General features: G+C 46.6%; 1 protein-coding gene and 1 long non-coding RNA gene across 8 annotated transcripts in view; one reads left to right on the top strand and one right to left on the bottom strand.

Moving 5' to 3' along the window:
• Positions 1–81,627: 81,627 nt before the first annotated feature.
• Positions 81,628–236,045, bottom strand: PIKFYVE (phosphoinositide kinase, FYVE-type zinc finger containing). 7 transcript variants are annotated; one of them, XM_029068330.2, is made up of 42 exons: positions 235,970–236,045; positions 216,388–216,568; positions 215,036–215,215; positions 202,085–202,203; positions 200,580–200,751; positions 192,822–193,029; positions 189,900–189,989; positions 172,315–172,453; positions 171,420–171,577; positions 170,049–170,160; positions 161,436–161,583; positions 160,776–160,943; positions 145,073–145,132; positions 141,411–141,540; positions 139,278–139,458; positions 138,615–138,689; positions 137,279–137,386; positions 134,703–134,843; positions 133,774–133,900; positions 132,381–133,525; positions 129,983–130,083; positions 129,196–129,267; positions 127,781–127,952; positions 120,857–121,035; positions 115,212–115,325; positions 114,061–114,169; positions 113,825–113,979; positions 113,126–113,216; positions 107,607–107,667; positions 106,597–106,734; positions 105,771–105,891; positions 105,489–105,584; positions 103,379–103,462; positions 100,985–101,082; positions 96,171–96,335; positions 94,916–94,975; positions 94,000–94,176; positions 91,698–91,801; positions 90,910–91,038; positions 88,400–88,661; positions 84,203–84,277; positions 81,628–82,621 (listed from the first exon to the last, which is right to left on the bottom strand). In XM_029068330.2, the coding sequence occupies exons 2-42, from the start codon at positions 216,557–216,559 to the stop codon at positions 82,506–82,508; spliced, it is 6,312 nt and encodes a 2,103-aa protein (XP_028924163.1). In that variant the 5' UTR covers positions 216,560–216,568; positions 235,970–236,045; the 3' UTR covers positions 81,628–82,505. The 7 variants fall into 7 exon arrangements, with proteins under 7 accessions (XP_028924163.1, XP_028924164.1, XP_028924162.1 ...); XM_029068331.1 differs by lacking the exon at positions 235,970–236,045 and adding an exon at positions 227,554–227,603 and having other exon boundaries at positions 101,000–101,082; XM_029068329.1 differs by lacking the exon at positions 235,970–236,045 and adding an exon at positions 227,554–227,603.
• A 23,883-nt stretch (positions 236,046–259,928) lies between these two features.
• LOC103170458 overlaps positions 259,929–270,859 on the top strand; it is a 12,210-nt gene continuing 1,279 nt past the window's right edge. Inside the window, exon 1 of the long non-coding RNA XR_486182.3 lies at positions 259,929–260,044. This is a non-coding gene — a long non-coding RNA (uncharacterized LOC103170458). The remainder of the gene's footprint in view (positions 260,045–270,859) is intronic.

A 270,859-nucleotide genomic window follows, 5' to 3' on the forward strand; every position in this document is an offset into this window, starting at 1 on the left:
ACCTCCAGGAGTTTGGATTGATACCAAATGAAAATAATTAGAAACTAAAGGAAAATCAAAGGACTACAGCCCACTATGTCACATTTATTAAAGTGTTGATATGAAAAAAATGTGTTTGATCAATGCGAAACAAGGCATTAAGTGGGAATTTTAGAGTAATTGTGGTTTGGGAAGCAGGGGCTCAATGTCTCTGAAGAATTCCCATTGTGAAGAGATAGTCCCAAACACTTCTGAAACAGTAAGAAATGATTTAGAGTAGGAACCAGAGGTTAATGGTAACCAATGAAAAATAGTTCAATCCCACCCCTTTGAGAAAGTAAAGAATCTGCTTATCACAGACAGCTGGAGTTCCTTCATTTGACCATTTGTAATACTAGCCAACACAAGCCACTGTTTCATTGCCCATCTCAGTAATTTCCCTGGCTGGCAAGATTCTAGACAGAATTGTTCTGGAGAAGATAACTGAAGAATATAGTTTGCTCTCCTGTGGATTTGAAGGGTGTGCTACTGGTGGCAAGATTTTTTTCTGTGGGTGTTTGCTGAATGTTCCTGATAAGACAAATGAATGCCCCTCCCTCCTTTTCCCAATTTTTAGAAATGGTATTTGTTAAATGCTTACTGTGTATCAGGCACTGCCAGGCACTGATACAAGCTAATCAGGTTGGAAACAGTCCATGTTGTACATGGTGCTCCATCTTAATCCCCATTTTCAGATGGGTAACTGAAGCGCAGAGAAGTCAATCAATCAATCAGTTATATTTATTAAGCACTTACTGTCTGCAGAGCACAGAGTTGGTAGACACTTTCTCTGACCACAACCAGCTTAGTCTAGAGTGAGAGACAGGCATTAATATTATCAACATTGATTGACTTGATCAAAGTCACACAGCAAACAAATGGTGGAGCCAGGATTAGAACCCAAGTCCTCTGACTTCCAGGCCTGTGCTCTTTCCACTAGGCCACACTGCTTCCTTTGGATTGATTGTGTGTGCAATACTAACCACAGTGACAGATGAGGTTTTCACTTCTCCAAGGAGTCACAGTTTTCCTAAAACCTCTGATCCAATGCAATCTGCTACATTAGTACAAGCACTTATCCTATCCTGCCTTGATTACAATATCAGCCTCCTTGCTGACCTACCAGCCTCCTGTTTCTCCCCACTCCAGTCCATACCTCACTCTGCTGCCAGGATCATTTTTCTACACAAACATTCAGGACATGTTTCCCCACTCCTTAAGAGACTCCACTGGTTGGCCATCCACCCCTACATCAAACAACTCCTCATCATTGGCTTCAAAGCACTCACTCACCTTGCCCCCTCCTACCTCACCTCGTTACCTACCTCACCCAGCCCACACACTTTGCTCCTCTAATGCTAACCTTCTTACTGTACCTCAATCTTGTCTATCTTGCCGTTGACCCCTTGCCCACATCCTCCTTCTGGCCTGGAATGCCCTCCCTCCTCAAATCCGAGAGACAAGCACATCTCTCCAAGAGATCTTCCCTGACTAAGCCCTCCTTTCCTCTTCTCCCACTCCCTTCTGCATTGCCCTTTGCTCATCCCGCCTCCCAGCCCCACAGCACTAAAGTACATATCTGTTATTTATTTATAATTTATTTATTTATTTCAACATCTGTCTCCCCTCTAGACTGTAAGCTTTTTGTGGGAAGGGAATGTGTTTGTTTATAGTTGTATTGTACTCTCCCAAGTACATTGGTCTGCACACAGTAAGCATTCAATAAATACAATTGAATGAATGAATGAATTCCTGATTTCTAGATTCTAAGCCAATCTGTCTTCAACTGCTCTCTCCCAACTTTCCACTACTATGCACAACTGTTTGAAGTTTCCTTTCACTGTGCTTTTAAAACCTTCCCATAGTCCACTCTGGTTATGTTTTCCCTATCTCTTTGGGAAGGAGTATGGTCTAGTAGGAAGAGCACAGGCCCCAGGATCAGAAGAGCTTGGTTTTAATCCTGGTCCCATTACTTGCCTACTGTGTGACCTCGGGCAGTCAGTTAACTTCTCTTTACCTCAATTTCCTCATCAGTAAAATAGTGATTAAGAACATAGTCTCTCTCTCCTCCATTAGAGTGTGAATTCTGGGTGGGGCAGGGTCTGACCTGATTCTCTTGTCTACAGTTCAATGGCTGTTATAAAGTAAGCACATAACATATGCCACAATTATTTTTACTTGCATTGATATTTGTTAAGCACTTACTTTTTGTCAAGCACTACATTAACCACTTAGGTAGATACAAGTTAATCAACTTAGACACGGTTCCCGTCCCACATGAAGCTACGGTCTAAGTAGGAGGGAGAAGAGTTATTTTACAGTGGAGGAAACTGAGGCCCAGAGAAGTTAAGTGACACATCAGACAAGTGGCAGAGCCAGCATTAGAACCCAGGAATTCTCTGACTTCCACTAAGCCACGCTGCTTTTATTATTATCATGTCAGCTCATCCACTGTCATTCATTCTCCTCACCGGCTTGCCCATTGAAAGCTTGGTGTGATGAGCATTGCTTCAGATTCAAGTGAAGTGGCAGTGTTTCAAATCTCTCACTTTGTGATTTCACCTTGCCACCACTATGTGAACATCTACCCCAGTGCTTTTTACATGTCTGGCACATGGTAAGTGCTTAACAAATACCACTAAAAAAAAAACAAAAATGGTCTTGATGGGACTGTGCTCACTGTCACATATGGCCTTCAAGACATCTCTACTTGGATGCCCTCCCATCACCTCAAGCTTAATATCTAAAACTGAAATTTATCTTCCCACTTTAACTTTCCCATCAGTGTAGATGGCACCACCATCCTTTCTGTCTCACAAGTCTGGAACCTGGGTATTATTCTCCCCTTGTCAGCTGTGTGAATGTGGGCAAGTCACTTCACTTCTCTTTGCCTCAGTTCCCTCATCTGTAATAATAATAATAATAATGTTGGTATTTGTTAAGTGCTTACTATGTGCAGAGCACTGTTCTAAGCGCTGGGGGAGATACAGGGTAATCAGGTCGTCCCACGTGAGGCTCACAGTTAATCCCCATTTAACAGATGAGGGAACTGAGGCACAGAGAACTTAAGTGACCTGCCCACAGTTACACAGCTGACAAGTGGCAGAGCTGGGAGTTGAACTCATGACTTCTGACTCCGAAGCCCAGGCTCTTTCCACTGAGCCACGCTGCTTCCCAAAATGGGAAGCATTTTGTAAAATGGGGATGAAGGCTGTGAGCCTCACATGGGACAACCTCATTCCCCTGTATCTACCCCAGCGCTTAGAACAGTGCTCTGCATGTAGTAAACGCTTAACCAATACCAACATTATCATTATTATTATTATTCTTGACTCATCTCTCTCATTCAATTCATTCCCTTTCTTCTCTCATATTCAATCCATCACTAAATCCTATCCATTCCACCACCACAACATCACTAAAATCCATCCTTTCCTCTCCATCCAAACTACTACCACATTAATCCAATCACTTCTCCTTCCCCACCTTGATTACTTTATCGGCCTCCTTGTTGACCAACCTGCTTCCCGTGTCTCCCCAATCCAGGCCATACTTCACTCTGCTGCCCGAATCATTTTTCTACAAAAACCTTCAGTACATGTTTCCCCAGTCCTCAAGAAACTCCAGTGGTTACCCATCCACCTCCACATCAAACAAAAACTCCTCACCACTGGCTTTGAAATGCTCAACTACCTTGCCACTTTCCAGGTCACCTCACTACTCTCCTGCTACAACCCCAGCCCATATACTTTGCTCCTCTAATGTTAGCCTTCTCACTGAATCTGTCTCGACAATCTCACTGATGACCTCTCACCCACATCCTAACTCTGAATTGGAAAGCCCTGTCTCCTCAAATCTGAAAGACAATTACTCAATCCCCTTTCAAAGCCTTATTGAAGGCACACCTCCTCCAAGAGAATTTCCCTGACTAAGCCTTACTTTCCTCTTCTCCCTCTCCTTTCTGCACTGCCCTGACTTGCTCCCTTTGTTCACCAACCCCCTCCAGCCCCACAGCACTTATGTACAGATCTGTAATTTATTTATATTAATGTGTGTCTCCCCCTCTAGACTCTAAGCTGGTTGTGGGCAGAGAATGTGTCTGTTAATTTCTGTATTGACTCCCAGGCACTTAGTACAATGCTCTGCACACAGTAAGTGCTCAATAAATATGATTGAATGAATGAATGGCCATTGCAAGCCAGGTCCAGGTCCCTCAAAGCATGGCACTCTCATGGCAGCAAGTTTCAGACCAAACCAAAGAAGAAGGTCTTGAAGAGCACTGGCTTCAGCTCTCATCTTGGTGGGAGATTTCCACATCTATCTCAGTTTATGGGACCCACTTAGTGCTAAGCACTGCACACCTCATTATAGGTAGGGAACATAACTACTAATTCTGTTGTGTTGTGCTCTCCCCAGCACTTAGTGCAGTTCTCTGAACATAGTAAGCGTTCAATCAAACACTGACTGATTGATTTTTTGAATGCTTTGGAAGATACAATAGGAGCAAGGTTGCACTTCCCTGCTTTCAAAGAGCTTGCAATTCAATCGGGAAAACAGACAAAATCAATTAATAGATTATGAAAGCCAGAGAGAGACAGCGCAGCCTAATGGATAGAGCCCAGGCCTGGGAGTCAGAGGACCTGACTTCTAATCCCAGTTTCACCATGTGTTGGCTGTTTGGCCTTGGGGCAAGTCACTTCACTTCTCTGTGCCCCAGTTACCTCATATGTAAAATGGGATTAAACTTTGAGCCCTATGTGGGACCTGGACTGTGTCCAACCTGCTTAGCTTTTATCTACCCTAACACTTAGTAAAATGCCTAGCATATAGTAAGCATTTAACAAATACCATTAGAAAATATGAGTTTGGTGCTTGAGGCAGTTTAGGTCTCACCTAGAATGGAGAGGCAGGAATCTCTGCAAAGCTGAGACATCTCATATGTATACATCTGTGTTTGTGTGTGTTTGTATGTGTGGGCATGTGGGCATGTGTGTGTTTTCACTCATCGGCCTGTTACCCCACTGCACTGTGGGGTGGGGTGTCACTATGACTGAAGGATGCCTTACCACTCCTCTTCCTCCCCCAACCCCCTCACCTTACAGCCAGCTTTCCGGAAGAGCAAGGTGTGAGGCAAACATGGAGAGGGAGGAGGAATATCATGCCAGAAAACACCACTTGGCAATGGTACGGTGAGGGGAATCTACTTGAATCCTTCCCCGATCCCCTTCTCCCTACCTCTGCACCAGCCGCTGATACTACCCATAACCCTCTCCTGTCTCTGATACCACTCTGTCTGTCGGTGCTGTAATAGTGTGATGATGGCAGCAGGCTGGCATCTGGTCACATGATGGAGACGATGCCAGGTGGTCCATCCCTGAGCCCAGGCTTCAGTTCATCCAGCCCTGACTGTGTCACCTTTTTCTCATCTCCAAGGGAGTAGTGGGCCCAATCCTGTTCATCTGATGGTATGATGTGATGCTTGAGGATGCAAAGAGAAGCAGCGTGGCTCAGTGGAAATAGCCCTGGCTTGGGATTCAGAGGTCATAGGTTCAAATCCTGGATCTGCCACTTGTCAGCTGGGTGACTGTGGGCAAGTCACTTTACTTCTTTGGGCCTCACTTACCTCATCTGTAAAATGGGGATTAACTGTGAGCCTCACGTGGGACAACCTGATGACCCTGTATCTACCCCAGTGCTTAGAACAGTGCTCTGCACATAGTAAGCATTTAAATACCAACATTATTATTATTATTATTATTAAAGAGGGACCCCGATTACTCCTGCAGAAATCTCCAAGCAAGCAGTCATTTGCATGATCCTTCTTCAATATATAGGTGACCTGCAGAATGTCAGAGGACTCCCAGGCTCCCCTATAGAGTCAGCCATCTCCAGCAAAGAAGAATTTAAGGGTAGTTCTAGAAGCTTGAGTTAGAACATACTATGTATGGCATTTATAGGTGTCAAGCGCTGTTCTAAGCACTGGGGTAAATACAAGTTAAGCAGGTAGGACACAGTCTAAGCAGGAGAGAGAAGAGTTATTGAATCCCCAATTTTCAGTTGAGGAAACTGAGGTACAGAGAAAGGAAGAGACTTGCCCATTGTCACACTGCAGGCAAGGGGCAGAACCAGCATTAGAACCCAGGTCTTCTGGCTCCTAGACCCCTTCTTTATCCACTAGGCCACCCTGCTTTCACCCTGCTTACCCTTCTGATGCAGTGGAAAATGTTTCCATCTCAACAACCTGCAAACATCCTAAAAGTCTTTGAGACAGTCACCTAGGTACCTGCTGTATGTGGGTGACTCTGTTCTTGAGGCACACACAGACAAAGAAATGCAAATGATTATCAACTATTTTTGCAGATCTGACACAGCACTAAGGAAAGAAAAGAAGCCCAGGGAAAACCAAGGTCATATACCAAACTCTATACATAGAGATTTCCTTTTCATCGACAACACAGAAAACAAACACAGTATGTGGAGGAATGTGTGTGTATGACTGAGTGAGCACCACTGCTGGTGAGCTGATGGCATTTCAGGACCTCATAGTTGGTAATCTTTTCCTGCCATGTGATATCGAGTATTATATTGCTTGTGATGCTCAGGGTCACACCTAGAGAGTTTTTAGTATTTTACCAGTCTCGATTATGGGAGGGAGAGTTAAGGAGAGACATAGCCTTTCCATTCATAGTTTGGCCAATAGCTAGTGAGTAGATGGCAATCTGTTACAAGTCAAAACTCACCTGTGCTGGGCAGCAGCGAAATGTGAGAGTCAAGGACGAGACTCACATTTACTGTGCGGAAGGAAGCAGTGATAAACCATTTCCATATTTCTACCAAGAAAACGGTGTGGATACACTACCAGAGTGATTGCAAATGGAGATGGGCCATTCTGACACCCAAATCTATATCTTGACACCGAAATCTATAATCTCCTTCCCTGTTCTTTCTCCTTCTCTCCAGGCTCGCATCTCCTCCTGCCTTCAGGACATCTCTACTTGTCCCACCACCCAGAACTCAACATGTCCTAGACAGAGGTCCTATATTCCTTCCCAAACCCTGTCCAAATCCTGCCCAAATGTAGCTCTACGCAGGGGTAATGTCTTGTTTCTTTTTGCAGTGAAGAGCTGCAGCCAGTGGTGAACTGGAACATTTCTGCAGCTAAGAATGCTTTCTGGGAATCCACAAGCCCTCCCCATCAGACTTGGAGAGGTTAGTCCACTTGGATTTGATGCTCAGAAACCCAACAGGCAGCAGAGATATGACCTTCTAGAGGCAGACCTGAGGCCCATTCCCAGTGCCAATAACAAAACATACCATGCATATTCCTCAAGAGCCCATTGACATACATTATCCGTAATTAACCTCTGAAAGCCTATGCTGGCCCACTGCTTCTCCTGCATCTATGAGGGCAGCTAATACCCAGTGCTGACAGCATTCCTGCAATCAAATAAGAAATAAGCCATCACAAAGCACTTCTGACTCTGTTGTAAACAAAACCCACTCCTCGCTTGTTTCAAGAGGAAACAGGCATCTCAACTGCCATGACTCATTCCCTTTGTTACCTAGATAGGCTTTCATTGGTTATGATTGGTGTGTCGAGGGGGGGGGGGGGGGGGGGGGGGGGGGGGAGAGGAGTCTGATTTCAGTGTCTTCATGCTATAGTGAATTCAGATTAGCACTTGAGGATGTAGGTCTTTCATCATCAATAACCTGTTTATGCAACCATGCTTCTTAGTGCAGTGAGAAGCTTGGAGTTGGAGTAAGAATGTGTTGGAGTAAGAATGTGTTCCTGATGCTATGTTCCAACTCAACAGGTAAACCAGCAGTGGTCATCCAGGTGCTGCTCAATGATATCCACCCGGAACTTGAAGGATAGATGCAAGAAGACATGCAGATGATTATGAATCCCTTTGTAAACCCTGGCACAGTGCTATGGTCTGACAATAAGTGAAAGGAAACAAATATAGGGAAAAAAATGCCCAGGAAACTACACAAAATAAAAAATGGCACATCCCTTGCTGAGATTGCTAGAGATCCTGGTATTGTATGTGAGGCACAAGTAGAATAGCCCTTTGGATGTACATGTCCATAATTTATTTATTTAAATTAATATCTGTCTCCCCTTCTAGAATGTAAGCTTGTTATAGGCAGGGAATGACTCATATTGCTATATTGCACTTCACAAGCGCTTATTACAGTACTCTGCACACAGTAACTACTCAGTAAATACAATTGACTGACTGACTGACTAATTGGTAGAGGTTTGGGTTCTGAGGTTTTCCTGAAGGCTACTGTAATAGGGCAATAGAGAAGCAGCATGGTTTAGTGGAAAGAGCACGGATTTAGGAGTCAGAGGTTGTGGGTTCTAATCCCAGCTCCGCCTCTTATCAGCTGTGTGACCTTGGGCAAGTCACTTCTCTGTGTCTCAGTTACCTCATCTGTAAAATGGAGATTAAGATAAAAGGTGTTGTCTTGGAAGCCTAGCACTTAAGCCTGTGAGGCCCCTGTGGGACAGTGACTGTGTCTGACATGATTATTCTGCACCTACCCCAATGCTTAGTACTGTGCTTACTCCACAGTAAACACTTAACAAATACCATTATTGCTCTAATTATTATTATTATCATTATTATTACTTTCCCTGGTGACCTTGGGGCAAGTTAGTGTTGGTTCTTAAATTAGAACCCAGGTCTCCTAATCATCTGTCACTGAGTCCCTATTTTATAAATGAGGAAACTAAAATAACCACACAAACACACCCACCCACTCTCATTTGGGATAGAGGGAGCATTCATTTATGCAATACTTTTGGCATTTATTGAGTACTTATTAAATATTTGCTGGAGGAAGTAGAAAATCATTTTGGACACAGTCCCTATCCTGTATGGGGCTTACAGTCTAAGGAGATGAGAGATCCCCATTTTACTTGATAAGGAAACTGAGAGGTACTCTCTCTATGTCTCTCTCTCTCCAAACTACAGGCAAAATTTCCCCCAGGTACTCACTTGATCAATCAATTAATAGCATGCATTGACTGGATTAGTCCAGAGCACTGGACTAATAGACAAGTCCCTACCCCCAAGGAGCAAACACTAAAATAAATTACCGATAGGAGGAACTAAGAGAGGTTAAAAATCTGTACATAGGAGATAAGGGAGCCAGGGGGTAAGGGAATGTGGGAGTGATGTGTTTCATTTGAGACTGTTTCATATCTGGAGACCTCCCATCTCCTCCCCCTGGAAGCCTCCAGCTAGCCCCAGAAAGGGGCTGACTCACTCATGATTCCTGTCGAATGGCTCTGGGCCTCTGAAAAGGTACCCAAAAAAGCAGACAACAACATAAAAAGATAAAGACAAGGATAAATACAGGAGTTAAGGTTTCAGGTTCCTCAGCACCCAGACAGGGCTGTTTAGTGTCCAAAGTTGTAACAGCCAGTCACCCCATGCCTCTCTGTGCTATGCCAGACACCAAGGAGAAAGCTGGGTGGAACTGCTACAAAAGAAATACCACCAGGAGGGTCTCACTGTGGGATAAGAGGGCTTTCCTCTGAGACTGGAGGAATTACTGAGAGAAATAGGGGCTGCAGGGAGACAGAGATTGGGGGGCTGGCCCCATTACCTGGCAGGTTTTCCCCTGGTTCCCCGCAAATCTCCCAGGAATTGCCTGGTGAGCTGACTGGCTGCTGCTGCATGGGCCGATGGCCAGAGATGGGAGGGAGCAAGTAGGTGGTCCCACTCTGCCTGATCCTCCCAACCCTCTCCATCCCCCTACACCACTGCCTTCTGGCCAGCAGGACCTAAACTGAGCCTTAATACATTGGGGAAAGGGAAGAGTCATTTAGATAAGGTACCTCAAAAAGAGTTTGTCTTTGAGGAATTTGGCAAACAGGAGGATTGTTGTCCATAAAGCCAGTTGGCTTCATGGTGACCTTCTGAAGTCCCTTTAAACCCTTTGAAAAAAAGAAAACTGATGTAGGCAAAAGGTAAGCTCCCTGTTTCCCTCTGGTAGAGGAAGCTAGGCACTCTGCTCTTTGTAAACAGGTCCCTGGGCTAGGAGGCTGGGTCCTCTGACTTCTACAGCAGCTCCTTTCCCTTAGGGCCAGCCAGCTGAGGAATGAACAGTCCCAGGAAATGTCTTCCCCACTGTTGCATTTTCTGTTCTAATCAGATCCACAAGAACCAAGTCTAGTGCAAAGTGTCCCCTGAAAGTACTGAGTAGAGATTTGCAGCAGGGACTAGTGGAAAGAGCTCAGAACTGGGAGTCGGTACATCTGGGTTTAGGCTCAGCTTTGCCACCAGTCTGCTGTGTGACTCCAGACAAATCAACTTACCCTCTCTGAGCCTTGATTTTCTCCATCTGTAAAATGGAAAAAATCTGTAAAATGGGTACATATTGAAACCTCCAGGTGGGACAGGGACTGAATCTGATCTTTCATATCACATCTACTCCAGCTGTTAGCATAGTGCTTGGAACGTAGTAAGAGCTTAAATATAATTTTATTCTACTTTGTTATAGTTCAGTTGCTAGACATCAATTTTTCTGATTGTGTTGTGTTTTTTTCCCAAGGAACCATTCATGCTTATAATGTTCTGGCTGTTTGTTTCAACTAGCCAAACAAATCAGGAGCATCGAACCTTTACTCTACCTGTATCTTTTGTTATCATGAAAGTTGAAGTCTGATCTTAGGTATTTAGAAGTCCAGTGTGAGGATAACCTCAAATAGTGGAACATTCCCTAAAGAGAAAATAATCACCATAAAACTCCAACTCCTTGATCAGGCTTGAATGAGTTCAAGTGAAGGAGAAATGGAAAAAGGTGTGAGGGGTTGCTAGGCACTGCCAACTAGGTATGGAGAAGTCAATGTTAATTTATTCTCATTTAGGAGAGTCACCAAGTTTTCCCTTAATTGAAGAGATCCAAAAGGAGGAATCATATGGTTCAGAATTCAGATATAATAATGTTGGTATTTGTTAAGCGCTTACTATGTGCAGAGCACTGTTCTAAGTGCTGGGGTAGATACGAGGTAATCAGGTTGTCCCACGTGAGGCTCACAGTTAATCTCCATTTTACAGATGAGGTAACTGAGGCACCGAGAAGTTAAGTGACTTGCCCACAGTCACACAACTGACAAGTGGCAGAGGCGGGGCAGAGATGGCAGAGATGACAAGTGGCAGAGATGGCGAGGCTCAGCAAAGAGAGTGTCTAAGAGTTGAGATACAATTTAAGTAGTGGTGGTCACTGATTCTGACCCATTCTTGCTCACATTACCAAGGATCCTGTCATGTTGCTTGCCCCAGAATTTCTGACAAATCTGCATCACACTATAACCAATTCATAACCAAATCACTGCTCTGCTAGAGTAACTGTGTCCCCCCATTCTTCCATCACATTCTATCCAAACTGCAGAACAAAAACACTCTCATTGCAGAGATGATTATATATATGAATCAAATACTGAAGTTCAAGTTTCTCAGCACTGTGTAAAAGTTACAAGTAGCAGCGGTAATTAGACAAACAATCTTTAGATCAAAATCTTAAATTAAAACTGTATACTATCATTATTGAGGACCTTGGGCAAGTCATTTAATGTTTCTCTCTTCCTTTTTCCTCATCTCTAACATGGGGATTAAATACTCATTCTCCCTCCTACTTAGAGAGTGAGCCCATGTAGGACAAGGACTGTGTCTGATCTGATTATCTTGCATTTACTCCAAGCAGCAAAACTGTATGCTCTGATGGGGGAGCTGCCCCTCCCTGAGGAGATTAATTTACAGATTCATTTTTCAGAGGAGTTGCAGACCTTAGATACATCACCTGGAGGAACTCAGCCAACTTCAGGGCAAGAATGGAGCAAAGGGACAGATGAGAAGCCTGGGGGAGGTGCAACGGAGGTCTCCAGGCAAACACTGAAGGGATGGGACTGTGGGTGCTGGCTGTGATCCTGCCTGGGTATGTGTGTATGTGTGTGGGGAGGGGGGGGTAGAGTGCGGGTAGGGGGGCTTCTCAGCTCTAAATCCTAGACAAACTAGCCTCCCCTCAAGGACCCCTGTTAGCTTCCACTGGATCCTAAAGACCTCTATTTTCTCCCTTCCTGATACAAACTGGTACAAGCTTAGCAAACCCCAGCTCCTGAACCCTTATTTTGAAGCCACCACCCCCTGTCTCTCAAGCCCAGGCATTTTCCCTAAGGCAAGAGGATCATTTCCGGATTAACATCTCCCCATACACCTCCACTAGCTACAGAAAGCACCCTTCTGGACCCTGAAACTTTCTTCCATCTCCTACTGCAGGCAGACACCAAGATAAGAGATCTCAAAAGCTTTTAATAAACATCTTTGGTGTGTTAACCAGGTAACGAGCTAAACAAGAGAAGCAGTGTGGACTAGTGGATAGAGCACGGGCCTGGGAATCAGAAGGACTTGGGTTCTAATCCTGCCTATGTCATGTGTCTTCTGTGTCTGTGTGACCTTGGGCAAATCACTTCACTTCTTCTCTGTGCTTCAAAAACCTCAATTCTAAAATGGGGATTATTGATGCCTATTTGTTTTGTTTTGCTGTCTGTTTCCTCCCTTCTAGACTGTGAGCCCTGTTGTTAGGCAGGAATTGTCTCTATCTGTTGTCGTATTGTACTTTCCAGGCACTTAGCACAGTGCTCTGCACAAGAGTAAGCGCTCAATAAATACGATTGAATGAATGAATGGAGATTAAGACTGTGAGCCGCATGTGGGAAGTGGACTGTGTCCAACCTGTTTAGCTTTTATCTATCCCAAGGGCTTAGTACAGTGCTTAACAAACACCATGTAAAATTTTAAAAAAGAGTGGAAGAGAATTCTTATACACACCACCATTCCCTACTTCTAATAATAATAATTTTGGTATTTGTTAAGCGCTTACTATGTGTCAGGCACTGTAGTTAGCACTAGAGTGGATATAACCAAACCGGATTGGACACAGCCCCTGTCCCACATGGTGCTCACAATCTTAAAACCCATTTTACAGATGAGGTAATTGAGATGCAGAAAAGTTAAGAGACTTGCTCAAGACCACACAGACAAATGGTGGAACCAAGATTAGAACGCAGGTCCTTTAACTCCCAGACCCTTGCTGTATCCACTGTGCCATGCTGTTTCCCCGGCAAGTTTTCCCCCTCTCTCCAGCAGTACACGTTCTCCTTCACAATAGGCATCCTGGTGCTCATTTTATTCTGATCCTTTCCCTTCTTCTATTGGTGTGTCCCACATTCTAATCTTACCCTCTCCCAGTCTTTCCCTCAGGCTTTCTAGCTCCCCAAGTATCTCACTGCCTTTTCTCCCCTACAGATAGGAGCCCCATTCCTCTGGAGTCCTAACCTCAGGTCCCCAAATCCTTTCGGCCTTCTAACCCTCCACGGTCACATCTCAGATCCCTCTTATCAATCAGTCAATCAATCAATCAATTAGTAGTATCTATTGAATACTTGCTGAGTACAGAGAACTGTATTAAACGCTTGGGAGAGAACAATACAGTAGCTTTGGTAGACATGCCACAAGTAGCTTACAATCTAGAGGGAGACAGATGTTAATATAAATAAATTATAGAGTGCTATGGGGTTGATGATGAGGTGAAGATCAAGTATTTAAAGGGTACAGATCCAAACGTGTAGGTAATGAAGGGAGAGGAGATAAGGGAAAAGAGGGCTTACCTGGGGAAGGTCTCTTGAAGGAAATGTGATTTTAATGACTTTAAAGGGGGGAGAGTAGTGACCTGCTCTACATGGAGGAGGAGGGAGTTCTCTAGGTCAGAGGGAGAATGTGGGTAAGGGATCAGCAGCAAGACAGATGAGATTGAGGTAGAAAATGAGTAAGATGGTGTTAGAAGAGCTAGTGTGTGAACTGGATTGTAGTAGGAAATCAGAAAGGTAAAGTCAGGTAAGGTAAGGTAAGATAGGAGGTGAGTGAGTGCTTTAAAGCTGATGGAAGGAGTTTCTATTTGATGCAGAGGTAGATGGGCAACCACTGGAAGTTCTCGAGGAGTGGAGAAATGTGGATGGAAAGTTCTATTAGAAAAGTTATCCAAGGAGTAGAGTGAATTATGAAGTGGGGACGGGAAGAGACAGGAGGCAGGGAGGTCAGCAAGGATGTTAATGCAGGACTCTCAAGGAGTTTAAAATCTAGCAAGGGAGATAGACACTGAAATAAATTACAGGTAGGGGATATAACTGACTACAAGGATATGTACATACATGCTGTGAGCGAGGGGGAATAAGTGTTTTGGGGGTGCATAGGTGACGCAGAAGGGAGGAAAATTGGGTGGGACAATGAGAGATAACTCAGGGAAGACTTCCTGGAGGAAATGTGATCTTAGTAGAAATTGGGGAGTGGTGGTCTGTCAGATATTAAGGAGGAGGGAATTATAGGCAAGGCAGAACTATGAGTAAGGGGTCAATGGTGAAAGAGATGAAAATGAGGCAAAATGAGTAGTTTGTTTTTAGAGGAGCAAAGTATGCAGGCTACGTTGTAGAGAGGGACAAGGATAGGCAGAAGGGATAGAGGTGATTGAGTGCTTTAAAAGAGTTGGGAGGAAATTCTTTTTGATGTGGAGGTGGGTGGGCAGTCAGTGATTTTTTGAGGAGTGGAGAGATGGGAAGCAGCGTGGCCTAGTGGATAGAGTGCAGGACTTGGAGTTGGAAGAACCTGGGTTCTAATCCCGGTTCTGCCTCTTGTCTGCTGTGTAGTCTTGGGCAAATCACTTAACTTCTCTGTGTCTCATTTCCCATTTTACAGATGTGGTAACTAAGACTGAGAATCCAATATGGGACAATGATTGTGTCCAACCTGATTTGTTTGTAACCACCCCAGTGCTTAGTACAATACCTGACACACAGTAAGTGTCTAACAAAAGTCATCATCATCATCATTATTAGTATTATTTGAACTGAGTATTTCAGAAAAATGATCCAGGTAGCAGAGTGAAGTACAGAGTGGAGAGGGAAGAAGCTGGAGGAATGGAGGTCAGCATTAATCGAGGAGGAACATAACAAGGGTTTGGACTAGCATGGTAGTAGTTTGGAGGGAAAGGAAGAGGGGGAAGATTCTAGAGATGTTGTGAAGTTAGAATCAAGGGGTTGGGTGACTGAATGTGTGGTTATGTGCAGGTTGTGGATTTTACTTTGTCCTGATCTCCCAGGAGATGTGATCACATCTCTGTACCTTCTACTCCCAAAATAGCTGAGACACCCTCCCCTTTCTTCCTGGCCTTCATCCTTCTCAATCCTTCCCTTCGATTGGCTGGGTTCTGAGTCAGTGCCACAAAAGACTTTAGTATCTGCTCTTACTAACCTCCTCTCAAGGAGAGGCATTATTTATCAGTGGTATTTATTGGCATTACTATGTGCCAAACTCTGTATTAAGTGCCTGGGAGATTACAATACAACCGAGTTGGTAGACACGTTCCCAGCCCACACTGAGCTTACAGTCTAGTGAAGAGCTTTCAGTCTAGAGAGTAAATCTCCTCCTGGAGTGACAAGTAGAGAAAGCAGAGAGCAGGGGCTGGAGGGTTGAAGGGGAGCAGGGTATTCCATCACCACAGCTGGGAGCATGAGTACAGCTTACAACAAAAAGGTGAAATCCCAAACAAAAACATCCAAGAATGCCAAGAACCTGTTCTACTTTGTCCAAGCCAGACCCTTCATTCTCCTTTACCTTGGAATAAGTAACAGCAACAGTAATTAGGCATAGACCTTCTCAACCCAAAATTCTGGTTTATCCACACCCTGCCCCTCATTTGATACTGTTCCCTAACCTAACCTGGGTTTACACACCAAAGTTAGCAACATCGACTTATCATATGTCCTTGTGGAAAGCTTTTCAGCGAGGCATCTGTGACTTCAAGGTCACAGTAACAGCTTCTCTTGTTCGGAATAGGGCGGCAGTTGGAAAGTACATACAGTACTCTGCATACAGTAGGCAATAATAGTATGGATTGATTGAGTTTCTTGGAGAGTTTTTGGTATTTCCAGATTTCCTGTTGCCACGTCAAACTATATTGTGTCAAATCTGTTGGCTGGATCTGGTCTGGACCTGCTTTACTTCACTGGTATTAGCTTACTCCCAAAGGCCTCTGAGGAAAGCAACTGCCAACGATCCTTCGACCTTGACCCAGCCAGACATGCTATTATGGATTAGTCCACATATCAGAATCTGTGCGGAGTCCTTGACTGGTGGTTTCCAGCCTCTATCAAAAGACTATCTGAGCTGTGAATCATTTTCAAACCATCACCCGTGAATAGTTATTACATGCCTTCACAATGACGGGGAATATTAACAATCTGCTCTCTGCTGGAATGGCATCCTTTCAGTCTTCCTGCTCTTAGCCTTTCCTCTCCAGTTTTACAGTCTGGACTTGCAGACTTACTAGACATTCTGACCGTTCTACAGTCAGCATTTTCATTTCCTTTCTGAGTCCTGATGAGAGCACATCCCCCCTTCCTCAAAAATCTCCACTGACTTTCCAACTGTCTCCCTTTTACCTGGATAACTACTAGTTGGTTCCCTCTTACCTGACTAATTATTAGCTGGCTCCCTCTTACCTATCTTATCTCTTCTACCACTATATCCCAGTTTAGGCTCTTTACACCTCTCAAACTCACTCCTAGCTGCACCGCCTCCCTCCTCCCTATCCCCCACCCCTTCCCCACCACATTTCCCCCTGTCTCTGACCCTTGGTGTAAACCCCTTCCTTGGAAAGAACTCACTTCTGATGCAAATTTGCTTGCCAAGCCAACCCTCTTCATTTTTAAAGCCTTCTAAAAAGCCATCTCCTCCAGGAGGCCTTCCCAGGTTTATCTGTCTCTTTAATTCAGCTGTGCAACTGCTGAATGTGTGCTGGCTTGTATTCATATCCTATCTGCCTGCCTATCTGGACAACTGTCTGCCTCCCTGGCTCTCTGACTAATTGAATGCTCATCTGAGATTTGCTTGCATTCCCCCATGATCTTAGAATACAGCTGAGAGGGGGGGGGGTTCTCTGAAATTTGTCAGCTCCTCTCCAGATCCCTGTCTGCCTGTCTACCTCTCTGCCTCAAAACTGCCAAATTAGCACACTTCCCCCCTTCAAAGCCCTACTGAAAGCTGACCTCCTCCAGGAGGCCTTCCCAGACTAAGTCCCCCTATTCCTCTGCTCCCCTGCCCCTCCCTATTGCCTCGAATCACTCTCTTTGTGAGGGACCCTCTTCCCCACCCCACAGCACTTGTGTACATATGTACATATTTATAAAATTCTATTTATTTCTATTAATGATGTGTATATATCTATCAATAATTCTTTTTATTTATAATGATGCTACTGATGCCTGTTTACTTGTTTTGATGTCTGTCTCCTCCGTTCTAGACTGTGAGCCCATTGTGGGCAGGCACACAGTCCTGAATTGTTGCTGAATTGTACTTCCCAAGCCCTTCATACAGTGCTCTGCACACAGTGAGTGCTCCATAAATAAGGTTGAATGAGTGACTGTCTACCTGCCTGCCTGCCCACTTGCCTGCTTGTCTGCCCATCTGACTTCCCATTTGCTTGCTTATTATTGTTAATACTAATAATCATATTTATTGACTGCTGTCTCTGTGCAAAGCACTGTACTAAGATCTTGGGAAAGTATAATATAACATCAGACATATTACCTGTCCACAACGAGCTCACAGTCTAGAGGGGGAGTTGTTGTTGTCCTATGCTGTCGAGTCATGTCTGACCCATAGTGACACCATGGACACATCTCTCCCAGAATGCCCCACTGCCCATCTGCGATTGCTCTGGTAGTGGATCCATAGAGTTTTCTTGGTAAAAATATGGAAGTGGTTTACCATTGCCTCCTTCTGCACAGTAAATGAGTCTCTGCCCTCGACTCTCTCCCATGCCGCTGCTGCCCAGCATAGGTGAGTTTTGACTTGTAGCAGATTGCCTTCCACACACTGGCCACAGCCCAAACTAGGAATGGAATGTATGCTCTGCTTGACTCTCCCACTTGAAGTCGAGACTGGTAGAGTTCTGGAAACTCTTCAGGTGTGATCCTGAGAAGGTAGAGAGGGAGACAGATATTAATATAAAAAAAAATCGACAAATGAATAAATAAATTACAGATATATACAAATATTTACATATATGCCTGTCTCTATGCCCACTCACCCTCCTCCTTAACACCTACCTGCCTGCCTGGATATGCCATCCATCTTGTTGTTGTCCATGATGAGGGAATTTTGGGGCATCTGCCCATTGACATGCAGAGCTAGTTTATCCACAGGCCCAACTCCAACCCCACCTCTCCAGGAAAATATGACATCTCTACCCCATGTCCCAGTCAGGAGGAACACATTTGTAATTAAGGCCCATCTCAGGACTCACACTGGTTTCTGAACAAAGCTGCTTTGATGCTTGATTGATTGTAATGGATTTTTAAATTGGGTTGTTTCCTCCATGGCTGAAGTGAAGTCCCAGCATAGACCTCCCCTTGCTGGCTCCAGAGACCACCACAGCTATTACACCCACGACGGGTTGGGAAACGGTCATTTGTTTGCAGCTGTTGGATTTTATTTTCCTGTCCTGCCCCCTGAACTTATGAAAACAGCTGGCAGTTCCCTCCTTTTGGCTGACCCATGAGCCGGAAAGCATCTTGGGCCCTTGACAGGACTCGACCAGTAAATATTCTAATTATTCACTTGCTCCACACCTGCAGTGTGTCTTCTCTTCCAGGTTATAAACTATGATTATTTAGGTCTGATACAGCTTCACCCAAGCAGCATCTCCATTCATGTTTTCAGCTTCCTTTCTGTTTTGATTTAAAGGGGAATTGAACCTTCTATTTCAATTTCAAAATACCTTCCAGATACAAAACTTGGGATTCTTTGTCATGCAAAAGTAGAAAATGTTCAATCCATCAATTAATCAAAATAATGTCTTAAGCACCTACCAGTCTGTATAACATTGTACTGAGCACCTACTGAGATGGAAGAGAGTGTCCTAACCTCAACTTCTGGGGAGATTGCCTGGGATACGCAGAGTGGTCTAGAGTTCACAGGTGGTAACAGAGGATGAGAACCAAAATTAAGGTGTGGAGGGTGGGGGTGAGGCTGCAGGTAAGAAGATTTGATTAGAAAATAGTAAGTCTGAGTTGGTAAGGTTGGGGTTGAGGCACACTTGGAGATGTTTAGATCAAGTGTGTGTCTGTGCACTGCATTGGGGTGTAGTAAGAGGCCAGTGAAGGAGAGGAGGCACTGGAAATATTGGGTTGAGGAGTGAGAGGGATCATTAACTTGGGGGTTGACGACCCTATGTGTGAGAGTGGGAAAAGGAAGTGAGAGCAGGAAAGAGAGAAAAGCAGTATGACATGCAGAGGGTAACAGCAACTAGAAGTTATGGAGGGTGGTAGAAATAGACGACGTTGGATTCAAAGAAGAGAAGGAGACAGAGACAATATTGGGAGGCGAGGGGCAGGCTGACTTTTCCCCCTTTCCCTGTGAGTCAGGGAGAGTGGGAGAAGGTGAAATGCCCCTCATCCAACACCCCCAAGAGAAGTCAGAATGGAGGCAACTGTGTCATCAGATGAGGTCCAAATCTCCAGAATGACAAGGAGTAAGACTGGGTGATCAGGTATAGGTCAAGACAGAAAGGGCCCATAAAGGAGTAGTGGCCTCACAGACCACAATGGTCTTGAGCTGTGGGAGTAGGGCATGGAGTCAGGGGAGGATGATGGAGTGGGAAGTAAGGGACAGGGGTGAGATTTTGGAAGGTGTTGAGCTTGTGGGGATGGAGAGAGTGATAACCAGGCTCAGGGAGTGGAGTGGTAGGAAGGAGGAAAGGACACGCGGGGGCGCGGTGGGGGGGAACCAATCAGTGCTGTGGGATAAAACTGCTGCTTTTTTCTCAATATTCTCAAAATCTGCAAAGGGCCCTTTGGATCCTTGGCTCTGTTCTGGGGCTGAGGGCCTGTAAGGAGAGGAAACAGAGGGAGGGAGGAAGGGGAGAACATAAGGCTTCAGGGTCCAGTGCCCCACAAGTTGCTTGCTTGAGTGTAACTCTCCGACGGCTGAAACAACCATCTGTGAAAGATCCTCATCTCCCAGACACAGATCATAGGTGGTAAAGCATGCTTCATGACTCCTACCTTCTAGGAACTTTTGTTCTAAAGAAAACCAAATGGGATCGATAAACTGTAGACATGCAGCCCTTTGGTAAATAATGAGTGTTTGCAGAAACTCTAATTGAATTAGGAAGTTTAAATGCTAATTGTAGTAATTTGCTTCTTTTCTCACTCCGTGGTGATTCTGTCTCCAAGAAAAATAAAATGCAAAGAATTACAAGGGGAGAAGATCATCAGTCTTCTGCTTTGAACACCTGCATGCATCTCAGGGCATTGTGGGTAAATACTCTATTTTGAGATGAGTACCAATGGGTGTCAATGGGTGTTGATGGGTGCTAATGGATGGCCCTGAACCCCAGGGTGTACATTCCTCAGACCTCTCATCTGAAAGAAAGCAGGAGCTTGAGGCAGTTATTTGGATCATTTGGCAGGCACCTGAGGGTGGTCATGGGGAGCAAAATGCTGACATGTCGAAACTGGAGGACATGAAAGGCTCACCCCTTGGAAGGAGTAGTTTGAATCTAAAGGGACCAGATGCAGCAATAAACGTTCAAAACCTAACTCCTCATTTTCCCTCCCAAAAGCTTTCCTCTCCCTGATTTCCCCATCACCACTGACAACACCACCATCCTCCTTATGTTAAAAACCTGCAACCTTGGTGTCATCCTTGATTCATCGCCCTTCATCAACTCCCATAATCAGTCACCAAATCCTATCAGTTCTTTCTTCTCAGTATCTCTAGAATCTTCTCCTTCCCCTTTATCCATTAATTCATTCAATCATATTTATTGAGTGCTTACTGTACTAAGCTTTTGGGAGAGTACTATAAAACAACAAACAGACACATTTCTGCCCACAATAAGCTCACAATCTAGAGGGAGAGATGGACATTAAAATATAAATAAATAGATAAATAAATAAATTACAGATATATACAGCTATATACATATGTGTTGTGGGGGTGGGAGGGAGGATAAATGAAGGAGCAAGTAAGAGCGGGAGAAGAGGAGAGGTGGGCTTATTCAGGGAAGGCTTTTTGGAGGAGATGTACCTTCAATAAGTTTTTGAAGTGAGGGAGAGCAATTATCTGTCGGACATGAAGAGGGAGGGTGTTCCAGGCCAGAAGCAAGATGTGAGCGAGAGGTCATCGGCAAGATAGATGAGATTGAGGTACAGTGAGAGGGATAGCATTAGGGGAATGAAGTATGCGGGCTGGGTTGTAGAAGGAAAGTAGCAAGGTGAGGCACAAGAGGGCAAGGTGATTAAGTGCTTTAAAGCCAATGGGGAGGAGTTTTTGTTTGATGCGGCGGTGGATGGGCAAACACTGGAGTTTCTTGAGGAGTGGGGAAACACGGTCTGAACATTTGTGAAGGAAAATGATTTGGGCAGCAGAATGGAGTATGGACTGGAGTGGGGAAAGACTGGAGGCAGGGAGGTCAACATGGAGACTGATACAATAATCAAGGTGGGATAGGATAAGTGCTTGCGTTAATCTGGTAGCTGTTTCAGTGGAGAGGAAGGGACTGATTTTGGTGATGCTGTGAAGGTAGAACTGACAGGATTTAGTGATGGCTTGAATTTGAGGGTGGAACGAGAGAGAGGAGTCAAGGATAATGCCAAGGTTATGGGTTTATGAGACAGGAAGGATGGTAGGGCTGTCAACAATGATGGGAAAGTGAGTGGGAGTTCTGGGTTTGGGTGGACCGATTAAGTTCAGTTTTAGCCTTATTAAGTTTGAGGTGACAGGAAGACATCCAACTACCAACATCAACTCCAGCTCCATCAAACTGCTATCATCCTAGTCTGGTAATTTTTTTTATTGTATTTGTTGAGCACTTCCTATGTGCCAGGCAATGTACGAAGCACAGGGATAGATACAAAGTAATCAGGTTGGACACAGTCCATGCCCCATATGGAGCTCACAGCCTCAATCCCCTTTTTACAGATCAAGATAACTGAAGCACAAAGATGTGAAATGGCATCCCCAAGATCACACCGCAGATAAGATTAGAACTCAGGTCTTTCTGACTCCCAGGCCCATGCTCTATCCACTAGGCCATGCTGCTTCTCATATCCTACTTGTCATATCCTACTTCTACTTCATCAGCTTCCTCACTGATGTCCCTGACTCCTCTCTCAGTCCTTTCGAGTTCACTATACTGTCCATCTCATTTTTCTAAAAAATCATGCTGAGTATATCTCCCCACTCCTCCAGGACCTCCAAGGGTTTCCCATCCAACTCTGCATCAAGCAGAAACTCCTTTCCATTGACTTTAAGGCAATCAACTCTCCCTCCTCTACCTATCCTCGCTGATCTCTCGCTAAATCCTGCTTGTATGGTTTACTCTCTAACACCAATATACCCTCTGTACCTCACTCATCTGTCTCACCATTAACCCCTGACTCACACCCTCCTTTTCTAGGTGGAACTCCCTCCCCTTTCATATCTGACAGACCACCATTCTCCCCATCTCCGAAACCCTCCTTAAATTCACATCTCCAGTAAACTGTCTCTGACTAATCTCTCATTTCCTTCCCTTATTTTCCCTCCCTTCTACATCACCTAAACAATTGAGTTCATGCTCCCTAATTCTTTGGTACTCAATCCCTCAGCCCCACAACACTTATGTATGTATCTTTATATTCAGTTGCTTCTCCTATCTGTAATTTATTTTAATGTCTGTTTTCTTGGCTAGACTGTAAGCTCCTTCAGAGTAGGTGTTGTCTTACTATCGGAACTCTACTCTTTCAAACACTTAGTACAGTGCTCTGCACACAAAATTATTCACTAAATCCCACTGATTGGTTGTGAAACGATTGAGACAGATTCACAAGCTATGGTGGCAGACCCCACCCAACACAAACACACACTCACACACACACACACACATTCCTTCACTGAGGTGACACCTTTGGCTCAAGGCAGGCAGCAATAGTGGTCATAATCAAAGTAGTCTCCACTCCCTCCAAGATCATCACCCCACTCCACACCCAGAGGGCCCCACTCTCCCTCTGGTCAAAGGAGTGGGGTTCAGATTGCAGAGAGGACAAGAGCCACATGACCCTCCGTATTGTCCACTCTCTTATTCTTCATTCACAATGGGCCAGCTCCTGCTTCCTGCAGAAGTGAATTACGTGCATGGCTGCCTCCTTCCCTCCTGCCCCCATGGTCAGCAGAGGAAGTGTGGAGCTGGGGAATATAACAGAGAAGACAAACGGACAGCAGATAATAATAACGATGGCATTTGTTAAACGTCTACTATGTGCCAAACACTGTTCTAAGCCCTGGGGTAGATACAAAGTTATCAGGTTGTCCCACATGGGGTTCAAGGTCTTAATCCTCATTTTACAGATGAGGTAACGGAGGCACAGAGAAGTTACGTGACTTGCCCAAAGTCACACAATTGACAGTTGGTGGAGTAGAATTAGAACCCACAACCTTTGACTCCCAAGCCCATGCTCTTTCTGCTAAGCCCTCTCCCCTCACCCTTCCCACCCCTCATCCCTGTTAATAATAATAATAATAATAATAATGGTGGTATTTGTTAAGTGCTTACTAGGTGCAAAGCACTGTTCTAAGCAGTGGGGGAATACAAGGTGATCAGGTTGCCCCACATGGAGCTCACAGTCTTAATCCCCATTTTACAGATGAGGTAACTGAGGCACAGAGAAGTGAAGTGATTTGCCCAAAGTCACCCAGCAGACAAATGACGGGGTCAGGATTAGAACCCATGATCTCGACTCCCAAACCTGGGCTCTTTCCACTGAGCCACGTTAAATCTTTCTTCTTCACCTTCTGCCCTTCCTGTCGACCTGACCAGATCAGAAGGAAGCCCTTCACTCTTCAATCAGGGTCTAGCTCAGGGCAAGACAGAGATAAAACCAAGGAGAAAGTTGAAATTTTTCTTGGCTCCTGGCTCATGCTACGGAGGCACTCTTTTCCTCCTCTGCCTGGAAACTCCAGACTGACTGTGGGGCTCTGGTTGATCGACTCAGAAAGGCACAGGGAATCCAGGAAGGTTGCTGACTGGAAGCCCATTTCATCAGTGACTCCCACATGAAAGCAGGGGCCCCAGGCCTTGTCTGGACTGGCTTAGTGGAAAGAGCATGGGACTGGGAGTCAGGAGACCGTGGTTCTAATCCAGGCTGCATTACTTTCCTGCTGGGTGACTTTGGGCAAGCCATTTAAATTCTTTTTGCCTTGGTTTCCTCATCTGTAAATTCAGGGTAAAATACCCCATTCTCCCTCCCTCAGATTATGAGCCTCATGTGGGACAAGAATTGCATCCGACCGGATTATCTTGCATCTACCACAGTTCTTATGAAGCTGGGAACTTACAAGACATCAAATCCCCGCTAACTGTGCTCTGCTGAGCACCAAGAGAATGCCCCAGGCCAGAGGGCTGCAGGGGCCCAAGGGGAAGCTGACCTTGTGACCAGGAGACCAGCAGCAGTTCCACAGCGCCTGAGTGCACTTTGGACAGCTGTGCAGTCACTGATGGGCCACAGTCAGTGCCAGCCAAGTAGTAATGGAACCATCAGGGTCAGTTCTCCTAGCATTGCGGTGGCAGGGGTGGCGGCATCAGCAGTTGCCTTCAGAACACTACTTCTCTTCAGTCAATCAAATTTATTGAGCACTTACTTGTGCAGAGCGCTGTACGAAGCACTTGGAAAGTACAATTGGGCAACGGAAGTATTGTTAATAAACAATTAAGCTTCTGCAGATTTAGACTAAGAGTCAGCAAACTATGCCCGCTGAAACCTTCCGGTGGGTGAGCTGTCTAAGAAGCCCACTCCCTCATCCCTTCAAAACCAAAGATGTGCCCTCAAAGTTCAGAGAACCTTCCCTAAGACACAGCTCTCCTAGGCAGGCATGGCAGGTGGCCTAGTTCTTTCCAGTTTATGGGATCCTGGTTGTTCCTCACCATGAAGAGCACTGACAAACCCAAATGCTTCACAACATGGACAGGGAAGGGCCAAACCTTCTAGACTGTAAATTCATTGTGGGCAGAAAATGTGTCTATTTTTTTTTGTTTTACTCTCCCATGTACTTAGAGTGCTCTGCACACAGTAAGTGCTCAATAAATGTGACTGACTGACTGACTGACCCAAGCCTTGCTTTCACTCTTCCTGTAGACATTATCCCCAACTAGATCTTTCCTAGGCTGGACCCTGCTGACAGTCAAAGCCAAGCTGAGAATAGCAATGAAATACTGAGGCATTTTTCCACTGTGTGCTCCTGTCAGCTCACCACCCTGCCAATTCCCAGCTCCCAGCCCCCAGGCCACCAGCTCACCAGTTCTGCTAAGCACCAACTCCCACCTCGCCAGCTGCCAGCCCACGGTCCCCCCAGCCCTGAGTCTGCCAGCTCAGTTTGGATCAATGTGGTAGCAGTTCAGAAGGAGAGGAAAGGACAGATTCTAGAGAATTTCTGAAGGTAGAACTGACAGGATTTGGTGACAGATTTACTATGTGGGTTGAATAAGAGATGAGTCAAAGACAATAACAAGATTGTAGGCTTGTGAGACAGGAAGGATAGTGGTGATGTCTACAGTGATGGGAAACTCATGGGGTGGACAGGCTTTGAATGGGAAGATGGAGTTCTGTTTTGGACAAGTTTTAAGTTTGAGGTGTCGGTGGGTCATTCAAGTAGAGATATCCTGAAAGCAGGAGGAAATGTGAGAATGCAAAGAAAGAGAGGTCGGGGCTAGAAAGATTAATTGGGAAATCTTCCATTTAAAGGTGGTCGTTGAAGCCGTGGGATCAAATAAGTACTCCAAGAGAGTGGTGTAGTTGCTGAATAAAAGGGGACCCAGAAATGAGACTTGAGACACCTCCCACATTTGAAAGTTGGGAGACACCATCCCCCAGACCCCTAGTTCCTGAGCCCTGCCCACAGCTCCCCAGCCCCCAGATCCCCTAGTTTACCAGTCTGGAATCTAGAGAGCAATCATGCACCCAATTAGGTGTGCACTCATTTGGAAATTTCCAAAATTCTGAAGTCCCTAGTCCCTAGTCCCTGGATTGTGGAAGCCTGAAAGTCGACATGCAAAGAATTTTTCATTAACTAAGTTTGGTTTAATACAAAAAACTTTGATTTTCCTTTCCCAAGCTTTCGCCAATTAAACCTTCTCAATAGTGGAGAGAGAGTTGTGATGGAATAGCAAAAGGTAGCTTGGTTTGGCTGGGGCAATGCATGATGTCTCCTCCTCTCCTTTTCCACCCTCTCTGAATTCTTTCTTTTTTGTCCTTGGTGTAAGTTACTCTTTTCTAGGGTCTTGGGAGGTCAACTCAACAGCAAAAGGCACTATCCTTGGCCCCAGTGTCATAGAGAAGAAGCATGACTTAGTGGATAGAACAGGGGCCTTGGAATCAGAAGGACCTGGCTTCTAATCCTGGCTCCACTACAAGTTTGCTGTATGACCTTGGTCAAGTCACTTCATTCCCTGTGCCTCAATTACTTCTTCTGCAAAATGGGGATTGAGACTGTGACCCCAATGTGGGACAGGGACTGTGTCCAGGCCGATTTGCTTGTATCCACCCCAGCGATTAGTACAGTGCCTGACACACAATAAGTGCTTAACAAATACCACAATTTTTATTATTATTATCACTTAACTTCTCTGTGGCTCAGTTCCCTCATCTGTAAAATAAAGATTAAGATTGTGAGCCCTAGGTAGGACAAAGACTGTGTCCAACTTGATTATCTTGTTTCTAACTCAGCACTTAGAAGGGTGCCAGGCACATAGTAAACACTTAAATACCATTATTATTTTTATTGAATAATAATGATAATTATGACTCCCAAGCCTGTGCTGTATCCACTACACCATGCTGCCTTATTCAAGGAGCTTTCAGTCTAATTGGGAAGACCAGTAAACATAGATTGAAAATATTTAATGTGAACAAGAGTGAGAGCAAAGATATAATGGAAAAAGATGAAAGAGATGAAAGACCCACTGAAAAGAGAAGAAATAAATAAACAGATAATTCCACCAAAGTGTTTAGTGGGTGGTTGATATGATGATATGACTGGGGCAGTGGGAGCTAGTCAGGGAACACTTCCAGGGGAATTGGGTCTCTGGGAGGCTTTGAAGATGGGCTTGAGCTGGTTTGGGAAGAATTTTAAGGGGGAGGGAACTGTAGGTAGGGAGAAGGATTTGAGCAACGGCTAGGAGATGGGAGAGTTGGTAGCTTTGGAAGGGCAAAGCGTGAGAAGAGCATGCCCTCCTCTTCTTTTTCCTCCATCTCCTCTCCTACCTTCTCAACATTTCCTAGGATTGCTCCAAAGCTACTTCTATTTTCCTGTGTGTGAGAGCATGTGAACAGAGTGGGACCTCATTCTCTAGCACTATGGCCAGTGGGGAGCAGTGAATCTGAGTCTTGAGGAGGGCTTATTTCTGAGTCTGAGGGAGTTTGGCCCACTTGACTGTATGGGAGAAAGGCCAGGAAGCCCAGAGAAACCGGGGAGCTCAGGGAGCCCATGGAGGCCAGAGTGGGATCAGGGAGCCCAAGGGGTCAAAGGAACCCAGGGAGCCCAGAGAACACAGGGAACCATGGGCACCAGGAGATTGGGAGCAGGGAGCAGAGAAGCCAGGGAGCTGAGAGAGACCAAGGGGAAAGAAGAAGCCCAGGGAGCCCAACAAGCTCAGAGAGGACAGGTAGGCCAAAATACTAAGGAGGTCATGCGGGGGCCAGGGAGTCCAAGAATATCTGTAACTCTGCACCTGTAAAACTGGGGATTAAGATTGCGAGTTCCATGTGGAACAGGGACTTTGTCCAACCTGGCACATAGTAAGAGCTTAACACATACCATTAATAAAAAAAGATAGGCAAAGCCCAAGGGGACAAGGGAGCCCACGGAGTCCAGAGAGCCTAGGGAGCCTGGGAGGCCAGAAAGTCTGGGTAGGGGTGAGGGGGGGGCTGGAGCAAGGAGGCCAGGGAACCAAGGAAGGACAAGTTGGGAAGGAGTCCAGGGAAGGCTAGTAGGCTAGGAGGCTAGGGAGGCCAGAGGGGGCCAGGGAGCCCAGGGAGTTCAGGGCACCAGAGAACCCCAGGGATTCAAGGAGCCAGAGAGCATAAGGAGCATAGGAATCCCAAGGTAACCAAGGGAGCCGTGGAAGGTCATGGATTTTAGGGAGACCAGGGAACCAGGGTGGCCAAGGAAGCCACTGAAGCCGGGGAAGCCAGGAAGACCAAGTAGTTCACGAAGCCCAGGGAGAACATGAAGACTAGTGGGGGCATCGAGGAACCCCAAAAGGCCAGGGAGGCCAGGGAACAGGAACTCCACAGAGGCCAAGGGAGCAATGGGAGCCAGAGAATCCAAGGAGGCCAGGGAACATTATAAGCCAGGGAGTGCTTTGAAGCCCAAGAAGAGTTGGGAGTGCAGAGAGGTCAGGGATCCCAGCAGGGCCAAGGAATTATAGGGAGGTTAGTGGGGTCAGGGAAGCCAGGGAGCCCAGGGAGGACAAGAGGGCCACGGAGTCCAGGAATGCCAAGGAAATCAGGGAAACCAAGGAGGCATCATCATCATCATCATCATCATCATCATCATCATCAATAATATTTATTGAGTGCTTGCTATGTGCAAAGGACTGTACTAAACACTTGGGAGAGTACAGTGCAACAGAGTTGGCAGACACATTACCTGCCCATAACAAACTTACAGTTTAGAAGGGGAGACAGGCATTAATAGACATAAATAATTTATAGTATCCAATGTGAGGATATGCACATAAGTGCTATTGGGGTTAAGGGTAGGGCAAATATCAAATGTCCAAAGGCACAAAGGCAAAAGAGGCCAGGGAGAATAGAAAGGACAGGGGAGTGAGGAGGACCAGAGTGGGGCATGGATCCCAGGAAGCCCAGTGGGCCAGGGATCCGAGAGAGGCTAGAGACCAACGAGATCAGGAAGGCCAGGGTGCCTAGAGCACCAGGGAAACCTTGGAGTCTCAGGAATCCAGGAAGGTCAAAGGGGTCATGGAGAACAGGGAGACCAGGTGTTGCAGTGGGTCCAGAGTGGTCAGGGAGGCATGGAGGCCAGGAGGCCCAGAGACCCCAAGTGCCCAAGATGGCCAAGGATGCCTGGCAGGCAAGGGAGGTCAGAGAAACACAGAGACAAGGGAGGTGAAGGGGGTCAGGGTGGAAGATATGACAGGGAGGCATGGAGGACAGGGAGGACAGAGAGGATGGGGGAGGGGCAGAGAGCAGCATGGAACCTAGGGAGACCAAGGGGCCAGGAAGAACCAGGGATTCAAAAGAGAAGGGGAGACCATTAGAGCCAGGAAGCCCAAGGAACCCAGAGAGGCTAGGGAACCCAAGGAGACCAAGGGGTCCAGGAAGCTTAGGAGGCTCAAAGGTGAGCAGGGAGCCCAGGGAGCCCAGAGTATCAAGTAAGCCTTGAATCTTGGGGAGCCCAGGAAGACTGGAGAGGCCTGGGAGGTCAGGAAGCCAGGGAGTAGATGGGGGTCATTGAGAAGCGGCATGACTTAGTGGAAGGAGCTCGGGCTTGGGAGTCAGAGGACGTAGGTTCGAATCCTGGCTCTGCCACTTTTCAGCTTTATGATTTTGGGCAAGTCACTTCAATTCTCTGTGCCTCAGTTCCCTCATCTGTAAAATGGGGACTAAGACTGTGAGCCCCAAGTGGGACAACCTGATTACCTTGAATCTACCCCAGTGTTTAGAACGGTGCTTGGCATATAGTAAGTGCTTAACAAATACCATCATTATTCACTTGTGTATATTTGTATCACTTGTGTATATTATTTATTACTCAACTCTGTTAATGATGTGTATATAGCTATGGTTCTACTCATCTATTTTGATGGTGTTGATGCATGACTACTTGTTTTGTTTTGCTGTCTGTCTCCCCCTTTTAGACTGTGAGCCCATTGTGGGACAGGGATTTTCTCTGTTGCTGAATTGTACATTCCAAGCATTTAGTACAGTGCTCTGCACACAGTAAGGGCTCAATAAATACGACTGAATGAATGAATGAATGACCAGGGACTCCAGAGAGCTCTTGAAACCTAGGAAGCCTAGAAAGTCTAATTAATCAATCAATCAATGGTATTTATTGAGTGCTTCTTCTAGGCAGAGCACTGTACTGAGCACTTAGTTGAGGGGGTCTCAAGTGCCAGGGAGAGTGTGCCCAGGTGCCCAGAGAACCCAGGGAGGTCGTGAGACCAGGGGTCCTGGGAGTCCAGGGAGGGCAGGCATTCCAGGGAGCTTAGGAAGAGCAGGGAGCAGAGGGAGACAAGGGAAACTAGGGAATTTAGGGATCCCAGGGAAACCAGTTGAGTGGCAGGGAGCCCTGGGAGCCCTGGCAGATGAGGGAGAGCATGAAAGCTAGGAAGGCTAAAGTTCCCAAAAAGCCCAAGGAGTCCATTGACCCTCATGGCAGTCAGGAGGCCAAAGAGACCAGGGAGGACAGGGAGTCCAGGGAAGCCAGGAAGAAAAGGAGTTCAGGAGACCAGGGAGCCCATGGGTCCAGTGAGGCTAGTAGGGCTTGGGAGCCCAGGGAACCCAGGGACCCCAGTTGGTCCAGGAGTTCAGGGGGACCCAGGGAGCTCAGGAAGATCAAGAGTCCAGGGAGCACAGGGAGCCTTGACGACCAGGGAATCCAGGGGACTTTGAGGACAAGGGATCCCTTGCTGTCCCTGGAGGCCAGTGAGCCCCAGGAGCCCTGGGAGCCCAGAGGGTCAGGAAGGCCAAGGAGGCCATGGGGCCCAGGGACAATAGATAAGGAGGCCAGTTATCCCAGATGGGGAGGAAGGAGGTTCCAGAGCCTAGGGTGCTCAGAGAGGCTGTGGGACCTGGGAGGCCAGGGTTCAGAACGATGAGGGGAGTCAGGGAGACATAAGGATCCCACTGAACCCTGGGACTCCAGGGAGGCAAGGGTGACAAGGAGAGAATGGGGACCCAGCAAGGCCTGGACCCCAGGGAAGTGAGGAAGCTCAATTAGCCCACAAGGTCAGGGGAACTAGAGGAACAAGGGGGTTCAGGAAGACCATGGGAGCAAGGGGAGTCATGGGGCCCAGGGAGAGTAGGGAGCATAGGGAGCCCAGGATGCCTGGAAGACAGGAAATGCCAAGGTGCCAGAGAGGTCTGGGGGCCAGGGGACTCAGAGAGCTCAAGGAGGCCATGGAGCCTGGGGAGTTTAAGGGATTCAGGAAGGTCAAGAGTGCAAGAACTCCAGGGGGGATAGGAGTACCTAGAGGAGCAGTCATAGATAGGGAGGGCAGGGGACTCAAGGGTGCCAGGAAGTCCATGAGGCCAGGAGGGCCAGGGAGTGCAGGGAATTCAGGGGTGACTGATAAGCAAGTGGGGACAGTAGGACCACAGAGGCCAAGAGAGCTCAGGGAACCAGGAATCCACAAAATTCAGGGAGGCCAGAGGGCCCAGAGAGTCAGGGTGTTGCTCAGGGAGCCATAGAGTCCAGGGAGTCCAAGAAGTCCAGGAATCCCAGGAAGCCCAAGGAGGCCAGGGAGGCCAGGAGCCCTGAAATGCTAAGAAGGCTAGGGAAACCAGGGAGTCAAGGAAGCCAGGAACAACAAGGAGGCTACAGAGGGCAGGAAATCCAGGGAAGCCAGGGAGGATGGGGGACTAGGAGGTCATGGAGGGCATGGAGAGAGGGGGCCAGGGAGACCAATCAATTAATCAATCAATCATTTTATTGAGCACTTACTGTATACCGAGAACTGGAGTGATTGGGAGAGTAAAATATAACAGAACGAGCTAAAAGTCAAGAGGGGGAGACAGGCTTGAGTACAAATAAATAAATTACAGATATGTGCATAAGTGCTGAGGAGCTGAAGGAGGGGTAAATAAAGGGCATAAATCCAAGTTCAAGGACTACACAGAAGGGAATGGGAGAAGAGGAAGAGAGGGTTTAGTCGGGGAAGGCCTCTTGGAAGAGATGTAATTTTAATAAGACTTTGAAGGTGGAGAGAGCGATCGTCTGTTGGATATAAAGAGGGAGGCTATCCCAGGCCAGAAGCAGAACATGGGCGAGGGGTCAGCAGCGAGATAGACGAGACTGAGATGAGACTAAGTAGGTTGGCATTAGAGGAGCTCCTGCTGCCCTTCTGGATTAGGATCCATGGTCACTGGTCTGCGGCAAGGAGAGGGGACTGAAGAGTTTAGCTAGTAATAACTCAAAGAGAAAAGTACCCTTAGAGAAATCATCACCCGATGAGAAATTTGACTTTCACCAATAAATCCTTGGTTGGGGGATTGTTTGATGCTGATGCACTGAAATCCCTGGGAACATCATCCATGGACAATTTCCCTATAGTGTCCCTAACAAAGATAATGATAATAATAATAACAGTATGTTATGCATTCACTATGTGCCAAGTACTGTATTAAGTGCTGGGATAGATACAGGATAATCAGGTTTTACATGGTGCTCGCAGTCTAAATAGGAGAGAGAATAGACATTGAACCCCCATTTTGAAGAGGGAACTGAGGCATAGAGAAGTCAAGTCACTTGCCCAAAGTCACACTGCAGACATGTGGCTGAGCCAGAATTGGAATCCAGGTTCTCTGACTCAGTCCCATGCTCTTTCCATTAAGCTATGCTGCTTCTAATCTATACGTCCTTCGGCAGGGCATCCCCCGATCCCATCCCAATATTGAAGCAGTGTTGCCTAGGGGATAGAGCACAGGCTTGGGAGTCAGAAGTACCACTTGTCTGCTGTGTAACCTTGAGCCAGTCACTTAATGTCTCTGTGCCTCAGTCATCTCATCTGTAAAATGGGGATCAATACTGTGAGCCCCATGTGGGACATGAACTGTTTCCAACCTGATTGGTTTATATCTACTCCAGCCTTAGTACATGGCTTGACACATAGTAAGTGCTTAATAAATACCACCATTATTATTATTGTTTTTACTACAGTGCCTGGGACATGGTAATTCCATAAAAAAACTAAAGAAAAGGAAAAAGTAAATTCAATCTTTAAACATTAGACTAAGCCAAAGAGTTTCAATGCAGCATGATCAAAACCAATTTAATTTTGAAATCTTTATTGAGCATTCAGAGCATGCAGTGCAGACAGTGAGCACTGTATGTCACACGGGCACCAGCATGCATTCATTTCAATTCAATTCGATGGTATTTACTGAGTGCTTACTGTGTGCAAAGCACTGTATTAAGCACTTTGAAAAGTAGAATATTCAACAACAAACAATGACATTCCCTTCCCACAGCAAGTCAGTCTTGGGGCAGGTGGGCGGCGGGGAGAGACAGACATCAATACAAATAAATAAAATTACAGATACATACATGAGGGCTTTGTTTTGCTGTCTATCTCCCCCTTTTAGACTGTGAGCTTGTTGTTGGGCAGGGATTCTCTCTATCAGTGGCCGAATTGTACATTCCAAGCTCTTAGTATTGTGCTCTGCACTCGGTAAGTGCTCAATAAATACGATTGAATGAATAAGGGCTGTGGGGTTGGGAGTTGGGGGGGAGAGAAAAGGAAGCAAGTCAGGGTGATGCAGAAGGGAGTGGGAAATGAGGAAAAAATGGGGCCTAGTCTGGGAAGGCTTCATGGAGGAGATGTGACTTCAATAAGGCTTTGAAGTGGGGAGAGTAACTGTCTTTCAGATTTGAGAAGGGAGGGAGTTTCAGGCCAGAGGGAAGACGTAGGTCAGAGGTCGGCTGTGAGACAGGAGAAGTCAAGGCACAGCGAGAAGGTTAGTATCAGAGGAGCGAAGAATGCGGACTGGGTTGCAGAAGGAGAGAAGTGAGGTGAAGTAGGAGGGGGCAAAATGTTGGAGTGTTTTAAAGCCAATGGTGAGGAGCTTTTGTTCGATACAGAGGTGGATGGGCAACCACTGGAGATTCTTGAGGAGTGGGGTGACGTGTCCTGAATGTTTTTATTGAAAAATGATCCGGGTAGCAGAGTGAAGTATGGACTGGAGTGGGGAGAGACAGGAGGTTGGGAAGTCAGCAAGGAGGATGATGAAGTCATCTAGGCAGGAGAGGATGAGTGACTGTATTAACGTGGTAGCAGTTTAGATGGAGAGGAAAGGGTGGATTTTAGCAATATTGTGAAGGTGGGACTGACAGGATTTGTTCAAGATGTGCCATTTGTGCCACGTGTACAAGTACAGTGCGTACCATACTTGTGTCAGGTGTGTAAACGCAGTGAAAATGGTACATGTCCCATAGGTGCAGCATATATCAAGCATGACATTTGGGCACCATGCATGTACCATATGTGCAGGACCTGTGGCACTGTAGCATGGACCCCATGCTCCTTGTGTGGGAGTGCGCAGTGTAAGCATGACCCATGTGTGGCATTCCCCGTGGATGAGGACAGCATGTGCCACAAGTATGAATGAAGCCTGAACCGCACATACAGTTTGTCCAGAGGGCCAGGAGAAGCCCCAAGAGAACATTTCATAATAATAATAATAATAATAATAATGGTATTTGTTAAGTGCTTACTATGTGCCAAGCACTGTTTTAAACACTGGGGTAGATATAGGGTTATCAGGTTGTCCCATGCAGGATGCACAGTCTTAATCCCCATTTTACAGATGAGAGAGCTGAGGGACAGGGAAGTGAAATGGCTTGCCCAAAGCCACACAGCTGACAAGTGGCTGATTGGGGATTAGAACCCATGATCTCTGACGCCCAAGCCCGTGCTCTTTCCACCAAGCCACGATGCTTCTCTACCTTCTAGTGGCTGCTGGAAACAGCGTCCCACTGCCCAGGACAAGGTTTTCACCATCTGTGTTCATTCATTCATTCAGTAGTATTTATTGAGCACTTACTATGTGCAGAGCACTGTACTAAGTGCTTGGAATGTACAATTTGGCAGCAGATAGAGACAATCCCTGCCCAATGATGGGCTCACAGTCTTATTCGGGGAGAAAGATGGCAGAGAAAAACAGAACGAAACAAAAATAAGACAACATTATCAAGATAAATAGGATCAGGGAATGTACACCTCATACCAAAATAAATAGGGTAATAAAAAATATACAAATGAGCACAGTGCTGAGGGGAGGGGAAGAGGGAGGAGGAGGAGCAGAGGGAAAGGGGGGCTTAGCTGAGGGGAAGTGAAGGGGGAAGGGGGAGGAGCAGAGGGCGGAGAGGGAGCAGAGGGAAAAGGGGGTAGCTTAGTCTGGGAAGGCCTCTTGGAGAAGGTGAGCTCTCTGTAGGGCTTTGCGGAGGGGAATAGAGTTAGTTTGGCAGAGGTGAGGAGGGAGGGCATTCCAGGGCAGCGGTAGGACGTGGGCCAGAGGTCGAGAGTGGGATAGGCATGAACAGGGGACGGTGAGGAGGTGAGCGGCAGAGGAGCGGAGTGTGCAGGGTGGGCAGTAGAAAGAGAGAAGGGAGATGAGGTAGGAGGGGGCAAGGTGATGGAGAGCCTTGAAGCCCAGAGTGAGGAGTTTTTGTTTCGTGTGGAGGTTGATAGGCAACCACTGGAGGTTTTTAAGCAGGGGAGTGACATGCCCAGAGCGTTTCTGGAGGAAGATGATCTGGGCAGCAGAATGAAGAATAGACTGGAGTGGGGAGAGCCAGGATGAAGGGAGACCAGAGAGAAGGCTGACACAATAATCCAGCCGGGATATTATGAGAGCTTATACCAGCACGATAGCCGTTTGGATATGTGTGTGTGATCCGAACGCTAATATCTCACTGCCACCACATTCTGTCTGTCTCTGTGCTGGTCTTTCTCACTCATTGTTCTTTTCCCTTATCTATCATACTAATAGTGTGCTGCTAGGTAAGAGAATTCAGTGATGGGGTTAAGCTCTGGGTTGCCAGTGTGGATTTTGTCTGTACGGTTTCCTTTTCCAGGTTGATACATTACTTCAGTCTTTTTCTTACTGATCATTTGGCCTTAGCACCTGGCCGACTTGGCAAAGCCATTCGGAATCATTTGCTTGTCTTCTTGGGTGTATGCCTGTAGAGCACAGTGATGTCTGACCACTTGCTGGCTGGATTTCTGCCATGAGCGTTTAGCTGCACAAGAGCACAAAAGCAGGAGTGGGGAAAGCGGACTCTGTGGGTGATCTAGGGCCTTGGGTTGGTGGAGTAAGAGTGACAGAGGGACAGTGGATGAAGGAGTTGCATTTAGGTGAGAAGACAGATTTTTCCAGGCCATGAGGGGTGTGGTAGCCTGGGACAGGATATCCGGGGTCTCATGCCTGGAGGTCATGGTAGGGGGATGAAGACAGGATTGGCAATTGGGAGGTGACAGGTGGGGAGGCTGTGGATGACTGGAGTAGGTGAAGCCTTGTCTGAAGATGATGGTTGCCTAGTGTGTGAACAGGCTGGTGTTTGGCTGAAGTAGGTTGAAGGTGGGATGAAGCAAGAGGCCAGCTGAGTGCATAGTGTAAGGGGGCAAGTAGTGTGAGGGAGTGGTTAGCTGAGAGAGGAATCATCATTGTGGAGTATCAGAGGAGAGGGAAATGACAGTAGGAAGGAAAGAACAACATCAAAATCAGGAATGTAACAGTCTCCTCCTTGGTCTCCCTGCCTCCAGCCTCTGCTTCAATCTCCTTAGTCTCTGAGAGCTCCTAGTGGGGTAGGAGACTGGATCCAATCTGACTGTATTGTACTTACCCCAGTGCCTGGCATACAGTAAGTGCTGAATGAAGACCACGGTTATTATTATTATTATTATTGCTCCCACATGCTGCTACATGCATCATCTTCTTGAAGGTTCTCTCCACAGCCTCCACTCCTCACAAGTCTCCGATGGCTTCCTTGTCAAGAAAAAACTCTCCCGGCTCAGTTTCAAGGTTCTCCACCTGCTCGCCCCCATCCTCCTATCAGCCTTTGCCTGCTCCTCCCCATTCTGGCACCCCTCTCAAGCAATGGTTTCCGAGAAGCAGCGTGGCCTAGTGGCAGGACATGGGCTGACCTGGGTTCTGATCCCGACTTGGCCACCTGTCTGCTCTGTGATCTTGGGCAAGCCACTTAATTTCTCTGGGCCTCAGATCCCCCATCTTCAAAATGGGGTTTCAATACCTGTTACTCCTGCTGCTGAAACTATGAAAACCATGTGGGAGCTAATTATCTTGTACCTACCCCAGAGTTTAGTACAGTGGTTAGCACATAATAGCACTTTATAAATGCCACAATTATTATTATTATCATTATTTTTATTGACCATACAGCCAGGTCCCACCAGCTGGGAAGCGCCTCACCAGCTTCGCCCCATCTAGGGGGTCCCGGACCTTCCTGGCCGGAGCTGAGTGAGCTCACATGCAAATGTAAGAATTACTTTCCTAATCAATGAGCAAAAGTATTGTATAGGGAAAATGCCACTATGCAAATTTGAAAGATTGAAATCGCCATCAAGTCATGGATTGGTGTAATGGGTTTAATACTTGCCTAATATTTGCAGAATGCAAAGGACCCCTCCCTCATGGCCCCAGACCTCCCAAAGCCTTAATGTAGCACTACTAGTGGGTGCTTGGAAGCTTCAGGGAACATAGGTGAACCTCAAAAACTCACAACAAGCTTTGTTGGGAAGTTTAGGACTGGGGCTGCTTCGTGGACTCTATTGGGCTCTGGACAGCCCTGCCTAAGCAGTAACGAAGCAGACAGTGATTTCCAGGTTGGGGAGCTCTTTTCACATTTCTTGCTGATTTAGGTTAATTTTTTGTTCCATCTTCAGCATTTCAATCTTTCCTTGTGCGCCTGTCACCATCTATCCTGTCCTCCTTTTTAGATTGCAATCCTCTTTCAGGCCAGGGATCATTTCTGATATATTTGTTATTTCATCCTTCCCCAAGGCTCTGTATAATGTTAGATGCTCAAAAAAACACAGACGATGGATGGATGGATGAATGAAGGAGTGAATGAATGGATGGATGAATGAATGAATGAGTGAATAAGTTAGTGAAGGATGGTGTGGATGTTCCTTGTTACTGACTCATCCTGGAGTCTTCCACTTTAATAATAATAATTAATAATTGGTATTTGTTAAGTACGTACTATGTGCCAGGCATTGTACTAAACCCTGGTATGGATACAAGCAAATCAGAGTGGACACAGTGCCTATCCCACACAGGGCTCACAATCTCAATCCCTTTTTTTGAAGATGAGGTAACCGTGGCACAGAGAAGTGAAGTGATTTGCCCAAGGTCACGCAGCAGACAAGTGGCAGAGCTGGGATTAGAACCCATGACCATCTGAATCCCAGGCCCATGCTCTATCCACTGTGCTATGCTGCTTCTTACCCCTGCTCATGCTGTTCCTCTATCCTGGAACTTCTTCCCTTTTCAAAGCCACCAGGCCACAGCTCTCCCAATCCTCAAAGCCTTCTTAAAATCCCAGCTCCCACATGAAGTCTTTCCTGAGTAATTCACAGCAACCCAGTTAGTATATACTCAACAGCCACTTTTAACCCTTAGGTAGTTCACTTTATTTCTATCCCCAACACACACACACACACACACACACACACACAAACACACACATTTTAAAACATATTTGATCCTCATTCGTACATTCAATTACTTATTCTGTTGTTTCATCCTTTCAAATTTGAACTATTTACTGATCTAGACTTCTGTGCATACTATTTGTAAACACGTTTTCATTTGTCTGCTTCCTCCATTAGATTGTGAGCTTTCTGAAGACAGGGAATAGGAGTTTTGCTTCTGTAATACTCTCCTGAACACTTAGCAGAGTACCTCATGCTCATAGGCATTCACTAAATACCAATGAGTGATCAATTGATTTAGACGTGGGGCAAGGAGGCGAGAAGCAGCGTGGCACAGTGGAAAGAGCACGGGCTTTGGAGTCAGGGCTCATGAGTTCGAATCCCAGCTCTGCCACTTGTCAGCTGTGTGACTGTGGGCAAGTCACTTAACTTCTCTGTGCCTCAGTTTCCTCATCTGTAAAATGGGGATTAAGACTGTGAGCCCCACGTGGGACAACCTGATTCCCCTGTGTTTATCTCAGCGCTTAGAACAGTGCTCTGCACATAGTAAGCGCTTAACAAATACCAACATTATTAAATAAGAGAAACTAGAAGCAGCATGGCCTAAAGGAAAGATCTCAGAATCAGGAGTGAGGAGACCTGGGATCTAATCCACTTGCCAGCTGTGTGACCATGGTTTCCTCAGCTCAAACTCTGTTCTCTCTCCCTCTTAGAATGACAGCCCCATTTGAGACAGGGACTGAGTCTGATCTGCTTTTATTGAATCTACTTTAGTGCTTGGCATATTGTAAGTGCTGAACAAATGCCATTATTATCATTATTGTAACTAGCTGTGGTGGGTGGACAGTGTGATTTGAAGGAAGAATAGGTGAGAGAGATGGTGAGGGTGCGATAGTGTGAAAGCTATGCTACGTCCCCAGACAATGGCAGTGTTTCATGGATTCCACATATTAACAACAATTCTGGGTCACTTCAGTACTACTCAGGGAAAGAGAAAACAGTTCATCAGAAAAAGTGATAATGCAGGGGGCGTAGGGTGAAGCTGGGTCTCTGTTCATCTGGGAGAATTAGAATCAGGAATCAGGGGAAAGAAATATAGATCAAGGGGAAAAAAGACATGAAGTCTTTTGGAATATAAAATCAGAGGAATCAGAGGAAAGAAAAACGTGGATCAAGGGGAAAAAAGGCATGAAGTCTTTTGGAATATAAAACACACAATGCCTTCATATTCCATTTCCTTTCATTGGAGCAAAAGAAAGGAAAATGGAATCTCATCTTCTTTCAGTAAACAGCCATTAGCGATAGTCCCCAGGGATGCTTTTAATGTATCTTTTTCTTGAATTTTCTTGTTCTGTCCAGTGATATCTCAATTCAAATGCTATTTAAAGTCTCTCATGAAGCACATCTCTCTTCATTCACAGTTTAGGATCAATCAGCAGCTTTCAGGCTCCCTACAGGAAATGCCTGTGGATCAAGAGTGGACAAGTGATGCTAGGGACTTTCTCTTGCTCATCCCTGGAAAGCCACAAAATATCCATCCATGAGTGTCAGGGTTTCCTCTCACAATCCACAGTAAATACCCGACCCTTTTAACTTCTCGTGCAACCCTCTGAGTTCCACATAGAATAATCCACTTCTCCTTCTGCAGTCTAATTCACCAAAACCATCTACTGTAAAGCTAGCTTTCTTAAACTCCAAATTAGTGTCCCTTTGTCCCTCTGGCTCGACCTACCTAGAGAATAGAGTGTCAGGTGCATTTGAGGTACGTCTGTTCTGCCATCCCCTCTCAGAATTGTACCTGGAGAGTTTCCTGTGCTCTACCAGTCTCAGCTATGGAAGGGAGAGTCAAGCAGAGACCTACCCACTCCATTCCTAGCTTGGGCAGTGACCAGTGTGAGTTGAAGGCAATTTGCTACACGTCGAAACTCAGCTGTGCTGGGCAGCAGAGGCATGGGAGAGAGTTGAGGGTGTAGACTCAAGCTGACTGTGCGGAAGAAGGAAATGGTAAAGCACTTTCATAATTTTACCAAGAAAACTCTATGGATATACAACCAGAACGATTGCAGGTGGAGGTGAGGTATTCTGGGAGAGGTGTGTCCATGGAGTTGCTATGGATTGGGCAAGACTAGACAGGATAAGACAAGACTATTCAGGAACAAGTAGATAATGTAGCTGAGTGCCACACCATTAGGTGCCATTTAATACTTTTTATTGATGTTGCTCATTGCTAGTCACTGAATCAATCAGTGACATTTACAGAGCACTTACTATGTGCAGAGCACTGTACTAAGTACTTGGGAGAATACAACAGAATTAGCAGAAACATTCCCTGTCCATAACCAGTTAACAGCCTAGAGGATGGAGACAGACATCAATATAATTAATTTATAATATATAATTTAAAGATATGTAGATAGTGCTGTGAGATAGAGGATGGGGCAAATATCAAATACCCAAAGGTCATAGATCCAAGTATATAGATGATGCAGAAGGGAGAGTGAGCTGGGAAAAGATGGCTTAATTATGAAAAGCCTCTTGAAAGAGATGAGATCTTAATAATACTTTGAAGTTGGAGAGAGTTGTGTCTGGCATATATAGAAGGGATGGGAGTTCTAGGTCAGGGGAAAGATGTGGGAAAGGGATCAATGGTGATTTAGACAAGATCAGGGCACAGTGAGTAAGTTAGCGGAAGACAATTGCAGTACGTGGGCTGGGCTGTAGCAGATTAATATGGTGAGAAAGGAAGGGGTGAGCTGATCGAGGTCTTTAAAGCTAGTGGTAAGTTGTTTCTGACTGATGCGTAGATGGATGGGCAGCCAGTGGAGGTTTTGAAGAGTGGGGAGTCATGAACTGAATGTTTTTGTTGAAAAATGTCTGAAAGGTGCAGCCAGTGCTGGCTGATGGTTGCCCACATCCACCAGTGCCTGGCCCTCACTTCGCATGGACCTCAAGCCTCTGTCCCCCTTCCCCAGATGTCCCCCATGGCTTCTGCTGGGTCAGAGTAGGTTGCTCCAACATGGAAGAGCATCGGGTTGGGCTCCACTACAGCCCCAACCATGATACCCACCAGTGAGCTCGAGACGCTTCAAAAGCTGGATAGCAGTTGCTGTGAGGGGTTCCACTTCTGGAACCACCCGTGGGGCCGGAGGGAGTCTCACATGAAGGCTATTTTCCACTCAGCTCTGCTTCGTGGCCATAGCAGGGGAAGGCTATGTGGATTAGTGGAAGAAACAAAGGCAAAGTCAGAGGATCCGGGTGCTTGTCCTTGCTCTGTCACTTTTTTAGAGCATTAGTTATTATTAATATTATGATTAATAATAGTAATAATGTTATTCATTAAGCACTTACTATGTGCCAGGCACTGCACCTAGTGTTGGGGTAGATAGAAGCTAATCAGGTGGACACAGTCCATGTCTCACATAGTCTTAATCCCCATTTTACAGATTAGGTAAATGGGGCCCAGAGCAGTGATGTGACTTGGCCAAGGTCACACAGCAGACAAGTGGAAGAGCCAGGATTAGAACCCAGGTCCTCTGACTCTCAGGCCTGTGCTCCTTTCACTAGGTCATGCTGCTTCCCACCTTCGGATCAATCCTCTGTGTCCATCACCAATGATGTCTTTTGGAAAGTATTAAAAACCCACGTTTGGTGCTGGAGTTCCTCAGCCTCCAGCTTGGGGCCAAATGCTTTTTCAGAAATCAAAAAGCTCAGAAATGGATTGAGGTTCAGGGAGCTCCTTGGCTCTCCTGCCATAAAGCCCGAATAGATGGTCCTTTCTGAGCCCCTGGTCCCTGGCTCTCTTGCTGAGTGCCATGGTAGCCTGCAAATAACTTGCTAGGAGAAGATAGAGTTGCCCCTCCCACTTTCTGAGCCTGGACAACTCCATAGGTGAGGGGGACAGGATGGTCAAAAGAGGAAGGCAGTTCCACCCCAGGGGGGTTTCAAACATGGGAGAGAAGGGGTGCAGGAGAACCAAAGAGAGAGGTGGAGGTTGGACCAGAAATAAAGAGGTGGTGGAGAGGTGATTAAACCCATGGACATTAATGTCCTCCAGTGAGGCTCTCCCTTCCTCTCTCTCTCTCTCCCTTCATTCTTCCTTTGGCCCAGTCTCCCTTCAATTGATGGTTCCAGTTAGTCCTTTCTTCATGGTCTCAAAGAGAATAATTCTTCCAAATGAGTTAAAAACAAGGTAGAAACTATCTGGAGTGATGACATCCAAATCACAAGTCAAGAGGGAGGTTGGGGTGGTGAATGACAAGGGCATGAGAGAAGGAATCTTGGTATCCTAGTGGAGTGCAGAGGGCAGAGTGTCCAGTGAGTTTTTGAGGTTCACCTACAATTCCCTGAAGCTTCCAAGCACCCACTGGTAGTGTTAGATTAAGGCTTTGGGAGGTCTGGGGCCTTGAGGGAGGGGACCTTTGTATTCTGCAAATATTAGGCAAGTATTAAACCTAATAATAATAATAATGTTGGTATTTGTTAAGTGTTTACTATGTGCAGAGCACTGTTCTAAGCACTGGGGTAGATACAGGGTAATCAGGTTGTCCCTCATGAGGCTCACAGTCTTAATCCCCATTTTACAGATAAGGTAACTGAGGCACAGAGAAGTTAAGTGATTTGCCCACAGGCACACAGCTGACAAGTGGCATAGCAGGGATTCGAACCCATGACCTCTGACTCCCAAGCCCGTGCTCTTTCCACTGAGCCATGCTGCTTCTCAATCCATGGCTTCTCAATCCACTACACCAATCCATGGCTTGATGGCTATTTCAATCTTTCTAATTTGCGTGGTGGCATTTTCCCTATACAATGCTTTTGCTTACTGATTAGAAAGATAATTCGGTCTTACATTTCCATGTTAAATTCTGTTTGGAAGATCTATTTTCATCAACATAATCATAAACGCAAAAGGCCACAGATCAGAAAACTTCAGCCTCCAGGTCATTACTATGTGGATGTCCTGTCAGCACCTCAGGCTCAGTGTGTCTAAAACTGTACTCCTTATAATAATGTTGGTATTTGTTAAGCGCTTACTATGTGCAGAGCACTGTTCTAAGTGCTGGGGTAGACACAGGGTAGTCAGGTTGTCCCATGTGAGGCTCTCAGTCTTCATCCCTATTTTACAGATGAGGTAACTGAGGCACAGAGAAGTGAAGTGACTTGCCCACAGTCACACAGCTGCCAAATGGCAGAGCTGGGATTCGAACTCATGATCTCTGACTCCCAAGCTCGGGCTCTTTTCACTGAGCCACGCTGCTTATCTTCCACCACAAATCCATGCCTCCACCTCACTTTCCCCACATAGTTGATCATACCATTCATTCATTCATTCATTCATGCGTATTTATTGAGTGCTTACTATGTGCAGAGCATTGTACTAAGCGCTTGGAATGTACAATAAACTCCCCATCTCTCAAGCTCACAACCTTGACTCCTACCTCTCTTTAAACCCCTACATGCAGTCTGTCATCATATCTTGTCAGTCGTTCCTCCACAATATATCTGGGAATCCACCTTTTCCTGTCCATCTGAAAGGCCATCATACTGGTTCAGACACTTGTCATATGCTGGCTTGACCAGGGGACATGTCAACCAAGTGTTATATTGTACTCTCCCAAACACTTAGTTTAGTGTCTATATACACACAGACACACTCTGTAATCAATTTCAGGGTCTCTCCTGATAGATTTTAAACTCCTTGAGATCAGGGATCATGTGTATGAATTTTACTATCCTCTCCTAAGCACACAGAATCAGACTCTGCACACAGTAAGCACTCAGGAAATCCTTCTGATTGATTGATTGAGACATGTCCATCATATTCATTTTCAAGGCTCATAAATGGATTGGTGCTGGGTTACATTCAATACTTATCCATCTTTCAAGATGCACTTTGACAGTATCTGTAAGAATTTATGTTTTCTTAGTTTAGCATCCCCCAAGTGCAGGATGATGGTTTCCAAGCAGATTCCTCACCTCAATTCATTCTCATTGCTCAGTGGCGTTAAAGTTTAAGTCTTTCATCTCTCACTGTTGGTTGCAATTTATTCTTGGTAGGACTTAATTTACTGGAAGAACACTTGGCCAAGCAATTTGTCACTATTAAAGGTACATTCTTAGGGAAACAGATACATTAGGAATTCTGTCCTCAATTTCTCATCAATACAAAAGTTTAGATTGTGATGACCGTGTCCTTTTGCAAATTGTAGAAAGCATTTCTTGAGGATATACTTCTTTGTCTAGAGATGATCTAGACTTCTAGTTTAAACTGCTAGCTTCTTACCTTCAATTCCTGACTAAATCACTGCAGTAGGGTCACGATTATCTTGGTGATGCAATTTTTTAAATGGCATTTGTTAAGCTAGGTTCCAGGCACTGTACTAAATGCTGGAGTAGATGCAAGCTAATCAAGTTGGACACAGTCACAGTCACCCACTTGGGGCGGCTCACAGTCTTAATCCCCAATTTACAGATGAGGTAATTGAGACACAGAGAAGTTAAGTGACTTGCCCAAGATCATCCAGCAGACAAGTGGGCGAGATTAGAACCCAAGTCCGCTGACTACCGGGCCTGTGCTCTTTCCACTTAGGCCACCCTGCAATGCCTCTTTTGTCTTCGGAACAGTCACGCTTGCAATCCCTCAGAGTTTCTACAGCTTCAGACATCTTGTGTGCTCTTTTATGGACAATTTCAGTAGCACTCAATGGCAGCTAAGATCACGTCTTCAAATAGCAAGTTCTATGCTCTTTTCATGAACCCAAGGGCTAAAGATGTTAGAAATCCCGAAAATGTTATACTATTTAGATTGTGAGCCCCTTATAACTGTAAGCTCATCGTGGGCAGGGAGTGTTTCTACCAACTCTGTTATATTGCACTCTTCCAAGTGCTTAGTACAGTGATCTGCACACAGTAAGTTCTCAATAATATGATTGATTGATTGTTGGATAGGGGCTGGTCTCATCTGACTATCTCATATCTTACCAGGTACTTAACATGATGCTTGACACCTAATTAATCAAGCAATTATATTTATTGAGCACCTATTGTGTGCAGAGCATTTTACTAAGTGCTTAGCAAAGTACAATACAAAAGGTTGGTAGAGGTAATCCCTGACACAAAGAGCTTACAGTCTACAAGGGGAGACACAGTGCTTAGAACAGTGCTTGGCACATAGTAAGCGCTTAACAAATACCATCCATCTTTATTACTAAAATTAATCACGGAGGGGGCAATTGGGTATCAGAATATTTATATGTGTGGTGTGGGGCTTAAGGGGTAAACAGCCAAATGCATAGTCAATCTGAGGGTGAAAGTGGACAGGGGAAATAAAGACTTAGTCAGGGAAGGCCTCCTGGAGGAGATGTGATTTTTGGAGGGTTTTGAAGGTGGAGAGAGTGGTGGACTTTTGGATCTGAAGGGGGATGGAGTTCCAGCCCCCAGGGAGAATGCGGACAAGAGATCAGTGACAGAACAGATGAAAATTGAGGTACAGAATGTAGGTTGGTGTTAGAGGAGTGGAGTACGTGAGTCAGGTTATACTTGATCAGCGAGGCAAGGTAGGAGGGAGAGAGCTGATTGAGGGCCTTAAAGTTGATTGTAAGGAGTTTCTTTCTCATGCAGAGGGAGATGGGCAACCGCTGGAGGTTTTGAGAAATGAGGAAATATGTAAAATAAACAGAAGTCCTTGCCCACAAGGAGCTTACAGTCTAACACATGCACACATTACAGTTTATTTAATGTCTCTCTCCCCCTCTAGAATGAGAGCTCTTCATGGGCAGGGAAAATGTTTACTCACACTATTGCATTGTACTTTCCCAATCGTACAGTAGAGTTCAGTATTCTGGACACGGTAAGCATTTGATAAATAACACTGATTGATTGGTGTGGTGACCTTCTGGCTGGAAAGAAAAGGGTAGATTCTAGAGATGTTGTGAAGGTATAAAAGCTAGGATTTCATGACAGATTGAATATAATAATAATAATAATAATAATGTTGGTATTTGTTAAGCGCTTACTATGTGCCAAACACTGTTCTAAGCACTGGGGTAGATACAAGGTAAGCAGGTTGCCCCATGTGGGGCTCACAATCTTCATCCCTATTTTACAGATGTGGTAACTGAGGCATTGAGAAGTGATTTGCCCAAGGTCACACAGCTGACAAGTGGCAGAGTCAGGATTCAAACCCATGACCTCTGACTCCCAAGCCTGTGCTCTTTCCACTAAGCCATACTGTTTCTCAATGGGAGTTTAATGAGAGTATGGGAGTTTAATGAGAGGGATGAGCAGAGGATAATGCTTGTGAGACAGGGAGAATGTTGTTGCTTGCTATAGTAATGGAAAAGACAGGGAGAGGACAGGGTTTGGATGGAAAGATGAGTTCTGTTTTTGACATGTTAAATTTGAGGTGTCGGCTGGACATCCAAGTAGAAATGTCCTAAAGACAGAAGGAAATATGAGACTGCAGAGAAGGAGAGAAATCAGGGCAGGAGGGTGTCAAAAGGACAGAGGTTTCTGTGTGGGAACGGGACAGATTTTCAGGGATGGGAGAATAGGAGAGGAGGCAGGCGAGAGTGGAATTTCTGAGTTGGTGAGGTTAGAAATTATGCATTAAGTAGAGATGATGAGATTGAGAGTTGTTCAAGTTGGTTAAGGGATAGGTGGCACACCCCCCCCTCCCAGACCGTGAGCTCATTGTGGGCAGGGAATGTCACTTTTTATTGTTGCATTGTACTTCCCCAAGCACTTAGTGCACCCAGTAAGCACTTAATATAATTCAATGAATGAATGAATTAATGAAGGAATGATGGTCAGAGGAGTTGATGAGTTTGAGGCAGCAGGCAGTTATAGGGGAATATTCAAGGGGATCTTGAAGTACCCAAGGATGAGTGTAGGGATGGAGAAAGTGAGAAGGAAAGTGTAAAAGGGGTCAAAAGGGTTCAGAAAGTTGGAGGTGGGGCCTGGGGGGCAATAAATAAGTGCAACGAGTAATCGGAGTATCTGGTTGAGGCAGATGGTGTGGTCTTTAAAGGAAATGAAAGAGAAGATGGGTGAGTGGAATTGTACAAAAATGGCATTGGAGGATGAGAAGGAAGACAGTTTCTCCCCATTTCCCAGTGATTCTTGGGGAGTGGGAGAAGATTAGCCCCCCTCTAGAGAGCAGCAGGAGAGATAGTGTCATCTGTGAGAGCCAGGTTTCAGTGATGGCAAGAAGGATTAGGATAGAGTAATGGCCATTGGATTTGGCAAGAAGGAGGGCTGTTTCTATGGACTGTGTCCCACCTAATGTGAGGAGGAGGAATGACTGGGTCCAGAGCAGGTCAAGGATGTAGGGAAATTTTCCCATGATCGAGCTAGGGGATGTCGAGGCATCTAAGAAACTCTGGAGCTATTGCAGCTAATCCGGAGAGTCCAGAGATTAATGCAGGTTCTTCAAATGGGTGGGAATTCAGCAACTCCCATCTGGGGGAATCTTAAGAGTGAATGGGTGAATGTTAACAAGTCATTGGTGGCTGAGTTGATGTGGAAAGATTTGGGCATCACATCTCCTTGATGCGGTGTCAGGCTCAGGTTATTCTCCCTGCTCTCTTTACAGCATTCTCAGCCTCAGGTCAGTGTCTCAACACCTTACATGAGATGAATTGTCTGGGCAGGCAGGCCAGCACCTGGGGGTCTGGCATTGGAGACCCTCATCTGGGTTTTTGCCCGTGATGATGCCCGGCCCCAGGCACGAGTCCTGCAGCAGCTGTAGGAGCTGCGGGAACAGGGCGGATTCACCCTCTGTTTTCAGAGCAGATCTAAGTACATAAATAATAATACTAATGATAATGATGGCATTTGTTAAGTGCTTACTATGTGCCAAGCACTATTCTAAGCTGTGGGGTAGATACAAGGTAAGCAGGCTGTCCCATGTGGGGCTCACAGTCTTCATCCCCATTTTACAGATGAGGTAAATGAGGCACAGGGAAGTTAAGTGACTTGCCCAAAGTCACACACTGACAAGTGGCGGAGTCAGGATTAGAACTCATTACCTCTGACTCCCAAGCCCGTGCTCCTTCCACTAAGCCACGCTGCTTCTCTAAGCCCTGGGATTGATACAAGCAAGTCGAGTTGGACAGAGTCCCTGCCCATGTGGGGCTCAGAGTCTCAATCCCCATTTTACAGATGAGGTAAATGAGGCACAGAAAAGTGACATATCTTGCCCAATGTCACACAGCAGAAAAGTGGCGGAGCCAGGATTAGAACCCATGATCTTCTTACTCCCAGGCCCACGCCACCTTAGGAAACTTTTATGAGGTTCTCTGTGCCCATGCACAGCACCTTCCACCCCCTATCAGTCTTGGAGCCCAGCTCCTCTGCCTGACTGGCTTGAAAGGTCCCACGCTTTCACATCACATCCCTTTCATAGAAGCAGCGTGGCTTAGTGGAAAGAGCACAAGCTTGAGTCAGAGGGTGTGGGTTCTAATTGCACCTCTGCCACTTCAGCTGTGTGACTTTGGGCAAGTCACTTAACTTCTCTGTGCCTCAGTTACCTCATATGTAAAATGGGGACTGTGAGCCCCACGTGGGACAACCTGATTACCTTCTATCTACCCCAGCATTTAGAACTGTGCTTGGCACATTGTAAGTGCTTCACAAATACCATTATTATTATTATCTTGAGATTGACCCCAGCGTTCCTTGTTTCCCCAATGCCTTGGCATTTTGGAGGGGTCCCCACCTCCCCAGGCCACATGGCTCGAAGATGGCGGATCTGGGCAAGAGGGGGAGATCAGTGGACCATTGAAGGAGGGACTAAGAATGACAAATGGGACTACTGGGGAATGAGAGATGCCATCTTTGTGCTCAACCACCAGTGAGAAGAACCCAGAACCCGACGGAGCACGGGAACTAACGAGAGTTCGCTTCTGTTGGGAGCATCTTCGGGAGGACCAAGGGGACCTGCCCAGGCCAGCCAGAGACAGGCCTTTGCCAACAAAAGGATGTTAAAGCCTCACTCATGTAAGCGGCCCACACTCACCGTATGGACTGGGGGTTGTGTATTGAGCCCACCAAGGGGGAGTGAGATTAAAGGTGACTTGGAGATAGCTGTGGACTCTGTGTTCTCTAAGCTACCCCTCACCAGGAATGACAGCGTAGAGTATAAGAATCCATGATTAGAATATCATCACCAGGCTACGACCTCATTGTTGCCTCTGAATATGCCTAAAGTGGGGCTTCAGTTTTTAAATGCAAAGCTACTGTGGCACGACCATTATGACTCTATGTAAGAAGCTTCACACAGGAGCTGATTATAGTGACTGTGGTTTATCATTTGCACTCTCCCCTCCCTGCCAGTAATGATTCCTCGGGGATACAGGAGTGCAGTGAGCTAGCAGGTTGTAATGTGATAAATATTTAGGCCCCTAAATTTAGCAAACACTCTTCTACAATTTTATGTTCTATTAGCTTTATGCTCCAATTCGCTTGGGTAGGAAACCTGGTATATATTTCCATTTTACTTTCTCATGTGCTCTGAACTGTACATTTTACCTAATGGGCTCTCGGTTAGTGACATTATTATCAAGGAGTGTAGCATAGAAAACACATGAACAGCAGCTAATCCCAGTCCAAGTGCCTTTATTCCCACTCCCCACCGGGTGGGCCCAGCACAGGTCCATGTGTCCCGGTGCTGAGTATGCGTTGCCAGCAAACCTGGAATTTTATAGATTTTGGTCACTGACATAATCCCTCCCCAAGGCAGTCACACCAGCACAAACCCTCCATGGCTTCCATCCATTGCTAGGCTGTCAGTGTGTTCCTTTCGTCAATCAGTGCTCACCATTAGTGCCTGTTCCTCCTGGTGGGGGATGCTGGGACCCGCTAAACTGAGTTCACTCAGGGTCAGGGTTTCGAGTGCTGGGTGGTGGTGACATGACAGAGCCTGGATCCCCGCCCCTGAGGGGCTAAACTTTGGGGAGCAGGAAGTGAAGAAACCACTTGGGGACATCAGGCCAGGCTCCCCTCTCCGCTCAACTCCATTCACTCATTCATTTGTATTTATTGAGTGCTTACTGTGTGCAGAGCACTATACTAAGCGCTTGGAACAATATCGCCAAGATCCGCCCTTTCCTCTCCACCCAAACGGCTACCTTACTGTTACGGGCTCTCGTTATATCCCGGCTAGACTACTGTGTCAGTCTTCTCTCTGACCTCCCTTCCTCCTCTCTTGCCCCGCTCCGGTCTATTCTTCACTCCGCTGCCCGGCTCATCTTCCTGCAGAAACGATCTGGGCATGTCACTCCCCTTCTTAAACAACTCCAGTGGTTGCCTATCGACCTCCGCGCCAAACAAAAACTCCTCACTCTAGGCTTCAAGGCTCTCCATCACCTTGCCCTTTCCTACCTCTCCTCCCTTCTCTCTTTCTACCGCCCACCCCGCACGCTCCGCTCCTCCGCCGCCCACCTCCTCACCGTCCCTCGGTCTCGCCTATCCCGCTGTCGACCCCTGGGTCACGTCCTCCCGCGGTCCTGGAACGCCCTCCCTCCTCACCTCTGCCAAACTGATTCTCTTTCCCTCTTCAAAACCCTACTTAAAAATCACCTCCTCCAAGAGGCGTTCCCAGACTGAGCTCCTCTTCCCCCTCTACTCCCTCTGCCATCCCCCCTTTACCTCTACGCAGCTAAAGCCTCATTTTCCCCTTTTCCCTCTGCTCCTCCACCTTTCCCTTCCCATCCCCACAGCACTGTACTCGTCCGCTCAACTGTATATATTTTCGTTACCCTATTTATTTTGTTAATGAATTGTACATCGCCTTGATTCTATTTAGTTGCCATTGTTTTTACGAGATGTTCTTCCCCTTGACTCTGTTTATTGCCATTGTTCTTGTCTGTCCGTCTCCCCCGATTAGACTGTAAGCCCGTCAAACGGCAGGGACTGTCTCTATCTGTTGCCGACTTGTTCATCCCAAGCGCTTAGTACAGTGCTCTGCACATAGTAAGCGCTCAATAAATACTATTGAATGAATGAATGAATGAATGAATGAATGAATGAATGAACAATTCAACAATAAAGAGAGACGATCCCTGCCCACACTAGACTTACAGAACATGGGGGTGAAGAGAGGCTGGAACCAGGGCTCCAATCTCTGAAGAGTAGGGGGGTGGGTACACCAGCCCCATAGCAGCCTGAGCTTTCTGCAAGGTGGGAGTCCCCCACCCCCACCTCTGTACACGTCCCAGTACCAGGGCAGCCCTCCCTCACCCCAGATGAAGCACGGCAGCTTGAGTTCTCCACAAGATGTGCACGCGCCTCGCTCCTGTCCGCATCTGAGACCAAGCGTGGTTCTCTATCACCCACACTGATGCTGCTGGAAAGCTGAAAGTTCCCCCTCCTCCCTCTTCCCCTCCCCCTTCCCCCAGCCACCACAGGCTCATCCCAGCTGGGATCCGGGACTTTTCCTGGCAGCACATCCAGCATAGCCAATAATGATAATAATGGCCTTTTTTTAAAGTGCATGCTATGTGCCAGGCACTCTACTAAGTACTGCGGTGGATACAAGCAAATCGGGTTGGACACAGTCCCTGTCACACATGGGGCTCACAGTCTCAATCTCCATTTTACAGATGAGGGAACTGAGGCGCAGAGAAGTGAAGTGACTTGCCCAACGTCACACAGCAGACAAGCGGTGGAGCCAGGATTAGAACCCAGTCCCTTCTGACTCCCAGGCCTGTGCTCTCTCCACTAGACCACACTGCTACAACGTCTCCCCTAGCCTAAAAATTCCCCTCCCTTGACCCTCTAGCTATTGCCTCATTAGCCGCCTACCATTCCTCTCCAAATCTTTGAACAAGTTGCCTAGACCTGATACCTACATTTCCTTGTCCCTAGTTCTCTCCTTCACCCTCTCCAATCTTTCATTTATTCAGTGGTATTCATTCAATCATATTTATTGAGTGCTTACTGTGTGCAGAGCACTGTATTAAGCGCTTGGAAAGGACAATTCAGCAACAAAAGGAGGCAATCCATGCCCACAACAGGCTCACAATCTAGAAGGGGGGAGACAGACATCAGAATAAGTAAAAAGGCATCAGTAGCATTATAAATAAATAAATAGATCATTATAAATAAATACACATCATTAATAAAAATAAATAGAATTATAATTTTAAATATGTACATAAACTCACAAGTGCTGTGGGGCAGGGAGGGGAGTAGAGCAAAAGGAGCGAGTCAGGGCTATGGGGAGGGGAGGGGGAGCAGAGGAAAAGGGGGCTTAGTCTGGGAAGGCCTCCTGGAGGAAGTGAGCTTTCAGTAGGGCTTTGAAGGGGGGAAGTATGCTAGTTTGGTGGATTTGAGGAGGGAGGGCATTCCAGGCCAGAGGTAGGACGTGGGACAGGGGTCGATAGCTGGACAGACAAGAACGAGACACAGTGAGGTTAGCACCAGACTGGAGTGTGCGGGCCATTCCCTTCGCTCCACTGAAACTGCTCTCTCAAAGGTCGCCAATCATCTTCTTCATGCCAAATCAAAAGGCTTCTACTCCATCCTAATCTTCCTCAACCTCTCAGCTGCCTTGGACACTGTGAACCATCCTCTTCTCCTGGAAACATTATCTAAACTTGGCTTCACTGATAGAGAAGCAGCGTGGCTCAGTGGAAAGAGCACGGGCTTTGGAGTCGGAGGTCATGAGTTCGAATCCCGGCTCTGCCACTTGTCAGCTGTGTGACTGTGGGCAAGTCACTTAACTTCTCTGGGCCTCAGTTACCTCATCTGTAAAATGGGGATTAAGACTGTGAGCCCCATGTGGGACAACCTGATTCCCCTATGTCTACCCCAGTGCTTAGAACAGTGCTCTGCACATAGTAAGCGCTTAACGAATACCAACATTATTATTATTATTATTATTACTGTCCACTCCTAGTTCTCCTGATATCTCGCTGGCCACTCTTTATCATTCTTTTTCACAAGCTCTCATCTGCTTCCCATCCTGTAACTGTGGGTGTCCCTCAAGGCTCAGTTCTGGGACCCCTTCTATTTTCCATACCTTACAGAATTCATTTGCTCCCACGGCTTCAACTACCATCTCTATGTAGATGATTCCCAAATCTATCTACGTAAATGATTCTTAAATCTTCATCTCCAGCTTCGATCTCTCTCCTTTTCTGCAATCTCGTGCTTCCTCCTGCCTTCAGGACAACTCTACTTGGATGTCCCACTTACAACCTCAAACTTAGCAAGTCTTAAACAGAACTCCTCTCATCTTTCTGGCCGTTCATTCTCGGTCTCCTTCAAGGCTCCTCCTCCCCCTCCCATCATCTAACTGTTGGAGTTCCTCAAGGGTCACTTCTTGGCCCTCTTCTGTTCTCCATCTACACTCACTCCCTTGGTGAACTCATTCGCTCTTACAGCTTCAACTATCATCTCTATGCAGATGACACACAAATCTACATCTCTGCCCCTGTCCTCTCCCCCTCCCTTCAGGCTCGTATCTCCTCCTGCCTCCTGGACGTCTCTACCTGGATGTCTGCCCACCTCCTAAAACTCAACATGTCCAAAACTGAGCTCCTTGTCTTCCCTCCCAAGCCCTGTCCTCTTCCTGACTTCTCTATCACTGTGGATGGTACGACCATCCTTCCCGTCTCTCAAGCCCGCAACCTTGGGGTCATCCTTGACTCGGCTCTCTCATACACCCCACACATCCAATCCATTACCAAGACCTGCTGGTCTCCTCTATAATATCGCCAAGATCCGCCCTTTCCTCTCCGCCCAAGTGGCTATCTTACTGGTACAGGCTCTCAAAATATCCTGGCTGGATTTACTGTGTCAGCCTTCTCTCTGATCTCCCTTCCTCCTGTCTCTCCCCGCTCCAGTCTATTCTTCATTCCGCTGCCCGGCTCATCTTCCTGCAGAAACACTCTGGGCTTGTCACTCCCCTTCTTGAAACCTTCAGTGGTTGCCTATCAACCTCCGCACAAAACAGAAACTTCTCACTCTAGGCTACAAGGGTGTCCATCACCTTGCCCCCTCCTACCTCTCCTCCCTTCTCTCTTTCTACTGCCCACCCCGCACCCTCCGCTCCTCTGCTGCCCACTTCTCACCGTCCCCCATTCTTGCCTATCCCGCCGTCGACCCCTGAGCCACATCCTCCCGCTGTCCTGGAATGCCCTCCCTCCTCACCTCCGCCAAACTAATTCTCTTCCCCTCTTCAAAGCCCTACTGAGAGCTCACCTCCTCCAAGAGGAGCTTCCCCTTTTTTCTCTGCTCCCTCTGCTGCCTCTCTACCCCCCACTTCACCTCCTCTCAGCTAAGCCCCCTTTTCCCCGCTTTCCCTCTGCTCCTCCCCCTCTCCCTTCCCCTTCCCTCAGCACTGTGCTCGTCTGCTCATTTGTATATATTTTAATTACCTGAATTATTTTGTTAATGAGATGTACATTACCTTGATTCTATTTATTGCTATTGTTTTAATGAGATGTACATCCCTTTAATTCTATTTACTGCTATTGTTTTTGTCTGTCTCCCCTGATTAGACTGTAAGCCCATCAGTGGGCAGGGACTGTCTCTATCTGTTGCCGATTTGTACATTCCAAGCGCTTAGTACAGTGCTCTGCAATAAGTACTATTGAATGAATGAATGAATGAATGAATGAATGAATGAATGAAATCTTCCCAATTAAACTCTACTCTCCCCTTGACTTTCTTATCCCTGTAGACAGCACCACTGTACTCCTTGTCTCACAAGCCCTTAACCTTGGTGTTACCTTCGACTCATTTCTCTCATTCGACCCATATATTCAATCTATCTCCAAATCCTTTCAGTTCCACCTTCACAACACTGCTAAAATTCACCTTTTCCTCTCCATCTAAACTGTTACTATCTTGATCCAAGCATTTACCTTATCCCCACTTAACTACTGTATCAGCCTTCTTGCTGACCTATCTGCCTCCTGTGTCACCCCTCTCCAGTCCAGACTTCACTCACTCTGCTGCCCAGATCATTTTTCTAAGGAACCATTCAGTCCACTTTTTTCTACTCCTCGAAAACCACCAGTGGTGGCCCATCCACCTCTGCATCAAACAGAAACTCCTTGCCACTGGTTTTAAAACAATCACCTTGTCCCCTCCTACCTTACTTTGCTGCTTTCCTACTACAACCCAGCCCACACACTCCGCTTCTCTAATGCCAACCTACTTACTGTAACTCAGTCTCATCTATCTCATTGCCAACCCATCATCCACATCCTGCCTCTTGCCTGGAACTCCCTACCCCTTCATATGTGGCGGACCACCACTCCCACTCGCCTCCGCACTTTCAAAGCCTTATTAAAATCACATCTCCTCCAAGAGGCCTTTTCCGACTAAGCCCTTATTTCCTCTATTCCCTGTCCCTGCTGCATCGCCCTTGAACTTGGATATGTATCCTTCAAGCACCTGACATTCACTCCACCCTCAGTCCCACAGCCCTTACGTACATATTCATAATTTATTTTAATGCCTGTTTCCCGCTCTAGACTGTAAGCTTCTTGTAGGCAGGGAACATGTCTACCCTCTCTGTTACATTGTACTCGCCCAAGTGCTTTGTATAGTGCTCTGCACAAAGTGAGTGCTCGACAACATAACTGATTCATGGTTTCTCAACACAGAACAAAGCCAGCCTGTTCTGAAAGAATGTCTAGAGACTGTTTGTGTTTCATAAAGAGAAAACATCCACAAAACCCACAGAAAGCACTTAAAAGCTGTTCATGCGTGAATCCATCTGCAAAGACCAGTTCGCCTACTCCTTCTGCTCGGCAGAGAGGCAATTAACAATCCCATCTCAAAGACCAGGAAACACGAGATGGGGCAGTCCAACCAGGGCCAAGCAACACACACAGCTCTGTGGCTGCCTTCCTTCGTCTGATGCAGGGACCTGTCTGAAAAGGGGAGAGAAAACAGGAGAAAACAATATTAAGACAAAAGTCATTAACTCTTTCTCCTGCTCTCCATCTCTCAGGCCCAAAATGGATCAAAGGGACCAAGAGAAATTGACTTTTAGTGGCCTTGTTTCAAGGCTGATACTCTGTGCATGTGAATAATAATAATGATGGTTTTTGTTAAGCACTTACTATGTGCTAAACACTGTTCTAAGTCCTGGGGAGACACAAGGTTATCAGGTTGTCCCAGGTGGGGCTCACAGTCTTCATCCCCATTTTAGAGATGCGGTAACTGAGGCAGAGAAGTGAAGTCATTTTCCCAAAGTCACACAGCTGACAAATGGGGGATCCAGGATTAGAACCCATGACCTCTGACTCCCAAGCCCATGCTCCTTTCACTGAGCCAGGCTGCTATCTCTTGATATTATGCCTCTCTCTTCCCCTTCCACCTTACAAGCATGTCAGCTGTGCCCCAGCCTGGGCCCACCCAATCCAGTCCAGCCCAGCCTCATTCCAGTCCAGATCCATTCCAGGGAGGACAATCCATTCCCAGCTCCAGTCCTAGCCCAGTCCAACACCAATCCCAGTTCAGTCCTATCCAACCTCAATGCCCAATCCCTCAATCCCTGCAGGTGCTGTTGCTGCCCTGGGACACAGAGAGAGAAAATGGGTAGGCAGAGGTTTCTCCTAGAATGCAGAATGATGTTAGGAGATTCTGTCCTTAGGAATTAACTCTGGACATAGGAATAGTTGTATATTTATTTGCTAACATCCACTAGGTACAATGCAGTAATTCATTCAATCGTACTTATTAGGCACTCACTGTGTGCAGAGGAAGCTTGCACTCTAATGTGGGAGATAGACATAAACGTATTTATGAATAGGGTAATCAAAACAAATAATTGAATGTACAGCTGACTGTATGTAAACACACAGTGGCTGAGGATGGGTTGAAATCAAGACAAAAGTGCTAGAAGAGACTGGTGAGTTTAGATTAATTCAGTAGTATTTATAGAGCACTTACTATGTGCAGAGCACTGTAGTAAGCGCTTGGAATGTACAATTTGACAATAGATAGAGGCAATCCCTGCCCAGTGACAGGCTCACAGTCGTGGCACAGTGGAAAGAGCCCTGGCTTGGGAGTCAGAGGTCATGGATTCTAATCCCGGCTCCACTGCTTGCCAGCTGTGTGACTTTGGGCAAGTCACTTAACTTCTCTGTGCCTCAATTACCTCATCTGTAAAATGGGGATTAAAACTGTGAGCCCCATGTGGGACATCCTGATCAGCTTGTCTTCCCCCCAGTGCTTAGAACAGTGCTTTGCATATAGTAAGCGCTTAACAAATACCCCCATTATTTAGATGCCTTGAGGTGTTGGGAATTTATCCAAGAGGGCTGTTGGAGTTGGAATTTTAGGAGGGCTTTGAATGGGGGAAGGCTCTGGTGTGTTGGATTTGGGGAGGGAGGGAGGTTGGGGTTAGGGGGGAACTGTGAGTGAGGGGATTGAAGTGGAAGAGTCAAGAGTGATATATGACTCTGTTTGGGATGAAGGAAGAGAACAAGTTGGAATAATAATATAGTATTTGTTAAGCGCTTACTATGTGCCAGGCACTATACTAACCCCTGGGATGGATATAAGCACGTCAGATTGGACATACTCCTGTCCCACATAGGGCTCAGAGTGTTAATCAGGTGAAGGTGTAGCCCCAACCAGTCTTAATCAGGTGTAGCAGGTGAAGGAGACTGATATGTAAGATGGAGAATGGCTGGGGAGTCTTGATGTGCCTTTTAAAATTTATTTATGGTATTTGTTAAGCGCTTAGGGATAAAGCCAAACAATGCCAGGCATCATGGGAAATAAATGCAGCAACTGGACATAAGAGCGCCCAGCACTGTATCGTAACAGGACAAGGAAGAGGCCAACTGGAAACCAGGCTGTCCAGTTGAATCCCAGTCCAATCTCAGGCCTCTAGCCACCCTAATAATAATTGTGGTATTTGTTAAGCATTTAAAATGTGCCAGACACTGTACTAAGTCCTGGGGTAGATACAAGCTAATCAGGTTGGGCACAATCCCTGTCACACACGGGGCTCACATTCTAAGAAAGAAGGAGAACAGCTTTTGAGTCCCCATTTAATTGACATCCATTTTCGTACAACAGACAAGTGGAAGAGCCAGGATAAGAACCCAGGTCCTCTGAATCCCAGGCCAGTGCTCTCCCCATTAGGACAAGCCGCCTCTCAAAGTCACACGTGGCTTAGAACGCTCTTCAGATTTGGGTTCTGGGGTATGTCACCCCTGCCCCACGCCTGGATCAGCCTCCTCCAGGCCAACAGGACAGTGAGCGATAGTCTACCTATTCCCTGACTAAGCCCTCATTAAGCCACTTCCCTCTCCCTTCTTAGATTTTGTACCTTTAAGCATTTGACAGTAACCCCCTCTTCAGCCCCACAGCATTTAATGTATAAGGCTCGTCCTCTAGACCGTAAGCTCGTTGTGGGCAGGGAACATGTCTTCCAACTCTCCCAAGGGCTTACAAAAGTGCTCAGAATACAGTAAGCGCTCAATAAATACTATCGATTGGCTGATTGATTGTCTTGGTCTATTGACTGTTTCTTGCTGTTGGCAATCCAGTGCTATCATTATTATCTGTCTACCCTCACCTAAATTTTGAGTTGTGGGATGATGTCTGATCTACTGTCTGTAATCTTCTCCAGTGCTTAGCACAGTGCATGGCCCATTGTAAGTACTTCCTAAATACCATAACCAGCACCCTCACACAGAGACACAGGCACACACAAAAATCACATTAAAACTATACTTTCGCAAAGATCAAACTTGTGGTGAACCCTGAACATACAAACTAATTTAGCAGAATCCCCTTTATTGATCAAAGGTCAATTTATGCATTCATATCCTGAAGTGAAGGGCACAACTTTTCATAGGCAAAGGAAAAATAAGAAATGATTTTGACTTCAAGAAACCCTAAACGAGGTAGCTTTGCCCTTCTCTCTCTCAAGTAGATCTTCCTGGGTAGAGAGGCGAAACCAGTGGAATTGAATGGTTCCTTGGAAAATAAACCAAGTAAGCTTTCTGAGAAAGGTTGATGGAGGAGGGACAGTCACTGTTCCTTTTTCCCTGGTAGCAAATGAGGGCACAACAAGTGACAGTCAGGAGGAGAGGAAGCAGAGAGAAGCCCAGAGCCTCTTCAGTCCTCCCTTGCCAAGCAACCTGAGGTCAGTTTCCCGGTAGAAGATCCCTGCAGCACTCTAGCACTCTGCCCCTGAGGTCTTCCAGCAACTGTGCTTGGCTCCCAACCAAAATCCCTCGAGCACAAGGGTGGCAACTGGACATCGGCCAAATCTGAAGGTCAGAGCTTCAGGGACTCCGGCTCCTCCCCACAGTAGCCTGGGGGATTGTTTCTGGCAGCAGGAAGAGACCAGCTGGCTGCCTGTGAAGAATTTCCCCACTGACCCCCTTTCCTCAAGATGCCTAATTGTCTCTTTTACACCCCGGGAAAGAAATGAACCCCAGGAGTTCTCTTCTCCACCGTGACAGGGGCAGAAATAGGATCCTGGAACATCTTTTACCCAACCTCTGGGCTAGGGACCTTGGCTATGGCCCTGAACGTCCATCCTCCGCAAGATGTGTGTTGCAGCGAGAGCTTCCAGGGTTGCCAAAGGTTTCTCCAGAGCAGTGGCTGGGAGGATTTCCGGGAGGCAGGCCCACAGGGCTGGGATCTCTTCGAATTATGCTTAATTCAGGCCTCTGTCCACAGTCAGCGCTCAACAAACACAACTGACTGGTGGCTTGAATGGGAGCTAGGATGGGAAGGGGGTGGGGAGACAAAGGGGGAATTCAGCTTATTCAAATTATATTACATATCTTTAAATTAAATATTATAAATTAGTCATTTATTTATTTTAATGTCTGTCTCCCTCTCTACACAGTAAACTCATTATGGGAGGGGAACATGTTCATGATTCTGTTGTATTGTACTCTCCCAAGCCCTTAGTACTGTGCTCTGCATGTAGTAAGTGCTCAATAAATACCACCGATTGACTCACGGAGTCAGAGATGCTGACCCCCCGCCCCCCTTTCGGAAACGTGGCTCTCTCCCGAAGACACGGTCTCCGCCGCCGCTCTCTCCAGCGGAGGCCTCTCCTTCTCCCACTCCCCCAGACTCACCGGTAAGGGAGGAGGCGTCGGCTTCCTCCTCTCGCCCCGTTGCTGCTTCCGCACTATCCCTCCTCCCCCCTCCCTCTCCTTCCCCTCCTTCGAAGCCCATATCATTCGCCTCTACCACCCACTCCAGTTACTTGTCGCCGTCATCTACCGCCCTCCCGGTCCCACCTCTGACTTCTTCAACCACCTTGACCCCTTTCTCACCTTCCTTCTCTCCTTCTCTCTGCCCACTCTGATCCTTGGAGACTTCAACATCCATACGGATGTACCCAACGACTCCTCTGCCGCCTGCCTGCTATCCCTCCTCAACTCTGCCGACCTCCTCCTCCACCATAACGCGCCCACTCACCGACTTGGTCACACCCTCGATCTCGTCATCTCCTACCGCTGCACTATCTCCTCCCTCACCAACTCTGAAATCCCTCTCTCTGACCATAACCTTCTCACCTGCCTCATCTCTCACACTCCGTCCCCCTGCAAATCTTCGCTACTGCCCGACAGAGACCTCCGCTCTCTCGATCCCATCCGTCTTTCCAATAGCATCTCTCTTCACCTTGCCGCCCTGTCCTCTCTTCCCACTCTCGACGAGCGGGTCTCCGCTCTCAACTCCACCCTCTCTACTCATCTCGACTCACTCGCCCCCCTTTCCCTCCGCCGCTCTCGCTCCACTAACCCACAGCCCTGGATCACCTCCTCCGTCCGCCTCCTACGCTCCTATGCTCGAGCTGCTGAGCGCTGCTGGCGAAAGTCCAAGCACCAAGCCGACCTCACACACTTCAAATTTATCCTTTCCTGCCTTAACTCTGCCCTCTCCTCCGCCAGGCAAAGCTTCTTCTCCTCCCTCATTGACACCCATGCCCGTCACCCCCGCCGATTGTTCCGGACCTTTAACTCTCTCCTTAGGCCCCCTGTTCCTCCCCCTCCCCCATCTCTCACCCCCAATGATCTGACCACCTATTTCCTCACGAAAATCAACGCGATCAGGTCTGAGCTCCCCAAAGTCACCCCTCCGCCTCTCCCCTCCCCCCCACCAACCCCCTCCCCTACTTTCCCATCCTTCCCTGCAGTATCCTCAGAGGAGATCTCCTCCCTCCTCGCAAGTGCCACCCCCTCCACCTGCGCCTCGGACCCCATTCCCTCTCACCTTCTTAAAACCATCGCCCCTGCCCTCCTCCCTTCCTTAACTTCTATTTTTAACCACTCAATCTCCAAGGGCTCCTTCCCCTCTGCCTTCAAACATGCCCACGTCTCCCCCATCCTAAAAAAACCCGCTCTTGACCCCACTTCCCCCTCCAGTTATCGTCCTATCTCCCTACTACCCTTCCTTTCCAAAATCCTAGAACGAGTCGTCTACAATCGATGCCTAGAATTCCTTAACTCCCATTCTCTCCTAGACCCCCTCCAATCTGGCTTCCGTCCCCTCCACTCTACCGAGACTGCTCTCTCTAAGGTCACCCATGACCTCCTTCTTGCCAAATCCAATGGCTCCTACTCCATTCTGATCCTCCTTGACCTCTCTGCTGCCTTTGACACTGTCAACCATCCCCTCCTCCTCCATACCTTATCTCACCTTGGCTTCACGGACTCTGTCCTCTCCTGGTTCTCCTCTTACCTCTCTGGCCGATCATTCTCGGTCTCCTACGCTGGAGCCTCCTCCCCCTCCCATCCTTTAACTGTTGGAGTTCCTCAAGGGTCAGTTCTTGGCCCTCTTCTGTTCTCCATTTACACTCACTCCCTCGGTGAACTCATCCGCTCTCACGGCTTTGACTACCATCTCTACGCAGATGACACGCAGATCTACATCTCCGCCCCTGTCCTCTCCCCCTCCCTTCAGGCTCGTATCTCCTCCTGCCTCCGGGACGTCTCCACCTGGATGTCGGCCCGCCACCTAAAACTCAACATGAGCAAGACTGAGCTCCTCATCTTCCCTCCCAAACCCGGTCCGCTCCCAGACTTCTCTATCACCGTGGATGGCACGACCATCCTTCCCGTCCCGCAGGCCCGCAATCTCGATGTCATCCTTGACTCGTCCCTCTCGTTCACCCCACACATCCTATCCGTTACCAAGACCTGCCGGTTTCACCTCTACAATATCGCCAAGATCCGCCCTTTCCTCTCCACCCAAACGGCTACCTTACTATTACGGGCTCTCGTTATATCCCGGCTAGACTACTGTGTCAGCCTTCTCTCTGATCTCCCTTCCTCCTCTCTTGCCCCGCTCCGGTCTATTCTTCACTCCGCTGCCCGGCTCATCTTCCTGCAGAAACGATCTGGGCATGTCACTCCCCTTCTTAAACAACTCCAGTGGTTGCCTATCGACCTCCGCTCCAAACAAAAACTCCTCACTCTAGGCTTCAAGGCTCTCCATCACCTTGCCCCTTCCTACCTCTCCTCCCTTCTCTCTTTCTACCGCCCACCCCACACGCTCCGCTCCTCTGCCGCCCACCTCCTCACCGTCCCTCGGTCTCGCCTATCCCGCCGTCGACCCCTGGGTCACGTCTTCCCGCGGTCCTGGAACGCCCTCCCTCCTCACCTCCGCCAAACTGATTCTCTTTCCCTCTTCAAAACCTTACTTAAAAATCACCTCCTCCAAGAGGCGTTCCCAGACTGAGCTCCTCTTCCCCCTCTACTCCCTCTGCCATCCCCCCTTTACTTCTCTGCAGCTAAAGCCTCATTTTCCCCTTTTCCCTCTGCTCCTCCACCTCTCCCTTCCCATCCCCACAGCACTGTACTTGTCCGCTCAACTGTATATATTTTCGTTACCCTATTTATTTTGTTAATGAATTGTACATCACCTTGATTCTATTTAGTTGCCATTGTTTTTACGAGATGTTCTTCCCCTTGACGCTGTTTAGTGCCATTGTTCTTGTCTGTCCGTCTCCCCCGATTAGACTGTAAGCCCGTCAAACGGCAGGGACTGTCTCTATCTGTTGCCGACTTGTTCATCCCAATCGCTTAGTACAGTGCTCTGCACATAGTAAGCGCTCAATAAATACTATTGAATGAATGAATGAATGAATACACACACAGCAGCATGACGTAGTGGCAAGAGCACAGACTTGGGAGTCAGAGGACTTGCGTTCTGATCCCTGCTCTGCCGCTTGTTTGCTGTGCCACCTTGGACTAGTCACTTAACTTCTCTGTGCTTCAGTTCCCTCATCTGTAAAATGGGGATTAAGACACTGAGTCCCATTTGGTACAGGGACTCCGTCCAACCTGATTACCGTGTATCAACCCCAGTGCTTAAGACAGTGCTTAGCACATAGTAAGTACTTAAAAAATACCATTATTATTGTTATTTTTATTATTGTTAAAGCCTTCCTAGAGAAAAACTGACAGTTTTTCATGGTCAAAGTCTCTGTGGATCCTTTGTCGAACAGAAGGTGAGGCATTCACAACTTCAACCCTGAAAAGTCTCAAGCCTCTATGTGGGTGTGTAGTTAAGAAGTTTAAGGTGACATTTCTGCATATTAACTTTCCTGTTCCTCTGTGCTAACTCCACTAGCTTGCAGGATGGGAGATGCTGCTGGGAAATTAAGTTATTTTCAATTCCAAAAGAATTGGTCTGTGGAAAGTTTCTTTTTCAGAGGAGCTAAAAATGCATTGATTCTGTGCGAATGGCATCCAACGGGGCAGAGATGAGATCAAAGTCAAACAATTAACTGCACTGTCCATCATTTTTCTTTTTGCCATGAGGCCAAATTTTGTATCTTGAGTCTACTGTCACAGTGACAGCGCTCAGGGCTGGCTCAAATAAACTCCAGGTCTTAAGGGGAATAAGGAAAAGAGCTAGATTATAGAATCTGAGAGGTAGGCTCCCTCAGGTTAATGTAACAATTCAGCTCCTATAAATCAATTAATCACATTTATTGTTTACTATATACCAGAGCACTGTAATAAGTATTTGGGAGAGTATAATATACAGAACTGGTAGACATCATCCTTGCCCACAAGAAGCTAACAATCTAGAGAGCTCCTACAGGAATCTCAGAAGAGTACTCTATACCAGAAAACTCTTTGAGGAAGCTATTCATAGAATCCCCAAATAAAAACTGCAAAACATAGCTCTGAGACTGAACATCTCAGGGTCCCGACTCCATCAGCAGCCCCATGTGAAATTCATTCTTAGAAGAAACACATCAGTTCCAAGATTTCTCCAAGACTTTCTTCCCATTCCTCTAGGAAGCCAAGTCTCAGTAAAGCACTGAGTGCCAGGAACCCAAATCTGGCAACTTTTGAGCAGAGTCTATTTGACCAGCTGGCCCTTCTATAAGCTTGAAGCTCCGGTCTGCTTCCTAACCCCTTGTCATTCTGACTCTAAACCACATCTGCCTTCATCTCACTTTCTCCTGCATCCCCTCCCAGTCCTGTGAAGAGCTGCTTAGCCCCTGGGATCCTCTGGGGAGAAGGCAGGTGACATCCCCTCTGAAAAGTGGTGGTGAATCCCTTCCTTGGGAAGAATGGGGCAAGAACTCCCTGGTCCCAACAGCCCTACTGAATCCCCATGTCCCCTGAGCCCTTCTGCCCCTGCCCCCAGGGTGGGGGACTGGATCCTTGGCCTCCTTGGGGCCCCTCCTGCCCCATCCAGAGAAGCACCTCCACCCAGCTGCCTGGCACTGGCACCCCCAACCTCCTGGTGGACAAAGACCAGATGGAGGTCAGCAGCCATGGTTTTTATGTGGTCACCTGGGTGCTCTTCCCAGTAATGGTTCCGTCCATAGTGGACTAAGTGCCCCATAAATACCACTGATTGATTGAGTCCCCCACTTGGCCTATGGCTCCTGCACTCCAGAACTAGAGAAAGATGGCCCCAGAAAAAAGTCAACATCATGGCAGAAAACAAAGGAATAATCAAACTTAGAATAGGATTAAAGATTGTTTTTAATTACTGGTCACTTTTGTTTCCTCATCCCTCTCTCTCCTACTTAATAATAATGTTGCTATTTGTTAAGTGCTTACTATGTGCAGAGCACTGTTCTAAGTGCTGGGGTAGATACAGGGTAATCAGGTTGTCCCACGTGAGGCTCACAGTCTTAATCCCCATTTTACAGGATGAGGTCATTGAGGCACAGAGAAGTTAAGTGACTTGTCCACAGTCACACACCTGCTAAGTGGCAGAAGCGGAACTCGAACCCATGACCTCTGACTCCCAAGCCCGTGCTCTTTCCACTACTAATTCTGTTCTTCAAACAAATCGAATTAAAAAAAAAAACTTGAGCATGAAATCAGAAAGATCCTTCTAGCTATTTTTTTCAAAATCCAATACATTTCTTACTCTTCATTAGTGTGCTAGAAAATACGTTTTATTAACAGGGAGCATGAGTCAGATTTTCTATACTAATTAGTCTCAAAGAGGCTATTCTAACCGGGACTTTGGAAAATTTTGTGCATGAATTTTGAAGGTAACATCTCGAGTTTCAAAATAATTAATTGAAATGGGGAAGCAGCCTGATCTAGTGGAAAGAACACGGGCCTGGGAGAGGACTGGGTTCTAACCCGGCTCGGCCACTTGTTGCTGTGTGACTGTGGGCAAGTCACTTAACTGAGTCACTTTCCTCAGCTGCAAAAATGGGGATTTCAATACCTCTTTCCCCTTAGACTGGGAGCCCCATATATCTGCCTGATACCTGGGGCGTTGTATCTATCCCACCTCTTAGAACAGTGCTTGACATACAGTAAGAAGTTATTAAAAAGGCTGCCATTAAAATCTCTTTAATTGCCATAATTATTTATTTACAGGCAGCCACAGGCAAAAAAAAATATGTTGGAATTATTTTTCATGAAAAAAGTCTCCCGTCACTATAAGGACACTTGGTAATACTTAAAAAGCAATAGTCTCAAAAAAAAAATCATATGCAAACTTATTCTTGGTTGGTCTGTGGCATTTGCTTTCTCACTTTGGAAACTAATTGCTTATTTCCCAGCTGCGGCTAAGTTGATAACTGTATTTAGCAGAGGGCTTTTAGGCTCAGCGGGAAGACTGAAAGAAAGCATCACCTTCATTCCCGATAAGCAGCAACCCCTGGCTGAACTCTAATTCCAACAGTGGAGAAGCAGTCTAGGCTAGTGCAATCCAGAGCTGGGTGATTTGGTCCCAATATCAGCTTGGAAATTACTTTTGTCAGAGGCTGTGATTTAAACAGATGCACTTATGGTAACAGGGACACTTAACTTCTGAGAGATCTGTTCAGACTAGTATTACATAATCTATTTTCCCCCCTCTTTAAGGGTAAAATGTACTCTAAAAACAATTTCCTCCCAAGGCTGATGGATACTTTCACTTCTCTTGAAAGTGAACAAGGTAGGGGGTGAGGGACAGACAGAGGGCCCTTTAAGAGAAGTTTTCCTTTCCCTTACTATTCCAGTTCCCTTATTATTCAGGGTGAGTTTGGATTTAGCATTGACAGATGCCCAAATTATGCATTTCTGATTCCTCCCTCCACCTCCATTAAAGGTTACATTTGAGAAATACAGGAAACAACCAAATTGTTAAAAGACAGCTTTATTTAGAAAAGCCTCACCCAACTCTGGCAATCCGAGTCAGAAGAATAAGTCATGTCTGATTATAAAAGTGTCTTGATACAAATAAGAAAAAGAGAGATATGAGTTTTAACTCAAGTAGGAACAAACATTTGCTCCTATGCATGTACTATCATCTACCTACAAACTCATAAATCACTACCGCCAAGTTTAGAGTGTGTATAAGGTAAAGGGCCCTGTAAACTAACATCCTGTGAATGGCTATAATGATGGTATTTGTTACCATCTGTGTGGCTTACTCTGTGTCAGGCACTGTTCTATGTGCTGGGGTAGATACAAGCTAATCAGGTTGGACCTGATCCCTGTCCCACATGGGGCTCAGACTCTTAATCCTCATTTTACAGACGGGGTGATTGAGGCCCAGAGAAATTATGAGACTTGCCCATGGTCACAGAGCAGACAAGTGGCAGAACCGCGATTAGAACCCGGGTCCTTCTGACTTCCAGACTGCTCTATCCCCTAGGCTATGCTGCTTCCTATTCCCATTGGCGGGAATTTCTTGTAATACCAAGAAATGCCTGACCCTCGTTAAGTGGTGCTCTCCAGCCCAAACGGTCTATTCCTCCTGTCCTTGAGGACTGTCAGAAGCATCTAGAGAGCTCACCCCAGGGAACAAGCACACACTAGGCAGGACCACCTACTAGGTCTCTCCCATTTGGATGCTTAAGAGGTGCGAAGGGGAACCAGCCCAGACCCTTAAGAAGAACCGGTCTTTGGCATCTATAAAACAAAACTACTTTAACCCCCCTTTATTTATTTAATAGGAGGCAAAACTACTTTAAGCCCCCTTGATTTATTTAATGGGAGGCAAACCCCTCAGAGGTGACAGCCTTTTAGTGTGCTAGATGAGGATCGTGAGGCATGAAAGCAGGAAATATGGGTCCCTTCTCAGCATTTAAGAGCTCTGCATGGGTCCTCCCATAGCCTCTGTCTGACAGGCTTGGGGCTGAGCTAACTCAAACACCAATTATTTTTTCATTTTGTCAGCACCATAGAGCAACCTTATCAGAAGCCATCATCTCTTGGCATTTTCCTTTAGGAGTTATTTTACCCATTTTTAGAAATGGTTCAACTGTTCCCAGGCACAGAGCTATTGTAAGAGCTGGCATTTCCCAGGAAAGGCAAACAGATACTTGAGCTCCCCCGGCCTCACCTTCATTCAATAGTATTTATTGAGCTCTTATTATGTGCAGAGCACTGTACTAAGCGCTTGGAATGTACAAATCTGTAACAGATAGAGACAGTCCCTGCCCTTTGAAGGGCTTACAGTCTAATCGGGGGAGACAGACAGACAAGAACAATGGCAATAAATAGAATCGAGGGAAAGAACATCTCATTAAAACAATAGCAAATAAATAGAATCAAGGTGATATACATCTCATTAACAAAATAAATAGGGTAATGAAGATATATACAGTTGAGTGGACGAGTACAGTGCTGAGGGGATGGGATAGGAGAGGGGGAGGAGCAGAGGGAAAGGAGGGAGAAGAGGGTTTAGCTGCGGAGAAGTGAAAGGGGGGTAGAGGGAGCAGAGGGAAAAGGGGAGCTCAGTCTGGGAAGGCCTCTTGGAGAAGGTGAGCTTTCAGTAGGGTTTTGAAGAGGGGAAGAGAATTAGTTTGGTGGGGGTGAGGAGGGAGGGCATTCCAGGACCGCGGGAGGACATGGCCCAGGGGTCAACGGCGGGATAGGTGAGAACAGGAGACGGTGAGGAGGTGGGTGACAGAGGAGCAGAGCGTGCGGGGTGGGCAGTAGAAAGAGAGAAGGGAGGAGAGGTAGGAAGGGTCAAGGTGAAGGAGAGCCTTGAAGCCTAGAGTGAGAAGTTTTTGTTTTGTGCGGAGGTTGATAGGCAACCACTGGAGGTTTTTAAGAAGGGGAGTGACATGCCCAGAGCTTTTCTGCAGGAAAATGATCCGGACAGCAGAGTGAAGAATAGACTGGAGCGGGGAGAGAGAGGAGGAAGGGAGATCAGAGAGCAGGCTGACACAGTAATCTAGCCGGGATATTACAAGAGCCTGTAGCAGTAAGATAGTCATTTGGGTGGAGAGGAAAGGGCGGATCTTGGCGATATTATAAAGGTGAGACCGGCAGGTTTTGGTGACGGATCGGATGTGTGCGGTGAACGAGAGAGCCGAGTCAAAGATGACACCGAGGTTGCGGGCCTGAGAGATGGGAAGGATGGTCGTACCATCCACTGTGATAGGGAAGTCAGGGAGAGGACAGGACTTGGGAGGGAAGATGAGAAGCTCAGTTTTGGTCATGTTGAGTTTTAGGTGGCGGGCACACATCCAGGTAGAGACGTCTTGGAGGCAGGAGGAGATACGAGCCTGAAGGGAGGGAGAGAGGATGGGGCAGAGATGTAGATGTAGGCACCTTCTGCCTCATCCGTGGTGGGGCCTAAACAGCAGGAGGGAGAAGGCCCGGGCCACTCCAGCACCAACATGACTTTCAAACTGGGATGGGTGAGGTGAAGTCCTGCCAGTCTCAGTCACATCAGTTCTTGGTCCAAAACACTGTTTAGAATGCTACTGGCAGGTGACTACTGGAAATATTTTCAGAACTGTCCCAGCACAGGGAGCCTGAAGCTACCACGAGCAGAGGGCAACTGCCATCTGCCAAAATCAACAATATTTATTAAGGGTCTCTTGTCGTGTGCAGAGGTCCGGGCTAAGTACTTGAGAGAGTAACAGAGTTGGCAGACACAATTCCTGTATTCAGGGAGTTAACAATCCAATGACGGGGGTAAAGAAAAATTGCTCTCCAAAGAGTTAAAACCAGTGGAAGAATAGGTATAAAGTACAAAACAGAACAGATATAACAGCTGAGTAACTGAATGCACAAACAGTGAACTTAAAAATATACACATGCACTGAGAGGGTTAGAATCCACACTTGCCTAGTGTGGGTGTTGTGAACTAATCAGGGATGGCTTGCGGGAGGAGGTGGGCTTTTGGGAGGGTTTTAAAGATGGGGGGAAAACCATGATCTGCTGGATTTGGGAGGTCGGTTGATATGGAGTTCCAGGCTGGGGAAACAACATGACCTAAGGGGTCAGAGGAGGAGGTGGTATTTGTTAAGCACTTACCATGTGCCAAGCACTATAATGAGCACTAGGGTAGATACACGATAGTCTCATCAGATACATGATGCTCATTCTAAGTAGGAGGAAGAAAAGGTGCTGAATCCTTATAAAGATGCTTTATCCTAGTAAAGATGCTTTTGGAAAGCAGCGTGGCTTAGTGGAAAGAGCACGGGCTTTGGAGTAAGAGGTCATGGGTTCTAATCCCAGCTCCTCCACTTGTCAGCTGTGTGACCTTGGGCAAGTCACTTTACTTCTCTGGGCCTCAGTTACCTCACCTGTAATATGGTGATTGAGACTGTGAGCCCCATGTGGGTCAGGGACTGTGTCCAAAACAATTTGCTTGTTTTCACCCCAGCGCCTAGTAGAGCATCTGACACATAGTAAGCATTTAAATACTGTAATAATAACAATTATAATGTAGCAGGAAAGTGAAAGCGGGGAATAGCATGGCCTAGTGGAAAAAGCACAGGCCTGTCAAAGGACCCAGGTTCTAATCCTGGTTACTCCCCTTGTCTGCTGTGTACCCTGGGCAAGTCACTTCACATTCCTACGCTTTAGTTTCCTTGTCCGCAAATGGGGGTTTAATATCTGTGCTCCTTCCAGTTTGGGACCTTACTCATGTGGGACCTGATTTCCTTGTATCTACCCCAGCACTTGACTCACAGTAAGCACTTACATACAATTATTATTAAATGGCAAAGCAGGTCCCCTGACTCCTATACTCATGCTCCTTCCATTACCCAACAGCATTTCTAGGGAGGAAGAATGAGCAAGATTCAGCAGTTAACTGGATGTTAGGTCTCAAAGACGAACCTTCAGGGACATGGAGGATCACTGGTCTTAGTCAATTGTATTTATTGAGTGCTTATTTTGTTCAGAGCACTAAGCAGTTAGAAGAGTACAATAAAACAGATAAATTCCCTGCCCACATCAAGCTTACAGATCAGAGGGGGAGACGGACGTTAATATAAATATATGTTACAGATACATACATAAAGTCTGTGGGGCTGGGATGGGGGTTGAATAAAGGGAGCAAGTCAGGGCGACGCAGAAGGGAATGGGAAAAGAGGAAAGGAGGGATTAGTCAGGGAAGGCCCGAGAGGAGATGTGCCTTCAGTAAGGCTTTGGGGCAGGGAGGGGAGTAAATGTCTGTCAGATGAGGAGGGAAGGCATTACAGGCTAGAGGCAGGATGTGGGCGAAAGATCGGCAGCGAGATGGGCGAGACTGAGGTTCAGTGAGAAAGTTAGCATTATAATAATAATTATGGTATTTGTTAAGCCTTTACTGGGTGCCAAGCACTGTTCTAAGCACTGGGGTAGATAAAGGGTAATCAGGTTGTCCCATGTGGGGCTCACACTTTTAATCCCCATTTTACAGAGGAGATAGCTGAGGCCCAGAGAAGTGAAATGACTTGCCCAAGGTCACACAGCAGACGAGCGGCAGAGCCGGGATTAGAACCCATGTCCACGTCCATTAGAGGAGCGAAACAGGCTGGGTTATAGTACGAGAGTAGCGAGGTGAGGTAGGAGGGGGCAGGGTGACCGTGTATTTTAAAGCCAATGATGGGGAGCTTCCATTTGATGCAGAGGTGGATGGGCAACCACTGGAGGCTCTTGAGCAGAGGGGAAGCATGACCTGATGTTTTTATAGAAAAGTGATCCGGGCAGCAGACTGGAGTGGAGAAAGAGACAGAAGGCTGGAAGGTCGGCAAGAGGGCTGATACAATAATTAAGGTGGGATAGGATAAGTGATTGTATTAACTCGGTAGTTTGGATGGAGAGAAAGGGGTGGATTTTAGCGATGTTGTGAAGGTTGGAACCTACAGGCTTTAATGATGGATTGAATATGGGGGTCAAATGAGTAAGGAGCCAAGATTACGGGCTTGGAAGACAGGAAGGATGGTGGTGTCATCTACAGTGATGGGAAAGTGAGGGGGAGAACAAGGTTTGGGTGGGAAGATTAGGATGTCTAAAACAGAAATCGTTACATTTGAGGTGACAAGAAGACATCCAAGTAGAGATGTCTTGAAGGCAGGAGGAAATGCGACCCTGTAGAGAGGGAGAGAGATCAGGATTTGGATTTGGATATCATCTGCATAGAGGTGGTACTTGAAGTCATGTGATTGAATGAGTTTTCCGAGAGGGTGTAGACAGAGAATAGAAGGGACCCAGAACTGAACCTCGTTAGGGGATGGGAGGCAGAGGAGGAGTCCACCAAAGAGACAGAACGAGTGGCTTGGGAGACAGGATAACCAGGAGAGGAAAAGCGTCAGTAAAGCCAAGGTTGGATAGCGTTTCCAGAAGGGGATGTTGACATTTTACCTCATTTGTTAAATGGGGGTTGAGACTGGGGACAGGGACTGTGTCCAACCCTAATTTGCTTGTAGTACAGTGCCTGGCACATATAGTGCTTAACAAATACCACAATTATTATTATTGTGGGAAGGGAAACTATGAAACTCAGCTCTGGATATGCTGAGAAAGGTGTTGATGGGACATCTTTATTTGGATGAGCCTCAGAAGCAGGAGGAGATGTAAGATTAGAGTACGTGAGTGGTTGGGGCTGAAGAGAAAGACACTAAAGGAAGATCCAATAATGGAACAGAATCCTTGAGGGCAGTGATCAAGTGTTACTTCTCTGTAAACCCAGCTCTGCCACTTGCCTTCTGCATGACCTTGGGTAAGTCAACTTCTCTGTGACTGTTTCCTCACCTATAAAATAGGGATTAGATCCTACTTCCTCAAACTCTGAGCCCAGGTGGACAGGAGATGTGTCTGACCAGATTTTTAAAAATGGTGTCTACTAAGTGCTTACTATTCATTGATTCGATCACATTAACTGAGCACTTACTGTGTGCAGAACACTGTATTAAGTGCTTGGGAGAGTACATAACACCACAACCCCTGCCCACAATGAGTTTACGGTCTAGAGGGGGGAAAACAGACATTAAGATAAATTATGCACCAGACACTGTACTAAATGCTGGGGTAGATAAAAGCTAATTAGGTTGGGGCACGGTCTTAAACCCCATTATACAGATGAGGTAGCTCGTAGCAGGCACGAATATCTCTGTTATATTGTACTCTCTGAAGCACTTAGTACAGTCTTTTGCCCAAGCGCTCAATACAACTGAATGGTCACACAGCAGACAAGTGGTGGAGATGGGATTTAGCACCCATGTCCTCTGACCCTCAAGCCCATGCTCATTCCACTAGGGCATGTTGCTTCTCTACCCCAGCACACACAACACTTATATACATACCGAGAAATTACGTTTTTTTATATTAATGCCCATCTCCCCCTCTAGACTATAAGCTTACTGTGGGCAGGGAAAGTGGCTACCAACTCTGTTATACTGTACTCTCCCAAGCGCTCAGTACAGTGCTCTGCACACAGTAAGTGCTCAATAAACACCACCGTTGATGGTGACCCTTAATACCCTTATTTCTATTATTGTACTCCCCTAAATGCTAACTATAGCAAATACTTGATTTATACATCTAAAATCTGGCTCTTCACATGGTGCAAGCTTCTCTTCCCAAGCACTTAGCACAGTACTCTGCACAGAGTATGCACTGCAGGGACCACCAATTGATTGATTGACAGAAAAGGATTTTAACACACATTAAAAAGATCTATTGACTAGGGGCCCGTTCAGCTGTAAGGAACAAATATCACTCCCTGGGCTAGCCCAGCAGCACCTCAGAAATGACGCCCTCTCCCCCGCCGACGTCCTGTGGGGAGAGGATGGGGCAGGTCGCCCCACGGTCGTGAGGAGGGTCTTCCAAATCTGCGGCTGTCGGGTGGTTGGCCGTGGCTGGCGACCTGTGGACCAGGACCACCCTTCTAGTACTAAACGCTGGGTGGCTCCAAGCAGAGATGCAGCGTGGCTCCGCGGAAAGAGGCCGGGCTGGGGAGTCAGAGGCCACAGGTTCTAATCCCGCTCGGCCACTTGCCTGCTGGGTGACTTTGGGCAAGTCATTTCACTTCTCTGGGCCTCAGTGACCTCATCGGTAAAATGGGGATTCAGACTGGGGGCCTCACGTGGGACAACCTGATTACCCTGTATCTACCCCAGCGCTTAGAACGGTGCTCGGCACATAGTAAGCACTTAACAAATACCAACATTATTAGAGAAGCAGCGTGGCTCAGTGGAAAGAGCCCGGGCTTGGGTGTCGGAGGTCATGGGTTCTAATCCTGGCTCCGCCACTTGTCAGCTGTGTGACTTTGGGCAAGTCACTTAACTTCTCTGAGCCTCAGTGACCTCATCTGTAAAATGGGGATGAAGACTGTGAGTCCCACATGGGATTACCTTGTTTCTCCCCAGCACTTAGAACAGTGCTTAGCACATAGTAAGCGCTTAACAAATGCCATCATCATCATCAGTTTAATTTCCGAGAGTGTTTTTACCCCCTCTAGACTGTGAGCTCTTTGGGGGCACAGAACATATCTACCAACTCTGCAATACTGTCCTCTCCCAAGTGCTCAGCAGAGTGTGTGGCACAAAGGAAGCACTCTATGAATACAATTGAGAGATTACACTCTTTGCGGGTGAGTCTGGATTGGAGTACACCCTCGCAGAGGGCTGGGGACCGGAGGGGCAGGTGAGTGACTCCCCTGATGATGATGACAATGGTATCCGTTAAGCGCTTATTATGTGCCAGCCTCTGTACTACGCGCTGGAGTGGATACAAGCAAATCGAGTTGGACGCAGTCCCTGTCCCATGTGAGGCTTGTAGTCAAGCCCCATTTTACAGATGAGGTAACCGAATCCCAGAGAAAGGATGCGACTTGCCCCAGGTCACACAGCAGATAAGTGGGGGTGCGGTATTTTAAACTCATGACCTTCTGACTCCCAGGCCCGTGTTCTATCCACTATGCTATAAGAGAAGCAGCGTGGCTTAGTGGGAAGAGCCCGGGCTTGGGAGTCAGAGATAGTGGGTTCTAATCCCGGCTCTGCCACTGATAAGCTGTGTGACTTTGGGCAAGTCACTTAGCTTCTCTGTGCCTCAGCTACCTCATCTGTAAAATGGGGATAAAGACCATAAGCCCCATGTGGGACAACCTGACAACCTTGTATCTACCCCAGCACTTAGATAGTGCTTGGCACATAGTAAGCGATTCACAAATGCCATTATTAATATTATTATCCACTCTATCTACTAGAAAAGCAGTATGGCCTGGGGAACAGAGCATGGGGCTGGGAGTCGGAGGATTTTAATTCCCGTTTTGTCACTTGTCTGCTGTGTGACCTTGGGCAAGGAACTTCACTTCTCTGGGCCTCAGTTTATCTCATCCGTAGGGACTTATTCCTTCCAAGATTGAGCCCTCCCTTTCCCTCCTCCTCTCTTCACCATTCTCCCTTCCCCTCATTCATTCATTCATTCATTCATTCATTCATTCATATAGTATTTATTGAGCGCTTATTATGTGCAGAGCACTGTACTAAGCGCTTATTTGTATATATTATTCATTACACTATTTTGTTAATGATGTGTATATATCTATGACTGTATGCATGTACATATCTTGATGGTATTGATGCCTGATTACTTGTTTTGTTTTGTTGTCTGTCTCCCCCGTTTAGACTGTGAGCCCGTCGTTGGTCAGGGATTATCTATCTGTCTCTATCTGCTGCCGAGTTGTACTTTCCAAGCGCTGGGTACAGTGCTCTGCACACAGTAAGCGCTCAATGAACACGACTGAATGAACCCGTAAAAAGGGGGATTAAGACCATGAGCTCTATGCGGGCCAGTGGCTGTGTCCATCTCGATGAGCTTATCTCTACCCCAGCGCTTAGAAGGGTGGCTGGCACCTGGGGAGCGCTTAACAAATACCGTAATTAACTAAATTAGGCCGCGCTCCCCCCAGTCCTGCGCGCCCCCGCCCCCTAATTGCGCCTGCGTCCCTCCCGCCGCGGCATGAGGAGAGCAGCCTCGCCGGCCGTATATAGGACTCCACCCCCGCGGGCCCGGCCACCCACCAATCAGGAGCCGCCGGAGGCGGGACCGCTCGCTGTGGCCCTATCGGGAGGAAGCGCGGGCGCATGCTCACTACCAGAGACGCCTGGCGGGTAGCCCGGCCGTTTGCGATTCGGGGCATGCGTAGCGCCGCAGCGGGGGCAACCCCGAGGCCGAGCGGCCCCGCGCGAGCGGATGAAGGGACGCGACTGCGCCTGCGCACTGAGCCCCGCGCCTCCCATCAGGGGTTCTAGAGCTAGGTGCGCCGTGCCTTCCCCAAGGCTGAGGCGTTCTCGGTTCCCGTTCGTTAATAATAATGACAATAATAATAATGATGATAATGGTAGTTAAGTGCTTACTATGTGCAGAGCACAGTTCTAAGCGCTGGGGCAGATCCTAGGTAATCAGGCTATCCTACCTGGGGCTCACAGTCTTCAGCCTTCCAGCGTGGCTCTGTGACAAGAGCCCGGGCTTGGGAGTCAGAGGGCATGGGTTCAAATCTCTGCTCTGCCACTTGTCAGCTGTGTGACTGTGGGCAAGTCACTTCACTTCTCTGTGCCTCAGTTACCTCATCTGTAAAATCGGGATTAAGACTGAGCCTCACGTGGGACAACCTGATTACCCTGTATCTACCTCAGTGCTTAGAACAGTGCTCTGCACATAGTAAGCGCTTAACAAATACCAACGTTATTCAGCCCCATTTTATGGGTCACTGAGGCACAGAGAAGTCAAGTGACTTGCCCCAAAACACACAGTTTATCAGTGGCAGAGCGGGGATTAGAACCCACGACCTCTGACTCCCAAGGCCCTGCTCTTTCCACTGGGCCACGCTGCTTCTCTAGTTCATTAGTGCAGGCAGCTGGCCAGGTTTCCGCCGGGGTTCAGTTTGGGAAGTGGAGGAGGAAGAAGCTGAGAGCCCTGAGGAGAGGAGCCACTCAGTGGGCCGGGCCGAGCACCCTATTAATAATAATAATAATAATGATAATAATAATATAATGGCATTTGTTAAGCACTTACTATGTGCCAAGCAGTGTTCTCAGCGCTGGGGAGGATACAGGGTGATCAGGTTGTCCCACGAGGGCTCAAAGTTTTCATCCCCATTTTACGGATAAGGAAACTGAGGCACAGAGAAGGGAAATGACTTGCCCAGAATCACATGGCTGAGCAGCGGCTGGAGATTTGAACCCACGACCTCTGACTCCCAAGCCTGGGCTCTTTCCACTGAGCCACGGAGGTCGCCCCTTAATTGAGCCTACCCCCGACTGTGGTCTTCGCCCGTTTATTAACATTACTATATTGTATCATACTGTGTCATGTTGCTATATTAGCACTACTGTATTGTATCATACTGTATCATGTTGCTATATTACCGATTTCGTTTATTACTGTTAATTGTTGTCAGTGCTGCCACCCACCTCTCTGGCCTCGCCATGTCCCTCCTCGCCGCCCCCCCGCCCCGCCCCTTCCTATCCTCCCCTTGCCCTTCCCCTTCCCCTCTCTCGCTCATCTCTTTCCCGCTCTCTCCTCTGTCTCCCCCCTTCCCCTCCCCCGCCCTAGAACCCCACTTTACCAGCGCTACCCCTCTTCCCCCTCCCCCCTTCTCTCTTCCCCACCCATGCCCCATCCCAGTCCTCTTGTCCCACCGCTACCCCTCATCCCCATCTCCCCGTCCAGGGCCCCGCCACCTCCTTCCCATCCAAACCCTCCCCTCCTCCCGCCCTTCCCTCCCTCCCCCCCTTGCACCCACAGCTACTTTCAAGTGTGGCCTCTGGAACCCCCGCTCTATTACAGGCAAACTACCTTTCGTCCATGACCTTTTCCTCTCCCGCTCTATCCTCCTCCTCGCCCTCTCGGAAACGTGGCTCTCTCCCGAAGACACGGTCTCCGCCGCCGCTCTCTCCGGTGGAGGCCTCTCCTTCTCCCACTCTCCCAGACTCACCGGTAAGGGAGGAGGCGTCGGCTTCCTCCTCTCGCCCCGTTGCCGCTTCCGCACTATCCCTCCTCCCCCCTCCCTCTCCTTCCCCTCCTTCGAAGCCCATATCATTCGCCTCTACCACCCCCTCCAGATACTTGTCGCTGTCATCTACCGCCCTCCCGGTCCCACCTCCGACTTCTTCAACCACCTTGACCCCTTTCTCACCTTCCTTCTCTCCTTCTCTCTGCCCACTCTGATCCTTGGAGACTTCAACATCCATACGGATGTACCCGACGATTCCTCTGCCGCCCGCCTGCTATCCCTCCTCGACTCTGCCGACCTCCTCCTCCACCATACCGTGCCCACTCACCGACTGGGTCACACCCTCGATCTCGTCATCTCCTACCACTGCACTATCTCCTCCCTCACCAACTCTGAAATCCCTCTCTCTGACCATAACCTTCTCACCTGCCTCATCTCTCACACTCCCTCCCCCTGCAAATCTTCGCTACTGCCCCACAGAGACCTCCGCTCTCCATCCCATCCGTCTTTCCAATAGCATCTCTCCTCACCTTGCCGCCCTGTCCTCTCTTCCCACTCTCGACGATCAGGTCTCCGCTCTCAACTCCACCCTCTCTACTCATCTCGACTCTCTCGCCCCCCTTTCCCTCCGCCGCTCTCGCTCCACTAACCCACAGCCCTGGATCACCTCCTCCGTCCGCCTCCTACGCTCCTATGCTCAAGCTGCCGAGCGCTGCTGGCAAAAGTCCAAGCACCGAGCCGGCCTCACACACTTCAAATTTATCCTTTCCTGCCTTAACTCTGCCCTCTCCTCCGCCAGGCAAAACCTCTTCTCCTCCCTCATCGACACCCATGCCCGTCACCCCCGCCGATTGTTCCAGACCTTTAACTCTCTCCTTAGGCCCCCTGTTCCTCCCCCTCCCCCATCTCTCACCCCCAATGATCTGGCCACCTATTTCCTCACGAAAATCAACACAATCCGGTCTGAGCTCCCCAAAGTCACCCCTCCGCCTCTCCCCTCCCCCCCACCAACCCTCTCCCCTATTTTCCCATCCTTCCCTGCAGTATCCTCAGAGATCTCCTCCCTCCTCGCAAGTGCCACCCCCTCCACCCACGCCTCGGACCCCATTCCATCGCCCCTGCCCTCCTCCCTTCCTTAACTTCTATTTTTAACCACTCAATCTCCAATGGCTCCTTCCCCTCTGCCTTCAAACATGCCCACGTCTAGCCCATCCTAAAAAAACCTGCTCTCGACCCCACTTACCCCTCCAGTTATCGCCCTATCTCCCTACTACCCTTCCTTTCCAAAATCCTAGAACGAGTCGTCTACAATCGATGCTTAGAATTCCTTAACTCCCATTCTCTCCTAGACCCCCTCCAATCTGGCTTCCGTCCCCTCCACTCTACCGAGACTGCTCTCTCTAAGGTCACCCATGACCTCCTTCTTGCCAAATCCAATGGCTCCTACTCCATTCTGATCCTCCTTGACCTCTCTGCTGCCTTTGACACTGTCGACCATCCCCTCCTCCTCCATACCTTATCTCACCTTGGCTTCACGGACTCCATCCTCTCCTGGTTCTCCTCTTACCCCTCTGGCCGGTCATTCTCGGTCTCCTTCGCTGGCGCCTCCTCCCCCTCCCATCCTTTAACTGTTGGAGTTCCTCAAGGGTCAGTTCTTGGCCCTCTTCTGTTCTCCATTTACACTCACTCCCTCGGTGAACTCATTCGCTCTCACGGCTTTGACTACCATCTCTACGCAGATGACACGCAGATCTACATCTCCGCCCCTGTCCTCTCCCCCTCCCTTCAGGCTCGCATCTCCTCCTGCCTCCGGGACGTTTCCACCTGGATGTCGGCCCGCCACCTAAAACTCAACATGAGCAAGACTGAGCTCCTCATCTTCCCTCCCAAACCCGGTCCTCTCCCAGACTTCTCTATCACCGTGGATGGCACGACCATCCTTCCCGTCTCTCAGGCCCGCAATCTCAGTGTCATCCTTGACTCGTCTCTCTCGTTCACCCCACACATCCTATCCGTTACCGAGACCTGCCGGTTTCACCTCTACAATATCGCCAAGATCTGCCCTTTCCTCTCCACCCAAACGGCTACCTTACTGCTACAGGCTCTCGTTATATCCCGGCTAGACTACTGTGTCAGCCTTCTCTCTGACCTCCCTTCCTCCTCTCTCGCCCCGCTCCAGTCTATTCTTCACTCCGCTGCCCGGCTCATCTTCCTGCAGAAAAGATCTGGGCATGTCACTCCCCTTCTTAAACAACTCCAGTGGTTGCTTATCAACCTCTGCTCCAAACAAAAACTCCTCACTCTAGGCTTTAAGGCTCTCCATCACCTTGCCCCTTCCTACCTCTCCTCCCTTCTCTCTTTCTACCGCCCACCCCGCACGCTCTGCTCCTCTGCTGCCCACCTCCTCACCGTCCCTCGGTCTCGCCTATCCCGCCGTCGACCCCTGGGCCACATCCTCCCGCGGTCCTGGAACGCCCTCCCTCCTCACCTCTGCCAAACTGATTCTCTTTCCCTCTTCAAAACCGTACTTAAAACTCACCTCCTCCAAGAGGCCTTCCCAGACTGAGCTCCTCTTCTCCCTCTACTCCCTCTGTCACCCCCCCCTTTACCTCTCCGCAGCTAAACCCTCATTTTCCCCCTTTCCCTCTGCTCCTCCACCTCTCCCTTCCCATCCCCACAGCACTGTACTCGTCCGCTCAACTGTATATATTTCCATTACCCTATTTATTTTGTTAATGAATTGTACATCGCCTTGATTCTATTTAGTTGCCATTGTTTTTACGAGATGTTCTTCCCCTTGACTCTATTTATTGCCATTGTTCTTGTCTGTCCGTCTCCCCTGATTAGACTGTAAGCCCGTCAAACGGCAGGGACTGTCTCTATCTGTTGCCGACTTGTTCATCCCAAGCGCTTAGTACAGTGCTCTGCACAGAGTAAGCGCTCAATAAATACTATTGAATGAATGAATGAATGAATGATGGTATTTGTTAAGCGCTCACCACGTGTCAAGCACTGTTCTAAGCGCCGACACCAATGCGGCCAAGGCAGTTGACTGTTTATCGCGCCCTGAGAGGAGATGCCCCACATGCGCTTTGGAAAGTTGCCGCCCAAGGGACTACTCAGCTGTGTGACTATGGGCAAGTCACTTAACTTTTCTGTGCCTCAGTTACCTCATCTGTAAAATGGGGATTAACTGTGAGCCTCACGTGGGACAACCTGATTACCTTGTATCTACCCCAGTGCTTAGAACAGTGCTCTGCACATAGTAAGCGCTTAACAAATACCAAAATTATTATTATTATTACTCACAAATAAGAGGCCGACGGGGCACAGTTCGGCAGGTTTGCACGGCGCCTGGAAGTGCGGCTTTAGTGGGGAAATACAGAATTTTGTCAGCCCCCAAGAAAAGCTCCCATCTAATAAAGTGCCTTGGAAAAAGTGGCCACACCATCACTAAATGAGCTACTTACTTCCTTCTCAATTGTATGACACGGCTCGATTTATTTTTAGGTAACCCAGAGATCTAGAAAACAATCCACTCAGCTCTCTTTTCCATATCTGATTTATGTACCCTTCAATTTGAGGGGAAGGGCGCGGTTTGGGTACGTGTGAAATTAAAATGCATGAACTGTCCCAATTATTGTCTCAATAAAATGGAAAATTTCCAAATGATTAGCAGTAAAATCTGTTGTCAACAGTTAGGTAAAACAATAACAGGCGGAATTTAAACAAGTAATTTCTACCTTATTGTACCATAAGTCAATCGGACGTTAACTGTGACGTGATTCTGAGCAAAAGGGCAAAAACACTAAATCGACCGAGACATGTCAGTGACGCACACTGCCGGCAGGCTTAGCTGACCATAAAGGAATTTTTCTTAGTGCCATCTAATTCCCTGCATCGACACAGATGCTCCAGACATTTTGAGAACAATTTATATTAGATTATGTACAAGAAACACAAAACAAGAGTTCATCTAATTTACAAAAATGCTTTCAGTGGGAAAGCACCATGTTAGACACTGCCAGTGTGTCTTCCTACAGCTGGATTCGTCTTAGTTGGCCCCTTGAACTGTACATTTCCCCTTTGACCCTGTTAAATACTTCTTCAGGTTTCAGCTTCAGTGAGGAAAAAGACGGCTCTGTCCAGCTTTTCTTTTAAATCTCCAGAAAATCCACTTGTATAAAAAAAAACTAAAGTGCAGACAGATGTGTATTGTACGTATCAGACGTCTATAGCCCGTGTGGCTACTGTCCAGGGAGGCCAGTGCATTCAGAGGTGGATGAGAAGGGGACAGGTAGCTCTTCCCCTCTTGTCCTTACTGTTTTCAAACCATCCAAGCCATGGGCATCCTCTCAGCAGTTCAAGCCCAGGCCTGTCCAGTGGTCCGGTACCATGAGGAAATACTTGTCCATTGCTTCGCAAAATCTAGTCCTGTACAGCTCTGGAGAGACAACAGTTGGCATTTTTCCTGAGGTTTTTTGAAAATAAATGGAAAAAAAAAATACAGTTAGGCCCTCCACAGACACGTTCTGAAAACAAGCCACCACAAAGGCACCACACATTAGAAAGGCCTCAGTTAAGTTCCATCCACTGACTCTCTCCTCAAGTTAGAAGCCTTATATTTTGGTCTGAGGTACTGGTTGCTCCCAGAGAGAATTAAGAAAGAAAGACCTTGCTCATAGAGAACGTGACACAGAGATGATATTTTTAGGGGAACAGAAACCAACTCCTGACCATTGGCTTTAAACTACTCAATCAGTTTACCCCACCCTACTTCACTTCAATAACCTCCTACTATAGCCCAGCCCACACAACCCAATCCTCTAAGGCCAGTTTACTCACTGTGGCCTGATCCTGTCTATCTCGTTGCCGACCTCTTTCCCACATCCTCCCCATAGCCTGGAACTCCCTCCCACTCCATCCAGGCCAGACCTCTACTCTCTCCACCTTCAAAGCATTATTATTAACATCTCCTCCATGAGGCTTTTCCCGATTAAGCCCTCTTTTCCCTGGCTCACCCTCTCCCTGCGTCCTCTATGCACTGTAATCTGTGACTTTTGGACACTTGATATTCACCCCCTCCTACTCCCACAGCACTTATGTATAAATCTTTAAAATACATATTATAAATTATTTATATTAATCATATCATTCTTCCCTTCTAGACTGTAACCTCGTTATGGGCAGGGATCGTGTCCACTAATTCTGCTGTACTGTACTCTCCGAAGTGCTTAGTAGAGTGCTCTGCACACAGTAAGCGCTCAATAAATATGATTGATTGATTGGGAAGTACAAACACCTGCAGAGAAACAGTGAAAGGGCAAAAAGGAAGCCCACTTCTTGCTTTTGCTCCTGCCCTGATCCTGTCCTGGGGCTGAGCTCTGCTCCATATCCTAGAAGTTGCCTTGGGAGACCTGGGAGGAAGTGCTCTCTCCCCCAGACGTATTCTGGACTCCTCACAAGCAGTGATGGCATTTGTGGACAAGGAACAGCTAGCAGCTCATGACATCAAGCATGTTACAATGTCCTATGAAACTTAAAATTTATCCACTCTTGCAGATTCGTGGGAGCACCCAATACCTAAAAATAATCCCAGGCTTGTAATCTGCTTTGTGGCCATAGATTGAGCAAAAAATGGATTAAAAAAGAATAAATCTATATCCAAAGTCCGGAACTCTGAGAATAGCTTCCCTACTAGTGTCTTCTAATTATAAGGGCTTTATCAATGTTGGTGATAATAGTAGCAATAATAATTCAAGAAAATCTAATTGCGTAGACATCTATTAAGGCTAAATGTTAAAAGGCCATAGCATTGATGACTCTAGACTCAGGGACTAAATTTAAAACTTGAGAGATGGGTTCGTGGGCGAGCCTTGGAACTCAAGGACCAAAAATAAATAGATCAACAAAAAAGCCCAGAGGAACATCAGTTTTCAGGAAGCTTAGAAATAGGAGAATTTAGGGAAAGCCATTTATAGAAAAATTAAAAGGAAAGAAAAAGTAGAAAGAGACAAGATGCATAATGTATCAAAAGAAAAGACTGATTCACCTTGTCCACCTAAAATTCCTGTTGATTTCACCACCATTTCAAGCTTTTTGTCCCATGTAAACGTTCGAATATAATCTGATGGAAACAAAAATTGAAAGTAAAGTTATAGCTTTTTGGGATGAAAGGGGAGAAGGAAAAAACAGGAACTGGGGAGCAAAAATCAGTATCAGTTTACCAGCCTCACAATTGCACATCCCTTTGGGGTAAATTTAGAGAGACATTGCTAGAAAGGATTTTGCCTGATTTAGAATACAACTCTACAGTGTACGTTCTGAGAATAGACATGAGATGTCTTCTTTCCTTCTCTAGGTCAGATGGCACTTCACCTCCATTTGTTCTGATGGTTTCTGTTATATCTGCCACACTACCAATACTTGTAGTTTCTGCTCAAATCCTTTGTATTTATGTTCTCAGTTTGGGGGTGAAAAACCAAAGAATAATAATAATGGTATTTGTTAAGTGCTTATTCCAAACCGCTTTCTGGTTGGTACAATCTCTCATCCTATCCCGACTGGATTACTGCCTTTCTGATCTCCCATCCTCCTGCCTCTCCCTGCTCCAGTCTATACTTCACTCTGCTGCCCGGATAATCTTTCTACAGAAATGCCCTGGGCATGTCACCCCGCTCCTCAAAAATCTCCAGGGGTTGCCTATCAACCTTCACACAAAGCACTGCTGGCTTCAAAGCTCTCCATCCCCTCTCCCCCACCTACCTCACATCCCTTCTCTCCTTCTACAGTCCAGCCTGCACACTCTGCTCTTCTGCCGCTAACCTCCTAACTGTGCCTCATTCTCGCCTGTCTCACGTCCTACCTCTGCCTGGAATGCCCTCCCTCCTCACATCCGCCAAACTAGCTCTCTTCCCCACTTCAAGGAAGAAGCAGCGTGGCTCAGTGGAAAGAGCACGGGCTTTGGAGTCAGGGCTCATGAGTTCGAATCCCAGCTCTGCCACTTGTCGGCTGTGTGACTGTGGGCAAGTCACTTAACTTCTCCGTGCCTCAGTTCCCTCATCTGTAAAATGGGGATTAAGACTGTGAGCCCCACGTGGGACAACCTGATTCCCCTATGTCAACCCCAGCGCTTAGAACAGTGCTCGGCACATAGTAAGCGCTTAACAAATACCAACATTATTATTATTATTACTGAGAGCTCACCTCCTCCAGGAGGCCTTCCCAGACTGAGCTCCCCTTTCCCTCTGCTCCTCCTTCCCTCCCCATCGCCACTACTCCCTCCCTCTGCTCAACTCCCTTCCCTTCCCCACACCACTTGTGTATATTTGTACATATTTATTATTCTATTTTATTAATGATATGTATATATCTATAATTCTATTTATCTATTCTGATGCTACTGATGCCCGTCTAGTTGTTTTGTTGTCTGTCTCCCCCTTCTAGACTGCGAGCCCATTGTTGGGTAGGGATTGTCTCTGTTACTGAACTGTACTTTCCAAGCACTTAGTACAGTGCTCTGCACACAGTAAGTGCTCAATAAATATGACTGAATGAATGAATGAATGAATGTGCCAAGCACAGTTCTAAGCACTGGGGTGGATACAAGCAGATCACAGTCTCAATCCTCATTTTACAAATGAGGGAACTGAGGCACAGAGAAGAGAAGTGACTTGCCCAAGGTCACACAGCAGACAAGTGGTAGAGTCGGAATTAGAACCCATGACCTGCTGACATCCCAGGCCTGTGCTCTCTCCACTACGCCATGTTGCTTCTCACAGGACTTCATAGGAAACAAATTCCTTCTTGAACGTAACTGCAGGTATGTGAGGACCACTTCTGCAGGAGTCCAAAGTCAAGAAAATGCCTAAATCTTACGAACAATGTTCATAAACCTGAGCTGCAGCTGACATTGAAGTGAAGGGGAGCCATTTCTGAAGCCCTATTTGAGTGTAAAAGTAGTCATTTTGCTTCGTTATACTCCTACTAGCCTCGAGGAAAGTATTTTAATTAAGTAGACTACTGAAGCAATATAAGAAGCAGATGGGGCTACTGGAAAGAGCACAGGACAGAGTAGGGAGACCTTTTTTTACGGTGTTTGTTAAGCACTTACTATGTGCCAGGCGCTGTACTAAGTGCTGGGAAAGATACAAGCTAATCAGATTGGACACAGTCTTAATCCCCATTTTACCGACGAGGTAACTGAAGCACAGGGGAGTTGAGTGACTTCCAATGGTCACAGAGCAGACAAGTGGCAAAGCTGGAATGAGAACTCAGGTCTTCTAATTCCCAGGCCCGTGCTCTTTCCGCTCAGCCACTCTGCTTCCCAGAAACCTGGGTTCTATTCCCAGCTCTGCCACTTGACTGCTGGGTGTTGAAAACTGCTTTACTTTTGGGTGCCTCAGCTTCCTCGCCAATGGTTTCTTCCTCACTGCTTTCAAACATGCCCTTATCTTCCCTATCCTAAAAAAACACTCCCTAGACCCCTAGGCTCCCTCCAGGTATCGCCCCCAGCTCCCTCCTACCATTCCTTTCCAAACTCCTGGAAAGAGCTGTCTACACCCGCTGTCTCAAATTCCTCTCCTCCAAACCTCTCCTTGAACCCCTCCAATCTGGCTTCCATCCCCTTCCCTCCACAGAAACCACCCTCTCAAAGGTAACCGATGATCTCCTTCTTGCCAAATCCAACAGCTTCTACTCCATCCTAATCCTCCTCTCAGCTGCCTTCGACACTGTGGATCACCCCCTTTCTCCTGGAAATGTTATCCAACCTTGGTTTCACCGACTCTGCCCTTTTCTGGTTCTCCTCTTATGTCTCTGGCCATTCATACTCAGTTTCCTTTGCAGGCTCCGCCTTTGCCTCCCACCCCCTAACTGTGGGGTCCCATAAGGTTCAGGTCTGGGTTCCCTTCTATTCTCCATCTATACCCACTCCCTCGGAGAACTCATTCCCTCCTATGGCTTCAACTACCATCTCTATGCGGACGATGCACAAATCTACATCTCTAGCCTTGATTTCTCTCCCTCTCTTCAGCTTCACATCTTCTCCCACCTTCAAGACATCTCTATTTGAGTGTCCTCCCATCACCTCAAACTTAACATGTTCAAAACAGAACTATCTTCCTACCCAAATCCTGTCCCCCTGTGACTTTCCCATCACTGTAGATGGCACCACCATCCTTCCTGTCTCACAAGCCCTTAACCTTGGTGTTATCCTGGACTCCTCTCTCTCATTCAACTCTCATATTCAATCCATCACTAAGTCCTGTCAGTCCCACCTTCACGATATCGCTAAAATCCATCCTTTCCTCTCCATCCAAACTGCTACCACATTAATACAATCACTCATCCTATCTTACCTGGATTACTTAATCAGCCTCCTTGCTGACTGCCCAGCCTCCTATCTCTCCCGACTCCAGTCCCTACACTTCACTCTGCTGCCTGGATCATTGTTCAAGAAAAACCTTTGGGACAAGTCACCCCGCTCCCATAAATCTCCAGTGGTTGCCCATCCATCTCCGTAGCAAACGAAAACTCCACACCACTGGCTTTAAAGCACTCCATCACCTTGCCCTCTCCTATCTCACTTCACTTCTCTCCTTCTACAACCCAGTTCCACACTTCACTCCTCTAGTGCTGACCTTCTCACTGTGCCTAGATCACACTGCCGTGCTGCCGACCACTAGCCCACATCCTGCCTCTGGCGTGGAACGCCCTCCCTTCTCAAATCTGATAGAAAATTACTCTCTCCCACTTCAAAGCGTTATTGAAGGCACATCTCCTCCAAGAGGCCCCACTTTTCCTCATCTCCCACCCCCTTCTGCGTCTTTCTGACTTACTCCCTTTGCTCTCCTTCCTCCACCCCCACCTAACCCCAGAGCATTTATCTACATATCTGTAATTTTATTTATTTGTATTGATATCTGTCTCCCCCGCCTCCAGACTCTAAGCTCTTTGCGGGCAGGGAATGTCAGTACTTCTTTGTCAGTGCTTTGCACACAGTAAGTGCTCAATAAATACAACTGAATGAAATATGGGTTGTTCTTTCCCCTTTAGACTGTGAGCCCTATGTAGAACAAGGACTGAGACTGATGCAGGATTTACCTCAGTGCTGGGCACAGAGTTAAGCAAAGTTAAGTGTTGAACAAAATTATAATTATTTTCATTATTGAGTAAATGAGGGTGCGAAATCGTGTAGTTGCTGGTTAAAGATAAAAATGAATTTAAATGTCCTACAGATATTACTTACCGATAATTCCAACCACCAGCTCATTGCTTGTGTCGTCTCGGCCTACCAACAGAGAGTAATCTATAATGAGGTGGCTCGAGAGGAAGTGGGAGTCGCTGTGGATGGAGGCTTTCAGTACAGCCTTACAGTGCGATCGGATGTACAGAGGGTTATCCCGCACCATCTTCAAAAGGTTTTCGTCTAGCAGGACCACATCACAGCTTTCTTTACCAGTGTCGGTTTTCACATTTCGATTCCTCAGAGAGCCCTTCAGGTCAAAAACCTGCCAGAGAGAAAACTGTCACTAGGGGGGACTCGAAGGTCTGTCTGAAAGATCCTGCACAATTCGGTGTCAAAAGTAATTAATTGGGTAATTGAAGTTTCTCTGAGGGTCTGAACAACACCCACTGCAGTCGGTGAAAAGATGATTTTTCATCTCCTATGAGCCTTTATTGGAAAGAAAGGGGCCAGCACAAATACAGTCGCATTTGAAAATCATGTGCAAGTGCTGAATAACAAGGTCATTTCCATGTTACAAAAGAAACACTAGCAAGAAGATAACAAGGAGAAGACTTGATAAACTAAGCAACTAAGACATCTGTGCCTAATCAGCCTTACCTATACTCAAACCTAATAAGCAGAACCACATAAAGGGCAAAAAGGTTTTAGTGGGACCGTCAGGAACTGTTTTTTTCCTTTCACTTTCCTCTAATAGCCACCACTTTCCCGAGAGTAAGGCCAAGCAGGGGCCCTGAATCCCCTTTAAGCTGCAAAGCCACTCTGTGGGGAAGAAGTGAGCTTTAGGATTGGTTTGAGGGGCGAGCAGACAACCATGGAGATATGGCACTGCCCGGGGAGTTCCACCGCTTATTTCTCCCTCCTCCCTCCCTCCTGTAACCTGTCCCCGTGGAGGTTGGGTGTGTGAAAGGATAGGAGGGGGTTTGGAGAAGCAGACTGCCCTTTGACAGAGTCTGTGAATGTCACAAGTTTTCTCCTTAAAACAATGTGCTCAGTCCAGTTACCGCCACCGTCTGGGAAACTAGAGAGTGTTCGAAGCCTCCATGGAAATAATTATCATCAATAATATTAATATTAATAATTGTGGATTTGTTTAGTGCTTACTATATGCCAAGCACTGTATGAAGCGCCAGTATGGAAACAAGCAAGTCAGATTGGACACAGTTCCTGTATCAAATGGGAACACGGACTTAATCCCCATTTTACAGATGTGGTAACTGAGGCACAGAGAAGTGAAGTGATTTGCTCAAGGTCCCACAGCAAGAAATGTGGTGGAACTGGGATTAGAACTCAGGTCCTTCTGACTCCCAGGCCCATCCTCTAGATTAAACTTGCTGTGGGCAAGGATGTGTCTATTTTTTGTTATACTGCACTCTCCCAAGCACTTAGTACGGTGCTCTCCACACAGTAAGTGCTCAATAAATATGACTGAATGAATGAACTAGGCCATGCTGGAGTGAGGAGGAGGATTCTGAGTGTGTGGAGCACCATGCCTTGGAGACGGGGCTGCCAGAAGGCAGAGAGGGTCTCCCATTGGGACCGGCCCTAAGGAGAAAAGCCGGGGGCTGTGTACCCCGGGTGAAGAGAGTAAAGGGGAGCTGAATGCGGAGTGTCGAGGATGTGCTCAGAGACTCTTCAGCCAGCAGGGAGCCTCCTGGATCAAAAGGGGCTCTGTCTGGGACCCAACATGAGGAGGGCAGATCATGAATAAACTCCTGGGGGTGGGGAACCCTGCCTCGACTTTCAGCCCTTTTTGGCTCCTTGCCTCTTGTCACTGTTGGGTTTGGTGGGCCCTCCACATGGCAAGTTTGCTTCTTTCCTAAACACGAGGCTCTTTAGCTGGCAAATAACCCTAATGCAACCCAGCCGTGGCAACCGCCTCGAATGGCGCTGGGTCAAGAGTCCCTCTGGTTGGTACCGTCGTCCTGGGGCCTACCCCGCAGGTCTATCCTGTCCTATCCATGCCTTCAAGCTAACAGAAAGCTTGACATTTCAGTCTGCAATTCCCTGATCCAGGTTCAGGGCATCCTGGTTTTATTTACTGCCGCCAACTTCTTGCTCACATGCCCTGCACTGTCTTGAACTCCCTGATCCTTCAGAGCTGAACTCCCCAAATTTTCAAAGCCCTTCCTAAATCATAGCTCCCCCCGGAGGCCTGCCTTAATTAATCTCTAACCCCTCCTCCTTTATAATCCCAACTGCTATTTCTGCACCATCTAATCTCTACTGTAACTCCCCAGGGCACGTTTGCGCACATCTTCCATACAACATTATTTCCTCCTACCTGATATTTAGTTAGTGTGTGTCTTCCCTACTAGACTGTAAACTCCTTGAGAGCAAGGCTCGTCTCCCCTAACTCTATTGTGCCATCCCAAATGTTCGGAACAGTGCTCTGCACACAGTATGTGCTCAATAAATGCTGTTCATTGATTGATACTGGTGCCAGAATTGCATTCAACTCCACCATATAGAGTTTGGATGTTGATTGCATTACCAAATCCAAAATTTACTACCTGGGTCATTTTCCTGCCATAGAACAGATTTTCCATGACCAGAAGATCCAGCTTCTTCTCCGTATTGTTTTGAGAGTTCTTATAACCAATTCGGTACACGCCAAGAATTTTAGCCAATGCTGTAGGCCTCTGCTCAAGAAAAAAAAACACACATACAGAAAAAAGATCAGGAATAAAAACATTTACAGCGCAGCAAAATCTCATTTTCATCAGATGGGTTGACTGACTTATGGGTTTCCAGGGAAACTGAAATCCAAAATGCACCTGGCCCACTCTTGACCATCTTATTTTAATATTTCCATTTTCATTACTTGAACTTAACAGTCTTCTCACTCCTGGGAGGGAGGCCAGAGAGGAAACTGTTACACTATGTAAATTTTACCTCCTCAAGATCCAGTTAGGTTTTATATTTTTGTTGACAACCCAAATTGCAATTCCCTTCTAGAAATAAAGCACTTTTTCTACCAATTCTTAATGCCTTGAATCCAGTTAGATAATGAGAGAAATGAAGGACATTAAAGAAAAGCAACTTGTAGGAATTCATACAACGTATCTGTGGCAGAGTGGGGAAACTGCAACTGGGTTCAGTAGCCAGTTGATGGCCACAGCCACCCTCTTCTCAGTATTCACATCTGCAAGTCAGGGCAATTGGCCTGTACCAAAAACTTGGGATGTGAAAACTGAAGTACAGAAATGGGTGTGTATATGCAGGTGTGTGTGGGTGTGAGTGCATACAAACACCCCCCGTAAATGAATGTGTGCTTTGGAGAAAAGTCTTCAGCCCTTACCTTCTGCTGCACAGCATTTGTAATGTAAGTGAAGTAGTGAGGAGCAAAATCAAGGAACGACTGAACTTCCAGGCGAGGCATTTGCTTCAGAATGAAACGGTCATCTGAAAAGGTGAATTGTCATAAGGTTTAATACAATGTTTGGCACATAGTAAGTGTTTAAAAATTACTACTTGCAGACACAGTCACTACACTGATACTGAGGCCACTTACACCAACCACTCACTTGAAATCAAGAAGGATCTGATTGGTACGTACTGTTAATGATTATCCCCTGAAGGCCCAAGGAAAACTTGTATTGAGCTACAGGATAGGAATAGAATGGCTCCAGGCCAGGCCCTGTGGTCCAAACTGCAGGAGTGGGGGTGGGGAAGTGGTGGAGGTAGGGGGTGGGGATGAAGTGGGGAGGCCTTGTTGAAATGCCACCCTCAACAGAGCAGCCCTTACAGGAGGAACAACGGGAGAAGCATCAGCTCCCGTGCCGCAGTCAAAGGCCAGCAACCCACAGCCCCTTCCCCTAGGAAACCCAGAACTCCTACTGAACTCCAAACCAATCTTCCCTGGGTTTATTTCACCAACCTGTCAGACCCTCGCGGGAACCTTTCCCGAGACTCAAGGCCCTCACTGGCGAGATGTTCTCCCTTGCCTCCTGTTGTAGTTTAAGCCTTTGTCTCTTGTTTGGGCCCCAGGGGCTTTAAAGAGCTGAGCCTCCCGGGATCTGGACACAAACCCTTCCTAGGCTCAGTGGGAGCCTTGAAGCTTTCTCTCCTCCAAAATGAATCACCTCATTTTCTCAGACTTTCCTCACAGATCTTATTGACCTTTGTGCCCATTGCCTATTTTGAACCCAGATGGATCTCATATGTTAAATCCGGAAGTGGACTTAACATTTTGATACTCACTCCGCCCCCGACAGCACTTAAGTACCTTTCTTGAAACTGGGTTGTTTCCCCACCTGAAATTTATTTTAACATCGGTCTCCCTCACTAGATTGTAAGATCCTTAAAGGTAGAAGGCATATCTACCTGCCCTACTGTACTCTTCTAAGGGCTTAGTACAGTGCTCTGCACAGAGTAAGTGCTCCATAAATACCACAGATTGACAGACTCAATACTCTGGGTATTGACCAGCACCTGACCACTAGACCTGCATATCGCTGCTCCGTCACCACGCCCAGTTCAGGCTGGGCGAGTGGAAGCTTCAGTGCCTTCTTCAAGTGTAGAAAGCTAAGCCCAGTATAATACTGTATTTTCCAGCTACCGATCCATCAGTAGCAATCAGTATTTACTGAGTGTCCTCTGTGTACAGAGCACTCCGTTAAACTCACTGCATAGGGGACATTAGAAGACACAGTCTCTACCCTCAGGGAGGTTACAAACCAAAAGAGGAGATAAGCAGACATAAAATGATTTACATTTAGTGAAGCAGAAGCATAACGATGATTCAACTGCTAAAACCGAGAGCATTTAAGATGAATATATGAATAAATAAGTGAATAAGTAGAGTACAGAGACTGTGTGTGCGTGTGCGTGCACGTGGGGGGCTGCTGGATGGACGTGACCTGGGAAGGTGGATCAGGGAACGACTTCTGGAGGAGGTGGGTTTTGGGGAGGGCTCTGGAGAGGAGGAGAACTGTGGTTGGATTCCTCATTCCAAGGGGGGCAGCTCCAGGTTAGGTGTGAGCAAGAGATTGAAGAAGGGCAGGAAAAGCAGCCTGCCTTTCATCTATCGATCAGTGGTATTTATTGAGCACTTACTGTGTGCAGAACACTGTACTAAGAGCTTGAATGAATTCAATACAACAGAGATGAGTGACATGTAGCCTGTTCACAACAATGCCCTCCCTCCTCACATCCGTCGAACTAACTCTCTTCCCCTCTTCAAAGCCCTACTGAGAGCTCACCTCCTCCAAGAGGCCTTCCCAGACTGAGCCCCCCTTTTCCCTCTGCTCCCCCTCCTCTCCCTCTGCTCCTCCCCCTTTCCCCTTCCCTTCCCCTCAGCACTGTGCTCATCTGTATATATTATTACCCTATTTATTCTGTTAAAGAGGTGTATAACCCCTTGATTCTATTTATTGTGATAATGCTGTCTCATTTTTGTTTTGTTTTGTTTTGCTCTGCTTTCTGTCTCCCCTGATAAGACTGTGAGCCCGTCATTGGGCAGGGACTGTCTCTATCTGTTGCCAAATTGTACATTCCAAGTGCTTAGTACAGAGCTCTGCACATAGTGAGCACTCAATAAATACTACTGAATGAATGAACAATTCTTTGAAGAGACAGAAGCCCAGAGCAAAGAGACTGACCTTCCGTCACGTAGAAGGCTGCTCCTGACTTGCCTCCACGTGCCTGCCACGGGGAAGAGTGAGCCAAGGACCGGGTAAAATCCTCCTCGCTGTTCCCTAACACCACTTCCCGCATCCTGTGGAACTCCCCAGCGTAGTACAGGCGGCAATAGAACTTGGCATTAGCATCCGAAAATTCTGTAAGGTAAGGGAAAGACACATTTTCCTTTAGGAAAAGCAGTTTCACTATTGCTTTTCATTAGGTCTTACTTGGAAGGCAACATTTAAATAGAAATCAGGCCACATCCCCATACAGTCAGTTTTCCGAGAACCGAAGAACACTGCATTACAGAAAACTTGTGCCAGAGTACCCGTGCCTCGACCGACACCGTGTGAATGAGTAAAACCTCTTCAAGGTATTGCTTTGTCCTTCCTTCGGAAAGACTTTCATTGTTCCAAAAATGCTTCCAATTCTCCTGTAGAGCTCTACCCAAAACACATAATAAAAATACAGGTTCTAGAACTGCCTGGATCTTCCAGGCAATGCACAAGAAGGAGTAGCTGAAAATCAATCTTGCACACACACTGCTTCGTTTCCGGGATTTTTACCAGCAGCACGTAATTAATTTAAAAATCTCTTCACCTTTGTCTACTATACACCAGTGATATGGAGTAAGACATTATCTGGCTTCTGCCAGACTCTTCCCAGAACCAAACAATAAAATCAGCCTGTTTTGAATCCGATCCCAAACCTCTGGTCTAAATCCTACTTCAAAACCCAGAACTGTGAAGCCACCACATATACAAAAATGAATGAACACATCACAGACAGTTCTATATTTCACCAAAATATTTGGTGTGAAGCCAGAAACTGTGCATGGGAGGACGGCTTGCAATCTCTCCCATCCAATGAGACTCTAAATGGTTTCATACTTACGGAGCTCTACATGAGGATTGCCTAGCTGTTTCTTTTGGGTGTCTCCTCCATCTGCCTCCTCTGAAAAATGTACAACATGAGCTTAGGCATGAACAAAAGGAAGACCAGGGAAGTTGGTAAAACATATGGGCAGTCCTGGGACTTCCCACACAACTGGTTTCTGAGAAATGCACTGTATACTGAAACACCGTAAGCCAAAAATGAACTTTCCTAGATAAACACTGTCTTATGAGGGGGATTGGTTCCTGAGCCAAGATGGGGCACCCTACCCTTATCCCTCGTCTACTCCATTACTTACCCACGAGTGACATTAATGTATTTATCTGGAGTCAGAGAGGTTCCACGCTAGAGTAATCCACTCTTCCTTCATCAGAAGTACAATGGACTTGTTAACTGGCCCTGGTGACTGTTCCGCCTCTACCTGGAGATCTTCCCAACCCCAACCAGGCAACCTTGGCCACCCTCCTTGCCAACAACCCCGTCCCCACGCCTAGAGTCCTCTATGCTGTAAGCTTGCTGTGGGCAGGGAACGTGTCTGCCAACTCTGCTGTATTCTCAAGTACTTAGAACAGTGCTCTGCACATAGCAAGTGCTCAATAAATACCACTGATGATGATGACCTACTTTAAACCTTCCCTCCTCCCACCTCAATCTTTATCACTGGGCCTCAACTCTAGGGCCCCCAGAAAGGCTGGAATTGGAAAATCAATACCAATGTGTCGAAGAGCCAGAAGAGGGTATGAATTTAGAAACGCTATAGGGGCCGGTCACCCTGACTTGGAACAGTATTAAACTGAGAACTGTCTGCAGAAAAGTTGCTCTCATCCTCTGAAATAGCAATTTCTTCCTAACCTCAAAAATCATTAAAAAAAAAAACTATTCAACTGAAACGATCGGCAAAAGGTTGCAAGTGGATGAGGTGAAAGCAGGAAAGTGGGCTGTCAAAACCAAACGACCTGCCACAGGTAAGCTCCCAGCTGCTTTATTTACAGCCCAGGATAAGGGGAATAAAACCTGATGTGGAGAGGCAGGCTCAGACATCTCCCTGATTCTTTTTTGCTTTCAGTCATGAGCACACGAGTAGCGTACTTGGGCCATGAGATTTTTCTGATGCTAAGCCCGTATCTATCGGTCAGATTTTCTCTAGCTAAGGCTTGGCCCCTTTGTAGCAGAAGGCTCTGTTGTTTAAGATTATTCCCAAGAGGAGCCTTGAATATCTGGACCTAGAAACTGAATTTTGGCCTGGCCTACTCACCCTGGGGTTCTGTTCCTTGGTGCTCTGGGCCCTCTTTGCCCATTTGTCCCACCTGGTAATAAGCACTATCGGCCCCGCGTAAGGTTTCCTTCTTCTGGGAAGAGAGATCGGGACTCTTCCCTCCCGTGCCGCGGAAGAAGGACAACACTCCTGATGCTTTTTTGGCTACAAATAAATAGCAAATGATTAAGTTCAAGAACGGATTGCTGGATTTTTACTTGGAAAAGTCTCTTAAACTAAGTACGTGAGGCTAGATTGCAAGCTCCTTGAGGGGACGGATTGTTCGACTGACTCTGTCATACTGAACTCTCCCAATAATAACAGTAGTAACTGTGGTATTTGTTAAGTGTTTACTAGGTGCCAAGCACTGTACTAAGCTCTGGGAAAGATACAAGATAATCAAGTCAGGCACAGTTTCTAACCCACATGTGGATCCTACTTTAATAATGATGATGATGATAACAATAACAACATAATAAGTACTATTAATATTTGTTATGAGATTACTGTGAATCTAGCACTGTACTAGGTTTGGAGACAGATACAAGCTAATTAGGTCAGACACACTCCCTGTCACACACAGGACTCCACACTCGAAAGGGGAGGGAGAAGAGATATTAAATCTCCATTTTATAGAGGAGGAAACTGAAACTGGGAAAAGTTAAGTGACTTGCCTAAGGCCCCACAGCAGACAAGTGGCAGAGTTGGGATTAGAACCCATGTTCTCTACCTCCCATACTCTTTCCATCAGACCATGCTGCTTCTTGTTGGCACAGTCCTCTGCACATAGCAAGCATTCAATAAATATGATCAATCGATTGATGATTTCATATACTTTACAAAGCTAACTCTTTGAAATCTTCCATGAGAAAGGTCCAAAAGAGTAAGTGTGAAATTGATTGGGCCTGAGAATCCATCTGTTTCCCTTCACAGCTTTCATACTGTCATGGTACTGCCCTGTCTATTGGGGACATGGAAACATCGCAGCTCCTGGAAGTCTGCAGAAAAAACTATACAGGGGTAATCAGTGAGTTTGGAGGAGGAATGGAACATGGGGGAAACAAGGAGTCGGGAAATAAAGATGGGAACCAACCCCCATCCCCCACCCGCAATTTCCCAGTGGCAGCTCCAGTCTGCCTAGCCATTCCGCACCTGGCCGGCTAGATGGAAAGGATGGTAGGTGGTGTGTTAGCAATGTCAGGGAATTACAAGAAGAACTGCAGTTTCATGGCCTCATCTTTGTATTATTCTCCCCCTTCAGATTTGACAATTTGCCCCTCTCTCCACCTTCAAAACCATCCTAAAATCACAACTCCAAGAGGCCTTCCCAAACTAACCCCTTTATTTCCTCAATCCACCCTCCCCGTACAATGACTATGCAGTTGGCTGTGTACCCTTTAAGCACTTTGATACTCAACCCAGCCCCACAGCACTTAAGTACGTAGCCTTACACTCTCCTATTTCCCCAGTTCCTAATCCATTTTAAGGTCTGTCCTCTCCTGAATACTGCATAATCCTTATGGGAGGGAACATGTCTACTGACCCTGTTTGTACTGCATCTTCTCAAATATTTAATATAGTGTTCTGAACATGGTAAGTGCTCAATAAATACCAATGACTGATTCATTGATTGACCAATGAAGCAATTTTCTCTTTAAAGGATATTAACAACCCAGGTTTCCTGACAATACTATTATTTCCCAGTCAGGAACTGAGACAGGGACATATGACTTAGCCTTACTTGTGTTCTGGGACTTAACTGTGGCTTTTCTTTGGGAGGGTCTTCGTGCTCCATTAAAAATTCATGGTCCTACCACCCTTTCCTTTTTTATCACATTAATAGAAAATAACTTCCCCTGGAGAGCTTGCAGTTAGGTTTGAAACAAACCATACAATTTTTAGGAAAAAGGAAAAAACTGAGAAATGGAAGTGGTTTAAAATAGTACCACTTTAACAACACCCGTGGGTTCAGACCCCTGGGTAAACAAAATCAGTCAATCAATCAATGATATTTATTGAGTGTTTACTGTGTACTAAGCACTTGGGAGACTCAGGAAATCACTGGGTCTGAAGGTAGGAGTTTCTTCTGTTAGTCCAAAGGATGAAGCTGCACGACAAGGGAGGCTCTAAGATGACAGTGACTCAGGAAAGGCTCAGTGTTCTTCTTGCCCTCCCTCCTCCTTCCGCGCCCGTCAGAAGCAAGCCAGAAGAAGAGAGTAATCATCTAGCCAGGGAGCAAACTGCCTGTAAATAATGGGGAGGGAGGGTTGCATGTTCCATTCCCCTCTTAACCCACCAGTGGGGCTAATGGAAACTTGCCATTTCACAAAGAATACCATGCACCCTCTTTGCAACTGGTACTCAGAGCCTTAATATATCCATCAAAAATATTTATTGAGTATCTACTGTGTGCAGAGCACTGCAGAAGTCCTTAAGAAAGCACAGTAGAATGAAAGGGTCTAATCTGTTCTTGGGGAGCTTTACACTCTAATGGGGGACAGGAGATGTAACTTAAAGGCAGAAATAGCAAGACCTTCAAAAGTAAAATGCTGAAGGAATAAAACATCCCACGTGGACTGAAATAAGTTCAGGATTAAGTGCTGAGGATGGCTTTTGGACTGCCACAACATGAAATTGTGGAAATTTCTTGGGGAAGGTTTCCTGGAGGGAGTGGGCCTTCAGGAGGGTTTTGAAGTTGGGAAGAGCTCTGGTATGACTGATTTAAGCGGAAGAGTGTCCAAGGCAGGAGGAGGGGCATGAGTGAGGAGCTCTTTGTTTCCAGACTATAAGCTTTTTGTGGGCAGGGAATGTGTTGGTTATTGTTATATTGTACTCTTCCAAGTGCTTAGTATAGTGCACACAGTAAGCGCTCAAACATACGACTGAATGAATGAGGAGTCTGGACAGGAATGGAAGCAGAGGGATGGACAGTAGCTACAAGGTGCAGCAGCTACAGCCAGGGAAAGCTGTTTCAGTGGAGAAGAAACTTAACAAGCAAGTTTAAACAAAGGGAAAGAAGCTAATGGAGATTGAGAGTTTGAAAATAGTGCAGTAAGGCAATTGAAAAGGTGGGAAGAAGAGTTTGAAGAGGTGAGAAGGAATGGGCCCAGGGAAAAGGAGGAAGGGCTGGATATTGACAGCAGGCAGGAGGCAGTGAGGATGATGCCAGAACATGATGGGTTGGAGAGGCAAGATCAGCATTTTGGGGAGTTCACATCTGATAAGGTATTTTTATTTTGTCAATAAAGTAGTTGATGAAGCCATGAGGGATTAGAGAGAGGGGAGAAGGGGCGGGGGGATACTGGAGGTTTCAGGAGGGAGTTGATAGGGGGCTATGGGCGTGGGAGTCAAAGAGGGAGGAAAATCAATGTTGCTGAGCAGAAGAAAAGAATAAATTTAAAGTGGTAGAAGTAAGACTTTCTAGATTTCAGATGACAGAGTTCAGTTAACGTAAGTGCAGGTACATGGGAAAGACTGGGAACTGGTGCTGCAAGGTCGATGGAAGAAGAGGCAATTGAATTTGGGAGAACAAACGGTACTGAGTGGGTGGATTTTACTGTCACGGTTGTGGATGGATGTTAGGAAGTCCAGGTGGGGCATGGCTGTACAGGACAGGTAGGCAGGGTCTACAGTTTGGGAGTCTCTTGAGGGACAGAGGAGAGATGGGGGTTATGGAACGGATAGCAGGTATGGGGACTATGGTTGGCGAGTGGCAATTCAGGGTTGGAGAGAAGAGGAATAGTGCGGTGTCTGGCAATAAAGGGCATGTCCAAATCCAAATTGGCTCGCGGCTGTCTGGGGGCTGGGAGGGGAGGTTAAGAGGTAGGTAGAGTTCAGTAGTGGGTAGCAGTGGATGGGTGAAATCCCTGATGATGACCACTGTAGCTAATGAAAGTGTCTAGGATTAAGGACAGGGGATCCAAAATAGAACCTAACGAGATCTCATGCACAGAAAGAGAATCGGCAAGGAGACCCGAGTTGGAGACCAAAGAGGTAGGAGGAGAAGCAAACTAGTACCATATCTGTTTCTTCACCACTGATCCTATAAGTGGAGGCAGCAAAAAAAAAAAAGCATACCACCAGAGATGCTGGACTCAGCAAACAGAAGGCACAGCTTCTGCTAGTTTTTTGTTTTTTTTTAAATCACTGTTGACCCACATGTGATCACGTGGTGGGGGTCTGATCAGTGTCTCATCAAGGACAAGAGACTGGAGAAGGTCTAGAAAAGGGAAAACCAAGATAATCAGGTAAATGGAGAAGTTTCGTACAAGGAGAGCCTAAAATAATTCAGACTCTTCATTATGGAAGGAGACATGATGGAAATTTACAAAAGCATGAAAGATGAGGACAGAGCAAACGCAGAACTGTTCCGAAACCTCTTACCACCTTCACAACTAGGAGGATGTTTCTGCTTTATAGTATTTTATTTCCTAACCTGTTCACATGCAGATCCTTTTTGGTTTTTGATTACTTTTAATGTTAAACAGTAAATCATTCAAGTGTGAAACGGGCAATTAACCTGGTGGGGGAAGGACAGCTGTACACTGTAACTACTTAAAATCTGGTGCTAACGTAGGACAGTTTCTTCTTTAATGCTGAAACAGACCCCCGTCTACAAAGGAGGAAGACAGCCATTTCAAAGCGATACTCGGGATGACACTCATAAACAAAAATCAAAAAGCAAGGAGACAGAGACTGTCCATTCTGCGTTTCTGAGAGTGGTTCAATCCCCACCTGCAACTATGCCTATCCGATCACCAAGCAATTTGCTTAAGTTCCTTTTGGTGAAAAGAATAAAGATTTTTCATTCTTACGAGGCTGTGGTTCACCTTCTCCTGCTCGGCCCATTTGTCCCCCGTTGGCCTCGGGTAATCTGACCGGACTGCTACTCTTCGGCCTGTTGTCCACTGAACTGAAATAGGGGAAAAAAATTTGTTTGGCTTGGCTCAGACAGTCACTTCCTGGAGTAGTAATCCCTCACCATACCAGCAGTCTGATCCTTGGCTCAGGAACATGGAAAATGACCAGGGGAGAAGTAATGGTTCACAACTCATCTGGAAGCTCTTGAAGAGGACATCGGTCATTTATCGAATACGCCTAAGGTTTGTGGTTTTTGGCTAAGAGACTAATACCATGAGTAAAGACACAGCACGGCCTAGTGGAAAGAGCACGGGCCTGGGAGTCAGAGGTCATGGGTTCTGCCACCTGTCTGCTGTGTGTCCTTGGGCAAGTCACTTCACTTCTCTGTGCCTCGGTTACTTCATCTGTAACATGGGGATTAAATCCTAGTTCCCTCCTACTTAGACTGTCAGCTTCATGTGGGATAAGCTGATTTACTTATACTTACTCCAGTGCTTAAAACAATGCTTGGCCCATAGTGTGGCCTCAACAAGTACCATAATTTTAATAATAATTATCATTATTATTAGGTTCGCAGGTATCTTAAAATGAATCCATGGTCGTTAAAACAATGTCAAAGTATGTTTTAAAATGCCAACACGGAGAGTTAAATTACTATTTTACCTCTAGATCCTTTTAGGAAACTGACTTCGGGAACTGCAAACCTGGGTTTCCCACCTTTACTCCTGGGAAAACTCTACAACCAAGTTTTGGATCACTAAACTCTTAGAAAAACACAAGTGTTTCGGGGAAAAGCAATATGGTTTCAGGAAAGTAACATGGTGAGGAAGCAGTCATGACCCTTTAAACTGCTGGAGCTTCTTGAAGAGAAAAAGAGTATTTATTTAGATTTTCAAAAGGTCTACACCTAGATCCCACTCCAAAGCCTTTTTTAAAAACCAAGTAATCACGGGGATTGAAGGGGATGTCCTGTTGGCTAGTTCAAAGACAGGAAACAAAGGCAACGAAAGATGACAAGAAATGCCACTAATGAGTTAGAACACTGGTCTACCAAGCCTCAGTATCTGGTGTCCAGGAGGGGTAACAGAACTCCTGAAGGAATCATGTAATAGTTACCCTCCCTGACATCCACCTTAATATTTAGTGATAGGCCGTCACGCACCTGATTTATTCCTTCCACACCCCTAACCTATTTTAGACCACCTGTCCATGAATTTAACCACACCCCTTTGAACTTACTGATGTTTTCTGTCTGCACAACTTCCTCTTATAATAACAGATATTGGAATTTACCCCCACTAAGTCAAAAAGTGCTTTCTCTTGTTCATTTTGAACCTGCTGCTCTCAAACTTCCACGGGGCCCCCTCATCCTGAGATCTGGTAAATAACAATTCTGTTTTGGCCGGGTCCTTACCCTTCATGATTTTACAAACTTCAGTTTTGTTCTCTCGAGGCCTGTAATCCCTCTGCAGGACAGAGAACTAGTGGGGCTCCCCAGGGATCTGTTTTGGTGCTGGCTAGATGCATATGTAGGGAAATATCCAAGTTTCCTGATGACCCTAAGCTCTTCTGGGTGGGGAAATGTGCAGATGAGGATAAACTCCAAGAGAACCTTAGAAAACTGAGTGTGTGAGCAGAAAAAGGGAAAATGAACTTCTGTGTCAGCAAGTGCAAGGTAATGCACCCAGGGGAAAATCCAAATAACAACTACAAGACGGAGGACTTGCAGCTATCAATCACGATTCAGAAAAGAGATCTCGGAATCTCTTCCGACTCTTCCCTCGATGCAGCAGCGGCAGCCCACGAGGCCAATGGAAAGCTACTCATCTTCAGGAAGGGCACAGAAGACAAAACTAAATGCATGATTATTCATTCAATAGTATTTATTGAGCGCTTACTATGTGCAGAGCACTGTACTAAGCGCTTGGGATGAACAAGTTGGCAACAGATAGAGACAGTCCCTGCCATTTGACGGGCTTACAGTCTAATCGATTATGAAACTATATAAACCCAAGAACACGCACACTAGGAAATAATGGGTGCAATTCTGTCACTGCACTTCAGGAAGGATGAAAAAAGAGCTGGAGAATGTACAGAGAAGGATAACTAACATGACTGGGGGAAGAGGGGGACTCTGTTCTTGGAAGTTTTCGGAGGAAACTCAGAAGAGTTCTACTCTGCATTTAGAAAATCAGACAGAGGTGGCATTCCAATTTCACAATTCAGATGACAAAATTTGTCCAACAGGTGACAGATTTACAAATTCATTTTACTCTTCCCAATTCTCCCAATGGCTTTTGGAAAAATGTTGACAGAATTCCAGGACAGTATGTTCTCTAAATAGTCACCTGTTTGATGGAAGCCCTTCTTCAGCGCTGTTCTTCAGAGATGCTTTGGACAACTCATCTAAGGCGTTTCTGTACTCCTTGCAACTTAAAGTGGAAAGAAGTTGAAAAATATTTTACTAATTACAAGTCAGTCTAATCAATTCATACACTTTTAAGGCAAACAGTATGGACAAAAGGTCCATTAGAGAGATGGGTACCATGGATTAATGTGCAATCAAGTTGTCAGAAGAACCTGTGATGCAAGCTTTTCAAAGGCACAGACTGAGTCTTCTTCACTACGTTTTATGAGATCCTCTCTTACCCCCGCTCAACCTAGTGAGACCTAAGCCACAAGAGAACACAGGCAGGATCAGGTTTTAGCATCCCCTACCTGTCCTATTTCCCAACTGTCTCCCTGCTGACTCATCCACCTATTCTGGCAGAAATTAGAACAAGAGGAGGGGCTTGTGTGCTTTAGATTTAGATTTAGATGGGGATTTAGAGTCCCAGAATTTGGCCACACTGTTAGCAGGATGATGCGGAAGGTATGAAGCAATAATAGAAGGAATAATTGAACACCCATTTGGTGTGGTGCACTGTACCGAATGATTGGGAAATATCGAATAACAAACGGAAGCGTTCCCTGCCCACAAAGAGCTTACGCTTCCAGAGTGCTGCCGAAGTGGTGGAAGCTGTTCTGATCCCCCTCCTCCTTCAGCCCTCTGGGCTGCCACCACTTTGACCCTCCCCAATCCCCGAAGCTTGGACTAGTGCCTAGCGTTCCGTGGACCTCACAGGATACAAACTGATGAGGGTACTACCTAAAACGATATAATTTGGGAGCATAATTTGGTTGAAAACATTTAGCTTTCATCAATACTAATGCCATAAGGAGCATGAAGGAGGAACAAACCAATTTCCCTAAGAAGAAAAGAGCCAAGTGACGTAGTACAGATCCAGGGCTTTAATGAGGGAAGACAACGACTTGGTAGTCCAAAGCTAGGTACTCCCATAAATTAGTGTTTGGCAGAATGTCCAGAATTACTGTGTTCATAAATTGGGAATGAAAAAAACCACCTAAAATCACTTTCAGACTCAGCATCCACAAACTTCCACCTCTCCTATAAAACCAGCAGAACTTGGAAGAAAAGTGAAAGAGGTCAGTGACACAGGCAGTTGGAACTGGCTTGCTAGGGGCCCACATCCAGCAAATACAGCCCAGGATGGTCACGGTGATGGTCAGGGTAGAGGAAAAGGCCTGCTGGGGTGGGAGGGGGAGGCCAAGGAGGTTTTTCTGATAGCTAGAGCCTGAGGAATAGCAGGTTCCAGAACACTGTTGTTCTCAGGCGGCAGCAGCAGCTGCAGCGGGCTGAAGGACCCTGGCATTGCAATAGCTTGTGGGGGCTAAAAGTGGGCTGAGGGGAGGCAGCCAAGAAGGAAAGTCTTTCCGGTTTCTTGGATCCTCCTTCCCCTCTATCCGATATCCCCAGTGCTGACTTGCCACTGAAGAGAAGAGAAATGGCGATAGACAGTCCAGGCTTCCTCGACTTCTGGCAGCAGTCGTGCATTCTGCTAATGAACTTTTAGACTCTAAGCCCGGTGTGGGCAAGGATTGTCTCTCTTTATTGCTGAACTGTACTTTCCAAGTGCTTATTACAGTACTCTGCACACAGTAAGCGCTCAATAAATAAGACTGAATGAACTGCCCGAGGATGAGGGCGTGGATAGGAGACTGAAGGACAGCAAAGGAACGGGGATTCGGGGTGCGCATGTCCAAGATTTAGAAATTGGCCCCCTAAGTCATTTTGAATTTGAGAATTGGGTCAGATACCCCAACTTAGAGTCTGACTTCGAAGCTTAGCTTGAGTTCTGTGGATGGTGGGGGCCAGGGAACGGGGGAGGTTAGGCCCCATGAGCTCTTATTCCCATCGAGGGTGGGAGAAGGTGGGGGAGGGTCCCAGGAGAGGAACCAAAATGAGGATTTTTATGGGAGTGTAGGAAGAAAGGCACTGTAACTAAGCATTCTTCTCAGCAGTTCACTACTGTGTGACCTATGAGCAATGGCTCACAATGAATGCTCTTTTTGCACCTGAATAGGACACAGATGTATACAGAATAACGAATCAAGTACCTGAGAGCAAAAGCTATGATTGAGCTGGGTTCCTTCTCACAGACTGCGATGGGCACACGCTCGTGTTCGTACATTAAATAGTGTTTGTCAGGGTCACTGTGGAAAAGAGGGATAGAACATAATGCACCAGATGCTTCCTTGGCCGCCCACGGGAAGAATCAAGGCCACCCGCTGCTGGGACCAGCAGCTCAGCTAGCCGTGAATGTTTGGGTGGGTTCAGGAACCCGATCACACCAGAAACCCAGGAAAAGGCCAACCAACCCTGGGCCTCCTGATACTTACAATGGGAAGGGAATTGGGTTATAGCTGTTCCCTGGCAGCAGATTGGCAAAGATAGCCTTCATGGTTGATTTCTCCTTCACCTGGCTGTCTGTGGATCCCAGCAAATACCCATCAAAGACATCTAGAATGGAGCAGAGGAGTCCATGGGCATGCAAATGAATGAGCAGTCCATTCGTATCAAATGTAATTCATCCTCTGGGATTTCCTCTTGGACTAATGAAAGACCCCTGTGGGAGCAACTGGTTTCAAAACTGACGTATCAGGTCTTTTCCCCCCAGTGAGCTTGCTAAAATTCCTAGGAGGGTACATGGAATATCTTGTTCAGAGAATCTAAGGCCCAGTAAAAGCTCGACTTTCTTTGTGGAAATAGTCATCTGAGGGTGAGGAAACTGCCTCTGGAAGCAGCAAGGCCTAGGAGTCATGAGACCTGGGTTCTAATCCCGGCTCCGCCACCTGCCTGCTGGGTAACCTCGGGCAAGTCACTTCACTTCTCCATGGCTCAGTTTCATATCCTGTAAAACAGAGATTCAATATGTGTTCCTGCTTCCCCTTAAGATTTTGGACTCCACATGGGACAAGGACCATGTCCAACCTAATTACCTTGTATCTGCCCCAGTGCACACTACAGTGCTTGGCACAATGCAAATATCATGACAAATATTAATATCACAATTATTATAATTATCATGGCAATGTTGGATATGGAGTCCCATCAGATATGACAGATTCCATGACCCAGCTCAATGCTATGGATCCCTGAACCGGGGAAGCTCGAGGGAGCGAGAAGGAAAACATGGAGCTCCTTACGGATGCTCCCCAATTCTACCTTCAGAACTGCTGATGTTGTCAGGCTCAGAGGGGCCTCCCACGAGTTGGTCAGATACAACTTCAGGAGGCGTAGGCAGCTGCAGATGCGTGGAGCTAGTGGAGCTTTGGCTTGACAAAGTTGATAAGAAGCGATCCTCTGAATGAAAAGAAGCAGTACTTGGGACAAACTGTTTCAAACATCTCTTTCATTTTTATTTAGCCTGTGTTGTAGAAAAGGCCCTAGTATTTCCATCTTCTAAAATAGAACACAGCTTGATGCAGAGGAACAATACCTCAAATGAGTGCCCGTTCCGGGAAGAGAACGTCCTGTTTGTGCAAAAATTCCTCATTTAATTGAGGCTCAGGGCTTTAATACAAAGAGTCAAACAGAGGTAATTTTCTTTCGGCAGAAGATATGGAAGCAAAACAGGAACTTTTCCTTCTCAATTTTGTCTGGAAAAAGACCGTGTTTTTCCTCACAGTTGTTAGGGAGATTATAAATAATCCATTTGTGTTCATTTTGGGCACAGCTGCTCCTTTGCAGGACTGGGCTGGGCCAAGACCTTCAGGGGCAATCTAAGCACCCCTCTCAGAAAAATCATACTTCGAGTGAAGTGACTGATGGAGCTCAAGTCTGAGCTATCGCTAGCTCTGCCTCACCCTTCTTTTCCCTCCTGGCCCTCTCTCGGTCTTCTGTCTTTCCCTGTCACTTTTGTTTTTATTTTGTGTACTGCATGTTGGTCCTCATCCCTTATGCTGTTTCCAAGTTTTACTGTTTCACTGCTGCCTACGTGTCTGTCTCCAGTCCTCCCCATCTCTTTCACCAAACTGTTCTCCAAAATACTTCCCCTTCCAGTGCATAACAACTCACCTTGGAGAGAAATCTCAGCACACCCAAGATGATATATTTTTTGCAAACCCCATTAGAGTTACAACAACTATTCAGCTATATTCATCATCCTTGAAAATCAAGGTTTTTGAAAATTAGATATGAAAAGTAATATGGGCTCTCTGGGCTCCCAGACAAACCTTTTTCTCCATTTTGAAGTCCTGGGGAAGCATTGCGGGGTGATGCCTCCATTGTACTAATCTACAGAAAAAGAGAACACTTGTTTTTGAGGGAGAAACACTGCAACTCACGAATGGGTTTCTACTGTCCACTAAATGTTAGTCTAAATCTTACCTTCTCGGCATAATTTATTGGTAATACTAAAATTTTGCTAGTAATAACAATTCCTGGTTTGTTATTTGTTAGTGGGGAGGGTTTCTTCCCCTCCCCCTGCCTAGACCCACCCCATGGCCAGCGCCTTCAGCCAGTCACTGAGAGTGACCGCCAAGTCAATCAGAGCTCCTAGAGGTGGTGAACCCAGGGGAGAACCTTCTGCTTTATACATATAGCTTAAAGGTCACTCACAAATACTACCGATTTGATCACTGCTCTTGTCCCTGCCTCCTTCGCTGTCAGACTCTTCCCAGGAATGGGCTCCGCCGCTTCTCTCTCCGAAGCGGCCTTGAAGGCTTTGGGCTTGCAGGTTCCGGCCCCAATGTGTCCCAGGCTCTTTCCTCCTCCTTCCTCAGCTCCAGCTTTCCCCACCTCCTTTTATTTTCCCACCACCTCCTCTTCCACCACAGTTGAGCGAAATATGCTCTCTGTGCAGCCTCAGCCTCCCTTCTCCTGAGGCTGAGGAACTCTCTTCCTGTCCTGAGCAAGCTCTGTGCACTTTGGGTTGCAAATTAAAGTCACTGTGCTGCCTCTCTACACCGTCTTCTTCTACAGTCGAGTGTAACAACCCTATCCCATCCCTCCACGGACGCAGAGGAACGCTCTGCCTGCCCCCAGCCTGTTCTGTACAGTCTGGAACCAGTATAAAAGATGCTGCTCTGCCTTCTCAGCCCCTCTTCACCTTGAGCTGAACAAAACATCTGACATTTGCAGCTTTATCTCTCAGGGTGCTCTCACCTGCCCTCTTATCCTGCTAAACGAGGACCCTCCATACCACCAAGGAGACCCCATCCCACCCTTCTTTCCACTGCCCTGGCGGGAGAGAGAACTGCGGCATGAGGCCTCTCAGAACCTTGGGCAATCTAGTGATTAAGTACTCATTGCTTTGGACTCACAATGAGAAATTCTGCTCCTACAACCACAGCTCCCCACTGACTTTTATTTTGATTTTGCATATCTGTTCTAGTCCCACATGCTGTTTTAATGTTTTAAAGTATCTTCGCTCCCAGTGTGTCCATTTCCAGTCCGCCCCCCAACATTACCACCTATATTCATAAACCATGAGCTTCTCCAGGAAAGAGGCCATATCTACTTCCCACCTGTATATGCCTTCCCAGATCTTCCTGCAGTGCTCTGCATCCAGTGAGCACTTAATAATTACTATTATTATAACTACTATTACTACTAACCTGGCTGGGCTTCTTCCCCTCCCACTGCATAGTCCCATACCATGGCCGGCCCCTTCAACTAATCGCAGAGAGCGACCTTCAAGTCAATGAGAGCACTTTGAGGTGGTGAGCCCAGTAGAGAGCCTTCTGCTTTACGAATATACCTTAAAGCTCGCTAACAAATAATGCTGGGAACACTTAAACTGTAAGTTCCTTGTGGGTAGGAACAGTGGCTACCCAAACATTTGTACTGTACTCTCCCAGAGTACTATGTAGTCTTCACAGAATAAGACCTCAAAAAATACTACCGATTGATTGATTGAAACATCTGTTCTTCACATCAGCGTTCACTCTTCCTTCATTTCTTGCTCCCTGACCTTTTCCCATGCCTCTCTTTGGGCTTTTCTTGGAAGGTTTTATCTCCTTTTCATTTTTTCAGTGCTGGCTAAATTTTCTTTCTTGGGAAGGACACTTCCCAGCTATCACCAGCTTGATTTTCTCAAACTTAGCCCAAGATGTGTTACCTGGTTCTTGCCCTAGGGATGGCACTTTTGATTCACCCAATATAAGAGGAACCCCAGATGACTGACTCATTTGCTGTTACCGCTTTGACTACCATCTCTACGCAGATGACACGCAGATCTGCATCTTTGCCCCTGTCCTCTCCCCCTCCCTTCAGGCTCGCATCTCCTCCTGCCTCCAGGACGTCTCCACCTGGATGTCGGCCTGCCACCTAAAACTCAACATGACCAAACTGAGCTCCTCATCTTCCCTCCCAAGCCCGGTCCTCTCCCAGACTTCTCTATCACCGTGGATGGTACGACCATCCTTCCCGTTTCTCAGGCCCGCAACCTCGGTGTCATCTTTGACTCGTCTCTCTCGTTCACCCCACACATCCTATCCGTTACCAAGACCTGCCGGTCTCACCTTTACAATATCACCAAGATCCGTCCTTTCCTCTCCACACAAACGGCTACCTTACTGCTACAGGCTCTTGTTATATCCCAGCTAGACTACTGTGTCAGCCTTCTCTCTGATCTCCTTTCCTCCTCTCTCACCCCGCTCCAGTCTACTCTTCACTCCGCTGCCCAGCTCATCTTCCTGCAGAAACATTCTGGGCATGTCCCTCCCCTTCTTAAAAACCTCCAGTAGTTGCCTATCAACCTCCGCTCCAAACAAAAACTCCTCACTCTAGGCTTCAAGGCTCTCCATCACCTTGCCCCTTCCTACCTCTTCTCCCTTCTCTCTTTCTACTGCCCACCCCGCACGCTCCGCTCCTCTGCCGCCCACCTCCTCACCGTCCCTCGGTCTCGCCTATCCCGCTGTCGACCCCTGGGCCACGTCCTCCCGCGGTCCTGGAACGCCCTCCCTCCTCACCTCCGACAATCTAATTCTCTTCCCTTCTTCAAATCCCTACTTAAAGCTCACCTCCTCCAAGAGGCCTTCCCAGACTGAGCTCCTCCCTTTTTCCCTCTGCTCCCTCTAACCCCCACTTCACCTCTCCGCAGCTAAACCCTCTTCTCCCCCCTTTCCCTCTCCTCCTCCCCCTCTCCCATCCCACCTCCTCAGCACTGTACTCGTCCGCTCAAGTGTACATATCTTCATCACCCTATTTATTTTGTTTAATGAGATATACATCACCCTGATTCTATTTATTTGCCATTGTTTTTATGAGATGTTCTTCCCCTTGACTTTATTTATTGCCATTGTATTTGTCTGCCTGTCTCCCCCTATTAGACTGTAAGCCCGTCAAAGGGCAGGGACTGTCTCTATCTGTTGTTATCTTAGTACATTTCTCTGCACATAGTAAGCACTCAATAAATACTATTGAATGAATGAATGACTGACCGAGGAGAAGTTTACACAGACCAGAAGCTCTCGGAGCTCTCCTGGTGATCCAGAGAACTGGTGTGGCCTGGTGGAAGGAAGACAGATCAGGGAGCCTGAGGTCCTAGATTCAAATCCCAAATCTGCCCCTTGCCTGTTGTGAGAACTTGGGCAAGTGATTTAATTTCTTGGTCTCAGTTTCCCTGTCTGTAAAATGGAGATTCAATATTTGTTTTCCCTCCTACTTAGACTGTGAGCCCCATGTGGGGCAAGGACTTTGACTTGGGCTTAGTAGAGTGCTTGGCAAATACTATTATCGTTATTACTGTTATTAAGACGCTCTCCTAGGGAGTTCTAGCAGACTGGCTTGATCAGTCACATTTCCATGAAAGGCGTCTGTGAATCTGATTAGCAAAAAACAAATCTCTCCAGGCCAAAGCTGTGACTTTACAAAGCCTCAAGGAACAGCCCTGGTTCTTAGTTACCTAAGATTTTGGAAAGCCTGCCCCATCCCCCGCCCCATCCCCACACAGAGACCAGATACCGGAGTGTTTTATTGCATTTTAGCTCTTCCATCACTTATTCTATCAGAGGCCCAAAGAGGTAAGGCTGAATTCTGTCCTTTCCTTATTCTGACTTTCTTTTGTCAGTTCTGTTTCCATTGGTCTGTTTCTTTGCTGCTTTTGTTTTCCTTTCAGACAGTCAAATCGTGGGAGAGGGTAGAAGCCTACCAACTTCATTGCTCCGTGATAGTACCCAGAAGGGGCTGCCCTTCTCTCCTGAGTACCCCCTGGACCACACCTTAGCTCTTTCCTGCTCTGTAACCGGAAGTAGGTGGGAGGTGAGAGAGATGGGGCGGAGAGGGGAGGGAAGGAGGATTAGTGGGAAGGAAAGGGAAAGATGCTTGCATTATTCCCTTTATCCCATGTGTGGATTAAGCTCTCCATGGGCTGCTCCCAAGTGCTCTGGGCAGCCTTCCTGTTCCTGGGGCTCACCCAGCATTGGCAACAGAAAGATGATGGCTGGGGTGAGGGTGGCAATGTCCCTCTTCCTGTTCTGCCCCACATCCCCAATCTTAAGGGCAGTGGGGGTTTTGGTAGAGAGGAAGTAAAGGACTGAAGGTAATGGAACAGAATAGCTAGGCCCAGAGGTACATCCAGGTCAGCCCACATGCTTTGCAGGGCTGCAGACAAAGGCAACACATGGAATTTCATATGGTTTATCTGTTCGTTCATAGTTGACCAAAAGTAGGCCTCACGGTTTGCAGGCAACCAGAGAATCAGAGAATGCCCCCGACCCCACAAGACCACAAATGGAAAAAATTCAAACCCATCCAGTGTAGCCCACTAGGATGTCAGTGAGGGGACCCAAACTGCACCAGCTCCCCAGTAGTTCCAAAAGGCCAGGGGCAGGCCATCAGCCTCTGAGAATGAGAAGCTGAAGAGGAGCCCACATTTACCTGGGTCCTCCCGGGGCCTCTTGGATCACCGGGTTCATGTTTACTCCACAAATTCATCTCTGCAAAAAATTCTCTCTTACAGTCCATGTGGAGGCAGGGACTCTGCCCTATCTGATTACCTTGTATCGACCCCAGGCTTAGTAGTGTCTGGTACACAGTAATCAATTAACAGGCACCAAAATAAAAAAACAACAACCTCCATGAATCACCATGCTTCCTGTCTCACAAGCCTGTGACCTCAGCATTATCCCCGACTCCACTTTCTCATTCAACCTACGTGTTCAGTGCATCACTAAATTCTGTCAGTTTGACCTTCATAACATCGCTAAAATCAGCCCTTTCCTTTCCATCCAAACTGCTACCATGTTAATCTGAGCACTTATCCTATCTCGCCTTGATTGCTGTGTCAGACTCCTTGCTGACCACCCTGTCCCTCCCCACTCCAGTCCGTCTTTCATTTTGTTGCCTGGATCATTTTTCTATAAAAATGTTCAGTCCATGTTTACCCACTCCTCCAGCACCTCCAGTTGTTCCTGACCCCAAGGAGCTAACAATCTAAAGGGAAAAGGAGGACACACACAGAGGAAACAGTCAAAAATCATATATTTTCTGCATAAAAACAGATTTGCTGTAAGCTACTTAGAGGCAAGGAACATGTCTACCAACTCTGTTGTATTGTACTCCCCCAAATGCTTAGTCCAGTGCTCTGCACACAGTATACACTCAACAAATACCATTCATTGATAATTTGAGGAAATTAGGACTCAGATCCTAAAACCATTTGTGCCACCAAGACATAAATGACGTAAATAACATGAGCATTTCCAAACTTTAGACAAAAGCAACTTACAAAAACTGCAGACAAGCTTACCTTATTCTCCTCCCCTTGTCTTAGTCTTCCAGGGCTGGGAGGCACGGAAGGGCGCTTTCTACCTTTCTCCTGCTGGAAAAGATCCTGCAGCCTAGGCCCAAAGAATTGGAAACAGAAAGACTTCAGGCTGAATGTTGCTTTCAGTTCATTGACAACTCTAACGTACTGGACCTCTCTATATTGGTCTCTGCTTTCGATGTGTTCCAAGCTTTTCAATTTTTCCTAGTTAAGACTGGAAATTGTCCCCTCTTCCCTTTCCTGCCCCAAGCTCCCTGCTACGCCACCTGATCTTACCCTCAAGGTGAAATGCAGGCAGTGGGAACGTTAAGGAAAAGATATTTTAATTCTTGAGCAATCCAGAAGTAATGGAAACAAGCCCAAAGAAGAATACCCCTTCAATAACAAAACAAAGTTTTAATAAAATCTCTCTCTCTTTCTATTAACTAAGCCAAATCATTAACAATGCTTCTGAAGTAACGTTGAAGTGGCATTTTTACCTCTGTTTGCTTTGGCTAGCTCCTTGCCAATGGTGATTTAGAATTTAACGAGGAGCGGAAAAGAGGGGGAGACGGAGGACCACCTTCCATTGGAAATCTGGACAAATCATTTTACTGTGATTTACACAGGGGGTTTAGCATAAAACCCAGAAGTGGGCAGGACAAGAGACAGAACAGAACGCCCGACGCTAACTCCTGTCACCTGGAATTCCAGACTTGCAGCATTTCACAGAGACTTTGCTTCTTGGCAATCAGAGACTCAAACACTGACTGTAACTGCTGAGGAGTGTCTAGAGAGGAGGTCACCAACCGGGCTTGGATCTTCTCAATCCAGGTCTTGAACTCCCCTTCTTCCATCTATGAGGAGAATTAACGTTCTCAGAATTTCAGGAAATGATCCAAGCAGTAGGTGCTCTGACCAGAGGAAAGAAAACTTACCTCTTTTTGTGCAAATATATCTTCCATCTTCTCCTCTCTTGTCTTGCTAAACGTATCAGTTTTCAAAGATGCAAGCCGTTCATCAACAGCAAGGTACACCTGAGAAACTCTGGAGAACAAAAGAAAACGGTACTAAAGTCCACACTGTCCATCATCTTAAGCTCACAAAGAACCAAAGTGCTCTTCACATATATTAACTCCCAAAGTTTCAGCCAATGAAGACCCCATTTTGGAATGGTACTTAGTAAGAGAAAAGGCCAGGCTGTTGGCTCTTCTAGACTCCAGTACAATAGATAAAATGAATGAATGTTTTATATATATGTGAAACGTCTACAAAACTTGTCTACATATATAAATGTGGCCAAGTCATGTCTGACACCAATAATGAAAGTCAGTAGAGTAGCCACTACTTACTGCCCTGGAGGACCGCAAAGCAGTCCTGGAACTTTATTTCCCTAGAAAAGACCAATACTATGAAGAGACTGGCTGAGGTCAGGAAGAGGAACTTGAGAAAAGAGGAAGAACGAGCTGTGGAATGATCTCTCTAGTGGAGAGTGATTTGCAATGAGCTACTGCATGTAGTCAACCTGCCCTGCAGCCTCATGTAGAAAGCAGGGTCACCCAGAATTCCTTCTTGCCCAACTGCTGAGAGATTATCCCTTTAAATACATTGCTTCCCACTGGATCAATCAATTTTCTAAAACATTCAAGGAAGACAAAAATAAAACACCTTGTAAGTCTGCAGATTAAGCCTCATTTGAAAAAGCAAATTTCACAGTAAATTCTGAGAATACAATGTCCCAGCAGTGCTCAAGCAGACCTAAAGCACTCTCCATTGCTAATTCTCAGTTACGAAATATCCTGAAGGAAAAACATTTTGCTACCAACTACTCATCTGTCCAGTCCAGGCTTCAGCAGCTGCAGATGTAGAGACGAATGGAATCGTGCACGTTAGAGTAATTAGAATATCTGGAAAAAACAAAATGGTAGTTTCCCCTTCCCCACCCTGTTCTCCTCCCCCCTTCTAGGGAGCTCAAATGCAAGGCATTTTCTGAGTCTGTGATCATAAATAAGAGTGCCAAGCTCCAGTGAGTTCTCCATTCCAGGGGCTGAAGGAAACCAAAGGATAAGGAGGAAGATAAGAGACTTACTTCTGGAAGAAGTCTTTAAGGTCTTGAAGAATGGAAACTTTAGATGGAGCCTGACGTCTGATGTATATTTTGGGAAGTGGAACACAAACTTCAAGAAGTCGAATGGGAGAGTAACTGAAAAAGAGAAACATTGTTTGGAAGGAGGTTACAATAGCCATCAGTCAGTCCGTCAATTGCATTTACTGAGCACTTACTGTGTGTAGAGCACTGTTCTAAGCTCTTGGTAGAGTACAATATAACAGACGCATTCCCTGCCCACAATGAGCTTACAGTCTAGAGGGGGAGACAAACATAAATATGAATGAATAAAATTAAAGATATGTACATAAGTGCTGGGAGGCTGGAAGGGGAGATGAATGAAGGGAGCAACTCACGGCGATGCAGAAAGGAGTGGAAGAAAAGGACAAGAGGGCTAAATCAGAGAAGGCCTCTTGAAGGAGACATGCCTTCAATAGGGCTTTGAAGGGGGAGAGAATACCTGATGGATATGAAGAGGGAGGGAGTTCCAGGCCAGGGGGCAGGATGCGTGAGAGAAGACAATGGCGAATTAGATGAGTACAGTGAGTAGGTTGGCATAGGGGTGAAGTGTGTGAGCTGGGTTGAAGCAGGAGAGTAGCAAGGTGATTGAGTGCTCTAAAGCTGATGGTAAGGAGTTTCTGTTTGAAGTGGAGGTGAATGGGCAACCACTGGAGGCTCTAGAGGAGTGTGGAAACATGCCCTGACATTTTTGTAGAAAAATGATCTGGTCAGCAGAGTGAAGTAAAGACTGGAGTGGGGAGAGACAGAAAGCAGGGCGGTCAGAAAGGAGGTTGATACAGTAATCAAAGCAGGGGAGGATAAGTGCTTGGATTTACATGGTAGCAGTTTGAATGGGGAGAAAAGGGTGGGTTTTAGCATTGTTGTGAAAGCCAAACTGATAGGATTAAGTGATGGATTGAATATGTGGGTTGAATGAAAAAGGGGAGTCAAGGATAACACCAAGGTTATGAGACTGTGAGACAGGAAGGATGATGGTGCCATCTATAGTGATGGGAAAGTCAGAGGAAGGATAGGATTTGGATGGGAAGATATGGAGCTCTGTTTTGGACATTCATTCAATAGTATTTATTGAGCGCTCACTATGTGCAGAGCACTGTACTAAGTACTTGGAATGTACAATTCAGCAACAGATAGAAACAATCCCTGCCCAATGACGGGCTTACAGTCTAATCAGGGGAGACAGAAAGACAAAAGCAATAGCAATAAATGCTGAGTTTGAGATGATGGGAGGACATCCAAGATGAGATGCCTTGAAGGCAGGAGGAAATGCGAGACTTCAGAGAGGGAGAGAGATCAAGGCTGGAGATGTAGATTTGGGAATCATTCTCATAGAGGTGGTAGTTGAAGCCATGTGAACAAATGAGTCTCCCAAGGGAATGGGTGTAGGTGGAAAATAGAAGGGGACCCAGAACTGAACCTTAAGGGACATCCATAGCTAGGGGGTGGGAGGCAGAGGAGGAGCCTGTGAAAGAGACTGAGAACGAGCAGCCAGAAAGACAGAACCAGGAGAGGACAATGTCAGTGAAGCCGAAGTTGGATAATGTTTCCAGGAGAAGAGGATGGTTGAAAGGGTCGAAGGGAGCAGACAGACTGAGGAGGATTAAGATGGAATAGAGGCAACTGGTTTTGGCAAGAGAAATCATTTGTGACCTCTGAGAGGGCAGTTTCTGTGCAGTGAAGGCGACAGAAGTCAGATTGGAGGGGGTCAAGGAGAGAATTGGAGGAGAGGAAATAGAGATAGCAGGTGTAGACAACCTGCTCAAGGATTTTGGAGATGGATGGCAGAAGGGAGATGGGGCGATAACTGGAGGGAACTGTGGGGTCAAGGGAGGGTTTTTTTAGGATGGGGAGACATGGACATGTTTGAAAGCAGTGGGGAAGAAGCCATTGGAGAGCGAAACGTTGAAGATGGTGGTTAGGGAGGGAAGAAGCGAGGGGGCAAATGTTTTGATAAGGTGAGAAGGAGTGGGATTGAAAATGGAGGTGGAGGGAATGGATTTTGAGAGAAGGCAGGAGACCTCTGGAGATGCAGCTGGAAAAGATGGGAGAGTTGAAGAAGGGGCAGTATCAGGGAAGGAGTGGGGAGGGGCAGGGGAGATATTAGGTAGAACACACCTTATAGCTTCAATTTTCTCAATAAATGAAGAAGGTGGCCAGGTCATTAGAGGCAATGGATGGGGGAGGTGGGGGGGCTTAAGGAGGCAGTTTAAGTCTGGTACACCTGGTGAGGGCAATGGGCATAGGTTTCAATAAGGATGGAGATATAATTTTGCTGGGTAGAGTTACAGCATATAAGGATAAATGTGAAATAGATATTTAGATTTCCACCAGCAGCGCTCTGCAGCTCATGCCAAAGAAGTGGACTGTAAAGGTGATCCAGGGCTGGGAGTGAGTGATACGAAGTGGATGAAGGGATGGGGGGTGAGTGAGATGGTATTGAGATCATCAATTTGTTCATCAAGGGAAGGTAGTTTGCGTATGGAGGCTAAATGGGACATGATGACTTGAGAAAATTGGATGGGGTCAAAAGATCAGAGGTCTCTGTGGGGAAACAGCACAGACTTGCGGGATAGAGGTGTGTGGGAGAGAAGGCAGGTGAGGAGTCTGTAGTCAGATAGAAGGCCTGTTCATTCTTTTTGAAATAAGATGTCTGTTTTCTTCAGTATGGTCATCCCCACTGAAATTCTATGCTTTTAGTGCTCTTTTGTGATAATGCTATTTAATGTGAATGTCATTTTTTAGAGAACACTCTTCCCTTCAGTATAACAATGCAAAGTTTCCTTTGGTTTAAAAACCTTTCTTCCTCTCCTCCTCAATCTCTGAAGCATTGACTGATTGACTTCAGAGTGATTACACTCCACTTCAATTTACCATTTGCCAGTGATAGGTCTGTATAGCCCAGGCGCTGGGACATTTCTATAGCCTACATAATGGCAGATTTTTCACATGCTAGCATGCTAGCATGCCTTTGGTTGCTGAATATATTATACTCTTCCATGCGCTTAGTACAGTGCTTTGCACACAATAAGCGCTCAATAAATAAGACTGAATGAATGAAGTGAAAGACAGAATTTGGAGAAGGTTTTCATAGGTACACATAAAAAATCAAATTCAAAAACCTCTGCTTTATTTATATCGTTACTCGATCGTGTACCTATACTGTGCTTTTTAATTACTTTTTTAAAGATTTATATTGTTTTCGTCAATTTTTAAGACTCTAGAAACACAGTAGTACACTTTACATTATTTCCTATAAGAAGCCGTATGGCCTCATGGGAAGAGCCTGGGTCTAGGAATCGGAGGACCTTAGTTCTAATCCTGGATCTGCCATTTGTCTGCTGTGTGACTTTAGGCAAGTCACAAGTTCTCTGTGCCTCAGTTCCCTCATCGGTAAAATGGGGAATAAACAGCTGTTACCCCTTCCACTTAGACTGTGAGTCCCTCATGGGACACGGACCGTGTCCGACCTGATGGTCTTCTAACGACCCCGGCCCTGGGTACGGTACTTGACACAAAATAAACACTTAACAGAGATCACCATTATTTATTTAGCCCTCTATCCCCTCAACACTCTTCTCATGGAACCTCCTAAAAGCGCTAAGTAGGAATATCTGCCTTTTTCATGAATACTACACTTTGTTCAGCTGGTGTCTAGCTAAATGCCATGTGACATGATAGAAAACAATGGGTTTATCTCTAGTGAGGATCTAATTTTTAGTTAGAATGTTTCTGTAGAAAAACTTACACGCGCCCTGTCTCACAAGCCTATAACCTTGGTATGGTCCTCGACTCATCTCTCTCATTCAATTCACATATTCCATCTGTCACCGAATCCTGTCGATTCAACCTTCACAACTTCACTATAATCCATCCTTTCCTCCCCATCCATACTGCTACAACGTTAATTCAAACACTTATCCTATTCTGCCTTGATTACCGCATCAGGCTCCTTGCTGACTTTCCTGCCTCCTGTCTCTTCCCACGCCGGTCCATACTTCACACTCTGCTGCCCTGATCATTTTTCTACAAAAACATATAGACCACGTTTCCCATGTTTCCACCACTTAAGAATATACTCATCCACCTCCGCATCAAACAGAAACTCCTTACCATCGGCGTTAAAGCACTCAATCACCTTCCCCCTTCTACCTCACCTTGCTACTCTCCTACTACAACCTAGCCCACAAACTTCGCTCCTCCTCTGCTAACATATTCACTGTACCTCGATCTCCTTTACCTTGCGGCTGACCTCTCAATCACATCCTGACTCTGGTCTGGAACTTTCTCCCTCTTCATATCTGACAGACGTTCACTGTCCCCATCTTCAAAGTCTTATTATAGGTTATATCTCCTCCCCAACTAAGCCCTCATTTCCTCCTCTCACTCATTCATTCCTCTCCTATTCCCTTCTGCATCACTCTTTCAAACCTCCCTAAAACCCAATAGTACTTTGAAATATTTCCATAATTTAATTTATATTAGTGTCTGTCTCCCCTTCAGACTCTAAGTAGGCAGGCAAGGTGTCTACCAACTCGGTTATACTGTACTCTCCCAAGTGCTTAGTGCAGTGCTTTGCATGTAGTAAGCGCTAAATAAATATGACCCATTGATTGATTGCTTGCCAAGCACTGTAGATAATCAGGTCGGACCCAATCAGCCCCACTTGGGGCTCACAGGCTAAGCAGGAGGGAGAACAAGTATTGAATGCCCATTTTACAAATGAGGTAACTGAAGCACAGTGAAGTTGCGTCACTTACTCAACGTCACCCGGCAAGGAAGGAACTGAGCCAAGATTAGAATCCAGGCCCTCTAATTTCCAGGCTTGTGCCCTTGCCGCTAGACCACGCTGCTTACCTTGCAGCATGGCCATGAGAGGGAGCATGTCTTTGTGGAAAGAGCAAAGGCCTGGGTTTCAAATGTTCTCAGTTCTAATCCTAGCTCTACCAATTTTTTAAATGGTATTGGTTAAGTGCTTACCATGTGTCACGCTGTACTTAGTGCTGGGATAGATATGAGCTAATCAGGTTGGACACTGTCCTTGTCCTAAGTGGGACTCACAATCTTATCCCAATTTTACAAAATGAGGTATCTGAGTCACAGAGGAAGTGAAGTGACTTGCCTAAAGTCACACAACAGCCAACTGCTTGCTGTGTGAACTTGGCCAAGTCTCTTAACTTTTTGGTCCCTCGCTTTCTTCAACTATAAAATGGGGAGAAAATACCCATTCTCCCTCCTATTTAGACTGTGAGCCCCATGCAGGACAGGGACTGTGTCTAACATGATTGGCTCATATCTACCCCAGCGTTTGAGCCCTAGGAAGCATTTATTGTATGTCATAATTACAACCACAATGATGAGGCAGAGCTTCCAGTTTTACAAAGACAAGCCCAGGGGTACCCAGGCGCGGCTACCATAATGATCATTTGGCCCATTTTGGGCGAGTCTCTGAAAAATGTAAAATTACAGCAGCTTTTCAGAGGGATTTCATAAATCCCAAGGTTCCCGGCTCCCAAGAGAGATAGTTTTAGAGATCACTGAGTTATACAGGTCTTCCTCTTTGTGTACCGACAGAGAAAGGGGAAAGGAGGAGCTTTTCCAGGTCTTACCTAAAAGAAGCCACCATCTGGTTGTAGGAGAAGTATTGGTGGTAGTCATGATGGATGGAGTGACCACATGGCTCAGCATTCGCTCGGCGAGTGTACTGGTGCCCATAGAACCTAAGTTCTAAGTATTTGGCAAATGACATAGACCAGGAATCGCTGGAAAGGGCAACAACTGGGGTCACCTGAAAGTCAACAGAGTGAAATGACTGGATGAGGCAATATCACGGGAAGAAGCCATTTGTGGGTTTTTTTAATGAAGCACCTACATAAGAAACACAGAGTAAGAACTGGCTGAATTGCCCAACCCTAATCCCACTCACACTGGTCACGTGGTTCTACATTATCACATAAACCAACACATAGGGATTACAAGGTTTGGCTAGCTATCTGAAAGATGCTGAAAAGCCCCAGTGAACTTCCGATCCCCAGAAATTATATCTTCTACCGCTTAAATGGAGGAAATAGCTTAATTTTAAACCAAAGCCATCGGTACACTTCAGTTGCCTAAAATCACTGCTAAGGCACAGTTTATCATCCACCAAGTAAAGCAGCATTCATCGATGGTTTAACCACTAGTATTTATGCCGAAAGGACGGTTTATTTTCTAATTGTACTTTCCCTTGTTGGATTCATCACACTGGAATGCCCTCAAGAGATCATTGAGTCCAGCCCCCTGACTCCCAACATCCAGCATAGATGGGGAGGGTCAAGAATTCTTCTTCTACAGATCTCCAGGGGTGGAGACACCATAACTTCTCTCAGAAGCCTGACTCAATGTTCATTCATTCAATAGTATTTATTGAGCGCTTACTATGTGCAGAGCACTGTACTAAGCGCTTGGGATGAACAAGTCGGCAACAGATAGAGACAGTCCCTGCCGTTTGATGGGCTTACAGTCTAATCGGGGGAGACGGACAGACAAGAACAATGGCACTAAACAGCATCAAGGGGAAGAACATCTCGTAAAAACAATGGCAAATAAACAGAATCAAGGCGATGTACAATTCATTAACAAAATAAATAGGGTAACGAAAATATATACAGTTACGCGGACGAGTACAGTGCTGTGGGGATGGGAAGGGAGAGGTGGAGGAGCAGAGGGAAAAGGGGAAAATGAGGCTTTAGCTGCGGAGAGGTAAAGGGGGGATGGCAGAGGGAGTAGAGGGGGAATAGGAGCTCAGTCTGGGAACGCCTCTTGGAGGAGGTGATTTTTAAGTAAGGTTTTGAAGAGGGAAAGAGAATCAGATTGGCGGAGGTGAGGAGGGAGGGCGTTCCAGGACCGTGGGAGGACGTGACCCAGGGGTCGACGGCGGGATAGGCGAGACCGAGGGACGGTGAGGAGGTGGGCGGCAGAGGAGCGGAACGTGCGGGGTGGGCGGTAGAAAGAGAGAAGGGAGGAGAGGTAGGAAGGGGCAAGGTGATGGAGAGCCTTGAAGCCTAGAGTGAGGAGTTTTTGTTTGGAGCGGAGGTCGATAGGTAACCACTGGAGTTGTTTAAGAAGGGGAGTGACATGCCCAGATCGTTTCTGCAGGAAGATGAGCCGGGCAGCGGAGTGAAGAATAGACCGGAGCGGGGCGAGAGAGGAGGAAGGGAGGTCAGAGAGAAGGCTGACACAGTAGTCTAGCTGGGATATAACGAGAGCCCGTAATAGTAAGGTAGCCGTTTGGGTGGAGAGGAAAGGGCGGATCTTGGCGATATTGTAGAGGTGAAACCGGCAGGTCTTGGTAACGGATAGGATGTGTGGGGTGAACGAGAGGGACGAGTCAAGGATGACACCGAGATTGCGGGCCTGCGGGACGGGAAGGATGGTCGTGCCATCCACGGTGATAGAGAAGTCTGGGAGCGGACCGGGTTTGGGAGGGAAGATGAGGAGCTCAGTCTTGCTCATGTTGAGTTTTAGGTGGCGGGCCGACATCCAGGTGGAGACGTCCCGGAGGCAGGAGGAGATGCGAGCCTGAAGGGAGGGGGAGAGGACAGGGGCGGAGATGTAGATCTGCGTGTCATCTGCGTAGAGATGGTAGTCAAAGCCGTGAGAGCGGATGAGTTCATCGAGGGAGTGAGTGTAAATGGAGAACAGAAGAGGACCAAGAACTGACCCTCGAGGAACTCCAACAGTTAAAGGATGGGAGGGATGGGAAGGGGAGGAGGCTCCAGCGTAGGAGACCGAGAATGATCGGCCAGAGAGGTAAGAGGAGAACCAGGAGTGTCAGGTTCTCACTCACAACTCTCTCACTCACACTCACAACAACAGACACTCACAACACTCAATGTTGTGAGTGTCAGGAGGTTCTGATGGGTCAGCTCCATCCTGCCCATCCCCTTGAAGAGAGCGGTGGCCTGGGGCAACTTCAGGAACAGACTGGCCAAGTTGCACTCCTCAGGGCTGAGCTTTTCCCCGGTACCCCTGCCTCTTCCTGGCCCAAGCTTCCCTGGGGTGGGCTGCTTTGATCTGGCTGCCTTTTCCACTGTCTCTTGTGGAGTTGACGAGTTGTGTGCTTTTACGGGTGCTATACACCAAGATACCATCAAAGCAAACAGCTCTGCAAAACACTCACACAATTCAAATACTGTCTGTTGCCTGGGGAATTCTTGTGTTCCCCAGGTGCACTGAATTGGTTTTCCAAGGATACAGAGGCAGGCTCAATTTTAGGGCAGCCACCTAATACACAAGTGTCCAATGCCCACGGTCTTGACAACATAATTCTTGGCCATTTTTTTCGGTTTTCTTTTGCACTCTTTTGATTTACAAAATCAGTCACTTGTGAATCATCCTCCATACCTACTTGGAGGGACAGAAAATAAGCTATTCAGGTGCGAATCTGTGGTGCAGAGACCAGGGTCTGGAGAGGAAAGCATGGGCCTGGGAGTCAAGGACCAGGGTTCTAATCCTGGCTTTACTGACTGCTTGCTGTGTGACCTTGGACAAGCCACTTCACATCTCTGTGCCTCAGTTTTCCTTTTCTCCCTCCTATTTAGACTGTGAGCCCATGCAGGACAGGGACTGTAGCAAACCTAATTAACTAATCCAACCCCATCACTTAAGACAGTGTTGACACATAGTAAGCGCTTAGTAAATACTATTAAAAAAAAAAAAGCACCCCAGCCCCAATCCCTAGTCACCATTCAATAGATCCAATTGGACTTTCACTACGATCCTGATGACCATCTTGGGGGTCATCCTCCGGGCAAACAGGCACTCAACGGTTCAAAGACAATCCATGAAGCACTATATTTATTGCTCCTTCCTCTGTCTACGTCACCTGCTAGTCTTACATTAGATTACTTATATCGATCTCCCTTGATAGGTTCACCCTAAACCATGTCTGTTGCTTTCTAGTACTTTGGCAGCTTGATAAATTTGTTCTTTCATTTCCCAGTTAAACCACCTGGTTTAATGGGCGGATAAGTAATAAAAAGTCATCCTATTTTCTTTTTTAAAAGGATGGGCAGAGCACCATTCCGGGCTATTTTTTTTCATCTTTGAATTTTTTTAAGAACAGCTAACAGGTCTGAGATAACATCTACCAATTCCTTTTCAGGGGACCAAAGTGATGGTGGCCAATCCACCTAGTCTGGATGGCCATGATAGTCTTCTTCAACGTCCTTTACCTGCAGTTTACTATTAACAAATGATTCCTACCAAGAATTGGGACTTGAAGCCAAAATACCAGGCAATGATGTATCACCTGTTTTTCCCAGTCAACTTCTCAAAATATGGAAATTCTAAGTTTTCGACTAATAGTACATAGTAATAGTACATCTGGCCGGATTGGTACCGAAACAGTATTTAGCTAAATGGTCAAAATGTAACAAGATTAGCAAAGCTACATGTCACAAAGCTACATGTCACTCTAATCTGATTCCTCAACATCCGTCTCTGTTTACAATCAGCCCCTGCATCCCACAGCAGTCTCCTGGTGGATTTTGGAGAAGAGCCAACCTAGTAGCCTCCGAAGATTCCCTGAGGTGCCTACGTCAGCCTCTGGAAACCTGTCTAACGTCTGTAAACAAACCCTAATGTCTCCAGCTGAATGATTTTTCTACACTGTCTTGCCATCCCCTGGGACTAGCAGGTTTAAAGACCACCAATGGGAAGGTTATTTGCATATGCACACTTTCCGGGCCCTTGCCGAGCCTGAAAAGGAAATGAATGAGGAGGAGGGGAAAGAGAGGAAGGAGAGGACACCTGAGTCAACATCGATGACGCTGATCCAAAGCCAAAGAGCCAAAGAACTGACTCTGAGACCAGGGGTGGATGAGGACATGACTGAGATACAGGGAGTGAGGGGTTTTTGATCATAAGTTCCCACCCCATCTCCAGTCATCCCTCTAGTTACTGCTCCATCTCCCTCCTACCATTCTGTTCCAATCTCCTTGAGTGAGTTGTATACAACTGCTGCCTCCAATGCTTCTTTTCCAATTCTCTCCTTGACCCATTCCAATCTGGCTTCTGTCCCCTTCACACACAGAAACCACCCTCTCAAAGGTAACAAATGATCTCCTTCTTGCCAAATTCATCAGCCTCTACTCCATCCTGATCCTCCTCTCAGCTGCCTTCGACTCTGCTGATCACCTCCTTCTCCTGAAAACATTATCCAACTTTGGCTTCACTGACAATTTCTGCTCCTGGTTCTCCTCTTAACCCTCTCACCACTCATTCTCGATCCCTTTCACGGACTCCTCCTCTGCCTCCCACCCATGAATTGTGGGTCTCTCAGGGATCGGTTCTGGGACTCCTTCCAATCTCCAGCTACACCCACTCCTTTGGGGAACACAATCGCTCACATGGCTTCAGCTACCACCTCTACGTGGATGATTTCCAAATCTACATCTCCAGCACTGACCTCTCCCCTTCTCTGAAAGCTTGCATTTCCTCCTACCTTCAGGAAATCTCTACTTGGAAGCCCTGCCGGCACCTCAAACTTATCGTGTCCACAACAGAACACTTTATCTTTTGACCTGAACCCTATCTTCCTCATGACTTTCCCATCATTGTAGATAGTATCATCATCCTCCCTGTCTCACACGCCAGGGTCCTTGACTCTGTCACCAAATCCCGTTGATTCAACCTTCTCAACATCATTAAAATCCACCCTTTCCTCTCCAGCCGTACTACCACGTTAATTCAAGCACTTATCATATCCCACCTTGATTACTGCATTGGCCTCCTTTCTGACCTCCCAGCCTCCTGCCTCTCTCCACCCTAGTCCACACTTTACTCTGCTGCCCAGATCATTTTTCTTCAAAAATCTTCAGTCCATGTTTCCCCATTATTTGTGAACCTCCAGTGGTTGCCCATCCACCTCTGCATCAAACAGACACTCCTGACCCTCAGCTCTAAAGCACTCAATCACCTTCGCCCCTCCTACTTTACCTCCCTGTTTTCTACTACAATCCAACCCACACCTTTTGCTCCTCTAATGCCAACCTACTCACTCTACCTCAATCTTGTCTATCTCGCTAACAATTGCTTTCCCACATCCTGCCGATGGCCTGGAACTCCCTCCTTCTTCATATCCGACAGATGATCACTCTCCCCACCTTTGAAACGTTAATAAAGTACACCTCCTCAAAAAGGCCTTCCCTGACTAAACCCTCATTTCCTCTTCTCCCACTCCCTTCTGTTTCACCCCTGCACTTAGATATGCCCCCTTTATTTACCCCCCCTCAGCCCTACAGCATTTACGTATATATCTATAATTTACTCCTTTATATTAATGTCTGCCTCTCTCTCTAGACGGTAAGCTCACTGTGGACAGGGAACGTGTCTACCAACTCTGTCTTATTATACTCTCCAAAGCGTTTAGTATAGTGCTCTGCACACAGGTAGTGCTCAATAAATTTGCTCATTTGTAGGAGAACTGCCATCCACACCAACTTGGGGATGTATGGGGAGGTACGGGAAAGGCGTGTGGCGAGGGAAACACATGGAGAAAAAAAGAAAGACCCAGCTGAGACCCAAGGATGGATATATCATCTTGACATGTGTAGGAACCTGGATTCTAGCTCGAGGAGACCTACAGAATCTGGCAGAGTTTTATGTTTGGGACTGGATTACCTGTTCTGATCTAGTACAACCTTGTTTTTTGCTGTGATCTTGCTCAGTACTGGACAGCTGTTTCCAATTCCACTTACTTTTGGAACTATTATTTTCTTGAGCAATCTTCTGTTTATCTCTTTTTGTATATAGAGGGAAAAGGGTTTGTATCCCTCCCAGCACTATAGGTGCAAGCTTAGGGCAGGACCGGATAGCATATCCTAGCTGTTTCCCGGGCCAGGCTTTAACAGGGGAAATGGAGTGGGGACATATCTTCAAATCACTGCATGGTGGTGGTGATTTACTGAAGACAACTTGGGAGTGCTCTAGATGGAAAACGTTCCCACCCTTGCGGGCAGGGAACATCATCCGCCAACTCTGTTGCACCGCATTTTCCGAAGACTTCGTAGGTTGCTCGACGCACAATACTGCGCTCAGTAGGTACCATTGATTGATTGATGGGTAGGACTGTGGAGGGCTGACATTTCAATACACACGGTTCGAGTAAGGGAAAACTCCTCTCTGCTAGAGGCTACTGCCTCAGCCCAAGGCAAGGCAGGGGTTTGGGCACTGGGTCTTGGTGAAGGAAATGCCAGCGGTGTGGCCCAATCTACCACATTTTTCCGATCGGCACGGGCCCAGAGGGGACCTGAGCTGGCACTCACTCCTGATGATCTGGGCAGGGCAGCAGGGTTCCTCAAGCCCAACAAGACAGTTCAAAATAATACAGAAAAACCACACATCACATACCAAAGATGGGTTCTGGGGTAAACTGGGGCCCAGAGGTTTCACTGACTTTGTACAAAAATGGGATTGACCTTGGGCTAATAAAACAATGCAGCACCCGGAGAGTCGCTAAAACGGGACTAGGATAGTTTCAGCTCCAGTACCTGTTTACAGAGCCGGCACCACGAGTAGGTCAGGATCGTGTGTTGATAGCCAGGGACTGGAGACTCCAGCTCCTTGAGAATGATCTGCACGCAGCCCTGCCCATGGACAAAACGGCGGATGTGGTGCACCATCGGTGTCTCACAAAACATGCTGGGGCACTGGTAGGATGGCCTGGGAACAACAGGTGAAGCAAACCTTCAGGTTAGTGATGGGTCAGACCCTTTAGTCAATCCCACATGCTAGGAATGTAGGACCAAAATGGGGTGGTCTGTCCAGGCCCTTTCCTCATACTCTTAGGCTAATTAGGCACTTCATAAACTCAATGACTTTAGGGTACATTCAGGCATCACCTTAAAGAAAAAAGGTACAATCATTCAGAGAGATTTCTAGGGAGAAGTCAGCCTAAGGTTGGGGGAAAACTATCTTTTACCAGGCTGTCAAGGAGAAGCAGCGTGGCTTAGCGGAAAGAGCACGGGCTTGGGAGTCAGAGGTCGTGGCTTCTAATCCCAGCTCTGCCACTTGTCTGCTGTGTGACCTTGGGCAAGTCACTTAACTTCTCTGTGCCTCAGTTACATCATCTGTAAAAATGGGGACAAAAAATGTGAACCCCACGTGGGACAATCTGATTACCCTGTATCTACCCAAGCACTTAGAACAGTGCTCTGCACATAGTAAGCACTTAACAAATACCGTAATTATTATTATTATCAGCAGCAGTGTGTCCTAATGGAAAGAGCCCAGGTTGAGGGGTCAGAGAGCCTGGCTTCTAACCTTGGCTCCGCCACCTGCCTGCTGTGTGACCTTGGGCAATTCACTTGATTTCTCCATGTCTCAGTTTCCTCATCTGCAAACAGGGCATGCAATAGGTGCTCTCCATCCTTAGACTAGGAACCCCATGTGAGACAGCGACTGTGTCCAACCTCTTGATTTTGAATCTAACCCAGTGCTTAACACAGTGCTCGACACATTATAAGTGCTTAGTAAATACGAGAGTTATTATTATGGTAGGTCTATAACTTTCTTCTTAGGAGACATTCAAAGTACACATGAATTAAGCCCAAGATAGAAAGTAGGTCCCATCTATAAATTCTTCTGTCTTTGGACCACAGGTAATAAACATAATCAGAGGCTAGAATATGATACTCCCAAATGGCAATGGAAGTTTATTCAACTAAATCTCAGGGTTGGGGAGGGTCATGGACAGGTGTGAGAGGGTTCAGGATTGACCTTAATATTTCAAACTCAAACATGGGTGCAAAATGTCTCTGTTGCTTAGTGACTTGGATTACCACCCAGGACCTCCCTCTCAGAAGAGGCCACCCCACCAGTCTGAAATCCACGGCTCAAACTGCTGGGATTCAGGACTCTACATCCCAGCATACATGGAAAAGGAAGGGGGGAAAAGCATCCTCACCTGAAACAGTACCGTTCCAGAAATATTCCTAGAGTGAGATCATTCTTCCCATAAAATTCCATTGTCACAATCCTAGGTACAAAAAGATCTCGTGTTACCCACACGCTAGAGGAACAACCTACACCATGAGCTGACAGCCTCAGCAGTGTACGGGGAGAAGGGATGGGCGGCTCTCTGCAGATCATGACAGGAGCCGAGGCAGCTGTAGACACTGGCCAGCAGAAGCTGTAGGTATCTGTTTCCACCAAGGAGATCTCAAGATCTGGTGTCATGTGCGATCTACCCTGCAAAATGCAGTAGCTCACCTGTACTCTGGATCGGACAGAGCAGCAGTTCCCGGTCTTGTAATATGGTATTAACATCATTGACCACAGAGCCCTTCACGAGCATAACAAAATGGAAATCTTCCTCCAAATTAACACCCTGATCTCAACCACCTGATTGTGCAAAGTTCCAATTTTCCTCTTGTCCCCTTCCCGACTTTGGAAGTAAACAACCCCAAACAATGATCTTGATTGCACTCTCCTGTAACCAAAGGAACACACTTCCTTCCAAGTCACAGAATCCAATTAAAAATGAAACAACTTTGGCCGGGACAGGGGGGATATGGGGTTTACGGAGGGAGGAGGTCCAATGTGGTTAGAGACAACCCTTCAGTGACAAAAATTCCGCAGGTTACATCCAAATTCTAAGACCGACTAGGGGAATCACCCAATCGAGAAGACAAAAGAACCTGGGAAAATCCATGATTTTGACCAAAACGGTGAAAAAACAGTTGACATCTTACCAAGGACTGACACAGGCACTGGGCGCATTACTGGACTGGGACGAGGAGCTACTGAAAAGCACGCACAGCCTCTGGTGGCTTCTGGGACTCAGACAGTCTATCTGTAAGTCAAGTTGTGAAAGCCTTTAGAAAACATCACCACTATACTCCCCCAAGAACTTGGAACCATTGATCGATTACTTCATTAGCAACCACTTCCCTCTTAGACCTGGGTTAAAACCATTTAAAAATGGTTTCAATCATGCATTCCACCAGTGAGACTGCACTAAGCGCTTGGTAGAGCACAATACAGTTAGTAGACATGATCCCTCAAACAAGGAGCTTAAAATCTAGTGGGGGGAGACTGACAATAAAAAAAGTTACAGAGAGGGGAAGCAAGAAAATAGAGGGACATGTACCTCAGTGCTCTGGGGTGGGGATGGGCTGAGTAAGGGCTTGGGCATGAAAGCAAGCACATAAGGGATGTAGAAGGGAAGGAGAATAGTAATAATAATAAGTACGGTATTTGTTAAGCACTTACTCTGGGCCAGGCACTGTACTAAATGCTGGGGTGGATATAAGTGCCTGTCCCGGGGCGGGGGAGGGCTCATGGTATCGATCCCCATTTTACAGATGAGGTAACTGAGGCCCAGAGAAGCAAAGTGGCTTGTCCAAGGTCACACAGCAGACAAGTAGTGGAGCTGGGATTAAAACCCATGATCTTCTGACTCCCAGGCCCGTGTTCTAGCCCCTAAGCCATGCTCAGTAAAACAGAGGTTAGACAGTGTTTCAAGGAGAAGGGACTGGTCCAGGGTTGAAGGCTGCTGACAAGCCTCGGGGGACTCGGATGGAGTAGAAGCCTTTGGTTTTGGCAAGAAAGAGGTCACTGGTGATCTTGGAGAGGGCTGTTTTAATGGAGCGGAGGGGGGAAAAGCCAGATTCTCAGGGTTCAAGGAGAGAACTGGAGAAGAAAAGGAGGCAGTGGATGAAAGCAACTGTTGGAGGGAGATGAATGAAGAGTGCCGTCAGGCCGAGGGAGGTTGTTTTAAAATAGGAGACATGAGGGGGTATCTCAGAGTGGAAGAGCGGGAGCCAGAGCAGTTGAAGATGCTGGTCAGGGATCACTCTATGCCAAAACTTATCTTTTGAATCAAACTAACTACCTGCTTCTTTAAGGATAGAGGATGTTGATTAAAGCAGTTTATAAACTCAACAAGATGAAAGCCCTTCAATATGGGGAGTGCTTGGATTAACTGCAGTAATTTTTTCCGAGACAGAACCTAGGTTACAGAGGTTGTTCAAATGATAATTGATGGGGATGTGTTTGCGGAATCTATAAATGTGAGCCTCAAATCATGGGAAAGTATTTTACTTCTGCTATGAAAAGAAAAAAATATGAAAACTATTCTGGTGTTACAACAATCTCATCAGAGTGGAAGTACAAATTATTATACTTGTTCCCTGAGTTCTTAGAAATTCTGCCATTTTGGCCATTTTTGCTGGAAGGAAAGGGAGAGTTTCTCCAGTGGTGGACATGTGATCTTATAGCCTATTTCCATCTCCCCCAGCAGAGGCCTGATTGACAACCCACACCATCTAAGCACCGGCAGACTGAGGGAGAGTAACAAGTTTTCCTGCATCCTCCTGGCTGGGCTACTGTCCACTTATTGGGAAACCAGTACACTAGCAGAGTGTCCTAAATAATTTTCTTCCCTCAAGATGTGGGGGGGGTCCCAAGTCAACTCAAGGAGAAAGCCCAAAATAACAATTACTTCAAACACTGGATGGTGATTATGGATGCCTCAGGAGACCGTACCCCTAAAAGCCATTCTACGAGTAGCAGCAGGTAGCAGTGAGCAGAATGAGGGATAAAACTTTGCACCTAAACAGCAAAGGCAGAGGAAATTTAGGGGTCATAGCACTGCCCTAAAAGCCGGGGCTGGATTCTAGTCTTACTTCTGGTCCTAAGTAATCCACCAATCCATCACGTGGTCTCCAGCAAATCCTGCCCTGCCTGAGTTTTCACACCTGAAAAGATGGGATTTTGCTTCTGGGTTCCCATGGCTGTGAGAAGCACCACACCCGCCAAACCTTTCTAAATTACATCTTAGAGACACCAGCAACTCTCCCAAGTTATCTTTAAAAGAGAAATTCTCCAGTGTTCAATGGGCCCCAACGCAACCAAAGAGGGACTGTGTGTTTTCATTCTGTCTTGCTTTTTAAGTGTACTCTGAGCTCCTTAACTTGGTCTCCCTAAATAGTGACCAGAAAATCTAGCATGTGAACAGATATGTGCCAAGTCAAAGAAGACTTAGATCAGTAGGAAAAATGATCTCTGATTCTCCCCCAATCCAAAGACCGTTCTTTGAGTTCTGAGGTCACCAGTCTTCCCAACTCTGTTGTGTCACTCGCCACTCACCTTGGCTGCCCAGGGTCCCTCATTCTGAATCAGCCCTCTCTCCTCATCACCCTCATTTCTACTTCCAGGCTTTCCTCCAGGGGTTCCCAGTAGGTCCTTCGCCTGAGTGAAAGGGTCGGCATTCCTTTGCTGAATTCTGCCGCCCCGGGCCCGATAATCCGCCAGTAGCCTGCCCAAACTCTGGCAACCGCTGACATGTCCCGCCAGGCTTGTGCTGACGAGCTCGTGGGAGGGGAGGACTTGGATGGTCCTGGCCTGAATGCTCCCATTGACGCTCTGGAGCCCAGGAAGTTCTCTCAACAACTGCTTCTTCCTTCGGCTCTCCAGATCCTTCAGCTCCTTATTCAGGAGTGGCGACCAGTAGACTTGCTCTGGAAAGTAATCGCGGGTAGGGCAATGCGTGCCCTGCTCAGTTAAGAGGAAGGGCTCTCGAAACGTGATCACCGGAGAGATGCAGAGGATCACATCTTTCAATTCCTGTCTGAAGGCCAAAGAATAGGTCTTGAGCCTATCTTCTGAAGAGGTGACTTCCTCGGCAACGTATATGCCAGTGTCATCCTGCAGCGGGTCTCTGAATACTCTCTGGTTGTTCTTGGGGTCCTGTAAGCTCTCTGACTGCTCCCCACCCAAATCGTCCTCCTGGTCTTCCCCGGGCAAAGGTAACAGTGATTCTGGAATGTGCGGAAGGAGGGGAGCAGGGAGTGGGAGCACACCGACAGCAGCTGTGAGCAACTCTCGGGGTTTCAGAGACGAAGCTTCCTGTGGGCAGCTTTCGGCATCCTCGTTAGTTTGCTCGATCTGGACCCTCAGTTCCGGGAGGCCACTGTTGTCGGAGGAAGCCGCTTCAGATATCACCGGCAGTCTGTCAGAGAGGGGACTGCCGCTGAAGAGAGCTGGCCCAGGCCCAGCTTCTCCGGACCCTTCGATCAGAGAGTGGAAGGAGCTGTTTTGAGGTGAGGTAGGAGGCATGGCGAACTCATCCATAAGGAAGGAGATTTCCAGTTGAGAGTGGTAAGCCACACAGATCATGAATATCAGGATTTCTTTCACTCGAGCCAGCTCATAATCCGAGCCTCCTCTTAGCTTGATTGTACAGCCCAAGTGCTGTGGACATCCTTCGAAAAACATCAGCGTTTTTGTTTGATCTAGAAGTCAGAAGAAAACAAGAAATCAGGTGCATACAAATCCAAAGAGTGATTCTAACAGCCAAACTCAACCTCTCCGGTGGAAAAAAAGCTCCTCAATTTAGGTGGAAAAAGCCGCCTCTCGTTACTCGTTCTCAAGAGCTTGGTCAATCGAGACCACGAACACCTCATCGGATAGCTCTGGTGACTAAATCGGAGGAGTTACGTGATGTAATCAGCCGGTGGGAAGCAGGCTCCAGGTCACTCACCATTGTGAAGCTGGAACATCTGCATGGAAAATTTGTGGCAGGTTCCCAGGTGTGGCTTTGTGAGCAACTGATCCATTGACATCACTAGGTCACCTTGAGTCATCCGGCTCACTCGATCTAAAACTTGCTGTACAAAAAATAAAATGGCAACATTACAGAGGGAAGTAGAATAAGGCTCACTCAAGTGGAGCCTGTCAAGCAACCCAAAGTTGAATCTTAGGGGGCCCTCCCCTCCATCCAACACAGCCTTTCTATGGGAAAATAAGAGGATCAGAGAGCTATTCCTAACTGGAATATCTAACTAGGGGGTTTTCTCTCACTGACCAGGCTGTAAGCAGAAATCACTCAATCTGTTTTCATTTACTTCAAGTACAGGCCTATTTAATCTGTCACCTGCTTATAGAGTAAGATGAGTTGGGTTCATTTGTATGCCCTTTCTGTTTCTGAAATGCATTCGGGCTTCATCCTCTTTGGCTCATGAGCTCCTTCAATTTCCCTCGTGAACCCCAGCAGTGCACCATGCAAGACTGGTAACCAATCAATCAATGGTATTTACTGAGCGCTTAACTGTGCTTGGGAGAGTAGATAGAAAAGCAATGGCAGAAACGTTCCGGTAACAGCCCAGTGCTATTTGCAGGAAGCTGTTCTGCAGTTGAGCGCACCCTGAGACAAGAACTGTCATTTGGGAAAAGATGAGGTTATCATTGCTTGTCCTGCTACCTCCTGGCTCTCTGCTCCCTTTCCTAGAGCAGTGCTCTGCACATAGTTAAGCGCTTAACAAATACCAACATTATTATTATTATTCCTAATGCATTTGTCCAGGTAAGAAGCTGACAGAACATCAGCATCCTCACTCTCTGAGCTACGGAAATAAATATCCAACCTAATTTAAAGAGCAAAACTTCCACCTCTGAGATACTGCCACTTACCGGTTTTACATTAATGACCAGAGTAATTCCATGTTCCAGTAACATGTCCTGAGCAATCCGGGATACCGTCTTCTCAACGAGGACCAAAGTCGGTCGGACATCAACTATCCGCTGCACGTAGTTCTTCAGAAACTCTCTTTCCTAAGCCAAAATCACAATGCTACTATGATATTCAAAACTTCATAGGTTTTTATATGGTTATGAATTCTTTATTTTATCAAAAGCTTTAGGAATATGGGATTAAAATTCAATTACATAGACATTTCGGCACTGAATCATTTTACTTCAGCAACAGCACCGTACTGTACTATTAATGACCAAAGTGCTGTACTAGGCACCTGCAGTTTGCAGAATGCCACTGGAACTGAGCGCTGTACTGGATGCCTGCTGTGTGGAGAGCAATGTTCTGGGCACTGTACTTAAAAGGTTTCTACACATGTAGAGCAATATACTAAGAACAAAGGAATGTATAATAGAAGAACACAAGAACCCTGCAACCCCCAGCACTTACGTATTTACACCCATACTCAAGACTTTGGGGTACAATTTATACCCATTCTCAACACTTTGGGGTACTCAATTGTACATTCAATTCTGCATTCTGTTTCCTTCTGGGAATTCAAACTACTCCCTATCTGTTCCTGGTTCTTCCTAAGGCTCCCACTCTTCGCCCACTCTTCCCCAGTGGATCTTAAGCTCTTTTTGGTTAAGGAATGGACCTTTTATTTGTTTTGTACTTTCCCAAGCACATAGTTCAGCCTAAAAGGGGAGACAGACAGAAAGACAGTCACACACAGAGGAGAAATGAGAGAAAACAAAGAAACAGCCAGTAACAACAAAAGCAATCAAAAATAATTAAGGGGGAAAAAGGATATATGAGTAAACACTCAGGGTGGCTGATGGGATGACATGACAGGGATGTGGGGGTTAAACAGGGAAAGCTTCCTGGAGCGGTGACTTTATAGGAAGTTTTAAAGGTGAGGAGGAAGGTGTTTGATGGATTTGAGAGGGGTGGAGCTCCACAGTGAAGTGAGATATGAGAATGAGGTGCAAACTTCCCTCGGACAGCTGGGCTAACAATCCAGGGACAGTCTGTGCTGTTAAAGGAAAGGCAGAAGATTTGAGTTCTGTAAAATGCTATTATACTGCCCCTACCATCACTTCTAAAAGGGGTACAGAGAAAAGGGCTGCTTGGTTTGTGACTGACTAGGAAATGGACACGAGGCACTGATTAATGGGCATGTGAGTCAGGAGGGGGTGAATCAGGCAGGGGCCCTCCCATGCAGACCGAAACACTGGCCGCCTCCCACCAGATTCCCTCTGGGCTGATGGACTAACAGCCGTGGTGGCAGCAGGTTCGGCACCGGCAGATGGAGGAGCTACAAGCATTTAGCAGCTGCCCCTGCCTGGTGGTTCCTGCAGTGGGGCATCGCCTCCACAGTCCCACGAGCTGGTCCACTTTACTACACCTGCTATTTAACTAATTCCTCTTCTAGTTTTGTTTGGGATAGCTTTTCTCTGATGTCTTTTTTTATGGTATGGTTTTGGCTTCTTTAACTCAGTAGAACATGAATTAACTCCCAACAAAGAGACCCTGAACACTGATCAAAACCCCCGAACAGTCTCGCTCAATAACGACTTAAAAGGGGTGAGGGCGTGACCAGCTGCTGGAAGAGAATATTATGCAGGTTGTAACCACTATCCCTGCCAGCCACTTGCCTGCTGTGTGACCTTGGTGCTTCCATTTTCTCAGCTGTAAAATGGGTAATAGATACTTGTTCTCCCTACCCCTTAGACTTTGAGCTTCATGTGGCAGGAAACTGGGTCCGACCTGATTATCCTGCATCTACTCCAGCACTTAGTTCAGTTCATGGCACATAGTAAATGCCTAATAAATACAATAATAATAACGATGATGATGGTGATTATAATTATTACCACCATCATTACTGTCATTACTATTACATGGCCACAATTCCTGTGCTCAAGTAGGGCAGGGCACGGGAGGCAGACACTAAAATGAATTACAGGAACGGGAAGCAATCCCTGTAAAGATATGTACCAGAGTGCTGTGGGAGGTATGGGGTGGAGCATGAACCTAAATCTGGAAAGATGATGCAGTAGAGTGGGAGGAGGTTGGGGAGAAGAGTAATATTAGTCAGGAAAGGCTCAGTGGAAACAGCCCGGGCTTGGGAGTCAGAGGTCATGGGTTCTAATCCCAAAATCCACCACTTGTCAGCTGTGTGACTCTGGGCAAGTCATTTAATTTCTCAGTGCCTCAGTTCCCTCATCTGTAAAATGGGGATTAAGACTGTGAGCCCCACTTCGGACAACCTGATCACCTTGTATTCTTTCCCTGCCCCCAGCGCTTAGAACAGTGTTGTGCACATAGTAAGTGCTTAACAAATACCTTCATTATTATTATTACTATTCCTAGAAGAGCTGAGACTTTAGTAGGGCTTTAGAGATGGGGAGGGGGTAGTCAACCCAACATGACGAGGGAGGGAATTCCAAATAGGTGGGAGGGTGTGAGCAAGAGGTCAACACGGAAAGAATCAAGAGAGGTGCAGTCTTACCTGGAGGACGATGGGGTCAATGCAAGTAAACTTGGTTTCTTCTCTGTACAGATATTCAATAGAACATTTCAACAGAAGAATTTTGGGATTTTTTATACAAGAATTCATCTAAAAATAAAAAATTTAAAGTTTTTAGATAATGCAGAGAGTCAACATCTTTCACCCATTTAACTTAAGAAGTGTGGCCTAGTGGATAAAGCCTAGGCCTGGGAGTCAGAGAACCTGGGTTTTAATCCCAGCTCCACCCCTTATCTGCTGTGTGACCTTGGGCAAGTTGCTTAATTTCTCTGGGCCTCAGTTACCACACATGTAAAACGGGGAATAAGACCATGAGCCCTATATGGGACAGGGACTGTATCCAACCAGTTTATCTTCTATTTACCCCAGCACTTAGTATGGTGCCTGGCGTGTAATAAGCGCTTGATACGTACTAGTTAAAAAAAAAAGAAGTCTAACTTTTGCATGTCCTACATGAAACCCTCTCTGCCATCAAACCTGGCCAACCACTTACATCTCTACCTTGCTCCCTTGAGAAGCAGCATGGACCTGGAAGCCAGGGGACCTGGGTTCTAATCCTGGCTTGCCACTTGTCTGCTGGGTGGCCTTGGGCAAGTCACTTCACTTCTCTGTGCCTCAATTTAATCATATGCAAAATGAGGATTAAATCCTACTCCCTCCTAGTAAAACGATGAGCCCCAGGTGGGACAGGGACCTGTCCAACCTGATTATGTTGTAGCTACCCCAGCATTTTGTACAATGCTTGGTCGATAGTAACTGCCTAACAAGTTCCGTAATTATCACCCTCGCTGCATGGTTGTTCCAGGGATCCTCTTTTACCCTCAAATCTCTCTCCTACCTTTGACGATGAAGGCCACGCCAATATCTAGCTGCAAACATTTCACAGCTACATCCACCAAAAATTATGCTTTTTTCCAGAAAAGCTTTGGTTTACAGCTAGATTGAAGATAAGGACTGTTTTCAAGTCCTGGGAAACTATATATATATTTAAGGTTCTTATGTTTTCCCCAAATTCGAAAGATGAAATCACTTGCTCCAGAGATAGGCTGTAAATTCATCTTAAAGGTGTTTCTTTTCAATGACAGGTTTAAAATCTTCCTTTATAACTGCACTACAATACCTCTATGGCCCAGAGCACCTGCTCCCCCTTGGCAAGTCAATGTCTTCTATTTCCCAATTCTCCTCCTCGAGACTGCAAGGTCCCTGTGGACAGGAAGCATGCATACTGACTCTGTTTCATTGTACTCTCCCAAGTGCTTACTGCAGTGTTCTGCACACCATAAGTTCTCAATAAATACAGTTGATTGACCCAAGATACCTTTTTATGCGCAATGTTCTTCGTACAAACAAAGCCATTGATGACCACAGAGTCAAACTTCTTTCCTCCTGGGATCTAGCACAGAGAATTGGAGATGACCATTAAAATGTATTCTTTAAAGTCTATTTAACGTATCACAGTAAACACGCTTACAAATTGTCTCAGTGAATTTTATTAGCATTTAATTTGCTAGGGAAAAATAATGAAAAACTAGTATGTGCTTCCAGCAAACAGCTGATAAAAATGTCATCTTTCAGGCCATAGAAAGCAAGCACCCACTGCCTTCTTCCTTTACAATTTCAGTGTCAACTACCACAGGGCACCTCAGTTCATGGTGTCCACTAACACCCCTTCTTTCCTATTATCGCTCTGCTCTGGTAACACCCAAAAAAGCCGACCATACCACTCTTCAGTCCTCCTTCCTCCCGAATCTGTCAAGGGGTTCCATAAAACGAATTTCCTTTGTCATCATCATCAATGGTATTTAATTGAGCACGTACTGTGTGCAGAGTACAGTTTCCTTGAGGCCAAGAACAAGGTCCTTCACTCACCCAAATGCTCTGCCATGGTCTCGGCAACAGCAGGGGCATCTGGTGTGGGTTGGGCTAGAGTGACCTCGTTACCAGACCCTCAGGTATAACCCTGGCGGTTGGGGACACTCACTTTTTTGATGTGGACAAATTGCCGGATATCCATATCATCGTCCCTGTTTTTGACATCGGGGCGGACGGTCTGCACCACCTGGCACACCAGGGGCACAATGATGTCTCTCCAAGAGAGGGACAGAGATTCACTGTTGAGCAGCTGCTGAAGCAGAGCCATCAGGTGGTTGTGGTTAGCTGAACTGTACAGGTGACAGACGAGGAGGGAAGAAAATCAGTTTCGCCATACTTTATCGCTAAAAGGTTCATTGAGTAATCCCACTATATTCTTCAGCTTTAAAGGCAATGGATCCGGGAGAAAGAACACAATGAATGTACTGAATCTCCCAAATGAAATCTTCAGAGATTTCGGGATTTTCTCTCTCTTTTTTCTAATGGCATGTCTTAAGAGCTTTCTATGTGACAGATGTTGAACTAAGTGCTGGGGTAGATAACAGGCTAATCAGCTAGAAAACAGTCCATGTCCCCTGTCTTCATCCCCATTTTACAGAGGGGGGTACTGAGGCATAGAAAAGTTAAGTGACTTGCCCAAGGTCACACAGTAGAGAAGTGGCAGAGCCTGCATTAGAATCTAGGTCCTCTGATTCCCAGGCCCATGCTCTTTCCACTCCGCCATGTTGCTACTTGCCACTGGTTCTACTTTTTCCAGCTCAGTGCAGTCTGGGAAAAACTACATGAGGGAGGAAGATTCCTGGACTGAAAAGTCTCTCCAAATAGATTCTTCTAAGGGTATCTATTTCCTTACACAGAAATAGTGAGAGGTGGTAGGGAAGAAAAATGAAAAGAAATAACACAATTCAAAAAAAGGGAAAAATGTTGAACTTCCAAAATTCTTGGAAACAAATTTTGCTTTCATTATTTTCATAAAAGTGAGACTATGAGAGGACCAGACGCACAGGTTGTCAATAAAGTAGGTAACGGAAACAATAATTTTCAAAGAAGACCAAGATCCTACTTGGAAACAGTTGAGACTCACCTAACCACATATAAACCAACTTGGACAGTGTGAAAAGCACATTGTTCTAACACAACAGTAAAGACGTCTCTTTCATGAGAATGAGCCAAACAGGAATCCAAAAAGAATGGGGAGCCCAGTGAGAATTCTGTGCTGTCTTCTGTGTTTTAATTAAAATAACCATACGCATGGCCAATGTGTTTTTCTTAACAATGGTTGCACTAGCGAATAAAAGTAAAAGTGACCCTTCAAATCTCAGTGGGACAGAGAACAACGATAAAATAAAACCACTGGAAATCAGTTCATATTTGAGCACCTTTAAATTGTTAAGCCTTGTGCACTTCAGAACATCATAAAGACTCTGGCCCCTTCTGACCTCTGAAAAACTTGTACTCCAATTCAATACCCTCATGACTATGACTTTTTAGATCTTTGGTTTTCTTTTAATTAGATTGCAGATTGATCTGTAAGGTTAAATCCGTTTACTTAAAAATAACTCAAATCAGCTAACATGATTGATCCTATCTAGGGTGTGTTCCAGGGGGAGTGGTGGTCAGGGGACAGAAGTCACTTACGATCTCTAGATATGGGATGTCCCCTGGGAATTACGGACGTGAATGACCAGAACTAAAAACTCTCAGCCCTACCCAGAAAAGAGCTTCTGTTTGATGCCCTACCCAGGTGGATGGGCAACCACTGGAGTTTTCTTGAGGAGTGGGGAGACATTTGTAGAAAAACGATTCTAGACAGCAGAGTGAAGTACGAACTGGAGTGAGGAGAGACAGGAGGCTGGGAGGTCAGCAAAGAGGCTGATGCAGTAATCCAGGTGGGATAGGATGAGTGACTGTATTAACATGGTAGCAGTTTGGATAGAGAGGAAAGGGTGGATTCTAGCCAGGTTGTGAAGGTGGGACCAACGGGATTTAGTGATGGACTGAATGTGTGCATTGAATGAGAGAGTGGAGTCGAGGTTATGGGACTGTGAGACAGGAAGGATGGTGGTGCCATCTATAGGGATGGGGAAGTCAAGGGGAAGGCAGGGTTTGGGTGGGAAGATAAGGAGTTCTGTTTTGGAATTCTTCTTAAACTGTGGAGGAGCGCTCCACGTCTCAGAGAGAGCTGGACACCAGCCAGGACAGGGAATTCAGAGAGTAGGAACCTCAGAGGGCAGTGACTCACAGTAATCGTTCCATGGCTTGTTTCTCCCCATTCTCCTCTCTCAGCAGCTCCAGGTTGCTGTGATGCCAACCTAGTGGTGTAAAAAGCAGCTCCTTGAATTTCTCCTCGACCCTCCGATTGAAGAGAGACTCTAAAGAAAATCCAAAGTTACATTTTAGTGTACCTCAGGGTACAGTGAGACATTTCTGAAAGGTTTTTTTTTCTTTAATCCACGGAAATATACACACGAGGATACTGGTTCATTATTACTCAGGGGCACAAGAGGAGCACGTGAAGAGAACAGTGAGATTTTTAAATTGTTCAAGCAAATCCTCTTCATAATCCTCTTGAGTGGGCCCTCAAGAAGTACTAGCAGCTGACTGAAAAAAATGCCACTGAAGATGAAGTTCACCTAAAAGCAAGCGTACGCATGGAACCCTCACATATACAAACAAGAAAATATACTATCATTTTTACTGAGTACTGAGTCCTAAGGGACTGCCTTCAACACTTCAAACATTATCCAACCTCAGCTTCACTGGCACTACCCTCTCCTGGTTCACTTCCTATCTCTCTGACTGCTCACTTTCACTCTCTTGTCTGGGCTCCTCCTCTGTTTCCCATCCTCTAACTGTAAGAGTCCCTCAGGGTTCAGTACTTGGTCCCCTTCTATTCCCCATCTACACACACTCCCTTGGAGAACTCATTTGCTCCCATGGCTTCTACTACTATCTCTATGGGGACGATTCCCCACTACAGTTGTCCAAACAGAACTCCTAATCTTCCCACCAAAACCCTGTCTTCCCTATCTCTGTAGAGAGCACTACCATCCTCCCTTTCTCCTAAACCTATAATGTGGCATCATCCTTGACTCATCTCGCTCATTCAACATATTCAAACTAATACCAATTCTGACCTTCACGAAATCACTAAAATCAACCCTTTCCTCTCCATCCAAACGGCTACTATGCTGATAATGACGGTATTTGTTAAGCACTTACTAAGTGCCAAGCACTGTTCTAAGCACTGGGGTAGATACACGGTAATCAATGTTGTCCCACATGGGGCTCATAGACTTAATCCCCATTTTACAGATGAGGTAACTGAGTCACAGAGTAGTTAAGTGACTAGTCCAAAGTCACACAGTTGATAAGTGGTGGAGTCGGGATTAGAACCCACGACCTCTGACTCCGAAGAACATGCTCTTTCCACTAAGCTGCACTGCTTTTCAAGTTCTGATCCAAGATCTTATCCTATACCACCTGGATTACTGCATCAATCTCTTCGCTAATCTCTCCGTCTTTTTCTCCCCATATTTCCCCCTACTGCCCAGATCCCTTTTCTAAAAAGAGTTCAGCCTATGTCTCCCCACTTTTCAAAAATCTCCAGTGGTTGCCTAACCCCCTCTGTATCAAACAAAAATTCCTCACCACTGGCTTTAGGGCACTCCATCACCTTGCCCCCTCCTACCTCACCTCGCTTCTCTCCTTCTACAACCCAGCCCGCACACTTCGCTCCTTTGGTGCAAACCTTCTCTCCGTGCCTCGGTTTGCCTGTCTCACTGCCAACCCCTGGCCCACATCCCGGATTGCTCTCTCCTAAAATCCTCCAGACAATGATTCTCACCACCTTCAAAGGCTTACTGAAAGCACATCTCCTCCAAGAGGCCTTCCCAAACTAAGCCTCACTCTTCCTCATCTCCCACTCCGTTCTGCGTCACCCTGATTTGCTCCCTTTGCTCTTTCCCCCTCTCCCAGCCCCACAGCATTTATGTATATAGCTATTATTTTTTCGTATTGTGCCTGGCTCCCCCACTCTAGACTGGGACCTCCTTGTGGGCAAGGATTGTTACTCTTTATTGTTGTACCTTTCCAAGCGCTTAGTACAGTGATCTGCACACAGTAAGCGCTTAAGACAACTGAAGGAATGAATGCATCAATCAATTTTAAAGCACTCAATCACCTTGCCCCCTCCTATCTTACCTCACTGATTTCCTACTATAACCCAGAACTTTCACTTGGCACCTCTAACACCAATCTGATCACTGTGCCTCAATCTCATCTAGCTCACCATCGACCCCTTGCCCACATCTTCCTGCATTTATTTATTTTAATATCTGCCTCCCTTCCAGATTGTAAGCTCCTTGTGGGCAGGGAACGTGTCTACCAACTCGGTTATACCGTACGCTTCCAAGCACTTAGTAGAATGCTTCGTACATAATACATGCTCAATAAATATCACTGATTGATTGATCTTGCGAAGATGTGATTGTAGGAGGGTTCTAAAAGTTGGAAGAGGGGTGGGCTATTGGATACGAAGGAGGGGGAAGTTTGAGGCATGGAGGATGTAGGCAAAAAGTTGAGAGAGTAGGCTGGCATTAGAGGAGCCCGGTAGATGGGCTGGGCTGTAGCAGTTGATCATTCCGGTAACGTAGTTGGATTGAGTGCCTTCAAGCTGATGGTAAGAGTTTCTATTTCGTATGGAGGTAAACGTCCTGAAGGCAGGAGGAAATGTGGAGACCCCAGACAAGTGGGTAATGGGCTCCCTGCAGGCCAGGGAGAGGGGATGGAGTCAATATTCCCCTGGGCTTACTTGAATAGCTGAAACAACTTAACAACTTTAGCTGTCACAAATACTTCTACTATCACTTCTAATATTACTGGCAGTATTTTATTATTTTTCTATTATTAATAACAGAAAGGCAAAGATAGGGGGGTTTAACTTTTTTAAAAGCCAAAAGACAAATCGATACTCGTCAAACAGGTTTAAAAGGCAATGGTGCAAATAAACCTAACAAATAATAGCAAAAAAAACTTCTAAAAAGTATCCAGTGGTTAGGAGAGAGGGGAAGGGCCAGAAACTATTTTGGAGAGACCGCAGAGGATCTGTCTTTAGGGTGGGCCTGGTACCACTTGAGGGGATCAGCAGTGTCTTTCCCGGCTGCAGAATTCCTCAGGCAGAGAAATTCCTCCTACCAGACAGAATATTCACAGCTGATTCTAAAAATCAGGATTCTCCTCTGTGTCGGCAAGGGGAAGAGGAGGGCTTGAGAGAAAACTTACTCACCTGAGATCAGACAGCAGGGCTCAGCCACTGGTTTCCTTTACAGTTCAAGGGCTTAGGTTTACCTGCCCCAAAGTCCTTGTGGGATTGGACACTCAGGAGAGAGGATGCGAATCAGTTGACGGTCTGCCCCTAAGATGAGAGCAGGGGAAGCCTGCCAGGCACACACAGACCCTCACTGTGAGTGGGAAAGGGAGACGGGGAGAGGGTGGCACACCAGCTCTAGGCTATGGTTCTCCTTCGGGAAGAGGGAAGGAGGGAGGGAAGGAGGCCTCAGATCTCGTCACCACTTTCCTCCACTCCCACAGAGTGGCAGCTGGCCCTGGGCCAGCACTGAGGGCAGGGAGAAGCTCTCTTCTGCAAGCCAAATGTCAACCACAACCAGGCCAGATTCAAACACTCAGTTCCTGAGGTAGGAGATGATAGACCAGTTTAGCCTTAAAATGAACAACGAGAAGCAATCACCTATTGTTAACTATCTGGGATATGACAGCTGTCACTAAGCACATCTCGGGCTTCAAGTTTAGCCCTGTCACGCAGAGTTCTCCGAGCCGTAAAATCAACACCAATGCTGGAAGACTGTTTCCGGACATTCGAGGACAGGTTTGGGTCTAACTTACCTTGGATGAAGGCATCGCTTATTGAGATCTGTTGTCCTCCGTTGTCAGGAATTAAATACTCTGGATACCAGGAGAAAGCATAGAAAAAAGGAAAGAAAAGACAGTATTACTTTAACTCGCCAGGATAATTACAAGAGAACACACCCACACCACAGAAGTCTTACTCATACACAGTGAGTCATGGCTGGAAAAATTACTGAAAGCTATTCTGTTTAACATTACACAAAACTATTCTGTTTAACGTGATCTGCCCAAATGTCCCATCATCCTTAGCGTTGTTCATTACTACATGATACTGTCATGGAAGGAACCACGTCAGCAGAGCCATCTTTCTTGATTTCCTTTGCCAGCACTAATCTCTCTCTATCACAAATCAGATCTCGAGTTCATGCCCCCTCAAATGTTCTATACTACTTGTTTTCGCCTATTAAACTGTTTTCCGCAGAGAGGGGCTTCTTCTGGGGTTCAAGCAGTTAAGTAAATCAATGTCATTGAAAAGAAGGAATAAACTGATTAAACAAGACACTCTAGGCAAGGGAAGTTTTTCATTAGACTTCCTAAAGGGAGAGAGGCTTTAAAAGTGTTAAAGATGTTAAAAATTAGTCCAAGAAAATAAGAAGGTTTCACTACGCAAAGGTCTGTGGTAGAGAAACAGAGATAATAAACAAAATGAATGTAAACAATGACAAAAAAAAAACCCCCAGACACCAAGAAATCATAACTGATTTGTGCTTTCTAAACCTTCTAAGAACTCATTTTCTCACCCTTCCCTCTCTCACCTCCCTCCTGATTCTTCCGTTTTGATTGCTCTGCAATCCATCATAATGTACCCTTAGTCTGTGCCAAGTACTTTATTAGATCTTAGGAGAGCCCAGGGAGTTTTCAACCTAGCGGGGAACTTACAATCGACGCTCTAGTCGCCCTATTCTGAAAAAAATTCCAACTCCCCCTTTCTGCTCAAATGAGCTGCTTCTACTCCTTGACTCTGACACTCTCTCTCTCCTTGAACCCCTACAGTGAGGATTTAAGATGAGACCATAAGCAATGCCAATCCGGAGCAGGCTGGGGGAGTGTCCAGGCCAGTGTGGTCTCTGACAGGGGGACCAAGGTGATTGGAAGAACACTGTGATGGGAGCCCTACTGGACAACCAATCAAAACGATGTTCCACCCCACACCCCTAACTTGCCTCTACATCCCTAAGTCTCCCCCTACTAACCCTTCCTGGTCTATTGATCCCTTTATTTCACCAAGCACCCCTTAAACCTACTGGCATTTTTGGCCTGCATAACTTGCTTGCTGTGTGGCCTCTAGCAAGTCACTTAACGTTTCTGTGCCTCATTTCCTTTTCCTCATCTGAAAAATGGGGATTCAATGTCTGTTCTCTCTTTGTTAGACTATGAGCCCCATATGGGACAGGAGCTGTACCTGACCTGATTATATCTATCCTAGCGCTTAGTACAGTGTTTGGCACATAGTACGCCCTTAACATATATTATTAAAACTTCTGGGATAGCAAATTCCACCAGCATACTAGACCCTAGTGTACTGTGTCATTTGGGTTGTTTTGAACCTATCCCTTCAAGCTTCAAAGGGTGCCAGTCCAACGGGGATTGAATGAATGAATTTGGGGGAAGGTTGGGAGGGGAAAATTTGTGGGATTTGTCAGTGTTTCCCGTTCACACATTTCACTCCTCTGGTACTAACCTTCTCACTGTGCCTCGACCTCACCTGTCTCAACGCCAAGCCTAGCCCACATTCGGCCTCTGGACTGGAATGCCCTTCCTCTTCTAATCTGACAGACAAGCAATCTCCCCCACTTCAAAGCCTTATTGAAGGCACACCTTCTCCAAAAGGCCTTCCCAAATTAAGCCCCACTGTTACTCATCTCCCACTCCCTTCTGCATTATCCTCACTTGCTCCCTTTGCTCTTCCCCCACTCCCGGCCCCAAAGCACTTATGCAAATATCTGTAATTGTATTTATTTGTATTGATATCTGTCTCCCCACTCTAGAGTGAGAGCTCGTTGTAGGCAGGGAATGTCACAGTTTATTATTGTACTGTACTTTCCCAAGCACTTAGTACAGCGCTCTGCATACAGTAAGCGCTCAATAACCTCGACTGAATGAATGAATCCTCTAGACATTCAACCAGATGCTCAACTAGCATCTTTCCAGAATGAAGATGTTTAACTGTTTTAGCCTCTCTTCTTATAGAAGTTTCTCTTTACATTTGACCTCCTTGGTTGCCCTTCTATGTAGTGTCTCCCATTCTAGTTTGTCTCTCCTAAAATGGGGCAACCAGATCATGCACACAGTATTCTACAAACAAAGAAGGAAAACTATCCCCTCCCTTCCTGATGATGCGGGCATTTGGTTGGCCTTTTTGACTTTGGCTTCACTTTGGATTCATGATTTAAAACAAAACATTCCAATAGTAATCCCAAGATCTCCTTCCTGAGTTGTGACTGATGGCGCTGAGCCCATCATCGTGAGTTACAATTTGGAGATTTTTCTCTAGGTGAATTCCCTTGCACTTGCTTCCGTTGAAGGTCTTCGGGCAGTTTTCAGAAAGCTTTGTCTAGTATTAGTATAAGCACTTGCTCTGAGTCAGACACTATTCTAAAAGCACTGGAGTAGATGTAAGTTAAATGGATTGAACACGGGCCCTGAACGACATGGGGCTCAGAGTTTAAGCTGACACGAATCCCCATTTTACAGAGGAGGAAACTGAGGCAGAGAAGTGACTTGCCCAAGGTCACACAGCAGGAACTGGCAAAGCCAGGATAGAATTCAGGTTCTCTGGCTCCCAGGTCCAGGTTCTTTCCACTAGACCACGCTGTTTCTCATTGTTCTCTTTGTGCCAAGCCTTCCAATTATGGGCCAGGGCCTGGAGATACATCCCCCCCAAAACAAGGAAAAAAAAGAAAAAGGAAGCGGTCAGCCTAGTCACTGATCAAGGCCACCCTGAGAACATTCCTACCATGCCCAGACAAGTTTCTAGAGGAGAATTCAGCTGAAAGACATCTCCAAACAAACCTGAAAGAGGTCTTATACTGTCCCAATTTAACTGGTGAGGGTGATGAGATCAAGGCAGGACGCCACCATGTTGTAAAACAGATTAGCTATGGCCAGCCTCATCACCTGCTTCACACTAGATCATGGAACATAATGACTTTAAGAATGCACCCAACGAGCAGGGCTGAGCTCTAGGAAACTGACTCTGCCTACTTCATTAAACAAGGCCCTGTGAACCCACAGTTATTCCCACTAACGCGGCATTTGCTTGCCCAAAAAAGCATAGTGCCAATTTTGTGTGTCCGTGCACACTCCTCTTTCAGATCATTTTTGAAAATGTTAAGTAAAACTGTTCCCAGCTCATTGTTGGACTGAAAAAAGGTCATTCGTTCCAGAATTTTGTTTCTGACCTTATTTTTTACTTTTTAGTAGTTTTCTATCTCTAGGAAAATATGGTTTCCAATTTCACGATTATCCCCTTTTATTAAGAGCTTTTGGTGTGGAAACTTGTCAGATACTTGGGAAAAAAAAATGATACTTCCTAGTTTCCCTCTTTCCATCTGCCCATTGGCCCCCTTCAAATAAGTCCATCAGGTTAGTGAAGCACAATTTCCCTTTACAGAAACTGACTACGTGTTACTAAACACTCTAGAGAAGCAGTGTTGCCTAATGGAACGAACCTGGGCCTGGGAGTCAGAGGACTTGAGTTCTAATCCTGGTGCCACCACTTGTTCATTCATTCATTCAATCATATTTATTGAGCGCTTACTGTGTGCAGAGCACTGTACTGAGCACTTGGGAGAGGACAATAAAACAATAAACAAAAACATTCTCTGCCCATAACAAGCTTACAGCCTAGGGGGGAGACATCAGTGCAAATAAATTACAGATATGTATGTAAGTGCTGTGGGGCTGGGAGGGGGGAAAACAAAGGGAGAAAGTCAGGGTATTGCCGAGGGAGTGGGAGAAGAGGAAAGGGGGATTTAGGGAAGGTCTCTTGGAGGAGATGTGCTTTCAATAAGGCTTTGGGGGGGCGGGGGGGAATAAGTGTCTGTCAGATTTGAGGAGGGAGGGTATTCCGGGCCAGAGGAAGGACATGGGCAAAGGGTGGGTGGCCAGGTAGACAAGAGCGAGGTACAGAGAGAAGGTTAAAATTAGAGAAGCAAAGTGTGTGGGCTGGGTTGTAGTACGAGAGTAATGAGATGAAGTAAAAGGGGGCAAGGTGATGGAGTGCTTTGAATCCAATGGTGAGGAGTTTTTGTTTGATGCGGAGGTATACAGGCAACCACTGGAGTTTTGTGGGGAAACACGTCTTGAATGTTTTTGGAGAAAAACGATCTGGGCAGCAGAGTGAAGTATGAACTGGAGTAGGAAAGCACAGGATGCTGGGAAGTCAGCAAGGAGGCTGATACAGTAATCCAGGAGGGATAGGATGAGTGACTGTATTAACACGGTAGCAATTTGGATGGAGAGGAAAAGGTAGATTTTACCGATGTTTTAGTGGGATGGACAGGATTTAGTGATGGATTGAATATGTGGGTTGAATGAGAGAGAGGAGTTAAGGGTAACGCCAAGGTTATGGGCTTGTGAGACAAGAAGGACGGTGGTGCCATCCACAGTGATGGGAAAGTCAGAGGGAGGACAGAGTCTGTCTACTGTGTGACAAGCACACTTGTCTGCTGTGTGACCTTGGGCAAATCACTTAACTTTTCTGTGCCTCAGTTACCTCACCTATAAAATGGGGATTAAGGTGAGCCCTATGTGGGACAGGGAGTCTGTCCAACCTGATTATCTTGTACCTACCCCAGTGCCCTGGAACATATTAAGCACTTAAAAAATACCATTAAACAAAAGTTCTGACTGATCCTCAACTTAATCTCAACAGTTTGACCAATTTACCACTGCAGAAGCACGGTTCACTGGTTTACAATTCAGAGGATAATGCTGGGGACTCTTTTGGCATGGGAGTTACATCAGCAACCCCTCAACCTTCCAGGATTAATGCCCTCTGTAAAGACAGGAAACACACTCTTCAGTTCTAATGATGCAATTTCTCCTCCAAGTTCCTTCAGAACTCTTGGTCGCAACACCAACTAAAGCTTGTCATCCATTAATAAGAGATGGGGCTGGGAGTCAGGAAACTTGGGTTCAAATTCCATTTCCAGCACCAGCCTACCTTGTGACCCTGGACTGGTCAATTAACCTCCCTGTGACTCAGTTTCTTCATCTGTTAAATGGAGAGAAGATAGAAGGGGAGCCCTGTATGGGACAGGGATGGTGGCTGATCTTATAACTTGTACTTACCCTGCTCTTTGTTGAGAGTAAGCATGTAAGTGCCAAGTTACTAAGAATATGGAATCTACCCCAGCGCTTAGAACAGTGCTCTGCACATAGTAAACGCTTAACAAATACTAACTATTATTATTATTAGTTTATCAATTTGATCTCAAGACGTATCCTGGGGGAATCACCATAATTTGATGCAATTTCTGAGTGCTGCACAATCAATTTGGGTTTATTAATCTCTCTAACACTTCATAAAGGATGCCTTTCAACCCACGATCATCAGATGGCCCCTCTCATTCCCTAATCAGTTTCCTACTTTCATTCATTCATTCAATAGTATTTATTGAGCGCTTACTATGTGCAGAGCACTGTACTAAGCGCTTGGAATGTACAAATCGGTAACAGATAGAGATAGTCCCTGCCCTCTGATGGGCTTACAGTCTAGTCAGGGGAGACAGACAGACAAGAACAATGGCAATAAACAGAATCAAGGGGAAGAACATCTCATTAAAACAATAGCAAATAAATAGAATCGGGGTGATGTACATTTCATTAACAAAATAAATAGGGTAATGAAGATATATACAGTTGAGCGGACGAGTATGGTGCTGAGGGGATGGGACGGCAGAGGGGGAGGAGCAGAGGGAAAGGGGGGAGAAGAGGGTTTAGCTGCGGAGAGGTGAAGGCGGGGGTAGAGGGAGCAGAGGGAAAAGGGGAGCTCAGTCTGGGAAGGCCTCTTGGAGGAGGTGAGCTTTAAGTAGGGTTTTGAAGAAGGGAAGAGAATTAGTTTGGCGGAGGTGAGGAGGGAGGGCACTCCAGGACCGCAGAAGGATGTGGCCCAGGGGTCGACGGCGGGATAGGCGAGAACGGGGGACAGTGAGGAGGTGGGCAACAGAGGAGCGCAGCGTGCGGGGTGGGCAGTAGAAAGAGAGAAGGGAGGAGAGGTAGGAAGGGGCAAGGTGATGGAGAGCCTTGAAGCCTAGAGTGATTCTGAGGGCATATGGTGAACAGACTATTATTATTGAATTTGGCATCACTTGCAAGAAGCTCTTAAAACTTCTCTTTGGGCCCTTTCATTTCCTATTTGCTTCTTGACCCAACACACTTTGCTTTCCTGTTCTCGCTCAGGTGAGTTTTCCACTTACTAAGAAATGATTTTTTTCTCAATCAATAAATAGTATCTTGGAATGCTTACTTTGTGCTCAGGAGAGTATGATACAATAGAGTTGGTACACATGATCCCTGCCCTCGAGGCACTTACAATATAACAGGGGATGAGGATATTACAATAAACTGTGCGTAGGAGAAGTGGCAGAGTAGAAGATTATGTACGTAAGTGGCCTCCTACACTGAAAGGTAGCCATGCTCGGCCATCACTTTTTTCCTCCTATGTGGATTCCATCTCCTTCAATTCCTTGAACCCACCCATTTTATCATGATTATTACTATCGTTACTACTATTGTAGCATTTGTTAAACACTTATGTGTCACACTGTTCAAAGCGCTGGAATAGATAAGGAAGCAGCATGGCCTAGTGGACAGAACATGGGCCTGGGAGTCAGAGGACCTGGGTTCTAATTCTGGCTCTACCACTTACCTGCTTTGTGGCCTGGCACAAGTCACTTAACTTCTCTGGGCCTCAGTTACCTCAGCTATAAAATGAGGATTGACACTGTAAGCCCCATGTGGGACAGGGACTGTGTCCAACCTGATTACCTAGTATTTACTCCAATGCTTACAACAGTATCTGGCACAGAGTAAGCACTTACCTAATACACAACTATTATTATTATTAAGCTAACTGGGTTGGACCGGTTCTCTGTCCCACATGGCTCACAAGACTAAGATTTAGATATCCTAAGTGTCAGGTTTTTGACTAAGAGCAGGAGTCCTCAATGAGCCCTGAAGTTCAATCAATCGTACTTACTGAGCACTCACTGTGTGCAGAGCACTGTACTAAGCCCTTGAGGGAGTACAACATAATGGAGTTGGTAGACACATTCTCTGCCCACAACGAGCTTATAGTCTAGAGGGGGAGACAGACATGAATATAAATTACAGATATAGTAATAATAATTATGGTATTTGTTACGTGCTTACTATGTGCCAAGCACTGTTCTAAGCGCTGGGGTAGATACAAGGTAATCAGGTTGTCCCACCTTTAATCCCCTTTTTAGCAGATAAGGTAACTGAGACACAGAGAAGTTAAGTGACTTGCCCAAGGTCACATAGCAGACAAGTGGCAGAGCTGGGATGAGAATCTATGTCCTCTGACTCCCAAGCCCTGGCTCTTTCCACTAAGCCACGCTACTTCTCTATGATATGTACTTAAGTGTTGGAGGCTGAGGAAGGTATACATTAAGGGTAAAAGTCCAAGTTCAAGGGTGACACAGAAGTGAGGGGGAGAAGAGGAAATAAGGGTGTCCTAGGTAGAAGTCTCTTGGAGGAGACTTTTGAAGGTGGTGAGAGTGATAGTCTGAAGAGGGAGGGCATTTCAGTCCAGAGGATGGACACAGGAGAGAGGACATCAGCAAAACAGATGAGATCAAGGTATAGTAAGTAGCTTGGCATTAAAAGAGTGAAGTGTGCTGGTTGGATTGTAGGAGGAAATCAGGGAGGAACAGTAGGAGGGGCAAGTTGATTGAGTGTTTTAAAGCCAATGGTAAGGAGTTTTGGCTTAATGTGGAGGTGGATGGGCAACCACTGGAGGTTCTCGAGGAAGGGGAAGACACGGACTGAACGTTTTTGTAGAAAAATGATCCAGGCAGCAAAGTGAAGCATGGACTGGAGTAGGGCGAAAAAGGAGACAAGGGAGGTCAGTAAGGAGGCTAATGTAGCAATCAAAGCGGAATAAAATAAGGGCTTGGGATTAATACGATGTACATTTGGATGGAGAGGAAAAGGTGGATTTTAGCATTGTTTTGATGGTTGAACCGATGGGATTTGGTGACAGGTTGAATGTGAAGACTGAATGAGAGAGATGAGTCGAGGATACTTAATGACCTTCCCTTGATGACCAAATTAATGCTTTCAACACCACCCTCTCTACTGAACTCAACTCATTCCCCTAACCCTTCCTTAATCTTGTACCACTAAGCCACAGCCCTAGATCACCTCCACAGTCCTCCTCCTTCGCTCTTGTGCACAAGTGGCAGAGCGCTGCTGGTGGGAATCTAGACATCAGACTGAGTTTGTCCGCTCCAAATTTATCCTTGCACGCTTTAACTCTGCCCTCTACTCTTCCCGGTAATGTTATTTCTCCAACCTTCCTGACACCCATGTCCACTGCCCTTGCCAGTTGTTCCAGAAGTTTCACTCCCTCCTCAAACTCCTTTGACCCTAATGACCTGGTCAACTACTTTAGTGAGAAAATCTCCCTAAAATCTCCCCTGGCCCTCCCCAGTCCCTCTCCCGACCCGACTCTTCAACTCTCCCACCTTTCCCAGCAGTATCTCTAGAGGAGACCTTCTGCCTTCTCTTTAAATCCATCTGCACATCTGACCCCATTTCCTTCGCATCTTATAAAATACTTGTCCCCTCCCTTCATCTCTCCCTGTCATCTTCAACTGTTAGCTCTTCAATGGATTCCTCCCCACTGCTTTAAAACCTGCTCGTGTCTCCCCATCCTAAAAAAACCCTCCCCTGACACCAGTGCTCCCTCTAGTTATCGCTCCATCTCCCTCCTACCATTCCTCATTATTATTCCTCATACTATTATTCCATCATTAATATTCCTCTCCAAACTCCTTGAGTGAGTTGTCTACATCCACTGTCTCAGGTTCCTCTCCTCCAATTATCTCTTTGACCCCTTGGACTCTGGCTTTTTCACAGAAACCATGCTCTCAAACATCACCATCTCCTTGCCAAATCCAACGGCCTCTACTCTGTCCTAATTCTCCGTGACTTCTCAACACCCTTCAACACTATCTACCATCCTCTTCTCTCATTCATTCAATCATATTTATTGAGCGCTTACTGTGTGCACAGCAGTTTACTAAGTCCTTGGAAAGAATAATACAACAATAAAGAGAGACAATCCCAGCCCACAGTGGGCTCACAGCTAGGGGACTGGAAACATTATCCACCCTCAGCTTCACTGACACTGCCTTCTCCTGGTTCTCCTCCCACCTTTCTGTCCGCTCATTCTGTTTCTTTCGTGGACTCCTCCTCTGACTCCCATCCCCTAACTGTGGGTGTACCTCAAGGTTCAGTTCTGGGTCCCCTTCTGTTCTCCACCTACACCCACTTTGTTGGAGAACTCATTCACTCTCATGGCTTGAACTACCACCTCTCTGTGGATGATACCCAAACTGACATATTCAGCCCTGATCTCTCTCCCTCTCTGCAGTCTCGCATATCCTAGACATCTCTACTTGTATGTCCCTCCTTCATGTCAAACTCATGTCTAAAAAAGAACTTATCTTGCCACCCAAACCCTGTCCTCCCCCTGAGTTTCCCACCACTGTAGACAGCATCACCATCTTTTCTGTCTCATAAGACTATGAGAAGCAGCGTGGCTCCGTGGAAAGAGCCTGGGCTTAGGAGTCAGAGGTTGTGGGTTCTAATCCCAGCTCTGCCACTTGCCAGCTGTGTGACTCTGGGCAAGCCGCTTACTTTCTCTGTGCCTCAGTGACCTCATCTGGAAAATGGGGATTAAAACTGTGAGCCCCACGTGGGACAACCTGATCACCTTGTAACCCCCACCCCTGGGCTTAGAACAGTGCTTTGCACATAGTAAGCACTTAAGAAATACCACTATTACTATAAGACTGTAACCTTGGCATTATCCTTGACTCCTCCCTCTCATTCAACCAACGTGGTCAATCCATCACTAAATCCTGTCGGTTCCACCTTCAAAACATCGCTAAAATCCACCTTTTCCTCTCCACCCAAACTGCTACCACATTTATACAATCACTCATCCTATCCCTTCTCTCTTTCTACCGCCCACCCCGCACGCTCTGCTCCTCTGCTGCCCACCTCCTCACCGTCCCTCGGTCTCGCCTATCCCGCTGTCGACCCCCGGGCCACGTCCTCCCGCGGTCCTGGAACACCCTCCCTCCTCACCTCCGCCAAACTGATTCTCTTCCCCTCTTCAAAACCCTACTTAAAACTCACCTCCTCTAAGAGGCCTTCCCAGACTGAGCTCCTCTTCTCCCTCTACTCCCTCTACCACCCCCCCTTCACCTCTCCGCAGCTTAACCCTCGTTTCCCCCCATTTCCCTCTGCTTCTCCCTCTCTCCCTTCCCATCCCCTCAGCACTGTACTCGTCTGCTCAACTGTATATATTTTCATTACCCTGTTTATTTTGTTAATGAAATATACATCGCCTTGATTCTATTTAGTTGCCATTGTTTTTACGAGATGTTCTTCCCCTTGACTCTATTTATTGCCATTGTTCTTGTCTGTCCGTCTCCCCCGATTAGACTGTAAGCCCGTCAAACGGCAGGGACTGTCTCTATCTGTTGCCAACTTGTTCATTCCAAGCGCTTAGTACAGTGCTCTGCACATAGTATGCGCTCAATAAATACTATTGAATGAATGAATGAATCCCTCCTTGATTACTGTATCAACCTCCTTGCTGACCTCCCAGACCCCTGTCTCTCTCCATTCCAGTGAGCCAGTTGTGGGCAGGGAATGTCACTGTTTATTGTTGTAATGTACTTTCCCAAGTGCTCTGCACATAATAAGTGCTTAATAAACACAATTGAATGAGTGAACTCTACTGCCCGGATCATTTTTCTACAAAAATGTTCAAGACATGTTCGAGTTTCTTCAAGAAACTCGAGTGGTTGTCCATCCACCTCTGCAAACAGAAACTCCTCACCACTGGTTTTAAAGCACTCCATCACCTTGACCCATCCTACCTCACCTTGCTACCCTCCTACTACAGATCAGTCTGCTCACTTCACTCCTCTAATGCTAACCTTCTCACTGTACCTTGACCTTGTCTATTTTACCGCCAACCGCTCACTTATGTCCTGCCTCTGGCCTGAACGCCCTCCCTCCTCATAAACGACAGAAAATTATTCTTCCCCATTTCAAAAGCCTCACTGAAGGCACATCTCCTCTAAGAACCCTTCTAAGACTAACTTCTCCTTTCGTCTTCTCCTACTCCCTTGTGTGTCACCCTGACTTGCTCCATTACCTCCCTTCCCAGCCTCACAGCACTCTTGTATATATCTGTAATTGATTTATATGCCTGTCTCCCCCTCTAAACTGTAAGCTCGTTGTGGGCAAGGAATATGTCTGCTTATTGTTATATTTTACTCTTGCAAGTTTATTGTTTTATTTTACTCTTGTACACAATAAATACAACTGACTGACTGATACTGCCAAGGTTACAAGTTTTTGAGACAGGAAGGATGCTGGTGCTGTCTACAGTGATGGGAAAGTCACAGGGAGGACAGAATTTGGGTGGGAAGATAAGGAGTTCTATTTTGGGCATGTTACATTAGAGCTGTAGGCGGAATATCCTGAAGGCAGGATGAAATGTGAGACTGCAGAAGAGAGAAATCACAGCTGGAGATGTAGAATTGGGAATCATCTGCATAGAGATGAAGCCTTAGGAGCCGATGCATTCTCTAAGGGAGTGGGTGTAGATGGAGAATAGAAAGGGACCCAGAACTGAGCCTTGAGGGACTCCCACAGTTTGGGGTGGGAGGCAGAGGAGGTGCCCATGAAAGAGACTGAGAATGAATGGCCAAAAGAGATAGGAGGAGATCCATGACAGGACAGCTTCAGTGAAGCCACGGTTGGATAACGTTTCCAGGAGAAGGGGTTGGTCGACAGGGTCGAAGGCAGCAGAGAAGTTGAGGAGGATCAGGATAAAGAAGAGGCTGTTGTATTTGGCAAGAAGGTGATTTTTGATGACCTTTGAAGAGGGCCGTTTCTGTGGAGTGAAGGGGGTAGAAGCCAGGGTGGAGGAGGTCAAGGAAAAAATTGGAGGAGAGAAACTAGAGTGAGTGGGTGTAGACAACTTGCTCAAGGAATTTGGAGAGGGATGGTAGAAAGGAGATGGGGTGCTAGCTGGAGGGAGCCGTGAGGTCAAGGGAAGGTTTTTTAGGTTTCGGGTTTGTTTTTAAATTCAAAGTAACAGTCAAAGAATTAAGTTTGATAGATGTAGTCCAACCAAGTTCATACATCCTTCTAAAGAACCTCAGTTTTGCATGCAATTTCACAATATACAATGTTCATTACAAAACACTCTCCAAAAGTTCACCTCCCAACCATGATGTAAGATTGATCTCAATCTCAAAGTAACAGTCAAAGAATTAAGTTTGATAGATGTAGTCCAACCAAGTTCATACATCCTTCTAAAGAACCTCAGTTTTGCATGCAATTTCACAATATACAATGTTCATTACAAAACACTCTCCAAAAGTTCACCTCCCAACCATGATGTAAGATTGATCTCAATCTCATTCAGTAGTTAACAGGGATCTCCCAGTCTGATAAATAGAAGCCTAGTGAGAACATTAGCCAGCTCTATCTGGCAATCACTTTATCTAAAGAGCCTGTTTCCTCTTCATACATTTACAACTTACATAAAACAGGATAAGGAGATTAAGTTTATCAAGATGTAAATTTTCTAATTCATTCATTCATTCAATCCACAGAAACTGTGTTCTCAAACATCACCATCTCCTTTCCAAATCCAACAGCCTCTACTCCATCCTAATTCTCTGTGACTTATCAACAGCCTTCAATACTATCACCTTCTTCTCTCATTCATTCAATCGTAATTACTGAGCGCTTACTGTGTGCAGAGCACTGTACTAAGCAACTTGGAAAGGACAACTCGATTTAAAAGGTATTATTCTCACAAGAATCTTGAGTGGCTAACTGATGCCTTGCAGAAGTACAAATTTTAAACTAGGCTTTAGTTAGGTTTTTTTTCATTTATTTTGTCTTTGTGTAGTTACATAATATTCTAATAATTAACTTCTTAATAGGTGGAAGTTCTGGAGAAAAAATACATACATACACACACACACGCATATATATCAAGAATTTCAAAGGAACCCAATTTAATTTTATAGAGTTGAAATATTCTCCCCAGGTCATAGTCCCAACTACCACCTCTGCATTCCTGCACCAAATAGGCATTTAAGTGCAAATCAACTTAATATCCTACTATTAATACCCTACTATTTAAGCATTTATCGACATGTCCACTTTTCTTTTTCTCCTATCTGTAAGTTATTTCATATCTATCTCCTCCCCTCTAGGCTGTACACTCCCTGAGGGCAGAGGCTATGTCTTCCTAAGAGTACAGAGAGTACAGAGGCTACTGTACTCTCCCAAGTGTTCTTCCCAAGTACAGTGCTCTTCCTAAGAAACTAATGGGGACAGCAATCCCTATTGCCCCACAAAACTGACACCCAAGTTCTGAGCAGTAATATGTTTTTCTTTTGGTGCTCCATCTTTTGGGCAGGAAAATCCCTGTGCCCCTTATTCTAAATTAGCATCCAGGTGTACGGAATCAACAACTTCAATTACACTGCATTTCTTCCCTTTTCCGATGCCAAGCCAGGTCCTTGCCCAAGGAAGGCCCTTTGGGATGCTGCACTGACTTCATGGTATCAGGACACCCTTTAGGCTGTCCTGAACGTTTTTGTAGAAAAATGGAAGCCCACACTGGCAAACTGCTGCTGGTAAAGGTTCCAGAAAGGTCCCTGTCACTTCCAGTTAATGACCGGGTCAGTCATACTCAGCCGTTTTTTTCTTTACTTGCACCCCAACCCACACCTACCAATGATACACTACTTTAAACTTATACCTCACCACCACCGCACCACTCCCTTGCCACACCAGTGCCCATCCAGTCTCCACCACACTTTCCCTCCATAGCCACATCGCAGGATATCCGGATACAGAGAAGCAGCGTGGCCTAGTGGAAGGAGCATGGGCCTGGGAGTCAAAGGACCTGGGTTCTAATCCCGGTTCTGCCAAATGGTTGCTGAATGACCTTGGGCAACTCACTTGACTTCACTGTGCCTCAGTTCTCCTGTTCTCCCTACTTTGTTTTTGGTATTTGTTAAGCACTTACAATGTGCCGGATAGTATATTAAGCACTGGGGTAGATACAGGCTAAAAAGGTTGGACACATTCCCTGTCCCACTGGGGCTCACAGTCTTAATTCCCATTTTACAGATGAGGCAACTGAGGAACAGGTAAGATAACTAACTTGCCCGAGGTTAAACAGCAGACAAGTGGCAGAGCCAGGATTAGAACCCGGGTCCTTCTGACTCCCAGGCCAGGGCTCTATCCACTAGGCTACAATGCTTAGACCATGAGTCCCCTGCGGGAAAGAGACAGTGACCTAATTAACTTCTATCTACCCCAGTTCTCAGAACGATGTCTGATGCATAGTAAGTGATTAACAAATACCATTAAAAACAATAAAAGGAGAAAGCAAACTAGCAAGTTTGTAGTTCTAGGAGCCTCGAGGCAAGAGGGGAGGGAGTGGGTGGGTAAAGTCTCCCTAAAGCCACAGAAACGGAGATAGAGACAAGAATTTCCAGGAGAGTGGGGTGACCGACCGGGCTGAAGCCAGAAAAACCAAAGGCTAACTACAGCTTACGTGATCCACAACTGGCAGTGCTCGGGACAGTGGGTTAGCATGTCTCTCTGACCGAGACCCCATTAGGCAAGGGAGCAGAAATGCATGAAGTGGGCATCTAGAGGTTTGAAAAGGATAACGCAGAGGGATTCATCTGCGGACAGGGAAAAGCTTATTCACTGGGAGAATACGGCTCACCTGTTCCTTGAATTCAATTATTCCTGACTCCATTCGGAAAGTGGAAGAAGAGCCCAGCCAGAGCTGAATCAGGAATTTGTTTGGGAATTATTATTTTTTTTTGGTTTGTTTATTTGTTTTACTTAATGGGAGAGGAGTATCAGTTCTTAACCAGAGGGTAGACTATGGCCAGTGGATCCATTGAATGGCTAGGAAATGCTTAACAGCTGAGATAGGGATTTTTTTTAACCAAACTAGTATAACAAAGGATAATTAGCCTGAATGGACATTTCCCAAATTAAAGACCCTACTGTACAGGAAATTTTCAGTCTTGAAAATCTATGCTGCAAATAGAGGAACAGGACGAAGAGCGGAACAGAACGTCCAGGAGATGGTTTCAAAGAAATGACAGGCTGAGGGAAGCCTTGCAGGACAAAGGCCCTCTACAGGGGCCGCAGGATCCCACCAGACTTCAAGACACTGAGGGAGAAAACAAACGGAAAGGAACCAACTTAAAACCGAGAGAGAGAAAAGCCCCTCTGCCATCCAGGGAGGAGAGGGCAGGGAAGCTGGGGAGGAACTCATGCAACGAAATCCAGGTCACGGTCCAGGCTCTCCTTCCTGCATCTGGACTCCAGGCCACTGGTGACTGCCTCCTACCTTTTTGGTCGGCAGGGTGAGGGGGTACGTGTGGGTACTTGGAGGGCTTCTTGATATGGAAGTTCACGTTGTCCAGCTCCACGTTCAAGCTGATGGAAGCCGCTGAGTCACTGTCCACTGTGGACTGGAAGCTGCTGACTGACGGACGCTTGCTAGGGCTCGCGGAATCTTTTCCCATTGGGCGGGGTGGGGAGAAAGAAATACAGGGAGGAGAGGGGAGTAAAAACGGGGAGCATTAGGGGATTGGAGGGGGAAGGAGAAAAACGGTCTTTAATACACAAGCCCAATGTGCAATACCAAAATGGATACGTTCTGGATGGCTTTTTCATCAATGTGAGGAAGCTAAGCAGAGAACTGGTGTGAAAACCAAAGAGGTGGGCTGGATCTTCTGCAAAAAGAAAGTCAGCTACCAGAGTGATGAATCGAGCAAGTTGTCAGCAGTGTTATTATTAGCTCAGTTATTTTTAAGCTGTTGCGAATTAGAGACTAGGGGGATGCTTCCTAACGCTAACACCCTTCCAAGCATGTAATGAGAAAATACCATATCTACCGACAGAACGAGGTTACTGGGGAGCGTCTCGATTTCCTTCAATCTCCAAAGAGAACGAAGCCCCCCAACTCCTCTTCCTAAGAAGCAAACAGGTCAAAGGTGAGACTCACTGGCCAATGAATCCTCCCCTTCTTCGGCCATCTGCTCATTGTCGCTGTCATCAAACTTGATGTCCTTACACCAGGAGGGCTCCGAGTGCCCTTCCACAGAGTTTCCCGAGTCACTGTCCGGAGAAGGGCTGGCAGAAAATTCTGGGCTCTGTAGGAACAGCGTCAGGGCAATTTAATCCCACGACAGACCTTAGGGTCATTTTACAGAGGCTCTGCTGCACGTGTGCTCTTGCCAAAGATTTAAAGGAGGAGGAGGAGGAGGCATCCTGAAACTTTACCAGATCAAGAAGAGGAGAGCTTCTTGAGATCATGTCTACCCAAGTCCCAAATCTGTGGCCATCCTGACATGACCACTAATCTCGGACCCCCAACAGTATACACGTATCCCTTCTTGAGGGGAAGCTGTGCAAAGCTTAGTAACATTACACAAGATTTAACAGCATAAGCAAATGGTCTAATCCCAACTTCACCACTTATCCGCTGTGCGACCTTGGGCAGGTGATTTTGCTACTCTGGGCCTCAGTTACCTCAACTGTACACTGGGGATTGAGACCATGAACCCTGTGCAGGACAGGGACTGTGTTCAGCCCAATTATCTTGTAACTACCCCAGTGCTTAGTACAGCACCTGGCATTTAGTAAGTGCTTAACAAATACCACAGTTATTATTATTATCAATACAATAAGAAATACGACTGTGAGCCTTATGTGGGACAGGGACTGAGTCCAACATGATTACCTTGTCCCTACTCCAGCGTTCAGAACAATGCCTGGCACCTGGTAAATGCTTAACAAATACCATAATTATTATCATTATTATACACAGAACTACTAAAACAGAATGAACCACTGCTTTTCATTCATTCCATCGTATTTATTAAGCGCTCACTGTGTGCAGAGCACTTCACTAAGTGCTTGGAAAGTACAATTTGGCAACAGATAGAGACAATCGCTATCCAACAACGGGCTCACAGTCTAGATATGAGACAGATATGGCAGCACCTTGGTTAAGGGGATAGAGCAGGGGCTTGTAACCTAAAGTTTGCGAGCCACATCTGGCTCTATGTGGAACCAACCGGACTCTCAAGGGCAGGTCTCCATGACCTGGGCACGGGGACAGCACCGCTCTCTATTGGCTCTGCACCCAGTGCTTTCTGGGCAGGAAGCAGCTGGCCCACCCTGCCTCTGTGAGCAAGAGGCCCCAGGTGGATCCTAGATGGTGACTCCACTGTTTGCCCCGGATTCATCCTCACCAGAGGTCGGGGCGAGCTGAGGTTTCTCTTGCCCTCCTCCTCGCCCTCTTGCCCCCCGCACCAACGGCACCCATGGGGGTGACCCATCCTCCATGCTGATGGCACACGGCTCCCTTTCATCCCTCCTTGCTCGCATGCCACCATGAGCAAGCAGCGGTACAAAGGCATTGGGCCAAGCTGGGCAGGAAGGAGACCGCTCATCTCCCACAGGTGCCCAGGCAGGGGGCATGGGGAGCCTCTGGGCCAGTAGACACGCGCTCTGATAGTGGTGATGGTAGACAGTACGCTGGGCTGGGAAGCTCCGGGTCAGGGGGTGAGTTCGGCCAGATGCTGGCCAAGCTCAATGTGATCTCACAACTGCTGGAGATTGTGGCTTAGCGGAAAGACTATGGTCTTGGGAGTCAGAAGACGTGGGTTCTAATCCCAGCTCCAACACCTGTCTGCAAGCCACTTAACTTCTCTGGGCCTCAGTTACCTCATCTGTAAAATGGGGATTAAGACGGTGAGCCCCAAGTGGGACAACCTGATTATCTTGTATCTACCCCAGGGCTTAGAATGGTGCTTGGCACATAGTAAGCGCTTAACAAATACCATCATTGTTCTTATTATTCAGTCCCCTGACTGTCTGGACCAGAAAAACAAAGCAGCAGTGGTAGTTTAGGAATAGGAGGACGAGGGCCCACTGACCTGGAATGCCCTCCCTCCTCAGATCCGCCAAACTCTCTTCCCTCTTCAAAGCCCTACGAGAGCTCACCTCCTCCAGGAGAACTTCCCACACTGATCCATCCCTTTCCCTCTTCTCCCCGGCCCCCATTCCCCCTACTCCCTCCTTTTTTTTTTTGCTCTACCCCCTTCCCCTCCCCACAGCATTTGTGCATATTTGTATATTTTCTCCATTTTATTAATGATGTGTATATATCTATGACTCTATTTATCTTGATAGTATTGTTGCCTGACTACTTTGTTCTGTTTTGTTGTCTGTCTCCCCCTTTTAGACTGTGAGCCCGTTGTTGGGCTGGGATTGCCTCTATCTGTTGCCAAACTGTAAATTCCAAGCGCTTAGTACAGTGCTCTGCACACAGTAAGAGCTCAATAAATACAACTGAATGAATGAATGAATGAATGAATGAATGAATGGTGCTTAGCAACTCTGCCATCCTCGCTCCCTGATTCCTGATTCCAAACCAAAACCACCAGAAAAAAGGTTGCTTTATCTCTTTTTCTCACATTCTCTCCCCATTCCTCCCCCTTTCCTTTTTCTCTTCTCCTTTTCCTTCTTCTATCCCTTCTACTCCTCTCCCTCTTTCACTCTAAGATCCTTTAAAAAAGCTTAAATGTCAGTTCGATGTTAACTTTAAATTATTATTCCTCTCAATGTTTCATAAATACACCACAAGCTTTGCCTAATGGAAAGAGCAGGCTTGGGAGTCAGAGGACCTGCGTTCTAATCCTAGTTCTGCCACCTTGAGCGAGTCACTTAATAATAATAATGTTGGTATTTGTTAAGCGCTTACTATGTGCAGAGCACTGTTCTAAGCGCTGGGGTAGACACAGGGGAATCAGGTCGTCCCACGTGGGGCTCACAGTCTTCATCCCCATTTTACAGATGAGGGAACTGAGGCACAGAGAAGTGAAGTGACTTGCCCACAGTCACACAGCTGACGAGTGGCAGAGCCAGGATTTGAACTCATGACCTCTGACTCCCAAGCCCGTGCTCTTTCCACTGAGCCACGCTGCTTCTCTAACTTCCCCGGGCCTCAGTTTCCTCATTTGACAAATGGAAATCAAACACCTGTTCTCCCTCTCCCTTGGATTTCGAGCCTCATACGGGAATGGGACTGTTTCTGACCCAATTACCTCATCTGTACTCCAGTGCTCAGTAAAGTAAGCATTAAATTAACATCACGGTTATTTATTTTTTTTTTTACCTCCATGAGAGTTAGTATGTATTTAAAAGGAACAATTGGGTCTTTGCACACCAACTTGTCAGAATTACATTCTGTTTGGCTTTTCTGGGCAAAGAAATTGCTAAACCCTGGATGACAGTATTTCTACTGACAGAAAGTTCTACAACCTCCCAGGTATCTGGGTAGGATCTTCCCCGTCACATGTGGAACAGTGGGTCAAACAGGAGACAGGAGAGACAGACACACAGATGCCAACCACTCTTTGAGAAAACAGGTTACTTTTCTGCTACTTCGTTCTCCATAAGGTGCATGTGGTCTGCTCGGGGGCTTCATTTCATACATCCCTTCCAAGTGCTGCTGTAAAGAGCTTCAGGGGCTGCTCTGCCAGAGAGGGTCGCAAGCCTCTCCCTCTCTCCCCACCCTGGTACTACCACAGCAGGAGAGCCTCACCCCTACATCCCCTCCAGATCTCTATCCAGAGTGGGATCTGAGAGGTAGACACAGCCCACACACCAGAAGACAAGAAGGTATGCTGATACCACCATACGCCTTTGGAGGACAGAGTTCTGGGTGAATAATCTCTGCATTGCCCAGAGGTGGCTCTACGTATCGTCAGTCCATCAATCAGGTAGACTGTGAAGCCCAGTGACATGGTCATCCTCCCCGTCCAGAAGCTCGCAGCCTTTGCAGGACCTTTCTTTGTTTTTTCAATTTCCAATCAGTCTGCTTGTAAATTCTGCTAGTTTTTACCCCATGATATTTCCCAGATCTTTCCCAAGCTGTGGACCTGACCACGGTTTTATGCCAGGAGTCTTGGGGGCAGCAACTGCACCCAAATCATACCTACATTCTAATATTCATTGTCTGACCTAAAAATTGTGCTTATCATTAAACATTCATTCCTGTGATTTCGACTACCACCTCTATGCAATGATCCCCAAATCTATATCTCCCTCCTTCTCTGCAGTCTCATATTTCCGCCTGCCTCCAGGACATCTCTTTTGGATGTTACAACACCTCCAACTTAACATGTCAATCAATCAGTCAATGGTATTTATCCAGCATTTACTAAGTGCAGAACACTGCTCTAAGTTTTTGGGAGAGTACAATACAAGAACCTCCAAAGCAGAACTCATCTTTCCTCTCAAGCACTGTCCTCCCTATGACTTTCCCATCCCTTTGGCACCACCAGCCTCCCTGTCTCACAACCCCATGACACTGGCCTTATCCTCAAATCATTACTCTCATTCAACCCACATATTCAATTGTCACCAAATCCTGTCGATTCTACCTTCCCAACATCGCTACGATCTGCCCTTTCCTCTCCGTCCAAACTAACACCACATTGATTCAAGCACTTATCCTATTCCATCTCGACTACTCCATCAGACTACTCACTGACCTCCCTATCTCCTGCCTTTCCCCTCTCCTGTCCACACTTCGCTCTGCTAGCTGGATCGCTATTCTAAAAACTGTTCAGTCCATGCTTCCCCACTCCTCAAGAACCTGCAGGGGTTGCCCATCTACCTCTGCATCAAACAGAAACCCCTTACCATTGATTTTAAAGCACTCATTCCTCTCCTCTCCCTTCCCCTATCCTCGCCTATCCCCTCTTATCTTATCTCGCTGATTCCCTTATTAAAATCACAACTCTGCCAAGAGGGCTTCCTCGACTGAGCCATTTTCTTCTTCTCCCTCTACCTTCTACATCACGCTTGCTCTTGGATTTGTACCCTTTATTCACCCCACTCTCAGCCCCGGAGTTCATATTAATAATTAATTTTAATGCATGTCTCCTTGTCTAGTTTATAAACTAGGCAAACTCCTTGTGTGCAGGGAACATGATTACCAACTCTGTTACACTGTACTCTCACAAATGCTTAGCTCTGCAACCAGTAAGTGCTCAATAAATATGACTGACTGACCGATTAAGCTCTTCCTATTTGACAAGACCTTTTTGAAGCCCTGAAGATAACAGGTGATCGGGTCAGGCTGTCCCTGATCCACATGGGGAGGGAAAACAGGCATTTTATCCCCACTTTTACAGATGAGAAAACTGAGGCAAACAGAAGTGAAATGACTTGCCCAAAATCCATCAGTAGGCAGGTGGCAGGGTTGGGATTAGAACCCAGAAGCAGTGTGGCCTAGTGGAAAGAGCACAGGCCTGGGAGAAAAAAAACCTGGGTTCTAATGCTGGCTCTACCACTTGCTTGCTGTGTGACCTTGGACCAGTCACCTGTCTTCTCTGTCTCAGTTACCTCATCTGTGAAATTGGGATTAAGACTGTGAACCCCATGTGGAACACGGACTGTGTCTAAATGGAGTTCGAATCCCAGCTCTGCCACTTGTCAGCTGTGTGACTGTGGGCAAGTCACTTAACTTCTCTGTGCCTCAGTTCCCTCATCTGTAAAATGGGGATTAAGACTGTGAGCCCCACGTGGGACAACCTGATTCCCCTGTGTCTACCCCAGCGCTTAGAACAGTGCTCTGCACATAGTAAGCGCTTAACAAATACCAACATTAATTATCTACCCCAGCGCTTAATATGGTGCCTGGCAAGTAGTAAGCACTTAAATACCATAATAATTCAAGGGAAAAAAAAACCCAGAGGTCTCCTGACTCCCAGGCTTATGCTTTTACCATGAGGCAACGTTCCTTCACAACTTCACTGCACGCACGCACGCACAAGTCAGGTCAGGTCAGGTCAGATCAGATCATTCACTGGTAACCAACCTGGACATCTTAGAAGGATTCGCTGAGCTTTGGGGGAATAGACAGCCTCCTAACATAATACCATGGGCAAGATCATTATTGAATCAGGCCCGAGATTTATCCAGCCCAGGACTCAAGTCTTCCAGAGTGGTAAAAGGACCCTTGGATGAAATGATGATAGAAATAATTAGGCTCTCACTTCTCCTATTCACCCTCCTTTATTGACACCTACTCATTTAGATCTGTACTCCTTAAGTACCTGATAGTCATCCTACCTCCAGGTCCTCAGCATTTATGGACACTCCCATTTCTTAAACTCTTCCATTCCTCCATCTGCAACTTATTTTGATGTCTGTCTCCCTGCCTAGACTTTTAGCCCCTTGTGGGAAGGAAACATGTCTATCAACTCTACAGTGTTCAGGACAGGGGGGCTCAATAAATACCACTGACTGATACTGGTAGAACAGTGTAACAGTTGCTCTTCTGAACATCTTACAACTTTCATCTTCAAAATCTCCAAAAGGCTAGGCCTCCTCAAAATCAGTTTCTTGGGAGGATATGTAGGAAGCCTCTTCACTCTCCCATCCATCGCTTGGGAAGAAGAGCAGAATGACTTCCAGGACGAGGAAAGCTCTGCCATGCTTCTTTTATCCTATCCCACCTCGATTACTGCAACAGCCTCCTTGTTGACCTCCCTGCTTCCTGTCTCTTCCCTCTCCAGACCACACTTCACTCTTCTGCCTGGATCTTTTTTCTAAAAAAATATTCAGTCCACATTTCCCTACTCCTCAAGCACCACTAGTGATTGCCCATCCACCTCCTCCGTGTCAGACACAAACTCCTTACCATTTGCTTTAAAGCACTCAATCATCTTGCCCCCTCCTACCTTACCTTCCTGATTTCCAACTATATCTCAGCCCGCACTCTTCTCTCCTCTGATGGCAACCTACACACTGTTCCTCAGTCTCCTTCATTCATTCATTCAATAGTATTTATTGAGCGCTTACTATGTGCAGAGCACTGTACTAAGCGCTTGGGATGAATAAGTCGGCAACAGATAGAGACAGTCCCTGCCGTTTGACGGGCTTACAGTCTAATCGACGGGCTTACAGTCTCATCTATTTCACCGCCAACCTCTTGCCCGCATCCTGCCTCTAGCCTTTTCATATCTGACAGACCATCAGCCTCTCTACCTTCAAAGTCTTATTAAAGGCACATCGCCTCCAAGAGGCCTTCCTCAATTAAGCCCTTATTTCCACTTCTCCCACTCATGTGTACGGAAGAAAGGGTACTCCCTGGGCAGTGAAAACCTGGCCTGTTCTTCTAGGATGACAGGGGAAGGCGATGCCATGCCAAGCATGTTCTGAGAAAGGACTCCTGGGTTCCACTCCCGGGATTCTAATTATAAACAGCTTAACATGGTTAATGTTAGGGACCCTAGCAGTCCTATGCTAGTGCATTCCAACCAAGACCAAGTAGATTCTGTCACCATCTATGTCTTAGCCTTAGTCTGCAAATGGTGTGAGAAGCATTCAATTAATGGGCCCTGACCTCTGTGGCCCAGCTGCTAGATTTGGGAGGGCATGTCTAATGCTCATACCCTTTCCTACAATAATGAATCTCTCCAAATTGGCAGGTTCACCACATGCAGACTACTGAAACTCTCTCTTTGCCTAAAAACCAGACAATCATCAATTACTACAACTGGCATCTAAAGAAACAAAGCTTTCCCTCCGGGAGGAGTTCTAAAGAGCAAACGGTCTACCCAATCCCAGAGGTTTCCAGAAACACCCAGTTATTATCTGAAGGGCCTAGCCTAGCCAGGGTCAGCACAAAGGGGGAGTCCCTGCCAAGAGGTTTTCACCCTCCAAAAGGGAGGAGGGTGAGCACAAGACAGGGCGGTTCCCTCAACACTGGAAATCCAAGGCCAGCCACCATGGAGACCCCATGGAACAAGGTGCCCAGACCCTGCACCACCTCCTGCCGCTGAATCTGGCAGTTCAAGAGAATTGCCCAGTTCCCTATGTGAAGGGCCTAGCCTAGCCGGTTCAGCCCAAAGGAGAAACTCCCACTGGGGCTTTCGCCCTCTAAAAGGAATGAGGACAAGCCATAGGACGAGGTAGGACTGCTCTCTTGCTTGACACCAGAACCTGCCAGAGACTTGGGAGGAGACTCTGGAGCAAAGTGGGAAAGGGGTCAGGATATGGGAGGCAGAGCCCTACCCCGCAGTGAAATGCTCTACGCTCTATAGACTTCAGCATAAGGTCCCACAGGATGCCATTTTGTCTGTGCGGACCAGGCACCCCAGATTTCAGGTGAATCAGTGATACGGGAGAGGGAGGAGGAAGAAGTGATTCTGCCCCCCGGTCAACAATACAGACTGATATATACGGAGACCCTTCTGAAGTTCCCTAGAGGGGCTAGAGCTGCTAGTTTTCTTTCCTCTTGTGGAATGTTGTGAGGGAGGGTCTCCCTGTTCAGCAATCCCCCGCCCAAGGCTGAGTTGGGAGGAGAACAAACCTCGTCTCGTGGGGTGGCGGTGGGCGAGAAGTCCCTGAAGCTTCTCGCACCAGCTCTGACAAGACCTCCCCCTGCTTTTGAGAGACCCAACAGTCTAGGAGGCAACCGTTGCATCTGCCTAGAAGACATTCTGGGGCAACCGAAGAAGGAAAAGAGCCAAGCAAAACCCCGGCTCCTCGCCACCCTGACCTTCCCGCCAACAAGTAACGGAGAGTCCCGTACCTGCAGCGGTCTGTACAGGGCATACTCGTCCCGAAAGATTTGATCGTGATGACTAACACAATCCAGCCAACGTCCATCTACCATCGCTTGTCCAATGGCTATGGCTTGAGCTCTGACAGACACAGACAAAAAACAAGATTTTAAAGGACCCACGGTGGAATGATCTCACAGCCATAAGATAATGGATTTGGACAAGAGTCTCCCGCGTTCTCGGGAAGGCATGTTCTCTCAGACCCTTCTGAGGCTCAGGAAGGGAGGGGCACGTCATGAATGATGAAGTCGGGGGGCTGATTTCCAGCTCGTTCCACCAGAAGCTCTTTCGGCTTTGAAAGCGCCCCTGGGCGGTGACCCAACCCCGTGACCCAATCCCAGATCCACTGTGGCCTTAATATGACCAGACACAAGTTCAAAGGGAAGCAGAGTTAAATAGGAGAGGGTTGAGGAAAAAATGTAATTCCCATTTGCCAAGGAAACAAGTAGTCACTCTCAATTATACAGGAATTCATAATTCCTGGATTATCCACAGGATCTAGATTTTTAGGATTTCATCCAATTTAATTTGATTTTTACTTCTGAATCTTCTGCGGGGAGGCTAATTTTTTAAAATTCTTTTTCTTATTGCTACATTTTTCTTAATATTTGAACTGCCAAGAGGGACTTAAACAAATTTACAAAACCATCCTAACTCTGTCATGGCTGACTAGCACATCTGACAGTTTTGAATTTTTGAAATACAAAAACATTACCAGTGGATTATTTTTTTAAAAAACTGAAATACCCACAGTCATATTGTCCCTATTTTTCTTACTGATTCCTGCCTTTTAGCTGTTTCCCTCTTCATTAACACCTCTAAATCAGAAGAATGGAATGGAACGGAAAAGAGGTATGAAGCTCCAGGAAAAGGCAGCAAGGAGGTTGAACGTGTAAAATTTGGGTTATCTAGAGATTTCATTTCTCCATGCCTTCCTCCCAATAACTGGATAATCTCACAAAAGAAAGATTCCAAAACTCTCCTTCTTATTAAAGAAAAAATAATCAAAATAACTCACCTCAGTGATTTAGTATGGGATCATTTAAATAATGTCTTCCAAACGACTTCCGAAATTAAGTCATCAACCATTAACATTTTCCATAGCTCAAATGCCAGTTTAAAACTTACACCTTGACACCAGTCCAAATTTCAACTCCCAAGTGAGTCAATGTCCCCAACCTTTCAGACTTCCCCTACCTTGTCCCAGGTGTAGGACATACTCCAGCTTAAAATGAGGAGCCACTTGGTCTTATGCAATTATTTTTGTCCTAGTTACTCTACAAAACCACAAACTTCAATTCTCTACAGAACATACACATCATTTTGAAAAAAGAGAATACCTAGTGGTTATGTGCCCATTTCTGATCAGCCAATTGACCAATTCCTTTCCCACAATGCAATTGGGATGTGTCCGCAGCCAATAGCGGTGGTCCTGGAACTCCATTCCACTACTGTGATGACAGATTTTCTTCCACAAGTCCTTCAGTTGCACAGAATCCTGCAGGGCATTTAGAGGGGTTTAGTGCCGAAATTATTACCTACAGATCATTTCATTTAGGAGGCAGGTGGTTTCAATCTTCACATTGTTTTTTATCCTTCTGCTTCCCTTAAAAGAAAAATCAATTTGAACTGAGGGGAATGGTTATCTTGTATTAGTCAGTGCTCAAAAAGATAAATATGTTGAAGTCCCTTCCTTCTAAGCGAATTACCTGGAAGGAAACTGTTAGAAGGAAGTGACTTCAACATATTCAAAGGGAAAGTTGACAGGTATCTAGCATAAAATGATTATTCTTATTACTACTACTACTACTAACAACAATATTGATTCTAGTATTGTACATAACATTTATTAAGCACTCACTCTGTGTCCAGCACTGGGCTAAACCCTGGGGTAGACCCAAGAAAGGCAAGTACAACAGTGAATTCCTGGAAAGGCAACTTCTGTCACAGCCAATGCTGCATACTGAACATGATTTAAACTAAGAGCCAGGAACCATGAAATTCAAGTATCTCAGACACTTTTCAGGCACCATTCTCTGGTCGCAGGCTCAAGCTGCACCAACCAGGGGACACTGCTGAGGATAGAGAATGAGTGCTGGAAGCTTTAGACAGATTCTTTTATGTCACTTTCAGGGTTTGTTCTGAATGGTCTTCTGCGCTGATCCTTGATGAGCAAACAGCGATGAAACACGGCGCCCCCCCACCACTCTAAACCACAAGAAACACAGTGGGTACCAGAAGAATTTTGCGCTCATCTTCACTGCTCTCGGTTTTCACATATGTGCGATTGGCCTGGGGACTAACAGATGTTTCATATGGGGGGACCATGGGAGATCCAGACCGATCCAGGGACAGGTTAGTTATGCTGGCCGATCTGAAAATAACAGAAGACAAAAGAGCAAGTCAATACCCAGGATGTTATAATTTCATAAAACCTTCATCTTAAAAAATACCTCTCAGGGTAGATTAATGAGGTCGTCATGAAATTATCTTCTGGTCAGATTGTATACTTAATTCCCATGCCACTTTTGGTTGAGCTTGGATTTAATAGGTGTGTCTCATATACACAGAAAGCAGCTCGTTGACTGGCTCGTAGGTGGTTATTCAAATTTGAAACTGGGTTTGCACACCATCTGAACTCCTCGTGGTGACGAGGCGCAACTGAATAAGAAAAGTAGGGAGGTGGTCGGGTGTGTACCCACCCCCCCTCGACTTCCTCCAGTACGTCTCCGGAATTCCCTCGCCTTCTGCACACAGGGTTCCCAGTCAAGATCCAGGATTTCAACTGGCCATCAACAGAAGAACCCCAATATTCCTCAGTTGAAAAACGAATAAACCAGGGTCCAGTTACAAATGATAAAAGCTTCCTTTTGTGGTTTGTCTATGAATAAAAGGCTATATTTCAAATATTGTTATAAAGGTAACAACATTAAAAAGATGAAAAGTAATTTAAATTAATTGTCCTGATGGGTCCTAATTAATTAATTACTCTGATGGGTCAGAGATCCCAGATAACAGTTTTTGGTTGTTTTTTTAATTTCATTTTCCCAGACATCTGGATTTCTCCACACAGCTATGACTACCACCCATTACTCATACCAATACACTTTGGTTTTTATTATCTAGGTAATCAGGTGAAATTCTTTTGTTGTTTTTTTGGGGAGGGGAGGCGGAGGGCTTGAAATATCATGAAAATGAACACCAAAATATATTTTTAGGTCTCAAAATTCAGGTGATGAGAATGGAATTTGTTATGTGCTTACTGTGCCAAGCAAGTAAGTGCTATGTTAGATACAAAATAATGAGTTTAGACATGATCCCTCTCCCACATGGAGCTCACAGTCTAAGGGGGAGTGAGAACAGGTCACAGTTTCCATTTGAGGAAACTGAGAACCAGATTAGTTAAGAGACTTGCCCAGGGTCACAAAGAAGGGAGTGGCAGAGCCGGAATTAGAACCCAGGTCCTCTGACTCCCAAGCTCTTTCTACTGCGCCATGCTGCTTCTCTTCTGCCAATTTAGACCCTCATACCAAAAGCATCATCGGGAAGGGGAGACCCAAAAAGCAATTGGCAGGGTTTGCCGCGCTATAGAACTCCGCTACCCCAGCAGTCAGAAAACAATCCAGGTCGCTGCCATCTAGGAAGAGCGTAACAGACCTGCAGAAGGTTCAGAGAAAGACAAACAAGATGATCAGGAGGAAGAAGAGGCTGAAAGATTAGGTAGTCTGAAAAGATTAGGAACCTGCAGGCTAGAAAGGCACAGGTTCAAAGTAGATAGCATCAAAGCCTACAAAAATCATGAAGGTGGAGGACAGCCTGAACACGCAACAGTTAGAGAAGCAGCATGGCCTAGTGGAAAGAGCACGGGCCCAGGAGCCAGAAAGATGTGGGTTCTAATTCTGGCTCTGCCATTTACCTGCTGTGTGACCTAGGGCACGTCACTTAACTTCTCTGTGCCACAGTTCCCTCATCTGCAAAACTGGAATTCAATATCTGTGCTTCCTCCTATTTAGAAATCGAGCCCCATGTGGGACTTTCATTCATTCATTCAATCAATCGTATTTATTGAGCGCTTACTGTGTGCCGAGGACTGAGCACTTGGGAGAGTACAGTATAACAATAAACACATTCCCCTCCCACAACGAGCTTTCAGTCTAGAAAGGGAGACAGACATTAATATAAATAAATTACAAATAGGTATATAAGTGCTGTGGGGCTGGGATGAGGGAATGAAGGAAGGGAGCATGTCAGGGTGACGCAGAAGGGAGAGAGAGAAGAGGAAAGGAGGGCTTAGTCAGGCAAGGCATGTTGGAGGAGATGTGCCTTTTATAAGGCTTTGAAGGGGAAGAAAGTAAGGATACGATTATCTTGTATCTACCCCAGTGCTTAGTACAGTGCCTGGCATAGAGGAAGCACTTAACAAATATACTGTCCCCAAAATCCACAATAAAGCTTGAGGGTGGTAAGTTCAAAACCAAGGGGATTTAAAAAAAAATCAACCACGATCTTGTCCAAGCAGGTGGTAAATGTCTAATTTGTTGGGGTAAATGAAGGGAAGTTGTGCAAAAGGGTCTGGATAAATTTATGGATGGGGACTGCATCATGGGCTAGCTACTGATGTTAAGGAAATGTTAAGGAAGTTAGATGATCTTCCCCTAACCATGAAGGAGGGCAATGACCACCCTCTTCCTCCTGGTGTTCTGGGTTGGATGGGCCACTGGTCCAGACCAGCCACGGTGCTGCACCTGGTCTGATGAGTCTGAAGGATGAAACGGTGGTGAATCCTCAAAGGGAAAAACAGAGGATGCTCACACCACAACCCACTCCAGGAAGCCTCTTTATGGAATGTTGAGCAGAGGGAGGAAATGAACAGAGCCAGAAAACAATATGGGATATCAAAGTAAAAAGAGATCAGAAGAACGAGTTCTACCCATTCAGAGGTTTAAGAAAATATGCCTTACGGGAGGATCAAGAATGCAATTTGTTACCCTTCAGTGTTCACAAAACATGCCCTTTTATGGGGCTAACATCCTAACCGCTCTCTGTATTATAGAACAATATTTATCTATTTATTCATTTATATTAATGTCCGTCTCCCCCTTTTGACTGTGAGCTTGTTGTGGGCAGGAATGTGTCTGCTTGTTCTTATAATGTACTCTCCCAAGTGCTTAGTATGATGTTTTGCACACAGTAAGCCCTTATTAAATACGATCAAATGAATGAATGGACCTTGATTCAGAGTTTCAATGGCCACGGAACCATCAATCCATCAATGGTATTTATTGAGCGCTTCTTGTGTGGAGAGCACTATATTAAGCTTGGGAAAACGCATTACAATAGAGTTGGTAGACATGTTCCCCGCCCAAAACGAGTTTACCAGCACAGACCTTCTTTCATCTGGTAGGCAGCAGCATCTCATCCAGTTAATTTGTAGTATTTACTGAACCCTTACCGTATGCAGAGCTCTGTACTTGCACCTGGGAGAGAACAGGAGGAGAAAGGCATAGATCCTGCCCTCGAGGATCTTACAATCTAACAGGGGAGATGGATATAAACTGATTTACAGAAAAAGAAGTGTTCTAACAGTAGAGTGTATAAATCAATGTGTATGATAATGCAGTGAGGGGCAGTGAGTGGCAAAATGCTAAGGTGCCGCCAAGGTGCTGAGATGACAGTGGAGAAGATGTGACCTAGGGAGAAGAAAAATAAATGATGGAAAGCCTCCTGGAGGAGGTGGATTTGCAGGAGGGTGCTGAAGATAGAGCCATGGCCTGGCAGATTTCAGAAGGGAGGGAGTTCCAGGAAGGGGGGAAGGAAGGGAATCAAAAACAAAGCCCAGGGAAGTGAGCTTGTGGGGAATGGAGAGTGCAAACAAGAGTACAGCAGAAAAAGAGAGTGGCTGGATTAGACAGAGATGTTGGCATGCCTGAAAGCCAATGGTCAGGAGTTTCTGCTTGATGCCAAGGTGAACGTGTAACCATTGGAAGTTTTTAAGTAGTGGAGGGATGGATATAGATGACTTTTTAGAAAGATGTTCCAGGCAGCAGTGTGACGTATACAAAGGAAAGGAGAGAGACTGGAGAAAGGGAAAGACCACTGAGGAGGCTCGGGCAGTGTCGAGCTGGGCTCAGACCAGCATATTGACCGCAGCATGGTAGCCCTTTGGTTGAAGAGGAAAGGATGGATCCAGAAAATGTCGGGGGAAAAAAATCAAAAGGATTTAGCAATAAACTAGCTAGCTATGAGAGCTAAAAGAGAACACAAGGGCCTCGGTTAGGGAGAGGATGGTGATATTGTCAACTGTGATCTGTTAAGTGAAGGAGAAGATAAGGAAAGCAATCACAATACAATGAAGAGCTTGCTGCAGGCTCACGGACTCAGGACTGCAAGATCATTTTCTCTCCAAGCAGCTGGATAAGGAGGAAGATGAGGAGGTATATTTTCAAATGAATTTATTAATAAAAACAAGATGGTTGTTCATCTCCCTCTGCATCAAGTAGCCTCCTTTATCACTGGCTTTAAGGCTTTCCACCAATTTTCTCCACTTGACTCCAACAAGCCTTCCACAACTAATTATTAGTACCCCGATTCTTCCCAGCCCTTCATTCCCTCCTGCACTGATGTATTTATGTATGTCTCCATCCTCTACACTTGTGTAGCTATGTTTATTCAATATTTCTACCTATCTCCTGAGTTAGTGTAGGCTCCTCTTGGTGGGCAGGGAGTCATCCTCAGCTTCTGTTTTATCTCCACAGTGCTTAATGCAATAAATATTCTGCACTCAGCCTACCATTTAATAAAGCAAAAGAACCAACAAACAAAAAGTTTATTTCCCTTTCTTGGGCATCCATTTTCTTCCTGTGTCCACACTGTCCTTTTGGTAGAAATTGTGCTCAATAGTAGACTGTTGTAATCCTGACTTTAAATAACTTTTCATTTTAGTCTTTCAAAGAAAACAGATGTAAAGCCCTAGCCTAAAAAGATATGCTCAGCAATGATTTTTCAACTTTTATAAATTCAAAGGGAAAAATATATTAAAGTAGATTACTAGCCCCTTAAAGGTACTGATGTCAAATCCTGTTTCTGGTTCTACTAAACCAATTCTCAGATCCACCCTTCCTAAAACTACATGGCCCTTCAGCCCACGGGTATCTATCCTCCGTGACATATCTCTCACTGTGTGTGGCAGAGGCTGGTTTTCCAGCTGACTGGAGAAAAATGACCTTCAATCCTGAGTCAGTAAACCTGCAGCTAGCTCTTCGTTGTATGCTGAAGCTTCCTCCACAACTGCCTTCAGCATGAGCAAACAACTCACTGGGCTTCTAATAAGATATTTGAAACACTGCTTGCTTTTGTAGCTACTCTTTTCAACTTTTCCCTAACTAAATTTCACATTTCTCCCATGGTTCCCTTTCCTAAAGGTGTCTCTCCCACTAAATTGTAAGCTCCTTGAGGGCAAAGATCATGCCTACTTACTTTACTGTACTCTCCCAGGTGATCAGTATAGTGCTCTGCATGCAGTGCATTCAATAAATACTGCTGATTTATTACACTTGGATTCCTTTTTTCCCCTAATAAATGATGGCATTTGTTCAGCGCCTACTATGTACCAGGCACTGTTCTAAGTGCTGCAGTAAATACAAGGTAATCAGATTGTCCCACGTGGGGCTCACAGTCTTAATCCTCATTTTACAGATGAGGTAACTTAGGCACGGAGAGGTTACGTGACTTGCCCAAAGTCACACAGCTGATGTGGCGGAGCTGGGATTGGATCTCATGACCTCTGACTCCCAAGTCCGTGCTCTTGCCACTAAGCCACAGTGCTTCACACGCTGCTCCCTAGAGTGGATATTAATGAACTTTGGTGCATTTTGATTATCTCACACATACAGTACTTTGTGTACGATATCCTGTTCACTTCTCAGAATTAAATGCAGCACATTATCTTTCCTTGTGGGCTCCAAAACACTTTTCTGGCCCAAAGCCTTTACCTCCACTTCTTTTCCAAATGAGTTATTTGGACAGTATGTGTGATGATGATTTTAATTCTCCTATTATTACTGCCTACCCTGCTTTTGCCGCTTTACTAATTCCACTAAATATTTCCAAGTTGCTTTCCTCAGAGCACTGAAACAGGAAGTTGGCAATTTCTACAGCAAGGGATTCCAAGGTATTCCTCTTGCCTGGAGAATGTTGTTTATTCATTCATTCATTCGATTATATTTATTAAGCACTTACTGTGTGCAGAGCCCGTATAAGAGCTTGGAATGTATAATTCAGGAACAGATAGAGACAATCCCTGCCCAACAATGGGTTCACAGTCTAAAAGGAGGAGACAGACAGCAAAACAAAACAAGTAGTCACGCATCAATACCATCAAAATAGATAAATAGAATCATAGATATATACAAATCATTAATAAAATAGAGTAATAAATAATAAATATAAATATACACAAGTGCTGTAGGGAGGGGAAGGGGGTAGAGCCGAGGGAGGGAGTAGGGGGAATGGGGAGGAGAGGAGGGGCAAAGGGAAAGGGAGGGCTCAATCTGGGAAGGCCTCCTGGAGGAAGTGATCTTCAGTAGGGCTTTGAAAAGGGAAAGAGAGTTAGTTTACACTGTTCCACTCAGGGCATTCAGATATCATTTGAGTTATTTTTATTTTGGCAGATGAGAATATCAGCCCCAGTTTCTCCCATCAGGTGGGCAGACTGCCCTCCTCATTTTCCTCCTGCGTATCCTGGGCGGGGGGGGGACCAGTCCCCTCCAAACAGCTCCTATCATTTTCTCATCCTCATACACTTTCCCTCTGCAGTTGTGTCAGTGCAGCTCTGGAGCTCTTTCATGTTTGTAGCCTTCCAATTTTTTTGGGCTGCATCCCGGTTAGAGAACTGTTGATTTCTCACTGCCCACACTCAGGAGCTCCACTGCCCTACAGAAGCAGGGACAGGTAAACTTTAGCAGAGCCGCTTATTGCCCAAGAGCCCTTTACATGCCTGGGGGTACTGAACTCTCACCATCACCCGATACCAGGTTAGCCTTGGTGACCCCTTCCCTACCTCAGAAGTGTCGACAGCTAGGAAGGCCACCAAGATCTGTCAAAAATGACTGTGCCTGGAGCCTGAGGAATCCAATCTCCCAGAATGATGTTTACCTACCCTAACAGTGCTATCTTGGATTGTTGACTTCGCTTTAATGTATCTTTGTATTTCACTATCATTCTTCTCTACGTTTTCTTACTGCTTTCTAGACTGAGTCCTATGTGCGACAAAAAACATTTTTAATCTGTTTACCTCATAAATATCCCAGCCAGAATGCACTCCGTGCTTAATAATAAACACCATGACTAACATATACTAGTCTCTCCACCTTCCTTGACAACTTGGAAAATCACTAGTGTGATTTATCTGTTGCTCCTCATCCTCCAAAGTCTCATATTGCCTTAGCCTGGGAGGCTTTATAAAAGTTTACTAAGTATTGGGGTAGATATCAGACAATAATGTTGGACACAGTCTCCGTTCCACCTGGAGCTCACAGAGTCAGAGGGAAGTGGATATAATCCTCATTTGACAGATGAGGAAGCTGAGGCTCAGAGAAGTTAAGTGAAGACTTGCCCAAGGTCCCACAGCAGAGAAGTGGCAGAGCTGGGACTAGAACCCAGGTCCTCCGACTCCCAGGCCCATGCTCTTTCCCCACCTGCATTTAGCCCGTGAGCTTGCTGGGCAGGACCAGGTTTAGTCTGATTAACTTGACCAGCGCAACCAGCCAGTTGCTTTGATTTTTAAAAAACCATGACTGAGCTAGTAATCTGAAGGCATCTGTAATCTTTAAAGCCCCTTATTGGGGACTTTGGCTCTTCTGATCTCTTTTAATGCCCACAGATGCCTTACCGTGTACCTATGTTCTTTTTAACCACAAAAGGGCAAGAATTCAGTCAAGAGATTAGCTCTCCGATGGACTAATAAATACTGAAGCTCAGACTGTGTAAGATGCCTAAAGAAATAAAGCCTTAAAGGAGATCAGTTGTCCCATATCCAAATTCTACTCCACTGAGTACTCTGAGCAGGACTGAGCTACATTTGGCTGTTTCCTAACCACAGCAGGTTGGTGAAAGAATGGCATTAACATTCATTCATTCAATCATATTTATTAAGTGCTTACTGGGTGCAGAGCACTGAACTAAACGCTTGGGAGAGTACAATACAACAATAAGCAGTCACATTCCCTGCCAACAACAAGCTCACAGACTAGAGTAGGGGAGACAGACATCAATACAAATAAATAAAATTACAGATACGCACATATAAGTGCTTTGGGGCTGAGAGTAGGGAAGAGCAAAGGCATAAATAAAAATACAGATATCTACATAAGTGATTTGGGACTGGGATGGGGAAAACAAAGGGAGCAAATCAGGATGACACAGAAGGGAGTGGGAGATGAGGGAAAAGTGGGGCTTTAGGCAGGGAAGGCCTCTTGGAGGAGATGTGCCTTCAATGAGGCTCTGAAGCATGGGAGAGTGGTTGTCGGATTAGAGGAGGAAAGGCGTTCCAGGCCAGAGGCAGAACATGGGCTAGGGGTTGAAGGCGAGACAGGAGAGATCAAAGCACATTGAAAAGGTTAGCACTACAGGAGTGAAGTGTGTTGGCTGGTTTGCAGAAGGAGAGGAGGGAGGTGAGGTAGATGGAATGTTTTAAAGTCAATGCAGAGGACTTTTTGTTTGATACAGAAGTGGATGAGCAACCACTGGAGTGTTTTTAGGAACGAGGTGTCATGTCTAGAATGTTTTTGTAGAAAAATGATCCTGGCAGCAGAGTGAAGTATGGACTGGAGTGGGGAAAGACAGGAGGCTGGAAGATCAGCAAGGAGGCTGATGTAATAATCCAGGCAGGATAGGAAGAGTGATTGTATTAATGTGGTAGCAGTACAGATGGAGAGGAAAGGGTAGATTTTAGTGATGTTGCAAAGGTGGGACCGACAGGATTTGGTGATGGATCGAATATGTGGGTTGAATGAGAGAGAGGAGTCAAGGATAACACCAAGGTTATGGGCTTGTGAAACAGGAAGGATGGTGGTGCCATCTACAGTGATGGGAAAGTCAAGGAGAGGACAGGGTTTGGGTGTGAAGATAAGGAGCTCTGTTTTGGACATGTTAAAGTTAAGGTGGCAGGAGGACATCCAAAAAGAGATGTGTTGAAGGCAAAAGAAAATGTGTGACCACAGAGAAGTAGAGAGATCGGGATGGAAGATGTGTCATCTGCATAGAGGTGGTAGTAGAAGCCAAGGGAGCAAATGATTTCTCCAATGGAGTGGGTGTAGGTGGAGAATAGAAGGGGCGCCAGAACTGAACGTTGAGGGATCCCCACAGTTAGAAAATGAAAGTCCAGAGAGATAAGAAGAGAACCAGGAGAGGATAGTGTCAGTGAAGCCAAGGTTGGATAATGTTTCCAGGAGAAGAGGGTGATAAGGCAGCTGAGAGTTTGAGGAGGATTAGGATGGAGTAGAGGCCATTGGATTTGGCAAGAAGGAGATCACTGGTGACATGTGAGAGGGCAGTTTCTATGGAGTGAAGGGGACAGAAGCCAGATTGCAGGGGGTCAAGGAGAGAATTGGAGAGGAATTTGAGACAGTGGGTGGAGACACCTCGCTCTAGGAGTTTGGAGAGTAGAAGGGAGATGGGGCGATAACTGATGGGACCCATGGGGCCAAGGGAGGATGTTTTAGGATAGGGGAGTCTTGAGGATGTTTGAAAGCAGTGTGGAAGAAGCCATTGGAGAATGAACAGTTGAAGATAGCTGTTAGGAGAGGGCAAGAGCTTTGAAAAGGTGCTAAGGAATGGGGTCAGATGTGGGTGGATTTTGAAAGGAGGAAGGAGATCTCCTCTAGATATACTGTTGGGAAGGATGGTAGAGTTGAAGGGGGCCAGAAGGGGGAGGGACTGAGGGGGAGCAGAGGGGATTTTAGGGAGCTCACACCTGATAGTGTCAATTTTCTTAATATAATAGGTGACCAGGTCACTGGGGGCAAGGGATGGGGGAGGTGGGGAGACAAGGGATCTGAGGAGTGAGTTAGATGTCTGGAACAACTGGTGAGGACAATGGGTATGGGTGTCAAAAGGGTGGAGAAATAATTTTGCCAGGCAGAGGAGAGGGCAGAGTTAAAGCATGCAAGGATAAACTTGAGTTGGCCTGATATTTAGATTTCCGCCGGCAGTACTCTATCTATACTGAGCAAGAGCTAAAGAGGAGGACTGTGCAGGTGATCCAGGGCTGTGGGTTAGTGGTACGATATCGACAAAGGGATGGGGAGCGAGTGAGCTGAGTTCAGTTGAGAGGGTGGTGTTGACAGCGTCAACTTGGTCATCAAGTGAAGGTAATTTGGTTATGGAGGCTAGGGGGGGCACGATGAGTTGAGAAAATCGGATGGGGTCAAAAGATCGGAGGTGTCTATGGGGGAATAATACAGATATATGGGGAGGAGGTGTGTGGGAGCGGAGGCAAGTGAGGAGATTGTGGTCAGAAAGAAGGATTTCAGAGTTGGTGAGGGTAGAGATTGTTCTGTGGTTAGAGATGACGAGATCGAATGTGTGTCCAAGTTGGTGACTGGGCGAGGTGGGATGGAGCAGGAGATAGGTGGAGTTGAGAAGGGATAGAAGGCAGTCTAACTACACATTAGAAGTATGGTTTAAGTAAAATCCTTTAATTGATTTATTCTTCCACAAAGTGGTAATGTTTGACAACTGAATAGAAGAATATAAGAAATGCCATTACTGGTTCAGAGGAATAATAATAATAATAATAACAATAATGTTGGTATTTGTTAAGTGCTTACTCTGTGCTGAGCATTGTTCTAAGCACTGGGGTAGCTATAGGGTAATCAGGTTGTCCCACATGAGGCTCACAGTCTTAATCCCCATTTTACAAATGAGGTAAATGAGGCACCAAGAAGTTAAGTGACTTGCCCAAAGTCACACAGATGACAGGTGGTGGACCCACGACCTCTGACTCCTAAGCCCGAGCTCTTTCCATTGAGCCACACTGAGTTGAGGCAGCAGGAGGCAAACAGTAACCATGTAATGGTGTCTGTCTGGACCCCCATCCCCACCACGGTTGAGGATGAACCCTGAAACATCACTAACCTTTCACCTAGAAACCTAGTAGAGACCACTTTATTTTCTTTAGCGTATCCGTTCAGCATTTACTATGTGCCATGCGCTGTTCTAAACCTTTGGGTGCACACACGTTATTCAGATCAGACACAGTTCCTGTTCCCCAAGGGGCTCACAGTCTAAGTAGGAGGAAGAACAAGTAATGAATGCCTATTTTACAGTTGACAAAGCTGAGGCACAGAGAAGTGATTTGTCCAAGGTAAATCTATCTCCATTAGGCCACGGTGCTTCCCTTAATGATAACAGTGATAATAATGATGGTATTTGTTAAGTGTTTACTATGTGCCAAGCACTGTTCTAAGAGCTGGGGTAGATACAAGGTAATCAAGTTGTCCCACGCGGAGCTCATAGTCTTAATCCCCATTTTACAGTTGAGGTAACTGAGGCACCGAGAAGTTAAATGAGTTGCCCAAAGTCACAAAGTTGACAAGCGGTGGAGCCGGAATTAGAATCCATGACCTCTGACTCCCAAACCCGTGTTCTTTCCACTAAGCCACGTTGCTTCTCCCTTGTTTATGAATCTATCCAAACCCTTTGTAAATCTATTGATACTTTCTGCCTAGACAATTTTTCTTGTGGGAATGAATCTGATCTGCTTAATCCTCAGTAGGTGAATCAGTGCTTTCTTTTGTGTGTTTGAACCTACCACTTTCAAGCTGCATTGGACCTGGCCTCACCCTAGTATGAGAGGAGTTGCAGAGCAAGAATTCTGTGCTCACCATGTTTCTACTTCACAATTTTGTAGATTTTAATCATTATACTCTCCAATTCACCCTGTGAGATGACCAGGTCCACTGGTGTTCACACTTAGAGAGAGGAGGAGGGAGCCCAGGACTGTGGCGCTCTCCCCGAAGGAAATGTAAAGATTTAGCCAAACTCATCAGAGAAGAGTCTGGGAAGGAAGAAGAGGGACCAGGTGGGGGAGAAATCAATTAATTATATTTATTGATTACTTACTGGGTGCAGAGTACTTGCATTAAGTGCTTGAGAATAGTACTACAGAGCTGGTAAACACATTCCCTGCCCACAAAAAGCTCACTGTCTAGAGGGGGAGACAGACACGAATACAAATAAATTACAGATATGTACATAAGTGCTGTGGAGCTGAGGGAGAGGTGAATTAAAAGATCAAATCAGGGCAATGCAGAAGGGAGTGGAAAGAGAAGAAGTGAGGGCTTAGTCAGGGAAGGCCTCTTGGAGGACATGTGCTTTCAATAAGGCTTTGAAGGTGGGGTAGAGTGATATGAAGGGGGAGGGTGTTTCAGGCCAGAGGCAGGATGTGGGCGAGAGATCAGCAGTGAGTTGGACAAGATCAAGGGACAGTGAGTAGGTTGGCATTGGAGGAGTGAAGTGTACAGGTAGGATTGTAATAGGAGAGCGGTGAGGTAGGAGGGGACACAGTGATCGAGTGTTGATGCTAAGTAGTTTCTGTTTGATGTGGAGGTGAATGGGTAACCGCTGGAGTTTCTTGAGGAGTGGGGAAACATGGACTGAATGTTTCTGAAGAAAAATGATCCGGGCAGAAAACTGAAGTATGGAGTAGAGTGGGCAGAGACAAGAAGCTGGGAGTTCAGCAAGGAGGCTGATACAGTAATCAAGACGGGACAGAATAAGAGCATAGATTAATGTGGTAGCAGTTTGGAAGGAGAGGAAAGGGCAGATTTTGGCGATGTGGTGAAGATTGAACTGATAGGAGTTCATGATAGACTGAATATAGGGGTTGAATGAGAGAAGAGTCAAGGGTATTGCCATGGCTGCGTGCTTGCGGGACAGGAAGTATGGTGATGCTGCCTACAGAGATGGGAAAGTCAGTGGGAAGACAGGGTTTGGGTGGGCAGATAAGGAGTTCTGTTTTGGATAAGTTTGTGGTGACAAGGAAGGATTTACTTAGGATAGAGGAGACATGGGCATATTTTGAAGGCTGTGGGGAAAGCCACTGGCGAGCAGAGTTGAAGATGGCAGTCAGAAAGGGGAACAAGAGAGGAGGGCAAGTGCTCTGATAACGTGTGAAGGAATGGGGTCAAATAGCACAGATGGAGGGGGTGGATTCTGAGAGAACACCGTGGAATTCTCTTGAGATACTGCTGGGAAAGATGAGAGAGTTGAAGAAGGGGCAGGAGAAGGGAGGAACTGGAGATCAGAAAGGGAGATTTTAGGGAGGTCATGCCTGATAGTTTCAACTTTCTCGATAAAGTAGGTGGCCAGGTCATTAGGGGCAAGAGACGGGAGAGGCAGGACGGAGGTTTGAGGAGGAGCTAACTGTCTGGAACAACTTTGGAGGGCATGGGCATGGGTGTCAACAAGAATGGAGAAATAATTTTGCTGGGCAGAGGAGAGGCCAGAGTTAAAGTACACAAGGATAAATTTGAAGTGGACGAGGTCAATCTAATATCTGGATTTCCACCGGCAGCACTCTGCGGCTCATAAACAGGAGCAAAGGAAACGGACTGTGGAGGTGATCCAGGGCTATGGGTTAGTGGGACCAGATCAACAAAGCGAGAGGGGAGCAAGTGAATTTAGTTCTGTAGAAAGGGTGGTGTTGAGGGCGTTAATATGGTCTAGGGAATGTAGTTTGAAATAGTTGGAAATCCTGGCTCCACCACATGTCTGCTGTGTGACCATGGGCAAGTCACTTTCTCCCCCGATTAGACTGTAAGCCCGTCAAACGGCAGGGACTGTCTCTATCTGTTGCCGACTTGTTCATCCCAAGCGCTTAGTACAGTGCTCTGCACATAGTAAGCGCTCAATAAATACTATTGAATGAATGAATGAACTTAACTTCTCTGAACCTCAGTTACCTCATCTCTAAAATGGGGATGACAGTGTAATAATGTTGGTATTTGTTAAGTGCTTACTATGTGCAGAGCACTGTTCTAAATGCTGGGGTAGATATAGGGTAATCAGGTTATACCATGTGAGGCTCACAGTCTTCATCCTTATTTTACAGATGAGGGAACTGAGGCACAGAGAAGTGAAGTGACTTGCGCACAGTCACATAGCTGACAAGTGGCAGAGCCGGGATTCAAACCTGTGACCTCTGACTCCCAAGCCCGGGCTCGTTCCACTGAGCCATGCTGCTTCCACATGTGATTACCTTGTATCTACCCCAGTGCTTGGCACATAGTAAGCACTTAACAAGTACCACAATTATTATTATTAATATATTATGTAGGGTAAATGGGACACGATGACTTGAGCAAAGGGAATGGGGTCTCTGTGGGGGACCAGTACAGATTTGCTGGGAGGAGGTGTGTGGGAGAAATGGCAGATGAAGTTGTAGTCGGACAGAATTTCGAAGTTAGAAGAGATTTCACGGTGACTAGAGATGATGAGATTGAGTGTGTGTCCAAGGTAGTGAGTGGGAGAGCTGGGGTGGAGCAAGAGGTCAGTGGAGTTGAGGAGTGATAGAAAATGGGCAGTGGAAAGGTCAACAGGAACACTTACGTGGATACCGAAGTCCCCAGGGATTAATGTAGGATGGAGAAAAAGTGAAGGAATGTGAGAATCAAAATCATTCAAAAAAATTGGAGGCGGGGCCATGGGGCGGGGGCAAGCTCTTAGTAGAATCTGGAGTGGGTGGCTTCGAAGGAAGGGAAAGAAAAGGATGGGGGAGGTGGAATGGTGTGAAAGCAACCACTGGGGAGAGGGAAGGAAGCCAACTCCTCCCTCTTCCCCAATGAGTCTTGAGGAGGAGGTGAAGAAGAGGCCTCCTCTACAGAGGGTGGCAGGGGGGACCATTTCACCTAAGGAGAGCCAAGTTTCAGTGACAGCAAGGTGGTAAAGTGACTGGATTAGAAACAGGTCAAGAATAAAGGGAAGAAAATGAGCCTTGGTCATCCTGAGGCAAGAGATAGCGAGCTGTGAACCTGGAGAAACAGGACATGGGGAGAGGTCACGCTGTGGACCCTGGATGGACAAAGGGAAGGATCGGAGAGGATCCCTGGAGGTTCGGGGTCCAGGGGCTAGAGTTCTGGAGAGGCGAGGCTCATCTCTCCAAAGGAGAGAACAACGTGACCCTGGGACATCTTTGGGGAAGTAAAAAGGGTCCTGGAAGGGGGGCAATCGTAGATCTAGACAAAGATGGTTTTACCTGGACTGGTTTTCATTTGTTACCTCGTCAAGAACTTACTATCGTTAAAATCTCGGATAGTAGTGTCTGCCTGTGGCGGGGGCTCAGGGAGAAGCTCTGGGAGCTAAGGAGGCAAAGGGGTGGGAAGGAGGGCTTTTTCCATGGGCTTCCTGCAGCCAGTCCCAAAAGGGAGGTGGCAGGCCAGTCCCCAACGACCTCTATGCCTTCAGGGAGACGTCAGGGCTTTGGTCGTAGAGGGATGGCAGCAATATGAGTATACGGTCTTAGGGAGCAGTGAGGATGCCCCCCCCCTCAAACCTGGGTTAGAATGGGAGAACTGAAGGGTCTCAGAACCCAGCAGAGGATGCCTGAGGACCAGGAGCTCCTAAAGTAACTGAGAACTCCTAAAGGGCTGAGAACCCCCGATAACGTTAAACTCTATCTTTAATTTGTTTGAATGTAGGTCTCCCCTACTAGACTGCAAGTTACTTATGTGCAGGAAGCAGTCCTACTATTACTACTACTAATAATAATGGTATTTGTTAAGCGCTTACTATGTGCCAAGATAGATATAAGATAATCACATTAGATCTAGTCCCTGACCCACGTAGGGCTCACAGTCTTGTAGAAGCAGCATGGCGCAGCGGTTAGAACATGGGCTTAGGAGTCAGAAGATCATGGGTTCTAATCCTGTCTGCTATGTGACCGTGGACAAGTCATTTCACTTCCTCTGTGCCTCATTTCACTTCTCTGTGCCTCAGTTACCTCATCTGTAAAATGGGGATTGAGACTTTGAGCCTCACATTGGACAGGGACTTGCTTGTACCCAACCAAGTGCTTAGTACAGTGCCTATCACATACTAAGCGATTAACAAATACCATCATGATGATAATTATTATTATTACTATTATTAATCCCCATATTACAGATGAGGTAACTGAGGGACACAGAAGTTGTGACTTACCCAAGGTCATACAGCAGACAAGTGGTGGAGTTGGGATTAGAACCCAGGTCCTCCTGACTCCCAGGCCCCAAGCTCTATTCACTATTCCACACTGCTTATACATTGTATTGTACTCCTCCAAAAGCTTAGTACAGCGCTTTGCACACAGTAAGCATTCCATAAATAGCACTGATTGATTGGTCTACATCCTTTTAGGTTAAAGGGTCCTAACTCATTTGCTCTGTTCTCATAACGAAGCAGCGTGGCTTAGTGGGAAGAGCCCGGGTTTGGGAGTCAGAGGTCGTGGGTTCTAATCCTGGCTCCGCCATTTGTCAGCTGTGTGACTTTGGGGAAGTCACTTAACTTCTCTGGGCCTCAGTTTCCTCCCCTGTAAAATGGGGATGAAGACTGAGAGCTCCCCATGGGACAACTTGATTATCCTGGATCTACCCCAGTGCTTAGAACAGTGCCTAGCACATAGCAAGCGCTAAACAAATACCAACATTATTATTCTCCGTTCCTTCGATCATCTCAGGTGCCCTTCTCTACTTTTTCTCCAGCAATTACACTAGGGGAACCAGAATTTACGCCCGGTATTCTAGGTCAGAAACGTCACCTTTGGATTTCCTCTGTACGCCCTTCCTGATGATAGCTGGCATTCTACCAGTCCTCTGTCTATAGCTGCAAGTGGACTAAAGATTACAAAGAAGAGAGTCAACAATGACTCAGAGATATCTCTTCTGATTCACGATTTGCAGCTCCATGCCCATCATCATGTAGTTGTAATTTAGTTGATTTTTTCCCTGGGTGCAATTCTGGGCACTTGCTCACATCAGAGGTCACATGCCATTTTTCAACTCTTGACGGTTTTCCTGCAGTCTCTCCCCATCTATATGGTATTTCACTACCCAGAAGACCCAGCTTTAATGTTGTGCTGCCTACTCCTTGTTCCAGATTATTTTTGAAGATGTTAAACAAAACACTTCTCCATGTTAGTAATAATAATAATAACAAAAATTATAGTGGTATTTGTTAAGTACTTATGTGCCACGCACTATATTAAGCACTAGGGTGGATACAGGCAAATCAGGTGGGACACAGTCCCTGTCACACGTGGGACTCTCAATCTCAATCCCCATTTTACAGAAGAGGTAACTGAGGCCCAGACAAGTGAAGTGACTTGCCCAAGGTCACACATCAGACAAGTGGCAGGGTCATAATTAAAACCCATGGCCTTCCAAACACCAGGCTATGTTCTAGCCGCTACGCCACAAAAAATGGCCTTTGTTTTCAATCTTTGGACCAGTTTTCTCTTCGTAACAGAATGGTTTCCTCCCAACCCATAATTACACAGTTAAAACTGTGAAACGGAGGGTGGGGAGCAGATTCAGACTGCCTGAGAAAAATTTAAAAAGCAGAGAAATTGCCTGGCCAAGGTAGAAGAGATTGAATTCTTCTGGGCCGTGTAATCAATTGATATGAAAATGGCTTTACCTAAAGAACAGGCTCTCTCCCCAACACACTACTGAAGCAGTCACTTCAAACAAACTTGCCCGAGCACATGGGATGGACCAACAGTGTCTTACCCTTACTGATTTGAAGAGAAACAGATTCGCTGTGGGGAGATATCATTTAGAAGGTACCTGTTCCGAGCAGGAGATTTTCCAGCATCCTCTTGAACAGATATAAGCCGTGATGACAGAGTGGTACCTGAAGAATCTGGGTGAATCAAACTGGAATGAGAAAACAAGAAGGGATGTCAACCATTGAAAGAAAACAAGAAAGAGTTCTGCAAAAGTCAGTGAAACAAGGGATAAAGGCTTTGTCAAAATTGTTGACGTTAGGCCTATGGAAGAACATTCCCTTCCCCAGATGTTTTTGGAGCTTTCCGTGGGAACCCAACATGGAGCACCAGGGTGGATAAAGTAGTCCTGCCTTTTAGCTCCCTTCAGGCCCTGGAAGCCAAATCCTAAGGAAGCCATTAGCTTTTTCGAATGCCCATCAGATGAGAACTGGCCAGAAGCTGAAACAATGACAGGACTTCAGGCCACGACTCCCTCTTGTTTTAAGCCTCAGGAGAAAAGGGATGCTCAGAGGCCCACCCAATCCCAAGCTGTAAATAGGCAATCTAGACCCTGCCTTGTGTTTTCCCCTCTTCACCCTGTGAGAGAGAGAAAAAAAGAGCCCTGGTCAGCCATCTCTCTTGGCTGGCCTTTTGGCAGGGTTGGGAATCAGACAGTCAACAAGTTTTACTGAGGGCAGAATACTGAATTAGACACTCAGGGAACACTCACTCTCAGGATTAAACATCATTCCTGAAGTTTAAGACCCAACAGGACAGACAAGAGGAATAGCTGGCAAATATAGTAGCTATATGTATGCATGATTAGATCACAGACCAGGCTCGCAGAGTGGAGGATAGGAGGAATTCACTGGAGAGAATTCCTGGAGAAAGTGGGTTGCAACCTATTATTTTAAAATTTGGGCTAAGGACTCAATGCTACAAACACTTCGGTGACATTAAATATCCCTGGAACATATGCTTAGTTAAGCAAGTAAGTTTAGCTCAACTGTGTCTACATAACTAGTATTTTTCCTTAAAAATGGCACAAGTAACTAAAAACCCTAGAAAAAGCCTAAAAGAAAAATTCACCACATAATGCCCCTTCCCTAATAATAATAATAATAATGATGGTATTTGTTAAGCAGTTACTCTGTGCAAATCACTGTACTATGCACTGGGGGGATACAAGGTGATCAAGTTATCCCACGTGGGGTTCACAGTCTTTATCCCCATTTTACAGATGAGGTAACTGAGGCCCAGAAAAGTTAAGTGACTTGCCCAAAGTTACACAGCTGACAAGCGGCGGAGCCGGAATTAGAACCCATGACCTCTGACTCCCAAGCCTGTGCTCTTTCCACTGAGCCACGCTGCTTGTCACAATGGTCTTCAGGAAGAGCTTCTTAGGGGGTCAAACATTGAACTAATCGCTGGGGTAGGCAGAAGAAAATCTGACCAGTCACAGTTTCGGACCCACCGGGGGCTCACAATCCTTAAAATAACCAACCAAATAGGTGACTTTTCACGTGGCCAGATCAACGGCAGATTCTGCACGGAAGAAAAAAGTTATCACTAGAGCTTCAACAGTCCAACGGTGTCAGTGCTAGCTGGGGTGGGAGTAGAAGAGGAGTATCAAAGGCTGCCGCAACCTCAAAAAGAAGAAAATAAATATGACATTCCCGTGAAACTTGAGCTCCTAATTTACTGTTACTCAAGTAACCCAAGCTCCTCAGGCAGCCTCCACCAGAAGGGGAAGATGGTTAATTGAAAGAAATCCTTCCAGAACTGTCATTACGTAAAACAGAGCTCCTCTGTTACTCTCTTGGAGAGAAAACAAAAGAAAAAGGAGTGAAAGCGTGGCCAGTTTGAACAAGAAGTTGAGAGACCAATAAGCTCCTGTCAGATTTGCAGGGAGCTAAATGTCTCTTGAGAGAAACTGGTGGGCCCGAGGGAGCAGCGGAGGCGGTAGGGAGAACGACCAAGGGTTGGAGAAAAAGACTTCCACTCAGTGCTTCTGCTCCCTGAGCCGGCAGACCCCCTTCATCCTATTTTAAACTGTGCAGAGGGCCTCTGGCCAGAGTGAGATCCAAGAGTGAGAGCGTCCCCCCACTCACTGTCAAATCTGACCCCATTTTCACTCCTCCCTCCTCTGAGCACAAATTGATCCTTGAGGATTTTTATATGGAAACAGTCCATCTCCCCACTTCCTCCATCTCACACACCTGTTCTTTTCTCACTGCTTCTCACCCTGCCACTGACATCAGCTGCCCTAGACAGATCCTGTCTCTTTTTTCCCTTCTCCTCCCACCGACATCACCGCCCTCTCCTCACTGACCCTCCCTCTCTCCCTGCTGCTAAAGCTGAAGGAGCTAAAAAGGTCTGGGCCTTCATCAGTCATCATCATCCGCTTCCTCCTGCTGCTTTAAGGTTTGATTTGAGCCTTATTGACTGTCTTTCTGGGTCCTCAGGGCCCCCTCTTTGGGGGGATCCAGGCTGCTAAGGGAGCAGAGGGGAGTTTGGTCTTGGCCCAGGGCCATAACCAAGGATGATAATAATAATGTTGGTATTTGTTAAGTGCTTACTATGTGCCGAGCACTGTTCTAAGCACTGGGATAGATACAGGGTAATCAGGTTGTCCCACGTGAGGCTCATAGTTAATCCCCATTTTACAGATGAGGTAACTGAGGCACAGAGAAGTTAAGTGACTTGCCCACAGTTACACAGCTGATAAGTGGCAGAGCTGGGATTCGAACCCATGAGCTCTGACTCCAAAGCCCAGGCTCTTTCCACTGAGCTATGCTGCTTCCCCAGCATGGAATGGATGAGGGAATGGGAAAGGGGAGGCACAGCCTCACTCCCTCCTAGTCGGTGGGCTGAGGAGAGTCTTCAGTGGGCCATTCTTCTCCAGGAGGGAGGCTTTGCTCTACCCCTCAGTAGTGAGAGCTCTCCAGGCCATTTCTGGAAATAGTTGAAGATGAAAGGACTCCAGATAGACTCTCAGTACCTTTGCCATGCTAAATCATCTTCTAAAAAAATGTTGCGGCTCGCTTTTCTACTCCCAACAGGCGTCCGGGGCTCTCCGGGATCAAGCACAGACACGGAAGATGCAGAATCGGAAAGGGCGTTTAAGTCTTCACCAATGGAGTTACTGTCTGTGGAGTGTGCGTAGCTCAAGGCTATTTTCCGGCAATATGTGCAAGCTCGGAGGTCCCCTAAGAGAAAACAGACACAGAAGCATGAGGTTTTCTAATAGAGTTACTTTACCTTCTCTGTATTAAAAAAAGGCGACATCTAGCCCAAGAGTTTTGGCCCTAAAACAAGGGGTCTATTTACTACTAATAATAGTGATGATGATAATAATAATAATAATAATGGTATTTGGTAAGTGATTCCTAGATATCAAGCACAGTTTTAAGCACTGGGGAAGATACAAGACAGGTCAGGCCAAGTTCCACTCTCACACAAGGCTCACACTCTAAGTAGGAAAGAGAAAAGGTACTGAATCCCCATTTTACAGATTAGATAACTGAGGCACAGAAAAGTTACGTGACTTGCCCAGGGTCACAGAGCAGGTTCATGGTGGAGCTGGGAGTAGAACCCAGGTCCTCTGAGTTCCCGGCCCGTTCTCTTTGCGCAGACCACAGAGCTCCTAATTTACAACCACAAAACAGTTTTTTGAACAGAGATAAGAAAGGGAAAAAAGAGGCCAGTAGGTTTTAAGAGGTAATTACCCACTTCAATCAATCAACAATATTTATTTGGGAACTTACTGTGTGCTGTAAGTATGTTCCTGGGAAAGTACAATGTAATAGAGTTGGTAGACAAGTTCCCTGCCCACAAAAAGTTTAAAGTTGAGGGGGAGAGACAAACATCAATATGAATAAATTGCAGATATGTACATAAGATTTGGAAATCATTAGAATAGAGATGGTAGCTGAAGCCAGGTGCGTGGCTCAGTGGAAAGAGCCCAGACATGGGAGTCAGAGGTCATTGGCTCTAATCCCAGTTCCACCACTTGTCAGCTGTGTGATTTTGGGCAAGTGACCTAATTTCTCTGTGCCTCAGTTACCTCATCTGTAAAATGGGGATTAAGACTAACCACCACGTGCGAAAGCTGATCACCTTGTATCCCCCCCACCCCCAGCGCTTAAAACAGTGATTTGCACATAGTAAGTGCTTAACAAATACCATTATTATTATAAGGGAGTGGGTGTAGATGGAGAATGGAAGGAGACAGAACTGAGCCTTGAGGGATTCCCACAGTTCAGGGGTGGGAGGCAGAGGAGAAGCCCACGAAAGAGACTGAGAATGAGTGGACAGGAAGATAGGATGAGAACCATGAGAGGACAGCATCAGTGATGCCAAGGTTGGGTAATGCTTCCAGGAGATAAAGGTGGTTAAGAGTGTCAAAGGCAGCTGAGAGGCCAAGGAGGATTAGGTTGGAGCAGAGGCCATAGGATTTGGTAAGAAGGAGATCATTTGTGACCTCTGAGAGGGCGGTTTCTGGGAAGTGAAGGGGACAGAAGCGAGACGGGAAAGGGGTCAAGGAGAGAATTGGAATAAAGGAACTTGAAACTCCAGTGCAAACAATTCGCTCAAGGAGTTTGGAAGGATTGGAGGAGGGAGATGAGGCGAAAACTGGAGAGACCCATAGGGTCAAAGAAGAGGTTTTTTGTTTTTTTTTTTAGGACAGAGTAGACATGGACATGTTTGAAAGCAGTGGGGAAGGAGCCACTGGAGAGCGAACAGGTGAGGATGGCAGTAAGGGAGGGACAAAGGGGTGAAGGGGTATGGGTAAGTTAATTGATAAGGTGCCAAGGGATCGAGTCAGATGCACAGGTGGAGGAGGTGAATTCTGAGAGAAGGCAGGAGCTCTCCTTTTGAGATACTGCTGGAAAAGTTGGAAGAGTTGAAGAAGGGGCAGGACTGGGGAGGGACTGGTGATGGGCAGAGGAGATTTTAGGAAGATCATGACTGATGGTTTTAATTTTCTCAATAAAGTATGTGGCCAGGTTATTAGGGGCAAGAGATGGGGGAGGCAGGAGGACGGGGGAGTTAAATGTCTGGAGTACCTGCTAACAGCAATGGACATGGGAGTCAATAAGGATGGAGAAATAACGTTGCCGGGTAGAGGAGGGCAAAGCTAAAGCAGGCAAGGATGAAATTTAGGTGGTCATAGTCGGCCTGATATCTAGATTTTCACCAGCAGCGACCTGCAGCTCATGCACAGGGATGAAGGAAGTGGACTATGGAGATAATCCAGGGCTGTGGTATGAGATTAGTGATATGAGATTGATAAAAGGAAAGGGAAGTGGGTGAACTGCGTTCAGTAGAGAAGGTGGTGGGCGTCAATTGGTCATCAAGGGAAGGTAGTTTGGATGTGGAGGCTAAATCCAATTGAGAAAATTAGATGGTGTCAAAAGATTGGAGGTCTGTGGTGGGGAAGAGGACAGAGTTGTGGGGAGAGGGTGGGTGGGAGAGAAGCCAGGTGAGGAGGCTGTGGTAGATAGAGGGATTTCACAGTTGTTGAGGGTACAGAGTGAACAGTGACTAGAGATGATAAATGCAAGCGTGTGTCCAAGTTGATGAGTGGGTGAGGTGGGAATAAAGGAGTAATAAAAGCTGGCAGCAGAATGATCAAGAACATCCACGTGTATATTGAAATCCCCAAACATCAACATAATGTAATGGAGAAAGAAGAAATTTGAGAACGGAATCAAAATGGTTCAAAAAGTTGAAGGTGGGGCCTGGAGGGTGGTAGATGATTGTGACTAGGATCTGGAGTGGGTGGTAGAGGTGGATGAAGTGGGCTTCAAAGGAAGGGAAAGAAAGGGATAGGGGAGGTGGAATGGTGCAAAGGGGGCACTGGGGAGCAAGAAGGAAGCCCATTCCTCCCCCTTTCCCAAGGAGTCTGGGGGAGTGGGAGATGAGCAGCAGAAAGACCACGTCATCTCGGTACATTCAATCACCTTGCCCTTTCCTACTTCACCTTGCTACTCTCCTGCCACAACCCATCCTGCACACTTCTCTCCTCTAACGCTAACCTTCTCACTGTACCTTGATCTCTTCTAGAATGTAAGTCCGGTGTGGGTAGGGATTGTCTCTCTTCATTGCTAAACTGTACTTTCCAAGTGCTTAGTATAGTGCTCTGCACATAGTAAGCGCTCAATAAATACGACAATGAATGAATCATCTTGTCTATCTCGTCACAGACCCTCTATCTTGCTGCCGATCCCTAGACCATGTCCTGCCTCTGGCCGGGAACATCCTTCCCTTCTCAAATCCGACAATTACTCTCCCCACCTTCAAAACCTTACTGAAGGCATATTTTCTCCATGAGGTCTTCCCTGACAGTTCTCCTTTCCTCTTCTCCCACTCTCTTCTGTTCTCCCTTTATTCGTCTCCCCTGCCAGCCCCATAGCTAGCCTTGTCTTTTGCTATCGAGTCATCTCTGATCCATAGCGATGCCATGGACATCTCTCTCCCAGAATGCCCCACCTTCAACTGCAATCGTTCTGGTAGTGGATCCATAGAATTTTCTTGGTAAAAAATATGGAAGTGGTTTACCACTGCCTCCTTATATGAAGTAAACTTGAGTCTCCATCCTCGACTCTGTCACGCCACTGCTGCCCAGCACAGATGAGTTTTGACTTTTAGCAATTTGTCTTCCACTCACGAGCCACTGGCCAAGCTAGGAATGGAAATGTCTCTGCTTGACTCTCCCTCCTATAGTGGAGACTGGTAGAGTACTGAAAACTCTCCAGGTAAGAACCTGAGAGTCAGCCCCAGAGTACTTATGCATACCTGTAATTTATTTATATTGTCTGTCTCCCCCTCTAGATTTTAAGATCAATGGGGGCAGGGAATGTGCCTGTTTATTGTTATTCTGTACTCTCCCAAGCACTCAGTACAGTGCTCTGTACCTAGTAAGCACTCAATAAATACAACTGAATTGAATTGGGAGAGCCAGATTTCAGTGATGGCAACGAGGAGCAGGGTTCCATAAACTGCACTTGGCTGAGGTGAGGGGAAGTAATGGATGGGAATGAGATGCCAGGGATTGATGGGGGGCACTGAGATGTGGGACAGCACCGGGACAGGGTAACAGGGATAGGGTGGGGAAGGAGCATGGGGGTGAGGGGCGGGGATGGGGGAATGGATTGAGTGGGATTATGGAGGGTACTGGGAAGGGAGGACAGGGATGTGCTGACTGGAGGGACTGAGAGGACATGGTGGGGTCAGAGAAATTTATGGATTATAGATGAGGTTGACAAGAGCAAAAATTGTTGACAAGCCACTTGTTAAAACTGATTAACTTTTCCCTGCCCTGCCCTTGAATATGTGAGTTGTGGAACCACTGAGTTAATGACTTTTGTGAGTGGCCTCATTTATTTTTCTCCTGGCAAACTCTTTGTTTCAAGAATTTGAAACAAATGCCTCAAAAATGAAAAAGGTCATCCAACAGAAGGCAGGCTTAAAAACTCGAAAAACAGAGGAAAAAGAACACAAAGGAAAACACATGAAATGTGCGTGTGTGTGTCTGTCTCGGAGACAGAGAAAAGGAGGAGTCGGGAGAAAGGGAGGGCCAGAGGAGGGAGAAAAGGGAATAGGCCAAAGAACAAAGGAAGAAAGGATGGGAAGGAGGAATACTCCAAGGGAGACCTTGAAACTACAAAATACATTTTCCAAATCAGTTTGCTCTAGGATATCAAGAGCTGGAGGGCAGGACCCTCAGTAGAAGCCAATTAACCGTGCAGTTCCAGATAGGAGAGGGTGTCTGTCCCAGGTGGTAGGACAAAACGTCACCAAAATAAGAATAAACAGGAAATGAAGGACGTGTTTGACTTCAAACTGCATAGGAAATCTGCCCAACCGAGCTGCCCGGTAACTGCTGGCCAGTTGTGACAATGTGTAAGCCTGAATCAAAGTAAAACCAGTGAGGAACCACAGCTATACTAATACAGCTTTACTTGTCTTTTGTATAGTCAGTAGTCCCTGTAAAACAGATAAATATTTTGAGCATATGCCTTTAATGGTTTATGCATTTCTAGTGGTCGTACTTTTAAAAATGAGTTCATTCGACTTCCCTGTTTTGGGAAGGGCATTTTAAATAAGCAGCAAACTCTAAGAAAGTGATAGGCTTCAAGTATCATTACAAAGTGAATGTGAAACATGCACCTATACTTTTCAACCCCTCTCAGGATCGCACCTGAAGTTTCCAGTACTCTACCAGTCTCGACTATGTGGGGGAGAGTCAAGCAGAGGCCTGTCCACTCCATTCCTAGCATGGGCAGAGGCTAGAGAGCAGAAGGCAATCTATTGCAGGTCAAAACTCACCTGTGCTGGGCAGCAGCAGCATGAGACGGAGTCAAGGGTGGAGACTCATGTTGACCATGCCAAAGAAGGCATTGGAAAACCGCTTCCTTATTTTTACCAAGAAAATCCTATGGATACACTGCCAGAATGACTGCAGAGGGAGAGTGGGGCGTTCTGGGAGAGTTGTGTCCATGGAGTCGCTACGGGTCAGAAACAACTTGATGGCATAAGACAAGAATACTTTTCATAGAAGCAGAATGGCCTGATGGAAAGAGGAAAGCCCAGGGACTCAGAGGACCTGGGTTCTAATCCCAACCTTGCCAGCTGCTTGCTGTGACACCTTGGGCAAGTCACTTTACTTTATGCTTCAATTTCCCTAATTGTAAAATGGAGATTAAGAACCTGTTCTCCTTCCTACTGTGAGACCCAATGTGATTGGGATTTGGTTCAACTTGATTAACTTGTATACATTCCAGTGCTTAGAAAAGTGCTTGACATACATTAAAGGCTCAACATATACCATGATGATAATTATAATAATAATAATGAGATAACGCTTTTACTTTTCTGAAGCACTTTCAGGACACTTGTCTCATTTTAACCTCCCAACATCTCTGTGAAACAAGGAGAGGAAGATAGTTTTATCCCCATTTTACAGGTAAGACAAAGAGGTCCACAGAGGTTAAGTGACTCAGCCAGGGTCACGCAGCAGGCTAGGGGCAGAACCAGGACAACAACCCAGCCCAATGTGCTTTCCACTAGGCCATGCTGCTAGTAACACCTTGACTTAGGCCCCAAAGACCAGCCTCTCTGTGTTCTGCCCTCTTACTTTCTGAGGGTCAGTCAGTAGCACCCAGACAGAAAGTGAGGGAGTGCAAGGTCTTTCCTATATGCCGATCTGTCTGGTATCAACAGTGGTGGCCTGAGAAAGCAGAGACTTGAACCTGCAAAGATTAAGTGGGACGGGTATTTTAACTTGCTGTTAAGATAGAAAATGAAGCATGGGCCTGGGAGTCAGAAGGACCAGGGTTTTAATCCCGCTCCCCCATATGTCTGCTGTGTGATCTTGGGCAAGTCACCTGACTTCTCAGTGCCTCAGTTACCTCAACTGTAAAATGGGGATTAAGAGTGTGAGTCCCATGTAGGACAGGGACTGTGTCTAACCTGTGTCTACCCCGGCACTTAGAACAGTATTTTGCACATAACAAGTACCATAATTACATTATTTGCCCTCGCCTACTCTGCCCACCAACCAAACCTTTGCCCCTGCTTTCGTCTCAATTTTCTTCCCACTTTCCTTCTGTTTTCCTTTTTTTTAATCAAAAAAAGTTTCACGATAGTAAATCCTCTAAGAAAACACTTTAAGGGTATTCAGAGGAAAGTCACCGGACCAATCTACTGAAAATAATTACCATGAACCCAAGACAGGTGCTGAAGTCTCTAACTCTGGCCAAATGAAGGTGCCGCTGCTCCCACCAGGGCCTGAGAGGGCCCACTTAGCCACCAGGCTCAGGTGAAGGCTACGGCAGGGGGCCTTCGCATGGAGTTAGTCTGGCTTGGGGAGAAGAGTTCCTGTCGAGTTTCTTGCCTTGTTTTGTCATTCTCAGGAAGGCTGAAGGGGTTTGTTGGTCTGGAATATTAATCTGAACACAAGGGCCCAGTGGCTACTCACCTAATAAAGCCATTTCAATTCTTGCCAAGGCAGGCTTGTAACACGACAATCACGTTTATAGAAAATTAAGACATTTTCTTGCACAGAAAAGAGAGTGAATTCATGCCATCAGCCCTGAGCCCCCACCGAGTAACAGGTGTCACAGGAAATAACAGAACAAATTGTTCACATATCTGTTTAAAGAAAGAGCTGAAATGAGGCAACTCAGTTACGGCAGCTCAGTGGGGCTCCTGTGGGAACTGGAATTCCACTGGGAAAAGGTGCTACAGCTCCACATATATAAGGCACTCTCTGCCACTCAAAACTGAGCCTGAGAGCACAACTAACTTGTTCGGCTTCCCGACATAGATTCTCGGGCTGCCTCCCCTCAGGTAAAATGGAGGCTGGCTGCAAGCCACAGCGCGGATCCAGGACATGATTCTTTCCCATCTGCAGCTTCAGGGCGGGAACAGACATCACCCAAGGCCTGACCGTTTTCCCTGGGAGTTCCCTGAGCCCCGAGTGAACCTGTTGGTCTGCTTTCCTAGTCTCAAGGGAGTCCTTCAGCATATTCACCTCCCAAATCCTGGGTTTGCCTGTGACGTCCTCTTTCTCCAGCCCTTTCCCATATTTGCCACTGGAGCCCTGCCCCCTGGAAACGTCCCGTCCATACCCTGATCCTCTCCACTCCCCATGAAAGCCCCGGTGCCAGGACTGAAGAGCTGCCAGCCCGGCATTCAACTGTGTCTGGGAGAAAAACGGAACTGTGAAAATGATGCCGAAGCATTGGCTCACCTGTGTAACCCATAAATTTCCCAGGAATTTCCTGGTTACAGCAACGACTGCAGAAGATCTGTCCACAGAGACGGCAGTGGTGCCTACGCCGAAAGGTGGTAAACTTCTCATTGCAGTCATAGCACTCTTTGCACTGGCTATCTGGCATCCAGTACTGTTTCAAATCACTGTCCTGCAACAGCAAAAGTCAACTCAAAACCAAAACAGACCAACTTTCAGGGTGCCTGACAGAGGTGGAATTATGAAGATGCAGCTGTTTGATTCCTTCCACAAAAACCTCCAGGGACCTCATCCTCCCACAGGCAGGCGAGAGCAGCTGAAGTGTGACCGGACATTGACATTAACATTTCCCAGATCTTTGCAAAGCCTACGGTGGTACCTTTGGATAGTTTCTTGGGCTAAAAAAAACTACCATGGCAAATGCTAGGTTTGCAATGAACAGAGGCTGGTCTGGGTTGAACACAACTCACCCAGTCACAGCCGTTATTACAAAAGTGGTGACCTAAAGGAAATCCCTAAACTTACCTGCATCTGAGTAGCTATAGGAAGAAATACTTAATGAAAAAGAAGTACCCAAGGGCCCACCGTGCCAAGCTTTGGTTTGCACTCCATAAAGGCCCAAGGAGCAGTTTGGGTTTTGCCAAGGAAAAGTCATAGTGAACAGGAAAACACAACACTAACATTCAGCCTTTACTCCCTCTTCACTATTGAGATTCAAGGACCTGCCTGAATTTTCAGGGACTTCAGAAACACCACTAGGTTTCTAAGTTTCCACTTTCTTCGGGCCTTGCTGAGAACCTCAGACACACATAGGAGACTCAAGTCAGGGTCTATTAGGCTCAATTTCTCCAAAACAAGAATCTCAGCAGGTGCCATGGTATCTGAAAGCTCAGTTTAGGTACAGCCTAGAGAAGAGGCCAATGACAGGGATTCCTAAGAACAGGTGGTGAGGGCCCAGGGGTGGATGAATCCCTTTCGTGGATCCCTTCCCTCTGATGGCCCAGTGGGAAGGCAAGGGTCAAAGGCAGCAAAGGAGGAAATTCCTGATGAGCAGAACAGGAAAGGAAGAGGGTGGAAGGGGGAAGAGGGAGGAAAGAGGTAGGGGTTGAGACAACTGGGGTTACTAATCGTTTGTTTAAAAGAAAAAAACACTGTAAAAACCACAAGAAAGCAATCGATTGCTCATTTTCTGACCAGGTCAGGCCACCGAGGCCACACTCGATAAGAGACCTAAAGTCCCAACCTTAGCTGAGTGTTCCCCACAGTTAACAAGAGGAAACCCAGGGGCAGTGGGTGCTTCCAGCCTCTGGGACTCTGCTGATCCCTCCCTCAGTTAGGATGATGGTGAACCCCTGTTCTTTCCTCTCCTCAGACAGGTGCTGACCTGGGACAGTGGTGGAGCAGACAGCCTAAAACAACTGCCATTTTCGGCTACTGGTTTTCACCCCTATTCTGGATTATTCACAGTTCTTTACAGATAACCCATTCGAGCCCTGAAGCCATACCTGGCTCTTCCCCTCCATTATTTCCTTGAGGCGTTTCAAGACTGTGCTGAGACTTCGAAGCTGAACTGCTGTCCGAGGATCATGACCTCCAGGAGTAGGCTCCACTTTTCTTCGAGTGTCTACAAAGAATGAGGCAGGCTTTGTTAGGTATTGAGGGGTTCTCCACGTGTGCACAAGCATGGATGAGAGAGGTAGACTGCATTTCGTTGGGTTCTCCCAACGAAATGTCATTTCTCTGCCCAGAAATGTGAGCAGAGGCATGAAGCAGTGTGGCCCAGCGGATAGAGTACAGGTCTGGGAGTGAGAAGGACCTGGGTTCTAATCCCAGCTCTGGCATGTGTCTGCTGTGTGATCTAGGAAAGTCACTTTAACTTCTCTGTGCCTCAGTCACCTCATTTATAAAATAGGGGTTAAGACCGTGAGCCCCATGTAGACAGGGATGGTGTCCAACCTGATTAACTTGTATCTACCCCAGCATTCATTCATTCAGTTGTATTTACCAAGTGCTTACTGTGTGCAGAACATTGTACGAAGTGCTTGGAAAGTACAATACAGCAATAAAGAGAGACAATCCCTGTTCACAACAGGCTCATGGTCTAGATGGGGGAAGACAGGCATCAGTACACATAAATACATAAGTGCTATGGGGTGGGCAAAGGGAGTGAGTCAGGGTGATGTGGAAGGCAGTGGGAGTTGAGGAAAAGTGAGGCTTAGTCTGGGAAGGCCTCTTGGAAGAGGTGCGTCTTCAGTAAGACTTTGAAGTGGGGGGAAAAAGTGGCTGTCTGGCAGATTTGAGGAGAGAAGGGCGTTCCAGGCCAGAGGAAGACATGGGCCAGGGGTCAGCAGCGAGACAGGCTAGCTGGAGGCACACTGAAAAGGTCAGCACCAGAGGAGTGGAGTGTGTTGGCTGGGATGTAGAAAGAGAGAAGGGAAGTGAGGTAGGAGGGGGCAAAGTGATGGAGAGCTTTAAAGCCAATAGTGAGGAGTTTTTGTTTGATACAGAGGTGGATAGGCAACAACTGAAGATTTTTGAGGAGAGGGGTGATATGCCCTGAATGTTTCTGTAGAAAGATAATCCAGGTAGAGAAGTGAAGTGTGGACTGAAGTGGGGAAAGGCAGGAGGTCAGGAGGTCAGAAAGGAGGTTGATGCAATAATCCAGTCAGGATATTACGAGAGATTGTACCACCAAGGTAGCAGTTTGGAAGGAGAGGAAAGGGAGGATCTTGGCCATGTTGTGAAGATGAGACTGACAGGAGTTGGTGACAGACTGAGTGCCTGGCACACAGTAAGTGGCTTAACATGGAGAAGCAGCATGGCCCGGGCTTGGGAGTCAGAGGTCGTGTGTTCTAATCCCAGCTCTGCCACTTATCAGCTGTGTGACTTTGGGCAAGTCACTTGACTTCTCTGGCCCTTAGTGATCTCATCTGTAAAATGGGGATAAAGACTGTGAGCCCCATGTGGGACAACCTGATTACCTTGGATCTACCCCAGCGCTTAGAACAGTGCTTGCCCATAGTAAGCGCTTAACCAGTACCATTATTATTAACAAATACCACAATGATCCTCTAGACTGCAAGCTCACTGTGGGCACGGAATGTGTCTGTTTATTGTTGTATTATACTTTCCCAAGAGCTCTGCACACAGGAAGCACTCAAAAAATACGATCGAATGAAAGATTCAGGTGGCTTGGCATTGATTAGGGATGGGAAATTGGGTGAATCCCTGCTGGAAGGGGTAAGGTGTAGGCTTCCGACGTTGGGTGCCTACCTTCCTACTAATCTTACTGAACTCTCCCGGGTGCTGACAATGCCCCACACACTGTGGGGGCTCATTAAATACTACACACCATTAACAGGGATGGCATCTTCTATTTCTCTGATCGCTCTCATACAGGATACAAAACACAAAGGTCCTCACACTCACAGTAAGAACTTGCTGGTGAGAACACGTAACTGGACACATGCCAGGAGTCAGGATGCCCCCATTCCATCAGAACCCTGTCCGCTGACTGGGTTTCCAGGCCGCTCTAGAGAAGAATCTAGATTGGGATAGACACAGGTCCCCTGCTCCAGTCTGGGCCTGCCAACACACCCTGGGTGGGTGGATCCAGTTCTGGTCGACTCCCGTGCCCCTCTTCACCACGGATCACTGGCTGGAGTGACGTAAGGTTGGGCCTAGGGGAAACTGCCCTTGGCCCTGTGCCTCCAAGAGAGTTCCCCACCCCTCCCAGAGAGCAGGTCTTTAGAAAGCTGCTGCTGCCAAGCAAGGACCTTGGACCTCCTTGGACCAAGGACCTCTACCACCCCCCCTTCACCTCTCCGCAGCTTAACCCTCTTTTCCCCCCATTTCCCTCTGCTCCTCCTCCTCTCCCTTCCCATCCCCTCAGCACTGTACTCGTCTGCTCAACTGCATATATTTATTACCCTATTTATTTTGTTAATGAAATGTACATCGCCTTGATTCTATTTAGTTGCCATTGTTTTTACGAGATGTTCTTCCCCTGACTCTATTTATTGCCATTGTTCTTGTCTGTCTGTTTCCCCCGATTAGACTGTAAGCCCTTCAAATGGCAGGGACTCTCTCTATCTGTTGCCGACTTGTTCATTCCAAGCGCTCAGTACAGTGCTCTGCACATAGTGAGCGCTCAATAAATACTATTGAATGAATGAATGAATGAGTGATGAGGAGCAGCAGTCTCCTGCACCCCAGTCAATCTGACTTTCTGCCCCTACCCTCCTGCAGAGGCCAGTCAGATCTCCGGGGTCCTACTTGTCACTCCACTGGAACACCAGGCCTGGGGCTGCTCAGAATCCCATGGGAGGAACAAGGAAGCAGCAAAAGGGTGGGGCCAGGGGATGTTGAGGGAAAGAGAAGATTCAAGGGCAAGAATTGCCACTATTTACACGCCGCCAGCAGAACAGGTGGACCCCTGTTTTATCCTCTGTTCACACCAACCCAGCCCCTGTTTTCTCCTAAACACTGTGGCCTCTTCACCAGGACCCAAGGGCAATACAACCATCTCCTCGGAGAATCACTGGGTTCAGTAGTTATTGCTCTTTTACCTCACCTACAGCGCTTCAGCTTCATTGACCCCACCATGACCCCTCAATCCCACCCCACCGTGACCCCTCAATCCCCACTCTCTAGTCAGCACATCTCAGTCTTCCCCTTCCACCACATCTTCCCTTCCTCCACCCAACTCCTCCCCACCCCCGGTGCCGTCCTCACCCCTCCTCCCCGCCCCTTCCATGTTATCTTGTCCCAGCACCACCTCTCATCCCCCTCGCCCTGGGCCAGGCTGTCAACTCACTCTCACCCAACTCCCCTACCCCAAACCATCACCTCCCCCAGAACACACCCCACAGCCTCAAGTGCGGCCTGTGGAACCCCAATTCCATCCTGGAAAAGCTTCCCTTCATCCTTGACATGTTCCTGGCCCAGTCACTACTCTTCTTCATCATCACCAAAAACTGGCTCTCCCCAGACAACATGGTCTCCCCTGCAACTCTCTTCAGAGGGGGTGTCATCTTCATCCACTCCCCCAGAATCACTGGGAAAGGAGGTGTTGGCTTCCTTCTGGAGCCCCAATGCCACCTGCACACCATTTTACCTCCCCATCCATTTCTTTCCCTTCCTTTCAATCCCATATCATGTGCCTCTACCACCCATTTTAGATTCTAACAATGGTCATCTACCACCCCCCAGGTCACACCTCCGACTTTTTGAACCATTTTGATTCCGGTTTCACATTCCCTCTCTCTCCCCCTACAATGATCCCTGGGGACTTCAATGTCCAAACAGATGGTCCTGATGACCCTTTAGCTGCCCACTATCACTCCTCAACTCCACTGACCTCCTGCCCCACCCCACCAATTTGAACACACACTTAATCTCATCATCTCTAGCCACTGCACAATCTCTGCCCTCACCAACCCTGAAATCCCTCTGACCACAATCTCTTCACCTGCCTTCTCCCCCACACACCTCTTCCCCTCCTCAAATCCCCTGCCCCCAGACTCACCCATCCCTTGCTCCCAATGACCTGGCCACCTACTCTACTGAGAAAATTGACACTATGAGGCGTTATCTCCCTAACATTTTCCCTGCTCCTCCCTACTCCCTCCCCTCCGCCCCTTCTTCAACTCTCCCATCATTCCCAGCAGTATCACAAGAGGAGATCTCCTGCCTTCTCTCAAAATCCAACCCCACCACCTGTGAATCTGACCTTATTACTTCGCACCTTATGAAAACACGTGCTCACGCTCTTCTTCCCTCCATAACAACCATCTTCAACTGTTAGCTTTCCAGTGGCTTCTTCCCCACTGTTTTCAAACATGCCCATGCTTCAGATATCCTAAAAATAACCCCCCCTTGACCCCACAGTCCCCTACACTTATCACCCCATCTCCCTCCTACCATTCCTTTCCAAACTCCTTGAGCAAATTGTCTACACCGCTGCCTCAACTTCCTCTCCTCCAATTCTCTCCTTGACCCCCTCCAATCTGGCTTCCATCCCTTTCACTCCACAGAAACCGCCTTCTCAAAGGTCACCAATGATCTCCTTCTTCCAAATCCAATAGCCTCTACTTCCTCTTAATTCTTCTCGAACTCTCAACTGCCTTCAACACTGTGGACCAATCCCTTCATCTGGAAACATTATCCAAACTCAGCTTCACTGATGTAATCCTCTCCTGGTTCTCACATCTCTTTGGCCACTCATTCTCAGTCTCTTTCATGGACTCCTTCTCTGCTTCCCACCCCCTGTGAGGGTCACTCAAGGCTCAGTTCTGGGTCCCCTTCTGTTTTCCAACTATTCCTACTCCCTTGGAGAACTCATTCACTCCCATGGCTACCACTTCTAAGAATGATATCCAAACCTACATCTCCAGTCCTGATCTCTCTCTCTGCAGTCCCGCATTTCCTCCTGCCTTCAAAATATCTCTACTTCAATGTCCTCCCGTCACCTTGAACTTAACAGTTCTGACACAGAACTTCCTATCTTCCTACCCAAACCCTGTCTTCCCCCTGACTTTCCCATCACTGCAGACGGAACCACCATCCTTCCTGTCTCACAAGCCCATAACCTTGGCTCCTCTCTCCTTCAACCCATATATTCAATCCATCACTAAATCCTATCTGTTCAACCTCCACAACATCACTAAAATTTGTCCTTTTCTTTCCGCCCAAACTGCTACCACATTAATTCATCACTTAACCTATCCCACTTAGATTACTGTATCAGCCTCCTTTCTGACCTCCCAGCCTCCTGTCTCTTCCCACTCCAATTCATACTTCACTCCACTGCTCGAATCATTTTTCTACAAAACTGTTCAGACCATGTTTCCCCACTCCTGAAGCACCTTCAGTGGCTGCCCAATCACTTCAACATCAAAGAGAAACTCCTAACCATTGGCTTTAAAGCACTCACTCAACTTGCCCCCCTCCTTTCTCACCCTGCTACTCTCCTACTACAACCCAGGCCACACACTTTGTTCCTCTAATTCTAACTTTCTCACTGTACCTCCATCTCATCTATTTTGTCGGCCAACCTTCTGCCCATGTTCTGCCTCTGGCCTAGAACGCCCTCTCTCTTCATATCCGACAGACAATTACTCTCCCCACCTTCAAAGCCTTATTGAAAGCACATCTCCTCCAAGAGGCGTTCCCTCACAATGTCCTCTTTTCCTCTTCTCTCACTCCCTTCTGTGTCTCCCTGACTTGCCCTTTTGTACTACCCCCTCCCAGCCCCACAGCACTTCTGTACATATCTGTAATTGATTTATATTTATGTCCATCTCCTTCTCTAGACTGTAAGCTCATTGTGGGCAGGGAATGTGTCTGTTTATTGTTGTACTGTACTCTTCCAAGTGCTTAGTACAGAGCTCTGTATCCAGTGAGTGCTCAATAAATGCAATTGACTGACTGACTGGCCCCACTCCTCACTAAAGGTTTTCATGTGATCCTTGGGTGTGCATGATCACCCATGACCCCCTCTTGGGTAGACCAGATTCTTGGGGGGGGAGCGGTTTCCAAGCACTTCTTTTCCCAAATGATAAGCAACTGGGCATGTCAGTGGGCTTGCTTTTGGAAATTGTTTAAGCAAGGTGTGGGAACACCCACCAGATGGCCTATATTTATCTAGGTCATAACAAGGTGGGGCTCAAAACTCCTACCTATGGCCAATTGTCCACCAGTTTTTGACTGGATTACGGGGAAGAGTTAAAAAGAAAAAAATCACGAGGGACTGCAGGACTAAATTACACTAATAAATCTTGAGTGACTCAGAAAATACAAGATCTTATTTACTTTCTCTTTAGTACTGTCAGACTCCAGCCTCATTTCTGCTGCCTGGCAAAGAATGTTTTGCACTTATTTCCCTTCTTCAGAACCACAAATGAATTCAGATTAACATTCATGTCTTTATGGAGAAAGGGGGAAAGGGCAGGGAGAGTGAGGGTAGGGTCCTTCCACAACCACAGGAATAACGAGCTATTAACCTTAAGAACTACTGTGGAAAGAACTATATGGAACAGGGACCATGTCCAACCTAATTAATCTGTACCTACCCTAGAGTTTAGACCAGTGTGTGACACACAGAAAGCACTGAACAAATACCATTCAAAAGAAAAAACAAAAACCTACCGGCTACAAGGTGAATCAAGGTCTCAGCATCTGCTATTGTCCTAGAAGTAGGAGACCTAATATGTAATCAATGGTATTCATTCATTCAATCGTATTTATTGGGTGCTTACGCTGTGCAGAGCACTTGTACTAACCGCTTGGAAAGTACAATTCGGCAACAGATATTCACTCATGGAGTAGAACTCTATACTAAGCACTTGAGAGAGTCTAACAATCACTAGGCCCATTACCTGACCTTATGGAGCTTTCAGCAACATAAATATAGGATAAAAGGAGGTGTTATTGATCCCTCTAGACTGTAAACTCGTGGGCAGGGAACATGTCTATCAACTCTGTTTTACTGAACTCTACCAAGTGCTTAGTACAGAGCTATGCACAGACAGTAAGAGCTCAATAAATACCTTCAGTGATGACGAGCTTAACCTAAAGACTGTAAATTCACTGTGGGCAAGGGATGTACCTGCTAACTCTGTTGTACTGTACTCTCTCAAGCGCTTAGTACAGTGTTATGCACAGACAGTAAGAGCTCAATAAATACCATTGACTGAGTGATGATGGATCATGGGAAATGGCTCTTTTCATCGGAACTATCTGAACAGCCAACAAACTGTGATGAACAAATCATAGCCAAGGCCGTCAGTGCCCTAGAAGACGGCAAGGAATCCTATTTTGGCTTAAGAAACCCCTGAAGTTCATAAAGTTTGAGCTTATGTGGGTGTTTTCAGTATGAATTTTCTTTCTACAAACTCTTGTTTTCTAAACATGAAAACCAAAAGCATGTTCTGTGTCTGAACGGAATTGTTCCTTGTATACCTATCTGACAGTTTGTACTGCTCTACAGAGAATTTACACAAAAATTTCTCACCAAACTGTCCCCACCTTAGGCCCTCTCTCCTGGACTAATTTGGCCTATTTTGACAATTGATTTGTTGGCCTTAACTATGGTACAATATATATTTTTTACTTCAAGACATCTTGAAAAGCTACTATATTTTTAAATTAGAAATTTATGATATTCCTCATCTATTCATTTCCTGTATCTGCAAGCTAAAACCAAATATCTGTTCAAAGTACTTTAACACGGTGGGAGTGAAACATACTTCCATACTACTCTATGCTTCGGGACTGAGAACATGCATAAAAAATGGATAGTGCTAAAACCTTGCTGACCTCTCCATATCCGCTCACTCCCTTCCCTCTAATGACCCCATCCCTGTCCTGAAATCCAGATATCAAGCCAACTTCATCCATCAAACTCATCCTCACTTGCGCTCCTCCACCCAGAAAAAATATTTCTCCAACTTTATTGACTCCCACGCCCATTGGCTACACCAGCTGTTTCAGGCTTTTAACTCCTTCCTCAAATCCCTGCCCTGTTGTCAGCCCCATCATTTACCCCTAATGACCTTACCACATACTTCATCAAAAAAATTGAAACCATCAGTCCCTAAAACCTCCCCTGCAATTCTCCAGTCTCAACTCCCCATCCTCCCAGTAGTAACTCAAGATGAGATCCCCGCCTCCTCTAAACAATCTGCTTCACTCAGCACACTATTAAAATACCTGTCCCTTCTCCTCTTCTCTCCCTGACAGACATCTTCAACTGCTCACTCTCCAGGGGCTCCTTCCCCTCTGCTTTCAAACATAACCATCTACCCCCTATTCTAAAAGAAAAAAAAAACCCTCCCTTGACCCCACGATCCCCTCCAGTTATCGCCCCAACTCCCTTGTTTATACCCATCGCCTCTACTTCCTCTCCCCCAACTCTCCCCCTGCAATCTGGTGCCCACCACTTCATTCCACTGAAACCTCTTTCTCTAAGGTCACCAATGATCACGTTCTTGCCATATTCAATGACTTCTACTCCATCCTAATCCTCCTCGATTACTCAACTGGCTTAGACACTGTGGACCCCTCCCTTCCCCCGCAAACTAAATATCCCACTTTGGCTTCACTGACACTGTCGTCTCCTAGTTCTTCTCCTAGTTCTCTGCCTGCTCCCTCCCAGTCTCTTTCTCAAGTTTCCCCTATGTCTCACACCCTCTAATCGTGGGAGTTCCTCTAAACTCAATTCTGGGTCCCTTCTATTCTCCACCCACACCCTTGGAGAACTCACTTCCACAGCTTCAACTTCCATCCCTGTGCAGATGGCTCCCAAATTCATTCATTCAATTCAATTGTACTTGTTGAGCGTTTACTGTGTGCAGAGCACTGTACTAAGGGCTTGGAAAGTACAATTTGGCAACAAATAGAGGCAATCCCTACCCAACAACAGGCTGAAAGTCTAGAAGCGGGGTGACAGACAACAAAACAAAACAAGTAGACAGGTATCACTGTGGACGGCACTTCCATCCTTCTCGTCTCACAAGCCCCACAACCTTGGTGTCATCCTTGACTCTGCTCTCTCATTCACCCCACACATCCAGTCTGACACCAAAACCTGCCGGTCTCACCTTCACAATATCGCCAAAATCTACCCTTTCCTCTCCATCCAAACCGCTACCTTGTTAGTACAATCACTCATCATGTCCCAACTGGAAGAGCCCGGGCTTGGGAGTCAGAGGTCATGGGTTCCAATTCCGGCTCCCTCACATGTCAGCTGTGTGACTTTGGGCAAGTCACTTAACTTCTCTGTGACTCAATTCCCTCATCTGTAAAATGGGGATTTAAGACCGTGAGCCCCAAGTGGGCCTTGGATCTACCCCTGCGCTTACAACAGTGCTTGGCACATAGTAAGCACTTAAATGCCAACATTATTATTATTATTATTATTATTATTATTACTGTATCAGCATCCTTTCTGATCTCCCAACTTCCTGTCTCTCCCCACTTCAGTCTGTATTTCACTCTGCTGCCCGGATTATCTTTCTGCAGAAACGCTCTGGGCATGTCACCCCCCTCCTCAGAAATCTCCAGGGGTTGCCTGTCAAAAGCAACTACTATTTGCTTCAAAGCTCTCTATCACCTTGTCCCCTCTTACCTCACCCCCCTTCTCTCCTTCTACAGCCCAACCCACACACTTCACTCCTCTGCTGCTAACCTCCTCACTGTGCCTCGTTCTTGCTTGTCCTACTGTCGACCCCTGGCCCAGGTCCTACCTCTGGCCTGTAATTAATTCCCTTCCTCCTCACATCCGCCAAACTAGCACACTTCCCCCTTTCAAAGCCCTAATGAGAGCTCACTTCCTCTAGGAGGCCTTCCCAGACTGAACCCCTTTTTCCGCAGCACCTCCTCCCCTCCCCATCGCCCCGGCTCCCTCCTTCTGCTCTATCCCCCTCCTCACCCCACAAAACATGTGTGGACTTCGATTTCATCCATCTCAATGCCGACCCTTGCCCACATCCTCCCTCGGGCCTCAAACTCCCTCCCCCTTCATATCCGACAGACCACTCTCCCCACTTCCCTAGCCCTACTAAAATCACATCTCCCAGAGGCCTTCCCTGACCAGACTCTTCCCCTATCTGCCCTCCCTTCTGCATTGCAAGGCTCCTGGATCTGCACCCCAAATGACACTTCGATATTCACCCACTTGCAGCCCCACTTCACGTTAAGTACATATCCATTGGTAATTTATTTTTTCTCTCTCCCTCTCTAGTAGGTTGGCTTCTCATGGGCAGGAATCGTATCCAACAACTGTGTTGTACTGTACTCTCTCAAGTGCTTAGTAGGGTGCTCTGCACAGAGTAAGGGCTCAAAAAATACTACCGACTGATTGATGGTGGTTTGCAGGCTGCCGCTCACACCCTGGCATTCCTGCCGGTCCTGTTCCTGTACAGCACAGTGGCCAGACGACTTCCAAAACCTCCGGACCAGTAAGAGGTGGGGCCGGCCATTCGACAGCTGCTCCTGCCCAGCAGCTGACTCAGACCGCACGCCCCTTGGGGTGGGAGACACAGTGCTGCTGCACACATGCAGCCCTGTCTGGCCCCCACTTTGGTCTGGCCAGGTCTGGCTCTGACCAAATCGGGGCAGTGGTACCCCTGCGGCAACTTGGCCTGGCCAGAGCTTTAACAGCAGCAAAAATCAGCTGGATTGAGCCCGGGGCCCCAAGGCCAGAAGGGCCTAAGCTCGGGCGAGTGGCTTGGCCCTGAACTTCTTCCTCCATATGTAGCAGTGGGGGCAGCCCATCCATAACTGGGAGGGCAGGAGATCAGACTCCACTTCCTCAGGAAGAACCTTCGAGACTCGTTCCTGACCAACTTCCAATGCCAACTCTCAGGGATCTGCTAGCCTTTATCTCTAGCACCCAGCAAAGATTACCTTCCTGAAACCTCATTGTTTTTATTGCAAAAGAAAGTCCAGCTTTTTCTTTAAGTCTCTTTTCCCCAGGCAGGGATGAAGATTTTCTCACAAAGTTTTGGTGAAATTCCCTGAAATGGTCTTCCAGTATCCAGGGCCACCAAAACCTGAGAAAATCAAACACAGATGTGGGCCCTGACTTTCTCCCACTTCAGTGATGCATCATCTAAGACCCCCAGAGGATTCCGCACCAGGAGATGCTAGACCGAGAAGGCCAAAACAGGGTTAGCAAAAATTTTATTTAAAAAGGAAAAATTAGCAGAGAACAAAAACCTTACAAGCTCAAAATCTGGATCCATCTTAAAGGTTCTTTTTGCATCTTGACATTCAGATATTTTGACTACATCTTGCTCTGCAGAAAACCTGAAAATCAGATGCTTGCCAAAAACTCTGTAGGCGGCGTGGCCTAATGGAAAGAACAAGGACTGCAAGTCAGGAGACCTGGTTCTGCTGTTAATCTGCTTTCTGACCTTGAGAAAGTCACTAACCTCCCTAAGCCTCAGTTTCCTCATCTGTAAAATGGGTACGAGAAACCAGCTTGCCCCACGGTCAACGGACCACAAGCACCGTATGGAACAGGGACTCTCTGATTTGAATTTCTGCATCTACCCCAAAGCCCAGCACCCAGTTTGGGCATCTAGGAATGGTTCGATAGATACCATTATTATCATTAATGTAGTTATCATTTCTGCAAAGGTTTCAGATTAAAATTGATTAAACTGCTAGGAACGAGGGAATACCCATTTGTAGTTTTCCTTTGGAAAAAGCTTTGCAAGAAAAATGCTCCCTGCTGAGTCCTCCTTACAGGGCACTAAGATTTGGGGGACCTTTGGGGACCAAGAGTAGACAGCAATCACCACCCCTAGGGTGCACTAGCAAGAGGGGTCACGGCAGCACGGGCATGGTTAAGAATATGACTGCAACCGGGCCGAGTTGGAAATAGAAACTGGATATACCGGGAACGGAAGGGAAAAATCAATGGCACTGAACCAATGGGGGTGGTCACAGCCCATTCCCAGTGACAGGCTCTGCCTGTGATAACGGGCACAACAACGATGCCATACAGAACGCTACATTTGTGGGCAGCGTACGGTGATGACATTGAAAACGAGGCACATGTACAGAGAGTAATGTGACGACACCACACGGGATATGAGGGGTGGTTCATTTTTTTCCTGCCTTGGAGATGAGAAGGGCTTCAGATGCGAGAAGCCATCCTGAGCTAGCACTTTCCATTTCTAAGGCCAGGGTCAGCAGATTGATTCCAAGTATTCTAAAGCCACAGAAGAGGAAATGGTGCTGATTTGTTGCATACAGGACTGGAATAAAGCATCGACTTTAAGGTGAAAAGACTCGCACATGTCTGGGGGAGATTTCTGAAAGAAGTTTGCACGGCTACTTGAAAAATTTGGTTAGGAAAAAATACCCTATCTTTTGAGCTCCTATATTTCAGCAAACTCCATATCAATCAATCAATGGTATTTATGGAGCGCTTACTGTGTGCAGACCATTGTAGTAAGGGTTTGGGAGAGTACAGTACAACGGAGTTGGGAGATTCATTGGCAGATTTAATGACCTATAGAGAAAACTTCTTAAAGAGAAATCATGTTAGGGCCAAATAGATGATATAGAAATACATGAACTAAACAGGATCTGGAGAACTTTACAGGACATTTTACAGATAATTTCTGTCCTTGAATTTTGATTTTCAAACTATGATTTTGGTTTAAGTAGCAGCTCGCTTAAGTTAACCTAATTCTCCTAAAAACAAGTAAGCTCAGCTCTTCTGAAACCCAACTAAAAGTCAGTCGAGGGACCCTGGCTAGCCTAGATTAAAGTTCAAGGAAATACATGCCAATTTTTTAGGCTCAGCCAGTTCTGTTGAGTAGTTGTTTTACTTATTCTGGCGGAGATCCAATTGCTTCAAGGGAGCATATGGTCACAAGATCAACCTTCTGTGCAATGGTCCTACCCAGGCAGTGTTAGAAGCCCCACTATGTTGGTTTTACCTAGGATGGCAGAGGACCTTCGCTGCAGCTCTTCATTTAACTGCTTCGTGTAGGGCCCAGGAGATCTGGCGGTTGGCGTCCTGGCTGGGTGCTGAGGACGAGTAAAACTTGCGTTCAGAGGCTGCTGGTTTTCCTGTCCACCTTCCGCTCTCTCTGGCGCAGATGAAAGCCTGCCCTCATCTGAAAGAATGAAGCCAACCAACAGTGGTGAGGGCAAGGAGGTCAAGACATTGAAGGGGAAGGAGAAAGCCGGCATGGGACCCTCCAACCTTCCAGCCCAGGAATTTTCATTTAGAAGGAGAAATCCCTTCAACACACAAAGGAATGTTCCTGAGGAAAGGCATTTTAAAAAGCCCAGGGACAAAATCATTACAGCTCCATGACCCTTTTATGTCTCTCCCAACATTTACTAAATGATAAAACACACAACACTTGCAGACTAAGGAATACAGCTTGGATTGGTTCCAGAAAAAAATACTTCTGTGAAATGTAGCCTCAAAGCAAAAACTGATTTTGGCAAAGCCTCTTTTTTCAGCTTCCACTTTTACTTGGTATTTAGAAGGCCCTCCCAGCTAAACTGAGCATTTCTTTGGAAGGTATTCGCCCAGTTAGGATTTAAACCCTTCAACTAATTTTAATGTTTAATGGGTTTGGTCAGTAACAGGCTCCATGTTGTATTCTGACTTGTTAAAATGTAATCCTTTTAATTAATTGCTCTCATTTAACGCACCCAGCCCACTTCACTTAGCAATGCTTTTTCTCACAAAGACGGACGAAATATAGATCTAGATTGTAGATTGGAAACTCCTTGTGGGCGGGGAACCCGTCTACCAACTCTGTTATCTGGTACTCTCCCAAGTGCTTAGTACACACAATAAGAGTTTATTTATATTTATGTCTGTCTCCCCTTCTAGATTGTAAGCTCACTGTGGGCAGGGAATGTGTCTGTTTATTGTTATGTTGTATCCTCCCAAGAGCTTAGTACCGTACACAGTAAGCCCTCAGTAAATACAACTGAATGATGAAGACTGACTGACTTGACATGCCTGAATTTTGAAGTTAAAACACAAGAAGATGCTCTTCAAGGTTCCAGCAGAATTAAAGCAGAAAACGAGAGGCCATGACCATCTTCCTAAATGAATTTCTTTGAAGCTTTAGGCTTTCAACATGAAACCACTGCCCCGGTATAGCCAGCTTCCACATCTCCCTCCTTTGGCAGTCAAAGACTGCCAAGTGACACGGAAGCTACAGAACTGCCAGTGGCCTGTCCGTGAGGGTGCTAGGCCAGCGATCCTCAGTGATCTCCCGAGTCAGGACTGATGCACGGCTTGACTCCCCAGGACACCCCCTACCTTTGCTGAAACGAAAGAGATTTACGAAAGAGCTGTAGGCTGATTTAAATGGAGGCTCGTCCTGGTCTGGAGTCAAAGGCTTGAAGTGCGTGAGATGAGAAGGGCTAGCAGGAGAGCTGGGCAAGTCACTGGCAGAGTCCGGGGTTGGTGACGCCTTATCATCTGTGGCCATTTCATGAATCTGCAGAGAACAGAAAGAAGAGGAGTGCTACATCCTGGAAACCCGAGAGTCACAGAGCAGATAGCAGTCAAGGTAGAGGGTGGAGTGGTCTGACTAAAATTCACATCTGTGAAGCCATATTCAAAAAGAAATAAACTCAGCTGAGTGGAACAACTTGTCTAGTTCTTAAAAGGCAGAGGTCTGGTCAGTCCGTATTTTGTTTTTATCCCCAGCTTTACGCTACAAAAGGTGAAGAGAAAGCTATTCATTTCCACTTCCTAGACAGTGCTCCATTCACAGCAAGCATTTCATTCAATCGCATTTATTGAGCGCTTACCATGGGCAGAGAACTGTACTAAGTGCTCGACTTAATCAATTTGATTACTTCTAGCAGGGAGGGAGGGGACGAGAATTAATACCTAATTTGCAACTGCTTTTTCTAGAGGATTTGGAGGGAAAGGGCATTCAGCAGCGCCAGGAAAGCTTCTGGCTTCCCAGATCCTTCGGCATCAAGCAGAGGCCCAAAAGCAGAGCACTCCCCCGGATGACATCATCCCCCTTTGGGGCAGCAGGGAGGAGGGTGGGAAACGTGTGGTCTGAGGTGCCCCTGCCGCACTCTGGCCACCAGTCTGGTTCCTGCTCTGGACCAGAGTTGCCAACCCCCTGCCCGGTGCCAGCCAGGGGCTGCTCTCTGGGGTGTCCAGCCCAGGGGAGCTATGGGTAAGGTGGCCCTCCCCACTTCTGCAAGCAGGCCCCGGCAGCACCTCCACTCCAGGGCCAGGCTGCCAGAAAAGCCCTGCTTCTAGTAGCCTTCCATCTCTTCCTCTCCCTCCGGCAGCTTCCCTGTTGCCACTTTAGCAGTCCTAGGCTGGCCACATATGCACCCTAACACCCACTTGTAGCCCAGCAGCTCTGTGTTCAAAACACCCACCTTAAGACTCCCTCATCACTGCCTGGTTAAAGCCCCCTCTTTTCAGGCACTTTCTTTTTCTCGCTGCTCTCAACCAAGAAATGATCAGTCTGGAAGCCCCACTTAAATCAATGTCTGGAAGTGGGACACAGTTCTTGCAAGAACATCAAGAAGGATGTGGAGCGACAAGTCAGTTACCAACGTTTTATATCTCTTGGCACACATGGCCTGCCCTTTCCCCTATGTCTCTGGCTTAAAGAATGAGAATTTTCTTAAGAGCTTGCTTTGGTAGGGCGTAGGGGCTTTGGACTCAAGGGACGTAAATTCGTGAGGCTATCAGTGTGGGGGGCACCAGACCCATCCAGGGGACAGAAACAAGTAGTTCCACTTCTGTTTCCCAACTCTCCCCGCCCTTCCCCCTCCCCCCTCCAGAGGTTTTCCGTTTTCCGGGTAAGTGGGCACTGCTTGGCGATTCCCCGAATTCCCACTCTCATTAGCCCAGTCCCTAGCCTCCCCTTTCCAACAAGCCCATGTCATCTTCCCTCTAGAGACCCCAATGCCCAAATCATGTCTACTCTGGCAGGTCAATCCCCTCTCTCCTCAAAAACAATGAGGAGTGGAGCAGACAACCAACGATTCAAGCCAAAATTGAGAAATCAGGGTTGCTAATTTCTTCTTCTAAAAGCACATGCGTCTCAACGGATGTTTTACAAAACTGACTTGTACCACGATCACGTGAAACTGAAGATTTTTATTCATTTTTACATAAGTTAGCGATTGTTGGGTAAAAAGTAGCCAGAAAAATTGGGAGCTTTCGGCATACGCTACAAAGCAAACACAAGTATTAACCTGTCCTAGGTGCTCTCTATTGCTTCCAAAGTTCTGGCACGACTAGCATCCCCCGAGTTGTTTGCAGATTCGGGAGGACGGGGTTGGGGGGAGGGGGACATCCTTCCTTTTCATCAACAACGATATCTGTTGAGAGCTTCCATGTGCACAACCCTGTACTAGGTGCTTGGGAGAGGACAATAATAATAATAATGTTGGTATTTGTTAAGCACTTACTATCTGCAGAGCACTGTTCTAAGCACTGGGGTAGACACAAGGGAATCAGGTTGTCCCACGTGGGGCTCACAGTCTTAATCTCCATTTTACAGATGAGGTAACTGAGGCAGAGAGAAGTTAAGTGACTTGCCCACAGTCACACAGCTGACAAGTGGCAGAGCTGGGATTCGAACCCATGACCTCTGACTCCAAAGTCCGTGTCCTTTCCACTGAGCCATGCTGCTTCTCTTCTCTTGTTCATCAACAAGAGTTGGTAGACATGTTCCATGTGTTTCTTATCTATAAGCACCACTCCAATGTCTACCCAGAGGCACCTGCTGACCTCATCCATCACCATCTCCTTTACCATAAGCTTCTTCAAGGGCCTTCATATGCAGAGAGCCACATCTCATAACTACATTGCGCTTTGAATCCTGAAAACACTTGGTTACACGTCTGCCCTTCGGCAGTCACGTCCACATCCTTACACTCTATTAATTTCCCCCATCTGTAATTTATTTCAATGTTTGTCTCCCTTGTAGACTGTAAGCTCCGTGTGCGTATGGACTATCAATCAGTGGTACCAGGTGTTTATTACGTGCAGAACACTGTCCTAAGAGCTTGGGAGAGAACAATCAACAGATTTGTAGACGTGTTCCCTGCCCGCAATGTACTGCACTTTCCCAACTACTTAAGTATTGGTGAGGTTAGAAATTGTACAGTGACTAGAGAGGATGAGGTCAAACGTGGACAGTGACTCAGATGGCTAAAGAATTGGTCACTAAATAACAGAGTGGCCTAGTAAGAGCACAGGCCTGCAAGTAAGAGGACCAGGGCTCCAATCCCAGCTGCACCACTGGCCTGCTATGTGACCTTAGGCTAGTGATTTTACTTCTCTGTGCTTCAGTTTCCTCAGGATTAGCCACCTGTTCTCCCTCTTACTTAGACTGTTAGCCCCACTTAGGAAAGGGTCTCTGATCTAATTGTATTGTATCTGCCAGAGTGCTCACTACAGTGCTTGGCAAATACCACACGTTTCAGTAAATTAAACACCATTCCTTCAAGCGATTTAACAGCAAACAATACAAAAATTCAGAATCAAAAGAGGGTATTGTGAATGAAAACAAAAACCATACTGGTTTCTTAATTTAGTTGCACAGGCTACTGGGGAGCCATTTTAGGATATGAGTACTGCAAACAGGAAAAATTGGCAATTGTCCTATTGAGTAGAGGGGTCATTTAAAATCAATCATTAGTATTTACTGAGAGCTTATGTGATGAGCACTGTACTAAGCAGTTGGGAGTGTACAACAGAAACCAGACCATTAAAAGATAAGGATAAAAAGCTCTCTGGACTTCAGCCAAGGACCTTATCTCTGCACAAGGAAAAATGCTTGGGGAGGCGTTGGCTTCCTTCTCCTCCACCCCCCAGGGCTAAGGGTCACCCCATCCCTCCCTGGCCATCCCTTTTTTGCTTCCTTTGCTTCCTTTTGCTACCCCTGACTCCAGTTACTGGTCACAGTCATTTTTCCTCACACCCGCCGCCAGGCCCCACCTCCAACTACCATGATCCCTTTCTCACAATCCTTCGCTGTCTCTACACTGATCCTCAGAGACTTCAATATCCACATGGATATTCCTGGAGACCTTCCTGCTGCCAACTCTTCCTCTCACTCAATTTCAACAGCTTGCTCGACCCCACCTCACCCACCAACTTGGAAACATGTTTGACCTCATCGCCTCTAGTCGCCATACAACCTCTCTTCTCACTAACCCTGAAATTCCTCTTTCCGACCACAACCTCTTCACCTGCCTTCTCTCCCACATACCTCCTCCCCACAAAATCTGTCCTGCTCCCCATAGGGACCTCTGATTTCTTGACCCCTTCCAATTTTTCAATCATGCCTCAATCTACCCAAAGTACCTTCTACTGATGCACTGAACTCAACTCCCTTGCTCCCATCCTTCTGCCAATCTCATATCAGCTTGTAACCCCAGATTACCTCCACTGCACACTTCCTCTGCTCTCGTGCTCAAGCTGCAGAGGACTGTTGGTCGAATCCAGACACTAGGCCAACCTCGTCCATCTCAACTTCATCCCCAGCTGCTTTAATTCAACTCTGTTCTGTGCCTGGCAACAATACTTCTCCATTCTTAATGACTCTCATGTTCATTATCCACGATAAATGTTTCAGACTTTGACGCCCTCTTCAAACCCCATCCTCCCCGTCCCCCTCATCTTGTGTCGCTACTGACCTTGCCACTGAAATCATTAGGTGTGATCTACCTAAAATCTCCCCTGCGTTTTTTTATCCCTCTATTTGGCCTCTCCCATCGTCTCAGCCAAATCTGGGAAGAAGTGTGACTTATTACAAAGAGCACGTGCGTGGAAGTCAGAGGGTACTGGACTCTAATCCCAGCTCCGCAACCTGCCTGCTGGGTGACCTTGGGCAAGACACTTAACCTCTCTGTGCCTCAGTTTCCTCATCTGTTTCTCTCTCCCCCTTAGCCTTTCAGTCCCATATGACATGGCTTGTGTTTGACTGGTTATCTTGTACATAACCCAGCATTTAGTGCTTGACACGGTAAGCGTTTAACAGATTCAATTACTGTCATTATTATAACCTTGAACTTTATTGCTTCACTCTACCTGTAATTTATTTTAGTGTCTGTCTCTCCAGCTAGACTGCAAACTTCTGTAGACTCTAAGCTCCTTGTACGCAGGGAATGTGTCTGCCAACTGTACCGTATGGTCCTTTCCCAAGCACTGAAACACAGTGCTCTCCCCACAGTAACTAGTAAATACCACTGATTAGGGAAGCGGTGTGAACTAGTGGAAAAAGCATGGGCCACTTGCTCTGCCACTTCCTTGCTGTGTGACCTTGGGCAATTCACTTCACTTCTCTGTGCCTCAGTTTCCTCAACTGTAAAATGTGTGATTCAATAAGTGTTCTCCTTCCCACATGTGGGTGAGAGAGCCTTCCTAATCGAATTAACTTGTATTTCTACCCCAGCACTTAGAACCGTATCTAACATATACTAAGCACTGAACAGATACCGTAAAAACAGAATACAAATACTGATTGATTGCTTGATTGATCCTGGAGGACAGGAATCAGGCCTAGTAACTCAAGTATACTTTCCCGAGGGTTCTGTCCAGTACTCTGCCCAGAGCCAGTTCTCAATAAATATTTCTGGTTGAATGATACTCTATAATACAGACTTTAAGCCTATAGGGTTTCTAAAAGAAAATACCGGGACGGGTTTGAATGTAATGCCTGGGAGATCAAAATCACAGGCAGCAATTTACCAACACCACCTTGCAGATCTTAAAAATACTAATCATACTGCAATGCTGCATACTGCACGCTGGAGAAGCAGCATGGCTCAGTGGAAAGAGCACGGGCTTTGGAGTCAGGGCTCATGAGTTCGAATCCCAGCTCTGCCACTTGTCAGCTGTGTGACTGTGGGCAAGTCACTTAACTTCTCTGTGCCTCAGTTCCCTCATCTGTAAAATGGGGATTAAGATTGTGAGCCCCACGTGGGACAACCTGATTCCCCTATGTCTACCCCAGCGCTTAGAACAGTGCTTGGCACATAGTAAGCGCTTAACAAATACCAACATTATTATTATTATGCAATGATGCTTACTGGAGCCTGCATCTCTGAATAGAGGAGCCCAGGCTATAAGGAACAGTGGAAGGAGGTCAGGGCTGTAATGAAACAAGGCTTTGCTGATCACACTTTTACTTTTACACAGCCCTGAAGGTATGCAGATCCAGATATACTCCAGGTCTCATCACAAGCAAAGAGAGATGGCAGCAAACAATTCTGGGATTGCCTTAACATCCAGAGAGAGGAGGGAGAGGAGGGAGAGGGGGTGGGAGAGGGATACAAGCAGGGGGAGTGCATGAGTGGGCGGGAGGGGAGTCAGCACAGCCTAGTGGGAAGAGTACAGGACTTTGGGACTTGGAGTCAGGGGACCCTGGAGAATTTGGTTATCCTGAATCTACCACAGGATTCAGCATAGTGCTTTGGCATATAATATGCACTTTATAAATATCGCGATGAGAACAATAATAATAATAAACCCAGAAGAACACTATCCTCCTCATCTTCCAAGCCCTACTAAAAATCACATCTCCTTCAGGAAGCTTGCCTTGATTTCTCATCTCCTCACCCCCAACGCTTCCCTTATGCACTTGATTCCTCCCCCCACTAATCAGATCTTCAGCCCATCCGTCCCCCACAGCGCTATCTTTACATTTCTTTAAACTTAGTTGCTTCCTCCTACCTTTAATTTATTTTAGTACCCATCTCCCTGGCTAGATTGAAAGCTCAAAAGCAGAGATCTTGACTGTTAACTCTGGTGTACCCTTCCAAGCACTTGGTACTGTGCTCTGCGTAGAGAAAACGCTCAATAAATACAATTGGTTGATCGATTCACTGGGAATTCGCCGACTGAGCAAGCTATAATGAGGTCTCACTGTTCACCCCATTGCTGGCAATACCTAAGCCAGAGTCCTTCTGCTGACTACCTGAAGATCAATATTAACCATACGCCCTCCCAGAATTGCAATGAGACTTCAGACCACACATGAGAATAGTGATAGTTAAGAACTTATTATATACCAAGCACTGCACTAAATGTTGGAGTGGATTCAATATATAGATTGGAGTAAGGACACAGCAACCAAGATCTTCTCGGCACAGATTAGAAGAGAAATTAAGGGAGCAGCATCAAGACCTCAATACAGCAACTGCAGAACGTACAAACACATCCGATTCTATTATTGGGCTCTGAAAACTCCTGAAAAAGTTTGGCTGCCCTGGAATGTTTATGAAGATGCTAAGATTAACTCCATGACGACGTGACTGGCAGGACCAAACCAGAGAGGGTTTGTCAGAACCTCTCCCCATCGCCAATGGAATAAAGCAAGGCAAGGTCCCGACTCCAGTCCCATTCAACCTAGCCTATATAAGCCACGCTCGAGGGTCCCAGACATCAGGGTGATTCCAATCGTCTGGGAGTCTCTTTCAGGTCAACGGGCTGGAAGTGCCATGGAGTCACTCATATGGGAAGGCTCATACCCCGATGACTACAGTCTGGAAAGTGTGCGTGCACATATTCACACACAAACCTCTCAAAACACACACATACAGAGCCTTGTAGACAACTCAACTGCCTCTCACAACAAACAGCACTGTAATCTTGGACCCTCAGGCTGAGGAAGATAAGAATTTTTGTGCCAGTTGCATCTGGCAAACACTTCGACCACCAATAAAAACAACTGTGATATGTTAAGCGCTTATTTTGTGACAAACACTATACTAAGCACTGGGGCAAATACAAGTTGCTCAGTTTTGACACACTTCCTGTCCCATTGGGGGGGCTCACAGTCTAAGGAGGAGGGAGAGCGGTTACTACATCCCCGTTTTATGGATAAGGAAAATGAGACATAGAGCAGGAAAGTGATTTGCCCGAAGTCAGATGGCAGACAAGGGGTGGGGCTGGGATTAGAACTTAGATCCTCTGACTCCCAGGCCCGTGTTCTTTTCAGTAGACCAAGCCGCGCTTCTCCTACCACGGGTGGATTTCAGGGAAGCTGGTTATCTGGGTAGCACACTGTATAATAACTCAAGAAAAGGAAAGGAGGCAAAAAACCAAACCAAGGCAGGTGTACACTACGATAGGCAGAGTATGGCACCAAAATTCAGTCTACACAGAGGGTGTTCAAGGTGATCATTAATTCCTAACCCACCACGGTACTCATCTCTCTAGGACTTAAATATTTATTCATACCCAACCTCAGCACTTGTATATACGTATATTCAAGAGTAGATCCACTAATTTTGATTCCACACTTTGTAAACACATATATCTGTGACCCTCATTAAGCAGTGCGGCCCAGTGGAAAGGCCTGTGAATCGGAGGACCTGGATTCTAGTAACGGCTCCTCCTCTTGCCTGCTACGTGACACTGGGCAGGTCATGTAACTTCTCTGTGCCCCAGTTCCCTCAACTGTAAAGCGGGGATGAAATATCTGTTCTGACTGTTTGGGCTGTGAGTCCCAAGTGGGATGGGGGCTATGCCCAACCTGATTAACTTCTATCTACCACAGCACTCGGAACAATGCTTAACACACAGTAAGCCTTTAAATACCATTAAAAAACAATAACCAATGGTATTTACTGAGCCCTTTGTTAAGCACTTGGGAGACTACAATACAACAAATGGTAAATATGATCCCCACACTCAAGGAGCTTACCATCTAGCTCAGCACTCAGTACAGTACTTAGCACATACTAAGCGCTTAAATACCACAATTACTGTTATGATTATTGATTCCTTATAGGTAGATAACATCTCATGTTTCTGCTATACTTTTGCAAGAGTGTGCATTCAGTGGGCACTCAAATAATAATAGAAAATTATTATTAATCATTTTTATCGAGCGCCTACTGCGTACTAAGCACAAGGGAGAGTACCTGGTATTTGTTAAGTGCTTATTAGGTACCAGGCACCATACAGAGCGCTGGGGTGGATACAAGCAAATCAGGTCGGACACGGTCCCTGTCTCTCAGTCTTAAACCCCATCTCTAGAGATGAGGGAACTGAGGCCCAGAAGAGTGAGGTGACTTGCCCAAGGTGTCACAGAGGACAAGTGGTGGAGCCAGGATTAGAACCCATGAACTTCTGATTCCCAGGCCCGTGCTCTCTCCATTAGGCCATGCTGCTTCCCACAATATCGTTATGACACATCAAATAGCATTACTAAAATGACTTGTACTATTACTAACAGCACTTTACAGCTGTGAGACCTGAACGCTTACCTACCCTGACACCACACCGAAGACCTAGGAGAGTCTCACCAAAGCTCCCTACCCATATGGCAAAGCAGGATCTGAACTAATGGCAACCGAGAACCCCAGTCAAACCACCACCAGCAATACTCGCCACATCACGCCTTCTCTGGCAGGGTCTCGAGAGGATGGGTGACAGCAGAATACCCAAATAGCTGCTCTACTGGGAGCTGAAATGTGGAAGAACTACTTGAAAGACAGTGAAGCTAAACCATAAACAAGGTTGCATGTAAGTGGGCAGTTGGGAACTTAGAACACAGGTCGGTTTGGCAAGCAGCAATCAGTAGGCTCAGTGGAAAGAGCCTGGGCTTCAGAGTCAGAGGTCATGAGTTCGACTCCCGGCTCTGCCACTTGTCAGCTGTGTGACTGTGGGCAAGTCACGTCACTTCTCTGTGCCTCGGTTACCTCATCTATAAAATGGGGATTAACTGTGAGCCTCACGTGGGACAACCTGATTACCCTGTATCTACCCCAGCACTTAGAACAGTGCTCTGCACATAGTAAGCGCTTAACAAACACCAACATTATTATTAATGGAGTGTCTTAAGAGTTGAGGGTTTGGGGAGATTGGGACACCAAAAGGAAAAAACAAAAACAGCGCGAGGCTCTGTGGACAGTAAACGCAACAGGGTAGCAAGAAGCCATCCTTGCAGGCACACAAAGACGTGGTGTGAGTTGTCAATCGTACATCAGTCATATCAACCACATCTGCACCCACTGACAAATTCTCATCTTAGAGCTGGAAGGTCAGCAAAAATAGCCACCTCCATCTTGGAGCACATCCTGAAATACTGTATTAACCGCCCGGGACACAACGATGCATGACATCAATACTTTTGGAAAGCATTCCTCCTTGCTCCCGATCTGTATCCACCATCTTCTTGCTCACCTCATCTTTCTATACGGTTTATCTGTTTGGGGGCATTGGGTTCCCTACCGTAGGCTTTGGAGCCAGGCTTTGGCTGGATCTCTATCCCATCCCACTTTGAACCCTGGGATGCCCTTTGAACCCCTGGGGGCCCTGAATCTGAAGCCTCGGTGAATGCATCTTTTCTGCAGTGGGGGAGGCTTCCTCCACTCCTGAGAGGAAGGAAGGGGGAAGTGGAGAGAGAGAAGGGGAGTCGGAAGGAAAGGGGGGTGGGGGGGAAAGGGGGAAAGAGGAAGGGGAGAGGAGGCAGGGGGAAGGAAGAGAGGAGAGGGACATGAGGATGGGGGAGAAAGAGAAGAGGAGGGGTGGGGAAAGGAGAAGATGGTGAAGGAGGGAAGGTAGAGGAGGGGAGAGAGAGGAGAGAGAAGGAAGAGATGGAGGAAAGCAAGTAATGAGAAGGGTGGAAGGACGGAAGAGATGAAAGAGGGGAGGAAGCGGAGAAGGGAAGAGGGAAGACTAGCTAGTCAAACAAGGAAGGACACTTGTCATACTAGGCCCAGGAGTTTAGGGAGCAATCCACCCAAGCCCCCCAGGACGGGTCCTCAGAGAAGCCCGAGAGGGACTGAGAGGGGAGGGATCAGGGGGGCCCGTGGAGCTGGAGGAGAGGCTGGGGGGCCGGCGGGGAAGTCTGAGGAGCCTGGAAGGGGCTGGGGGGAGAACGGGGGCTCCAGGAAAGACTGGGTGTGGAGAGCCCGGGAAGGGCTGAGGGAAAGTCTGGGGAGGGCTGGGGGGAGGAAGCTGGGGGACCCAGGAGGTGATGGGGGAAAGTCTGGGGAGGGCTGGGGGGGGGGGAGGAGCCTGAGGGGCCCAGGAGGGGATGGAGCAAGGGCTGAGGGGCCCGGGAGGGAATGGGGGAGAACCTGGGGGGCCGAGAAGGGATGGGGGAGAATCTGAGGGGCCTGGGAGGGGACGGGGGAGAACCTGGGGGGGCCGAGAGGGGATGGGGGAGAATCTGAGGGGCCTGGGAGGGGATGGGGGAGAACTTGAGGGGGCCGAGAGGGGATGCGGCAGAGCCTTGGGGGCCCGAGGGGGGATGAGGGAGAATGTGAGGGTCCCGGGAGGGGCCGGGGAGGAGAAGGCGGGGGTCCCGAGAGGGGCTGGCTGTGGGGAGGCCGGGGAGGCCGAGCAGGCCGGCAGCGTCCGTGGGGGATCCGGGGCGGGGGGTGACCGGGACGGGACGGGACGGGACGGGACGGGACGACCCCCAGGGCCCGAGGGAGCGCGCGGGGGGCGGCGGGGGCGGCGGGGCCCGGCTCTTACACGATCGACGCGCCTTCCCCCTCCGGCCGGGAGCCCCGCCCCAGCGCCCCAGCGCCCCACCGCCCCAGACACGTGACCGCCGCACCGCGCACGCGCGCCGCGCCCCTGCCCCCGCCCCCGCCCCCGCCAGGCGCCACCAATCGGCGCGCCGAGCCATCCACCGCGGCCCCCCGGCCCCCCCCGGCCGCCCCGCTCGCCCCGGCCGCCCCGCTCGCCCCGGCCGCCCCGCCCGCCGCCTTCCCCCGCGCCGAGGCCGGAGCGGTCACGGAGCGAGGCCCGGACGGACTCCCCCGCTGGAGGAGCAGCGCGGCTCAGCGGCGAGAGCCCGGGCTGACTGGCCAGTCAGAGGTCGTGGGTTCAAATGCCGCCTCCCTCCGCTCCGCCGCTCGCCAGCTGGCTGACTTTGGCCCAGCCACTTGACTTCTCTGGGCCGCGGCGCCCTCCGCTTCAGATGGAGGTGAACACTGTCAGCCCCACGTGGGACAACAATAACAATAATAATAACGGTGGTATCTGTGAAGCGCTTGCTATGACCAGAGCCCTGTTCTAAGCGCTGGGGGAGATACAGCGTCATCAGGTGGCCCCACGTGAGGCTCACAGTTAATCCCCGTTTGACAGATGAGGTCACTGAGGCACAGAGCAGTCAAGTGATAATCATAATAATGTTGGTATTTGTGAAGCGCTTACTCTGTGCAGAGCACTGTTCTAAGCCCTGGAGGAGATACAGGGTCATCAGGTTGTCCCACGTGAGGCTCACAGTCTTCATCCCCATTTTACAGATGAGGTAACTGAGGCACAGAGAAGTGAAGTGACTTGCCCACGGTCACACAGCTGACAAGTGGCAGAGCTGGGATTCAAACCCATGACCTCTGACTCCCAAGCCCGGGCTCTTTCCGCTGAGCCACGCTGCTTCCGTTACCTGGTATCCTTCCCGGCGCTTGGCACGTAGTAAGCGCCTAACAAATGCTATCATCATCATTATTATTACCATTACAATTATCGACCGCAGGGGCCTCACCATTCCCAAAGACTGACTGGCAGAATGGACTACTGAGTCCTCTCTCCCTCTCCATGTATGATATATTTATAGATGATCTATTATAGATCTAGATCTATTCAGTAGATGATAGATAAGAGGAGTCCAGCATCGATAAGAGGAATAAGAGACCCCCTTGACTGCTTACTGTGTGCATGCAAAACACTGTACTAAGCACTCGGGAAAGTTCAACCCTGGAGAAATGATGGTGTATTGGTTAAACGCTCACTATGCGTCAAGCACCGCTCTAAATGCTAGGGTTGAAACAAGCTAATCAGATTGGACCCAATCCCCGTCCCACACAGGGCTCAAAGTCTTAATCCCCATTTTATAGATAACTGAGACTCAGAGAAATTAAGTGACTTGCCCAAGGTCACACAGCAAAGGTATGACAGAGCCAAGATTAGAACTCCCAGACAGAGTTGGATGATATGGAGGCGAGGCGTGGAGCTCGGGGAGCCTCTGCGCCATCTCTAGCGGCAGTGGGCACATGCAGAGGGGAGTGTGGAAGGGAATTGGGATGAAGGCAAAAAGGGGGATCCAAACTGGAGAAACTAGGGCAAAGCCTGGAGAAGGGCTGTGGGTGGATGTCATGGCTTAAAAACCTAAAGGATGAACCTAGGAGGGGAGACACACTTGAATCTCGTTCTTGCATTTGCTTTTGAGAAGTGGTGTGGACTAGTAGTATCTAAGAGCACAGGCCTGGGAGTCAGAAGACCTGGGTTTTCATTCCAGCTCTGCCCCTCGTTGGCTATATGACCGTCAGCAAGTGCCTCAGTTTCCTCATCTGCAAAATGGGGATGCAATACCTGTTCTCTGTCCTATTTTGTTAATCATCTTTCCGAAGCACTTACTATGTACCGGGCACCGTACTAAGCACTGGGGTCGATACAAGCTAGGATAGATACAAGCTAATCAGGTTGGACAATCAATCAATCATATTTACTGAGTGCCTGCTTTATACAGAGCATTTTACTAAGTGCTTGGGTGAGTACCATATAACAATATAAAAGAGGTAGTTGACACATTTCCTGCCCACAACAAGCTGACCCAAGTCCTCCGGCCCTCCCTATGGGTCCGGGGTCACTGACCCAGGTCGCCGGGCCCTCCCCGCTGGTTCTGTGGTGACACAGATGCTGTCCCACGTCCCAGGGCTCACCTCCAACGTGCCAGGATGCTGAACCATATCCCAGGATTCTCTCCCTAGGTGCCAAAACTCCGACCGTGGACGCCGGGTTGCTAAAACAGGTCTCAGGGCCTCCCCAGATGCACTGTGGTGCTGATCGGGGATCCTGCAGTTCGACCTTCAGGTGCCATGAGCTGAATCAGGTCCTGGGAACATCCACTTTGCTCACTTGGTTCCAGGACCCTCTCTGCCAGTCTCTTGAGAGTCTGCCCTCTTGACATGCCAAGCCAGGAGTCAGGGCTCTTCCCACATTTCTTGAGATGCTTGGCAGAGTTCACAGGCTCCTACTCATTTGTGCTGATGTGCTGACCCAACTCCCAGGCCTCTGCTCCAATGGGCCATCAACCATCCTAAGTCCCAGGACCCTATCCAAAGGTGTTGGGGTGTGGACCTCGGTCCTGGGGATGCGGATGCCAAGACCACCCCTGATCAGATGCCTCTCTCCATCGGTTCTGCCCTCAGTGCCAGGGCGCTGTACCGACATTAATTTGGCATAACCCTTGACTCCTCTCTCTCATTAACGCACATAGTCAATTCATCACTAAATCCTGTCAGTTCAACCTTCGTAACATCATTATTGTATGCTGTACTTTCCCAAGTGCTTAGAAGAGTGCACTGCACACAGAAAGTGCTCAATAAATACGTTTGACTGACTGACTGACCGACCGACTGAATCAGGCAGGTCCCAGTAGCGTCTCCATGGTTCCGACTGTCCTTTCTGTAGTCATCAGTGGGAAAAATAGGGCCAAGGTTTTCACTCAGTCATATTTACTGAGAGCTTTCTGTGTGCAGGGCATTATTCTAAGGGCTTGGGAAAGTGCAACATAATAGAACAGACACATTCCCTGCCCACAGTGAGCTTACAGTCTAGAGGGGGAGACAGACATTAATATAAACAAATATATGATAGATATGCACATAAGTGCTGTGGGACGGTGTCTCAAGGGAGCAAACCAGGACAACACAGAAGGGAGTGGGAGAAAAGTAAAGGAGGGCTTAGTCAGGAAAGGCTTTTGGAAGAGAAGTGCCTTTGTTAGGCTTCAAAGGTGGGGAGAGGAATTGTCTGTTGAAATATGAAGAGGGAAGAGTATTTCAGACCAGAGGCAGGACACGGGTAAGTGGTCGATGGTGAGGAAGATGAGATTGAGGAACAGTGACTAGGTTGGCATTAGAGAAGCGAAGTGTGCCGGCTGGGTTGGAATAGAAGAGTAGCAACGTGAGGTAGGAGGGGGCAAGGTCTCACAGGCCAAGGTCGGCAGAGGCTGTGGGACATCGTGAGGGGCAGGAAAGAGTTCACTAGGAGTGAGCTGGTGGGGGGCTGGTGAGGGGGAGGGGCGTAAGGGGTGGTGCTGGGACAGGGTAACAGGGATGTAAGATCGTTGTGGGCAGGGAATGTGTTTTATGTCATATTGTACTCTTCCAAGTGCTTAGTAAAGTGTTTTGCATCCAGTAAGCGCTCAATAAACACAATAGTAATAATGGGGTGGGGAAGGCACTAGGTGTGGGGAGGGGTTGGATATGAGTGAGCCGGGTGGGGCCGGCATGTGGCAAGGGGGTCAGGTGTGGGGGGACCAGAGGGTGGGGACTAAGGGCATAAAGTGAGGGGCAGGGGGCTAGGAGGTTTGAGAAAGAATGTCCGAAGCTGTGGCAGCTGACTACTAGAGCCTAATGACTAACGCAAGGTTCCTCTAGGAGGTGAGGACCCAGCAGCTCCCAGCTGTGGGGAGGACAGGGAAGATGGATGGGGAGATGAGGAATTCTGTTTTGCACATGTCATGTTGGAGGTGTCAGCCTGACATCCAGGAAGGGATGCCCTGAAGGCAGTAGAAAGTGTGAGTTTGCAGAGAAGAACAGGGGTCAGGGCTGGAGAGGTAGATCTGAGAATCATCCCCTTTAAGATGGTAGTTGAAGCCGTGGGAGCGAATGGGTTTTCCAAGGCAGAAGTTGTAGATAGAGAGCTAAGGGGATCCTCAACTGAACCTTGAGAGACTCCCACAGTTAGGGGGTGGGGGCCACTGGAGGAGCCTGTGAAAGAGATGGAGAAGGCAGATGACAAGGTTTTGGTCAGGTAGAGGAATTTCAGAATTGGTGAGGGCAGAGACTGTACAGGGACTAGAGATGATGAGATCAAGCGTGTATGCATGTCGGCGAGTGGGTGAGCTGAGGTGGAGTTGGACGAGAGAAAGCCGACGAAAGGGTCACTGGGAACATCCCCATGGATATTGAAGTCCCCAAGGATCACTGGAGGGAAGGGGAAAGAGAGACGGAATGCGAGAAAGGGATCAAGATAGATCAGCTTAAATTGGAGGACAGGCCTGGGGAAGGGGGACCATAGATGACCGTGACTAGTAACTGGGACTCCTGGTAGATGTAGATGATGCGGGCTTCAGAGGAGGGGAAAGAGAAGGTTGGGGGAGGTGGGGTGGTGGGAAAGCAACACTGGGAAGGAAGAGGTAGTCAACTCATCTCCATTTCCCAGTGAATCTTGGGGAGTGGGAGAAGATGAGGCCCCAACTGGAGAGAGCAGCAGAAAAGACAGTGTCATTTGGGGAAAGTCAGATTTCAGTGATGGTGAGGAAGATCAGGACCAGGCACAGGTCAAGAATGAAGGGAAACTTTCCCACTATGTCGTATTGTACTGTCCCCGAGTGCTCAGCATACCATAAGTGCTCAATAAATACCATTGATTGATTGATGGAACTGTGATAGTAACATGTCACCGGTAGACTACCTGGTGGAAGGAAAATGGATATTAGCATCATCTTGATGAAAATGGAGACTTTAGGAACCCAGAGATACTTTTTGTTTGTTCTGTGTTACTTTGGGGATCGTAGTTTAATGATCTAGGAATGTTTTGGGGAACAACTGTTTGAATTCCAAGCAAAAGGCTTTCTAAATGCATGTGAGATTGATACATTTTCAGCAGACCTAGGTGGAAGAATAATGATAATAATAATGTTGGTATTTGTTAAGCGCTTACTATGTGCCGAGCACTGTTCTAAGTGCTGGGGTTGATACAGGGTAATCAGGTTGTCCCACGTGAGGCTCGCGGTCTTAATCCCCATTTTACAGATGAGGTAACTGAGGCACCGAGAAGTTAAGTGACTTGCCCAAAGTCACACAGCTGACAGGTGGCGAAGCTGGGCTTAGAACCCATGACCTCTGACTCCTAAGGCTGTGCTCTTTCCACTGAGCCACGCTGCTTCTCTAACCTGTTGAGCAGCTTTGTCCAACATATCTAAACCTCGAGAATTCTTTCCGAGGTGCTTATCCCAGTAACTTTGTGTAGCCTTATGTATACTGGATATTTTGTGTCTTAGTTTGCAGTCAGATTTATGAGTCTCATCACCAGAAGCAGCTTTCTGGCAGGTCTCACCATTTGAAACTTATCTCCTCATTTGGAGGTGAGATCCCAAATGCAATCTGGATAAAGGTGCAAATTTCAAGTTTCATATAATACTGAAACAGTAACAAATGAGTAGATAAACTGATAATCGAATTGTGTTGTACACCTAACCTGGGGTTCAGTTTTCTCCAAGGCCATTAATAATAATAATAACAATAATGGCACTTGTTAAGCTCTTACTATGTGCCAAGCACTTTTCTAAGCACTAGGGTAGATACAAGTTTATCAGGTTGGACACAGTCCCTGCCCGACATGGGAATCACAGCATCAATCCCCACTTTACAGATGAGGGAACTGAGGCCCAGAGAAGTTAAGTAACTTGCTCAAGGTCACACATCAGATGTATGGCAGAGCCAGAATTAGAACCCAGGTCCTTCTGACTCCCAGGTCCATGATCTATCCAATAGGCCACACTGCTTCTCTAGCATGCTAGAGAGGCAAATTGTGAGGAAGATTTGAAGGGATGTTCACCTTTTGTCTTTAATGCCTTCGTATGGAGAAGGGTTCAAAGCAACATACTTTGAATTCCAAATACCAGGTTTTCTCATTTAATTCTAGTGTGATACATTTCCAGGACACCTAGGTGGAAGAATCATGTGTTGGGCAACTTTTCCATCATATTTAAACCACTACAATTCTTTCCCAGATGCTGATCCCAGTGACTCTGGGCAGCCTTACATGTTTTGGATACTTTGCATATTGTGCAACCAAGTACGTCACTGGCTTTTTGAAAAGTCACTGAGTTTGAAACTCATCTCCTAATTCAGAGGGGAGACACTAAATGCACGCTGAATAACGGTTCAAATTACAAGTTTTATATAATACCAAAACACAGTGACAGTTGATATATGGACTGATCATTGAATCGCACTGTACCACCTCACCTGGGGATTAGGTTTCATCCAAGCATTAGCTTCTTACTTCTCTAAAGAGTTGTGAGGAACATCTGAAGCGATGTTCCACTTCTATCTTTATTGCCTTCTTACGAAAAAGAGTTCAAAGCTGTAACAGCTAAGTTACAAGCAAAAAATATTTCTTATTTTACTCTACATTAATAGATTTACAGGACAGCTAGGTGGAAGAACGATGTGATGAGCAAATTTGTCCATCATATCTGAATTTCTACAAATCTTTCCTAGAGGCTTATCACCATAACTCTGCGTAACATTACTGGTGCTCTGTATGCTTCGTTTACTGGGAAGCAACATAGTGTAGCAAACAGAACACAGGCTTGAGAGTCAGAAGGTCATGGGTTCTAATCCTGGCTCTGCCACTTGTCTGCTGTGTGACTTTACTTATCTGTGCCTCAGTTCTTTCCAAGAGACTTACAACCACAACTTTGTGTAGCCTTACATATTCTGTATACTTTGCCTATTATTCGGCCAAATGCTTCAGTCCCATCATCCGACACGACTTTGTGGCAAGCTGCACCATCTGAAACCTCCTCATTCAGAGGTGAGATCCCAACTGCACTTTGGATAAAGGTTCAAATTTCTAGTTTCATAGAATAACAAAGAGCAACAGATGGTATGTACAGTAATCATAAAATTGCGAGGTAAACCTAAATTGGGCTTCAGTTTTCTCCAGCACCATTTGCCTTCTAACATTCTAAGTTGTGAGGAAGATTTCAAGAGGTGATCATCATCTATTTCTACTGCTTTTGTATGGAGAAGAGTTCAAAGCTGTAAAGTTGTCTGGATACCAAGCAGAAGGTTTTATCCATTAATATATTTCCAACACATCTAAGTGGAAGAATAATGTGTCAAGTCAGTCCATCCCGTCAAACCTCCACAGTTATTTCACGAGGCTTATCTCTATAACTTTGTGTAGCCTTACATATTCTGTATACGTAGTTTATTATGCAGCTAAGACCCTGAATCCCAGCACCAGGGACCACTTCCTGGCAAGCCACGCCATTTAAAACTTAACTCCTGATTCAGAGGTGAAAGCCCAAATTCACTCTAGTTAGAGGTTAAGTTTCATATAATACTGAAACACAGTGACAGACAATATCTACGCTTCTTGTAAAATTGCAGTGTATACCTAACTTGGGGTCCAGTTTTCATCTGGGCCATTAGCTTTCCAGCTTGCGAAGGGAGTGAAATGTGAAGAAGATAGGAAGAGATGTTCACCCTCTATCTCTATTGTTTATATATGGAGAAGAGTTCAAAGCTGTAACTGTTGTTTGGATTCCAAACAAAAGGTTTTCTAGTTTTACTCTGTGCTAATACATTTCCAACACACCTAGGTGGAAGAAAAATGTGTTGAGCAACTGTGTTCATCATAATTAAAGCTCTGCAGTTCTTTCCAAGAGGCTTATTTCCACAACTGTGGGCAGACTTTCTTCCTTTACTGTGCAGCCAAGTGCTTGTATCCCAGTCCAGAGAACGTTTTCTGGCAAATCACCCCATTTGAAACTTATCTCCTGATTTAGATTTGAGATCCCATGTGCAGTCTTGATAATGGTTCAAATTTCAAGTTCTATTAAATACCAAAACACAGTGACATGGATCATCGAATTGTACTGCACACATAAACTAGGGTTCAGGGTTCACCCAGGCTTTTAGTTTTCTAGCTTGTTAAGGAATTGAGTTGTGAGGAACATATGAAGAGATGTTCCCCTTCTATCTCTACTGTCTTCATACGGAGAAGAGTTCAAAGCTGTAACTGTTGTTTGGATTCCAAATCAAAGATTTTCTTATTTCAATCAATCAATCAAGCGGTCGTATTTATTGAGAGCTTACAATGTGTGTCACAAGCACCCCGGCTAGTGCCAACTAGTACTTACTTTCCTGGAGCGGGGTAGCCTCAGCGACAGAGAGTCAAACCACACCACCAACCACCAAGGTTACTGTGGAGAGTGGTTCTTCTTAGTTTTACCAACGTGCAGGGGAATAACATATACAAACTCTCACTCACTCCACTCCACCAGGGATCCAGTAACAGTCTGCTGGTTAAGGGAGCCCGTTCGGCGGAAGGTTGTGAGAAGTTCCTGCCAACGCAGCCCACTGACGCTGCAAGCCACTTCCCCTACACTGCTTCCTCTCTGCTTCCGAGTGCTGTGTCCCTCTCAAATTCTTTCCCTTGAATGAGACTTCCTCTCTGCTTCTTCTAAGTGCTGCTTGCTGCTTCTCTACTGCCTCTGAGTGCTTCCACTTCCTTGTGATTCAGAACGACCAATTTTTATCTGTCTTTGGCCTTGAGGCTGTGGCTCTACGTGGCAGTCATTGATTGGTCCAGGTCCGTTGCTGAGTAGAGCGGGGAGAGAAGGCTATATCTCTCTCCATGCTTTGCCCCACAGGCTGACAACCACCTGTCATCAAGTAGAGCACATCAGTGCCTTTGCTACTCTCTTCCTTGTTACTGTTCACGGGATCACAGATAGTCACTAGTAAGGCAGCTTGTTGTGGGATCACCAGACTGTGCAGAGCACTTCTAAGCTCTTGGGGGAGTACAATATAACAGAGTTGGTAGACACATTCCCTGCCCATAATGAACTCACAGTCAGGGGTGGGGGAGATGGACATTAATATAAATAAATAAATTATGGATATGTACAGAAGTGCTGTGGGACAGAGAGGGGTGAATGGAGGTGAAGCAGGGTGATGCAGGAGGGAGTGGAAAAAGAAATGAGGACATAATCAGGGAAGGCCTCTTGGAGAAGATGTGCTTTCAAAAAGACTTCGAAAGTGGAGAGAGTAATTGTCGCTATGATATGAATATTGAGGGCATTTCAGGCCAGAGGGAGGACATGGGCGAAGTCAGCAGTGAGATAGATGAAATCAAGGTACAGTGAGTAGGTTGGTATAAGTAGGTTGGCATTAGAAGAGTGAAGTGTAGGCTGGATTGTAATAAGAGGGCAGTGAGTTGAGGTAGGAGAGAGCAAGGTGATCGAGTGCTTTAAAGCCAATGGTAAGGAGTTTCTGTTTGAACTTGGAGTCGAATGGGCAGCCAATGGAGGTTCTTCAGGAGTGGGGAATGTTTTTGTAGAAAATGATTGGGGCAGCAGAGTGAAATAATGACTGGAGTGGGGAAAGACAGGAGGCAGGGAGAGCAGCAAGGAGACTGACAGTAATCAAGGTGGGATAGGATAAGTTCTTGGAATAATATTGCAGAGTTTGGATGGAGAGGAAAGAGAGGAATTTAGCAATGATGTAAAGGTTGAAAAGATAGGATTTAGTGATAGAATGAATATGTGGGTTGAATGAGAGAGATGAGTCAGAAATAACACCAAGGTTACGGGCTTGTGAGACATGAAGAATGGTGGTGCTGTCTACAGTGACAGGAAAATCATGGGGAGGACAGGGCTTGAGGGGGAAGATAAGGAGTTCTGTTTTGGTCACGTTAAGTGTAAGATGTTGGTGGGTTATCCAAGTAGAAACGTTCTGAAGGCAGAAAGAAATGCAAGACTGCAGAGATGGAGAGAGAACAGGGATGGAGATATAGATTTGGGAATCGTCTGTATAGAGGTGGTAGTTGAAGCCATGGGAGGAAATGGAGAATAGGAGACACAGAACCAAATCTTGAGGGATTCCCACCATAGAGAATAGGAGGCATTGGAGGAGCCCATGAACGAGATGGAGAATGAGCAGCCAGAGAGATGGGAGGAGAATCAGAAGACAATGTCGGAGGAGGTGAGGTTGGATCGTGTTTCCAGGAGAAGGGAGAGGTTGACAGTGTTGAAGACAGATGAGAGGTCGAGGAGGATTAGGATGGAGTAGAAGCCACTGGAGTTGGCAAGGAGATCATTTGTGACCTTTGAGAGTATGCTTGTTAATATATTTCGAGCACTCCTGGGTGAAACAGAGATGTATCATTCAATTTTGTCCACTGTATCTTATCCTCAACAAATCTTTCCAAGACACTTATCCTGGTAATATTGTATAGCTTTACATATCTGTATGCTTTCTGATTGTGTGGCCAAGTGCAAGATTCCCATCATCAAAGACAGGTTTCTGGCACATCACACCATTGGAAGCTTATCTTCTGATTCATGGGTGAGATTCCCAAATGCACACTAGCTGAAGGTTTCAAATTTCAAGTTTTATAAACTACTGAAACCCAGTGACCAGTGACATATACACTGATGATAAAATTGTGCTGTATACCTAATGAGGCATTCAGTTTTTATCCAGGCCATTGGCTTTCTAGCAAGCCCCAGTAGTGAGTTATGAGAAAAATTTCAAGAGACGTTCACCTATTTTTACTGCTTTCATATGGAGAAGAATTCAAATCCATAAGGTTTGTTTGGCTTGCTAGCAAAAGGTTTTCTTGTTTTACTCTTTGTTAATTACATTTACAGCCCACCTGGGTGGAAGAATAATGTGTTGACCAACTTCTTTCATTGTGGCTGAACTTCAACAAATCTTTCAAAAATGCTTATCCCATTAACTTTTTGTAGCCTTAGTAATTCTGCATACTTTACCGAATGCATGAGTCCAATCACCAGAGATGGCATTCTGGCAAGTCTCACCATTTGAAATTATCCCCTGACTCAGAGGCGAGATCCTAAATGCACTCTAGATAAAGGTTCAAATTTTGTGTTTCATTCAATACTGCAACACAATGACAGAAAGTATATATACTGACCATAGAATTGCACTGTACACCTAACCTGGGCTTCAGGTTTCACCAAGGCCATTAGCTTTCATAACATTGCAGAACACATAACATAACACAACTCACACGAAGAAAGTGAGTTGTGAAGAAGATTTAAAGAGATGTTCACCTTCTATCTCTACTGTCTTAATATGGTGAAGAGTTCAAAGCAGTAACAATTGTCTGGATTCCAAGCAGAGAGTTTTCTCATTTTGCTCTGTGTCAATATATTTCTGGCACACCAGTGGAATTATGTTTTCTGCAACTTTGTCCATCATCTCTAAATCCCTAGAATTATTTCCAAGGGATTAATCACCATAATATTGTTAGCCTTCAATTTATTTTTTATTGTTTATTGTGCAGTTGAATGCTTGAATCCCAGTACCAGAGATCGCTTTCTGACAAGTCATACCATTTGAAACCTATCTTCTGATTCAGAGATAAGATCCCCAAGGCACTCTGGATAAAGGTTCAGATTTCAAACTTCATATAATACTGAATCACAGTGACATATGATATGTTCACGGATCATAAAATTGTGTTGTATATCTAACTTGGGCTTTAGTTTCACCCAGTCATTAGCTTTCTAGCATGCTAAGGAAGGGAGTTGTGAGGACGATTTGAAGAGATGTTCACCTTCTATCTTTACTGTCTTCCTATGGAGAAGAGTTCAAAGCCAAAATAGTTGTGTGAATTCCACGTACAAGGTTTTCCTATTTTAGTCTGGTTTAATAGATTTCCAGCACACCTAGATAGAATGATACCATGTGGAACAGCTTTGTCCATCCTGTCTAACCTCTACAGTTCTTTCCAAGAGGTGTATCTCCATAACTTTGTGTAACTTTAACTATTCTGCATACTTTGCTCATTGTGCAGCCAGATGCATGAATCCCATCACCACAGATGGCTTTCTGGTAAGTTACACCATTTAAAACTTATCTTCTCATTCAGAGGAGAGAGCCTCTATGCAGTCTGGCTAAAGGCTCAAATTTCAAGTTTCATATAATACCAAAATACAGTGACAAATAATATAATAATAATAATGATGATGATATTTGCTAAGCACTTATGTAGATACAAGCTTATCAAGTTGTCCCACGTGGGGCTCACAGTCTTACTTCCCATTTTACAGATGAGGTAACTGAGGCACAGAGAAGTGAAGTGACTAATAATAATTGTAGTATTTGTTAAGCACTTACTATGTGCCAGGCACTATATAGGCACTGGGGTCTACACAAGCAAATTGTATATGCAAGTTGATCATCAAATTGCATCATACCACTTAACCTGGAGTTCAGTTTTCACACTGGGGCCATTATCTTTCTAGCATCCTAAGGAAGTGAGTTATGAGGAAGATTTGAAAAGGTGTTCACCTTCTATTACTGCCTTTGGGTGGAGAAGCTTTCAAAGCCATAACAGTTGATCAGATTCCAGGTCCCAGAGTTTTCCTCCAAGATGCTGTGGTGCTGACACAAATCCTAGGTACCACCCTATACATGCCAGGATGTTGAGCCCAGTTGAGACCAGTCCTGGGACTCTCCCCATCCATGTCACAGAGATTATCCAAGACCCAGAGTCCTCCCTACTGGAGTCAGGTTGTTGAATAAGGACTCGAGGATCTTATCGTGCATTCTGTGAAGCTGGCCCAGTATTCTTTACCCTCCTTATGACTGCTAGGATAATGACCAAGGTCCCAGCATTCCTGTCCCAAATGCTAGGAAGAAGAAGAAGGAGAAGGAGGAGAAGGAGAAGAAGAAAAAGGAAGAGGTGGAGGAGGATGGTAGTTACATGGATATGTTGGTTTTGTCTGTCTGAGGGGCTCTGGGCAGCTTCCATTTATGGACACAAAGAGGAGGACCTGCAAAATGAGATGGAACTGGAATTCCTTCATCCATCACAATGGTGGGAGAGAGCACTCTTTCCCTTTTCCCAGCAGGAGTAGCAAATAGGGTTAAATGCAAGGAGAGCCTCAGAGAGCAGAGTAAGCTGAAAAGTGGCTGACCAAGTAAAGAAAGTCCAAGTTGTAATTACATGATTGATGATGGATTCATAGCTCTCCAATATGATTCAGGAAAGAGATCTCGGGAACGTGGCTAACAAGGTACCAAAGAGTATTTTGTTTTTCAGTGAAACAATTCCTTTATAAATAATAACTGTGGCATTTGTTAAGTGCTTAATATCTGTCAAGCACATTACTAATCACTGGGGTAGATTACAAGATAATCAGGCCCCACATAGGACTCACCGCCTAAGTAGGAGGGAGGACAGGTATTGAATCCCCATTTTGCAGATGAGGGAAGTGAAGTGCAGAGAAGTTAAAGGACTTGCCCAAGTTCACACAGCAGACAAGTGGTAGAATGGGAATAGAACCCAGGTCCTCTGACTCCCAGACCCATGCTCTTTCCACTAATAGTAATAATAATAATAGTGTGTATTTTTTAAGCACTTACTATGTACCAAGCACTGTTCTACGTGCTGGAGAAGATAGAAAATGATCAGATCAGATAAATTCCCTGTCCCCCAGATGGCTAACCTTCTTGGTAGGAAGGGGAACAGGTATTGAGTCCCCATTTTACAGATGAGGGAATTGAGGCCCAGAGAAATGAGGTGACTTCCCCAAGGTCAAACAGCAGATAAATGGCAGAGCTAAAATTAGAACCCAGGTCCTCTGACTCCCAGACCAGTATTCTTTCCATTAGGCCACACTGTTCCAGATCCCGTGGGGCCCCCAGGACCCCCAGAACCACAACCTTGAGTGGGGGATGATCTGAACTTCTTATTCCACTCCCCTATTTCAGGACCCGCTGGTGCTACTTGGAAGGGCAGGGCTGGAGGGCATACAGGTGGGAGGGGGACAATGACCGTCAAATTGCCCTCCCCCCGCCCCCGACCCCATTCCAGCCAGAGGAGAGGGCAAAGCTCAGTACCAGAGGGTGCAGAGAGATAGGCTTGTTAGGTAGAGAGCTGGGATTCTCATCCCTGCTCTGCCAATTGCCTATGGTGCAACCTTGGACAAGCCACAACTCCTCTGTCATTGGGTTTTTTTGGTTGTTTTTTGGATTTTTTTAAAAAAAATAATGCTAGTTATAGGCACTTACTATGCGCCAGGCACAGTACTAAACTCTGGTTTCTCAGATAGAGGGATTTCAGAGTTGGTGAGGGAAGAGATTGTACAGTGATTAGAGACGAGATTGATTGTGTCCAAGTTGACAAGTGGGCAAGATGGGATGGAGGAAGAGGTGAGTGAAGTTGAGGAGTGATAGAAATCAGGCAGTGGAAGGGTCATCAGGAACATCTATGTGGATGTTGAAGTCCTTGTGGATCAGTGTGGGGATGGAGAAAAAGAGAAAGACTGGGACTATCAGCAGCCTCATCTCCCATAAGTCCCACATGTCTTTCTCAGCAGAGCTGCGGTCAGATCCAGGAGTCTCCATCCCATTCCTGCTCCAGCATGGTCAGAAGATCAGGACAGATGGACAGATACACTGCTTCTAAAATTATTATTTGACTGCTTACTGTGTGCAGAGTAAGTGTACTAGGCACTCAGGGAAATACAATAGAATTATTTCAGCTTTCCTGGATTCAGTTTGGCAACTTCCCCAGTGGGAGGGGAGAGGGGTTGGTTTCTGCAAGGTGTGGGATGTAAGTGAGCAATGGCAGGGGAGGGTGAGCATGGCCTTTCGCCAGGTCACAGGCAGGAGTGAGGGCGGGCATGGGCACAATGTGGAGAACTCAGGGGGCTGTGGGACTGGCACTCCCTTTCTCCTCTCCTAGAAGATCAGCGCCCAGGTTTCAGCCTCCCTTCACCCCCTCAGCCCCCACTCCAGGCATCCTGGAATCGAACAACAGAGCTTGACCTGCCCTCTGAGTACTTCTTTCCCTTCCCTCTCCCCCATACTTCATCCAGCGCTTAAAACAGTGCTTGGCACATAGTAAGCACTTAACAAATACTATCATTATTATTCAACTTGCACCTTACATCCCTTCACTTTCGTGGCACCTCCCCCATAAACACTTTTGTACATATCTTACATACTCTATTACCTCCTCATATCTATAATTTGTTTTAGTATCTGTCTTCCCCTCCAGATTATAAACTCCTTGAGAACAGGGATTCTGTCCAGTCATCCAGTTGTTTAGTAAAACGTGCACACAGGAGAGGCTCAATAAATACTAATGATTGATCGATAACTCATCTGACAAGCACATAGTGTGCTTGTCCATTCATACAATGGGGCAGCCCAGAAATGTAGAGGGTCAAAGTGAAAAGAAATACTAAAATTGAATGTTAAAGTCTGTTCTTTCCCTGGAAAGTTCTGAGACAGACTGAGTTGTCAACCATTTTCATCACATGTCTGACATCCAATGGAGTCACTAATTCAGTTGTGGTCACCTTGGCCACTCTCAGAGTTAACTCCAATTCTGCCCTAACCAGATGGCCCTCTCCCTCTGGGCTGAGGGGCAAGGGGTCTATCCCCTGTTTTCCCAAGCAGAAAGAGAAGCAGCGTGGCCTAGTGGACAAAGCACCTGGGAGTCAGAGGACCTGGGTTCTAATCCCAGCTCTGTCACTTGTTTGCTGGATGATCTTGGGGGAAGTCACTTAACTTCTCTGTGCCTCAATTACCCCAACAGTAAATGTGGATTAAAGACTATGAGCCCCATGTGGAACATGGACTGTGTCCAACCTGATTATCTTGTATTTGCCCCAGTGCTTAGTACAGTATCTGACACAAAGTAAGTCTTAAATGCCATAAAAAAAGCAGAAGCCCCCTCCCTTCTTCATTCCTTTCTTGGGTATTCAGTCCTTAATAGAAAACAAAGTGATAGATCAGAGACTGATTTTTGCCTTGGAGGTAGGTAGGTTCTGATCAGATCTAAGTCAGGAGTCAAAGGCTCAGTAAGAAACCCTGATGAATTGGTTTGACAGACAAGCTGGGTTACCTGGAAATAATCCCAAACACCATATAGATAATCCCAACAATACCAGTCACAAATGAAACACCCGGACCAAAATCTGTCTTGGGAACCATTCATACTGAAGATGTCGAACAGGTAATTTCTAGATCATGCCATTCCATGATGAAGATGATGGTGATATTGGTATTTGTTAAACTTTTACTTTAGGCCAAACACTCTTTTAAGCAGTTGATCAGGTCAGACACAGTCTCTGTCCCACATAAGACTCACAGTCTAAGGGGCAGGGAGAGCGAGTATTTCATCCCCATTTTACAGACAAGGAAACTGAAGCATAATAATAATAATGATAGTACTTGTTAAGGGCTTACTCTGTGCCAAGCACTCTTCTCGAGCCCTGGGGTAGATACAAGATAATCAGGTGTGAAACAGTCCCTGTCCCACATGGGGCTCACAGTTTTAATCCCCATTTTACAGATGAGGTAACTGAGGCCCAGAGAAGTGAAGTGACTTGTCCAAGGTCACACCGTAGACATACTGTGGAGCCTATTTAGGATCTAGCTCCTTCTGACTCTATCAACTAAGCCATGCTGCTTCCAGTGATGTGCTCAAGGCTACAGAGCTGACAGGTAATGGAGGCTTGGACCCAACAGATTCTTAGTAAATGCTATTGTCTTAGTGATAGACTATAAGGTCCTTGAGGTCAGGGATAGCAGCTATTGACTCTATTGTCCCAAGAGTCCATATGGGACATGGACTGCATCCAACCCAATTATCTTACATCTACCCCAGCTCTTAGCACAGTGTATGACACAGAGTAGGTCTTAAATATTTAAAAAAGCAGACGTCTTCTCCCTTGTTCATTCCTTTCTTGGGTATTCAGTCCTTTATAGAAAACAAGATGGTAGATCAGAGATCGATTTTTGCCTTGGAGGTAGACTCTGATCAGATCTAATTCAGATGTCAGAGTCTGGGAGCTCTCCCAAGAACTTTGTATTCCCCACACAGTAAGTGCTCAATGAATACCACTGAGTGATTGTTTGATATGTTGTAAGCTTCTTGAGGACAAGGACTTAGTCTTTTGGACTCTCCCAAGTGCTTAATACAGTGCCCTGCACACAGTAACTGCTCAATAAATGCCACTGATTAATTAGAAGCCAGTGACCCCAACTTCTGAGCCTGTGCTCTTTCCATTAAGCCATGCTGCATATTCCCACGTTATCACCATTTTCTTCTCCAAATGTTTCCCCTTTATGTGGTATAACTCATGAGCAATCGATGTCTGGGATTTCTCCTTACCAAAAACCTCATTGCTCTTCCAAAGAACCATATCCTCATCTTTGATTTTTGCTTGGGATTTTTAGTATTGTTCTACCCAAGTGAAATGGAAGAGGAGACTCAATCTACCAGATTCCTTACTGGATTTCTAAAGCATTTTCCAGATTTCCCCTTCCAACTCTTTTTTTCCCTTGATGAAGAAACTTAACATTGCTTCAGTGGGCTTTATTTTAGGGGTGGTCTAGGCCTGTGCCTCTGGGAGAGTCTCTTCCATTGGAAAGCTGACGTCCATTTCTCCCTTATTTCCCACCCCTGACACCACTCAGAAAATCCAGTCCTGATGCTGCAAAGGACAGGCTAAAATGAAAGAGGCTCTGATAGCCCACAGGCCACACATTGTGAAAGTTGGAAAAGTTGTGGCTATTGTGGGTGTGGATCTTCAGATAGCCCTACTGGAGTAGTGAAAAGCCTGGAAACTGGTCATTTAATCATAAGCTCTTTTTGTTATAATTATTGTCCTGTTTTACTCTGTGTTGTTTTTAGTCCTTCTGTCTTTCCTAATAAATACAGTATTTATCATCTATGAGTTTGTTTGTGTCGCCCCGACCCCTGACTCTTAGAATGTGAGCCTGGCTGGGGATCACATCTGCGTAATTATCCTTATACCTTCGTCTGGTGTGAAAGATAGTGTCTCTGCAGGGAATGGGCAGGAAATGTATCTGCCAACTCTGTATTATCCACTCCCAAGCGCTTGACATATAAGCAGTGTGGTTTAGTGGAAAGACCATGGGCTTGGGAGTCAGAGGTCATAGGTTCTACTTAGCAGCTGTGTGACTTTGGCCAAGGCACTTAACTTCTCTGTGCCTCAGTTACCCTTAAAAAGGGGATTAAAACTGTGAGCCCCACATGCTACAACCTCATTACCTTGTATCTACCCCAGCACTTAGAACAGTGCTTGGTACATAGTAAGCGCTCAACAAATACCATCATTATTATTATAATAAATGCTCAGGAAATGCAATTGGTTGATTGATTGATTCATTAATTCTATTTATTGAGCACTTCCTCTGTGCAGAGCACTGTACTAACCACTTGGGACAGAACAATATAACAATAACAGACACATTTCCTGCCCACAGTGAGCTTACAGTCTACAGATGAATTTACAGTTTAGAGATGAGTTTCCAGTCTGATTGATTGATTGATTGAATGAGTGAATGATGGGACATTAGATTTGAAAACAAACTCTAATGATGCAGCTGAGAAAGCCAAGATTTGAAATACGTAAGGAAGATTATTTTAAGATGCTGGAGAAATATCAGGTGGGCTACCTGGGAGAGACCAACCCTCCAAGCCAAATGCTTGACTGGATTCCTATGATAGTTCATCACCAGCTTTGCCAGGCTGGACACTGACAAGAATGTCTGATTTCTACTCTGGAGCCAGTATTGGGCTCCCCATTTCTTCCATTCTAACTAGAAAATCCAGTGTCTTGGCAGAGCCCTTGACCTATGGAGGAGAGATGAGGCTCCAAGAGTCGAGTGCTCCAAAGGATCAAGTTCCCAAGGACTGGTGGAGAGAGGAAAATGGCAGAATCAGAATGGATAGAGGCTAGAGCCGCTCAGTTTCCGAGGAATGTTGGACAAAGGTTCTGAAGACATTTCTAAACACCCATGGGGTGGAGAGCCACCTCTGCTGCTGAATCCTGCCTCTCCTGCCATGAGAGGAAGGAGCCAGCTACAATCATATTTATTGAGTGCTTACCGTGTACAGAGCACTGTACTAGGCACTTGGGAGAGCTCAATGTTACAATAAAACAGACACATGCCCTGCCCACAGTGAGCTTACAGTCTAGAAGGGGAGATAGTGATATAAATAAATAAATTAGAGATATGTACATAAGTGCTGTGGGGCTCGGAAGGGGATGAATAAACGAAGCAAGTCAGGGTGACGCAGAAGGGACTTGAAGAAAAGCAAAAGAGGCCTCTTAGAGGAGATGTGTCTTCAGTAAGGCTGTGAAGTTGGGGGAGAGTAATTGCCTGCCGGATATGAACAGAGAGGGTGTTGCAGACCAAAGGCAGGACACGGTTGAGGAGCCAGCAATGAGATGGACAAGATGGAGGTACAGGGAGAAGGTTAGCATTAGAGGAGTGAAGTGTGCAGGCTAGGATGTAGAAGAAGAGTGGACAGGTGAAGTAGGAAAGGCAAGGTGAATGAGTGCTTTAAAGCCAATGATGAGTTTTGTTTGATGTGGAGGTGGATGAGCAACCACTGGAGATTCATGAGGAGAGGGGAGACATGGACTGAATGGTTTGTAGAAAGATGATCCTTCCATTCATTCGTTCAGTTGTATTTATTGAGCACTTATTGTTCATTCATTCATTCAATAGTATTTATTGAGCGCTTACTATGTGCAGAGTACTGTACTGACAGGCTTACAGTCTAATCGGGGGAGTCAGACAAAAACAATAGCAATAAATAGAATCAAGGGGATGTACATCTCATTAACAAAATAAATAGGGTAATAAAAATATATACAAATGAGAAGATGAGCACAGTGCTTGCTGAGGGGAGGGGAAGGGAGAGGGGGAAGAGCAGAGGGAAAGGAGGGGAAAAGGGGTGAATGGGGGGGCAGAGAAGCAGCAGAGGGAGCAGAGGGAAAAGGGGAAGCTCAGTCTGGGAAGGCCTCTTGGAGGAGGTGAGCTCTCAGTAGGGCTCTGAAGAGGGGAAGAGAATTAGTTTGGTGGAGGTGAGGAGGGAGGGCATTCCAGGACTGCGGGAGGACATGGCCCAGGGGTCGACGGCGGGATAGGCGAGACCGAGGGACGGTGAGGAGGTGGGTGGCAGAGGAGTGGAGCATGGGGGGTGGGCAGTAGAAAGAGAGAAGGGAGGAGAGTTAGGAAGGGGCAAGGTGATGGAGAGCCTTGAAGCCCAGAGTGAGAAGTTTTTGTTTCGTGTGGAGGTTGATAGGCAACCACTGGAGGTTTTTAAGAAGGGGAATGACATGCCCAATGCGTTTCTGCAGGAAGAGGAGCCGGGCAGCAGAATGAAGAATAGACTGGAGCGGGGAGAGACAGGAGGAAGGGAGATCAGAGAGAAGGCTGACACAAAAATCCAGCCGGGATATTATGAGAGCCTGTACCAGTAAGATAGCCGTTTGGGTGGAGAAGAAAGGGTGGATCTTGGCGATAATATAAAGGTGAGACCGGCAGGTCTTGGAGATGGATTGGATGTGTGAGTGCAGAGCACTGTGCTAAACATGTGGGAAAGTACAGTACAGCAATAAAGACTGAAAATACCTGCCCACAAGAAGCTCACAGCCTAGAGGTGGAGAGCAGACATCAAAACAAATAAACAGATGGCAATATGAATAAATAAAATTACAGATATGCACATAAGTGCTGTGGGGCGTGCAGAGGAGAGAAGAGCAAAGGGATCACGCGAAAGGGAGTGAGAATTGGGGAAAAGTGGGGCTTCATCTGGGAAGGCCTCTTGGAGGAGATGTGCCTTCAATAAGGCTTTGAAGTGGGGGAGAGTGGTTGTCTGTTGGATTAGAGGAAAGAGGGTGTTCTAGGCCAGAGGCAGTATGTGGGCTAGGGGTCGGCAGCAAGACAGGTGAGATCAAGGCACAGTGAGAAGGTTAGCACTAGAGGAGTAAAGTGTGGGGGCTGGGATGTAAGAGGAGAGAAGAGAGGTGAGGTAGGAGGTGGCAAGGTGATGGACTGCTTTAAAACTAATGGAGAGGAGTTTTTGTTTGATTCAGAGGTGGATGGACAACCACTGGAGATTCTTGAGGACAGGTGAAACAAGGCCTGACATTTTTATGGAAGGTGTTATTGGCAGCAGAGTGAAGTATGGACTGGAGTGGGGAAAGACAGGAAGCTGGGAGGCCAGCAGTGAGGGTGATGCAGTGAGCAAGTCTGGGTAGGAGAAGTGATTGTATTACTATGGCAGCAGTATGAATAGAGTGGAAAGGACAGATTTTAGTGACCTTGTGAAGGTGGGACCGACAGGATTTGGTGATGGATTGAATATGTGAGTTGTAAGAGAGAGAGAAGTCAAGGATAGCACGAAGGTTATGGGCTTGTGAGACAGGAAGGATGGTGGTGCAATCTATGGTGAAGGGGAAGTAGGGGGAGGACAGGGACTCGCTCAAGGAATTTGGAGACAAATGGTAGGAGGGAGATGGGTGATAACTGGAGGGAGCTGTGGAGTCAAGGGAGGGTTTTTTTAGGATAGGAGAGACATGGGCAAGTTTGCAAGCAAAGGGGAAGAAGCCACACTGAAAAGTGAAAAGTTCACTGAAAAGTGAACGGTTGAAGATGGCAGTTAAGGAGAGAAGAAGGGAGGGGGCAAGTATTTTGATAAGGGGTAATGGGTTAGGGATGGATGCACAGGTGGAGGTGGTGGATTTTGAGAGAAGGTAAGAGATCTCCTCTAGAGATACTGCTGGAAAAGATGGGACAGTTGAAGAAGGGGCAAGTGATAGGAGGGGTTGGGTAGGAGCAGGGGAGATTTGAGGGAGATCACACCAGATAGTTGCAATTTTCTCAGTGAAGTAGATGAACAGGTCATTGGGCCAAGAGATGAGGGAAGTGGGAGGACAGGGATTTGAGGAGGGAGTTAAACGTGTGGAACAACTGGAGAGGATGGAACCATGCCTGAGTGATTTGGGTGATTATTCAACCCCGTGTCGGCTTGTCTGGATCCAGAAATACCAACAAGCGCATTGGGATCCAATCTGGTCACCTGTCTTGGGGACTGTTACCGCTTTCTTCTTGACCTCCAGCTTCCATCTACCAGCTGAGAAGGAATTGAGAAAAACGAGGCTGATCGTCCTGACACGCCACTGTCAGACCACGAGGTGTCGCACGACCACAGCAAGACGCGCCTCGGATTTCTCCCTTGAGATTCCTCGCCAGAAGCATCTCTTCCAGGCCCTTCCCAAGCCCGGCCCTCCCCAACTGCAGCCTGGCCTCAAGCTAACATTGAATAGCACTGCAGTCTTCTCTCATCATATTCCGATTGAATTATTGCATCAGCCTCCCCTCTGATCCCCCATCCTCCTGTCTCTCCCTGCTTCAGTCTATACTTCACTCCCCTGCCCGGACTCTCTTTCTCCCCTCCTCAAAAACATCCAGTTTTGAGGTTCGCATGAAGCAAAAACTCCTCACTCTTGGTTTCAAAGCTCTCCATCACCTGGACCCCTTCTACCTCACCTCCCTGGCTCAGTGGAAAGAGCACGGGCGTGGAGTCAAAGGTCATGGGTTCTAATCCAGGCTCCGCCGCTTGTCAGCTGTGTGATTTTTGGGCAAGACACAACTTCTCTGTGCCTCAATTCCCTCATCTGTAAAATGGAGATTAAGCCTGTGAGCCCCAAATGGGACAACCTGAACAGCTTGTATCCCCCTCCTTTGATTAGAACAGTGCTTTGCACATAGTAAGTGCTTAACAAATACCATCATTATTCTACAGCCCACCCTGTACACTCTGCGCCTCTGCCGCTAACTTCCTCACTGTGCCTTGTTCTCACCTGTCCCACCGTCAAGCCCTGGACCGCTACTGCTGACCTGGAATGCCCTCCCTCCTCACGTCCGCCAAACTAACTCTCTTCCCCTCTTTAAAGCCCTACTGAGGGCTCACCTCCTCCAGGTGGCCTTCCCAGACTGAGCCCTCCCTTTCCTTCTGCCTCCCTCCCCTCCCCATTCCCTCTACTCCCTCCCTCTACTCTACCCCCTTCCCCTCCCACAGCACTTGTGTATATTTGTATATATTATTTATTACTCTTATTAATGCTGCATATATATCTATGATTCCATTTATCTATTTTGATGGTATTGATGCTTGACTACTTGTTTGGTTTTGCTGTCTGTCTCCCCCTTTTAGACTGTGAGCCCCTTGTTGGGCAGGGATTGTCTCTGTTGCCGAATTGCATATTCCAAGCGCTTAGAGTAGTGCTCTGCACATAGTAAGCGCTCAATAAATACAATTGAATGAATGAATGAATGAATCTTCCCGGCATGCTGCCACTGTTACAAACAGTCTCAATGTTTCGGTGTTACAGTATCTGATAAATATCTTCAAGAAGCAGGCAACATTGGGATGGTATTTGTTAAATGCTTATGATGTGCCAGGCTAAGCACTGGGGTGGATACAAGTTAATCAAGATGGAACCAGTCACTCTCCCACATAGGGCTCCGAGTCTTAAACCCCATTTTACAGATGAGGTAACCAAGGTACAGAAAAGTGAAGTGAGTTGCCCGAGGTCACAGAGCAGACAAGTGGCAGAGTTAGGATTAGAACCCAGGTCCTTCTGACTCCCAGATCTGTGCTCTTCAAGGGTGAATTTGCTGTGAGGAAAAAAAATCCATTATTAACATATGGAAACAGCAACTCATGTATTCAGCACTCCCACCAGAGGCAAGGTGAACTAGTGCTACACTGGGCTCTGTGGATTCTCCATAGCTTTGAAGAAACTTTCTTCCCTCTGGGTCCGCCATTCAGCAATAAATCCGAGTGTTTGCCCTCTCCTGGAGAATGGGATAGGAGGGATAAGATAGGAAAGTCAGAGAATGCAAGTTTGGAGTTTGCAACTTTGTGGTAGCTTAGGGAAGGAATTGGGTTGGATGGGGGTGGGAGAGGGTCTAGGAGAGTTGGAGGGGAAGGTTAAGTCTGGCAAGAAGTCAGATTGAAGGGTTTCAAGGAAAGACCCATCTCCCTCCTACCTTACCTCCTTGAGCGAGTTGTCTATGGCTGCTTTCTCAAGTTCCTCTTCTCTAATTCTTTCCTTGAGCCACTCCAGTCTGGCTTCTGTCCCCTTCATTCCATAGAAACTTCCCTCTCAAAGGTCACTGTTGAACTCCCTCTGGCCAGATCCAGTGGCCTCTTCTCCATCCTAATCCTCCTCGATCTCTCAGCTGGCTTCAACACTGTGTGAATCACCCCCTTCTCCTGGGGGTGAAGAAGAAAAGAATGCCTCCCCATCAGGGAATTGAACTCTGTTCTCCTGTGTGACAGGCAGGGATACTCACCAATTTACTATCGAGGAGAGTTGGAAAGCAATGGTAGGAGGGAGATGAGGAAATAACTGGAGGGAGTTGTGGGGTCAAGGGAGAGTTTTTTAGAATAGGGGAGTCATGGGGATGTTTGAAAGCGGTGGGGAAGAAACCAAAGATGGCAGTTAGGGAGGGAAGAAAAAAGGGGTCAAGTGTTTTGATAAGACAAGAAGAGATGGCGTTGAATGCACAGGCCGAGGGGGTGGATTTTGAGAGAAGGCAGGCTATCTCCTCTAGAGATACTGCTGGAAAAGATGGGAGAGTTGAAGAAAGGGAAGGAGGGACTAGAGACAAAGAAGCAGAGGAGATTTTAAGGAGATCACACTTCATGGTTTCAATTTTTTCAATAAAGTACATGGCACTAGGGGAAAGAGATGGGGGAAGTGGGAGCACAAGGAGGTTTAAAGAGGGAGTCAAACGTCTGAAACAAATGGTGAGGCAGTGGGCATGGGAGTCAATAAGAATGGAGAAATGATTTTGCCAGGAAGAGGAGAGGGCAGAGTTAAACCAGGAAAGGATGAATTTAAGATGAACAAGGTCGGCCTGATACCTGGATTTCCATCAGTGGCACTCTGCGGCTAGTGCACAGGATTAATACGAATAAATAAATTATGGATGCATACACAAGTGCCGTGGGGATGAGGGAAGGGTGAATAAAGGGTTCAAATCCAAGTCTATGGGTGAGGCAGAAGGAAGTGGAAGAAGTGGAAAGGAGGACTTAGTCGAGGAAGGCGTCTTATAGGAAATGTGTTTTTAATAAGGCTTTGAAGGTGAGGCCAGTGATTGATCATCTGTTGGATGTGAAGTTTCCCATCAAACCATCCCATCTCATGCTGTGCTGACACCTTGGCAATTGTAAAGTTAGCCCTCTGGGGAACTGTCTGCCAGTATGCTGACCTTGTCAGTGGGTCCTTCTTCTTTCAGTTCGCTTTATAGTCACACATTTCCATATGCATTTCCATACAGTTGCACGAGGCAGAGGTCGAAGGGGTCACTCCTCAAACTGAGGTCCTGGCAGATGGTAAGCAATTTTGCTGCAATGCCCCACTGCACTGTCAAAGAGCCAGGCATTGATTTTGGAGGCACAGAAATAAATCAGACTGTTTACTAGCAGACGCCATTGCTGGCATGACTGTTTCCATGGCAACCCAGCCTGCGCAAGAATCCCAATCCCCTTTTTATTTCATAAATTTCAACCCTTGCTAGGGAGTCACTTCAGACCCCTCGTCCAACCTCACTCCCATCACAAGTGACTAAACGTGAACTGGCTGGTTAATGCCTCCCTCCAGAGAAAAGGACAGTCCGACTCCTCGCTTCTTTTTCTTTCCCCCTCGGTGCCAAGAGACTGTAGCTGATGGGATATGGTGGGATTAACTGAGGACCCAATTTGTCTCTGATGCAAGCCTCCTCTGCAAACCCCGGACGCAGGTTGCCAGAGGAACTGTCAGACTGTGGAAGCTGGCTTTTCTTCCCAGAAATGATTGACTTATGAATAAAGGAAAAGAGATAGATCGTAGGGAATGAGTCAGTAGAAAGAAAGGCAAATTTATTCTTGCTATGCCTCTGGAGGGGTGGAGGGAGAGAGAGAATTAGAGGAAGAGCGATGGAGCATTTTGTTTTTTTAATGATTTTTTTCATCAGACAATTGACAGAAACGAGGACTCAGTGACACATACACACTGACTCACCCTGAAGACACACCCACCCACTCAACCACCCACACCCCCCCCCAATACACACACACAAACATATTAGGCACTGAATTTCACCCACAAAAGCTCATGAGAGCACACACACACACATACACATTTTCTGAGAGCCTGAGCCAACATCTTGGTGTTGAAAGCTCTACAATCAGTCTCTGAAGCAGGAAGGAGCGGAAACCGTTTCTGTTTCTGTTGCTGTTGACTCCTTCGGGTTTGCGTGTTCACCAGAATCCAGGAAAAAATGGACCAACCAGTTAATTAATCAATGGTATTTATTAAGCATTTGCTATGTGCAGAGCACTATATTAAGAGAGTACAGTGTAGCGTGTGCCTTTCCCACAATGAGTTTACAGCCTAAACTAAATAAATTATGGATAATAATAATTATGGTATTTGTTAAGCGCTTACTATGTACCAAGAACCGTTCTAAGCGCTGGGGTAGATACAAGGTAATCAGGTTGCCCCCGTGGGGCTCACAGTCTTAATCCTCATCTTACAGATGACGTAATTGAGGCACAGAGAAGTTAAGTGGCTTGTTCAAGGTCACAGAGCAGACAGGTCGTGGACTCGAGATTAGAACCCATGTCCTCTGATTCCCAAGCCCATGGTCTTGCTGCTAAGCCTCGCTGCTTCTCTACATATATATGTGCTGTGGGGCTGAGGATAGGATGAATAAAAGGTTCAAATCCAAGTTCAAGTGCAATGCAGAAGGGCAGGGGAGTAGGGGAAATGAGAGTAGTCAAAGGCCTCTTGGAGGAGGAGATGTGATCTTGGAGGACCAAGAACAAAAGAGGCACAGGAGAACTAACCACTCCACAATCCTACTGCCACCCTCCTTCTTGCCCCATCTGAACGTTGGACATGGTGGGGGGATTAGTTTGGGCTGTTTCTTCCTGTTACTGCAAGCTCTTATCCAAGCACTTATCCTATACCGCCTTGATTACCGTGTCAGTCTCCTTGTTGACCTCCCTGTCTCCTGTTTCTACCCACTCCAGTCCATACTTCGCTCTGCTGCCCAGATCATTTTTCTACAGAAAAGTTCAGGCCATGTTTCCCCACTCTTCAAGAAAGTACAGTGATTGCCCATCCACCTCCACACCAAACCAGAAACTCCTTACCATCAGTGATGGTAGTCTATACCCTCATCCGCTCCTACCTCAAGTCACTATACCCTAACCTGTGCAATTTGCTCCTTTAATGCTAACCTCACTGGACCTTGATCTCATCTGTCTCACTGCTGATCTCTTGCCTGTGTCCTGCCTCTGGCCTGGAATGCCCCGCCTCCTTCATACCCAACAGGCAATTACTCTCCCATTCAAAGCCTTATTGAAGGCAAATCTCCTCCAAGAGGCCTTCCATGACTAAGCCCTCTTCTCCTTTTCTTCCACTCCCTTCTGTGTCATCCTGACTTGATCCCTTTATTCATCCCCGGCCACAGCCCCACAGTGCTTATGTTCATAGCTGTAATTTTATTTATTTGTATTAATGCCTGCCTCCCCTTCTAGTCAGTAATTTTGTTGTAGGCGGAGAAAGTGGCTGTTATATTGCTATATTATACTCTCCCAAGCGTTTAGTACCTGTTCTGCACACAGTAAGTGCTCAATAAATATGATTGACTGGCTGACTGCCTCTCTCCACCTGGCTCCAGGCAGAGGCACAAACCATATTTTGCTCAGAGCACTGTATTAAGCACTTGGGAAGTACAATACAGCAATAAAGAGAGACAATCCCTGCCCACAACGGGCTTACAGTCTAGAGGGGGGAAGACAGACATCAAAACAAAGGCATCGTATAATCTCTACGATTATAGATATGTACATATATACATAAATGCTGTGCAGGGGGAGGGGGTGAAGAGCAAAGGGTCGAGGTGACAGAGAAGGGAGGGAGAGCTGAGGAAAATGGGGCTCAGTCTGGGAAGGCCTCTTGGAGGAGGGGAGGTGCTCTTTCAGTAGGGTTTTGAAGAGAAGAAGAGTAATTGTTTGGTGGATTTGAGGAAGGAGGGCGTTCCAGGCCAGAGGTAGGACCTGGGCCGGGGTTGACGGTGAGACGGGCGAGATCGAGGCACAGTGAGAAGGTTAGCACCAGAGGACCAGAGTGTGTGGGCTGGGATGGAGAAGGAGAGGAGGGAGGTAAGGTAAGAAGGGACAAGGTGATGAAGAGGTTCAAAGCCATAGCGAGGAGTTTCTGTTTGATACAGAGGTTGATAGAAAACCACTGGAGTTTTTTGAGGAGGGGGATGACATGCCCAGAACGTTTCTGTAGAAAGATAATCTGAACAGCGGAGTGAAGTACGGAATGAAGTGGGGAGAGGCAGCAGATGGGGAGGTCAGATAGGAGGCTGATGCAGTAATCCAGTCAGGATGGGATGAGTGACTGAACTAATGTGGTAGCAGTTTGGATGGAGAGGAAAGGGAGGATCTTGGCCTTGTTTTCTGCCCTCCTTAGTTGTGAGTTCTCCCTTTCAGGTCACGGCACCACATCTGCTTGGCTAGCCTGCTGGCATCTCTTGTCCACCCATGTCCCAGCCGGCAGTGCTTAGACAGTGCCCAGCTCTTAGAACGGTGCCCAGTGCTTAAAACAGTGCTTGGCACCTAGTAAGCGCTTAACAAATCCCATCATCCTCATCATAGCTTCCATGCTGGTGAGATGACTGTATTCCAAGACTTGAGTGTTGACAATCCTGTTCTGCCATTTGACAAGGAACATGGTTTGCTGATAATGCTGGTGCTCCAGAAGCTGGATGGGTCCTCCAAGGATAGAATGAGAGAAGCTTGATTTTAACTACTTGAGGGCAGTTGTAGACGGATTATTTTAGGATTTATGGCGGCAATGGTGGTTCAACATGGGAATGAGTTTTCAGGCTCAGCTCATCTGTGAAGATTTTCATCACCAGGAGGAATAACTTTCTTGGCTGGTCAGGACCAGACCTGGAAGCAAGGATCGAGGGATAGTCTGGTCCCTAGGTGCTCCCTGGGATTCCTCTGAGGACACATTACTTTATATATTGTAAAGGCTCCAACTCTCCCCAGACAACTAGATGGAAGAGAAAGTAGAGGAGACTCCTGGTTAATTATGGTAGGAGACTTGTCTTCAACTTCCTGGCCCAGGCTGATGACCTCTTTCCTAGGGCTAGGAGCGAGTCCAAGAGCTCCTGAGCGCTGGAGTTGGAGAATGAGGATAAAGGGTAGGGACCAGAGCCCAGTCTGCACCTGGATGGATCTGAGCTGAAAGGTAACAGCCAAGAACTGGTTAGGAAGGAGGAGCCAAGGCCCAAGGGGCAGAAAGGGAAGGAGAGAAGCAGGTAGGGAGTGTGTAGAATCTGGGCATCGCTGATGGATCTGGGAAAACCTTCCATGCTGGTGAGATGTTCCTTGGGCCTGTTCCGTTGACAGGTTGCAAGGCCCATGTCCATTTCTTACCAACACTTGTGTTTCCATCTAGAAGGTGGATCATGGGATGGATGTAGCAGCTTGCTTATCTCAACATAGTTTGGGGATTCATACCCAGAAACTTTCACCTCAAATTTATACAGTTGCTAATTGCTGATGTTGCTAATCTAATACCCAGAAAAGTGAAAACTGTGGTATTTGTGAAGTGTTTTTCTATGTGCTGAGCACTGTATGAGGTGCTGGGGGAAGATACAAGGTAATCAGACTCAAGATATGAGATAATCCTAATAAACTGACTAAATGTTATCAAATGCCCAAGTTAATATACCTGTCTATAGCAGAATTAACAATAATAAAAGTAATAGTATTTCTTAAGTGCTTACTAAGTGCCAGGCACTATTCTAAGCACTGGGTAGATACAAGATAATAGGTTTGGACACAATCCCTTCCTCACATAGAGCTCACAGTCTTAATCCCCATTTTACAGATGAGGAAACTGTTACGGAAAAGTTAAGTGACTTGTCCAAGGTCACGCAGCCGACAAGTGGCAGAGTCAGGACTAGAACCCATAACCTTCTACCTCCAAGGCCTGTGCTCTATCCACTATACCATGGCACTGATAGTTTCATTTATTCTAAGGAAGGTTTCTTCTGCACATGCTTACATTCCTGAGTGAGAAAAACCTTCTCTGGATCCCTGGGCACCCTCCAGCTACCACCCCATCTCCCAGATCCCATTCCGGCCCACTTCCTTGGATGAGTTGACAGACCCACGGCCCTCACTTCCCCTATACCAGTTCCCTTCTTGAAGCTGCATTCTGGTTTTCATCCCTTTCCCCTGCCAGGGCCATGCTTACCAAGGTCTCCAATGATATCTAGACTGTAATCTTGTTGTGGACAGGGAAAATATTAATCAACTCTGCTCTATCATACTCTCCCAGGTGCTTAGGACAGTGTTCTGCACACAATAACATATATATATATATATATCGATTGATTAATTCTCTGTCCTGACCCTTCTTAACCTCTTGGACACCTTCAATAATCCTCCTTGAAGTGCTATCCTCCCTTGGTTTCAACTACACACTGCTCTACTGGACATCTTCCCATCTCTCAGATCACTCTTCCTCTGCATCTTTTGCAGGTTCCCTTTACTTCATTCAACCCTTAAATGGGGCTGTTCCCTAAGGCTCTGTTTCAGGACTCTTATTCTCCTCCCTCTACACTCCCTCTCTTGAGAGCTCACCTACCCACCTGATTCAGCTATTACCTCCATGATGATGATTCCCAAATCTAGTGCTCTAATCCTTTCCTCTCTCCTTTCAATAACCCTCTTGGCCTCTCGGGACCGGTCCTGGAAGAAAGAGTCAAGGGGCAGCCCGGTCTCTACATGATGATCTCTGGGATTCCTCTGAGGATGCAATAATTGTGTTATTTGTTAAACACTTACAAGGTGTCAAGCACTGAGGCCGTGTCTTGTCTTATGCCATCAAGTCATTTCTGACCCAGAGCAACACCACGGACATATCTCTCCCAGAAAGCCCCGCTCTCCATCTGCAATTGTTCTGGCAGTGTATCCATTGAGTTTTCTTGGTAAAAATACAGAAGTGGTTTACCACACCCGCCTTCCGTGCAGTAAACTCAAATCTCTGCCCTCGATTTTTTCCCATCCCACAGCTGCCCAGCATGGGTATGTTTTGACTTGTAGCAGATTGCCTTCCACTCACTAGCCACTGCCCAAGCAAGGAATGGAATGGATAGGCCTTTGCTTGACTCTCCCTCCCATAGCCGAGACTGGAAACTCTCCAGGTGTGACCCTGAGAAAGGAAAGCACTGGGGTAGACACAAGTTAATCAGGGTAAACCCAGTCCCTGTCCTACATGAGACTCGGAGTCCAAGTAGAAGGAAGAACTGGTATAGAATCTCTTTTGTGCAAATGAGGGAACTGAGGCACAAGTAAGTTTTTTAGTTTTTTTTAATGGTATTTTTTTTTATCACTTACTCTGTGTCAGACACTGTACTAAGCAGTGGGGGAGGCAGTCCCTGACCCACACAGGGCTCGCAGTCTTAATCCCCATTTTACAGATGAGATAACTGAGGCACAGAAAAGTTAAGTGACTTGCCCAAGGTCACACAGCAGACCCGAGGAGGAGCTGGGATTAGAACTCAGGTCCTCTGACTCCTAGGAGTGTGTTCTTTCCACTGCTTCCCTTTCCCATCATAGTTAAGAACACTCCCATCCTTCTTTCCCAGAGACCTTGGCATCACTTTGGCTCTCACTGGCTTCCAGTCTCTCACAGTCTGTCCCTAAACCATGGCAACGTTTCTTCTCTAATGTTTCCAAGATCTGCCCCCTTCTCTTCACACAAACAGTCACCCACCTGGTTTAAGCTCCCTTCATCACCTGCTCAGTGACTCAGCCCTCTCCCTAGCCTCCTTGCCATCCCCCCAGATCACTCAGCTTCTCTGTGCCTCAGTTCCCTCACCTACAAAATGGGGTTTCGATACTTGTTCTCCCTCCTACTTACCCTGTGAGCCCCATGTGGGGCTTGATTATCTTTTATCTAGTCCAGTGCTTGGTGCAGAGTAAGTGCCTAGCAAGTACCATTGTTTTTCTTATTATTTAGTATTAATACTATCAATATGAAATTTTCAGGCTCACAGGGGTGCTAAACTTACTGTTCCAATGGATATCGCCAGAGACAGAGGACGGTCCAGCTTAGAGGAGAGAGGACAATCCTTAGCTGGAACCCAGCTGATGTCATAATGTCCTCTGACACCAAGGATTCTTCTCCCAGGAAAGTCCCGGCACTGGAGGTGGAAGCAGAGGCTGGGGAGAGGTTGATTTGCTCTAGGATGATGGAGACTGTGGCAATAGATGCAGCAACTATTGCAAATGATGCTTCTCCCACATGATGCAGGTGAGGACTCTCTGAAGGCTGGATGAACATGCCCAGTTATCCCCAGTCTACCTACTTTGGAGGCAGAAACTCATAGAGCCAGCCAATCAATCAATCAATCAGCCAATTAATTGCATTTATTGGGAGCCTCCTCAGTGCAGTACTAAACATTTGGGAAAGTAAAAAAAGACCTGCATTACCTTTGCACGAGGATTTGCACTCTTTTATTCACCCCTCCCTCAGCCCCACATCGCTTATGTACATATCCATAATTAACTTATTTGTATTAATGCCTGTCTCCCCCTCTAGTTGCAAGCTCCTTGTAGGTTGGGAACATGTCTACCAACTGTTACATTATATTCTCCTGGGCATTTAGGACAGAGTTAGGCACACAACAAGCACTCAATAAACGACACTGATTGATTGATTTACCTTGAATTCATGGAGTTTCCCATCTAGTTTGGGAGACACACACCAAGGAAATTATTGATGAGTGGAAGAAAAGAAAGGGAAAATGGGTATGTGAATGAGAAGTTGTTCAAATTGTAGAGTTTGTAAATTGGGCCATACAAAACTGCCCCTGGTGGCTGTGAATGCATAAATGCTAAATGACTTTATGTGCTCTGGTTTTGAGATAAGCTCCAGCTGAAGTGGTCAGGAATGTGTGAAGTTCTGTGCATACAGCTGAATAGCCTGAGACATCCTGGGAAGCAGCATGGACTAGTGGAAAAAGCAGGGAAGCCAGAGGACCCGGATTCTAATCCTGACTCTGACAGTTGCCAGCTGTGTGACCTTGGGTGAGTCACTTAACATCTCTGGGCCCCAGTTCCCTCAGCTGTAAAATGAGGATTCGATACCCTCCTACTGACAATGTCTGCTCCATGATGATCTTGTATCTACCCCAATGCTTAGTACAATGCTTGGCACATAGTAAATACTTAACAAATACTATTATTATTATTATTTTAGGGTGGGCAAAGAGCTGGGAAATACCTGTATTAATTAGAGAAGGATACATGATGCAAATTCCAGTAAAGGACAAAAAAAAACACTGAAGAAACCGAACATTTTAAAGCATCAGAAATAAAACATGGGTGTCAAAATGTCATAATGTAAGATCGCTATTACGTCTCACCTAAAATCAAAACGCAAAAAGAAGAAACCGAAGAAATCAGTAACTGGAGGGGATCCAATCTGAATGTTTTGCAAAAGCCAGAGCCATGCAGCTGGGTGCCCAGCATTTATCTGGTTCCCCTACCATAATGAAGCTGTTGCGGCTTGGAGCAGCCTGGCCCAGAGCCTCATCACACAGTTGGAAGCAGTACTGGGATAATGAGGAGCACTGGGGATACTGTTGGGAACCAAGGACTGTGGCATGGAGCAGAATGGAGCCCGAGGTTGCTGTTTTCTCTACCGGTTATAACTGTGCAATTTAGGATTTTATCTGTTAATCGATGAATCACCGGTATTGACTGAGCACTCACTGTGTGCTGAGCACTGGCCTAAGCACTTGGGGGAGTACAGGGCAACAGAGTTGGCAGACACGGTCCTTGCCATTGAGGAGTTTACACTTTAGAGAGGATCTTACCAGCTGAAAAGGGCACAAGATTGGGAATCAGGATTCTTGGGTTTTTATTCTGGCTCCACCACTTGCTTGCTGTATGACCTTAGACAGGTCACTTAACTTCACTGTGCCTCACTTTTCTCATGTGTAAAATGGAGATAAAATAAATACCTGTTCTCCCTCCCCTTGAGACAGTGGGACTGAGACTGTGTCTGATCTGGTTTATCTTGTACCTATCCCATGCTTAATACTATGTGCTTGGGACATAGTAATAATAATAATAATAATGGTATTTATTAAGCGCTTACTATGTGCCAAGCACTGTTCTAAGCGCTGGGTTGGATACAAGATAGTCAGGTTGTCCCACGTTGGGGGGAGGGGGGGTCACAGTTTTAATTCCCATTTTACAGATGAGGTAACTGAGGCACAGAGAAGTTAAGTGACTTGCCCAAAGTCCCACAGCTGATAAGTGGCAGAGCCGGGATTAGAACCCACAACCTCTGACTCCCAAGCCCATACTCTTTCCACTAAGCCATGCTGCTTCTCTAAGTAAGCACTTAGTAAAAGACACATTATTATTATTATTATTAGTTCCTTTTCTCATTGTTCAAGATGCCTATCTAATCCCACTTAATCTGTGAGTCTTTTGAGACACAGGGACTGTGTTTTACTGTGGGGTATTCACCGTGTTGGGCTGTGTTGGACTTTATTTACTGCGGGCTAATGATGCCAGAGATTAGCCATGCACTAACTCCAAGACGGTGTTCTTCCCCTCAATCTTCCAGCTGGGATCCAGGTCAGGATTTGTGGCCTTTCTTGGGGGCCCCGAGGCTGGCTGGCTAGCAACTCACCCCTGCTGCCTGAAGAATATCTTGGTCATCGGAGAAACAGCGTGGCTCAGTAGAAAGAGCATGGGCTTTGGAGTCAGAGGTCATGGGTTCGAATCCTGGCTCTGCCACTTGTCAGCTGTGTGACTGTGGGCAAGTCACTTAACTTCTCTGTGCCTCAGTTACCTCATCTGTAAAATGTGGATGAAGACTGGGAGCCCCACGTGGGACAACCTGATTCCCCTGTGTCTACCCCAGTGCTTAGAACAGTGCTCTGCACATAGTAAGCGCTTAACAAATACCAACATTATTATTATTATCCACCTCCCCAACCCTCCTGGGAGCAATTGGATGTTTGGAGAGACTGGCAAAACCTGAGTCAGGACTCTCCTTCCTGTTCCTACTCTGGAAAAACAAATAACCAGAGCACCACAAGGGTTGGGCTATGGAGGAGGGAGAGAAGAATGAAAGAGGATCATCCAATGGGGATTGAGGCTGACTCACAGAGGAAGATAAAGAACACACAAAGCCACCTTAAATCAAGTGATTAGATAGAACACGTGGGAGGTGGTGTGGGAGGTGAAATACACTGAGAAATCTCGAGGCTCTGGTTGCCAGGGAGACCGGGGACCCCCAGCGACAGACCCAGCCAACACAGGATTCTCGGCATCTAAGATCGGCAGTGGTCAGAACTCTGCACGGGTGATCAAGTCTCAGAGCGGGGATTTGAGAGTGGTTCTTGGAAACGGCTGTTCTTTGGGTGAGGGTGGGGTGGGGGGACTGGGTAGCCAGCACAGGGGAAAAGATAGAACTGCCAAGCCTTGAAACGTGATGTATTGCATTCTACTGCCCTGGATTTGAAGACTGAAGGTGGGGAGGGTCAAAATACCCCTTCTTCCCAGGACAACACCTTCAGATATAGGCCTCCCTGTGAGGTGGGTCAAAATGATCACCCACCCCATTCGGTCCTATGCCACTCTTCGCACCGTGAGGGCACATAACGTAACATATTGATGTTATATGCCATATTTTGCCAAAGACCCTTTCCCTGCTGTTTCCCTGTGTCCATGTCGCTGCCTTTGCCTGCCTCCCCAGTGGCCACGCTGAGCCTATGACCACCACTTGCCTGAGTATCGGCCATCTTGGCTTTGAGAGCCCCAACTTGTGCCCTGCTAATAGATTACTTCAGTCCTGCCGCCATCTTAGAGAAGAGCAGCAGCGGGGCCTCTTCTGGGTAAAGACTCATTACTGTCTTTGAGCACTGCTGGGTGGAAGCCATTTTGGAAAGCCGTGCTGCATGGTGAAATAATATTAATGAAAAGAAGAATAATTTTCTATTCATTAAGCGCTTACTACATGCCAAGCACTGAGTAGTTACAGGAACATCAGGTCGGGCACAGTCCCTCCCCCATGGGCCTCACAGTCTAAGTGGGAGGGAGAGCAGGTATTCAACCCTCATGTTACAGATGAGGAAACTGAGGCATAGAGAAACAGCATGGCTTAGTGGAAAGAGCCCGGACTTGGGAATCAGGGGTCATGGGTTCTAATCCCAACTCCGCCATTTGTCAGCTGTGAGACCTTGGGCAAGTCATTTAATTTCTCTATGCCCCAGTTACCTCATCTGGAAAATGGGGATGAGGTCTGTGAGCCCTACTTGGGACAACTTGATGACCTTGTATCTACCCCAGTTCTTAGAAAAGTGCATGGCACATAGTAAGCGCTTAACAAATACCAACATTATTATTATTACAGAGAAGTTCAGTGACTTGCTCAAGATCACACAACAGGCAAAATATACAGTTGATTGATTGGTTGATTGAAGGATTAAAACCCGGGTCCTCTGACTTACAGACCTGTACTGTAGCCACTTGACCACACTACTTCGGAGGCATCGACTCACTTCACATATCAACTGAAGCCCACTGGCTTCTTCCTCACCTGTAACCTCGCATATCCCAAAAGCCTCTCCGGTAGTCTTTATGCACATCAGCCAGCCCACCAGCAGCTGGAAAAATGGCTTACTTGCCAACCACAAAGACCAGTGAATCACAGTGGAACCCTATGAAATATACAATGGAATTCCAGAAAGTCACATAGGGTGTCTGAAGGCAAACAGATAATAGACTTCTCCTGTGTTCCAGGTTTTTCTGGCTGTACTCTCTCTCTCTCTGTGCTACTCACTAGCCCTGTCTGTCAGTCTGACCCCTAACTTTTTGGATGTTGTGCAGCCTTGAGGGTGGGAAGGGGTGGCCTCTGTCCCCCTTTTCCCAGGAATGGGTCCCTGTCTGGAATCTTGCCTAGATAGCAGCATATTGGGTGTCTGTCCTCATATGTTCCTGGGGTGGAGTAGAGGCCATGGGCCTGTTGGTGTGTTTGTATGTTTTATGTGTGTTTATGTGTGTTTGTGTGTAACTGTGCCTGTTTGAGTGTTTGCGTCCTTGTTAACTGAGAGTGTCTATCTGTTTCTGAGAATTTTTAGGTGCCATTCTGTGTCTATTTTTGTGTGTACGTTTGTGAATGCACATATATGTCCTTTAAGGGGAGGTCTGAAAAAAGCTGTCAGGTTTGAGGAACCCAAAATGACATGGTAAAGCCTCCAAGAAAGTGGGGCTGGAAAAACAGGATAGGTAAAAAGACAGAGATCCAAAGATGAGCAGAGACAGAAGCAGAGACAGACAGAAACAGTGAGTCAGACAGAGGTTGCGGGGGGATCCTGAGCAGGGGACAGGGGTCACAGAAGAAGAAGGGGGGCTGACCAAGGGTAACCCAATACAAAAACACCTACAAGTAAGGCATGCAGACACACAGGCAGACACAGGCTCCCAGGCAGATACATCTATGTGCTCCCACATGGAACCAAAGAGGGCCAAACAAAAACTTTCTGCTAGTGGGAAGAGTGTTGTTTCTGCTGCTACCCCCCAAATCCCGTTTGAGGGGTGCAGCCTGCCCCAGCTGTATTCAGAGCACTCGCTAATGAGCCCTGCTGGCTGGAGAGAGTGGTGAAGGGCGAAAACACTGACTGCCGGAGGTCCATGGCACAGGTGCCCTAAAACTGGATGCCCAGGGCCTTTCTGGGCCTCCCTGGACCTCTCTGGACCTCCCTGGACATTGCCGGACTAGGGATTCATTCATTCATTCAAAAGTATTTATTGAGCGCTTACTATGTGCAGAACACTGTACTAAGCACTTGGAATGTACAATTCGGCAACAGATAGAGACAATCCCTGCCCATTGACGAGTTTACAGTCTAATTGGGGGAGACAGCCAAAAACAATAGCAACAAATAATAATAATAATAACAATGTTGGTATTTGTTAAGCGCTTACTATGTGCAGAGCACTGTTCTAAGCGCTGGGGTAGACACAGGGGAATCAGGTTGTCCCACGTGGGGCTCACAGTCTTAATCCCCATTTTACAGATGAGGGAACTGAGGCACAGAGAAGTGAAGTGACTTGCCCACAGTCACACAGCCGACAAGTGGCAGAGCTGGGATTCGAACTCATGAGCCCTGACTCCAAAGCCCGTGCTCTTTCCACTGCGCCACGCTGCTTCTCTATTTGTTGCTTAACAAATACCAACAAAAAAAAAAAAAAAAAAACAAATAGAATCAAGGGGATGTACATCTCATTAACAAAATAAATAGGGTAATAAAAATATATACAAATGAACATATGAGCACAGTGTTGAGGGGAGGGGAAGGGAGAAGGGGAGGAGCAGAGGGAAGGGGAGGAAAAGGGGGCTTAGCTGAGGGGAGGTGAAGGGGGGGCAGAGAGGGAGCAGAGGGAAAAGGGGAAGCTCAGTCTGGGAAGGCCTCTTGGAGGAGGTGGGCTCTCAGTAGGGCTTTGAAGAGGGGAAGAGAGTTAGTTTGGCGGAGGTGAGGAGGGAGGGCATTCCAGGACAGTGGGAGAACGTGGGTCAGTGGTCGACGGCGGGATAGGAGAGAACGGGGGACGGTGAGGAGGTGAGCGGCAGAGGAGCAGAGCCTATGGGGTGGGCAATAGAAAGAGAGAAGAGAGGAGAGGTAGGAGGAGGCAAGGTGATGGAGAGCCTTGAAGCCTAGAGTGAGAAGTTTTTGTTTTGTGCGGAGGTTGATAGGCAACCACTGGAGGTTTTTAAGAAGGGGAGTGACATGCCCAGAGCGTTTCTGAAGGAAGATGAGCCAGGCAGCAGAGTGAAGAATAGACTGGAGCGGGGAGAGACAGGAGGAAGGGAGATCAGAGAGAAGACTGACACAATAATCCAGCCGGGATATTATGAGAGCCTGTACCAGGAAGATAGCCATTTGGGTGGAGAGGAAAGGGCAGATCTTGGCGATAATATAAAGGTGAGACCGGCAGGTCTTGGTGATGGATTGGATGTGTGGGGTGAATGAGAGAGCCGAGTCAAGGATGACACCCAGCTTGCAGGCTTGAGAGACGGGAAGGATGGTCGTACCATCCACAGTAATAGGGAAGTCAGGAAGAGGACAGGGCTTGGGAGGGAAGATAAGGATGAGAGCTTCTGCTCAGCTAGATGATTCAGTCTGCACCAAACAAAAATTCCCATCACTGGGCTGGGCAAGCCAGTCTGGCCATACGTTGGCAACAACAACAGCAGCAGCAGCCCCACCCACTGCTGTCCCCACCTCCTTACCACAACTTGGGGTGCTCTGTCCTCCCTCATCTTGATGGGTGCATCCTGAGCCTGTCAGTCTAAGGGTCCAAACCCCCAAAACACAACCAGCCAACTGAAATCGGGATTCCCGGCCACCTCGGTCTGATGCCCCCAAGTGGGAGCCCAATCAGTGAATCAGTTATATTTATGGAGTGCTTTCTGTGCACAGAGAACTCTACTAAGCGTTTGGGAGAGTACAGTATAAAAATAAAACAGAGCTGATAGACACGTTCCCCGCCCACAGTGAGCTTAAAGTCTAGAAAAGGAGACTGACGTTAATGTAAATAAATAAATTATGGGCATGTACGTAATTACTGTGGAGCTGGAGAGCAAATCAGGGAGTTGCAAAAGGAAATGGGAGGTGAGGGTTTAATCAGAGAAGGCCTCTGGGAGGAGATGTGTTATCAATAAGGCTTCAAAGGTGGGGAGAGTGATGGTCTGTCAGATATGAAAAGGGAAGGCATTCCAGGCCAGAGGTAGGACATGAGCGAGAGGTCAGTGGTGAGATCAACGAGATAGAGGGACAGTGAGTAGGTTGGCATTAGAAGAGTGAAGTGTGTGGGGTGGGTTGAAGTAGGAGAGCAGTGAGGGGACAAGATGGCTGACTGCTTTAAAGCAATCGGTAAGGAGTTTCTATTTGATAGGGAGGTGGATGGACAACAGCTAGAATTTCATGAGGAGTGGGGAAATACAGACCCAGCATTCTGTAGAATGTACGGTGCTCTACTCACAGTAAGCGCTCTATAAATATGATTGAACTAAATGTTCAGCAGAACTAAATGGCCAGTAGAGTGAGGTATGGACTGGAGTGGGGAGAGACAGGAGGCAGGGAGGTCAACAAGGAGGTCGATACAGTAGTCAAGCTGGGATAGGATAGGTGTTTGGATTAAGATTAGCCCAGGAGGGCTGAGCTCTCAGCCCCAGCAGGGAAGGCCTCAACTCTCCCTTCCCCTCCCTTTTGGGACCAAGCCCAGTGTCTGGAGAGGAGGGCCAGGGAAGCCTGAGAGGCTGGGAGACTCCAAGGCTGCAGGGCTGATCAGCCTGCCGACTGCACCCATTTGACTCAGGTAGCTGCGATTGGAAGGGGGCCTGGATGCCTCCTGAGGTGGTAGCTGGATGGGAGGTGGAGAAGGGAGTGAGGAGACCCTGATTCTTCCCCCTTGGCCAAGCCCACCAACAGTAGATCTGCAGGGCCCACTCTGTTTTGCACATAGTAAGCGCTTAACAAATACCATCATCATCATCTGTTTCTGCTCAATCGCCAGCCCCAGATGCAGCCCCGGAGGTGCTCCTTTAGAGACATGTGCGGTCACAGAGTCACACAGTAACAGAGATGCACATTCAGAGACATCACTAGCAACTGAGCTGCAATGCCACAAAGATAATAATAATAATGGTGGTGTTTGTTAAGAGCTTACTATGTGCCAGGCACTGTTCTAAGCCCTGGGGTAGATACAGAATAATTGGGTTGGACACAGTCCCTGTCCCACATAGGACTCACATTTTACAGATGAGGGAACTGAGGCCCAGAGAAATCAAGTGACTTTTTCAAGGTCACACAACCGACACTTGGTTAGAACCCATGATCTTCTGACTCCCAGTCCCAGAGAGACAAGTATTGTACTTTCCCAAGTGCTTAGTACAGTGCTCTGCACACAGTAAGCATTCATTAAATACGATTGAATGAACATTCCTAGTCTCAGATATGCATCATCACAGAGATGCCACAGAGACATACCTAGACACAGAGATGCTTTGTCAGAAACATGCCCAGTCACAGTGATGCACAGTCAGAGAGACCACAGTCAGAAGTATTACCAGCCACAGAGATGCAAGATCGCAGAGATGCACAGCCGAATTGTACATTCCAAGCACTCAGTACAGTGCTCTGCACATAGTAAGCGCTCAATAAATACTATTGAATGATTGAATGAATGAATACACAGTCCAGGACCTGCTAGTCACAGACCTGACCAGCCACAGACTCTACCATTCTGTTGACATGTTGGACCATGAAATCAAGTCAGTCATTGGCTTGGATTAGCCAATGGCCTAGTGGAAAGAATACAGGCCTGGGAGTCAGAGGTCTTGAGTTCTAATCTCAGATCTGTCACCTGTATGCTGTGTGACCTTGGACAAATCATTTAACTTTCCGTGCCCCAGTTACCTCATCTGTAAACTGGAGATTTACACTGTGTAAATCCCGATTTTCTTGTATCTACTCCAACAATTAGTACAGTGCTTGGCACATGGTAACCAGTTAACAGATGCCACTAAAAAAAAAAAACAAAACTTTCCTCCCCAGTCTCAACCAGGGCCCACTTCAGGCTCTGCTCCTTGAGTGAAGACCCTTAGCATTCTGCGAGATTCTTTTTCATAACCAGTCTCAGCCCTCTGTGACCATTCCCAGCTGAGAGTTCCCACTTCCCTTAACCAGAGGCGTTGCTATATCCTGTCCTAACTACGGCCAACCTCTGGTCCCCAGGAAGTCCCTGGTCCTTCTGTTTTTACCTCTACCATGCCTCATCTTCATTATCTTCCTTTACCCCTTCTCCACTGCCCCTTCCTCAGGTTGTCACAGCAGTTGAACCTGTCCCCACCGTACCCACCCAGTGAACATAACCTTTGCCTAGCTCCTCTTTCCTTTTCTGGTTCATCTCCGAGCCTCAAAGTAACCCTAGTAATAACTCTTGGATTTATTAAGCTCTAATTATATGCCAAGCCCTGTGAGAAGCAGCGTGGCTCAGTGGAAAGAGCACGGGCTTGGGAGTCAGAGGTTGTGGGTTCTAATCCCAGCCATGCCACTTGTCAGCTGTGTAACTTTGAGCAAGTCACTTAACTTCTCTGTGCCTCAGTTACCTCATCTGGAAAATGGGGATTAAGACTGTGAGCCCCATGTGGGACAGTCTGATACAACATGATGACCTTATATCTACCCCAGTGCTTAGAAAAGTGCTTGGCACATAGTAAGTGCTTAACAAATACCAACATTAAGTGCTGAGGAAGATCATCACAGTGTCTTTTGCCTGAGTCAATCAGTGGCTTGCCTCTATTTGAGTTCCAATCTCTTGTTCTCATCCCCCATCTAACCTAATGTCTAGGATTGGGGTGGTCCCCATCCTCCAATATCATCCCCTCATCTTTAATTTTTTGTATTCTGAAGGCTGAAGTAACAGCTGGCTATATAATAGTAAGAGCAGCAGTAGCAGTAGAAATAATAGTAATAGTACTTATTGAGAGCTTGCTGCGCGCAGAGCACTGTACTGGGAGAAAATACAGAGGTGGTAATTAGACACATTCCCTGTCCCTCAGAGAGCTCACAATCTAAAAGTATAAATGGAGAGAAGGGACTGTAATCTTAATCTCCCTCTAGACTGTAAACTCTTTGTGGGCAGGGAACGTTTCTTCTGACTCGGTTATAATGTACTCTTCCAAATGCTTAGTACAATGTTCTACTCACAATAAGTGCTCAATAAACACTGTTGATTGATTGACTGCCTGGAGATAGGCACATTAAAGAATTATGAGACGATAAAACACCACACAGAGAAGAGAAATGCACAAAATAAGACAAAATCAGTGGGGTTCAGGGGTAGAAGAGCAGAAGTTCAGGCTCTTTGTTTCTGAATCTAAGGCACGCCTGAAGCCAGAGCAACCTCTGCAGCGGTGGTCAGTCTTCCCAGGGTTTGGGGAAGGCCTCACACCTTGGATATTCTTCTGTTTCCCACCAGGATGGTAGAAGATGGATCAAGGTGGCGGTTCCTCAGTGGCACAGTTCCCAGGAGAGGCAGC

Source organism: Ornithorhynchus anatinus, chromosome 7 (assembly GCF_004115215.2).
Source record: "Ornithorhynchus anatinus isolate Pmale09 chromosome 7, mOrnAna1.pri.v4, whole genome shotgun sequence".
NCBI lineage: Eukaryota > Metazoa > Chordata > Mammalia > Monotremata > Ornithorhynchidae > Ornithorhynchus > Ornithorhynchus anatinus.

Coding starts and splice junctions, on each gene's coding strand:
- PIKFYVE (XM_029068330.2), bottom strand. CDS start 216,559: ATGGCCACAGATGATAAGGCGTCACCAACCCCGGACTCTGCCAGTGAC. Junction 121,036..127,780: donor GGTGCCGGCTCTGTAAACAG/GTACTGGAGCTG, acceptor GTTGACTTTCAG/GTGACCCCAGTTGTTGCCCT. Junction 96,336..100,984: donor AGAAGGTGAACCACAGCCTC/GTAAGAATGAAA, acceptor ATTTATTTGTAG/CCAAAAAAGCATCAGGAGTG.